Raw genomic sequence first — 288,358 nt, 5'->3', positions numbered from 1 at the left:
AGGGTCTCTTGGATAAATGGTTGATTCCATGTCTAGGGCAAGATATGTGCCAGATGAGCCTGCTATACCTTGTCAAAAACATAAGCAAAGACTACTGAAAACATGTCAAAAGGACCCAGTAGCCAACTTTATGAGATTTCCACTGAGCAAAGATGAAATAATTTAGCTTTAATAAGAAAAATAATTCCCACAGATTTTAATCAACAAATATTTACACATTTGTTTATTAATAATATTTAAATTAATAATTTAAAATTAAATGATCATCTGCAAAGGATGGTAAATAAAGAGAAAGAAGCAAGCATTTATATTGCCTTCCATACCTGACAGTACCACTAGGTAACCAAATAATTGATGAGATGAAGTGGGTTAGGAATGAGATAAACAGTCCAGGAAACATTTCTTTAAATGACAGAATATCATCATTTGCAACCACCCACTATTCAATGAATTAATGGATTTTTCACATTGAGTACCAATGTCTACTAACAAAAATAGACAACCAGACATATGTCCCTTCTACATCCCTGCCAAAATGTCAAACATGAAGTTGAACAACCCTTGGGATTTACTGCCAATTTTCAGGAAATAGAGAAGAACATGTTAACCTATTCAAGAACATACAATTAGCAAAATCCAGATGGTCGGAAACGTGACAGTTCGGACTGCTAGGTCCTTCAACAAGAAATTATAAGGAAAAGAAAGGGATGAGGTAGGGTGAGACCTATAGATTTAAAAAAAAAAAAAAACCTAAAAACATCCAGTTTTTAATAGAGAGGTCCGAGATACAGTGAATAAGGAATCACTCTTGGGTGCTAAGACTGCAAAAAGAAAAATGCATGGGCATTACTGCTATACAAGTCAGGAGAGCCCTGGCCAGGGGCTCAGCTGATTGGAGTGTCACCCCATGCGCCAAAAGGCTGTGCGTTTGATCCCCAGTCAGGGCGCACATGAGAGGCATCCAATCGGTGTTTCAATCTTACATCTCTTTCTATCTCCTTCTCTATCTTCCTCTCTCTCTTTAAAATCAATAAAACCATATCCTTGTGTGAGAATTTTTTTTAAAAGTCAGAATAACAGTTACTCAGACAGCAGGCAGTATTTATAATCGCAATAGGTCTCACCAAGGGGTTTCTAGTGTGGCTGAGAACAATATTCAGAAAAAGAAGGGGAGGAAAAGGGACAGCAAACAAAAGCGACAGCAAACCTATGCAGTTGGAAGACAAAAGGAGCTGTGTAGATTTGTTCTATTCGATCAGAAAGGGACTGAGGTAAGCCTCTCAAATACCCACTCTCCACCTCCAGTGAAAAGATTCTAAGCAGCGGCCAGCAGCAGTCCCTTAGTAGAAAGTGCCCATTTCACATAAATTTCTGTGTGTTCAGATTTCTTGTCGCAGCGATTTTGCAGAACTGGGTTTCAGCACTCACTGTAGATCCTATGATCAAGGCATAGAAAAACTGCCCTAGGAAAATTATATTTTATATTGACATGAAGAGAAGAATTGGCCTCAGTGCTTCATCATCTCATGTACAAAGCAAGAAGTTGGAATTGAAATGTTTCAGATGATTTTATTTTATTGTTTTTTTTTCTTTTCATATTCCTAACTTCTATAACACTAAAATAACTTTGTTGTGGCACTATATTGTTATGTATTCTCTAACAGCATATGAAAATATAATTTGACAATTTTGAAGCCTGAAGCAACTATATATGCTAACATAAGACACAGGGGAATGGGAGAGGAGGAAGCCAGCTTCCTGAGTTGAGCCACAAACCATGCTATTGTTACTTTTCTGCTGCTTCGCTCAGCATTACCTGAACATTAAACCTCCTATTGTAGAAGAACGCAGCAGCACAGTCACCAGCCTAAATTGTCTATCTACCCATGTCTGATGGTGTCCCAGGGAGGTCTTTCCACCATCCATCCTTCCTCTCTGAGAGAATCTTGCCATCAGCTGGGGAGAGGGAAGAAAAGAGCATCTACCACCTTGTTAGACCATGAAGCACATGCACAGAATCTTTATAAATGTTCACTTAGCTATTTATCATAATACAGAGGCTCCAAGGGATGCAGAGATCTAGGAGCCTTCTTGCAAAGGAGTCACAGTCCTATTTATGACATGGGGCTGCAATGCTGGGCTCTTGGGAAATGGCACGCAAGCTCTCACTTGACCAGAGGAGACCCTCCTCTATACCCGTTCATGTACTTTCACTGCCTACGCAGCAGTGATGCTTTAAATTCTCCAGTGGTCCGACCTCCAAATAGAATATCCAAAAAACAATCCAGCAGCCCTGAGGCGGGAAAAATAACCTCCTGCTGGCATACCTCCTCAACCTTACATTGGTAAAGAAGCTTTTCCTTTTCTAGCTTTGAGTTACATACAAAAAACTTCCATCCAGTGTATTAGCATTAAAGAAAAGAAAGTGGAGTCACCAATGAGCTAATGCAAGGGGAACTAGTTTGTATGTGATTTAATAAGTTTCAAATTTATACAGGCCTACTACACCTTCTGTTAAATCAGTTGCTTGATATCTCTAGGAAAACAATATTAAAGGGGGAACTATAAAGGGTATGAAATATCTGCTGTAAGAAAAGGCAGGGTTGGTTTTCCAGAAGCTGGGCTTTAGGAGGCCTACATGAGTCTCTGAAAGACCATGGGGTCACACAGAAAGTTGTTTGAAATAGATTTTGAAAACACCACCAAGTGCTATTGTGGGGGGAGGGGCTCTGCCCGCAGGGCCCCACCAGCTACCACAGATGAGAATAAGTCTACCAAGACATGACCAATCTCTCAAAGAAGAAGGACCAAGAGTGTTTTCCTCAATGGGTTTTTATTGAGTTGTTTTGCACAGGAATACGGGTAAAGCTCATTAATCACTGTCATGCAGTAAGGATCAAACAATAGATAATATACAAAGAACTCTGAGGGTCTATTTTGAGTCAGGGTCAGATAATTAAAAGGCCATAAAACTTTTGGGAACAAAGTCATTTCTTGCTTGGACCCTTATCATTTAAATGAGATCATTCTAAACAAAGCAGGTTTCACAGGATTTTACATATTTCTTAGGTCTGATCACCCTAGGGAACCCTCCCTTTCCAGCACAGGGTGGCACCCACTGCCAGCATTGTTTCAGGCTTAAGTCAGGCAGGGGAAGTAAGGCAGCCAAGAGATTAGGAGACTTCTTACAGACAGAATGAGGACTCAGGCTCTGTCAAAGCCAAGGGGCGAGGGTCCATCACCCCCTTTCTCTATAGCCCCCCAAGTCATTTTCTGGGGCCTCCCATGATCATGCCTGTTTTAGGTCATTCCCCTTTTTGGAATCTTGCCCCTCATTGGCTAACTGATCACGCATTGGGCGCCAGACAGGGTGAAGTAAAAGGAGCAGAAGCAGCCACTCCTGCAAGGGAGATAAGCTTTGTCTCCTTAGTGGCTTATGGTCCGAAGGCCACTCACTCAGCCTTAGCCATGGTGGGGTTACAGCTTCTGAAACCAGGCAGGGTGGTTCCCAACATGCTATGAACAGAATATCTAGTATATAGTAGATGACCGATAATAGTTGTAGGACAACTGAAAGAATTATCAAAATATAATAAGGTTGGTGACACAAGCCACAATTCAAATGTGCAAAAAAAAATTATTTTCAAAAGCAAGAAATGTCAACTTGCATTTGAGCCTACTAAACACAAATGACAACTGTCTTCAACTCATCAATGGATATAACTCTGTCTCTTCCAGTTTCTGCCAATGCTTTTCAGGTATCATCTCAGTTGCTTCAGGATTTAATCTCAGTAAATTATCTTTTCTCTCCCTAATGTTGATTACCTCATCTCTAAGGACTTCCTAAGTACCTGAAGACTTGAGGCAAAGATGCTTTGCCACTGATGTACTCTAGTCTAGCTTGTCCAATTGGCTGGGCATCCTGCTGAAGTGAAACTGGTCTCACCTATTTCCACCCTGTGCCCACTGCGCAACGTGTAGGCCATGCTGTAGACTCCACACAGTCCTCACACTCAGCAGAGTCCTTGTCCTGACCCTATGCCTTTTCCAGTTCTCTGAGCATTTGTTTGTACAACTGTTAAGTACTACAAGAACTTTCTAGACTCTCTAGATGACATACACATGCCATGGGAACCACACGTGCTGGCATAGGCTCATTTGCCCATACCCTTTCAACAGATATTTCAAATCAGTCACAGCTGGCCATTCTGCATACTGAATACGCTGAATGTGTGACTTCACTGAAGAGGCTGCAGTTTCCCCAGGCTGTGCCCTGAGAAACAAGGACGCCCCTTGCTCTAGGATTCCCCAAATCTCTCTGGCCCTCCCTACACTTTACATCCTTCCCCCAAATTTGTTAGGGAATAGATCAGAAATAAAGACATGCAGTCTGACTTCTGCCTTTTCTCCACTTCCCTCCTTCAGGCCCATGCATCAGGAGAACTTTCCTTCTTCCCTTTCAACAATATTTATTTGTGTCATCATTCTCTGTAAGTATTATAAGGATATCAAATCCTACCACACAGGTTACTATAAGAATTAAATAAAAATATTTCCAAAGCTTTCCTGCCTATGCAGTGCTCTCCTAATTTTACCCCAATCCTGAGCTGTCTCAGGCCCAAACTCTGATTGGGGACTTATGTGCCCAAACCTTCAGACACATATTCGGGGTCCCGTAATGAGTCAAAGACACAACCAGAACTGAAAGCCAGAACTCCTGACATTTAACTAATCTCAAGATTTTCCACAACACAAACTGCTTTCCTAAATAATTGAATAAAAATGGGGGGGGAGACATTTCTTTATTCCTTTAAGGAACAAATACCTCTTCAGACTCTCTCTTATACAAGGCACAGCACTAGCAAATGGGGGAAGCAGGCAATGGGGCAATGAAGAGTCAAATTCAGACAGAAGAAAAGGCACTTCTGTGTCCTTGGGAAAACACTGAGCATTTTATATTGCTAGAGAATTCTAACAAGATTCCATCCTGGAGAAATAGAGATTTCACCAGGGACAGCCTTCAGGCCACCTCGTGAACTCTAACTTGGGTTGAGGGGGAAATGCGATCAGATTGGCAATTAGATCGCTCTGTTGACAGTGCAGAAAATAGCTTTAAGGACAAAATTTGATTCTGAGAGACCATTTAACAGGCTACTGTAGAAACTTAGTTCAGGTTTTGTATGGGCTAGAATTATGAGAAGTAACAGGAATAGAAAAAAAAAGATACAAAAGAGGAAAAGATACAGAAGTGTCAAAATTGGTGGTACTATTTTTACTCATTTTTTCTTTCTTTGAAGCCATAGTTAAAACTTTCTTATAAAATTAAACTTAAGTATAAAGGGCTTTTTATATTATAATTGCTACAGAGAAACCTTCCATGAATCAATCAATATGGAAGTGTAAGAGTAAACTTTGCAAATAAGTCTAATGCCTTTCTTTTATTATGTTGGTGTATTTAAATCTTAACTTTGGCTTTAGACTAAGAAAGACAAATTTCAAATTTGGCTCAGACACTTCTTTAACCACCTTGAAAAGTCATTTTCACAAATATTAAAGTAGTATAGTTATTCTTTTTATCAAAGGAGAGTTGGAGTATAGAATGAATTGGCAGATTGAATAAGAGTTTCTAGCCTTGACCAGCATGGCTCAGTTGGTTGATCATTGTCCTGTGAAGCAAAGGGTCACCAGTTCAATTCCTACAAGAGGCAACCAATCAATGTTTCTCTCACACATCAATGTTTCTCTACCTCTTATTCCCCCTCCCTTCCTCTCTCTTTAAAAATAAATTAATTAATTAAATCTTCTTTTAAAAAAGAGAGTTTCCTATCAAGGAAAAGAACATTTCTCATTCCTCTTAAAATTTCCCCTACTACCAAAATTATTTTTCAAAAGCAAGTAAAATTCTATACCAATATCTGATTAAAAACAATGGTGAAGCCAATTAAGCACTACCCTAAGTATTTTTTATGTATTAACTTTAATCTTTACAGTAACAGCCAGTAGTAGCAGAGCCAGGATTCAAACCTGATTATCTGGCACTGACCCATGTGATCTTACCTATTATACTCACAGCCTCTTAATAATAATCATTGTCACATGATTGGAGACAAAATCATATACAAAATAAGGCACTTTTCTATATAAAAACAACAATGAATTCAAGGTATAATCAGAGAATATAAAAAAATGAAATGTCTAAAGTGCTCAAAAATAAATTTAGAAGAAGAAAGCATTAAAATGCAACTGAATAAACTAAAAAGAAGACCCCTCCAATAAATTAAAGTATACAACATGTTTATGGATGGAAAAATAAATTTTACGTTAATATATAAATGTATTCCATATCTGGAAAAATAACAATAGTCTTTTTTATTACAAACTACTCAAGGTGATGTTCAATACTCCTATGAAAAAAATCAGAGGGAAAGGAGAACCAAAACAATTCTGAATAATGGGTCTATTTCCAATAAGATATTGAAACATGTTTAAATCTACAATAAGTAAAAATGCATGGTAATGATATGTAAATAGTATGGACTATCCAGAAATAGATCCAAATGGAATTTAATATGTAAAAAAATTGACATTTTATATTAATGGGGAAAATATATTTTCATCACATTGTAGACTCTAGGACAGTTGGTTGCCATGAGGAAAACTTTGATTTTCCTACCTTATCCTTCATAACAGAATAAATCCCAAATGTACCAAAGATGTTACTGTAAAAAGAAATCAGAAAGAAAATAGAAAATACAGAAAACACAAATGAAAAGTCCTATAATCACAAAATACAAAAAGAACTTTTTTTTTTACACCTGACCCATGAAAAATAAACGCAAATACTGGCAAAAAACAATAAGCAACATATATCATAGGCAAATAGTTTATTTACTTAATATATAAAGATCTTTTATAAGTAAATAAGATAATATTTAACATATCTGTGAGAAGAATAAGTTAAGGATGTGAACCACTGCTAAAAGATATAAAAATGATATCTAAGTATACCTAGAGACATTTATCATCTAATGCATTAATTTTAAAAAGCTGAAACGGTCAGAAAACATTTTTGCTTTTAACTTAAACTATTTTTAAAAGTTGAAAACTTTTGTGTGGTGTGAGGAGAAATATATACTAGCATTCTTTGTTCATGGAAATTTAAATTGTATTTTCATATTAAAAATATTCTCAGTGTAGGGAAATTGGGAAATATTTATTTAGAATAAATAGCCTTGGCTGGCATAGCTCAGTGGATTGAGTGTGGGCCTGCAAACCAAAGGACTGTCAGTCTGATTCCCAGTCAGGTCACATGCCTGGGTTGTGAGCTGGGTCCCCAGTAGGGGGCATGTAAGAAGCAACCACACATTGATGTTTCTCTCCTTGTCTTTCTCCCTCCCTTCCCCTCTCTCTAAAAATAAATAAAATCTTTTATACACACACACACACACACACACACACACACACACACATACTATTTTGGTTGAGTAATTTACTTTTAGAAATTATTCTTCTGCCCTGGCTGATGTGGCTAAGTGGACTGAGTGCCAGCTTGCAATCCAAAAGGTCACTGGTTTGATTCCCAGTCAGGGCACATGCCTGGGTTGCTGGCTGGGTTCCCAGTTGGGGTCACATGAGAGGCAACTGATGTTTCTCTCACACATCATTTTCTTCCTCTCTCTCTCCTTCCCTTCCCCTCTCTCTAAAAATAAATAAAATCTTTTTTAAAAAAGAAATTATTCTTCTCCACATACATGAACATGTGTGTAAATGCAGGAGGTGACTTCATCACTATTTGAATTGAGAAAAACAGAAACAATCACCATAATGACAGCAGTTAAATAAATACATTTATTTATACAGATAGTACATCTCTGTTGAAAAAAATAAACAGCCTTATATGTACTAGGACTAAATATCCTTAAGAGGAAAAAACAGGAACAAGGTAAACAACAGTCTGTGTAATACACTCAGGGGCATCAAACTCATTTTCCCAAGGAACCACATCAGTCTCGTGGTCACCTTCAAAGGGCTGAATGTAATTTCAGCTCCTTCACATTTAAGGAGTAGTTACATTTATACAGTCCTAAAATTATTTCAGCCCTTTTCGGGCAACCACGAAGCTGACGTGGCCCCCAGTGAAAACGAGTTTGACACCCCTGCACTACATGATATAACAAAAGACATGGGTCAGTGGTTCAGCCCAGCTCTGGCCCAGACACGTCCAAGTTCTGCCACTTACTAACTGATCTTCAGCAAGTGAATTAAGCTTTTTAGTTCCTTGGTTCATCACTCCATAGGGGAGGCAAAATAGTATTCTCTAGGTCATAAGGCTATTGTTGTATGTAGTAAATAAATTAATACATAAGAAAGGCAAAGACTGCTGGCTGGTCACCAAACACATTTCCTCTCTTCCTGGTACACACTAGATTATGTCCAGCAGCCTTTTTTATAGTAAGATACAGGAATGTGACTGAATTCTAGCCAATAACTGGCAGACATGGCCCATGAAAGCCTCCCACATGCCAGCTGGATATTGATGGCCACGTCAGTCTCGAAGACGCTTGTTGAAGGCTGCAAGGCCTCTGTCCACAGGATCCCTTAATGCAGGACTCCCCTTACCTTACACACATACACTGAAGGCTTAGATGGCTTTCTGTTGGGTTTGAAAGACAGTAACTTTCAGGGTTATTGTTACAGCAAGTTCCTGTTTACTTTGCTGCCATTACCATAACTATGATTGTTTTTGTTATTAGTACAAGACATCTGTAAGAGATACATAAGAGATTAATCATTGTGTTTGCCTCTGACAAAGGGAATTGTGAGAACCTTTTACATCTCTTGAATTTCACGTCTCCCAAGTCCATCTGCATGTCCTATCTGCATACTATTTCATGTCTACATTAGCAGGCTACGGTGCCATATGCTATGATTGGTTAGCCCTGAAATCTCAGTCTTAATGCACCAGAGGTTTCTTTTTCATTGACATGAGGTGTGGGGGTGACTTTCCTCTCAAGTCCCCTGCTGTGTGCCACTGATGAGAGTAAATATGACTGAGATATGATGTGATCTGCTTAGGGAGGAGAAGTAGCCATTTTCCCAGAGGAAAAAGATCATGGGCAGTGGCCAGTTTCTCTGAGGAGAAAAAGGCCTCGAGCCCCCTCCTCCAGGGCCTTTTATTGGGTTCTAACACACAGGAATACAGGGCGGCAAGGATCAAACAGTAGATAACATTTCAAAGAAATCTGAGGGCTTAATATGAGTCAGTCTGTCAGGAACAGAGTTTTAGGGTTTCCAGCTCAAACCCTTAGCATATGAATCAAAGCACTCTTAGCAGAGCAGATATCACAGGTTTATCACCAAGTCTTTGTGGTGCCAGATTTTTCCCCAGGGCACACTCCAGCAAGGTAAGGAGCTGCACCTCTCCCCTTCAGGTATTCAGGCTTAAAGGGATTAGAGCCAGGAAGCACTTCTCCCAGAGAACATGGGGACTCAAAGCTGGAGGACAAGAGTCCATTGCTCTCTGTTGCAGCCCCCTGAGTCCTTCCATGAAGGCCTCCCAAGTGATGGAGTCTGTCTTAGGTTGCCCCCTGCTGTGAGGGGTCTTACCCACCATTGACTTCTGACCAAGCTTTGGGAGCAGGGAGAGGAAACTGAGGCAGCATTTGCTACCAGAGACAGGCTTTGTCTCCTGCTGCTGGCATTCCAAAGGTTATCTCTCGCCCTTAGCCACAAGGGGTAGAGATACAATCCCTAGAACCAGGCACAGCCGTCTACAACAGTGAGGGTCTGATAGGAACCAAGAGACTCTGCTGCCTGCGCCTTCCCCACAAGAATCCAGACCACTTCCTCTGCCAGGACCTGGGAAATACCATTCTGCCCTGTGCCTTCAGAAATTAAATGTCTTGAACTTGAGCTTCCCCACGATGTCCTCAGAACTGACAATCAGGAAGAAACAGGCTGAGGGTACTTACTGGGCCATTTGCCACCTTAAAATATTTCCCTTATCAGAGAATACGTAGATCGAGGAGCCTGTCTCCAGAAATGCAGGATATAGCAGGCTTAGGCCATTCCAGGTACATCAGATAATTGATACAAGATACAACGACCCCAGGAGCAAACAAATAAAAATAGTTACAGCTTAGGAGTTTTCAGCCTTTATACCTTACACTCTCTCATAAGAGATTTTTGTGTGCTCTCTGGTTTAATATCTCTGTTCAAGAGTTGAGGAATTTGTCCTGGCCAGCATGGCTCAGTTGGTTGGGCACCGTCCCGTAAAGCAAAAGGTCACTGGTTCAATTCCTGGTCAGAGTACATGCCTGGGTTGAGGGCCTGGTCCCTGGCTGGGGTGTGCACAAGAGGCAACCAATTGGTGTTTCTCTCCCTCTTTCTCTCCCTCCTTTCCTCTCTCTCTAAATAAATTTTTTTTTTAATTTTTAAGAGTTGAGAAATGTCACCTCTCAACCCTCCAAGTTAAAGCTGCAATTAGATGTTTGCAGGGCAATTTCCCCGAGTATGAAAAACGGGAAGGCAGGACCCCCTCCTCGGACAGAAGCAGTGATCGAATACTGACAGCACCTGTCCAGGGACAAGCCTCTCTCTGCCCAACTCTCCCAGGACTTGGAAAACAGGAGAGGTCCCAAACCCGGGCTTGGGCAGGAATGTCGCTGGGGGCTAAGAACACGTATGGGCATCGGCTGATTTTCTACTATAATCTTGAAAGCAAAGCTTTGGGGCTGCAAAATCCTAACTGCTGTTTTACCTCTTCCATTTGCTAATCCACTTAAAAATACTATTTGGATGTTGTTGATTTTAAAAGACTTTAATTAAAAGGGTTAATTGGATGCTATCAATTACAATATCTTACCTTTTAAATAATATTGCAGATGGCCTCCATCTCAGTGACTGTTCCCAGATCTCCATGGGGTGAAGGAGCGACCGCTCCGCCACACAGGGCGCTGAAAGAGAAGAGCCCCGAGACGTGCTATAGGCTCGAGGGACAGGCAGCAATGGTCTCCTGGAACAAATATGACACCTCACAACCACCAGAAAGAACAATGGACCAAAGATGGGCAATGAAAGAAATGGTGGCGGTGCTGTCCGTGGACCTTCACAAATAGGAGCCTCATGGTTCCACGTGAGAAGCCCACAGACCATCTTCTGGCTTCTGGAGGCTCGAGATTTGTGGCCCGAGCAAGCGCGGTTCAGCCCCAACCCCACTGTTCTGTCCTCAGTGCTTCTCCCCCGGCCCAGATTTTGGGCCAGAGACTAACCCCACGCACTCGTCCAGGCCTCTGTGACACGGAGTGGTAGGTGTGGCCAACGTTTGCGTGATATGTGTGAGCCGGGCTGTTTAGGCAAGAGCCTAGAAGAGGCGCGGCTGGCCTCCAGGGCACCCAAGTGTTTCTCATACCGGTACAGCCCCGCAGAACTCCGGGGATGCCACGAGATCAGGCTTCCTAGGGAAAGAGTGGTCGCAGCTGCAGCGCTGGTGGCCTGCGTTAGCCTTCCCTGAGGGGCACTTGCCCCTCTGTATGTCCCAGCCCCCTACCCCACCCTCTCCCTACTGATCAATATCGCATTTCTCGGCCCCCGCCCCCACACACTCCAAGGCACCCAGCACACACAGTAATCCCCAACTGCTTCCTGTTTACCACCAAATGAATGAATGAATGAATGAGTGAATGAATGAATGAGTGAGTGAATGAATGAATGAATACATAAATAAATGTTGGTAAGAAGCAGCCGTTATCTGCTCTCCAGGTCACGAATCCCTTTGAAATAATATATTCTCTATTCAAAATTTTATTTGCATTTTTTAAAAATAAACCCACCAGACTGAAAACTATGTAAATATCGATCACGAGACCTCACTTTGTTCTTTCTCTCTTTGGACGGCAGAGGCATTTCCCACTGTTCTCTCCCACATTTCCCCACCCCCTTACAATAGCCAGGGCCAAGTGACTAGTTCTTGCCAAAGAGATGTGAGCAGAAAGAGATCAAGTGTGCTGTTTGCCAGACCAAAGCATTTGAGAGCCAGTGCACAGCTCTCTTTTCCTGCCACGGGGCCCTGGAAGCCTCCTGTTTTAGATGGCAGAGCTGCAACGTGCCAGAGGCTTGGACCTCGGAGTCACCATTTGGAAAAGAGCTGCTCTGGCGAGGCTCCAGATCTGGCCTGCATTTTGCAGGACTGAGAAATAAACCTTTATGTGCGAAGCCCCTGACATTTAAAGGTTTGTTTTTTTACCACAACAGAGCCTACTCTAAACTGACTAAACTACTTCCAGTTCTTCAATACATCTGAACAGCCCATTCTAATATAATTAAACTAACATTTGTTAAATATTTAATAGATGTAAATATGCTAGGTGGATAACAAATAGTATGCCTGCATAGAGTAGGTGCTCATTAAAAATAGTAAATGTCAGACATGGATAGAATAAGAAAATAAAGTTCTATCTTTCCAAACTAGCTTCAAGACACTTTTATTTAATTAAACATTTGAGTTCCTATGAACAAAGCATCTGCTAAGCAGACAGCTGCAAAACTTAGTTAAGACAAAACCTCCACTCTTGAAGACCTGTCAGACCGATGAAAGTACAACCAGCCTCACGGATGATTACAAAGCTGTGTGCAGAAGCATGCGGCGCTGTGGGCGGGACGACCAGCTCAGACTGGGAGAATCCTGGGAGGCTCCCCTGGAAGCGGTTCCTAAGGAGCAACAGTCAAGCTGTACTTTAGTTCTTTGCTTTTTGCAGAGGAGGACAGCTATTCAATCTAGGGGTTGCTTTTCTATTCAGTTGGAATTTGATGTGTGTAAAGTGGGTGGCTCTTGAAGAGAATGGGAGCAAAATACTGCCTTCACGGTTCTTGGAATTTCAATTTTCTTTAAGCAATCAGGAATGAACATAAAACTCATGGAAACTCTCATTGTGAAACCCAAGTCATTCTGACTCCCCCCTTTGATATTGAGAAAAGAGTGAAGGTAAGGAATCTATAAAATTGGGTCACTTTAACCGGCCGTTGAAATCGTTAACACTATGAATGCTGAGGTATGAGGAAAAAGCCCATTCTTGTTCTAACTAGCCTGGGAACTCATTTGTTTTTAACTTTATAGTCCTGGAGTAATGCCTGGATATGCATCTACAACTTCAGATCACCCCCTAGTTACCCTTGTGGGATTCACGTGTACATCCACCTGACACCCAGACCATTAGACACATGACCAGACCTCCTGACCTCAATCATCCTGACTGCCTTATATATGGCCATTATCCTGTCTAGGTAGATCCTAGGGCTAAGAACACAGGACTGATAATTCTCAAGAATATGCTTTATACTACAAGAAATTTTATTAACTTTTCTCTCTTTGGAATACTTTTGGACTTTTGCCTAGCTGTGTTTCCAGTTTGTAAACTCTAAGACCTTTGAATAAATCTCTATCATTTATTTCTAGGAAAGCCCCCAAACTCTTTTTGAGTTTAACAATATGCATTTATCCTAAAGATTTATCCTAAAAATTCATCTTCCTCTACACACATATTATGCTTCTAAAGCATATGCCTATATTCTATATTTGTATTCCTTGGTATAGGTTATAAACCTATATCAACATGGCTTAGAATGTCTGTCATATTTAGGATGTGTGACTCAACAGTTTAGGATAGTGGCCAAGAACATGGGTTTGGGATCCGGTGTCCCAAATCCTAGCTCTGGCCTTAACTAATTCTGTAGCCCTAAGCAAGTTGCTAAAATCAATGTATTTCTGTTTCCTCTGCCAAGGAGAGATTATAATGAAACTGACCTCATGGAGCTGTTATGAGAATTGATAAGTTGATATGTATGTATAATTCACCTATAATATTAGTGTTTAATGAATAGTTAATATGAATATTATTGTTGTTTTGTTGTTGTTAACTCTGTAAAGGAATTTTCAGTTATAATTTTTATAGTTCCATCCTAAAATTAGAAATATAATCTTGAAAGGTAGTAAGGTAATAAAAAATAGCATAACTTAAATGCTTAAGAAATTATAAGACATTAAAGACAGTAGTTATTTAATATTAATATACTAAAAATAAGCCCTGGCCAGCATGGCTCAGTTGGTTGGAATGCTATTATGTAACTGAATGGTCGCGGGTTCTGTCCCTGGCCCCCACACAGAACCCACAGGCTTCTCTCTCGTATCACTGTTTCTCCCCCTCCCTTCCTCTCTCTAAAAGAGCCAATAAAAAAAGTGTCCTCAGGTGAGGAATAGTAATAATAATAATAATAATAATAATTCCCCCACATTTTATGAAAGAGGTAATTAAGAATGGAGCTCAGTAGCTATGCTACTAAACACAGGAGCAATTCACTCAGTGGTTCTGTATCTAATTTGTAAAAAGGGTTTCGGTACCTTGCCTATTTATGTATGAAGGGGCTGTTGCAAAGAATATGGACATAACATTCCGTCGGTTTCCTGGCTCTGAGAGGGACCATTTCTGGAGTACATTGTTTTACATCTGAATAAGAAATATTGTTTAAAAGCCTTAAGGTTAAGGAATCATTTGCAATAGCCTCCTATTATAATCAGATTAATTTTAATAGTTTTACAGGTTATATAACTAAGTTCCAGAAATATTAGTCCTGATGGAAATCGAGAGTTGTAATGGAGATTAGAATGCAAAATTTCTGACTCTTGTTAAAATATCCTTACCTGGACTCCAAATTCAACCACACAGAACACAAAGTGTAATACCTCAAAAAACCGAAGAGGAAAATAGATCAGTTGAGTGACTTTAATCCTGAAAACTAATAAATCTGAATTTTCAACACCCTTATGGCCCTGATTTGCTCTATCCTAACATCCAAGTCATTTATCATGTTAGTGTTTCTCATACTCTAACAATAAAAAGTGAAAGCGTTTTATAAGGATATCAATTCTACCTGCTTCCTGGGGATGTGATAATAATGTAAACTTCTTTGAAATGGAAAGTATTGGAAGGAAAAATATCTGATTCAATGTTCTATTCTTATTTCAGTACCAAAGCCCAATGCTGTGAGTTAGGGATTGAATGAAATAACTTGAAATTGAATGGTTGATGAAATTTCCCAAAATTGTGCTGTATCTCATTATAACAGATCCTTTAGTTACAAAAAAAATTACACTGTCTGTTTAGAAGACAGGCTGGCATTCTTCCCTATTCTTCCCTTCACTCTGCATTACCTCATACATTTGGTTCTTAACATTATTCTATATCTTCTTAAACATAATGGTATCTGCGTGAGCAAACAGGGGTGTGTGTAGATGCAATGTTCAAAGCAAGGTGAGAGTTCATTCTGAAACACCCACTCTTTCTTCATTTCCAAGCAGGAATTTCAGTCCTTTAAAAATATACTTTTACAAAAATTTTCTCTCTGCTTAAATATACATATAAAAATCTGACATCAGGACAGTGGGTGTTATAATAATGGAAAGTGAGCAATATAAGCATTTGAAGTAGAGATTCATTTGAGGGACTGATCAGCCCTGTTTTTAAGCGTTTGCTGCTATTCCACTACAGAATCTGAAATCCTTCCTTGCACAGTTCTTCTGTAGGTACCAGCCACAAAGCTTCCACAAGTTTACAGGAACTTTATTCTTTAGCTATGACTTAATGAAATGGTCACTGAGCTATACTGTCTGCAGAAATATAAACGCTAACATCACCAACTTTATTTTCAAGAGCTCCACATATTTCTGTAATGATTTATGTGAAATTCATCTCTTAAATATGGAATTGATAATAAAATTAATTGATTATTTTAAAAATAGCCAGAACGAATCAGGGGGAAACTGCCAAGAAGGCAAAGTGCAGTCTGGGACTCACACAAATGCTCCTGAATTTGATGAAAAGCCTCACCTTGTTTGGGGCACTCTGTATAATTCAGAACCCACAGAGCAAGAGGGAAGGTGTACAGAAAGGGAAACAAAACAAGCTGTGGAGATAGTAAGGATCAGATCCTGAGAAATTGTGAATTTATGTAAATGAGTTTAAACTTTAATCTGCTAGATATTTTGAGCAAGAGATCAATATAATATTGTACGTATTTTAAGAGCATAGAATATGCACTGGAGTCAGAAAGAATAGTTGGAAGGGTAAAGGTGTTATTTTGGGAGAAATTAATAAAGTTTGATGGTGAGAATAAAGAAAACAGGTTGAATTCAAGATATAGTCAAGAGGTTGATTTGAGAGGGTGAAAATTAAAGGGCAGATGGAAGTATCTTGAATTTCTGAAAAATCTGGTTTCAGTCTTCTATAGAACTGGGCAACATATGGAAGGGTGATTCATTTCACAGATAGAATAACTGCATGATGAGAATAAGGAACATGAATTGAATACCTACAATGGACCAAGTTGTGGTTTAGAAACTAGTATTATAATATTAAACAAAACGGCACTTTCAGTAGGTGAATGGAGAAATAAACAGTGGTATATTCAGACAATGGAATATTATTAAGGCCTAAAAAGAAATGAGCTATTAAGTAATGAAAAGACATGGATGAAACTTAAATGCATATTACAAGGCAAAAAAAAATCTAAAAAGGCTATCTATTATATAACTCCAATTATATGACTTTTTTAAAAGGCAAAACTATAAAAAATAGTAAAAAGAGCTATGATAGCCAGGAGCTGTGAGGGCAGGAGGGATGACCTGGTGGCACCCAGAGGATTTCTAGGCAGTGGCAGCACTATGGTACTATGGGTTGGCCTAACACTTTGTTCATTTTTTCCCATAACATGGTTCTAATAGTAGTTGTTTCTAATTTCATTCAAAACAATTTTGTTAGGTTGTATTGTGACAGCTGTCATATCAGCATGCATTTTTTAAAATTTATCAAAATTGGTGAATTTTTGTTTAGCCATTTTAATATTGAAGATGGAAAAAATAAGCAACATTTTAGGCATATTGTGTTTTATTATTCCAAGAAAGGTAAAAGCACAACTGAAATGCAAAACACTTGTGCAGTGTATGGAGAAGTTGCTGTGACTGAACAAATGTGTCAAAAGTGGATTGTGAAGTTTTGTGCTGGAGATTTCTCACTGGACGATGCTCCATGGTCAGGTAAACCTACTGAAGTGGATAGAGATCAAACTGAGAAATTAATTGAACGCAACCAGTGTTATACCATTCTGGAGACAACTGACATACTCGAAATATCCAAATTAAGCATTCAAAATCATTTGCACCAACGTGGTTATGTTAATCACTTTGATGTTTGTGTTCCCTATGAGTGAAAAAAACTACCTTGACCATATTTCCACATGCAAGGAAATATGTGATTCTCTACTTAAATGTAATGAAAAGGTTCCATTTTAAAACAAATTGTGATGGGTGATGAAAAGTGGATAGTGTACAATAATGTGGAATGGAAGAGATTGTCGAGCAAGCAAAAGGAACTACCACCAGCCACACCAACACCCGTCTTCGTCCAGAGAAGGTGATGTGTGTATGTGGTGGGATTGGAAGGGAGTTCTCTATTATGAGCTCCTTCTGGAAAATCAAACCAAACATTTTTCTAGAATGTAGCCTCCCCCTTTCTATACAAATGAAAGACATTGTCTGATTTCCAGTGAACCAAAAGGTGAAGCAGGAGGAGAAAACAGAGGAGATGGGGTGATGGAGGAAGAGAAGTTATTATACTAAGAGAACTAATCCTGGCTATTGAGGGTATAGCTATTACACAATTAGTTTAGAGAAGAATATGTTCGAAATGCCATTATCTTGGGGGTAGGCAACACCTTTTGGTACTCCTGTGTTCTCTAAATATAGCAATGGAAATAACATATAATTTTGGATATATTATTTCCAATATATGTAAGGAATAGTATACACACACTAAGGAAGGAAATACAGTAAAAAAGAATTAGAAAACCTCAGAGAGGGGTGACGTTGCTCATTATACAAGGTGGTTATTAAAGAACTGGTCATGAAAGGCCACATTGATTTAGTGACATCTGAGCAGAGACCTGAAGGAGGATAGTGAGCAGTGTTGATATCTGGGAAAGAGCATTCCAAAAAGAAGGGACGTAAGTATGAGGCAAAAGTATGTTTTATCATCTTTAAAAATGGCATAAAGGCAAGTAAGTAATGCTAGGTTGGAATGAGCCACAGGTTTTAGGACAGAGAGGTAGACAAAAATACTGTTCAGGTGAATATAGGACTTTGTAGGATGTGGGGCATTACTGTGAATGAGATGAAAAGCCACTGGAAAATCCAGAGCAAAAGAATGACCTGATCAAGCATGCATTTTAACAGGCTCTCTCTAGCAGCCACCTTGAAAACAGATCAGGAGGGGAGAAAGAGCAGAACCAGGAAGAATAATAATAATAATTATGAGGTGAGAGCAATTATTCAGGCAAGGCATGGTGGTGATTTAGACCAGCACAGCCTCAGTAATGTGAACAGGTTGGATTCTGCATGTACTCTGAAGGCAGTGTCAGCAGAAATTGCTGATGCCTTTGAGATGATATGTGAAAGACGGAAGTCAAGGATGACTTCAAGTTTTTGGTCTAAGCACCTGAAAGTCTAAAGTGGTCATTTACCGAAGAGGAAAAGGTATGGAAGGAATAAGTTTGGGGATGGGTGGATAAGATGAAGAACTTTATTTTGAACATGTTAGGCTCTTGTTAAACATCCAAAGTAACATGTCAAGTGGACTTTTAGAGACCAGGATTGAGACCTGATGTAGAGGATTAAACGTTGCCATCATAAGCACATAGGAAGTAGATAAGGCCATGAGACTAAATGTGCTTACCTGAGGTGGGGGTTAAAAAAGAAGAGTTCAACGACAGAACCCTGGGGCACTCTCCCAATAAAGTTTGAAAAGATAAGGAATAAACACAAAAGAGAGAAGAAATGGTCTGTATTTTAGATTGGCAGGGATAAAAGGAGGTAAAGAGACAGACAGAAATATTGGCTGAGTAAAGTGTTGCAAGAAGGAATAAATGATCAACTGATGGGTGAAGTAATATGACAAAGATTTGCCTGTTGAAATTAGCAGTTGGGGAGCCACTGGGCACCTTGAGAAGATCAATTTCAGTGCAAGGTCCTAGGGAGAAACATGAATGAAAGTGAGTTCGAAAAAGAAAAGGAAGAATAGGAATTGGACACCTTGATAATAAAACAAAAGTTTTAAGGAATTTTGCTATAACTGAAAGGAAATAAATATGATTTTGATTAAAAAGGTCAATGGTATTAAGACAGTGCTTGTTTAAGTGTAAGAAAACTATTCCTTATTTTCCTGGAGGAATAATTTTCTAAAGAGGAGATAGTTTAAAATGCAGAAGAGAGAGGGGACAATTGCAATACCAATGTTCTTGAGAAAGATAATCAACCAGGCTTCAGTAAGTGAATCACAGGCACAAGGACTAATATGGGAATATGGAATTTATTATAGAAATTAGAATTTACACTTAATGGGAGATGCTGAGGAAGTGAGGATCTTTCAGGGAAATTTTCAGGGCCAAGGGAAGAGTAAGAGTTATTAACAAGGCTGCTTAGCTAGCTTGGGTGGCTACTTTGAAACTTGTAGGGAAATCTGAGAAGCCAACCATTTCTAGTCGTCAAGTCAGAACCACAGAGGAGACGGTCATGAAGAGATCTATGTAGCTACCACCTGTGTGGGTTCACAGCCGAGTACCTGGTGGCAAGCAGTTAGCAAGGCAAGCTGGACACGGAGCAGAGGGGAGTGAGCACCAGCTGGGACCCGCCAGACCCCTAAACCTCTGACCATCAAGGTATCTGAGCACCACAAATTTCCCAAAGTAATGGCACTGGTTTATTTCCTAAATCTTGTGCAAGTTCCTCTTTTGCCCATTTTAAATCTAGCCATAAAGGGAATCTAGAAGATAAGAGTTTCCAAATTGTCGACAGCACAATCCAGTACTTTTTATCCCTTTCACCTTAGCATTCATTTATGCCTCTTTTTTTAATGTTATTTATTTTAGACAAAGGGGAAGGGGGAGAAAAAGGGGGAGGAACATCGATGTGTAAGAGAAGCATTGATCAGTTGCCTCTCGCATGCACCTTAACTTGTGATGAGGCCCACAACCCAGGCGTGTAGCCTGACCAGGAATCCAACTGGTGACCTTTGGCTTTGTGAATCGACACCGAGCCACACTGGCCAGGGCCATGTGTGACTCTTTTAATCACACCTTACTTTCAAATAAATATAGTGGCAGAAGAATACCCCTACTTAATGTGAGGCAATGATGATACAACCAAAACCTGTTAAACTTCTCCCCTGAAGAGGATGCATATACCTAATTCATCTCTAGGTGATACGCATGCCTTGGCTACCTCAGTCACACACTCAATTTGATATCTTGTAACTGAAAATGAAGGTATAAAATTAACCACTATTCATCTTGTATTAGTTCATAAGACAGGAAAGAGGGAGAGATTTTTTTAATTTGTATATATATGCATACACATGGAACACGAACTGCACCCTGTTGGAGAGACCCATCCACATGGGTGGGTCTCCCAGTTAGCAGTTTTCCAGGCATGTTCTTTCCAAGTGCCTGGCCATGAAGCCAAACTGTTAGCCACTTACCATGAAACAATGCATTACTGTGCCCAACTCTCTGATCATCTGTCCTTCAAAAAAAAAAAGCAGCACTCAACGTTTTACACAATGGGGTAGGGTCCTTCATCACTATTCTTCAAGGACACCCCAGAACAGAGATCTAGTGTTGCCACTGTCTACTTTCAGGTGATGTCAGCATACTGTGAGAACCGTCTGTAAAATAGGACTTCATTTTTTCTCCTCAGTCATCAGGTAATGGGGAACTTCCCATGAAGCCATAGTGCAGACTGAGAGGGAGGAGGCAATGTGGCAAGAATACTGACTATGGGCAACTGGGCTATTTACCAACCAACGTACTTAAGCCTTCAAAATCTGCTCAAGCCTGATCTTATACAAATCACCTATGCTTAATTATGAAATTTTGCTAAACCCACCCAACATTATACCTTATTGAATCAGACAACGCACAGTGTATAATTGTTACCTTGGTGGTCGACCCATAGTTAAGTGTTGTGTCTGGTAGCAAGCCAGAATGTATTTCTAAAAAGTAAAGTAGTTATCTGCAGAAGGTAGCATAGCTTTGATCCAAAATAATAAAAGTCTGTGATGTGAGTCACCTACAGTTTTCTGCTAAAGTCTCCACAGAGCATCCTCACCTACCACATTCACTACAAGCACCTTCAGGTGGGTTTGTTGGGCCAGCTCTAGAATTTCTCTTGGTCTGGAGCTCCTCAAGACTGACAGGTTTTCAAGTTATTTGATCAATGGGGCTGAGCACACCCAAGTGAGGTACGTGTTGCCTCCCAAATCCAGAGAATCACTAGATGCTATGTCCCTATCTTGGTTATAGGGGGGTTTACATGCAGCAACTTACTATTCAATCTGGAAGCATTATGTCTGTACCACTAGGTACTAAACTCTCATAAGGTGGAAGGCCTTTAAATTTAGGGAGGCATCATTCCCTCACCTTTATTTTGCATGTGTTTTACCAAGCTATCTAGAATAGGTACTACTTTCTGCTTACTAGCCCAATTAAAATGATATCATCAAATTAGTGGAGCAGAATGATATCTTATTAAGTGAATAGATAATCAAGATCCTCATGGGCAAAATTATTACAGAGAATTGGAGAGGAATTCTAACCCTAAGGTGGTACATGCATTATTGCTGGCTTTGTCTACTGAAAGCTAATAGCTCCTGATATTTATGAACACATACAAAGAGAAAGCACTCACCACATTAATTGCTGTATCAGTCAGTGTCAAACTAGAGAAACAAAAACAGTAAGAGATATATACTAAAAGCAGTTGGTTTATACAGTTATGGAGGCTGGTCGGGCAAGTCTGAAATTCACAGGGCAGGCTGTGAAGAGGACAGATTGAAAGTCTTATGTATGGACTAACGCTGTTATCCTCAGGAAGAATTTTTTTCTTCATCCTGCAGATGAAGAGGCCTTAAGGCCTTCCAATTGATTGAATCAGATATACCAAGATTATCTAGAATAATCTCCCTTACTTAAAATCAGCTAGTTATGGACTTTAATCTCATCAACACGATGCCTTCAAAGTAATGCCTACATTAATGTTTAGTGGATAACTAGGGACCGTAACCTGCCCAAGTTATACACCAGGTACCAGGGGGTATTGGCTTTCTCCAGTGAAGGAGCCATACCTGGAAAAAGCAGTTGGAATTGGACTCATTCCTTAATTAAGTTTACAAAAATCCCACTGCCATTCTCTAAGACCCAAGATCCATCTTTTGTCTTCAAAAGCCATATAAATGAATTGCATCAGAATGTGGTAGGAATCACCATTCCTACATCCTTCAAGGCCTTCATCATGGCACAAATCACTGCAATCTCTCCAGGAATGCAGGGTAGCTTGTAGTTTACTGTTTGGGGAGACAGAGGACATTCTACTGGCTTCCATGCAAACTTTCATACCTTAACAACCTCTGTCCATAAGTCAAAGAGTGATGACTCTCCAAGTGGCTAAGTGTGTCTCCTTCAACTACAAATCCGTACTTGAAGAAATAACTATGGGATAGGTTTGGGGACAAACTGAGCCACTTTGAGATGAACACAAACCAAACTTGCACTAATTATCTGACTACCTAAGCTCTTAATTTTATGGGTGGACCATGGAGGTGTTTTGAGTCTCCAAGAATTACTGTCAGTTCAGAGGCATAAAGTCTCATTAGTTCTCCTTCCCAGTGCACAGCACCAGGTACATATCCACAGTCCTTTTAACGCAGGCTAGGAGAAACATTTACAGTATAATTTTTGGTATCACAGCAGGATGCTTGCCCAAAGGCACTGGTTCCCCCTCTTAATTTAAGGGGTTCTAGACCTGTGAACTGGCTTAATCTGGGAAATAGTCAAAGGGCTGCAACACTCTTTTGTGCTGACTGAAGTCAAGCTACTGTACACAAGACCTAGAGTTCTTCCACTTATTTAAAATCAACCAAAATTTTAGTAGCCTGCCCATCTATTTAAACGCTAGAGATACCAAGATCAATTAGCCAATGCCAAAAGTGTCTGTGAATCAAACCACTGTTTCTATTTCAGTTCTACTGTTCATTACAGTAACCATTTCATCTGACCATCCAACCGTTACCAGTAGACAATCTGCCAGAGGACCAGGGAGTCTCCCCCACTGGCCTAGATGGCGGCAGGCAGAGGTTCTTACACTGAGCACACAGAAAGCTAGAAATATCAATGGTTAGGGCCCAAGTGTGTGGAAAGTAGCAAGGTAATTGGATAGGAGAAAGCTCCCCGTACCAGTACCAGTACCAGTACCAGACTGGGGGATGGAATCAGGGGAAAGCAGGCATATGTGCCATAGAAGTCAAAATGATGCAGGAGGAGATGCTTGTCAGTCTAGCCTGGAGAAAGAAGGTATTGTTTGGTAGGTGGACCCACCCAAAGTGCATTACAGTTTGGGAAGTTGTTTGGTCATTTTGAGAAAGCACCTGGTCCATCCCACACCCAAACTAATACAATCCCAGAGGAACAAAGAGGCTCTCTACTTACTCCCTCTCTCTTGCTTGTGACCTGCACCCACATGGTGTATTCACCTGTTCTCTCCATGGGCCATGTGGCTCGGGCATCCAGGTGAGCATCCCTCCCTTTTTCTCTTGCCTACCTGGTGATGCACTTGCTTGTGTATTTGCATGTTCTCTCCCAGGAATATGCAGCCATGTGATCCTGGCAGCTGCATGGCCCATGGCTGTGTGGGTTCCACACGCAGTCTCCAAGAGGGAGCTTGAAATGAACAGCATCAGGAAACAAGCTATGCTCACCCGGATGGGGACTAAAATGGGTTCTGAGATGGGAGTTCACCGTTCTTCCAGGTAGTAGGGCACCTGAATACACCTCTTTCATTTTCCACCCGCACCTGCCTCATAAGTTTGGTGGCAGGTAGCCGAACCTCCATGTGTGTTTGGTTGCATGACCACCATCTGACCCATCTGACCCACTGCCACCATTAAATTCCCATGATCTCCCTTGACTTCTAAATGGATTACCAGGACTCCTATTATCTCTACTGAACTCAGGGAGTTTGTTTAAATGGCAGAATTTTCCACTTTCTTTTCTGACCTAAAGAAAATAACCACCTCAGAGCTCCTCAAAGGAGCTGCCAGTCACCACTCACTGACATATTCTCAGTGCCTTGGTAAACAGAGTGCCTTCTAGACCGCTGTCTCTCGGGAGAAATTTTAAAGTATGAGTGAGCATGTCTTCATAGTGCCACTGTGGTATAGATATTTCCCCCCATTTTACAGATGAGGAAATTGAGGGATGCTATTTATTCAAGGTTATTCATTTAAATGATGGATTCAGAATTTGAACTCTAAGTCTGTTTGACTCCAAACTCATGGTGCTCATAATTAAACCCCTAGCCATACAAATTATGTTATTCCAGTTACACCTTTTAAGGATGCTAGAACTTTATATGTTTTAGAGCAGTAGTAGGTTCACAGTGAAATTGAGCAAAAAGTACAAAGATTTCCCATAAACCGCCTGCCTCCACAGATGCATAACCCTCCCCCATTGTCAACATCCCCCAGTAGTGTATGTAGTACATTTGTTTGAATGGATGAACCTACATGGAGACATTATTGTTACCCATAGGCCACAGTTTACAAAGGGGCTGCATAATAAACCTGATAAGCTCAGGGGAGGCCTGCGTAGCAGCCTTACAAACTGACTATACAGAATGGTCTGAAATTAAAACTTCCAAACTATGAGGGAGTCATGGTGAGTAGGGTGGTATCTTCTGTGCACAAGGTCAGTCCTTACCTTAACCGAGTTTGTCTATTGCTTTTTTGCATCGAAGATAACATAGCTTTGAAATGTCAGGGTAATTTCCTCTTTCCAGACAGGTCAGGGCATAATCACTGCACCAGAGCGAAAAACCACAGAACACGTCATTGCTATTGTTATCATGTTAATTATTAACTCTTAACTACCCTCTACCACCCATGTATAAGTATGTGTCTATTCACTTCAGATTTTCCCCAATCCCAGGGCGTTCTACTTTTCACTTTCTATCACCTCCCCAGTCTCTCACCAATGGATTTCACGTAGCCCACTCATGTCTTCCCCTTTGATTCTGATGTATAAAGTAGATGGTAAAACTGAGATTTTCTGGAGCATTTTCTCAATCCATTCAGACTTTGTTTTATGGCAGTTGTTGTCAGTTTGGCTCAAAACTCTTTAAAATTCTTACAGGTCTGGATGTTTCTTACATCAACACATGTACCCACCATTATGGTACCTGTTACAAAGGGCAGGGTCACTGCCCTGCAAATCCCCTGTGCTCTGCCCATTCATTTCACTCCAACCCCTGCCTTTTACAGATTTGTATGTAATAAATAGTTTTTTCCAGTTTTTGAGCTCCAACGTTCCTTACAAATTCTTTATTGCCCCCAGAAAGTCACATGAATATTTTCAGATATAATACGTTCATTGTAGACACTTACCTGAACTAGGCAGAACCTTCCTATGATAATCAATATCTTGGTACACATGATAGGCAGATCAGGTCAGAAGCACTTGAACTGAAATCAGCCTAAAAGAGGTTTGTTTCTGCCTGTGCCTACTACATGCTAAACTGTCCCCTTCATGTCTCTGTACTTTTGCACATGTTGGTCCTACTCTGATGATGCTGTCCCTCTTTTTTCCATATGAGGAAATAAATGCCTGATCATCTTCTTTTAATTGATTAATTTTAGAGAGAGAAAGAGAAATGCTGACTTGTTGTTCCACTTACTTATGCATCCATTGGTTGATTCTTGCATGTGCCCTGACCAGGAATTGAATCTGCAACCATGGCCTATTGGTACGATGCTCTAACCAGCGGAGCTACCCAGCCAAGGCTCTTGTTATCTTTTAATACTTTAGTTAACACATCTCTCTCCTATAAGGTCCTACTGGACCCTCCAGAGTGAGAAATAACTTCTCTTTCCTTTTGGCCATGCATTCTCAGTGGAGCTGACAACACACCAAAGTGGGCAAACACTGGTTTTGGAGGGCAAAAAAATCTTAATTTTTTTTGTATAAAGCACAGATTATGCATATAGTATATAAACATATAGAATACATATGTGGTATTGAAACAATATGGGAAGGAGTAATTAAGGGGAAAATATCTAAGAAGTCTTTTTCAGAGGTGTGATAGTAAAAAAAGAAGTTAAGAAACACATCCCCAAGCTGACACTGTACCTGTATATTATTTTAATTTAAGGCCTTCTAATGCTTTATTACAGAGGTGTCAAACTCATTTTTACCAGGGGCCATATCAGCCTCATGATTGCCTTTAAAGGGCCAAATGTAATTTTTAGGATTGTTTACATGTAACTACTCCTTTACTAGGAGCAAGGAGCTTGGTTCTGCTGCCAGGTAGAAACAAGGTGCTGGGCCAGATAAAACAAGGCGGAGGGCCAGATTCAGCCCGTGGGCCTTGTGTTTGCTGCCTGTGCTTTATTACATTCATTTGTGTACCTGTCTCTGTCCCTTACTAGACTATAAGACCTTGAAGACAAGGTCTAGGTTGCATTCCTCTTAGCCCTATTCATATGTTTTGTTCATTACTGGTTCAACATGTATTTAAGTGTCTACTGTGTATTTAATAGTCTTCTATCTAGGAAAGTAATCTTCCACTCAATGCTTGTCTCCTGTTTAAAGAAAAGAAATTCCAGGTCCCTGAACCTCCTCTATCAGCCCCCAAATCATTCTTTCTCTCTCACAGGATGTTTCAGGTGGTCAGCAGTTGGAAAAGCAGGGTCCTCATGAAATTCCTGAGTACTTTCTGCCATGAAGAGTTTCCAGGGAAAGTATGTGGTTTAACAACTTCCTCTTTTCTTCTCCCCACGCTTGACACCACTAGGTATTCATCTGGGTCATTGTAGGACAAGACTGCCTACAACAACAGCACAGAGCTCCATCCAAATTACGTTCCAAGAGAAAAATAGCTGAGGTCTGAAGATTACATCCCAACTGATAGAATATGTCCAAGAGGAAAAAGAAGCAGAGACATTACTTCCAAACTGGTTTCGTGTGTCTCCAAGGCAATGCTATTGCTGACAGGTTCAACAGCAGACTCCTACAAATGAAAATGTATGATTCCTAGGACTGCCTTTACCCACACTCTGTGGGAGGGTGACATCAAAAAGCTACTGGGTGCTCATTAAAGGCTGTCCCTAGAAAACAAGGAATGGTTCTCCACCTGCCCACAGTAAACAGAAAGATCAAGCAATATCTTCAAGGGCTTCTGAACAGGCGGTTACCCAGCCAGCCACCACTCATTGCCAGCAGCCACCGTCTCTCAAATGGGAACCTACGTATGGCCTCATATAAAAAGGTTCTGTGCAGGTGGTGCAGGGAATAATATTAGAGTAGAAAGGCAGTTCTCATTGCTACTGTTTTCCTCTCTAGGAGAAGCCAGGCTGGGGACATGCAGGGGTAAAGCAATTGACCTGTTAATACAAACACAGAGATTGGAACTAGAAGTGGCCAGGAAATAGCTATGATTCCATTCCCTTGCCAAGATGAGAGAGAAGCCCCTGGAGCCATGCTGCCTACTCTGCTAGCAGGGAGGGAAGAGCATCTCAGGCTGTGCAGGCCCTGGGCCAGGTCACCTCAGCAGACACAGCCTCAGTGCCTACACAGTGCCCTCCACAGTGGCTGGGGGTATGTGACATGCACAGGTCCACAGAGGAGTGCAGGTGACCAAAGATTCATCAGTGCTTCCCAGCTCTGCAGGGAGCACTGCTCCTCTTGATCGAAAAAGGAAATGACAACACTGCAGTCAGTCACCCAGATGAAGCACAGATAATAGAGAAGATTTGCTCCTTTGTTCATCCAAATGTTTTCATGTCAGAGACTAGGCTTAGCATTAGAAACATAATAGTGAAGAGCTTACTTTTTAAAATAATACATGTTCCTTACCCTCAATGTGATTACAGTCTAGGTACAGAGATAAAAAATAAGAAATAAACTGAAAAAAAATATGGTCATTAAGAAACAAGGAGAGGACTTCTGGCCAAGATGGAGGCATAGGTGGAAACATTGTGCCTCCTCACACAACCAAGTTTAAAGACAACAAAGTTTTAGTAACAAAAATGCAGCCAAAACACAGAAAATTGAACTGTACGGAAGTCCGACAACAATGTTGTCATTCAGCCAGACAGGTAACAGGGGCAGAGTCAGCAGTGGAGTGGGGTTGGGCAGGAAAGATCATCCGGACTGACCCAGGAGCTCAGGAATGCAGGCAGCAGTTGGAGGATCCAAGGTGTGAGGTGGCAATGGGTAGACCCAGTGAGGGCACAAGGCAGCTGGCTGACTGCAGTCACACATTCGTACTCAGATAAACCAAGCGAAGGAACGAGCAATGAGACAGACCACACAGGCCAGGGCCCCAGCAATGGGAATTAGAGCCTGAAAACACCAATTGGAAAGACTTTCAGGGTTGAGGTGCTGGGAGAAGCTCCCAGGCTCACAGAGAGTTCGTTGGAGAGACCCATAGGGTCCTGGAGGGTGCACGAGCCCACAGACCTGGGAACCAGCACCAGATTTGCTTGTGGGAAGTGGCAGAGGAAACAGAAATCTGAGAGAGAGCAGAACAAACGCCATTGCCCCTCTCTGACCCCACCCCCCCACATACAGCATCACAACCCAGCAACCTGGGGAACACCTAAGGCTCCACCCCTCATACATAACAGGTGGGAACAGATGAAAACATTATGGCTCAAGAACAGCTCAAAGCCCCAGAGCCAATAAATCTAAGTGACCAAGAGATAGCTAACCTTTCAGATGCACAGTTCAAAACTGTTGGTGATCAGGATGCTCACAGAATTGGTTGATTTTAGTCACAAATTAGAGAAACAAATGAAAGCTAAACTAATTGAAATGAAGGGAAATGCACAGGAAACCAATAGTGATGAAAAGGAAACTGGGACTCAAAATAATGGAATGGACCAGTAAGAAGTAAAAAATGACCAAACAGAAAAGAATGAAGAAACAAGAATTCAAAAAAATGAGGAGAGGCTTAAGAACCTCCAGAACATCTTTAAATGCTCCAACATATGAGTTATAGGGGTACCAGAGGGGGAAAGAGGAACAGCCACCAGTGGAAAACTTACTTGAACAAATAATAAAGGAGAACTTCCCCAATCTGGCAAAGGAAATAGACTTCCAGGAAATCCAGGAAGCACACAGAGTCCCAAAGAAGTTGGACCCAAAAAGGAACACACCAAGGCACATCATCATTACTTTAGCCAAGATTAAAATGAAGGAGAGAATCCTAGAAGCAGCAAGAGATAAGGGGACAGTCACCTACAAAGGAGTTCCCATCAGACTGTCAGCTGATTTCTCAAAAGAGACCTTACAGGCAAGAAGAGGTTGGAAAGAGGTATTCCAAGTCATGAAAACCAAAGACCTACAACCAAGATTGCTCTATCCAGCAAAACTTTCATTTAGAATGGAAGGACAGATAAAGTGCTTCTCAGATAAGACCAAATTCAAGGAGTTCATCATCACCGAGCCCTTATTATATTAAATGTTAAAAAGACTTACCTAAGAAAAAGAAGATAAAAAAAATGAACTGTGAAAGGACAGCAAACTCACAGTTATTAAGAACCACACCTAAAACAAAAGCAAACTAAAAGAACAGCTAGATCAGGAGCGGAAACATAGAAATGAAGATCACATGGAGGGTTAGCAACAGGGGAGTGGGAGCGGGAGAAGGGGGGAGAAGGTACAGAGAATAAGTAGCATAGATGGTAGGTAGAAAATAGACAGGGGGAGGGTAAAATAGTAGGGGAAATATAAAATCTAAAGAACTTGAGACACATGAACATAAACAAAAGGGGGGATGGTGGGGGAGCGGTATACAGGGTGGAGGGGAATGAAGGGGGAATAGGACAACTGTAATGGCATCATCAATAAAATATATTTTAAAAAAGAATTTAAAAAAAAGAAACAAGGAGAGAATGATGAAGAAGAAAAGGAGTTACAATAGGAATAATAGGCCCTGGGCTCTGAGGGAGCTTCGCTAATAGGTTGTTTCCACCCTCAGGAGACTACCTTTTCTTTTCAAGAGCTGATTTCTTTTTTTTAATTTTTCATTATTTTTTATGTTGTTATGGTTGTCCCAATTTTTCCTTCCCCCTCTGTCTAACCCACCCCCCACTTCCATAGTCAACCCCCACACCATTTTTCAAGTCCATGGGTCCTTCATATACGTTCTTTGATTCATCCTTCCACCCTATTTCAGAGCTGATTCCCTTTGGGAAGAAATCTGTGTGCATGCGCTTTTCTCCAGGTGCCGGGAGAGAGGAGGCAGGGAGGTGCTGCCTGCTAGAGTGCAGAGACTTGCTGCAGCCCCCACAGGAGACGATCTGTCAACAGAAGCTGAGAAACCTGGCCTCTTAGCAACTGAGTGGCATTGCTTGGGTTCCATGCTACAGAGAGTTTTAGAATGAGAATGGGTATTTGACCCCTTCTATATATACAGCCAGCATGGCTGGGATTCAGTGAGTGAGCCAGGCCATACAGCATGAACAGAAAGGTAGTCATCACTACTGTGGTCACCCTGGGTCCCTACTGGCTACCAGGTCCAGAGGGCGTCACCCACAGAACTGGAGGGGAAAGACAGACCGTTCATCAGCTTCCGGAAGACACCTTCCTGTCCTCCTAACTGTGTAGCATTCAGGTGTGATTTTGACAGGAGAACACTTAAAATATTATGGGCAAAACACACTGAGTGCTTGCGAATTTAACATATAGCTACCATATTATGTACCTGGACTGTCAGATGTGGTGGTTGACTTTTGCTCATTGTGTTAACCTTCAAAACATCTCTAGATAGATATGAATAACCTTATATTTTACCTAAGAAAACCAAGGTTCATATTTTCTTATCAATCATTCAATATTGAAACATTAAGTGGTAGGGCAAATATTCAATACAGAGCGTTCTACCTTCCACTCTATGGTATGAAGTAATCTGCCACTTCTGGAGAAAGAATTAACAGAATCATGTGAAGTTCTCTATTAAGCTCCACATTCTTAGCCTCTCTCAGCTTCCAACTTATACTTCAAATGCCTGAAAACTGAATAACAGCGACTTGTTTGTATTTTCTCTTCCTCGCTCTCAATCATCTTCTCTGCTCTGCATTCAGTACGAATCAAGTCTTTGCTATGATTCCATCTTCTATTTTAACTTCCTTTCACAGGACTGATGGGTATAAAATGTAGCTGGCAGTTTGGCATTTCCCTGCCTGGCTCTATTAAATGGTAATCTGGGGTCCCAAGAAGTCACTTTTCACCAGAGGCTTGCCTGCTCTATCCCCAAAGAGCGTGTATTAATCTTACCTTCAATAGAGTTACATGATTTTATTTATGTAGGTTCCTCAATCCTTCTTGTTTCCTCACTCTTTTATGATGATGTTTACTGCTGACTTATTTTCACAGTATCTAGATCCCTGTGTATTTTCTGTGTTAATACATTTCAGGTCTAAACTTGAGCTAGTACTGTCGAATCCTTCCATTTTGCTTAAAAATGAAATAAGAATGACATTAAGAATGCATTTCTTGCTACAATCATATTTGATATTCCTCTAACAAGTTTGAGATCTATCACAGAAAGGATTGCAGATATTACCAAGTCTTTTAAAGATTGCATTTATATCATTCACAACATTTTTGCCAGGAAAACATCTTATAATGAGGAGAGTCTGGAGATTATATAGAGATAGTTATTGCCAAAAGGCTGAACATTGCATAAAATAAGCGCACCAATTTGCAGTTGATTTTCAGCAGTTTTGCTGTGTCTCTACACTTGGTATCTGACACTAAATATGCCTTCCTCTCCTACTGTGTAATAGATGCGTGAATGATGATGATGAGGAGAGAGGTAAACAGCACACGTGAAGGCCAGAGAAATAATGAAGTCTTGTCCAAGTATGAATATAAAGATCTAAGAACAGAACAAATACTCTCCTTCATCTGAATATGTGGAACCAAGATACAAGACCAACACCATTAAGCACTGATTGTCAGTCATACTAGAAATTGATTCATACTGGAAATTCACAATGCTTGCTTTTCTTTAAAAACTTGAACATCAATTCAAAAGTCAGAGAGGACAATCTAGCAACAGTCAGTGCATTAGCAGGAAGTTTTTAGAAAGGAGAAATAATACAAATGTAGCAATGGATTTCAGAAATAGAACAAAAGCAGTTTGTTAAAGGCCATCAACTGAAATGCTCAAAGGCTGCCTTACCACTTCAGGTGCCATCTGGAGTCGATGTTCCACGTGCCTCAGTATCAGCAGGACCCTGATCACTGGTTTGTCGAGTTAAAAAGTGTGCAGAGCCTGACTCCAGTGGGCAGGCAAGGCCATCACCTGGCCCCCCCTTAGCCTTCACCTCTCGTCTGCAGCCCCCAGGAACCTCAGAGCTTCCCTGGTTCATTAGCTTCCTTACTCTTGCTTTCTCACCCATGGGTGCAAATTTAGGCACCAATCACTGCAGTACATACAGAGATGCACAAATAAGACATACATATATAAAACATTTGTTTTATAAGTAATATTTATATGCCATAAGTGATACCTATAAACATCTAAATATGTGTTCATCTAAAAGTACATTTTAGTACTTTATTTATATGTGCATAATTACTTATAATAGCTTGAGTTTTTTAAAGCAGCTAACACTAGTCCTGTTCTTTTTCAGGTGTCAGATGTTAACAAAATCAATCAGTTCTGCGAACATGCTGTTTCTGCTCTTAGCCTCTTGGCTGCTTTAACCTGTAAAATAGTTCCTGGTGTATAGGGAGAGTTCGACAAATCCAGAGTTGAATAAAAAATGGCATAGCACCTGAAAGTAATATAATATCATAAGTGAGCCATAATTAAAATATACATTTTCAAAAATTAAAAATAAATTTAATTTTTTTAAAGAAATGGAATAGAGAAAACACTGGACTTGAAAATAGAATGACCAGATTCAAGTTTGGGCTAATTTAGTTTAAGTCTTCCTTAGCCATAAGAAAGGGAATAATATCTTTTGCTTGGCCTATCTTCCTCAGAGGGGTATTGATCACAGAAATAGTAACAGTTTTAGAGGCAGTAATACTGTCAATAGAATTGGTTTCAGTAGCAGGAACAGTGGCAATAATAAGGTAGAAATTACATTTACATAAATAGTATATTAGAATGAATTACTTGATTCATTCATTCAGTTGTACCAAGAACCATCTATTGGCTAGATACACAGAGAAAAGGCAGTCCTTATCCCAGGGGTTCACCATCTAGCTGGGGGACCAAATAGGACATGACAGGGGGATAAATGCTTATACACATAGCTTCACATGATGTCTCTCTGCTGGCTTGTCAGAGTGAAATGCTACAGCATAATTCTTAGGGAAAGATAACTAGCCACTTCAATGTATTTCTTTTTCCTGTTATTTAAATTAGAAGAAGTTTTTTATCTTAAATAACTTTTGGCTCCTCTCTTATTCACCTCACCTAGCTTCTCTTTTAACAAACCATTGATTAATTTATCTGCTAAGTACCAGGCATTTTGCTATATTTCCTATATTTCAAAAAAACAAAAACAAAGCAACAAAACAGAATCCCTCCTGTCAAGTATTTTCTTCACTGCCCGGGAAAACAGTCAGGGCAACTGTAGTAGCATAATCAATAAAATAAAATTAGAAACAAAATAAAAAATATAAAGGCAGTCTGGCAGTATGAATGGGAGAAGTTATTCAGCTTTCTAGGCCTCTGTTTTCTCATCTCTAGGTGAAGATGGCCATTGTATATCTAGGATGGGTTGTTATAAGCACTGAATTAGATAGTACACGCAAAGCACTTAGTAAAGCACTAATACTGATACGTATTACCCACTATAATTTTATTGTAAAATAATACTTCTGTGAAATAGTGTAGTAGTTAAAATACAGAGGCCAGGAACTTGCCATGGCAAACTAGGTGTCCAGAGAGTCATTCTTGTACAACTACCTAAATATATTTCTTAAAATCTTTATCCAGTATGTTAACCACATGACTGAGCTAATACGGAAATATAAAGAAAATATAATTAAGGGAAATCTTCAGATGTCAGAAAAAGAAGTAGAAAGTGTGTCTTCAGAGAGGTGAACAAGCTGTGAGTACATATGCCAATCTCTTGTGGTTTTGATCCTGAGTTTTAATGAGTTCCTGAATATGGGGGACAGAAGGCAAAGCCTGGAGCTTGAAAGAGACACGAGTTTATATCAGAGACAATCAAATGAAGCTAGGGCTCTGATGTTGCGAAGGCAACAACATCAGAAAGGGATCTAGAGAAAAGTCCTTTCGAATGAAGTAAGATGGGAAAGATACTTGCTTAACTCCGAACAGAGCCCACATTCACATGCATTTAGAACTAGAACCAAGCCAAAGCTTACTTGAAAATGGATGCAGGCCTGTAGTATCTCCTGGTGCCGGGCAGAAGCAAACATTATCCTAAATAAGAGAAGGTATTTTAAGCCACACTTCAAACAATACTTACAAGTAAGAATTGATGGAACATGAATTCACAGTCGAAATTCATGAAACACACGAGGATCATGGCAACATGAGCAAAAGCCAACTGAAATAACAAACTGCAGAATCAGATTCACAAAGTTATGTGTTTTAAAATGAATGTAATTAAGTTAAAAGATAGAAGAAGTTATTTAAAAGTGTGGCAATGAAGCAAGGTGCTTCGGAAGTGCCAAGACACAAATTCTGACCTCAGAAGTAAAGACCTAAAATTAATTTAAAGATTCAATTATTGATGAAATAGCAGAGAGGACACAGCAGAAAAATGATTTAATGAACTGAAACATCGATCTTAAGAAATAACCCAGGATATAATCAAAGAGGTAGAGACTACAGAATTTCAAATGTAAAAATACAAAGAATAGAAGAAATATTCAAAGAGATAATGACTGCAAATTGTCCAGAACTGGTAAGAACAGTCCTTAGATTCAGAAACAACATAACGTAGAAAAAGGAAATAAAGCTTTATTATATTGTAATTGTGGAACATCAGGTACAAAGAAACTAGCCAAAGAAAAGTGAAATTATATATTAAAAAACCTAAATAAAATATATAATAAAAAATTGTAAAGACAAGGAAGTTGTATTTCAAAAATACCACAAAAGAAAGAAATGAGTGTTGAATGATGACAAAAACAAAGGAGAAACACTAGAAAGAAAAAAATTATCTCATGAGGAAAGTCTAAGGTGCAAGAAAAAATTCTGAACCTAGAAAACGATTAACTTGGGGTGCATATAAACAATAATCAAGCATATAACATGATAATCAGATAACTAACGTGTAACTTCTAAGGTTTCCAAAAAAACAAAGTAAAACTAAAATGCAGAAATAGCATAACAGTTGCAGGTTATTAACACGAATGCTTTTTACGGGATAAGTAATGGTATTAATTTTAGACTTGGTTAAGTTAAAGAGAAAAACTAAAATTTTTTGAAGAACCACTAAAGTAAGAGAAGTGCCATATATAACTTCCTTACCTCATGGAGTTGTTAAATTTCTCAGAAAAAAATCTCTACCATTAAAAGACAATTTTTTAAAATTTTTTAAAAATTATTTTATTGCTGTTTGATTAGTTATCTGCATTTACCACCCCCCCCACTCCTCCCCACCCCAGCCAAACCCACCTCCCTCCCTTGCTTCCACACACCCCTTGGTTTTGTCCATGTGTCCAAGGGTTCCTGAAAACCCTCCCCCTTCACCCTATTATCCCCTCTGACCTCCCCTCTGGTTACTGTCAGATTATTCTTAATTTTAATGTCTCTGGTTATATTTTGCTTGCTTTTTTCTTATATTGCTTAGGTTCCAGTTAAAGGTGAGATCATATGGTATTTGTCCATCACTTCCTGGCTTATTTCACTCAGCATAATCTCCAGTTCCATCCAAGAGCAGAAGTGTCTTCTTTCTCTCTACTGCGTAGAATTCCACTGTCCAAAATGTAGCATGGTTTTTGGATCTACTCATTTGCTGATGGGCACTTAGGTTGCTTCTAGCACTTGGCTATTGTCAATTGTGCCTCTATGAGCATTAGGGTGCCTAGGATTTTTTGAATTGGTGTTTCAGGGCTCTTAGGATATAATCCCAGCAGTGAAATTGCCAGGTCAAAGGGCAGTTTCAAAAGACAAATATTTTTAAATTGGATTAAATAAAAAACAAACACAGAATATGCATTTTAACATCATACCTGAGGGCCTAATAATAACATTTAACTTTTTTGTTGTTGTTCAAGTACAGTTGTCTCCATTTCCTCCCCCAACTTCCTTCCCATCTCAGCCACCCCAACTCCCTACCCTCGATCCTACCCCACTTTGGCTTTCTCCATATGTCCCTTATAGATGTTCCTGAAATCCCTTTCCCATTTCCCCCCCCATTATCCCTTCCCACCTCCCCTCAGTGTTCTCAATATCAGTGTCTCTGGTTATATTTTGCTTGTTTGTTTGTTTAGTTGATTAGGTTCCACTTATAGGTGAGATCATATGGTATTTCTCTATCACTGCCTGGCTTATTTCACTTAGTACAATGCTCTCCAGTTCCATCCATGCTGTCATGAAGGGTAGGAGCTCCTTCTTCCTTTCTGCTGTGTAGTATTCATTCCACTGTGTAAATGTACCACAGTTTTTTGATCCACTCATTTACTGATGGGCACTTAGGTTGCTTCTAGCACTTGGCTATTGTAAATTGTGCTGCTATGAGCATTGGTGTGCATTAATGTTTATTAAACATTACCAGGTACCAGCATTGTTTTAAGCACTTTAAATGAGTTAACTTTTTAAATTCACACAACATCCTGTGAAGTGGGTATAGTGTTATCCATTTTTTTTGCAAATGCCAAAATTTAGGTTATATAGCAGGAGAGGAGCAGTGGTGGGTTGACCCAGTCTGACTTCAAAACCTGTGCCTTTAACCACCACACTATATTCTGGTAGCAAACTAAATATAAACGAAGACATTTAAAATCAAAGATCATAAAGGGAGAAACAAAACTTTTGGTCTCAGATAAAGTTTACATAGTAACCCCCCACGAATTTACAGATAACAAACCGGAAGTATTAAGAAAGTTTTGCAAGATGTATAGATATAAAATTAATATATAAAATCCTATTGTATTTCAATAAATCAGTAAAAGTTAGAAAAATATAGGTTTAAAGCAATGTAATTTAAAATAGACACAGAAAGTAAGATGCTTCATAGTAAATCTAAAACTTGTTCAAGACTTTTTTTTTAAGATTTTATTTATTTATCTTTAGAGGGGAAGGGAAGTAGAGAGGGGGAGAAACATCGATGTATGGTTGCCTTTCATGCGTCCCCTGCTGGGAACTGGCCTGCAGGGAACAGGTCTGCAACCCAGGCATGTGCCCTGACTGGGAATCGAACTGCAATTGTCTGGTTCACAGGCCTGTGCTCAATCCACTGAGCTATACCAGCCAGGGCCAAGTTCAAGACTTTTATTTAGAAAATTGTAAACATACTTGAAAAATATTAAAGACCTAAATAGATAAATAAACCATGTTCATAGACAGAAATAAACAATATTGCAAATATATCAATCTTCCCAAAATGTTCCATAGATTCAATAGAATTATAATAAAAATGTTAATAGTATATTTTATAAAAATTGCCAACCTATTTTTGAAATTTATATAGAACAATGATCCAAGAAAAATAAAATGCCCCCTGAAGAATTTTAAAAAATAATATTGGTGGTACTTGTCCTCCTGGATATTGACTTACTGTAAAGCTAGAGTAATTTAGGAAGCATGCTGGCACAGTGACAGACAACTAAATCAACGAAACAGGAGAGAGCCCAGAAATAGACTGTGCACGTCTACAACATAACATAAGGCAGAGCTACGTCTACAGCTGATCAGGCAAAAATGGACTGAAAAGTAAAGCTATAACAACTGTTACTCATATGGGGGAAATGGATTCACATGCCCAGGTCACCACTCACAAAAATCAACTCCAGGTGGATCATGGTCTTACGTAAGACAGATGCAACTTTTAGGGAAATGTCAGGGAATAACTTTATGGCTTCAGTGTAGGGAAGAACTTCTTTTATACAACTAAAAAAAATCAAGCTATAAATAAAAAGTACCTGATTTCAACTACACTTAAAATAAGAGTTGTTATTTAGGAAAACTCACACACATGCACACACGTACGTGCACACATATACATGCACACACATGCAAGCACACATGCACGCATGGGTGAAAGAGGAGCCATGTTCTGCAAGAGCATATTGGCAACATCCACAACTGTTATAAAGTTAGTATCCAAATTATGTAAGGAACTCCTGCAAGACAAGAACAAAAAGACAAACAATCTTTTATTAAAATGATCACAATACATTATCAGGCATTTCACAGAAAAGGAAACACGAGTGGCCATTACACATATGGAAAGCTATTCAAATTTATTATTAAACAAGAGAAAACAAAATAAAACTGCAGTGAAATACCATTTCATTCTCCTGAGATTGATAAAAACCTCAAAATACTAAGATGTAAAACAAAAGAAATTCTGAGACATTATTAGTGCATTTAAACTGATGCAATTTGAAAAATAATTATGCATTATCTTGTAAAGTTGAACATATGCAACTCTATAACCCTCGATTTTTATCTGAGTATAAATCTTAGGGAAATTCACACATATATCTATAAAAATATATCTAAAAATGTTCATAGGAGTATTATTTGTAATATCAAAAAACTGAAAGTGATCTAATTGTCCCTGTTGAGGAAAATAGAAAAAGAAATCATGTATCACAGTCATGCAACAGAATACTGTACAGGAGTAAAAATAAATACGCTATATCTACATTCAGCAATATAGAAGAATCTCAAGACTTGCATTAAGCTATAAAGAATCCTCATGATTTAAAAATAGAACTACCATATGATCCAGCAATTCTACTTCTGGTGATAAATATACCCAAATGGAATGAAAACACTAGCATGAAAAGCTATCTGCATCCCCATGTTCGTAGCAGTGTTATGTACAACAACCAAGCCATGGAAACAGTTTCAGTGCCCATTGATAAATGGAGCTAGAATTAACCAGAAAAAAAGAGAGGGAGATTCCAAGCCAAGGGAAGCACACCTACCAAGGCCTGGAGAAGAGTTTGTGGGCTCTAAGAACTAAGAAGCTGAATGATACAATGTTGAAAATGCCAAAAGAGGGATTGAGCCCTGGTGGGTGTGGCTCAGTTGGTTGCAGTGTCATTCCACAGACCGAAAGGTTGCAGGGCATATCCCTGGTCAGGGCATATACCTAGATTACAGGTTCAATCCTGGTCAGGGTGCATACGAGAAGGTAACCAATCGATGAACTGATTCATTCTCTCTCTCTCTCTCTCTCTCTCTTCCACTCTTAAAAAGTAATGACAATATATCCCTGGGTGAAAATATTTTTAAAAAGTGGGATTGAAAAAGTAGTCTGGAACTAGATCATGTAAGGCCTTGAAGGCCATGCCAAGGTCTGATTCTTTCTTTGAAGGTCACTAGGGAAAAGTGCAAAGTGCTTAAGTGTAGAAGCCACATGATTCAATTTGTGCTTTAAAAAATTGCTTCCACTGCTATTTGCTGAATAGCAGAAACAGGGGGACAATTACTGTAGTAATTGTAAAACAAGTGGAGGGTAGACCTAGGGTTGTAGCTGTGTGAGCAGAAATAAAGGGAACGGATCCAAGGTATGTGCGTATTTCAAAGACAGAACTAATAAGATGTGTCAAAAGAGTTAGATGTAGAGAAAATGATATAAAATAACGTATCAAAAATGTATATAGTTCTCATTACGTAAGGTTGCTTTACTTATTTCAACTGCTTTCTCTTTTGCTCTATAAACTTCCAGAAAAGTTAACAAAATTAAAGTAAAAACCTCACTACCCATGGCACTCTCTAAAATACACACCTTCTTCCCCCGGGGCAGGGCAAGTGGGAGCCTGGACCGGTCAGTAACACTGCAGAGTGTCATAGTACTTTCAGTCAGCCATAGAAGCTGTGAAATGTGTCATTATTTTATTTATTCTCCCAACCTGAAATTTTCATAAAAAGAGAAAATTAAAGCTTTTCACTACCACAGCCAACTAATTCACGCCCTATTTCCAAACACACTTGCTACATTGTGACCCTGCTTCCTAGAATAATAGTTATAAGCTGATTCTTACTGAGAGTTTACCAGCGCTGTTCATAACACTTGTAAATATTTACAGGTTTAACCTTTACTTTAGCCATGGAAGATAATAAGCTGCTGTTGTTACTTTTATTTACTATATGTGAATGCAAACATATTTTTTGTTTCTCACATTTCACAAGGATCTTGGAAATACGCACTGACACCAAACACTGTCAATCTCCCCAGGTTACCCTCGATGAATCGTAAGTCTCCTTGCTGAATAACTTTGTTGAAAATAGACAATGAAAACTGACAACCACTTAGGAAATATACAAATTTCAAGGAAATGAGTCCACCCTTCCCCCAGCGCAGATTGAGAATAAGTGTTTTCTCTTTCACCAGGAGATAAAGAGGAACTTGTAATGTAAGCCAATTTCTAAGGAAATGAACTCGTTATTACTAAGTATTCCAAATGTTACAGAGTATCTAGAATGAAACCAGCTAGAATCCAAAAATCTCACATAAAACTGGAAAGGAAAAAAAAAAGAACATAACATCTCGATACATAAAACTTAGCTTGTTTTTCGGTTCTGTTTTATTTTGGTGTTTTCTCACCTGCCACATTCCAAAGCAGATGAAACCTAAAACTTTCTCAGGAGCCACAAATCCACGTGCGTGAGTGTGTGGGCAGCCAGAGGAGCCCCAGCCTTTGGGGAGGAGTCTCTCACTTGCACGTAAGTACCAAGCCTGTGATGAATGGTTTCTGGTGGTATTAAGTCTGTAATACTGAGATTACAGTAGTTCTCAACCTTGGCCCCACATTAAAATCTCCTGGGCTGCTCTCCTAAAATCCCTGTCCACCTCAGGCATTCCTTTAGCTGTTCCCAGGTGGGCCGTGGGAACCAGTAGTTTTTACAAATCCCCAGGAGATTCCAGTGTGGAGCCAACGCTTGACCTAAGCCTGTGGGGGTTCTCACAGCCAAGTTCCTGGGTTTATCAGTGCCTCTAAAAGTCAGAAAATCAGCAAGAAACTGACGCCATCTTCAGAATTCTTCCAGACTCAGCGAGCACTGTGGTTGAATCTCTCCCCGCCCATCATCCTGAGCTCCCAGTTAGAGAAACTGCTTACAAGTCAACACCCTCTGGGAAACTTAGTTGTCTGCCAGTCTAGCTGCTGCTGACAACTTTTAGATTCATTTGCTTCAGTGTAATAGGTTAACGCTTTCTGAGAGTCAGTGAACAGTGGAGCTTCCTTCATTGTAACTAGGAATTAGGTAGTAAGTATGAATTCGGCAAGGAGAATGCACCAAGCGGAAATGTTGAGTGCCTAACGTTACGCATTTTATTTATTTAACTTCCAATGCTCACAACAACCCTAGAGGAAGGTATTATTTATTTTACTCCTCTCGTGAGAAAACTGAGACTCAGGGGGGTTTAAGTGATTTGTCAAAGTCAGGGTGCTACTGACACACAGTGAGGGGACCCAATCTTATTTTTACTGTACCACACTGCCCCCTAGGGCTGCAGGAGCAGATGGCAAGTCCTGGCAGTTACCTTGGAACACCAGAAGGCGGTGAGTTTGAAATCTTCCCTGGTGGACCTAATTGGCCCTGATAGCCCTTTTCCTCTGAACACTTAAAGAGCCTTTTCCGTTGGTTACCCCTGGTTTGGCACTTAACTCTCACCGCCTTTGGTTAATTGCCAGTTCATGTGCTTTCCACTCATTGCCATTACTAGCAAGCTCAGGCAGGGCAAAGACGATTCTTAAGATTTTTAATCCACCTGAGAACCTAAAATTGCCTTAGAGCGGTGCTTCTCAAAATGTAATGTGCTTATGAATTGCTTGTGAACCTTGTTAAGACACAGATTCTAACCCAGAAGTTCTGAGTGGCGCTGAGACCAGGGTTTCTAACAGCCTGCCAGGGGTGCCAGCGCAGCTGGGGCAAGAATCATGCACTGAGTAGCGAGGACCTCACTATTTCAAGGCAGTGGGATTTTTAAACTGTACTTTGGGACAAAGCATCTGTGAGTGTGGTTTGGTAAATTGTATTTCATCATATATTTTATTTCTAAAATTAAAAAAACAGGTGTCTTGTTTTCCTAATGACTGTCTATAGTCATGCCATTCCTAAGGAATCTTTGTAGATTGCTCTGCTGGTAGGTAAGACGCCTCAACGCAACAAGGAAGCGCCAAGGAAACACAACTGAATTTCTTACGATTGACACACGAAACATTAAGTAGTTAATCAGTGGTTTAAAAACGTGTAAGAAAGGCAGTGCACCCCTCTTGTCCATTGTTCCTGTTAGAACTGGAACCCACAGTGTGGGGCCGTGATGTCCTTGGGGTACCAGTGTGACGGGGGTACTTCTGAGGCAGCCTGTGGGGGGCCCCGTAAGCATGCTCTGAGGGAAACGCAGTCACTAAGAGCGTCAGCCGCGGGGCCAGCAGATCTGAGTTCCAGTCCTCGTGCGCATTTTACCTCTCAGAGCCTCAAGTCTTGCGTGGTACCCCCCCTAAAGCAAGGCCTGTAATTTGAACCAATCCCCAACTTGTCCAAACTCCAAACCATTAACAAGAAATATATACATAAAGACCATCGAATATGTTTTCATTCAAACTGAGATACTGCACTACTGATTCTGTGATCAAACACAGAAGAGAGTTTCTGTTGTACTTGATACAATAAAATGTTATAAATTCTCCTTAAATATATCTTACTGTGGTTTGGAGGACCACTCTTTCAAACGTTCACCTTTGTGCCCCCCTCCCACACACACATGTGACACACATACATGCATCCTGCTAGGATGGCAGAGTACTTCACCCAAATTTGACTGTATCTCCCGAGCAGCCTCAGATGGCCCAGCTAGAGGAGGGACTAATGGCACCTACCATAGGGGTTTCCATGAATACAAACTCATCTCCCCTCCACAGTCTCCAGCAACCTCAACCAGCACATCTCCTCCCTGAACGATCACCCCCTATACGTCCCTCCAACCTCTGTCTTACTGGCCTCACCCATGCCCCCATTTTTCTATTTCTTTTCAGGACAAAATGCCTGTCTCTTGGCTATTGCAGTTGGAGTCCAATCTCTTTAGATGACAGCAAAGAGTTAGAAATAGCAAACAACCACACACACACAGTCATTTCTCTCTAAATATTTACTAAATGAATAAATGGTCAATTCTCCTGTCATGCAACTCCAGTGGACCGACCCTCCATATAGTGTTCAGAGACCTCCACTATTAAAAAACTTAGGTTGGAGATGTTAAGAAGGAGCAGCTATCCATAAAACATCACTGTTAATTGGAATTACTCCTGCCCCTTTCACAAAGAACAAATCAAAGATACCACAAATATTTAGATGAAATTTCAGAAATAGTATAGCAGCACGAACATCGGAAAGTCAAAAGTGCTATTTGATACTGCTTAACGCTCTCACATCCTATGACAGTCTTATAAATCTACATAAAAACATGCAGAAAACACCAGCCCCAGGAAAACTGTGTGATTCACCTGATCCACACTTTAGCTGTCTTGTGAGTGAATTGAGGATATTGCAACTTCAAATATGGCTTTCTTATAAGGAGTAAAAAAATGGCAATATGTTTTTTCTCTTGGCAGTTAACATGTAGTGAATATTCAGCAAACGTCCCATTCAAGTGTGTCTGGGTAGCCATTTCCATCCCAGAAGTAGGGGGAAGCAGACAGCCGAAGCCCAGTTGGTGTCTTCGCTTACATAACTTATAAAAAACAAAGCTCTGATCATGGCAAACGTTTCATATATTAGGCAACCTCAGCTTTGGTAGCCCTCCAAAATGTTATGAAAGGAGGTATCAAGTTCTAAAAAGTATAGTTGTCCGTGAACAATCGAACGCCCTCTGTGGCAGCGAAAGAGGGAATGAGAAAAACCAAGTGATAATAGAAAGTCCTGTTGCTGCAAAAAACTTCATAAAACATCAAATTGTAGCACCAGGTAACAGGCAGGCTAGCAGATTAGTGACATTAAATAAAACTATAATGGGAAATGAAAGGAAACCTTAACCAAGGAAAAAGTGAGAAAAAGAAACAATGATTAGTAATTAACTTGTAGCCTATAAAATTTAAGATAGGCAAACAAGATACCTTTATCAGAAAGAAATGCTTATTAAAATTAGTCGTGTGCAGATTGTCCAGTTGAGTAAGAGTAATTACTTGCCAACAAAATCTACAGCAAGATGTCCAAGCTAAATTATTCTACAGCAAACCAAAACCAAATAAAACAAGGAAAATTCAAAACAAAAGAATGCAAGATATTTTATATATTTACTTGGCAATGAAATCACCTTTTCTGTTTTTCAACTGGCAATTGCCCTTAATGGACTAGCTGCAAACTATTCAATATTCTGTTAATTAGGGTACACACAACAAAACCTAGGGGCTACCGCAAATACGTGAAGAGTGGATGTGCTCAGTACAAAACCCTGTTACATGTAATTACATTTCTAAGGCCAGAAAGAAAGCCCACAGGAGTCAAGGTACTTTCCAGCTTTTACACACCTGTGGAAAATGTCGCACGAGCTCCTTTCCTGAAGGTTTCTAACGACTGTATTTTATTCCACCTGAAGCCTAAGGCATGTCAGAACTCAGACAATGCAGATCTGACTTTTCCTCTCTACATTGGACATGGTACCCTACAAACATACAGAAATAATTATGCTTAGGTGTGTCCTGTTCTTTTTTTTAATTCACATGCCCATCTTCCTTTTATCTTACTAATGGAACTTTGATGAGCCACTAACATCTAGTCTAGAGACTATGAGGTCCATTAGAAAACATTCTCAATCTTGAGCTGAGAAAGAGAAGCACTAGCTAAGCATCATTAAGGACTTGTCTCAAAAAGTAATCAGGTATACATTGCAGCTTAGCACATTCATTCATATTTTCTATTGAAAAATGAAACTTTTCAAAAGCAAATGTTAGTACTAGTAATGCAAGTACTTTGTCTAAGTGAAACCAGTGTAACAACTATAGACATCTGTTAAACCCAGTTCCTGAATAAGGATGGGGAATCCTGCCCTTGACTTCAGCACAGACCTCATGCACCCCAGAAGTTATTCACCTACATGGTAAATTCAAAGATTTCAGAAAATCATCCCTGCCCCAACTACATGACTTGCTCACATCTACCAAAAATGTACTCTCACCACCTTCTGAATGATTGTTGGAGTTATGTTTATTATTGTTAGAGCTTCTTCCCTTAGCTTCCAGTTGTACTATACTTGGAAGCAGTTAGTCTTAGAAAGGTCCTGCTTCAGGGGTTAGGCACTCATGTGTTCTAAGTTACCTGTCCCTTTACCAAGAGCTGCACTGATGGGAAGATTGAATGAAGAGTGTGCAAGGTCACAGACGTCTGGGAAAAGAGCCTGAAGCAGGAAATGAGTCAGTTCCGCAATTGTACCTAAGGCTTCAGCAAAGCAAACGGTTGTGTAAATGACATCATAATTAGAGCAAAATCATTTAAAATAGCTAAAGCCAGAGCTCCTCTGGTTGATATTACCACTGGAGCCCCAAACTCTGCTCACTGTTCTCATCCTTCCATTGCTGAGGCAGCTTGGAAGGACCTAAAGCTACAGGAAAGACACTTGGAAGTTGACATAGTGAAAGAGGTCTTCACTGCTATAAAAGCTGTTTCTTCTCTTAAACCTATAATTTAAGACTCTAGAAATCAAGATTCTATAATCAAGAATCAATGATTTCAGGATTTAATTTCTAATAAATAGTTGGGAGAAAGAACGCAGGAAAGAAAGGAACAATAGATTGTTTCTCAGCCAGGTCCTCTGTGCTATGAACATCTCTGTTTTCCAATCATGTGGGGCTACCAGCTGAAGCAAAAGTAAACCAGGGTGAGGGAGTCTCACAGATGCACAGACAAAGACACTCCTCATGCTTAGATGCTAAAGAGCTATACAAGTCCTTCTTTCCATATCCTGTTGCTGCACATGAGTTTATTTTATTCTAAGTCCTTGTGAAGGAAAGGCCCACTGAAGTTAACTGCTGACTGACATCTCTGTTCATGAAACTAGCCAGCCAAAACTCAAATCCAAGTGTTCTTGAAAATTCTTTGCTCTAGAAAGTACCAGCTTGAGTCGAGTGCTCCAGGTCCCGTCAGAATAATCCGCCTGGCAGCTCTGCAGTGAGTAGGACAGGTTTCAGAGGGCCAGGGGCTGGGCAACCTGAGGACAGCTGTCCAACAGACGCTCCCTGGAAGCCTAGACCCCTTGACAGCAGGCACGGACCAGCGTGTACCAGTCTGTGAGAGCCGGTTCTGTCCTTCACTGCCAATGTCAAGTTCAGTGATGTCATACTGGTAGCTTGAAATCAACCATGGTAGAAGTATTTATATTGTAAAAATTGACAACGCTGTAAATCAGGTTCTTTTCTCAGAGAGTCCGTATACCAGCACACCACTCCTGCACAAGTCTCTGATTTGTGATGGTGGACACAGTTATGTTCATGTCTACTCACACACTGTGAAGTTATGCAAGTAGTCTCAGTGTCCTTTTCCTCACAAGTATAGTCCTCTGGAGCAGGTAGCCCACTAGGAGCTGCGCTGCACCGCAGAGGGAAGGCATTACCACCTGAGCTCTGCCTCCTGTGTCCCGTCCACTGCCCGCCCACCCCACCCATGGGAGAAATTGTCTTCCACAAAACCAGTGCCTGGTGCCAGAAAGGTTGGGGACCACAGCTCTAGAGAGACCAGAGGCCTGTTCACCCAGGTATGTTCATATGGTTAAGAAAAAAGTAAAGCAAGACATGTGCATCACCGCCAGTCAAATGCATCACATCTCTGATTTCTACACAGAGCCTTTATCTGCTATGCTTTTTACAGGGTTACATGTAGATTAGAATAATCTTAATATACATCCATATTCTTGAAAAAAACAGAAAAATATAGCAACTGGAGAAATCTAGTGCAGATCATGTGAAGAAATGATAGACAGACATTACAACAGCACTTACTGGCTGTAGGAGTGCTGTTGGGGCTATCCATATAGTAGGAGCTCAATAAATGTTTGGAAAAGGATGAAGAGAAAAAGGAAGTGGAAAGCAGAGGAGAAGGTACTGGGAACGAGGGAAGGGGGAGGTCGGGCAACCTAAAGGGAAATAATGAGATGTCGATCAAAGGAGACACCGCAAAAATATAGTAAAAAACAAATATGAAAGTTTTCATTTGTTCAACAAATTGTACCAAGTGCTGAACCTATGGCAGGGGCTGGGCATAGAACAGTTAGTGAGACATGGTCCCTGCCTCAGGCACTGTACAGTTCATTGGAGGAGGCTCTCGAGTAAACTGTCATTTCAATATTAGAAATATTGGAATGTTAGAATATTAGAAATGTGACTGACAACCGCAGGGTGCTGCAGAAGACCATCGAACGGCTTCTGCTCCAAATGCGGAACTCAGAAAAGACCAACAAAGAGAACGTCTAAACCAAGCCCTAAAAGACACAAAAAACTCCGCAAGTGAATAGGACGAGGCAAAGGGTGGTTCAGACAGAGGGGAAGTGCATAAAAAGGTGTGATAGTACGTGGAAATCAGCAGTCGTGGGTGTGCAGGAGACTCCGACCGGCCGAGTGTTGGGAGAAAGAGGAGAAACTGCAGACACACACCCTGGGAATTGGGACTTTAAGGACAGAGGGAAACTGCAGAGGGGCCTAAAGAAGATAACGCTTTAGAAAAATCACCGAATCCTGTTTCTCTTTGAATAGCTCTCGAATTAGCCCACTTCTCTTCCTCACCACACAACTCCTTTCTCTCAACGGGACTGACAGTACATCCTGTAGCCAGTCTCCCTGCCTGTCCCAGCTCTAAACTGTTTTCCACGGAGAAAGCAGGGAGACCAGCTGCTGGTGACAGCATCAGTCTTACTGACAGAATAGGACTGTGGTGGCAAAGAGGGAGCCGGAGCAGTCGGGGATGAAGCAAGCAGATTTGATGATTTACAGGCCTCGGCTGACAAAGGAGGCAGCAGTCGAGACTCCCAGTTCCTGGCATAGGCAACTGGCTAAATAAATGGCAACACTATTGAATATGAGAAAGAAATGAAAGAAAACGGGTATAGTGGTGCTTATGAGGAGTTTAAATTTGACCTCAAGGTGCTGCGGAACATCCTGACAGAGATGTATAGTAGGCAGTTGATTGGAAAAGCACAGGAGGGATTTCCGTGACATCATTTTTTATATGTTGGGTTTTGAGGGGTTGATAGGATTGTTCTTCCCCATCTAAGTTGGTCATAGAGTGAAACATGGGCATGAGAAGAATGAAATGCAATATCACCTTGGATTGTACAGTAGATACATGCTGTGCTTGTGTGAAAGGATTTCGATTGAAAATGGAGCAGGAAGATGTGCAACAGAATCTCACGTGATGCCCACAGAAGAACAGAACTTGAGAACCAAGAGGCTGACTTCCATTAAAGGTCTGATTCATGGAAGACGGACTAGCTCCTAATCAGCGAACATCTGCCAAGCATCTCCCCCATCCTCGAGCCAATGAACTTCCTGCTTGGACTCTGGCTGGACTTACACCTCTTCGCACTCCTTGCCCATTAATACAGGCAGCCCCAAATCCTGAATGAACTCATTTGTAGCTTGCATGTGTTGTCGGAATTGCAATTCTTCTCTTATTCCCAAAATTCTCAATTTCTGGTCATTTGAGCTTGCCTCAGTTCTTTATTGACACTGACCTTCAGGAGACTTCCATGGCCAGTGTTTCATTCCTGATTTAGAGAGAATTTCATACTCGGCCTCCAGGATGGGCCCAGCTGGCCCCTGCCACCACGTATCCCTGCCTTGGGTAGTCCTCTCCCATACTGAACGGGTCTGGCTCACGTGACCCACAGGGTACAGTGACGATGGCAAATGCGATTCATGAGGCTAGGTTAAAAAAGACATTACCATTTCTATCTTGCTCTTTTGGGGATCTCTCACTCTAGAAGAAGCCAGCTGCCACATCCTGCAGCCTTACAGAAACACTCACAGAATGAGGAACTGAGGCCCCCTGCCGACAGCCATGGTGTTACCGAACAAGAGGAGGAGGAGGGGGGGGGGCAATACAATATTTGGCCCACCTAGGGATGCCCAAAACTCCTATACAACAGGGGCCCCTCCCGAAAACAAAATACTAAAATCTACTGGGCCCTTCTGTCCGCCGCCAATTGGAAAGACATCTCTTAATGCCAGAGATTTGTGAAAAGGAAACAAAATGTTTATTTAATGCTATTCAGGCCTAATGCCACCACTAAAATATCAAAGTCCTTTATGTATACACTTACACCCACACAGCGCTCCCTTCTCCCACTGTCCCAACTCTGGGTACCGTAAATCAGGAAAAGAGCACACGTCTGTGTTGCAGACCGCTGGCACTGTCACCTGTGTCACTGTGCAGGCAGGATCTCGAGTTAATCCAAAGTACTGTGGTACCCTCTCATGGTCCACTGGCAAGAGTCCTTTGTACCCAGTTCCAGTCAAAGTCTCTCTTTCTTTTTCAGGCCACGCGGCCAAAGGGGGCACCCCAAAGCCGCGTGGGCCTCTTCTACCAAAGCTGCAGGAGTCCGCACTCCACCAAAAGCATGTGGCTGTCTTCTTCACCTGGCTGCAGGGATCTCCATTCTGGCAAAGCTGCGTGGTTTTTCCCTTTCACCTGGGAAAGAGGGGGTCCGCACCCTGCCAAAACCACATGGCTCCCTCTTTCACCTCACCAAGAGGGGGTCCTCACTCTGCTGAAACCGCGTGGCTCTCCCTCCATCTGGCCAAGTGGGGACCCTTCATGTCTCGGAGCCAGTCTTTTCCAAGCTCCCACACACCGGCCCTTCCACTCAGGGGCGCAGCCCTTGGCTACATCCTGAGTCCAAGCCCTTCTCACTCCGGAGCGCAGCCCCCCATTACCATCTCTAGTCCCTTCTCACTCAGGAGCGCAGCTTCTAGTTCCATCTTGAGTCCCTGCTAGTTCCTTCTCTCTCCTCAGGAGCGCCGACCCTAGTTACATTCTCCTGAGTCCCAGTCTACTCACTCAGGAGAGCAGCCCTTAGTTACATTCTCCTGAGTCCCTGCTAGTTCCATCTCCCATCTCCCTTCTCCCTTCTTCCTCGGCCCCAAACTTGGCCACTGCTATTTAACATATCTATGAAACCAGTTAAAGGTTATAGATATGTTAAATAATCATTCCTCCAGAGGTTAGCTCCATTCTTTCTTCCCCCCCCCCCCCGGGCGGGGGGGGGGGCGGTGAGGACATCTTATATGTCTCTCCAATATTTCTATACATTTTGAATTCTGGACACCTTTCTAAATCTTTTTTTGGGGGCCCCCCTGGCTGCACCCTGTATCAATGGGAGCAAGCCATCTGGGCAGCAGAACCTCCTTGTCAAGCCCCCAGGTGACGAGCCCGCCAACCAAAACCTCGACTGTGGCTACATGAGGAATCCTGAGCCAGAGCCACCCAGAGAAGTTGCTTCTGAATTCTTGGCCCACAGAACTGTTAGGTAATAAATGCTCATCATTTTAAACTGCTAAATTTTTTAGGGTAATTTGTTACAGAGCAACAGATAAATAATACAGAAACTTGCCAGGTCTTAGCACATATGCCGGAGAACTGTAGGCCTCACCAAGGTGATCATTTCCTGTAAAACTTAAGACCGTGGTTCCCAAACTTTAGCATGAAACACAATCCCCCAAAGGGTTTATTAAAGTAACAGATTATGGGGCCCTACCCAAGAGTTTTTGATTCAGGAGCTCTGAAACAGGGCCTGACAATTTGCCGTTCTGCAGTGAGTTCCAGGAGATGAGGAGCTGAACGAAGAAAACAGTGTGAGTAGGAGATGACAGAAACACATAGCAAGCTTCGTGGGAGCCCACTCTGACAGGTTTGCACGTGGGTGCAAGTCTCTCAGAGCACGGGACTGTCCAGAGGCCACCCCACAGAAAAGAGGAAGGCAAGGGAACTCCCAAGGGAGGCTGAGAGGGGAGGGGTTATTGTGCCTAAGCGAAGTCACTTTTGCCTGTAGGGGAGTCTTAGGGTCAGAGAGCTTGGAAGCAGCAGGAGTCTTACTTACAGCCCCAGGGCAGTCTTGATGTATCTCCTCTGTGCTAAACAGGTTGTGGGTACAATTTCATGGGATAGGCAAAGCAGGCAGGATCTCTAGGGCTAAAAATCTGCTTATCAGGACCGTGTTTATAAAAAATGGATGTGTAAAAATTGTTAGGTGTGTTGGGCGTTGAACTAATGATGCCTGACTGCTGTGGAGACGGAAGCAACACAGGGCCAACACGAAAAGGCCACAGGGTACCCTGACGCCGCTGGCTGAAGAATATACTTTGAGAACCACTGATCCAGAGGAACAAATAATGTAGGCTTCTTGTGGGCAGGGTGGTTCTGGAAAAGACGGAGAGGTTGTTTCCTTGTCCCACACTGATATATCAAATAGTCTCTTATCCCGGAGAGAAATCGAAAGGGAAGGAGAGGGGGATTACTCTCACGGAAGTTCGACGCACGTGAAATAAAACATTAGGACTGAGGAAGAACTGTTTTTCCCCATAAACATACCCGCCACGATAATGATTCTATATCCTGAAAAAAACATACTTTTTGCTGGGACTTTTTTTCACGGAAGAAAAGGAGCTCCAATGAGAACTGCCTTATTATCTATAAACACACTCAGTTTCATTACCCTGACAAACAACCGCACTTTGCCAGTAGGTGGTAAAAGCTGTTTACATATCTTTACCTTAATTAAGTCATCTCTTACTAAAAATGGTTGTCTCCTAAGTGTTCTCAACAGATTTTCTCTAAAGTATTCCAAGAAATACTTCTACTTTCAGTGGTATAGAAGGTATGTAAATTGAGATCCACTGTTGAAGCTGTTTCCTTCAATTCAGTTTCATTTCTCTTTTACATTCATATCCCTATATTTGCTCAATCATTAATTTAGCTAGTTCTTTTAAAAATGTTTCTATTTTTTAGAGAGAGAGAAAGGTAGACAATACCAATTTGTTTTTCCACTTATTTATGCATTCGTCGGTTGCTTCCTATATGTGTTCTAACTGGGGATCGAACATACAACCTTGGTGTATAAGGACAATGCTCTAACCAACTGAGCTATCTTGCCAGGACCTTATTTATCTAGTCTTAATGAGTATGTTCTGTGCATTAAGAAATGCCCTGGGAGTTTTGTGATGATAAATGTTGAAGCAGAGCTAGGAATAAAAACTAAAACCCACAATTTCTTTAAAATTTTGTTACTAGTGAGAAACTATATATATATATATACATATATATGTGTATGTGCATATGTGTGTATGTGTGTGTGTGTATGTGTGTGTGTGTATATATATATGTGTGTGTGTGTATTTATATATGTTTGTCTCAAATTGTTTTTTTCCTTCTTCCTCCACTCCATTCACATTAGGGTAATTCAAAGTAAATTAGAATGGAAAATTCAAGGGGTAAAAGGCAATTGAATCACCATCTTAATAAAATAACAACAACAAAAAAACCCTCTACCTTGAACTTTAGTGAACAGAAGTACATGGTAGTCTTAACGCTGACTCTCTGGTAGGTCTTGTGCTTCCTTCTCTGGCAGAAGTTTCCCACTGGCCCAGAGAAGCTCCAGAATCTTGGCTCTGTCTGTGTTGACACCATTTGAACTAGTACCTGTCATTATCCCTTATCAAATGCCTCCTTTCCAACCTTGAATGTTTCCTTTTGATCTGTTGTAATTAAAGAGGTAATGGAGCCATTCAAATTCACATTGTCAATGACCACGTAATCATCTTCCCTAGTGGCCAGAATTCCTTTCTTTTTATGAGGTTACAATTAAACTCCTTCCAGCCATAAGGTCAAAAAAATCTGGAACAGTCAGCCTTCCCAGTGACTAATTTCACACCTGTGACTCTGATACATATAAAATAAGATCTCTTAAATGCAAGGTGTCAAATTAAGAAATAATATACATTTATTTGACTACCCCTCAACTGAAGTCAATTAGATGTAAAAATTAGACTGTGGATTCTTTTTCTGTTACTGGAAATGATGCTTGACACTGCACTTACCAATTTAAGACACATCTGTGTCCCTTAAAAATGTTGAAGTAATTTGTAAGTTGGAAGGTAATTAAAATGGCCCAAAACCTTGGAAGAATACCAGCCAGGAGATTAAAATAATGTGCTCATATCTGTTCCATATAATAACTTGTCTGTCACTTAGTATTTTTCTCTTCCCAAGATTTGCTTAGGGTCTTCTAAAACGGATTCTATTGCTTTTTTTGTTACTGAGGCTTGCTATATTTTCTAAAGGATTCTGACGATTAAATTACTATGCATGGCTAAATGCCATGAGCAGATTTAGCTTCTAGCTCCCAAAATGTAACGCTGACCAGCAAAGTCTTTTCTTTTCCCTGTAATCTTGTAAACTATTGTGGACCTTTCTCTTCACCTGTGGCATTTAGTGATTCTCAGTTTTCCTTTTCTACACGCCAGCATCCCCAAACTCTCTATGCCTTTATCCTTATTTCTTTCTTAAGACAGAAGTTGTTTAGCAGTGAGGCTATTTACTGGAAGGCTTGCAGATCTAATTTCACTCAAGAGTCACTGTCAAGTCTCCATTAGTTTTTCTCAAAGTGATTCCCAAGATGAAGCTGCCCATGGTAACCAAGGTGTGCCTAACTCCACTGTTCAAAGGGGCTCTTGGAATGTGAGGAATGTGACCCACAACCAGTGACCTCCAAATTCTACAAGTTCAGCTAATGTGATTCCAGGAAATCAGAGTCAGTATCTCACTAGGAACAAAGGCAGAGGATGACTCCACACCCTGAAGAGCAAAAGAGATCCCACTTTGCACTTCTTGAAGTGGTTGTTGGCACCTCTTGGTCTCAGAAAAGAAATACAGTAACTACTGTTACCTTTTGGGGAACATATCTGTTATTACTGCCACCCATTCACTCTTTTTTGACAACTTCACTTTGACTTCTCTCTTCTATCCCACTTTCAGTCCATGTGCTTTAGATAATATTTTGCATGTTATGCAGTGCATGTGGGGACAATAGATTGAGCAACACGAGGTCTCATTCTATTTCTCCAGCACAAGAAAGATGTCTCAGAATAGAGCCAAAACAAAGGAAAGAGAGTCTAAAAACATGGAGAGAAAACACACAGGTTCTTGTGACACTGAGTTCCTTCATCAATATAAACCTGAAACTAAGCCTACTTGCAATGGGCTTGCAATAATGAGTGAATTCTATTCATTCATTCATTCATTCATTCATTGAAAAATGTTTGTGAGCCCTTCTATGTGCCTTGCCTTCTGCTAGGGCTAGGAATGCATTGCAGTCCTTGCTTTCAAAGGTTTCACTGACATGTCAAATAGCAATGACCATTCAGGGTAATCAATGCTGAGGCGTGACAGAACTACACAGGATGCTCCTAGAATAGCAACCTGACACAAAGGAAGTCATCTGTGTCCTAGAGGGAGAAGAGTTTGAGATGTTTGGTTGAATTTTTAATGTAGACTCTCCAATTATTCTAAATAACATCAATGCCCTTTGGGTATTGATGTTAGTCTTTACCTGACCTGTCAGTTGTTTGAGCTATTCCTGAATAGTCATTTCCTCCTACAGTCCATCCTCTCCCATAGCATACCATTAGCTGAGATTTTGTCTGGAGCCCTGGAGCTCTGAAATTAAGAGTCATATACCCACTCTCTGAGCACAAAATCAGTTTTCTTCATTCCTTCACTCAAAATCCCCTCCAGGTTATAGATCCCTCTATTCTTTATCACATGCTCTATCATCGTGTCTTCCCAACCACAATTATTAGATCCTTATTTAACCCCCACTTCATTTTCCTTTAGCCTCACCAGTCTGACATATCACGTATCACCTATTATTCTAATTGTCTTCTTGTCATCCCTGGGAAAGTATAATCTACGAGAAACAGAGACTTCTTTATAACTATTGTCTCCACAGTGCTTGACAAATAACAGTTAACTAATAAATTCATTCACCCAAAACATAATTCTTATAAACCTAATAGGGACAGAGACTGTTGTTCTAAGAGCTTAGCATCTGCTGATCAGAACATAGGAACTCAGCCCTACACTCCACTGGGTGTATGAACGAGGTGATGGCAGAAGTGCACCGAGCAGGCTGTAATCACACAAATCTGGGTAGTGACCCAGTGCCGAACAGTGGTGCTCACCACGAAGGACCGACAGAGGAACTTGCAATTCAGACAATTAGCTGCCAAGGAGACAGCTCCCAAATACATGATAAATACCTTCTTTTCCAAGTATATTGAGGAAACTGTCACTTGAAATTAGAGGCTTTGATACTTGCTACACATGTACAACTCTTAAGTTGGATAAGAGTTGTACTAAGAAGAAATAAGGCTTGGTATGTTTCCTTGACAAGGGGGCAGAGAAAACAGAAAGGGAGCAAAGGGTGACTCTTGTTAAAACTGTTTTACTAATCAGGGATCATTTCCGACAGTCCTATTGAACACACGCTTTATGTCTTCCCTTGGGCTTTTTCTGGCCTTGAGCTTCTCAAAGATCCATAACCACTGAACATGAATAATGAAAAATGAGCATATCATAAAAGTGATGAAACTTTTAGATGATAATAAACTGGAAAAATATGCAAAGACCTCAGATAGACAGAAGGAAAATGGCAAGCATATGGATCCAAATAATAAAATAACATCCAAATCACATGCACACGAATGAATATATTCTCCCAGAAAAAAATAGTAAAATGAGATCAGCACCATAACAAAGAACAAATTAGACACAAATTTTAAGTATAAAAGGGTAACCATTAGGCTACATTAAATCTCAGGGATGCTCCCCCACCCAAGAAATATTGAAGAGGTCCCTATGAACCAAACAATACATTGGCAGGGTCCCAGGTGGGAAGAGGGTGCTCTTGAATATGTCTTGGTAGAATATATAGTGTAGTGAGCAAACAAACTTAAAATACAGTTGTTATGCTGCTGCAGAGGTGTGGCGGAATGTTCTCTTTCTTCTTTTTTTTTCAGTGTATTATACCAATAAAAAAAATCAAGAGGGATCAAAAATGGCAGTGGAATAAGTAGAAGCTACATTAAACTGCTCCAGAACCAAACTGAAATTACAACTGAACTATAAAAAAAGCATCCTGAATAACCAACTAAACACTAGCTGGAGAGAAGTCTTATAACCAAGGACTAATGAAGGAAACCACACCACAGCAACAAGTATGGCAGGAAGTACAGAGGTTCAAGAGGGCTGACTGGGCTCCCATAGACAGCACCTGAAGTTCTAGAGGGATATTTCACAGGCTGGGAGTTGGAGGGAGTCCCCTTAGAACTGTGGGGTCTAAACCCAAGCTGGGCTTCCTGGCCTAGAGCACTAGAACTGGGAAAGGGACCCAAATAACATCTGGCTGTGGAAAAGCAGTGGGTTTCTGTATGCCAAGGAGAGACTTCTAGAGATGCAGAGAGCCTCTTAAAGGGCCAATGCACAAAATTTTATTTGCAATGTTTACCCTGAGCTCCAGCAGAGGGAGGGCAGAGCAGAATGGGGTTGGTGGCTCTGTGGAGGGAGCTGAAGAAAGGAGCATAGAGTTAATGATCCTAAGCTGAGTCATTCCCCATACTGTAGAAGACATCTCTCATGGGCAGAGCACTTCCTTCCTGTGGGGGCGACTTTCCTTGCAAGTCCCCCTGTGAGCCACGGGTGAGAGTAAGCATGACTGAAACATGATGTGATCTGCTTGGGGAGGAGAGGTGGCCAGTTTCCCAGAGGAAAAAGGACTTGAGCAGTGGCCAGTTTCTCAGGGTTTGAAAAGGGCATTGAGCCATCCTCCTCTAGGAGCTTTTATTGGGTTGTAATACACAGGAATACAGGTGGCAAGGATCAAACAGTAGATATATGAGGGCTTCAGAGAAATATGAGGGCTTACTCTGAGTCAGAGTCTGTCAGGAAAAGAGTTTTAGAGTTTCCTGCTCAAACCCTTAACATATGAATGAAAGCACTCTTAGCAGAGCAGATTTCACAGGTTTATCAGAAAGTCTTCGTGATGCCAGATTTTTCCCCAGGACACTCTAGCAAGGCAAGGAGCTTCACCCCTCCCCATCAGGTATTCAGGCTTAAGGGGATTGGAACCAGGAAGCACTTCTCCCAGGGGACATGGGGACTTAGGCTTTGTCAAAGCTGGTGTGGGGGGGGACGGTGAGAGTTCATTGCCCTTTGTTGCAGCCCCCCGAGTCCTTCCATGATGGCCTCCCAAATGATCATGTCTGGCCTAGGTTGCCCCTCCTCTGAGGTGTCTTACTTGTCAAGGACTTCCAACCATGTTTGGGGGCAGAGAGGAAACTGAGGCAGCATTTGCTACCAGAGACAAGCCTTGTCTCCTGTGGCTCACATTCCAGAGGTCCTTAGCCACAGGGGGTAGAGTTACAATTCCTAGAACCAGGCAGAGTGGTTCACAATACCTTCCAAGTGGCATCAGCCTAGAGAAGCAATAGCCCCACCCACAACATCCCTGGGAGCTTAAGCCAGGATGCTGAGGATTATCCTGGTTTATTTCAACCAGTGAAGCCTATTTCAGTGATTAAGCCTAAGAGAGAGCCTTCGGGTGAAGGTGGATCTCTGGGAGCTCTGAAATTTTAACCGACTCTTGCCCAGCCAGGCCCAGTGCTGGTAAAAGCCAACCTTGGTGCACAGTTTGCTCTTTTTCTGCACACATCCGGGCACAGCAGAGGGAGTCACAACCTGTGGATTGCTGATGGCTCCATATAAGTTGCCAAGAGCTGGTCACAGGCAGCATCTAACATAGGACTATACCAGAGTCTTTACAGATCTATCTAATACATATAGACAAATCATGCGAAGTAACCAAAATGGGAAGACAAAGAAGCATGCCACAATGAAAGAATGAGAGAATTCTCCAGAAGAAGAACTAAATGAAATGGAGGCAAGCAATTCATCAAATATAGAGATTAGAGTAATGATTTTAAGGATTCATAACAGCATGAAAAATGACATAAAGACCATAAAAAAGTACCAGTCAGACATAAAGAATGCAATATTTGAAATAAATAATATACTGGAAGGAATAAACATTAGGTTAGGTGAAACAAAGGATCAAATCAGTGATTTGGAAGACACACTAGAAAAAACACCCAAGCAGGGCATCGGAAAGAAAAAAGAACTTTAAAAATGAGAGTTGAAGAAAACTTTGGGACTACATGAAGTATAACAGCATTTGCATCGTGGGGGGATACCAGAGGACAGGAGAATGAGCAAGGGATCGAGAGCCTATTTGAAGAAATAATGACTGAAAACTTCCCTACCCTAATGAAGGAAAAAGACATAGAAGTCCAGGAAGCAGAGAGTCCCAAACAAGATGGACCTGAAGAATCCTACACCAAGACATTTCATAATCAAAATGACAAAGTTTAAAGACAGGAGAGAATCTTAAAGGCCACAAGGGAAAAGTAGTTACATACCTACAAGGGAGCTCTCATTACACTGTCACCTGATTTCTCAACAGAAATACTTCAGGCCAGAAGGGACTGTCATGAAATATTTATTCTAGGTAATGAAATGCAAGAACCTACAGTGAAGGCTACTTTATCCAGCAAGGCTATCATTTAAAATTGAAGAAGAAATAAAGAACTTCCCAGACAAGAAAAAGTAAAGGTGTTTTTTAACACCAAGCTAGTATGGCAGCAAATGTTAAAAAGCTTGCTTTAGGAGGAGGAGGAGGAGGAGGAGGAAGAGAAGGAGAAGACCAGAGAAAAAATAGTTTAAAAAATAAAATGGCAATAAATATGTATCTATCAATAATCACTTTAAATGTAAATTGCCTAAATGTTCCAATCAAAAGACTGAATGGATAAGAAAAGGCCCATCTATACACTGTCTCCAAAACACCCACCTCAGAACAAAAGATACACAAAGACTAAAAGTAAACGGATGGAAAAGGATATTTCATGCAAATAAAAGAAATAAAGCTGGAGCAGCAATACTTACATCCAACAAAATAGACTTTAAAACCAATGCTATAGTAAGAGACAAAGAAGAATATAATGATAAAGGGAACAATCCAAGAGGATATAACCCTAGTAAACATTTATACACCCAGTAGGAACACCAAAATATGTGAAGCAAATCTTAATGGACATAGTGGAAGAGAGTGACAGAAGTACAGTCAAAGGAGGGGATTTTAACACCCTATTTACTTCAATGAATAAATCTTCCAGATGGAAATCAACAAAGATACAATTGTCTTAAATGATACACTAGATCAAGTGAGTATAATTGATATCTTGAGCATTTCACCCCAAAGCAGCAGAATATACATTCTTTTCAAGTGTATATGGAGTGTTCTCTAAGATAGACCAGATGTTAGGACAAAACAAATCTCAATAAACTTAAGAAGACTGAGATCAATCCAAGCAGCTTCTCTGACCATACTGCTATGAAATCAGAAATCAATCACAAGAGGAAAATTGAAAAATACATTAAGACTTGGAAGCTAAATAACATGTTATTATAAAATAAATGGGTCAACAATGAGATCAAGGAGAAACCAAAGGATACCTGGAAACAAATGAAAATGAGGACAAAACAACACAAAATCTGTGGTACACAGGAAAGCAAACCTAAGAGGGAAATTCATAGCATTACAGGCCTATCTCAAGAAACAAGAAAAAGCTCTAATAAACGATCTAACTTTACACTTCAAAGAAGTTGTAAAAGAACAGCAAATAAAGCCCAAAGTGAGTAGAAGGAAGGAAATAATAAAGATCAGAGCAGGAATAAGTGAAATATAGTCTAAAAAATGACACAAATGATCAATTAATCCAAGAGCTGGTTCTTTGAAAAGATAAACAAGATTGACATACATTTAACCAGATTCATCAAGAAAAAAAAAATAGAGAGAACTTAAAAAACTTAAAATCAGGAATGAAAGAGGAGAAATAACAACTGACACCAAAGAAATACACAGAATCATAAAAATAAATAAATAAATATTATGAATATGTGCCAACAATTGGACAACCTGGATGAAATGAATAAATTTCTAAAAACTTGCAATCTTCCAAAACTAAATCAGAAAGAATCAAAGAATCTGAACAGACAAATTATACCTAGTGAAAATGAAGCAGTAATCAAAGAACTCATGAACTAAAAGCCCTGTATGGGATAGCTTCACAGGTGAATTTTACCAAACATGCCAAGAACTAACACCTCTCCTTCTCAAACTATTCCAAAAATTTGAGGGGGGAAGCCTCCCAAACTCATATTATCAAGCCAGCATGATCCTAATTCCAAAACTAGATAAAAACACTACAAAAAAGAAAAGAAAATTGTAGGCCAAAATCCCTGATAAACATAGATGCTAAAATCTTCAACAAATATTAGCAAGTTGAATCCAGTAGTACATTAAAAAGATCATACACCATGATCAAGTAAATTGATTCCGGAATGCAAGGTTGGTACAACATTGGCAAATCAATAAATGTGATACACCACATAAACAAAGTGAAGGATAAAACCACATGATCATATCAATAGAAGCAGAAAAAATTGGTAAAATACAGCACTCATTTATGATAAAAACTCTCAGCAAAGTGGGAATAGAGAGAACATAATGAATCATAATAAAGGCCATGTATGACAAACCCACTGCCAGCATCATATTCAATGGGCAAAAACTACAAGTGTTCCTCTTAAAATCAGGAACAAGACAGAGATTTTTGCTTTCATCTTTCTTATTCATCATAGTACTGGATATCCTAGCTATGGCAATCAATAAGAAAAAGAAATAAAGAGTGTCCAAATTGAAAAGGAAGAAGTAAAATTCTTATTTGCAGATGAGATGATATTGTTCATAGAGAACCTTAAAGATTCTGAGAAACTGATAGAAATGATAAATGAATTTAGTAAGTAGCAGGATACAAAATTAATATCCAGAAATCAGCTGCATTTTTGAATGCTCATAATTAACTATCAGAAAGGGAATTTAAGAAAATAATCCCATTCACAATTGCTTTAAAAAGAATAAAATGCCTAGGAAAAAAATCTAACCAAGTACATAAAAGACTTATACTCAGAAAATTATAACACAATGAGGAAAGAAATTTAAGAAACTACAAATAAGTAGAAGCACATACTGCTTCATGGATAGAAAGAATTTACATTGTTAAAATGTCTATACTACCCAAAGCATCTGTAGATTTAATGCAATTTTGTCAAGTTACCAGTGACATATTTCACAGAACTAGAAAAAATATTTCAAAAATTTATATGGAACCACAAAGGGCCCCAAATAGCAACAGAGATCTTGAGAAAAAAGAATAAAGTTGGAGGAGCTCAAACTATACTATACTAATTCAAACTATACTATAAGGCTATGTAAACAAAACAGCATTGCACTGGCATTAAAAAAAGATATAGAGATATATGAAACAGAAGAGAGAGTTTAGAAATAAATCCACACCTTTATAGTCAATTAATATTTGACAGAGGAAGCAAACACATGCAATGAGCTAAAATATGTAGTTTATTCAATAAATGGTGTTGGGAAAATTGGAAAGATATGTGCAGAAAAAAATGAAAGAAGACTACATTTTGGTACCACACACAAGAATAAATTCAAAATGTATTAAAGACTTAAATGTTAGACCTGAAACTATAAATATCCGAGAAAAAATACATAGTAAAAATCTCAAACATTGCTCATAGCAATATTTTAGCTGATATATCTCCTCAGGCAAGGGAGAGAAAAAAATAGAACAAATGGGACTATATCAAACTAAAAAGTTTTTGCACAGCAAAGGAAATCATCATCAACAACAACAACAAAAACCCTGAATGGGAGAACATATGCGCCAATACAAGGTGAATATCTAAAATTTATAAATAACTTATAAACCTCAACACCAAAAAAACAAATAATCCAATTAAAAAATGGTCAAAGGACTTGAAATACACTTCCCCAAGAGGACATACGGATGGCCAATAGGCATAAGAAAAGATGCTTAACATCATTAATTATCAGAGAAATGCAAATTAAAACCACAATGAGATATTGTCACACCTGTCAGAATGGCCATCATCAATAAAGCAACAAACAAGTGCTGATGAGGATGGGTGAAAGTGAACCCTTTTGTACTGTTGATGGGAATGCAGATTGGTGCAACCACTGTGGAAAGCAGTGTGCAGTTATCAAAAAATGAAAACCGAAACTGCTTTATGACCCAGTGATTCCACTTCTGGGAATTTACCTGAAGAAACCCAAAATACTAATTTGCAAGAATATACACACCCCTATATTTATTGCAGAATCACTTGGAAGCAGCCCATGTGTTCATCAGTAGATGAATAGCTAAAACTATGCTACACAATGGAATACTCCTCAATAGTAAAAAGGAAGAAAATTTTACCCTTTGCAACAACATGGATGGACCTGGAGAACATTATTCTAAGTGAAATATGACAGTCAAAGAAAGACAAATGCCTATGATTTCACCTATATGTGGAATCTAATGAACAAGCTGAACTAACAAACAAAATAGAGACAGACTCATGGATGGAGAGCAGGATCACAGTTCTGAGGGCGTGGTTGGTGGGGTGGAGGGATTGAGCAACAAGGAAAAAGGAATCATGGTCTTGGACAACAGTGCGGTGATTGCAGGTGGGAGGGATAACAAGGGGGATAAATGGTAACAGAAAAAATACAATAAAAATATTTTTTAAAATAAAACAAAAAATAATTTTTAAAAAATTAATAAGGAAGGGCCCAGAGAGTTTCTCAGAGATTATAGGGAAAGCCAGAAATCCTTGTATCAACTGGTAGCTCAACACAGATAAAAGTGGACAAACCCGAATAACAGAAGATGAAAGAGAAAGGATTAAAAAAGATGAAGGAATTAAAGGAGATCAATATTCATAGTCTGTCTAATCAGGATTCACATAAATTTGGAAAGCTTGACTTTGAATAATACAGAAAAGACTCAGACATTAAAGAAAAAAAGAGGGGAGAGAGAGAGAGAGAAGTGTATTATAGGAATTGGCTGCCACACTTCTGGAAGCGAGGAAGTCAGTATCTGTCATCAAGCTGTTGAACCAGGCTGTGTGTAATTTTGTCTAAAACCCTGAGAATCAGTGGGTGCTCGGGAAGGTGGGGCGAGGTGGAGGGAGGTTATCTAAGTCCTGGTCTGGGTCTGAAAGCCCAATAACCAGCAGTGTTTTGTCCAAGGACAGGAGAAAATAAATATTTGAGCTCAATCAGAAAGAAAGAAGTTTCTCCGTCTTAAATTCTATTCAGTTCCTCAATGGATTAGGGGCTGCCCGCTGATTCAATTGCTAATTTGTTCTGGAGACACCCTCATAGACATACTCAGAAATAATGTTATAACAGTTACTTGGGTATTCCTTGATTCAGTCAAGCTGACACATAAAATTACCCAACCTAGCTGTTATCTTCCTTCCACTTCCTCCCCCTCTTTTAAAAAAAATATTTTATTGATTATGCTATTACAGTTGTCCTATTTTTTTCTTTCCCTTATTCCTTTCCACCCTGTTATACCCTTCTCACTGTCATACCCCTCCACCTTAGTTCACGCCCATGGGTCATACATATAAGTTCTTTAACTTCTCCATTTCCCATACTATTCTTACCCTCTCCCTGTATATTTTGTACCCACCATTTATGTTTCTTATTCCCTGTACCTTTTCCCTCATTCTGCCTGTTCCCCATGCCCACTGATAACACTCCATGTGATCTCCATTTCTGTGATTCTGTTCTACTTATTTGCTTAGTTCATTTTTGTTTTTGTTTTTGTTTTTTTAGATTCAGTTGTCGATAGTTGTGTTTGCTGTCATTTTACTGTTAGTATTTTTTATTATCTTTTTCTTAAATAAGTCCCTTTAATATTATTATATTTCATATAATAATAAGGGCTTGGTGATGATGAACTCTTTTAACCTTCCCCGGGAAGCACTTTATCTGCCCCTCTATTCTAAATGATACTCTTGCTGATAGAGTCATCTTGGATGTAGGTCCTTGCCTTTAATGACTTTGCATACTTCTTTCCAGCCCCTTCTTCCCTGTGAGGTTTTTTTGTTTTTTTTTTTTTTTTTTGAGAAATCAACTGCTAGTCTTATGGAAAGTCCTTTGTAGGTAACTGTCTCCTTTTCTCTTGGTGCTCTTAAGATTCTCTCCTTAGCTTTGATCTTGGGTAATGTAATTATGATGTGCCTTGGTGTGTGCTTCCTTGGGTCCAACTTCTTTGGGACTGTCTGAGCTTCATGTACTTCTTAGAAGTCTATTTCCTTTGCCAGACTGGGGAAATTCTCCTTCATTATTTTTTCAAATAAGCTTTCAATTCCTTGCATTTCTCTTCTCCTTCTGGCACCCCTATGATTCAGATGTTGAAACATTTAAAGTCCTGGAGGTTCCTCAGCCTCTCCTGATTTTTTTTGAATTCTTGTTTCTTCATTCTGTTATGGTTGAATGTTTATTTCTTCCTTCTGCTCAAAACCATTGATTTGAGTCTCAGTTGCCTTCTCTTCATTGTTTGCTCCCTTTATTTCACTTTTTATAGCCTTCACTTTTTCCTCTATTTTGGGACCATACTCAACTATTTCTATAAGCATCCTAAATTCCAGTGTTAGGAACTCTGTATCTGATAAGTTGGCTATCTCTTCATCACTTATTGTATTCTTTCTGGAGCTTTGATCTGTTCTTTTATTTGGGCCATATTTTTCTGTGTCAGCATGCCTATTATGTAGTATGGGACAGAGTCTTAGGTATTCGCCAGGGCGGGGCCACCCAGGTTGCCGCATTTTGGCACTGTATGTGGGGGATGGGGTCTAAAAGGGAACAATGTCACTCAGCTCTTGGCCACCAGCTTTCAGTCACGTCCTTGGCTACTGTGAAGCAAATTGGGCCCTTCTGAGCTGCTTCCCAGGTGGGTGGTTTTGTGTACATTCTAGAACCCTGTGGGTCTCTCCAACAAACTCTCCTGTGAGGCTGGGAGTTTCTCCTGCCACCTCAACCCAACAGGTTTTTTTAGTCAGGGGTTTTGAGGCTTTATTTCTCTGCTATGGAACCCTGGGTTGTTTGATCTGTCTCGCTCCCCTGTTGTTCCTCTCAGTGCAGCTGCAAGCAAATTTGGGACCATCTCGTCCTCCAGCCGTGGCCTTGCCACAAGTCCTCTCTGCCTTGGTTGCTCGTCTTTACTCCTCCTACCAGTCTGGGTAAATATTTCTTCTTTAACTCCTTGGTTGTCAGAGTTCCATAGAGTCCTATTTTCTGGCAGTTCTGGGGTTTTTTTGTTTTTAAATTTGATATTGTCCTTCTTTTGATTGTATGAGTAGGCAAAATGTATCTATCTATGCCCCTGCTTTGGCTGGAAGTTCTCAGTTTCCTTCCCCTCTTTTCACATACTTCTGTTTGAAAAGGACCCTTCTCTCCTTACATACCTTGTGGTAGGGCCTTGAAAAAAGATATAAAAAAAGAGGGATAGCACCCCTCAGCATGCTCAAGGTGCAAGACCACGATCTTTGCAGTCAGACCCATGAGAGATGCAAACACATCTCTCTTCTACTACTAGTGTGTGGTCTTAGGTGAATCACTCAGCTGTTCATATAGATGAGGATATGAATTTCAACTTTAGTGGACTGTTATATTGTTTAAATTGTAGTCCCTGGCATATAACAGTTGCTCAATACATGTTTGTTTTATTTCCCCCTTTAATCCATAGACTAAAATAATAGAAAAATGCACTCATGACAATGCTACAGGGGAGAGTCTAAAATTTATCTCTACATAGCTGATTTACTAAAGTTCTCTTTGTGATTATCACACTCAGCCAAAAAATAATAAGACTCGCGTTTCTTATATTTTAATTATTATGCTTTGGATTATTGCAATGAATTAGAGAGCATTTTAGACTAGTTAACATGACCTGGTTATAAGAATGTTTTAATTCCCAGGTAAGAGAGTATAATTGAGTAAATTATAAAGTCTGTGTTTCTGGGTCTTAGGAGAAAGTAATTTAATAACAGCAAAACTGCCACATCAGAAGCCATGCCCCGCTCCGGTGGAGAGAAGCAGAGTTTACATTACACACAGACCTGGCCCCAGGCAGCACTGCTTGCCTTGAGCACACTTTGGGTCCCTACCTGGTCACTAGGACTTCCACTGCCCCATGCAAGCTCCTGAAAATGGGCACCCCAGGTGGCCAATTACATGACATTGGCAGCGAGCCACATCCATCCAGAGGAAAGTATTTTCTGACAGACTGGCAGAATTTCCTCTCTTGGAATCAGGTGTAGAGGAGAGAAATTAGAATTATTGAGGAAGCAGTCAAGGGCAGGAGACCCATGCCATTATTTCCTTTTTGATTTCTTTTTCGCTGACTATACTCATACTCAGTAAGCGCAAGTTTCTCAAAGTATTCAACTCTACCAAAACATGTAAGTGAGAATTCATAATAGGCTATCTTAAATTCTTTGCTTTTACTCAGAATGCTATGGCTTTTTTAAGGAAATGGAGCTGCAACCTGTCCAGCACATCCCATAAACACACAGGGAGTTCTAAATGGTGGGAAACTAAAGTGAGCAAGAACAGCTGGGGTGCAGAGCTCTCTCAGCATGGGGATTGCTGGAGTTATCCACCTGTTACTGGTGAAAGACAAGTTCCCCTGTTGTCATGAAGAAAAGAATTTCCTGATGCACACACAGGAAGATAGGGTTCCATGATGAATTGTATTGATGATTGTAAAATTAAGGGAGTTCCCCTCCTGACTTCCCAATGTTCTATCTCCATCCATCTCACCATGGAAAAGGTGTGATCATATCTTCAGCAGGGCCAGGACGAAGGCCACTGCCCAGAGTTTCTGCTCCATATTAAAGCTCGGTGCAGTCCAGCATCCAGCTACCTTGGTGTGCTCCCAGCAGCAGCCTATTGCTGTGCTGTGGCATTCAGGCTCCCTCCTGGAGCCTGAGTATGGAGTCTAAGGCCACATGGCTATGGGGAAAGGGTGTGGGAGTTCATAGGACGAGAAAAGGGCATAAGCAAAGAAGAGACAGAGAGGGGAAGAAAGGGAGAGAGAGAGAGAGAAAGATCTTTGACCCCCTGGGATTGCATTAGATTAAACCAGGATGAACCAAGTCCTTTTTCAAAATGACAAATCAATTTCCCAGGCTTTGTGGGCTTTGGTTGGGTCCACGCCCTAGTTAGACTGACAGGCCTTTATTATCCAGCACTTCCCCTTGTGCCCTGCAGCAGTCTCGTACTGGAAGGGGGAAGGGAAGAGTGTTAATCCCCTTAGTGGAGCAAAGCTGTAATTCCCTGGGGTGTGAGGCTGCAGTTTCCTGGCTAAGCAAGAGGGCTAATACTCCCCATTTTATGAAACTCAATGTCTAAGTCCCTTTGCTTTCTTTCTCACCAATAATTAGCTAAATACCAATGGTAACACAACAATCCAGGGCTGCCCAGTTGCCCAGATCCAACAGAGAGCTGAGCAGTGTGTGCCCACCTTGAGCTTTGGTTTCTGATGTCAGTCTCTCCAGTTGTTGAACAGCATCTGTCCATCTAGTATGAACAGCTTGTATAAATCTTCAGCCATGAGGTTTCGCATGGACCCCTGGCCAGAGACCGCCTGGCTGACTAACCTCTCACTTTCCAAGGACCTTTGCTCGACTGAATATCCCATGTCCCGAGAAGCCTCTCAATCCCAGGCAAACTGGCACGATTGTTCATGCTACACAACACAGTGTGTTTAAGGACCTCTCCTTAGACAGAATCCTGATAAAGTAGCCCCTGGGGCTACATGTGTTTGGAAGTGAGAGCTGGTCAGACTTTCTCAGCCACTAAAGATCATCATTCACATTCCTGCCTCCTTGTTAATGCAGCAAAGCCTGGAATGGAAGAAGCATTGCCTCATAAAAGGCTTGCAGAGCTGGTGAGGACATGCTGTTTCTCCTTCTGGGATCTGGTTTTGAATAGGATTATGGAATAAAAGAAGAAGAGAGGGAAAGAATTGGTTCAGATCCTCACCGTTAATTAGACAATCATACCAATTTAATTTTGCAATGAAGCATATTTTCTGCAACTGAAAGACAAGTGATGAAGCAAAGCATCTGCTTAATGATAAAAAGCTGTAAGTCTGACTTTACTATTTAAGACCAAATGCAGCCACATAGCAGTGGGGTATAATTTATTAACATTAAACCAGTCAGATTCCATCACCATGAACTTCTACTGACACAGAAGCAAGATGGGCATTATTAGCTAAGCCTTGTTAATCATTTAGGTATGTGGAGAATTTCAACATGAATGCATCCATTGCTGTAGGATCCAATTGGTGCTAATTATACCAGACACTCAAGTGATACTGATACATTGTTGATTTGTTTCTGGATGCGAAAGGTGTTGATGCCAGGATTGAAGATTCTTTACCTGATAGGTATATTTGTATAAGACAATAAAATAAAACCAGTGGAGAAAGTAGACTCATACTAACAAATATTTTAAGAATACTGAAATTTCTAAATTCCAATTTGTGTTACTTGCCTAGAGTTGTGTTTATCAGCAACAAAGTTCAATCAAAACAAAAGATTAAGTTAGACCTGACATCACAAATTGGCAGTACACAAGTTAAGGAGCCCAGAGAGAATTTGTTCTGGTTTGCTTGTTTCAGTTTCAATTAGTGTTAAACATGGCAGACCAAACACATGTGCATGTCCCAACACCCTCGTGAAATGTCACTAAAGTGACAATAAAGTAATAAAAATAGTATCCCCTCCCACAATAAAGAGGAAAAGAAAGGTGGTAGAGTACAGGCAATGCAAATAAAATTTTGGAAGACAGAAAGGGAATTAAGTAGTTGTAACTCATTAGCAAAGAAAAACTGAAATTCAAGAGCCTTCAGAAGGAAATGGTAATGTGGAGGTTCAGAGCTAGTCACCACAGGATGTCCTTCTTCGGTGTGTGGATTGTTTTGACCTAAGGGCAATTTAGGTTCAAGAGAGACCTCTGTCTCCCCTTTAAATACCCAGAAAAACTTGAATCAGGGGCCTTGGCCATAATGAGTCTATCAGCTATAATCTCCTTTTGACTCACCTATAGAAGAGGGAAAACTTTTATTGACTAAACATTTGCTCTTCCAATCACACTGTGATAACCTTCTGAAGCCCCCAAGGTTCATTTCCTCATGCCTAGTTCAGAATGTCATACGAACAAAAAAGTTTTTGCACAGCAAAGGAAATAATCAACAAAATTAAAAAGACAACCCACAGAAAGGGAGAATGTACTTGTCAGTGATGAATCTCATAAGGGGTTAATATTCAAAATTTATAATAACTTATAAAACTCAACACCAAAAAAAAGGTTCAGTTTAAAAAAATGGGAGCCCTGGCTGCTGTAGCTCAGTGGATTGAGCACAGGCCTGCAAACCAAAAGATCACAGTTCGATTCCCTGTCAGGGTACATTGCCTGGGTTGCAGGCCAGTTCCCAGTAGGGGATGCACGAGAGGCAACCATACATTGATATTTCTCTCCCTCTCTCCTTCCCTTCCCTTCTAAAGATAAATAAATTTTAAAAATAAATTAAAAAATGGGCAAAGGACCTAAATAGACACTTCTTCAAAGAGGACATACAGATATGGACAATAGACATATGAAGAGATGCTCAATATCACTAATCATCAGAGAAATGCAAATTAAAACCACACTGAGATGCCATCTCACACCTGTGGGAATGGCCACCATAAACAAATCAATAAGTGCTGGCGAGGATGTAGAGAAGGAGGAACACTTTTGCACTGTTGGTGGGAGTGTAGATTGGTGCTGCCACTGTGGAAAGCAGTATGCAGTTATCTCAAAAAATGAAAAATGGAAAAGCTTTATGACCCACTGATTCCACTTCTGGGAATTTATCTGAAGAAACCCCAAACACTAATTTGAAAGGATATATGCACACCTATATTTATTGTATCATGATTTACAATAGCCAAAGTTTGGAAGCATCCAAAGTGCCCATGTTCTGGTAAGTGGATAAAATAACTATGGGACATTTACACAATGGACTCCTACTCAGCAGTAAAAAAAATAAATAAATAAGAAAACTTTACCCTTTGCAACAGTATGGATGGGCCTGGAGAACATATACTAAGTGAAATAAGCCAGTCAGAGAAGGACAAATACCATATGATTTCACTCATGTGTGGAATCTAATGAACAAACTGAACTAACAAGCAAAATAGAGACAGGCTCATAGATAGGGAGCAGGCTGACAGCTCTGGAGTGGGGGTGTGGGTTGCAGGGTGGAGGGATCAAGCAAAAAAAAGAGATCGTGCACCTGGAAAACAGTGTCGTGATTGCAGGGAAGGGGGGGTGGGTAGAGGTGGAAGAGGTATAAGGGGGATGAATGATAATGGAAAAATACAATAAAAATAAAAATAAACTATTAAAAATGTCATACACCTCAACCTCTCTTTCTCTCTCTGAACCCCTTGTGCATGTGTGGTCTCTGACTCTCTCATGCATGTAGGGTTCCCATATGTATGTATGTATGTATAGATTAAGTTTGGTTATTTTCTTTTGCTTTATGTTTATTGGAGTATTAGACCAGCCAAAGAAACCTTGAGGATTGAGTAAGGTAATTTTGTTGCTCCCCTGCAGTAACAAGAAGCTATGCAATCTGCCCTTTGCAACCCTAGAAAAACTCAGAACTCAGAAGTGACACAGAATCCAGTGTGCACCTTAAAGGCTAAATACTGGGATGGGTAGAAAGATTCTTTACATGCACTTGGATCCTGAGTCCCCCTTACCAGTCTGTGTGGTTAGCCAGTTCTCCTCATGCTCACCCTCAAAGAGACCAAATGTTTACTCTTTCAAGGAATTGAATCTGAGCCACCCTAGATTCAAAGAGGTCTCAGACGGTGGAGGACTGAGGCAGGGGATTAATCTGAAATCTACATTGCAGAGGTACTGAGGAGCCCAAAGCCTTCTTCTCTTCCCCTGGCTCGCTCTAGAGCACCAGCAGCCAGACTCACAGGGCTAGAAAGTCTTCTCTGAAAACTGGAACCACCCCAAAGTTAAGATCGAATGATATTAGTAACTGGATTTCTAAATTAAAAAATCAGGTGTTGCCCAATAACCCCATGGTAAATTCATCAGCCATCAGCCCTGCTCCTATGAAAGGAGTTACGAACAGCTTCTAAATGCTTCACTTTCAGTGTCAATAGAAAGATGAAAAATTCCAAGCACTTGAAGGAATTTTCCAACATTCAAGAGGCCAAAACAGACAAAAATATTTTTTAAAGTTTTAGCTCTGGCAGGGTGGCACAGTTGGTTGGAGCATTGTCCTATACACCAAAAGGTTGTGGGTTTGATTCCCAGTCAAGGAACATACCTAGGTTGTGAGTTCGATCCCCAGTTGGGTTGCATACACTAGGCAACCAACTGATGTTTCTCCCTCTTTCTTTCTCTGTCTCCATCCCTCTGTCTCTCTCCCCCTTCATCTCTCTCTAAAATATGACACTGATTTTTTTTAATCTATAGAAGAGATGAAAAATAAAGCCAGAAAATCTCCCTGAAAACAGAACAAAAATATAGAGACAGGCAACAGGAAAAGGCATACAAAAAATTAGTGAATCAGGCTAAGGGATTTCACAGTCAACCAATAGACATTCCAAGAAAAAAAAAAAGTGTTGGGGATGGGGTGGGGGCAGGGACACGGATGAATTACTATTATTAAGGAATTGATAGAGAAAAATTTCTCATTCATGCGTCTTCCGATGAAGCACCTACCAAGTGCCTAGAACAATGTATGAAAAACTCCCTGAGTCCCAAATATATCATTATAAACTTTCAGAACATCTAGAATCAACAGCTCTAGAAAGGAGAAACTAAAACCATTCAAAAAACCAGTAATCAGACCTCAGAATTGCTTTGAGAGACTTCCGCCAAGATGGAGGCATAGGTAGAAACACTGCGTCCTCACACAACCAAATCTAAAAACAATAAAGTTTTAACAACAATAAGCGCAACCAAACCACACAGAAAATCGAATATGGAGTCCGAAAATAACAAAGCACTCAGCTAAACTGGTGAGGGGGCAAAGCCAGCAGCGGAGCGGGTTGGGCAAAAAAGATGCCCCGACCCGGGCAGTGCACAGGCAGCCGAGGGCGCGGATCCCAGGTGCAGGGTAGCTACAGGCTGAACCCAGGGAAGAGGGGCGGCTCGCTGTCTGCAGTTGGTTGCGCATTTGCACGCAGATAAACCAGTGAAGAGGCGAGCATTGAGACAGACTGTGCAGGCCCCGGCAGTCAGCACAGTGCAGCAGGCTCGCACATTTGCGCTCAGATAAACAGGTGGGGCGAGTGGTGAGGTGGACTGGGCTAGCGGAGAGGACCGCCATTGCTCCCTCTCTGACCCCACCCCCACATACAGCATCACAAACCAGCGACCTGGGTGGCCCGGCCCTGGTGAACACCTAAGGCACCTCTCCTCATACGTAACAGGCACAAACAGATCAAAACATGGCTCAAGAACAACTCAGAGCTCCAGAGCCGATAAATCTAAGTGATGAAGAAATAGCCAAACTTTCAGATGCACAGTTCAAAACACTGGTGATCAGGATGCTCATAGAACTGGTTGATTTCAGTCACAAATTAGAAAACCATATGAAAGCTAAACTAATTGAAATGAATTGAAATACACAGGAACCCAATAGTAATGGAAAGGAAACTGGGACTCAAATCAAGGGAGTAGACCAGAATGAAGGAAAAAATGACCAAACAGAAAAATATGAAGAAACAAGAATTCAAAAAAATGAGGAGAGGCTTAGGAACCTTCAGGATATCTTTAAATGCTCCAACATCCAAATTATAGGAGTACCAGAAGGGGAAGAGGAAGAGCAACAAGTGGAAAACTTATTTGAACAAATAATAAAGGAGAAATTCCCTAATCTGGCAAAGGAAATAGACTTCCAGGAAATCCAGGAAGCACAGAGAGTCCCAAAGAAGTTGGACCCAAGAAGGCACACACCAAGGCACGTCATCATTACATTAGCCAAGATTAAAATGAAGGAGAGAATTCTAGAAGCAGCAAGAGACAAGGAGATAGTCACCTACAAAGGAGTTCCCATCAGACTGTCAGCTGATTTCTCAAAAGAGACCTTACAGGCAAGAAGGGGCTGGAAAGAGGTATTCCAAGTCATGAAATCCAAAGACCTACAACCAAGATTGCTCTATCCAGCAAAGTTTTCATTTAGAATGGAAGGACAGATAAAGTGCTTCTCAGATAAGATCAAATTCAAGGAGTTCATCATCACCAAGCCCTTATTATATGAAATGTTAAAGGGACTTACCTAAGAAAAATAAGATAAAAAATATGAAACGTGAAAGGACAGCAAACTCACAGTTATTAACAACCACACCTAAAACAAAAGCAAATTAAGAGGACAGCTAGATCAGGAGTGAACCGTAGAAATGAAGATCACGTGGAGGGTTAGCAACAGGGGAGTGGGAGGAGGAGAAGCGGGGAGAAGGTACAGAAAATAAGTAGCATAGACAGTAGATAGAAAATAGATAGGGGAGGGCAAAAATAGTAGGGGAAATATAGAATCTAAAAAACTTGAGACACATGGTCATAAACTAAAGGGGGGAATGGTGGGGGAGGGCATGTGCAGGGTGGAGGGGAACGGAGGGGGGAATAGAATGAATGTAATGGCATAATCAATAAAATAAAAATATATTTAAAAAAAGAATTGCTTTGAAATTCTCAATAACATTATTAGATGCTAAAATCAAGTGGATAAATGTCTTCAAAATTCTGACAAAAATATTTCTCATATTCAAGCTCTTTATCCATGCATACTATTAAATAAATGCAAAATAGAAATCTCCAAACATGCAAAGACAATAAAGGTACTTTCATGCACTGCTCTGTTTAGAAGCTAGTAGCAGCACAGCAAATGATGCACCTGAACAAAGGAAGAAACAGCATCCAGGACAGAGGGGCTCAAACCAGGATGGTGTCAAGGGCAGCCCTAGAACCACAACACATAACCCATGTGTTGTAAAGGATCCATTCCAGGAACTTGGACTCAGGAGTGGGAGGGGTGGGACAAGACATTTGTCGGTTTTATTATAGATTTTCTATATTATGTGATTTTTTTAACCAGTAGGTGTCACTTGGATTTAAAAAGATAAATACATTTTTTAAAAGATTTTATTTATTTACCTTTAGAGGGGAAGGGAAGGAGAGAAGGAGAGAAATATCAATGTATGGTTGCCTCTCATGCATCCCCTGCTGGGAACTTGCCTGCAATGGGAACTGGCCTGCAACCCAGGCATGTGCCCTGACTGGGAATTGAACCATGATCCTTTGGTTTGTCGGCCCATGCTCAGTCCACTGAGCTACACCAGCCAGGGTAAAAATAAATATTTTTAGAAATTTTTGCATTATGTAAAAATTTAATTTTGTAATAAAAAATTAATTGGTTGTAATATATAAAAATTAGATTTCACATAAAAATCAAGATGCATGGTTTGTATCGGTCAAGATGAACTAGTCTGATACACAAATGATGCAAAACTCCACATTAAAAACAACAAGAACAACCTTTGACTCTTACTCATGCTTTACGTCCTTCATGGTAAGCTGAAAACATCCCTTCTTATCATCTCTCTCCAGGAAACTGACAGGAGCTCTAGCCCCAAACATGTTCTCCTGATCTGAGAGGAGAGAAGAGAGTGTACAGAACCATGAACCACCCCTTAAAGCTTCTGCCTGAAGTGGCTGTGTCAGATGCCTGAGTCGATGAGAATAAGGTTGTGTAAACCGTTTACAGGAGAGAACACCACTGGGCCCGTGTTCATTTTTAGCAGGAATCTGCAGGTGCTGAGTAGCGATTGTTCCTTTAAACATATACGCACACTCAAATTTGCTACAGTCTTCACACATCCTAATGTCTCCCTGACACAGGGACAAGTATTATTTGCCACTCGTTATTGCACTTACAATTTTTATAGTATAATATTTTAATAGTAGTAATAGAAATATAATAAAAATTGCTCTGTATCCAGTAGATCAAAAGAATTTATTGTTTCAAGATACATGGAATAAATTATATTTCATGATAGAAGTGAATTACATGTCTCTAAATTTTTGTGGACAAGCAAAGCTCCCTCTCTTGTATACTCATCTGCTTTACCTTTCTGATTTGGTTTGAATTATGTCCCCCACTCCTCCCCCTGCCAATATATATATGTTGAAGTCTTAACCCAAGTACCTCAGAATGTGACCTTATTTGGAAACAGGGTCTTTGCAGGTGTAATTGATTAAGATGAGATCATCTGGAGTAGGGTGGGCCCTTAGTCCAATGTGATTGGTCCTTGCAAGAATATAAAAGGGAGACTCGGGAAGACAACGTCACTTGACCTTGTAGGCAAAGATTGCATTTCTGTCCTTCAGGCCAGTCAGTGCCTGGGGCCACCAGAAGCTGGAGAGGGTACAGAACAATTGTCCTCCAGAGGCCTCAGAGAGGCCTTCCTGCACCTTGATTTGGGCTTTGAGCCCCTAGAACTGGGAGGGAATAAATTCCTGTTGTTAAAAAGCCACCCAGATTGTGGCACTTTGTTACAGCAACCCTAGGAAACAAATATACATCCAAACCCCTGTAGGGCCAGGCCCTCCTACTTCAGGTTCAGAGCATTTGTGAACCGCAGGGCTAGGAGAGGACACCACACAACTCCTTACTGCATTTATCTCTAGGTGAAGACTTCCTTCTGTCATTGCATTTTTCATGGTGACACAGCAGACTGCAGAAATCGTTCAGATCCTGCTAGTGTCAGTCATGAGCAGCTCATTAGCAATTGATCCACATGGGCACAGGACGGCAGACTTTCTAAGTTAAGTGCTATATAAGCCCTGATCCCATTAGAAAATTGGCTTCTCAAGGAGAGGCACGTGAGCACTATGAACTGCTAGGGCAAGCTAAGTTCAGAGTTAAGAGTCCTTAGCAGCTGGGGCAGAGCAAATGACGGCTAAGCCAGCTAGAGTTAAAAGCCAAATTTTAGGGGTATGGGCCAAGACAACGTTCAGAAAGCAAAGATGGGAGTGTCGTTTCAGGCTCAGACCAAAGTAAATCCACAGAAAGAGCACCATTGGTGATGACAATTTATTCTAGAACGACAGAGATCAGCTTCCCTTTGCAGGGATCAAGCTATTAGGTCTCAGCTGAGAGTGGGGATGGCTTGACAAGACCAGGCAGCTCTGGGGAGACACGGAGCATAGCCCCAGGGGGTCTTTTGGCACTTGGTGCCATCCTACAAGCTACCTCAAACGAAGTTCACACCCATCGAAGTGAGATGAGCACATTTGAGTCTGCACCGGAACCACGGCCAGGGAACCACTAACATCAGTGATGCTGTATTGTCAGCAGCAAGAAATAGTATATTTTGCCTGTAGATGCCATGCTGTTTGGGAAGATGATATTTTCATTGCCTGCTGGTGGCCTAGCCTTACTTTTTAATCTTGTAATTCACGCATAATGTCTTCTCATTTGTGTTACGTAAAAACTGCCCACACTACATCGTGTTTGTAATGCTTTCTCTATTTTTCACAGATCACATACTTTTTTATTAGGCTATTTATTTACTTGTATCTTTATTTTCCATCTTGTGTAAACAGTACAGGTTTTCTAAATCATTTCTGTCTTATCTATATACAAGGCACATCGATACTAAAGGGCTAATTAATTTGGACTTTCATCCCGTGTTGCTTCACTGTCCCTTTTAGCGAAATGGCCAGAGCACATCATTTGTGAGTCACTTTTGTGATAGGCACTAGTTTTCACTGATAAATAGTTGACCTAAATAGCCAACCATGGAAGAATCATTAAGAGAACTAAACAATTGCCACACAGTCAAAGATGAGGTGCCACTAATTGTGTTGCTAAAAATAATTTTTTTCTATTTTGAGGAGTTACTTGCAATCTAAGTGAAAATACAAGCCACCTTCTCAGTAGATAGTGGCTGCCCTTTTCTCTGCCGATCAGTCCCTAGCGTCTGTGCCCACAGATGTTCAGGCAGTTGGAGCAGAACAGTAAGTCCGAATATATGGTGCCATAATAGTATTGTTCTAATGATGTAGTATTTTGGGTTCATCCTTTCTGTCCTTTTCAAAATTTTGATAAGAAGCATGAATTATTTTTAGTATCAGAAAGAGTTAAACTAAAAAATTTTGGAACATGAACAGTATTGACATTATCCAATATTAGAGTATTGCCTTAAAAGAATTCACATTCACATTCAAAATCATCAAACAACTTTTCCCAATTAAAAAGAATAAAAAAGAAATAAACGCTTACATTTGTACGTGGGTCACGACATTCACGTTTGGCATGTGGTCTAACACTGGAACCCAAGAAAGGAAACTTCAGACTAATTTGTAAAAGGCCAGACAGTAGATATTTTAGGCTTTACAGGCCATTCAGTCTCGGTCATGACTACTCAGCTCTGTTGTAGCACCACGACTACCATAGGCAGTGTGTTAACAAATGGGCAGGGCCAGGTTCTAATAAAACTTTATTCACAAAAGCAGATGAGAGTTTGGCAACCTCTGCTCTAGAGCAGTGCAGCTCAAACATCAGAGTTCATGGGAATCACCTGGGGATTTTGCTGAAAAGCAGATTGGGATTCATTAGATACACACTGGGGCCTGCATTTCTACAAGCAATTGGGCGACACCACTGCTGTTGGTCGGAGGATAACACTTAGAACAGCAAGGAAGAACACTTACTTTATTAGCCACATAATATGGAAACTAGAGACTCATGGGAGGGGCCTCATCAGGAGACACAAAATATATTATGTTTCTACACAACACGTTTAAATTATAGTAATAACACTTTGATAATTTTTCATGATACACCCTGTTTTATTGGAACTAATTAAGGATATTAAGTTTGGAGATATATGGCTTTAAATATTTTAAAATAGTTTACTTAGGCAAAACAATTATTTGACTTTTATATTGACAAAAATTCATTTATTTATTCACTCAATAAGCATTTATTGCCTCCGGACACTATGCTGCCAAGTGCTTAGAACACTAGGACAAAGAAAGCTCAGTCCCCGCCTTCAGGGAGTTCATAACTGATGGGAGAAGAACACACAGAGATTATTACTTTTATTAAAAGAAGAACATGGATCAAAAAAGTTTCTCCTGGAAGCATTAAATCGTTTTACAAAGTTTTAGATTGGAGAGAGAGACGCCACTGCTCAGTGCTGGAAATCCAGCCACTTAACAAAATCTTATCATGAGTGTGTCCAACTTCTAACAAGTCACAATGGCCACTTCTGCAAACATCCCTTCAAAATGTGCTACTTTCGAGGCATGTGGTGAGTAACCCAGATTTTCTCAGGACTCATCACTTGAGAGCTCAGAGTTCCACACCAACTGAAATCATTTAAGTCTTGCCATCTCCACTTGAATGACCAACACACATACCAAACTCAATATGGGCAAACCAAGGTCCTAAACCCCCAAATCTGCATAGCCCCTCATTTGATGGCAACCCCATTCTTCCTTTTACTCAGGTCAGCCATCCTTGGCACCTCCCTCTTTCCAACACAACAAATCTTGTTATCTTTATTTACAAAATGTATCCAAAATCTAACCACTCCTTATCCTTTCCACTGCTGATATCTGGTCCATGCTTTGGTCTACATTACTGCAATATTATCTCAGTTTGCCTTCCAAATTCCACATTATCTGCAACACAACATCCCAAGAGACCCTTTTAAACTTAGAAGTGATCATGTCACTTCCTACTTCAGACCTCACTGTATCTCCTGGTTCACTCGGAGCAGAGTAAGTCATTACAAAGGTCTCCAAGGCCCTTGAGATGTGCCCCAGGTCATTTTTCTGCCCTGATGCTTATTTCTCCCCCTGGTTCATCCCCCTGAGCCAAACTGGCCTCACTGGGGTTGCTACAATATGAAACCACATTCCCATCATAGGACCACTGCTCTAGCTATAATGTCCTTTTTATGAACACATTTCCTTCAGGACTTGCTTAGCTAATTCCCTCACCTCCTTCAATTCTTTGTTTACCTATTACCTTCCTAATGAGTCCTAATCTGGCCATCTTCATTCAGTACACTTTTACTCCCAATGTCACTTATTGTGTTCAAAAAAATTATAATGTGTATCACTTTCTAACATACTAGGCAATTTACTTATCATTATTTATTGCAGGAGTGTCAAACTCATTTTCACCAGGGGCCACATCCACCTCGCAGTTGCCTTCAAAGGGCCACATATAATTTTAGGCCTACACAAATGTCACTGCTCCCTAACTAGGGGCAAGGAGCTCGGTGCTGCTGCCGGGTAGAAACAAGGTGCCGGGCTGGATAAAACAAGGTGGAAGCCAGGTTTGGCCCACGGGCCTTCTGTTTACCACCTGTGATTTATTGTATTAATCAATTCAAACTGCTATAACAAAAATGTACCATAGACTGAGTGACTTAAACAACAGAAATCTACTTCACACGGTTCTGGAGGCTGGGAAGCCTAAGATCAAGATACCAGCCAATTTGATTCCCCAGTGAGGGTCCTCTTCCTGGTGCGTAGACCGCTGCCTCCCACTGCGTCCTCACCTGGGGGAGAGAGAAAGACACAGTCTCTCTGGGGTCTCCCCTTAAAGGCGCTAATACAACACCGAGAGCCCTGCCCTCATGACTTCATGGAAACCTAATCAACTCCCAAAGGCCCCACCTCCACATACTGTCACAACGGGGGCTGGGGCTTCAATATCTAAGTTTCAAGGGGACGCTACGCAGCCCACAGCCTTTATTACCCCATCTCCCCACTTCGTGTATGTCCACAAGGACAGGAATCTTTGCTATGTCCACTGCTGTATCTCCATCCTCAAGAAGAATACCTGGCACAGGTTTGTTCATGATTGAGTTCTGTGCCATGATATGAGTATAGGATCTTCTACACCCCCTCAAAGGTTTGCCCTATATTTCGGGGAGTCTTTAGGACTAGAGTCTCCGATGAGTTTAAGAATAGCCCTCTCAGATCTTTGTCCTGATGGTGGCTACAGTTCATGGTGATTTTCGAGGACATGGCCCACTTTCCTCTGCTACCAGCCCCACAGCCGCTATGATCTCCCCCTGCCTGTGCTGAGGACAAGGCCTCCTGAAGCCCCGCAGCAGCAAAGCTATACAGCGTTCCTTACAGTCCCCACTGTGTGGGCTCGCCCTTTGCTCTTCAGGCCATACGGTCATTGGGGCACCACAACCGGCCTGCATATAACAGCTCATCAGGTACTGGCCCTACAGTTTTCTCCCAAAGCCCAGAGTGCTTGAATTTCACTAACAGATACAATTTCAAGTTCACCTTCTTCATTTCCAAGGCAATGCTTCCACGTTGTGCTGATGGGTGGGTTGAATGATGTAAACCTATTACTTTGTCATGATGTCATCTCTCAGGTTTTTGAGTGCTATTCCCCTGGGCTCAACATATCACTCTGGTCTCCCAAATGTTAAGTTAAAGTATAAAAGCACATACTCAACAAGGCATACGTGACCTGAATGGTCCAACGTACTGCCGTTCCTTGAAAGCAAGGTACTAAATGAATAAAGGAAACCTTTCTTTATATATTATTCAAAAGCAATTCTGATACACATCCTGCTATGCATTATTCAAGTGCAATTTTTCACAATAACAAATAAATACTCTAAATGCCTCATTGTCAAAGGATATATCAATATTGGATGAAGTTCATTCACAATATTTTATTTAGAAACAATTTAAAAGTCAGAGGCTTTTCATTACTTTTATAAATGTACGTTTGGTAGCTTTCCTTTGTTGAATTACATTTAAACCTCCCCACCCTCAAACCGGCCTGACTGCGGTGCTTCTGTTTTTATCACAGGCCGTGCAAGCGCGTCGGGCAGGGAACCAAGAGTCCCGGCTCTGGCAAGTGCGAGCGACGCCCCGGGGGCACGGCGGCTGTTCCTCAATTTCCTTGCCAATGAAATAAAATGGTTGAATTGGATAATCTCTAATACCTTTTCCAAGAATACACTTTCGTGATTCCATGTTTTAAAAAGAAACAACCCAATTTTAAGGGTTAGAAATGATTCGTTATTAGTGGACACTCAAACTCAACATCAACTAATAAATGGCAACTTCAATTCATCTCACAGAGTTACAACATAATTCCATATATAATTCTAAATTTATACATATATTATTAGAGAATAACTTCTTGAGGTCTACTAAACTAACATAATAATTCCAATTTTAAAGATTAATTCATTGAATCATTTTTTGACCACCTACTATGTGCCGGGTATTATGTTAGGTTCTAACTATACAAAGTTACTTTGCCACACTATGTGGTAGAAGTGGACAAGAAAACTAGGCCGAGAAGGGCTGTAAGTAGCCAACTAACAGTACCCGTCACGTACTGTTACACTCTCTCACTACACTGTATGTTCCCTGCAAGCAGGGCTCATGTTCGTGCCTCTCACAACATAAGCCATTACCAGACCGGAGGTGGGGGTGGAGTCCCCTGAAATCTCGGCTGGCCCATCCTTTGTCTCAGAATCCCAGTTTTCCTTTGGAGAATGCCCCGTCCCCACTTGTGGTAAGACTGTCAGTCAAGGGGTCCTGTCCTTCCAGCCAAGGTGCAAGAAGTAAACCAAGGCAGTCACTTTCCCTTCTCTCCTGGAAGGTGAAATCTTCACAGGTGAAAAGGCTGGACAGGTGGAAGCTGGGAAACCTCTCTTCGGCTTCAGCCGTTAGACCCTTGGAGCTCCTGCAGTTCAGCTTTGCCTTCTATTCTCTTGGCTACCTTTTACCCTGAACATAAACTCTCTTTATCATTTCCTTTCTGTTTTTGGCTGCATCAGAGAAGCCTAACTAACAAAAGTAGCATTTAATTATTTGTTGAATGACTTTTTTTATTAAGTAGAAACATATGTTTATCTCCATCCAAGGGCATTTTTTCATTGCTTCTAGAGAGAGGCAGGGGTGGCAAGAGAGAGAGAGAAAAAGAGAGAGAGAGGGAGAGAAACATTAATCAGTTTCCTTCTCGTATGTGCTCTGACTGGGGATTGAACTGGAAACCTGTGTATGTGCCCTGACTGGGAATCAAACTCATGACCTTTAGGACCATGGGACAATGCTCCATTCAAATGAGCCACACCAGCTAGGGCTGAGTGACTACCGTCTTAACTAAAGGTAAACTAGAAACCAGAGGATCCTGAAACCAAAATGAAATAAACTAAGTTAGGATTCCAATTTTTCATTCTAGGCCAAACTTCTTGGTTTGCAGTAAGTTTTACTTCTGAGACTGTCATGTTTCTCTTTGTCAATCTCTTCACCGTAAATGTCAGCGACTGTGTTTTTTCTATCTGACTTACTCTCCCTTGGTGCTTCCATCTGAATTTCCATTCTCTGCTGAGCCCCCTCTTCATCCTCTTACCACACGCCCTGGAAAGGTGTCAGTTACCTCCAGACAAGCAGCCGCCCGAGCACTCGCTTCCTCACACATCGGTGAGTTGCCAGAATGACAGTCTCTCAGGATATCAGGTCATCGGCTCCAGTGCTACAAGGTACAGTTTCTCTCCCTTCAGGTTTGGCTCCTGGATTTAGTTTTTGTTTTTGTTTAATTTACTTTTAGAGAGGGGGAAGGGAGGGAGAAAGAGAGAGAGAGAAACATCACCGTGTGAGCAGTACATTGATTGGTTGTCTCTCACACACCCCTGGGCCCCCAACCCAGGCATATGCCTGACTGGGAATCAAACCAGCAACCTTTCAGTCCATAGCCAGCACTCAATCCACTGAGCCACACCAGCTGGCCTAGATTTACCGTTGTAAGGTCATCTTTGGAAATTTGTGCTCACAGAGAAGTGGTCGCCTGGTAGAAGGACAGAGGAAGAGGAGCAAGGCCTGGCAGAGGAAGGTGCTCTAACTGTTCCACAGTCTCGCATTCAACTCCTAGCAGAGCCTGTGTGAGCACCCGGTCTACAACTCCCAGACCATCTTTGTCTCCACTGGTCTGTTACAGCTTCCTTGGCTTTTGTATTTGTTCATTCTCCTCTAGAACTCCATTGTATTTAAGGCATTAACATGCTTCCTCCTGAATTCTCTACCTTTACTCCCTAATTCTTTTTTGTCATCAGGTCAATAGTGCTACAGTTAGAATTCTCCCAGAGGCAGACTCAGATGGAATGTCGTGTGCAGAGCATTCATTCAGCAGTGAGTAGCCTCGGGACAAACACTGGTGGAAACGAAAGGTGAACACAGGAGAGGACAGAGAGAAAAGTCTGAGTGGCACCATGGGCCCTGGAGAGCTTGGCCAAGCCCTCGGACCAGAGCGGCCTTTCAGAGTTGCCCCAGGCCAGGTCACACCGGCCCTGTCACTGGAAATGGTCCCCTCCCAGAAAGGCATCTGACTTTTGGTCAAGGCTGAGGCTATCCCTGATGGACTGGGAGCTGAAGGCTATTGACGGACAGCACTTCGGGAAGCAGGGTAGCATTGCCTCTTCTGAAGGGGGGCGTGTCTGTTAGACCCTATTACCATCCCAACAAACCACCCTTCCTGTCCCAGATACTTGTCATGACTCCTGCCCTGGAGGAGCTTAGTCTGGTGGGAGAGACAGCTAACAAACCGTGATCGATCACATGAGGCATAAATGCATCCACATAAAGATCAACAGACTCACAGGGAGGGGGTGGCAGTCTCAGGAGAAAGAGGACCCAGGGAGACCAGGAGCAGAGGGTCTGCTGACCAGCCTCTGCCGCCCATGGCAGGAGGACTCCGCTCCTGCTGACATTGTTAAGTCTTCATTTCTGTCCTTCCTTTCAATGTCTCTCTTTACTCCCAATACCTTTCCTATGAATATAATCTTAATCTCATTTCATGCATCTTCCTACTTTCCTAATGTCTAGGGAGCCATTTTTCTCTACCAAAAATGCTAGTCCCTCAGCCTGTTTTAAAAACTAATTATGGACATTTTAGCACATTCAATGTGATTGCCCACCTGGCAAACAGCACTTTCAAGGGGATCTATAGACATAAGGGGTTCAGATACACCATTAAAGTTCTGATCTTAATAAAAGATATTATAGACTGGATGCCAAGTAAAAATAAAGCCTGAACAGGAAGGGGAGTCGGTTAACAAGTATTTGCTTGTCAGAAAATTTCTTAACAGGTTATCCTGACAGATCTGAAAGGTTGCTGCAAATTTTACAAAGGGAATCCATCAGAAAATACAAAACTGGAACTTAAAATTCAATGGCCTAACAAAGAAAAAATGAAAAGAAAAACAACCTGCCACATTCAGATGTGAGAATAGGAAGAAGGCAACATACTGAATTGCATTTGAAAATAATTGGCAAGTTAGGAGCCTCAGAGAGGGAGCCTGGCCGCTCCCCACTTGCCGCGGGGGCTTGGGGGCTGGCTTCAGACAGGGCGGAAGATCTTTGATACGGCTGCGTGCCAGCTGCCACCTCATTTCCCAGGGGAGCTTCCCACACACGACGAGAGCGAGTGAGGGCAAACCTCAAACCCACAGAACATCTCACTGGAACGCTTTCAAGCCACACACTTGGACTGCACATTGGCTGCAATGCAGCTTTTTGGCAAGTGACAAATGGAAAGCGCCCTGGAGCTTTTGCTGTCCATGCCAAGGCAAGCTTGTGCAGTCAGGGACCCACCTGGACCCTGCACACAGAGGGTTCGGGGGCAGGAGGAGGGTGTCCCAGAGTCAAGTCCTCCCTCTCCTTTGAGGGTGGAGTCAAGCCCGGCCTGCACCAGTGGCCTGTAAGAATGTATGATACTCTTCACTACAATTTGGGAAAGTGGAGGTGAAACGGTATTTGGGTTGCTCAGTGCCACCTGGAGGGCTGGTGGACGCCCCAGGACACAATCACTTTGTCAGATGCCAAGGCAGCTTCTGAGTGGTATGAGCTTTACAATTGGAATCCCTTTGCTCCGAGATGAATTACAGCTGAAAGGCGTGGCAGGTAGGTCGAGCTAAAGCCATGAATTCCGTGTGTTCTTGAGAGGAGGAAGCAGACAATTATGCAGGAGTTAAGGCTTTGGCATCTTCCCTATTGCCTCTGAGCTCGGAGAGTCACTCCACAATCCAGAAGCCCACTGTGTGACATCCACAAGCAGAGCCAAAACCCAACCAGGAGCACCAGGTGCGGTTAGAGTAACAGAGAACAAGTAGGTGTGTGTTTGTGCCCACGTCTGGATTACTGGGAATATGAAAACAAAGCCTTGAAATCACATAGCCATCTGGAACCAAAGACTGAAATGTTTGCACTTAAGTAATTCAACTTAATAAGTCATTAAAGATTTTCTGAGCAAATTATTCCTGAACATGACTTCAGTGCAGGGTGTGTTCATTATATATAATTTTGTTTTTTAATTTTAACCACTATTTGGGAACACTTTTCATGTATCACGCACAGTGCTATGTGAGGATAAAATATAAACGAACTTAAACTTGAGTTTATATTGCAAGGGATCCTGGGAAACTGTTGTGTTTAGAATGGTCAGAAATAAACTGGAGTGAAAATAATGACTTCCTTCAAAGAGGCACTTTCATAGAGATTGCTTCTGTGTTTAGGGCACCCCGGGGTAGGACCAGTCTCCCCATGTCATCGCGGGGGCCCTGTCTCTGTGTGAGTGAAGTTACCGCGAGAGATGCCAGCAGGGCCTTCCTGCCGCTACAGCTGACGCTCCCCCCACAGCGAGGCTGTGCACGCAAGAGGGCGACGAGGTGACGGGACAGTTCCTGCATTAGAGGCTTGAATGGGCCTTTTCACTTTCGCCATTATAATGGGACCCAATTTTTTTAAAGAAAAACACCTATTCCAATACTTACAAAAATTCTTAGACAAGTAATAGTAACAGCTAATATTGAATGTTTAACGTGTGCTGACTACAGAGTTCAGTGTTTTACATAAGTATTTTTCTTATTTAAGAGTCAGTGAGGTAGGTGCAATTATTATTCTTATAATAAACATTGAGAGAGGTGAAATCACCTGCCTAAGGGTGACAGTTGACAAAGGATGTGACCCAGCTATGGATCCAGGCACTTGGACTGTGCAGTTCGACCCCCTCCTGTTGTCAAACATTTGGGCTTCTTTTCCACTTTTCATTAGATTTTTTAAAGAATTGCTAGAACTACATGGTTGGAAAAAGTCTCCATTTAGACACATTTGCGGAGTGCCAGTTGCCAAGGCAACCACAAATCTGTACCTTGCCTCCCGCTTCCGCACCCCACCTTCCAGGGCGGGAGCAGCGCCGTGTATAATAGAAGAGAACCGTTCGGCTCTTCTCTTATCCTTGACTGTATTGATTTATTTACTGGCCTTTCTCTTCTAATAAATGGTTATACCCAGCAGGGATTTTGAGTGACTCATTCTTGGATCGCCAGCACCTACCACAGTGCCAGGCTTATTGTATGTATTCAATGAACGTTTAAATGACTGAATAAATGAGTTAATCCAGGGACTTGGATATTTAAAAAATACATCAGGACTAAAATCAGATAGATGGGGTGAAACTGGAATTTACTGAGACCTACTACTGCAAAGTACTGTGATTTACTTATTTTAATTCAATTAATACTCAGAACAAGCAAAATTCCCATTTTATAGACAAGGTAATTAAAGCTTGGACGCTTTAAGCAGTCTGTCCTGGGTCACACAGCTTGTAAATGGTAGCACCAGAATTAACATAGGTTTTCTGGTTTCAAAGCCCATGCTTTAAAAAAAAAAATCTGTCCTCCTATCATGTTTAAAGATGATCTCTACCTTTCCAAATGCTCCAAGTTAAAATGAAATCTATTGTTCCTCACTTGCAGCAGACTTCATCTTCTCTCTTAAACTTCATAAGGACAGTCCATAATGTTAATACTTTTAAAATCTCGCAGAATCTCAAAAATAGGTGATGTTAAGTTTTGATTTGTATTTGCGACTGACTGAATAAATAAACTGATAAATGGATGATGGATTTACTAACAACTCATCCTGACTAAGCGTGAAAACTAAGGATTAAACAGTCAGCTGTAGAGCAGAATTTTGGTCTCTATTTGCACAAGTGTAATACCTGCAAGATTTTCATTAGCATTTTTGAGTTTCTTTAATTAATTTTATAGTGAACATGGCAGTTAAAATTTACTTTGCCTCTCTACTTTTTGAAATGTAATTAAAGGGTTTATATGAAATTTAAGTTGCACATTTAACCACTTTAAAACAGCACATTTAATACATCACCATTCTAACTGAAATCAAAACTGAATTTAAACAATAAAAAACAAATTGTTCATATATTATATTAGAAAGTGCCATGTTAAAGAAATTCTCAAAAGACAATAAATTGTTTTTTAGTACTAAAAAAATCTGGCAACTTCTGCTCTGCTAGTCATTAAACTGTACTTTAGAACACACAATACACTTTGGCTTATAAAGCAGTGTTAAGGTTTTTCTCCTGAAGTTTGGTAGATTTTATTAGGTCTCCCTCTGATCCTTCCCAGGGAGAAGATAAAGACCACTCAATGGGTAAAGAACAAAGTGGGAATTGACATTGACAATGGAAGACAAGTTGATCATTTAAAGAGAAAAGTGGTGGGAGTAATTGCAAGTGTGATTTCTTGGAGCATAAAGTATGATCAATGGTGGTTTTAAGGGGAAATAGTGAAGCCTGCAGTTCTTGAGCATGGAATAGTTGTCACATGGTGGGGGGACCATTGATAATGGACATGTGACAGGATCCACTTTAGAGCCAGGAGTGCCAGGCACTGACCATATGATCTCACTCAAGTGTAGAATGTAAACGAAACAATGACAACCCTCCTCCCCTGCCCAAAACCAAGTTCCTGGACATAGTCACTGGCTTGGTGGTTGCCAGAAGTGGGGTCGGTTGAAGCATGAACACAATAGGTGAAGGGGGACAACAGGTACCACTTCCGGTTATAAAGATAAATAGTTCCTGGGGATATAATGTACAGCATGGTGACTATAATTAGTAATACTGTGTTGTAAGGGTTGTTAAGAATTTAACTGTGTATGGTGATGGATGTTACTGGACTAATTGTAGCAATCATTTCACAATAAATACAAATATAAATCATTTTGTTCTATTCTTGAAACTACTCTCATGTTAGATGTCAGTTATGCCTCAGTTAAGAAAAAAAAGAATGCCAGGTACTGAATAGTCAGTCTGGGTTCTTGCATAAGCTACTGCCATCGGATGCATATCTGTCCCCTCTAAGCATCACAGCGCCCTCTCGGATGGGTGTGAAGTGAGTCTCTGTGAAGTGAGTCTCACAGGGGTTAAGTACCATGACTGAACTCTCCTCAGGGAGTGGTAGATGGGAAATTCAAAGCTCCCAGTGTCATTCCCAAAGCTGCACTTTACCACAAGGGTTAATTCTACAAAGTTCCACTATAGCCACTTCCTCTCTACCATCAAGTGTCTTCTACAAGGATACACTCTGCTGCTGAGACATACAAGTGCATTGGGCTTTCTTCTAGGTTGTCTAGATAGTTTACAGAGATAGGAGTGGAGTTAAAACAAAAGGTTCTGGGATGAAACCCCATCCAAGAATATGCATTGCATATTTGTTCTACCATTTTTGTGCTTGTTCTTTAATAGTTAGGCACAGCAGTTATGGTAGGGGAGTCACAAATCCTGAAACATTTGATGGGCAATAATCTGTATCGCATGTGACAACCAAGCATGTAATAGAAACTGCTCCTAGTGCTTCACAAAATTGTTGAAAAATATTTACATTAATTTACAAAAGGATATATACACAAATGTTACCTTATAAATTATACTAAATTGTTTTTTCATTCAAGAATAATTGTGAAATAATATATGTCCACGATACTTTATCTAAAACACATGGGTCAGATATATGTCAAACTTTAAGCAATTTGGCTTTTAGTAAAATGATACAGTGCTATATGCATGACACCCTCAAGTGATATGTGATGGAGCATCTGTAATCGACTATTAGTATTTCTGCCATAAAATATAAATATTCACACTAAGAGGGATAAATAACTTCTGTGTAAGGTTTCATGTCATTTCATGGTGAATGTCATAAATTTATCAACAAAGTTTTCAGAGATTCTAAAATTTCACATTTGCAGATAAGAGTTTTAGACTGCTATTTTCTTGAAAAGCCCTATTTCATATATATATATATCATTACACACTGGACTTTGTCAGCAAATGTCCATGTTGGGGAGGAAAAATTGTTTCTTCTACCCTTCCAGGTTCTTTGGATGGTCTGATCAAATTAACATAAGACATTAAGCCACAGAGGAAAAACAATTTCATACATACAAGGGCATCCTAAAAATATGAGGCCCAGAGACAATCGGGCAAATGAGGCTTGTATGCCACCCAGAGCTAAGGAGAAGCAGGTAGACGTCTGGGACAGGAAAGGAGAAGAAGGCAATTCACATGGATACAGAAAAGCAGCTGTTTGGTAAATGAATGGTTGCCTCGCCCTGCAGAGACCATGGGACAATGAGAAGACGTTAGTCTCTTGGCCCTACTTACTGCCCCCATCCTACCACACCTGGCTCAGTCTTTGTAGTTACCTCTGATACCCTCTTCCTGGAACTAGTCTTCTAGCTAAATTCTTTTTTAGCAACTAAGGAGGAGGTAAAAAGAAAAATTTCCTGAGTACTTTGTTACTTAAAAATAATCAGCTAAAATAATCCTCATGCCAAAAAGACACATTTTGGGGTAGCAAAATCCTGCTTCCACCACATCCACATCTCCAATTGTAATTTATAGCAAGTAAATATACATTCATTCATCTATTGGTTTGTTCTTAATTCAACACATGTGACAACCTACAGAAAGTAAGCTAGTTAGTTCTACTGAAGCAGTATTTCTGACTTAGGGCTGTTAAAATTACTCAGCTAGAAAGTGTTTCTCCCATAATTCTTTCTCTGTATCTCTTCTCCATTCTGAGGGAAATTTCCACTTGATGCTGCCCCTGGGTTTCCTGGTCCAGTGCTCACTGCTCAAACAGCTCCCTCAGGGTCCTGTTCTTTGCCTATGGAGAAGGGAATTCATATTGTCTGGTCTGAGCCTTTGCAATAATATGCTAATTATTCATCAAGCACCAATTAAGGGCTTATAAGAAGCAAGATGGGGAACTTTTCTCCACTTTAGAGATGATAAAAATAAAGTTAAACATTTCAATAAAACGCCCTGGCTGGGTGGCTCAGTTGGTTTGGGCATCATCCCATACACAGGTTCGATCCCCGTCAGGGCACACACCTGGGCTGGGGGTTCAACCCCTGGCTGACGGGCAAACCAGAGACAACTGATTGATGGTTCTGTCTCACACTGATGTCTCTTTCTCCCACTTCCTCTCTCCCTAAAATCAATAACCATATCCTTGGGTGAGGATTAAAAAATAACTGAAATAAAACAACTTGCCACAGATGCCAAATAGCTTACTTAGATTTGAATCTGCTTTCCCCCTTTTCTCACACAGCCTTTAAATGGCTAATTTTTCTGATGATCCTCTTGGTGTGCTCAAAGGCAAATGGCTTAATGTGCTATTGTTCCAGAACAGTGAATTTAGAGCTTCGGCGGTGGGGGCTGGGGTGGGGTGGAACTCCTCCGACACTCCTCAGATCGTGTTGTATGGATGCCCCGTCCTGTTTACCAGGCAATCACTGAGCCAGGAAGGAGAAGTGGGGCCCACAGCTGAGGAGCAGGCAAACACACACAAGGAAAAGAGTTTAAAACATGGTAAGGCTTTTTCTAGCTTTTAATGCACACTGAGAGCTTTTAAAACATGTCAGCTAAACAAGACAAAAACAAGGTCTGAAGAGGGGAAATAACACAAATATCAAAGAGAAGAGCCATCCTTTCTGAGGCAGGTTCATGCTAGCAGCATTCATCTGGCAAGCCATTCCTTCACAGTCCAAATTTCAGAGCCATCAACAAAGCAGGTCCTGCAGCAATGAGGAAGCTGCTCTCTGAACTACAGACCTGGGCTGACTTCTGTAGTTCCGGCCCAGTGAGGTTGAGAAGTGCTAGTCGGAGCAGACTCTGGGAGGCAGCTGCAAGGAAAAGGCAAGTATTGGAAGCCAGTGTTAGCCAGGCGTTTGCTGACTGGTGCCCTGGTGCCTGGACAGTGCGGCCAGGGTCAGTATGAGTGGGTCAGAGGATATGTCCTTGGGAACCAAGCAGAACCCTCACAGGTCAACCTCACAGGTCTGTAGGCAATGAAACTAAGCTTCCACATAGTTGAGTTACACCCTAGGGTTAGGCTCACTGCTTACCCTGGGGAACCTGAGATAACAACCATTTGCACCTGTTAGGTGAGGGGAAGCAGAGTTTGCCATCCCAAAATATGCTTTTTGGAATACTAATTATTTTAGGCTGATTACTTTTAAGAAAAGGAAGGCTCAGGAAAACCATTTGACCTTCCCCCTAAATGTCTAAAAGAATTTAAATAGAGGACCTGCTCCAGGAAGAAAACCATCACCACAGATAAGTACAATCAATACAAACTAGTGTGTGACAGACAGGGAAGAACTTAGCTCGACTCCTTTGATCAAAGGCTTTTTGTAGTAAGCAGTTAGACAGACTTGAGCAGGGTGGTAACAATAAGCCAGGTAGGAAGGCGAACAGAGCAGAAAGCCCCAGGTGCCTAGCAACAGACAATTGTAAGGCGGGGCCTCGCCCCCAGGGTAGCCTTTCTACCTTAGCATATCCCTTGCTGGTCATAAGGTTTAGACCTTCTGATCTTCCATATTGCTGGTCACACAGCTTGGACCTTCCCCTGGTCTTTCCTCCCCTGGCATGTTGCTAGTCATGTGGTAGACACCCTTAGAGAAGGAACAAGGGGGCCAGTGAGCAGCGGAATATGACTCCCACACAAGCTCGTTTACAACCACTCCCATAAGCAGTAAGCTCTAGAGAAAACATTTAGGCCTCAGTTGTGTATCAGCTCCAGGCCTGGAAAAGCATCAAGGCCAGGTGTGCAACACCATAATCTGACATGAGGACCAGGTGCAATTACTAATGATCCCTTCCCTGAAGAGACATACCTGGAAAGCTAATTCTATCGTGGTCCTGCCTTGAGACCTCCAGATAACACCCCTGAAGATAAAGGACTCAAGAGTTTTTCTTTTCTCTCTCTCTCCCTCTCCTCCTCCCTCCCCTCCCCCTCAAGCACACCTGTGACTTTTTCTACCCTCTTCTTCCCCCAGGGCCTGCCTTCTCAAATCCCCTCTCCTTTTCCCAGATTCCTATATCCTTGCTTTCTTTCTCCTAAGTTCCAAGGGCCTTTTTATCCCCTCTCTTACTTACCTCATGAATCCACACAGCCCAACTGGCTCACTTTTTCTATTTCTGTAATTTTCTAAATAAACTTCCTCTTATAATTTGAGTTCTTGGCTCTGAATTCTTTCCTAGCCAAACTCAAGAACCAGGGTTGCTGAACTGAGGTCCAATTCTGCTGGTTAACTTCTGGTGCCATTTCACTGCTATCATTTCCAGTGTCCCATTGTTAAGTTGGTCCAACAAACATTAATTTACTAAACATTCACTTTTCCATCCCCATGTGAATTGCCCTCATGCCTTCTGAAGTCCCAAACCACAAGCCCCTTCTCCCTAGCTGAAGATGACATATAAGCTCCAACAACCCATGTGGTTTTGGGGCCCGATGTCCTTGTGGAATCCCTGTATGTATATAAGTAATAATTCCATCATTTTCTCCCCTTAATCTGCCTCATGTTAATTTGATTAGTCCAGCTAGAAAAATTTAAAAGGAGAAAAATTAATGTTTTCTCTCCTACATGGGGAGAGAGCATTAAATACAAAATCTTCTTCCAACCAGAAAACTTCTCTGCTAAGCTAGGAGAGATAAGAAAGGTTCTTTGCTAGTGACTACACATTGAACCAGAATGTGATACATATCACTGGTCATCTGCTGAAAGATTGCAAGAACAGAAAGAAATCTCACCCTTTATGAGGTCAGGCAGACAGAAGCCATTACACACGTTCTCAAGATAAAACAGTAACTAGCCCTCAACTAAGAGAACACTGGAAAGCATCACTTGTGATGCACACAGTCCACCCTCAACACATACTGGAAATGGAGCGACTGTCTCTGTTAGCTTGTCAGCTTCATCTCGCTGAGAAACCAACTCATCGTTATGATAGGAGGTAATTATGCAATTTGCATTCAGGCACCTACCATCACACAAAAACTGGGTGTTGGGGTGCTACTTTCCTTGATGTTTACATCAAGGTCCTTGAGAAAGGCATTCATGGGTCATCAAACTTAGAAAAGTCCTATCGAGTTTTCAAAAGGATTTATATACATTTCAAAGAGAGAAGAAACTACTTACATGTTTTCTGAAGTAAGAGATCTAAGAAAACAGAGAGGAATCTCGACGGGTAGAATGAGGCCTCCTACTTTTCATTTTTCTTTGTCCTTACACACCCTACCCCAAGCATTCAGACTCTGTAGGTCTTCTGATTCCGATACTTTGATCTGCCATTTTCAGGCCCTGCAGGAGATCCTGCAGAGAACCTGCTAGTCTGTTCAGAACAGTGTATGAGGGCTACAGACAGCCGTGAGCAACACGGTCACCGGAGGAGACTGATGAAAATGCACATTCCCAGAACCTGAACAGGGCAGCACTACATCAGCGGCTCAGAGGCGGGGCTGGCAGTGGCAGTCAAAGAAGCCCTCAGGAGGCCTCTGATGTTCTCTGCAGACTGGGAATCGCGGCCTTAGACTACAGCATCCATTTTCACAGGGGACACCTGGAGCCCTGGGGAGAAGGACCACTTTCCATAGGACACAGAGACTTAAGTAGTTGGAGGATTTATCTTTTAGATCTTCAAATTCTAGTTCTTATGGTTAAAATAGCATATTTTTTAGAGTATTGCCTGTGGTCATCCCTGCTACCTCTTCCTCCCATCTATGGCCATGGCCATGTTTCTCCCTCTTTTAACAAAGGAAAGGAGGCATAAAAGGGGGGGCTGTGTATTTATGATTGTCCAATACCCCCATCCCAACCCAATAAGCTTTCGATAAAAATATGTGCTGCTAAAAACAAATTCCATCAAATAAATTCAAAGATCCAATGGGCTCATTAAGTAGTTTGTGAACTGGGAAGCAAGGTGCTCCGAGGGGCTGTGGACTACGGAAGGTTTTCCTAGGCAGGAGGGTGGTGCAAGAAGTATTAGCCAAAGAAAAGAACGTATTTTCTCAGGCCAGGTCATCTTATTAGGGGGGTGGGGGAAGACCAGCAGGGTTTTATCACACAGATTGCCCAACTAGTGCTAGTCAGAACATTTCAGTCTGACTTTTTAAAGGTGACGCTTCTGAGAAAGATTAAAACTGCAGTTAACTCCTGGTTTGCTGTTGTCAGGACAAATGACTCCATTTTTGGCCTGTTGACAAGGCAAATCTCTTAAAGCCACACACCTTAAAGTGCTGTCTTCTTCCTGGTTGGGTGGGGGGAAGGGGCTGCGGTAAAGACAATTCAAGATTTAGCTCTGGCCAGACAGCCCTGGAGCAGCTCGGGCATTAGAGCTTGGCCAAGAAGTACTGACGGCGTCTTCTTTCCCTGTGACAAATACACTGCAGACCCCGTCACTTCAGAATTTAGAAGATGAATGTTTTTATAAAAGATACTACTGATATAGTAGATGTGGCCAGCCCTGGCCAGACGGCGGAGCAGAGGAGGGGCCGAGGAAGGGAACTGCCTTAAGGAGCTGGCAGGACCGCCTCCTAGCACTTTGTGCCCGTGCTGCCCTGAAGGGGGCGCTGGGTGACAGGTTATGTGGTGCAGGGGGAGGTCATTGCTGAGTCTGTCCGGCTCGTGAGAGCGACTGACAACGGGAAGCCCCTCCTACTTCCTTTGGTCTGGTCTACTTCCAGGGGACACGGCCACACGTGTACCACACAGATCAACAGGGCAGCAGGGGAGGCCTGTCAGTCTGGCCTGGAAGAAGGATGGTATTGGCTGGGGGAGATGTACCCCTCCAGAGTGCACGGAAGTGTGGGCTGGGAAATTTAAACTCAGGGAAGGAAGAAATGCTCTCTGTTCCTCTCTGGGACCCACAGCACGGACGTGTGAGCTGGAGGTTTGCGAGACTGGTGGGTGGTGAGCCCAGGGCTGGCAGGATGGAACCCCTGCCGAGGCCGGCAGCAGCGGCCTAGGGCACTGGGTGGCATGGTGGTGCTACCCACATGCAGACTCCAGAAAGGAGTCTGAGGCCTGACAGTGGGGGAAGAAGTCGAGCTGCTGAGATGATCATAGGGCATCCACCTGCAGTTCCCAAAGGCTGGTATTTTTAAACGGGAGGAGGAACTGTGGGCACGGACTTGGCCTGGGCTGGTAGAGGGTGGCAAGGTTTTTCCTTCTGGGGGGGATGGGCTCTGAGGCAGAAGCCTACCATTCTTCCAAGTTGCTCAGTTTGTGAATGAAAGACCTGGTTCCTTTTTTCAGCAAACCTCTGCCCCTGGAATTTGCCTATGGGTGGCGGCGCCAGCAGCTGAACCCCATTTTCTGTTCAATAACATTATCGTGTTTGTTTGATTTAGGGGGAGAAAAATAAAGTTAGATGTTTTCTGACCAAAAAAAGGCCCATGCTTTCCTTTGGCTGACTGGTCTAACATGAGCACTGGCTTTGGCTAACCTGTGGAAAATGGACAACATTGTCCAAAGACTTAATGAGTTTAAACGTGAATCTCCAAGGTTTTGAAGAAAATACAGTCATGTGTTGCCTTAGGGATACACTCTGAGAAATGCATTGTTAAGCAATTTCATCACTGTGTGGACATCGCAGGGTGCACTGCACAAACCTAGATGGTACAGCCTACCACACACGTCAGGGCTGTACTCAATAGCTGGTTACTCCTAGGCTACAAACCTGTTACAGCATGTTACTGTAATGAGTGCTGTAGGAAACTGTAACACGATGGTATTTATGTATCTAAACATCTAAACATAGAAAAGGCACAGTAATATATAATAGTATAAAAAGCTAAAACTGGTGCACCTGTGCAGGGCACTTACCACTAGTGGAGTTTGCAGGTCGGGAGCTGCTGAGTGAGTCCGTGAGTGGTGAGATGACGCGGGGACCTTGGACTTTACTGTCCACTACTGCAGACTGTGAGTACTGTAAATGTCCGCCACACTACATTTGTAAAAAACAGCTTGCTTTCTTCGGTAATAAATTAACCTTAGCTTACTGTTGTTTTTTTAACTTTATAAAAAAATTTTTTTTAAGTTTTTTGACTCATTTGTAATAACATTTAGCTTAAAACGTATTGTACAACTGTACAAAAAGTTTCTTCCCTTATATCTGCACTGTTTTTCTATTTTAAAAAATTTAATTCTTTTTAGTTTTTACACTTGTGTGTTAAAAACTAAATGCAAACACATACATTAACTGAGGCCTCAGTTTAAGTTTTCCTGTGTCTTCCCTTACTGTCTTATTAACTGTCAAATTCATCACAATTACATGGCTCTTCTCCTGGTTCTCAACCCTAGATACACATTAGAATTACTTGGAGACCTTTGAAAGAACTCCTATGATATACAGCAATGATAAAACATAGCAACGACAACAAAATCCAACACTGTAAGCCATGCCTTCTCATTTGTTAAGATACTGCAGAAATAATCAAGCATAGGCTAATAAAGAAACCAAGGCCTTTAATGGAGAGACTTAGGCCCTCTCCATTAAAGCAAAGCAGTAAATTTCGTCACTTACTTTGGCGGGATGATTCCATTTTCTCCCTCTTTCCTTCCTCCTTTCACACCTCCCTCCCTCCCTCCTCGTTTTATTTTCCCCCTAACTGTTCTGAGGATGGAGACTAAGGGGAAGACTATTTCTGTCCTAGTAAATGAAGATTTTGTAGTTCTCTATTCAGAGACATACTGGTTCTCTGCAATGGACAGCCTGGGTTGCTTCTCCAACACCTCCACCTTCTCCTTTCAGCCAATTCTCCTGATTTTCAGATGCATATCCTCTGCCTCAAATCAAGTATGTTTCCGGGAAGCAAACCACTCCCACTTGTAAGTCTGGGGCACTCGGATCAGGCCCAAACTGATTCACAGACCCTTGGGGAAGTTATTGGTTGATAAGCACAAAAGCAGCACAATATGGGTGAATAGGGCTGAGGAGAGAAGCTTCTTTTCCCTTCTTAATGCATTTCTAGCTAGAAGTGACCCCAACCTCACCCTTGCACTTAATAGCCCTGGGAATTGTAGCCATCTTGTGACCACATGGGGAGCTTGCTATAAATGAAGCTGATGACAGGGCATGCAGGAAGGAGTGATAGGAAGAATCAGGGTCTTTCCTGAGAAGTCTGAGTCACTGAATTCAACGAACTGAAGCCTAATGAGCTTCTGGGAGTGCAGTGAGCCAGTAAATGCTCTTCGGGGTTTAAGCTAAACATGGAAGTAGTCCGAGTTGGGTTTTCTGTTATTTGCAACTTAGGTGCGTCCTGAAAGATCCACTGCACACATTACGGGGATGGAATGCCTGTTTTAGCATTGAATTGCATTTTTTGTCTTGTTTTTGTCATTATTGTTCAGGTACAGCTGTATAATTGAACTGCATTTGGAAAAGCTAATAGAGTGCTAAAAACAACGTATTTGACTTTTGAGTACTTTTTGCTGTTGTACTTAGCAGTTAAGTACTTTCTGTACTAAGAACTGCCATTTGGCTTCAGGTTGGTCTTGCAAAAAGTGCAGCAAGCTGTGTAAGTCAGTTTATTCTGTAATTATTAGGGGAGTCTCCAGTATGTGGCATTGCTCCTCTATCTACAAGACAATTAGTATGATGTTAATACCAGGTGAAGGAGAAAGATAACATTCAGCAAATAAAACATACTGCAAAACAATGTATGTAATAGCACATTGGTTTTATTGATAGCAGAAGAAAAAATTCTTTCGCTTGTAAAATGTATTTGTTTCACTGAGTTCAGTGTTTTTCCCCATTCTTTGTGTAGGTCAAATTTTCCCCCCTAAAATCTGCTTTTTCATTCTCCAAATAATAATATCCACCCTGGCTACAAAGGAAAATGGGAAGGTCCACCAACAGGTTTCACCAGGATGTTTCCATCATGGGCTCCTTTCTTCATCGAGACTCTATTTTAAAGAAAGAGAGGAAGAAAGTGAAATTGGATCCACAAATTGAATTTTCCATACTCAACACACACTTCTACCGAAACTGAGCTGTAAATGTTAAGTGCCTGTATAAATATCAATAGATCTCAAGTGGAATAAAATGGACACTGCTGTCTAATTTATAAACATAATTTATATAAAGCAATATGTAACCCCAAAGCAAAATCTTTCAAAATAATTTTTTCTTTTACATGGGAGAGGTGGGTGAGTGGGGAGGGGATGGAGGTGGCAGAGGGGATGGGGGATAACTGGTAATGGAAAAATATAATAAAAATGAACTATTAAAAATAAATAAATAAAAGGAGGAAAAAGAGTAATTTTTTCTTTTAAATTCTTATAGTACATCTGTGTCACCCTTAGCCCCTTTATTGTTAGCAAGCTGATTTTAGGAATTTCCATTAACCAAATAGTTTTTAACAGAGAATGACTTAAAAAAGTAACAGCCTGCCCGTGAACCACTTCTACCTCCGTCCTTCCACCTCCATTTCCCCTTTGAACACCTGTGAACTACTGTATTTTGCCGTGTATGTGCATTTTTTACACAAAGTTTTGAGGGAAAAATGATGCGCATTATACATGGGTATTATGATTATATACCACGGGTATAATAATCCCATGAATAATGTGCACAAAAACGTGGGTGCGCATTACACACGGCAAAATATGGTAGTTCGGTTCACATGGGTCATTTATTTCAGTCTGTCACCTCCCTTGTCCGCTCTTTACCTTTATAGGTACCAGTCTAGTTGAAACACTTTGGGTGGTGACAACAGAAAAAGCTGAGAGCAAGTGGAGAGAAGCCTTGTTTGCTCTGGTTCTGTTTGAGTTTCATGTATAAAAGAATGCTCGGGCAGGGCCAGGCGGAGCTCCCATGGCTGCACACAACCACTCGTACATCTCCCAAGGTGAAGAGTCCCCCCAAAGTACAGAGCTTTGGGTACTACCATCCTCACAAGAAGCCCAGCCTGCCGGCACCACCGGGCTCCACGACAGCTGTCTCAGGAATAGTGTTCATTTCCCTGACCTTGATTTGAAAAATGTCACCACACCAGATTGTCAAACAAATTCTTCACATTTAAAAATATATCTTGAACCATCCCTGGCCAAGTGGCTCAGCTGGCTGGAGCATCATCCTGTGCACCAAAAGGCTGTAGGTTTGATTTCCGACTAGGGCACACACACAGGTTGTGGGTTCGATACCCAGTTGGGGTGTGTACGAGAGGCAACTGATCAGGTTTTCTCTCACACTGATGTCTCTCTTGCTCAAATCAATAAACAGCCTCAGGTAAAGATTAAGTTAATTAATTAATTAATTAATTAAAAATAGCTATTTTACCAGTTCGAAACAGTGTTAAAACCTTAGAAAATGAACAAAGTCATGGTATTTATGTAGCAATATATGATTAGCTGTACTTTTCAACATTTGTGGTTAATATGGGAAACTGAAAAGATGATTTTTCCATCAAACAAATAAGAAACTAGAAATGAAGTTCAAAGTGAGTCAACATTTATTAAACTGCTTCCCACGCTGAGCCTTACCCTCCACTGCACCAGGGAACCCCACACTGATGGGCCTGCCATTTCTCCTTTCGGAGCAGGACGTGAAAGCCTGACCCCTCTTGACTGGACCACTGCATTCACCTCTTAGATGGTATAATCCATCGACATCCAACATTGTAAGTGTAATTTTGAACATGTCACTCTTATTCGAAAGTTCATGATAGCACCAAACAATCCAAATTCTGAAAGTGTCTAAAGCCATTCCCTTTGGCCACTACCAATAAATACCGTGAACACCCAGTGTTTTGGCTTATGTACGCTACTGGAGCCACAGAAGGTTGCTTCCTGGGGTCTGTGCTTCTTCCCCTCTTTAATCTTTCCTTGGCCTTTAAAATCTCTTTAGAGGTTTCTCTTGGTAGGACTCTGCTCTACCAAGAAAATGAAGCTTAAAATTAATTTCTAAAGCCTACCCCTACTACCGCAGCCTGGTTCCTATGACTGCAATGTCAGAAAACTTGCCAAATACACATAGTTTTGGTCAGTTTCACTGATTAATTTCTCTGTCTATATCTGTTCATATTTCTAAGTTGTCTATAGCAGCTACAAAAAGGCCATGAACTAAAAATTTGAAGTTTTGGGTCTTCCCTCAAAGCTTTGACCTGACTAGTTACCACTTTTCCTCCGATGTGGGCCTACTTCCCCACATCCCTCCCTGAGACCCCTCCTCTCACTAACCCCGACCCCCCGTATCAACTGCTTTTGTAGTTGCTGATATCCTCAGTACCAGGCTCAAGTAGAACACAGTCCCTCCCCACTTTGGGTGAAGTATATGTGTATGTGAGGGTGGTGGTGGTAGGGACCTTTGGCCTTATTTTAAAACTTGTTCTAAACAATTTAAAACACCTCAGGAAGCTAAGAGGAAATTCTCAGTTTTCATTCACCTTAAGAAAGATTTAACTGTAAGTATACTAAACTTATTTTAAGTGTTTTATCACTTTTTTTATTTAGGCATTTTATATCTGTTTACTAAATATCCTTGAATTAAACACAAAGAAAAGCCAATGATAAAAGGAGAAAGCTGTTATACACGGTCTTGCTCAGGAAAATCAGAAGTCATGTTTCCTCTCCAGGCCAATTAAAACACGAAGAGGTAAGAGCTGGGACATGAAAGCTGTCTTCACTTAGAGATGACAGTGCTAATTTGTAACCATTGAAGGAGCCATGGGGGCGCTGGGGAAGGTGCGAGACTCTGGGTCAGCGCCGTCCAGCAGAAACAGAACGTGAGACACGTGTCATTTTTAATTCTCCAGTAGCCACGTTAAAAAAAAATAAAATGCAGAAGTAAAATTAATTTTAATAACACATTTAACCCAATCTATCTAAAATGTTTCAATGTGATCAACAAAAATTATGAAGATATTATTGAGATATTTTACTTTTTAAAACTAACTCTTTAAAATTTGGTATGCATTTTTTCACTAATAGCTCATCTCAACTCAGGCTGGCTGCATTTCCAGTTCTGAACAGGCGCAGCTGGTCTGAAAACTTGAGCATCACTTTGCAGGGGACAAATATGATGTGGAAAACAGCCTTAGTGAAACAAGGAGCTGAAAGGAGGAATTAAGAACGATTTCTTTAAAATTCTCAATGGTCTTGTTACTGAGAAGAGACTGAGAAAAACAGATACAATTAAGTCTAAAATTCTCTTTAGGGTGATAGATAACAAAAGCTGGAATGGGAAAACTCTGAGTATTAAAAAAATATTTCCTTCCAAAAATGTACTAACAAATAATGTCTTTGGTCATCAAAATGAGACACCTCAAATTACTCCTACAATTTCCTAATGTTTCGTCATATTTTTCTTCCGTTCAGTGGGAGATGATTTTCAAAGTTTCTGTTCTGGATCGACAGCCTGAGGCCCCCAAATTACATCTCAATAAGCAAGCATGTTGTCTTCTCCCAATTCCTTAAGGTGTACTCTAAAACATTTACTCTTTCTTAAAAAGAATTGAGATTAATTAAAAAAATTAAAAAATATACTCATTATCCAGATTAGTCCTTTGTTTCCTTTCATCATCCTGCTCTCAAACCTGTGGTCACTTTGCTGACCGTCCACCTCCATTAGATGAGAGTGTGTTGAGAGAAAAAAGGGGATTAGAGATCGCATTTGTGGGCAAAGGCCTGGGGCAAAGCAGTTTACAACTATGGCTTAATTTTAAATGTGTTATAACTGGAAGTTTTTAAAACACCACTTTTTCCTATTACACTATTATGAAATATTAATAATGGGACCTCCTTATTTCACATAAATGGCATCTTTTTTAAATATGGAAATCACCTTACAATGTCAACTTTACCTTTTCCTGTTAGTTCCGGGCCCGGGGAGGTTGGTAAAATTGCTGGGTTGGCCGAGTGGATCGCCGTGGCTGGCCATCACCTCCTCTGCGGAACTCGAGGGTCTGGTCATAGGTTCCTTCTTCCTCCTATTTGCAAAACATAGTGATGAAACATGTTCAAAACAGCTCCAAGTTGCCTAAGTTAAATACATTTTATGGTCTCATCTTGATACACCCTCTTAAGCTGCCTATGACTCATATCCATCAACGTTTATAACAGAGAGAGGCAAGAGGAAGAAGAAAACCTCTTTTGGTCCTAGGTAACAGAAGAATAAACACTTATAGTGGTGATATTAGAATCAAACTTAATTCTAGAAAAGGAAACCATTTCCACATAACAGCATGATTCTCTCTTCAAATTACATGACACACTAGTGTGAAAACATAGAAATCCAAGCATCGTGATAAAAATTTTCTTCACTATTTGGGCTTCTAAATACTTCTAGGTGTTTATCATGGAAAGAGGTTTGGTAAGACATGGAAAAGGGTTGGAAGAGCCTCAGAATGGTCACCAGTCTCTGTCCTCATTTGACGAAATCTCCAGCTTCATTAAGAACCTTACATCTAGAGACAGGAAAAAATAATGGATTGGAATGAGGAGGGAAACACAATTTACATATACAGAAGGCTTCATGCAAGACACAGCAATAACCACAGTAAGAAACAAACTAATTTCTTCTCATTTTCTTTCTTACTGAGGGAGTGGGTCAGCCAGCTTAAGGAATAGCGTGGGCAAATTAGGATAAGCAGAAAGACTATAGTTAATCATAACATTTGAAAAGCACTTAGAAGCAACAGAAATGGAGCCAAAAGCCACACTGGTTTCTTACTGAGTGCTGCCACCCTGTTATTTTAGTGTTTGTCAATTAATGTGGCTATGAAGTATGTTCCCTTTTAGAGACAGAAAAAAATTGGCTCAGTTTTGTTTGTGGAAAGAAGCAGGCCTATGGCAAAAGTTGTTTCAGTTCCAACTGCATTATCAGAGCACGATACTTTGCATGGCTTCAGAAATTCATCCTACTTCTTTCTCCTCCTCACTTTATCTCTGAATTTTCCCCCAAAGTATCATTTTCCTTTGACCCTATTAATAACATAGGAAGTTATATGAAAGACTGAGTTCTACTCTCTTTACATTTTACCCATCTAACTATCCCAGTTTTATCTAATGGGAACAGAAAGGTGAAGACGATGTGATCAAATCCTAGTATTTAGAAATAATTTTTAATATTTGGCATGAACATAACCCTCATTAGGCATCCCACATGGTATTCATAAGAAAGAACCATTATTTCCAGTTATGCTAAGGATACCAAGCCTAGCAAACTGTAGGGCTTTGCCCTAACACTTAAGGCAAACCTGAGTTTACATTCAAAGACTTCTGCTAAACCTTTAAAATCTCAGTTTGTATGTAGAAGAAGTAAACCAATAGCTAAAAATTAATGACCATCCTGAAAGGGATTTCATCACCTAAGTAAGAGAATGGAGGAAGCTGTCAATATTTGATATAACTCAAAAACTACATTTTATTTTAGAAATTCCAACATGCATCTTTGTTGTTTTACTGTCCTTCTGTTAAAGAAAATTGCCAAAACTCATAGCAGATTTGGCAGAACATATGATCAGACATTTTACAAAAGATATAGAAATAGCAAATACACATCTGAGAAAAGCTTTCTATAAACCCTTGGGGAAATGCAATCAAACAATAGTGAGGCAGCACAACAAAGTTACTTTTAAAAGTTTAGATAAAGAACAATTGACCAAACCAAATATTTTAGACACAAACTCCCGATTAGGTCTCCTTTTTCTGTGCCCCTTTCATTAACAATCAATCTCAAAATGGTTGGAAGCATCATATATGTTTATAACTTAGTAAGCAATTAAATTGCAGGAAGAAAATTAAGAAGTGTACAGGAAAGAAAAGAATTAGTTTTATCATTCTGGTCACTGTTCTGATGGATGATTATTAAATATAGCTACATTTGAAAGGAGCTATTTAATTGTATAAACACTGACAGCATTTGAAGCTTTGCATGTTAACTGAGAACAACAAGAAAAAACAAGCAATCCGTTATTTGGTAATGCAGAAGATGAAATAATCATTTCAGGAATTATTGGGAACTGCTCTGCCTGGTTTCAGGAATTGTAACTACCCCCCGTGGCTAAGGCTGAGTGAGGGACCTCCGTAATGAGAGCCACTAAGGAGACAAAGCTTGTCTCTGGCAGCAACACTGCTTCTGCTTCATCCCCTCTCCCCAATGCTTGATCGGTTAGTCAGAGATGGGTAAGACCCCTCAGAGGGGGGGCAACCTATGCCAGATACGATCATGTGGAAGGCCATCAAGGAAGGACTTGGAGGGGCTGCAACAAAGAGGGAGTGATGGACCCTCGCGCCTCCCCTGCCCCCCGCTATTCTGACATAGCCTGAGTCCCCATTTCTGTCTGGGAGAATCGCTTCCTGGCTCTAATTCACTTAAGCCTAAAAACCTATGACTGGGAAGGTTGTGCAGCCCTTTGCCGGCTGGAGTGGGATCCAGGGTGATAGGGCATAAGAAAGAGTTCGCAAAGTCCTGTGAAGCCTGCTTTGCTAAGAGTGCTTCCATTCATATAAGGGTCCAAGCAGTGTCTCCCAAAGTTTTTGCAACCCCCTTACCTGACAGATACTGACTCAGACTAAGCCCTCAGATTTCTTTGAAATGTTATCTACTGTTTGATCCTTGCTGACTGACATTGATTGATGAACTTTACCTCTATTCCTGTGTATTACAACCTAATAAAAGCCATTGAGGAAGAGGTTCTTAGTCTTTCTCCTCTGAGAGATTGACCACCTCCCCTCCCGAAGCAGATCAAGTCTTGGCAGTTTCACTTTCATCCATGGCGATGGGGGGACTTGCAGGCGAAGTTGCCCCCACAAGGAATTAGAATGGAATGTTATTTTTCTCCACACCCAGCTTCAGAACTGGCCGCAGAACATATAAAATCTACACTTATACCAGTAAAATACATTGTTAAGGACAGAACACCACATCTGCTGAGTGAGCTGCATTACATAATAAATATGACATTGCTATTTGAAAAGCTGTCTCTACTGTGTTTAAAAGATTCACAGACTATACCAGCCAGAGCTAATTAAATGGTTTCATAGAGATGACGGATCTTGAGATTTCTTTTACATTACTTGATGTTTTTGCTCTCTCTTTATACAAAATGCAAGCAAAAAATAAAATGATACTGACAGCTTGGTTTTCAGTTATTATCAAAGACACAATCTTGCTTTTCAAACTTTTAAAATATTCTTCCTGCAGAGTAGTTGAGGGCAAACCTGATTTCCCACAAACACCACTTCCCTATAGTAGACGGTAATTTTTAGATGGAATAAGTACCACTTTCCATTTGTGTGACACAGCTCAATTTAACACATCAGTTTATTTGGACTCATCTTTGAATGAAATTTATACCTTGTTCTTTTAGCCTATCTTGTTATTTTAGGTTGTACTACTATGTAACAGATTTAAAACTCAAAAAAATTATTTCATAGTTTCTGAACATATTTAAAAATTTAACTCTGTGCTTGAGTTGGCACAGTCCTGGCATGCCATCCAGCCTGCCCCCCCATATCTGACAGACGAGGAATCTCTACGCCCAGAGAGGTGAAGTGATTTTCCCAAGCCATAGAGCTCATTACAGAAAAAGGCCAGACCAGGGCTGCTTTGTTTCTGACTCTAGGCAGCATTCTTTCAAGGACTTGCAATCGATTTGATAAAATGGAAGCAACCAGTGTCATCTTCACCTAAGCTTTTGAGATCTGTCACCATTTTATTGAACTCACATTTTTGCTCACTAAATGACTAGTATTTAAAATGTGCCTTCTTTTCATGCCAGTATTTACTAATTTATTGTTCCTTTTAGTGAAAAGATGCAAGATGCAATAATCATCATGATATCAAGCATAAATGAAGTGATGTTTTGAAAAAAACTCAAAGCACCAATGCAAAAAGGAGACGTACAATTTTGTGTATTATATAAAACATGTCCCGCAGGACATACTACATCTTTCCTGAATATCATCTCTAGCTTCTCATTAGCATAGCGTATCCACAAGTAAGATCAGAGGCAAATACATATCCCCTCATTTGTAAATGAGCTGTGTTGGAGAAGTTCATTGTAAATCGGTCACTTGGCCCGCTGAATATACTTCAGTAGGAATTGTGAAATACATTTAGAGGTCAGGTTCTCTGTCCCACAAACAGTAAGGTGAGGTGCAGCAAAGAGGGCAAATCAGTACCCTGAGAAAGATGTTGGATCAGTGCTTCCCAACGGGGAGTGACTTCATACCCCAGGAGGCATTAGCCAATATCTAGATATATTTGACTGTCACATCTGAGGGTGCAAGTGGCGTCCACTTGTGGGTCGGGAGACATTTCTGGTTTTTACAGACTAAATAGGTAGGACTGGGGGAGGCTGTTACTCCATCCAATGGTCAGCGATGGAGGATGCTGCTGAACACCTACAAAGCACAGGACAGCCCACACGACGAAGCACTACCCAGTCCGAACGCCAGCACCACTGAGGCTGAGAAACCCTGGGCCAGGCAAAAGGAAGAGAAAACTTCCTGCTCCCGTGTGCCCGGAAGTTTGGGTTTGCCACTTTCCCCTTTTCATTTTGGACATTTCTTCTTTTGCCTCTGCCTCTAAGGCCTAAATGCTGACCCAACCCTCTGTGGAACTTTTGTGGGGAGCTCCATTTGCTAACAACACTGTCTTCCTCTGCTCCAGCTGTATCTTCATAGTTACTTAACTTGCTGAGTTGCCTTACCTTAACTTACCATTCCTTTAGCATTTCTCCACAGCCATAACTTTGTGAGGAGAAAGGAGAGATTTCTGGTTGGTGGAACCGGAGATTGGGGATGGTAATTCTCTTCACAAAAACACTTAGAAAAACTTATTTTGTGCTGTTACCTGTGCTTGAATAGATGAGAGTATTTTGTGTGTAATTTAATAGTTATTTCTAGTTGGTTCCTTCTCGCAGAATTTACACAGTAGTCACAAACACAAGCCAGCATATCAAATGTATGCCACGTACCCTCGGCAATAATCCTTAAACTTTAGGATATTTTGAACAATGGAGTACTAATGACTACATATCTCCTTAGTGACTCATATATAAAAGGCTTAAATGGCTTACTGTATGAATTTCCAGGCCACCTTCTGCCTGCCTGGTTAGCTGTGTACTCAGTTTATAAAAAATATAAACTGATTTTAATATAAAACCTAAGCAAACAATCATGTGAAAGACAAATCTGCTTTTCCAAAATGTCAAGTAATAAAAGCGAAACTATGGGGACAGTGAAGAGATTAGTGATTGCCAAGGGATGGCGGGGGAAACAAAAGGATGAATAGGCAGAAGATTTTTAGGGCCAGGAAACTATTTTGTGTGATACCATTATGTTGCTATACTTTTTTCTGGCCCCACAGAATGCACGCCACCAAGACTGAGCCCTGACATGTGTTACCTGTGGCCTGTGGGCAGTCACCACCATGTCAGTGCAGGCTCATCAACGGTAACAGACGTACCACTCGGGTGGGGACATGTGATGATGGGGGAGGCTGTGCCTGTGTGAGGGCCATCAGCACGTGGAAAATCTCTGTATCTTCCTCTCAGTATTTCATGAATCTAAAATTGCTTTTAAAAATAGTCTTTTAAAAAAATAGGCCACGTCCGTGGATACACTTTGTGCCTCATATAGTGCTGATGATATGGCGGGTCCTTCGTAAGTGATGAAGTATTTGCTGACCTGCCGCTTATTAAAATGGTATATCTCAGTCCATTTGGATTCTTCTTGTGTTTATCAGTGATATCATAATTAGAGCATGAGAAGTAAATTTCTCTCCTCCGTGGGATGCTATTAATTAATTACTATGTGAAAACAACTTTGAAGATTATTGAGCTGTCGGAACTAGCTCTAGGTTGTGTTTAATTCTGATTATACCCTGGGTCTTAGTAGCATTTCCTCTCGGTTTCCCACTGGAAAACTCGGACCTTTCAGTTTGTCAGTCTGAATTAAGAAATAAAGTATCTCTGTCTCATTCAAAACAAACAAACAAAATAATGTAATGGACTCCAAAAGTAGAATTTAAAATATTTTTAAATGATCTATTTTAGCTCAAATATTCTATTATATTAAAGTAACTGAAATTTGAAAGTAAAAGCTGAATCAATCATTATTTTTTGTGAGTATCATGGATAATACTTGTGTCCACTAGAGTCAGGTATCGACACGAATGTTAGGTTTACCAATTATCCTTGTTTAAGAAATATGCTCTAATTCAATATTTATAGCTCCATCACAAAATAAACTGGGCTGTGGCAGCCTGGAACCACATACTGTAAGAGGAAGTTTCTGTAAACAACAGTCCAAACGACTATAGAGCTATCACTTGCTCAGATAATAAGCACCACCACTCGAACTAGAACACAGGTCCTCTGTCTGCCCTTCATTATGCTTCTGAGTAATAAGGGTAAGAAACCCCGAATTTCAGAACTGGAAGGGGAACTGGAGACAACCTGATTGAGCAAGAATCAACTTTTACAAAAACCATTATCCACTTCTGGGGGGTAAATATCGTCCTCATGTTTCAAATAAAATATTGTATGTTGAATTCTAACATAAAATAGATTGGTTCAGGTTAAAGTGTGTGTTTATATACATGTATGTTAACAGTATCCCCTTGCTTTTCTCTTTCTTAGTTCCTCTAAACTCTGTAACCCCTAAACAACAAAAATTAAAAACCCAACTTAGTTCAACCTCTGCTGTACGCTGTGAACAAGCTGGGTCGAGTGACTTGATTAAAATATAAGAAAGGGAACTAGTGGAGGGATGAAACTGGAATGTGGGCCTCTAACTCTGCGTTCAGAGACTATCTGCCTTTGCCTTCTATTGTAGAGAAAATCCAATCCCTTCTTTTGACTTCTATAAATGAAATCTCATTTTAGAGTAAAAATTTACCTATACCCAAATGGGAAAAAATCAGGCTTTATTAACATAGGAAAAGGTTATTACATATAACTAAAATAAGTAAATTTTATAATAGACTAACATGTTTTTAAATGTCCGAGCAAAATATCCTTTTAAAATAAAATACAATGGGGAATCATACTTTCCCTCCCCCTCAAAGCAGCTCTAAGAACAACTCTATAATAATGTACCATGTCCAGTAATATTTTACTTAAGCTAAATAATTATGGCAGAAAAGAAGTGAAAAACAACACCAATTTAAAAAAATATGATAAAAAATCTAATCACTAAACAAGTGTTCCAAATGCATGGCTGAGATAACATAATATGTTCATTCCTGTGTCAGGCTGAATTTCAAGAGAACTAGGAGACATTTCACTGTGGCTGTGATCTTCTCTTTTTAAAAAAGAGTATGTTTTCTAAAGTTATATAAAATGGAAATTATTGATGATTATATAAGATATTAGGAAATCATCTGAATTCCTAGATCAAGGGTTTTATTCTATGCTTTGCCAACTAAAGCACAACCTAAATAAGACAACTAAACTTTAACATGAAAGAAAATGTATGTTTAAATGACACTAAAAGTGCCACGTCCACTGCCTCGTCCACTGTTGGATCCCTCTCTCCGTGACAAGGTCCTGAGAGGGGGTGTAAGACTTCAAGGAAGCAGTTTCCAACCTGGTGGACGTGGCATGGAAGGCCCTGCAATACCTATTGTGATTGTGCTTGCTTTGGGGATCATGACCCTTTTTGCTTTAATCATTATGAATACCCTGGCAGTGATTCAGATAGTGTGCCTAGACCTTTCCTGGCTCAATGAACAGAATAATGATATCATACTAGAAACGTCAGGGAATATAGGTACAGAGAAACAACCAGAACAATCTGAGAATTCAAGCTTAATCAATATCAGATCATTGGAAAAACACCCAAGATAAGATAGAATACTCTAGGAAATCAGGAGATGATCTCACTGCTTACTTAGAGGGAATCAAAGTACAAAACATGTCTATAAAAGAACTCCTAGAGAAACTTAAAAGAAGTACCCTTGAAAGCCCCCTGCAACATAGGAATAGCCCCTCCTTTACCTTGAATAAGAATATATATCAACTAGACAGGCAAAGAAATAACAAAAGCTAGTTAGTTATTACAAACTAAACAGTCACTAGGGAGTCAGAATTTATGGTACACAGAAAAACATTTTGGGCAAAAAAAAGGTAGATAGCTAAGTTAGACATCACGAGGGCCTTATAATAAATTTCCTATTTTCTCTACTCAATCTAGCGTATCCTTTTGCCCTATGACAAATTCTGAGAAACTTTAACATACAATAAGATACTTCTAATTGTCTGATTAATAGCTCTCCTGGTTAAAATAATCTTTGTTTATTATAACTAAATCTATGGGAACTTTCGTACTTTTACTGATTACCTTTGTATTAGTTTTTTCTGCTTAAATGATCATGTTATACTGCAAATGTTAATCACTACCTAAAATGAAAATATAAAAACCTGCTTGTACTTGCAATAAACGGAACAGAGCTTCACTGTCCTTTGAGGCGTGCTGTCGTCTGTTACCCAGCGCCGACGCCTACCCTCACCTGTGGGACCCCTTGACCCGCTGTGGCCGGACCGCGGCATAAAAGCAAATGTAGTACTATGCATCACTGTCCTTCCTCCAACCCATTAGGGTCCACCCTTTAATTCAAAGTAAATAAGCTAGTTTTTGCAGCTAAGGTACTTAAGAAAATTCAACTGAAGTTCAACTTCTGCATATCAAGGGACTGCATCCATATGTTAACTAAGAGAATACAATATAAAAAAGAGACTAGCAGACATGGCATCCTTATCAAATTTCAAATGATAAAAATATACTCTTCCACTCAAAACACACCTAAGTTTATTTACCACTTGGTACAGGAAAAAAAATGAATGTTTATTCCACTGTGTGCCTGGTATTTTTGTATTTAACTCATTTGATATTTCGACTTAATCTCACCATTCTACAGATGAAGCGATGAAGGCTCAGAGCAACTCTCCCAAAGTTGAGAGTGACCACACTTCAGTGAGACCCCTGGGCTGTCTGCTCCGAAGTTCTTTCCAATGCACTGTGCGTGTAGTGTGCACTTATATTTCTTGCTTCAGGTGGTTATGATTAATTTTTTCTAATAGCTGGCTTAGGATCGATTTTAAATAAATGAATGGCTACTGCCCTGAGCCCAGGATAAGTATCATTGAATACCATATCATTGTTGAAATACCATAGTGAAGTCCAAAGAACAATTTGTAAAACGTATAGCTCTCTCATTTCCTGTTTTAGCTAAAGGTTAAATAGATTTCAAAAGCCTTGTCCAGAAGTCAGATTAGGGAATATATTCCTGCCTCAAAAGATCCCAGTCTACTCAAAGATTCCCTTCAGAGATACTTTATCATAGCATTGCTATTTAAAATCTCAGTCTCGGCAGTCAGATCTGAATCTGAGTTTCAATTCCACCGCTTCCTCTGCATGTTACTCAACTTCCCTATGCCTGTTTTCTCACAGGCATGAACTCATAGGTTTACAAGGAAAATTATATAAAGTAATGCTTATAAAGAGTTTAGCAAATAAGCCATCTATGTTGTCCATTATTCTGAATTAAGTAACCATTTAAAAATAAAATATACATCCCTACTTCAATTAAACTATCTAAACTCACAGACTTGGCTAAAAATCAGGAAGTTTGTTGTGAGATTCTCTCTCGAACTGTTTGGGGCAGGTAAGGAAAGTAGAAAAGCCGTGAAGAAGCTGAAAGAGCCAGTGCAAGAAGAAAGATGCTTGCTATCTGCTCTCCTTTTATTTTTTTCAGAAATTAAAAAAAATCATCCACAAAACTAATCACATTATAAATAATTCTATTGTTACCACTGTTTTCTGTTTATTCTGAAAGGAGGTCTTTCTTTTTCCTTTTAATTATAGAGAAAAAGGGCAAATAGAACAAAAAGAGGGAAGCAAAGAAGCTTTACTGAAAACAATCAAAAGTTACACACCCTAACTGTATAATATCTGAATATTTTAAGAAAAAGGCAAAAACATATTAACATGATTAACCTGTTTAAAAATCCTGCCTTTAGACCATACCCTTAGAATTTTAATAAATGCCATAAAGAGAAACCAGTTAGAAACCGCTATTTGAAAAGTGGGAGTATAACAATAATGATTAACAATGGAAAATGCCTGTTGATATGTTTTCAGGTCAATGCCTACAACTTTATCTTTGCAAAAGCAAATGCTTCCCCAAGTATGCTAATTGGGCAAATACATTTTATGGTTAATATATATGAGCTGTAATGACAAGTCATTAATCATCTGATTCTCATTAAGTTATAACATTCTTACATCTTAAATTGGTAGGCAAATATAATATAACATGGTTTAACCAATTCTTTCTCTGAAAGTGATCATTACTAGACCATAATGCCAGACTGCTTTTCACTCTGCAGCAGTCATCCTAATGGATTTTAGATAGCTGACCACCTGAGACAAATAGTCATGGTATGCTACAGTGACCTGAAATACAGATTCAAGGAATGGAATTAGAAAAAAAATCTTCCTATCAAATTGACAAAATACAGAACTGATCTTTGCCATTTTCACATTTAAATCCCATTCATACCAACAACTCATGCTGACAATTATCTGCATAATGAACTAAAATTATTTCTCTGTGGTTAAACATAAAGGTAACATGTTTCAAAACCCTTATCAACTACCAGGCTCATTAATAAAGCCATAGTTGTAGAAATGGGAGGCGCTCTGGGAGCCAGCGATCTGACCTCTGTGGTATGAAACTCATCCCCGCCTCGCACAGGTGGTGTGATGGTTCTGCCGCCCTGCCTCCGGGGGCTCTGGTGGAGGGAGCGCAGGCTTCCTCGAGCACCCAGTGGCGCTGCTCTGTCCCCTTTCCCAGAAAGTATACACCTGCATTTCTGGAACTCCTACCTCCGTTTTCTAGTTGAGCCTGTTTCCTTTGCCATATAAAATATTTTAAATTATTTTAAAACAAGTATTAAACCTTTCCTTATTCTTCCATTTTTTAGACTTAGAAGACTCAGTTCCTGGAATCATTTGTCAAACATCATTATTTCCTGAATTATCCATCATTTTGATCATCTTTTCTTTTATATATTTTAATGTTTACTATTCTGTATATCCTAGTATTCAGAATATTTCAAGTGTGGTCTGCTTGGAATATAATACTATTATCACCAACAATAAACACACGCTGTACCAATCTGTTAGTGCAATCTCACCTCGCTTTAACATTTTCAGCAGCTGCTGCAACACTGCGTGATCCTATCGTGCCTGTCATCAAGCAAAATCCCTCCTACTACCAGGTCTACTATTTCATCCTATATTTAAAGAGAATTATTTTCTCAATACAAAGTTTTAAATTTAACCATAATTAAAGATATTATTTTGCATTGCTGAAGGATATTTTGGAACAGTATTATCATTAGTGTATTATGAATAACTAGTTAATGTTAAGTGAGTTTTCTGACAGGTTATTTGGTGATCTATTAACTTTTTTGCATAGTAGAAATTAAAGGACTAGCATCTAAAAGGAAAATATCTAAATGGATAACTAAAATGTAGTTTAATCTTAAAAGTAAATTTCAGTGAAATTTGGAAGGTGAAAAGAAACTCTCAGTATAAAATTAAACACTTTTAGCAATAGAATAAGTAGGTTAAAGAAAGACTTTCGGCCAAGATGGAGGCGTAGGTAGAAACACTGTGCCTCCTTGCACAACCAAATTTAAGGACAACAGAGATTTAGAAACAAAAACACAACCAGAACGAATGGAAAATTGAACTGTATGGAAATCTGAAAACGAAACATTCATCCAGACCAGTAAGATGGGCAGAGTCAGAGGCCGATGGAGAGGGGCACCGACTGAAAAAACTTGCAGGGGTTGTGGTGCCAGGAGCGACTCCCAGCCTCACAGGAGAGTTCACTGGAGACCCACAAGGTCCTGGAACATACACAAGCCCACCCACCCGAGAACTAGCAACAGAAGGGCCCAATTTGCTTGTGGGAAGCGGCAGCAGGGACTGAAATCTGAGAGAGAATAGAGCAAGCACAACTATTCCCTCTCTGACGCCACCCCCACATACAGTGTCACAACCCAGACACTGGGTTGACCGCCCTGGTGAACGCTTAAGGCTCCACCCCTCATAGGTAACAGGAGCGAACAGACCAAAGCATTATAGCTCAAACAGAAGAACAAATCAAAGCCCCAGAGCCAATACTTCTAAGCGACCAAGAGATAGCCAAAATATCAGATGCACAGTTCAAAACACTGGTGATCGGGATGCTCAAAGAACTGGTCAATTTTGATCACAAATTAGATGAAAAAATAAAGGCTACACTAAGTGAAATGAAGGAAAATGCACAGGGAACCAATAGTGATGGAAAGGAAACTGGGAGTCAAATCAATGGAGTGGACCAGAAGGAAGAAACAACCAACCAAACAGAAAAGAATAAAGAAACAAGAATTCAAAAAATGAGGAGAGGCTTAGGAACCTCCAGGACATCTTTAAAAATTCCGACATCAAATTATAGGGGTACCAGAAGGGGAAGAGGAAGAGCAACAAGTGGAAAACTTATTTGAACAAATAATAAAGGAGAAATTCCTCAATCTGGCAAAGGAAATAGACTTCCAGGAAGTCCAGGAAGCTCAGAGAGTCCCAAGGAAGTTGGACCCAAGGAGGCACACACCAAGGCACATCATCATTACATTAGCCAAGATTAAAATGAAGGAGAGAATTCTAGAAGCAGCAAGAAACAAGGAGATAGTCACCTACAAAGGAGTTCCCATCAGACTGTCAGCGGATTTCTCAAAAGAGACCTTACAGGCAAAGAAGGGGCTGGAAAGAAGTATTCCAAGTCATGAAATCCAAAGACTTACATCCAAGATTGATCTATCCAGCAAAGCTTTCATTTAGAATGGAAGGACAGATAAAGTGCTTCTCAGATAAGGTCAAATTCAAGGAATTCATCATCACCAAGCCCTTATTATATGAAATGTTAAAGGAACTTATCTAAGAAAAAGAAGATAAAAAAAGATGAACAGTGAAAGGACAGCAAACTCACAGTTATTAACCACCACACCTAAAACAAAAGCAAACTAAGTGGACACCCAAAACAGGAGTGGAGCCAGGGAAATGAAGATCACATGGAGGGTTAGCAACAGGGGAATGGGAGGGGGAGGGGGGAAGATGGTACAGAGAATAAGGAGCATAGATGGTGGAGAGAAAATAGACAAGGGGAGGGCAAGAGTAGTGTGGGAAATGTAGATGCTGAAGAACTTATGACACATGGACATGAAATAAAGGGGGGAATGTGGGGAGGAAGGGTGTGCAGGGTGGAGGGGAATGAAGGGGAGAAATGGGACAACTGTAATAGCATAATCAATAAAATATACTTAAAAATAAATAAAATAAAATTCAAAAAAAGAAATAGTCTTTTTTCTGCCCAATGTTAAACATGTTCTAGCTCCTCAAAAAATATTAGCTGATACCTCTACTCGCATACATCATCAGCTCTCTATACAAAATTCTCTAAATCCCTGGGAACAAAGATTGAATGATTAGTGGTTGAAAGATACTTTACCAAAACAGCGTATCACATATTGAATACAGGCTTACTGCTAGGCTGACCATTTTTATATACACTATTTCATTAATCAACCCCCCACCCCACACACACACATAAAATCGTCAAGTAGGTTCGTTTTGCTTATCTCCATTTACAGGAAAAGTGTCAGATCATGCACTATGGTGTCGACAAGTTCGAAACCTGCACATCAACTCTGCAGCTTCCTGGCTCAGTGATTTTAAGCAAGTTATTTAATGGCTCTGAACTTGTATTTGTAGTTTCCCTTGGGTGTAAAATGGAAATACTAATAATTATTTCGTAAAATTCTTATAGATGTTAAATAAGTTATGCAGGTGAAGAGTTACACGTGCTGCCTGGCACATGTGTGCCAGTTATAATCAGCATTGGAACAGAGGGAACTACAATCTTCACATTCTCAACCATTCAGTCCACTTTATCTTAATAAATCAGTAGACATATAACTTATTATCGTGTAATCTAAATATAAATTACTCTTAGGATGCTTAAATTTACAAAATGTTTCTCTCATGTTGAGATTTCAAAATGTTCAGTATACGAGGATTTAGCTCTTTTTTTAAAAATTACCCTGTTTCCGAGGTTAGGAGAACTTCTTAATGGTTAGAGAAAGAAAAACATAACACAAAGATTTTCTTGAAGTGTAATAAGGGAGACGAAGTTATTTCCATTAACTGAGATAAAGGAAAATTAGACAATATAAACCACTTGATTGAATTAAGGCTAGTAACATTGCACATTTTGTGGTAATAATATTATTTCTAAGTTTCCCAAAATTTAGGAATGATGTTTTAGTCACTGGTAATCCCACACCTGAAACAGCTGAGATGTTCAACAGAGACTAGGGGGGCTGAAAGTGCACTTTTTTGAAGGGTAATCTGCTCATCATTTTAGACAAAGGAAGAACATGACAAATGTTTGTTCCTATTAAATGTGTTATATTTTGCTTGTTCAAGAATGAAGATATTTCTCCTCCAGTCATCCAGGGCTGGATCAATGACAACAATAATGAATTAGGAAGGTATGAAGTCTCTCTACTACAGAGTCAAAAGATTTTCTCCAGTTTTTCCAAATACTTACTATGTACCTTCCTGAAAGGTATTACGGTAAAACATTTTTTTTTAATTCTGAATTTATCCATAAGATTATTTAAAGTGTATTCCTTTATTCAAATTAAAACTCCTCCTTCCTCCATTTTCCACCAATGTAAGCTACTTATTAAAATAGTATGATAAATAGAGCCTCTGAACTAGAAGGAAAGGATAGTAAACAGTGATGGTATCTACACTGTACAGGAATTCATAAATCTCAGGATGCCTAATTAACTTAATGAGAATTAGTAAGACCAGAATAGTTTATGGTTCTCTCCAGAATATAAAATGTAATGATACACAGCCGAATTTCACTTTCATCATCTATGAATAAGGGCATGACAGTCTTTTAAAAGCTGAATTGAAATGAGGTGGCAAAGCCTGTCCAGGGTTAAATACTAGTTTGTGCAAAACACCAGGTTTGACAAGAATCTTATCAATGTCAAGCAGCAGGCACAGTGACAGCAGGACTGGCTGAAAAGCTGTGTGTCAGAGCTGGGATGGAAGTCGCCAATTTGTGAAGGCTGGTACAAACCAAAGGAATTCCAAAGTGTGAAGGAAAATGACTTTTCATGAAGAAAATGATGAATATTTTTATAACTTTGCAGGCAATACCATTAGCTTAAAAGAACATGGTACTTCCACTTTGTGAGAAAAATTAGTTTATTTTAAAAAGATTTGTGAATTTTTATGTTAGGGCTACATTTTAAGAGTACTAAAATAGAAGTTCATTATACTAATATTCAAATAGAAAATTCTAACAGGAAATGCAAAAGGAAAATGAATTAGTTTAAAGAAAAAGATGGTACAAAGAAGCAGTTTGGATTTCCTTCTAAAAGGGATAATTTGGGATGGGGACCCAAACGTCCTGACTGGGAAGTTTGGACCAGTGGTGACTGCTGCAACCCAGGGTGACTGCCACGGGAGGCTGCTGCCCTGGAACTCTTACAGGAAAACAAGACAGATGCAACCAACAGTAATTGAGAACTGGTGTGCCAGGCATTTCAATCACCCAGCGACTGAACAAAATGTTTACTGAGTACCTACTATGTTCCGTTCAACAACCCTTTGAGTTGCATATTTTTATTGCTATTCATGCTATTTTTATTTTATTTTTTAGAGCTAACAACAAAGTATCATGTATCATGTTTATTGTAAATTATACTGATAGGCAATTTAAGAGAAAGAAATCATTGATAATCTTGTTACCTAGAAATAACCACTTCTGGCTGTTTTTTAAGGAGAACACAACTGAGCTTTGCAAAGACTGTATGTCTTGTGCAGGTTACTCTGCGTTCTAAAGTCCACGCTCTCTCCACGCACCCCAGCGGATGCAGAGGCTAGCAGGGTGAACTAAACCGACCATGTTCAACTCTAATGATGATTACAAAAACAGATCAAAATCAAGAGCTTTCCATCTCATTTACATAATAAATACGTCACAAAATTAATAATACAAAGTGGATATATCATGTAGATGTCATGGTTCTTACTGAAAAACACACATTATCCACAATGCTGTCTACTCTGAGGACTGCACACTCTAGTTGAGAGAATCAATGGTTATTACACAATATATAGAAATATGTAGAAAAACACAACAGTTTTTCTATTATCCCAGTGAGTTACAGAGGTTGAGAACCTAGCACATGATGCTAAGCGAGCCTTTGTGTGGCACTTTACAAAGGAATTTCACAATTATTGGTGTTAATAACCAATGTAATACTTGAGGGAGGCTCAGAATCTTGTCAATTAGCAACATGCTCATTTTTCTTAAACTGAAGAAAGGAACCCAGAGGCAGTTGTCTTTACTGAGACAAATCTTATAAAATTCATTTGAGTTCATGTCTCCTCCCCTTCCTATCTGTAGGCATGGAGTGTTAACTCCCCTGAGAACATGACGACTGGGAAGCAAAGTGTAATAAAGTGGTAAAATTCACCAATACAAATATTTTCACAGCAGATTTTTCACATTAACTATTACATGTTCCAAGACATGTGTCCTCAGAGACTCAGATGAATACAAATAATTCTGTTTTGTATAGTTAACTGGCAAGGACCTAAATTTACCTAAGAACTTATATTTTAAATAAGGGATGTTTATTAATTTCATAATTTGATAAACCTCATAGTATTTGTTTCTGTTTAATGAGTGTTATCACATTTGGTGCCAAGAACTTTCAGACAGACTTTTTCCTAAGCTCTTTTAATGAGAGTTGTTCAGGCTCTTTTTAGACCCTTATCAATATTTTGACGTGGTAGCAATTAGAATGGGAACAAGTGTCAGTGATGGGCCATCCCCTTCAATGGGGGACAGAACAAGAATATTCAATGAGCCCTGTGATTGTAAAAGAGCTTATGTGTTTAACAGGATTACTTGGTTTCTTATTTGGATTTTGTTTTTTTGACTCACTGGTGGTGAGTGGTAGATAACTTTTTATAATTGTCGCACAACAGTTAGGAGCATTTAAAATTGTTTTCCTCTTTTAAAGCTGTGTCCATGTTAGGATAATCTCTATGAATGAGTTAGTGAAGAGATGAAGTGAAAATAGGTTAAATCTTATGAGATTAAACAGCAGTTTAACATTTTCACTTATTTACTGTATCACTACCAGGCATGAAGATTAGCTCAAGAAGGCCAAAATTTTGTTAACTTAAAATCCCTAGGATTATATTAATGTTACTAGCAAGAGCCGAAAACCATCTTCACAGGGCATTTTCCAGTGTCGAATTTGCTGAGGTTTTAGGGCAATACTGGTAACAAGGTTCATTATGACCATCTGGACTTTCAAATATGCAGTCCCTAATGAGAATCTCTACTGAAAACTGGCTTAGTGGTCAGCTGCTAACTTCTGAATAAACACAGACTGTTCTTTTCACCTATATATCCACTGACACTTTTCTTGCAGCTACTTAAAAGACTAGAAACTGGAGAGGGGCAAAAAAAGACTAGAAACTGAGAATGAACTATATCACTGAGGGCTTTGTACATTTTTACTAAGGGTTAAACGCTCTGCTGTGAAAATGCATTCTTGGTCAGCAACCTCTCCCACTCTGCTGAGCAGTTTCTAAATCTTCACATACCTCTTGAAAAATCCTCTCATGCTCCTGACCTTACTGCTTTCAACAGATTACCTGCTTTCTGCAGATAATAGTTCAGTAAGTAGTAAGGAATTACTCAACTTCCTTCCCTGAAACCAACAACTTACCCTTACCCGCACCTGTATTTACTTATTTCCTCTCCTCTCTGTAGTGTCCCTCAGCATACCCAAAGTCACTGGTGATTTTATTCCACTTTCTGTGCACTAATTTTTTTTTAATCCTTACTCCTACTTTTACAACCTCTCCTCTCTTTTGCTTCCCTATGCCTTTGATGTAAACATGAGTGGGCTTGTGACCTGAGCTTCTTTAGTCTTTATTTATATCCTCTGTATCTTCACAACCAAGACTTTAAAAGTAGTCTACATTCGTTTTCTTATTTCCCATTTACTCTCAAAAACTACAAGTCATGCTGCACGTCCACCATTCCCCTGAAAAAGTGCCTTCTACTGTTATCTGCCACCTGTTGATTGTCAAACCAGTGTTCAATTCTTATCTTCTATAACCTTTCCAACATTTACTTTTTTATCCTTACCAAAGACCTTTTTTATTGCTCTTAGAGAGACAGACAGAGAGAAGCATTAATGTGAGAGAGAAACATCAATTGGTTGCCTCCTCAAATGCGACCCAACCAGAGACTGAACACACAACCTGGGTATATGCGCCTTGACTGGGAATCAAACTCACAATCTTTCAGCCTATGGGACAATGTTCCAACTAACTGAGACAATGGGCCAGGGCTCCAACATTTTATATTACAGATTCAGCACCTGCCCCCACTGCCAAACCCCTTGTCTGCCCAGGCAACACCATAACCACCCTTCCACCCTGAAATTCCCCATTAAGTCTAAGCCCAGTCCTGTCTTATCTCTTTTTTCAGTTTTTCCTGGCAATCTCACCCAGGCTCTTAGCCCAAATTCTGATGGCTGTGCTCTCTACTTTCACTGAAACCCATTTTCTATACTACAGGCAATAATTTCTTACAGCACAGATCACATCATGACACTCCCGTGTCTAAAATCCCTCGTTGTTCCTAGTCTGAGGGATAAAAATAACCTGCTTGACTGTTCATCCCTTGACCTCATCGGCCTTTTCGGCCTCATCTACAGGCATTCGCTACACCTAAATTATAGTGCTGCCAAAATACCTTACCCTACCATGCCCTCCTACACTTTTCTTGCCTTTTCTGTTCTCATTTTCCTCCCTTTTCCCCCCAAATTAAGTCCTAACTGCTCTTCAAGACTTTCAAGACACATATTAAATCTCATTCATATTCAACAAATATTTATTGAAAGCACCTTCTGTTTCAGATGCCCATCTGAAGGCTGAAGTATTGGCTGAGCCAAAGTCCTGTTCTAACATCGATTTCACTGAGGGACTGGAGACAGGAATGGGACATGCAGAAAACAAAGCAGGGCAAGGTGGAGACAGGGTTTGTGTGATGGTGCACTGTTTGGTACTGGAAGATTCTGGGAGGCCCTTGCTTCTGCTGAGTCTGTTCCTAACTGAGCTAGGTGCTCTCCATAAGTGCTCTGATCATGAAGAACAGATGCTAGATTACTTGCTGGGCTCCTCTGATAGCCTGTAACTCCTTGAGGGTGGAGACTTTCATCTGGGCATTCCTGCTTTCTAGTACATAATCATGCTAAGGAACTGTACTGTGCCAACACTGTGCAGCGTGGAACGATAAAGCCACATAAGTGCTCAAAACATTTTTTGCAATAAATTAACATGTATTTGAAATTGTAAGTTAATAGAAAAACTTCAAAATGTAAAAATTTAACTTCATACTTAATAGCTTAATACTACATCAAATACTAAAACCAGGATAAGGAATCTGACAAAATATCATAACTACATAGTAACATATTCTTGAATTATGAACGGTAGGTAAGTACTGATTAAATAAACATTTCATATGAGACATGTAATTTGCTTAGCATTTGAAAACACTTTTGGGAGAATGAATTATAAAGGTATGTAAGTGTTGTGGAGAAGTATCAATAAGAATTTTGCAGGGAACTGGGAAGTAGATAGCATGGGCAGAGTGAAAGCAATGTGGTACAGCTTTGTAGATGTAAGTCTACTGGTTTATTTGTACAGGTATTTCATTTACTAATTAAAGACAGAAATAAACTAAAGAATCATGGTATCTTATCATGAAAAACCATAATCGCGTTGCTGTTAACCTCAATGGAGAAACAAGGGCAAAGTTAGAAATTAAGAAGTTTTTATTTTTTTAAACGCCCATATTTTCAGATCCTTTTTGCAAATTTTAGGAATTTAAATAAAAAATACACTAAAATTCCCTAACCATGATCAATTTTCTTCTTGCTATTTTTTCTTGTTTTTACTTTTTCAAATAAATTATATAATATAAAATTACAGAAAGTTTATAAAATTGAAAAATATATGTATATATACACAGATTATATATAACTCTACTACTCTAAAACTACCAGGAGTATAATGATGTTCAAATTACTTTTATTCACTTATTATAAATATTTCTCAAAGATATTACAACCTTGGTAATGATTTTTTAATCACAGCTGTATAATATTTCACCTCACAGATGGATAATAATTTATTTTACCATTTTCTTATTGTTGGGCACTTAGGTAGCGCCTAGTGTTTTACTATTATATGCTGCATTAATTATCTCCCAGCAATTCACTTATTTCCTTTGATCTTTCTGTAGGAGAAATTAACAGCTGTGGGATTACTGGCTTAAAAGGTAGGAACACTTTTATGGCTTGGAAAAAAATCATGCCAATTTATAATGTCATTAGGAATGTATACGAACACTCACACTACTGCATCTTTGCCAGCATAAGCATTATCATTTAATTTTTCCCATTAACTCCCAAATTTAACACTGTGCTTAACTGTTTCAATTTGCATTTGAATGCTACCTGGGTTCAAAATTTCTAATTTTTTAGAAATTAGAGATGACACTGCTACTTCAGCAAGAAACCATATTGAGCATACGTCAATGGTTCAAGGCTGTAAAAATAAAATAAAAATAAAATAAAAAGTAAAATCTTAAAGAAAGTTAATCAATCATCACACGAGTAACCATTATTGGGCTCCACGGTAATTAGGCATTAATGGCAAGCAGTTCACGTGAGAAGCCATTATTACTATTATTTCCACATAGCCAGATAAAGCATTCTTAGATTACGGGGGAAGCTTGGACCAAGTAGAGCTATAAACTCTTCTTATGTTCTCATAAAGGTCTCTTAATCTGAAACCAGATGTGACCCAGAAGACAAGTTTTGTTTTCGTTTGCTTTCCTGTCTTAGCCCATGCTGCCTCTCTAAACTGAGCACCCAGTAAAGATAATAGGCATTGTACATTTAGTTTGGCTGAAGGTGGCCTAACACTTACTTTACTGAGAATCAAAGACAAGATCAAGTCAGATATTGTCAAAGAAATGGCTACCAAACCCCTTGTCTCTTCTATGAGCACTCCTCAAGTGAAGGATCTAGGTTTCCAGTGAGACTGCTTAAGAGCTTTGAACCATTGCCATGTCCTTTTCTGCAGAGGGTAAGAAAGGGCTTGAGGCACCATCCTTCTCCCATTTTCCCAGTCAACCTTCCTAACTAACGGAGGACTGATCTGGGTAACTGGGTTTAAGACACTGCCCTCAGCCACACATCTTTCTCCCAACATTGTCCAAGTTTCCATGAATTAAAGATGCTTTGATGTTTCTAGGTATGTAATTCTAAAATTAAAGAAGAAAGGTGGGAGGGAGTGCAAGAGATTAAAAAAACCCACACTCCACAGTGATGATTAGTTTACCAGCCTGGTTTAATATTCTTAGAATACTCAACTCTAAAGCATGCAGAGAATAGAAATAAGAGTTCCAGTATGGAGAGGGCACAGGGAGAAGCAAAAAGAGTTAAGTCATTTTGGGTTGCTTTACAAATGCATAGCTGAGGACACTACACTACGGAAGAATAGGCATGGAAAAGGTCAATATTATGACAATAAAAGTGTATGTTTTTATAGACCTTGGGAGATTACAAAGCACATTTTCACCATCATATGACTTAATGTTCACAACAACCCTGTACTGAAACTGAGACCCAGAGATATTAAGTAACTTACCCAAAGTCACATAGGTAGTAAGTGGCAGAGCCAGGACACGACCCAGGTCTTCTGATTCCTCCTGTGCATTTCCAGCTCCCCTGGAGCTGAAGCAGGGGCAAAAAGGGAGGTGGAAGTAATTTGCCCAAGACCGGCCTTGCCCTTTCCCCTTCATTCAAAGGCCAAGCAGAGCAGACATTTAACTCTCAGTGACCCCTTTCATCAAATTCTTTCAGGATAAAGCAATCTGAAAATGTTTCTCAGCCTCAGGCCCAAGAATGGCAATAAATAGCAAACAATGTTGGAACTATTTTTGGCTACACTTTTGTCATTTATGTGAAATTTATTGGAACCTCAGGCATAGTAATTCTCATTTCAGAAAGGAAAACTTACTCTTATAATTGATATTATTTAAAGCAGTTTGTTTAAAAGATTTTGTTTTGCAGTTTCAGGCAAACCTTTTAAATTACACCATTTAAGAAATTATCTTGAGAAATGCTTAAGAATCAAAATACCAAATCTACTTTTAACATACTCTATGGTCTTTTTTTTTTCTATCTTAATCATCTTCCCCCCGGTGATTCTTTTCCTTTTTTATCCTTACCCGAGAACACGTTTTCATTGCTTTAACAGAGAGAGGAAGGGAGAGAGTGAGAGTGAGAGAAACAAAGCTGTGGGAGGGAAACATCCATTGGCTGCCTTCTCATACAGGCCCCTACCAGAACTGAACCCACAACTTGGGTGTGTTCCCTGACCAGGAATCGAACCTGTAACCTTATGGTCTATGGGATAACATTCCAACCAACTAAGGTGTACTGGCCAGGGCTCAGTGATTATTTTCATTAAAGCAATTATGAATGGACAAAATAATCAGTCTTTTCATGAGCAATTTTAAATATTTTCAGCAAATTAAAAGAAAATGTGTGCGTCTTTTTGAGATGTCTTTTTCAAGCTGTAATCTTATATTCCTTTCTAAGATATATCTAAAATGATTTTAATGTAGCCATTTATAATTCATTTTCTATAACAAAATTTAAAATTTCCAGTCCTAGTTTCTTGAATAGTTCTATAATTTTTCTCAGAAATTTACATATTTTAATTTCTCATCTTAACTAAGTTTTTAACATATTTAATGAGAATTTTTCTTTTTTCTTTGCCTACTTCCTAAGAATTGAGGATACAATTTAAGTGGACTGAGCATAGAACCAATTTCTTTTCATTTCTAGATGGTTTTATAATCGGCTCCAATACATCTCAGTCTCCAATAGTCTTTCCATTTATGAGAACTACGACCAGTGGGGCCAGGTGCTCAGGAAGCATTAACCCTGATCAGGGCCTAGAAGGGATCAACCAGGCATATCATTTAGTTCTTCCGAAAGGTTTTAGAGGCTCTGTTTAACCAGACTTCATTTGAGCATCAGTCCTATCTGACAGGAGACATATGCAACTAAAGAGTTAAAAGTCACTTGTTACTTTTAAGATGGAAAAAAAAGGGCAAACTGACATAAAAAAATTAAATGGAAGAGGAAAAGGAGAAAGAGGGGGAGCCTCTTTTGCATAAAAGTAAAGAAGAGCAGAAGGGAAGGCGAAGAATACAAAGAAAGAAAAAGGTTTTACCTAGAACAGAAAAAAAATTTGAATAAGTACTAATACTCACAAGCTTTTAATATGTCTCCCTTTTCCCTTTAAGTTGTCAAGTCTGTATTTTAAAAATCTAATTAAGTCTAACATTCTTTGGGTACTGATATTCAAATTCAGGGATTCTTAAAAATAAAGTTTATATTATCTGATCACCTTATGAAGAAAAAAATATATTAGTGTACTTTTCCCTACATTATTTAAGCCTTATTTGTCTTTTCAAAATAAAGTGCTCTTTATATTCTCTTTTTTAAAGATTACTTATTTGTTTATTTTTAGACAGAGGGAAAGGTAGGGAGAAGGAGAGGGAGAGAAACATCAATGTGCGGTTGCCTCTTGCATGCTCCCTACTGGGGACCTGGCCCACAACCCGGGTGTGTGTCCTGACGGGGAATGGAACTGGTGACCCTTTAGTTCACAGGCTGGAGCTCAATTCACTAAGCCACACCAGCCAAAGCTCTTTATATTCTCTTAAATCATTTGGTATATGGTACCAAAAATGGTTACCAACATTTAAAAAAATCACAAGTACAAAAATTTTAGAATTTGAACCATACAGAAACAGAATTAAACTGAGTTTGAATATTTTACTTTGTATTATAAGGTCTTTGTTAAACATGCCCAAGAGGGTTGACCCTAATTTCCCAATCAGATGATCTGTAGAAAAAATGAGCATTCTTTAGGCAAGACAAAAATGCCAATAAAAGGTAGTTAACATTAATACTAGTTCTGAAAAGTCAATGTTGGCTTTTCCACTTACTTTCCTCATTCTATCCCATTCATTTAACATGTATAACAAAATTCTGTCAGGAACCATGCCAACAACAGTTCCCAGAACGGAATCACCCCAGTTTGATGGAGGCCTTATTAATATGTATTAGATGGCTTCTGGAAGGAGGAAAATATATCTTCTTCTTCTATATCATTTTAATTCCTTGGGTATATAGGTCAATCTATTTTCCAAAGTAGCTTTGTTACAAAAAGCACTAAAAAAATTTGTTGAAAACTATCATATGAAACTGTCATACCAGAGTTTGATGTCTGAAGAGCTCGTCAGTACTGAAGGTTACCATCTGGACTACGTGAATCATTCGACAAACAATTACTGACCTCCTTCTACTGTTTCTGCTACCAAACCAGGGCACATGCTCACTTAAAATTCAGATTCTCTCAAGCACTAAAAGAGATGGTACACATAGCATTTACCTACTACTTATTTAGACAGTTTCTTTGCACTTAGACTAGCTATTTTCCAATCATAAACTCTGCCCTTGTTTATAAATGCTTGGAGAGGGCATGTTTCTTAAAATGAGTTTTTTCCCCTCCAGAACTCTCAAGTAGATTTTGGAATTAGATTCAAGATTATCAAGTCTGTTATTTTATCAGGAAAATAAGAACAGGAGATCTAGAGCAGTTAAGCATAAGAGTTTATTCTCTAGAAGGCCTTTAGTAAATGAAAACGATACCATCAAAAAGCTTCAGAACACATTGTCCTAGCAGAAAAAGAGCTAATGATGACACAAAATAGAATTTTGGGATTTTTTGGAGTACTCTTCTTTATTTAAGAAAGCCCACACACCCAGTGGAATCAACTTTCTTTGACACTTTCTTCTGATTTAGTAGCCAATGCTAGCTTAACAACAAAAAAAAAAGGTTTCAGGTTTTGCCTTAGACTAGACTGTTGAAGAAGAATTAATACGAAACCACAAATAAGGAAAACGCCTTACTGCTGGAACATGTAAATAATACCCGGTGGGCATGAGGTGAGAATTACAGAAAAGGGCAACAATATTAGAAAAGCTATGATGGGAGTCTTCACAAAAGCCAATTTCTAAAAGTTAATACATAAAAAGTTTCCAGAATTAAAGGACTAGTGAGCTTTGTATATAGTTACACGTAAAATAGAATCTTCATTTTATTTTTATGTAATAAAACACTATGACTAATGGCAAAAGTTCTCAGAAGGGGCATAAAATTTCAGGAATATATTTTGTCCTCTATTCACAGAAAGGTAAAGATTCTTGGGACATGTCTGAGGAGAAATTAACTTTTATACACTTCTTATAAAATAAAAATATCTGATTATATTATTAATAAGAAGTTTGGAATATCTAAAACTATATATTCTAAAGATAAATCTTCACCCTATTTTACAGATGGGACATTTGAAATTTAGAAAGAAGTTAAGGAGAGAGCTAAAACAAAAGCATCTTCTAAAGACTTTCTACATAACAAGTTCTATACAGAAAAAGAAAAAAAAGTGTTCCCTGAACAAATAAGTCTGTGAAACAATATCCACTATATATCTCTCTCGGAGATTAAAAATACATATTAGTCTATTTCTGGCTTAAAGAAGTCCTGTGATCAAAAAGTGTACTTAATTTTTTTAACCCAGCATTTTTCAAACTTATTTAACCATGAAGCATGACTAATGTTCTCAGAACATTTTAGAAAGCCCTGAGCTAGATGGACTAGGCATGAAAAAGTATGTACAAAAAAAATAATGATTCTTATGACAGTCAAATCTGCTTCACTGGAACCTCTTTATTATGTTAACTCTTAATAAACTGTATTGTTTTAAGGCAAATAAAATGTACTCACTGTTGTAGTACTTCCTTTACCTTCTGAATGGAGCTCTCAGCCAATGACAAGCCACTAAGGGAGTTATGTCAAGCCAAGGTGTAAAACTCTTCCCAATAATTTCCAAGTTTAATGGAACTGGAAGTTTTGTAACATCAGAGTATTTCTCACAAGGAGACAGACCAAATCCATCCTTTTCCTAGAGGTGTGATACTGAAGCCTAGTGCACATGATGCTAGAACAAATAGCATAGGTCCAATAGAGTCCAGAAAATTAGGATCAGTAGGAAAGGTAGTCCATTAAATCAAAAGATGCCACCTACGCAGGTATGTCTAACCTTTTGGCATTTCTGGGCCATGCTGGAAGAAGAAGAGTTATCTTGGGCCACACATTAAATATATAAACAGTAAAGAAAACTGATGAGCAAAAAAAAAAAGGGTTTTAAATTTAAGATTTTGTGTTGGGCCACATTCATAGCCATTCTGGGCCGAAACTAAGAGAGAGTTGTGTGTATTTGTTATTTGTTTTTTTAATTTACAAAGGCTGCTTCTTCAGATTTATAAAAATCTTTAAAATATACTGACGTGAGTATCTCATCAAGGCACATACTCAATATATAAGATTAACTTTTTGGGGAATGAAGAAATAAAATAAAATGAAAATGTTCCTCAGATTCATTTGTTTTACTACCTTTATTTCCTGTACAATGAGTATATTAGCAAGTCTATTGCATATATATGCAAAGGAATGGTAAAATACAGCATAGTTTGAAATTATAGTTTTAAAAGTCCTGGTAAGTAACAGAAATTTATACTTAGAAAAGAACAAACCTTGGGTCTACTGAATCAAGATGTCAAAGGAGTACAAGCTCATCTGACAATCCCAGCCCCCTTTAGCTCTAGATCTCATCCATGCCTCCTCCAAACTACTTTGAAAGAGAAATCAAAAGCACCATGAATTTAGTTCTTAATCAACATCATAATTCAGGAGTCCATACTGTAGGCCACCATTAGTAAAAGGGCAGCTTAGAAGACAAAAGTTTAACATGATGTCCACTGGCATTATTCATGCCTATAAAACAAGAATGCTGTGATTTTTCAGTTACACTAACTTGGAACTTCATACTTAAATAATTTAAGGCTTAAATTGTTTTCATAAACTGTAAAGTTAGAAACAAAACTGAGTCATCATTAAAATAACTTTAAAAGAAAGCACATCTTAGCTAATACCCTGCTATGTTATTTCACTTTGGGAGTTATTTCACCTTCAGAAAAAAAGAAAGATGAAATAATAATCTAATCTGTACTTTCACTGTTCAATAAAGGAAAACTCAGATTATCCAGAAATCTTTTAAAGATATTTCTATGTACATTTCCTCTAAATAGATTATATTATTATCAGATAATGAAATTCAAACAGTACTTTTCTACAGGTTCTAAAATAACATATTGCTTTCTTATTACTAACTGAAATGGTGAAATAAAATGTCTCTATTGAATAATGTAGCCAGATCAAAACTAGATCTCAATATTTTGGTAATTATCTGTTACATTTAGTTATCGCAAACTAAATTTGGGCTTCAGGAGGTAGATATGGACACAATCTAAGGTGACACCTCTTTGTACATGGTGTGCATTGATGAACTAGCACTTCTCCCTGTGTCAGCAGCTTCCCTGCCACCAGGAAAGCCTTTGTATAATCCACAGCCTGCTGTGGGGATTGGGAAAGCCTGGGGAATAGATGAAGAAACCAATAAACCACATCAAATACAACCAAACTTTATTAAATGAAGCTAAAAGATATTGCATAAAAGCCCCCAAATTCTACTGCTCGTGGTTTAAAAATTACGTTGTAAATGGGGCTCAACTAGCTGCACAGTTTCATTCTTATTTACTCTGTTTGCTGCAAAACAAAATCAACAGTGCCCCTGTGGCCATCTTTGAAAGGGAAGTTTCCCCAAATAGGTATGGTAGAAGAAATGTATTTTAATGACCTTAATCACATTATGTTTTCAATGTAGAAATTTAAGTATGGTAAATTACACCCACTAATTAATTTATTAATGAGAATTTATCAGCAAAGAATAAAAATCCTTCTGAAATAGGTACCTAGACTTTTTACTGGGTACTAATTGGCCAAACCTCACTGTTACATTCTAATTTTCTTATGAAGTTATGGTTTCTAAAATGATTGTCCTTTTTTAATATCTAGTATTTTCTTTGGATATCAAATACAAATAAAGACAGCCCAACATTTTCACTATGTGATAAAAATTACTAATATGACTAGTATGGTTGTAATACAACTGGGATGCATTTTAATTCATTAATTTGTGTCTCACAACTCTCAGTGTCCTTCCTCAGTAAATAGGTCGTGGTTTATTTTGATTATATGTTTCTTTTAAAATATTTTATTAGTGGTAGAATAGTTTATGGATCTTATGAACCATAATTGAATTTGAAAAGGTAACTTCCAAATGTGCTTACTAGAATATCCTTATAAAATAAATTTTGTACAAAGTTACTTCAAAAGTAAACTTCAAGGCTGGTATTTCTTTTCTTCAAGTATGCTGAAATTGAAGTATACATATTATAATTCTTTTTTAAAAAACAGAATCTAAAGCATCCTAAGAATAAATTTTATTGTTTAAATAAATAGTTAAGAACTTCTTAAGTAGATAAAATTCATTAAATCACACTTTTTTCTTTCATATTAATTTTATCTTTAAACTGTGGTGGAAAGGCCTAAATGTTATTTAAATGAAAACTTCAGTAAACAAGATTTTCACCATTTCTATTCTGTTTTAAAGCTGCAAATAGTATGAATAAAGACCCCAATGAGATATTTAAGTTTGTTTCACACAACTGGAACTGGAACTTTCTTCAAACTTCGTGCAGTGGGAGGAAATTTGGGGTTTTACCTACAAACATGCATCCCTGACCTAGAATGGGGCTTGATACCTTTCTTTACAGAAAAACAGTTAAAACAGGATGATCATCAGGATGATAACAATCATCTGTTACTGTCCAGAATTACTGTCCATAATGTGTATGTTAAGGTCTTAGAACTACCATTATCTATACAATAATATTTTTTCTAGTTGAAACAACAATAAACAATAATCATTTCTGGATACCAAGAAGCAAATACCATGAAATTCTGAAAGGAACATTTAGAAACTAGCATGTTCTACAACATTTCTTAGGGCATAAAAGTCTCAATGGAATTCAAGTCATAAATATACTTGGAGAATCAAGACTTGACAGTGTGTTTTTCAGGTTTAGAAAAGCAATTCAGAAGCAACACCACCCTAAAAACACAAAAGGTTCATCTGAGTAGCAGCACCAGCAGATTTTACAGTAATTCCAAATTGCCCACGGCATCTTTTTACTGGATTTCTGGTATAGGTTTTAGAGTTAAGAGGAACCAACTTGGAAGGGGACTGCAGGGAACATAAATAGCAGGTTATCTTTGCTCCTAATGTTTTCTCATACAGTAGTCAAAAATATAAAATAATACACAGTATGGTTTTCTCCCTGTATAATTTTACAAAGACTCCTAATGTTTCAGCTACTTTAATAAAATAAGGAAAATTCTACAATGTTTAAAGACTTTTGAAAAACAATTAGGGCATTTATCCAATTCGGAATGAGCTGTGAAACTCACATGTGATAATTAGAGTTCACTATAATAAAGACCCTAAATTTAAGACAGAATATTTTATGATAGCTAAGAGAACCAGGTGAAATGAAGATAGAAAAAAAAAAGTAACTTACCACAAAGTTTAGTAAATCATTTTAGAGGAAATAAAGTATTTAATCAGAATCAGTATATAAATTTTTGCTATCTAAAATATCATCACTGACTTAGCATGTCTGGAAATAAAAGGGTACATCCATATGGAAAAGGAAAATAGATATTTTATATACAGACAGAATTAAGGCAAATAATTCCTAAACTTCATGGAAAATATTAATACTCAGATTTAAACTGTTAACTAAATTTTTACTTTAATTTTCCATATAAGAGACTATTAACGTAGTCACTGAGTATCTTAATATTTCTTGCTTTTTATTTAATGATTTATCCTTAGACCTTTAAGACACAAAACAGGCAACTGATTTCTATAAAGGCTTTTGGCTTACATATAGGATTTTTGGGTTTTCCCCACAAACTATTAAAAAAGTCTTCAATACATGATCGGTGCTACATTTAGGAAAACAAGAGGTTTTCCAAAATCTTGTGCCAATAACAAATATAATCCTTAATAAAATATACAATATCATCTAAAAATGAAAAATCATAATGCATATATATAGTGCAAAAGTTAAAATGAAAAAAATACACAATCTGTAGTATGAGTAAATAACTGTCCTAAGGCTTCTAACAACTTCACTGCACCTTTACAGCCCTTTAATTTTCCTAGTATAACTTACCAACTGGAGTTACCTACTTACTGATATAGTAAATGTTTTGTTTTTTACTAACTTCAAACCTGTTACAGTTCCCCAGTTACACAAAGAAGTGCTCACACACCCAAACATTCACACTCTCAGAGGCTAAGAGAACTCTACACTAACTACATTAAATATACTGACAGCCACACAGACTTTTCCTTAGGGGCTTTTTGGGTATTTTTTTAATGTAGATGGGTGAAGCTATGTTAAGCTGGTGGCTTCTATGTATCAAGAAGAAGATGGTTCTACAACTGAGTCTGTTATACATGCAGATAAGGAATAAAGGACAATCTTATCCTCAATAATGATGTTCATGACCCAAAAAATTTGTTATTTTAATTTATGTGAAATTATAAAACATCAGCAATCACTTGATTATTTGTAAGTAGGAAAAAAGAAATACCAGGATCTCCAAAAGTCTTTGTGAGTCTATCCTGCATCTACCTTCCTAAAAAATATTTCAAGCATCTAATAAGATTTTTAAAAGATTAAAAAGACTTAGATTTTAAGTTGACTGTAGAAAAAGTAAATATGTAAAAAAAAAAAGTAGCACAATGCACATGTGAGTATTCACAAAGGGGTAGGAAGATTATGAACATATTGCAGTTGTTCAGAACAAATCCCTACATGGGCTGTGAGACCTGATAAAAGTTATTGTCCAGCTGAGTTTATGTAGATCTAAAGCCAATGAAAAGAAATAAGGATTATGAGGATGGGGAGAAGGACAGAGAGGAAAAGTCACTGACTGTGGAAAGAAAATCATCACTTCAGTACCAAACACCTTTTGAATGGAAGAGCTACAGTGAGGAATGACAAACATGCTCCTCACGTATGTCCACCCTGGAACAGATAAAGGAAGTAGAGAAGAAATGAAGAAAACAAATTCTCTTTAAGGAGAAAAGAATATAATTAATCTCTTATTAAATCTCTAAATAGTAAAGAGAAAACTAAAAGTGAAAATTCTATTTTAACCTCTGATGGGAATGGCTAAAAACATTTGGAAGCACATGACGAGGAGCAAGCCAGGACTGAACTCCTAGAAATACAGACTCAATAAATAATTACTTTTACTATAAAAATGGATTAAGATGTAAGTATTAATAGAAAAAATAATGCAATTAGCCATCATATGGGGATCTAAAGGGCAAGAATTTGGGTGCAAGTTTCTCAAAAGAAAAGACATAAGTTAGATATTGATGATATTTCTTTGGGCTTTTAGGAAAAAAGTAGGTAACTTTTAGAAAACCATTAATGATATTAGTGATATAATGATAAATTACCTAAGAAATAATAGTTTTTCTAGAATAAAAATATAAAGGATCAAGATCCCTGTTCCAAAATGTTATTACAGCTACAAGGTTTTTTGTTGTTTATCTTTCGGGGGCTGGGGCATGACACTGAGGTCATGACAGAAAAATGTAAAAAATCAAAATTAAACTAAAAGCTGTTCAAGAAAAAACGATGTATGCTTCAGTGATAAAATTACTGTCTAGATGATAAAATTTTCTAGTACATTTTGATATTTTATGGAAATAGCTACAGATTAGGCTTCTAATGACAAGCATATTAACAGCTACCTACAGATTGGAGAAAGACCATTTTAAAAGTTATCAAACTTTTTTTTTTTCAGAGAAAGGGGAAGGGAGGGACAAAGAAAGGGAGACAAACATTGATGTGAAAGAGAAACATCCATCTGTTGTCTCTCATACACAACCCATCTGGCGACCGAACCTGCAACCTAGGCACGTGCCCTGACTGGAAATGGAACCAGGGGCCTTTTGCTTTGCGAAACGATGTTCAACCAACTGAGCCACGCGGGTCAGGGCTTCATTCTCCCTTTTTTTTTTTCTTTAAAGACAGTAGGGGAGGGAGGGAGAAAGGGAGAGAAACACTGATTGATCAAACTAATTTTAATATGCTTCATCTTCCTGTTTTGGATGAAATGTAGTTGAGAATCTATCTATTATCAAGTCACATAAATCCTGAATAAAATGGACTCCATGAAACCAGTACATTCTAAATTATATCATCAAAATTGTCACATAGCTTCAACATAACATTTGGCATCAAAAATAATCAAATAATTATTAAACAGTTATTTATAGTTAATCTGTACATATACATATATAAATATGTGTGTAGTACATGCAGTGTGAATTCATATACACTTTGAAGTGTTTTTCTTAATTTTACATGTAACTAAAATAAAGAATACACATATATCCAACGGAGATTTAAATGTGACAACTGCTGGACAGAATCCAGTCAAATTTAAAGTAACAAAATAAGCATAAAAACTAATTTTACACATACAAATTTTTGGCAAACATATAAATAAGGGCACCTATTTCCAAAACATAATATAACAAAAGCATTATACAGGAAAAGTAATTCCGATGCTTTCATTTTTATTGTAGTCCAATGTAATTATTAAATTAAATCTTACTTTAAGGATGACCAGTCTTAACAAATTTAAAATATTTTTCCACTGGAAAATTTTGTATTACTATGACTAATCTTTCAGAGCTATGTATTTTCTTCAAAATAGCTTATGCCTATGTACAGAATTTGGATCACGTACCCATGCCTCTGTCTGAATGGGCTTGATGTTGCTTAGTAGCACCTCTTCATAGTTTCCATAATCGATGAATTTAACTACTGCGGTCATCCCTGAAGAATGGAGAGCTTCAACTTCTGCTCGGTAAAACTGAGGAGACAAAAAGGAGTTTTAAATAGGACAATCGACACTGCCTACTACAAAGGGGAATATGTGATGGGAATGTAAATAATGGAAGTGTTAGAATGTGTCATTTTTTTTAAAGGTTAGTTCTTCCTTAAGATTAATTACCATTTTGAGATAAAAATGACAGAGAACATTATATTAGTTCTAGATGTACAACATAGTGGTTTGATATGTAAATGTGTAAAATGATCCCAATAATTTTAATGTCTATCGCCGTAAAGAATTTTTTTCTTGTGATGAAAATTGTAAGATTTACTCTCTTAGCAACATTCACATGTGCAATATTTTAAAGAAAAAATTTTAAGAGAATAATATATTTAAGAAAGAAATCTTACCTTTAATAATCATGAATTAGCTAAAAAAAAGATAAATGATCTTATCCATATGAGTTCTGACATACACTGAGCAGTAAGTAGCAGAAATTCAGGACAGAGCTAGACGCTCAGTGGAGGAGAATGTTTGCATGCTAGTGGGTGCATAAAGGACTAGTGTTATACTTTGTTGTTAGCCACTGAAGTCCTCTGACTAACCCTGATAAGACAATTCTTATGTAATAATCAGAATAAATACTTAAGAAGCAATTTTGATTTTTTAAAAGATTTTATTTATTTATCTTTAGAGGGGAAGGGAAGGAGAGAGGGAGAGAAATATCAATGTATGATTGCTTCTCATGTGTCCCCTGCTGGGAACTGGCCTGCAACCCAGGCATGTGCCCTGACTGGGAATCGAACTGCGATCGTCTGGTTCCCAGGCCCGGGCTCAATCCACTGAGCTACACCAGCCAGAGCAGAAGCAATTTATTTTTAAAAAGAAATATATGGCAAAAATAAATACAAAGAAAAAGGCTCTTTGCCACTGTCTCCACAGGCAACTGAGGTGAAGTAAAGATGTCACTTCAGGTACGAAGTAAGCGCATTATTCATATCTAGGAGTTACTGGATTTTAGACACTGCAAGACTGGACATTTTTTATTGTTTCAGTTTACCCAGTTTTACTTGGCTCTGTTAATGTTAACAAACCCACAAGGAACTGATTTACATTACAAGTACAATTTTAAAACGTATTTGTTAAAGTAACTAGGAATAGGTCAACTAATTGGAGAACTGCTTCACTATGAACCAAACCATTTAGGACCTAAACTGTAGGTCGAAATGTTGCTTAGTGAACACAAAATAGAAATAAAAAAACTATTTCCTCTTAAGAAATAATTTTTTTAAATATTTTATTTATTTATTTTTTGAGAGAGGGGAAGGGAAGGAGAAAGAGTAGGAGAGAAATATCAATGTGTGGTTGCCTCTCATGTGTCCCCCGCTGGGAACTGGCCTGCAACCCAGGCATGTGCACTGACTGGGAATCAAACCGCAATACTCTGGTTCGCAGGCCTGTGCTCAATCCACTGAGCTTCGCCAGCCAGGGGAATAATTTCTTTAACTAGGTTAGTTGGAGACTCAACTCTAATACTATCTACTCTAACAGTATCTCCTAATAGACTCATTAGAATCAGAAAATGCTAAAGGCAACAGAAAGTCTTATTCTCCATATCCCTCTAAAATATGAGTTACCCTGGATATACCAGGAAAAAAATCTGTTTTTACTGACTAACTAGTAAACTTTTTACTACAAAGGTTATTAAGTTAATCCATGGTGTTTCCTTCCCAGGTCTGGATGCTAGGAAGTTTAGAGACATCATCTTGAAATTTTCCAATTCATTCACATCTCTCCATACCTCCTTTATTTCTTTAGCCTCTTCTGTGTTTTGTGAATTGATGCCTTTTTTGGACCTATGCTTTAATTGTAAGCTTCTGAGATAATTATGTCAGTTTAGATAGGTTCAACAAACAATGAGTCATAATATATCCTAGGAAAACAAACAAGTCGACATCTTTTTAGAACTTACACTTTCATAAAGACATGTCATGTGAAAAATGACTTCTAGCCCTGGCTGGTGTGCCTCAGTAGATTGAGTGGCGGCGGCCTACAAACTGAAGGGTTGCCAGTTCAACTCCCAGTCAGGACACATGCCTGCCTGGGTTGCAGGCCTGGTCCCCAGTAGGGGGCATGTGAGAGGCAACCACACATTGATGTTTCTATCCCTCTCCTTCTCCCTCCCTTCCTTTCTCTCTAAAAAAAAAAAAAAAAATGGCTACCTTATAATGTGGAAAGCACTGTAATAAAGGTGTAGTGATAAGATAAGGCATATGATAAGGCTGAGGTGTTTGGGGAGAGCTTCCTGGGGCAGATGACAATCCATATATAGTCTTTAAGGGAGAAGAAACTTTAGCCAAGTAAAGAACTGAGAAGGGAGTTTGTTCCAGGGAATGTTACAGAGACATAAAACATGAAGATGAGTGCAGAAAACTACAGAGAATTCAAAATTAATTACGGCATGATGTGAGAAGGTCAATCAGTAGAAAATCAGACAGGACAAGAAGGTTACAGCCAACTGACTGAGGCGCTGCATGCCTGTTAAAATCTGTATTTACTGTACAGGTACAAGATTTTACCTAGGAAGCATGACATGGTCTAAGTCCAGGACACAGTGGTGGCAGTTTCAAGGACAAGTTTAAAAGGAATAAGGTTTAAGGCAAGGAGACCAGTTTGGAGGTTGTTAGAGCATTCCAGTTGAGTGGGCAGAAAGAACTGAACTAGTTACGGCAGTCTAGAGAAAGAACTGTTCCAAGTTCTCAAATCCTTCAATGGAAATAAAGCCTGAGAGAAGGCAAGATATTGGGAAGAATCTTTTAAGTGATAGACTATACTAATTAATTAATCAGCTCCAAAACATCATTACCATTCAATTAAGATTATGATTTCCTAATGACAGTTATAGCTAATGCTTTTTCTTAAATCTTCACAACCTGGTCACTTGACTAGAAAATTAGAAACTTGCCTATTCTTTCTTTTAAAGATTATATTTATTTATTTTTAGACAGAGGAGAGAAAGAGAGGGAGAGAAACATCTATGTGTGGTTGCCTCTCATGCACCCCCTACTGGGGACCTGGCCCACAATCCAGGCATGAGCCCTGACTGGGAATCGAACTGGTGACCCGTTGGTTTGCAGGTCAGCACCCAATCCACTGAGCCACACTAGCCAGGCCAGAATGTGCTTATTCTTGACAAAGTATTTAAAAGCTATTTCTTAAATTAGGTGGCTTCGGAAGATAACTAATCTCATCTCTTTCAGGGGGTGAATACTGTTTATCTCATTGTTTAATTGTATAATCTATATAGTATCCATAGTCCCTCACTCTAAACTAAAATTATAAATCCAATTAAAACCAAAGTAGTCACCTTAGAAGATCATCCAATCATTCTAATAATACTCTTAAAAGCTCAAAATATCTTGGGAATTATTAGAAACTGTCTTTCAGAAGACATATTATTTTGAATACATTCAGTAGCAGCAATGGATGATTTCAGTATTATTGAATTTTTTGAGACAATTACAATTAAAAGTAAAGTTTTATTAACAATCTCATTAGGTATTTGAAGGTATATGGGCAATAGCACAGCCCAAACTATCTGATAGATCCCAAATACCCACTTAGCAGCTACTCAGTCATGGTTTATTGAATGCTCAATATTTGTTGAAGAACTTGTCTGCTAAGTCTAATATTTCAATATTTGTAGGTCTTTTATTTTTCTCTGTTGTTTTGTTTCTGTTCAATCATATTCTTTCTCTCTTAAACCATGCCTCATAATTTTTTATAAGATGCCAGACATTGCAGATAAAATATTGAAAAGGTTCTAGAAAATGTATTTTTTCCCTAAAAGAGAATTATATTTTCTTTGGACAGGCAGACAGAATACAAACAGATATCCTTGATTTTGTAAGGGTTAGTCTTAGAGTTTGCAATGCCTTCTTTGTAGTTCACACTTACTACTAGAACATGCTCTTTATGAGATTTTAATGGACAGTCCCAGTGGTTGACCAAGCCTTTCAAACATTACCAGACCTGAACTCCACTCACTTAGCTCCTCTGCTCCTCGAAGTCACCAACAATCCCATACTGTCCAATATGGAAAAAATTTTTTTCATTTTCATCCTAATCAACCTTTCACAGAAGCATCGGACACAAAGTCCACTCTGTGGTAGACACTTAGGTCTACAAATCATGAGTGAGAAACAGATAAATATAAGTAATCCCTTATTACCCAAATCAAATAGTTCTTGTTTTTTGGAAAGTGAGTAGTTTGAGTTGAAAGTGTAATAATCTAACCAGTAGTTGCTTTCCAGGCCTTCCTATTAGCTAGGAAGTAGCCATGTAAAATAGTTCCAACTAATGAGATTGTTCCAACTAATAGTTCCAACTAATTTCATCAGTTCCAACTAATGAGATTGCCTGTTGATATTTCTGGCAAGGCTTTGCTTTTCTGGAAAAAAAGAAAAACACAACCAGTGCTATCTCTGCCCCTCCTTTTAGCCTTGAATAAAAACTAGGCAATAGATGCTGCTACTAGAGGAGTATCATCCCCCATGTATATAAATGCTTTAAGACTATGCCACTTAGTTATACCATCTGTACCCTCCCTGCTGGTATCATCAGGTAACAACACCTAACATTCAGCTGATGCCTCATTATCCACTGAACATTATGGGGCCTGGTTCCTGATCCCAAGGCCTACAGCATCTCTTTAGACGATCCACCCACATTTCCTGGCCTGAATTTCAATTCCTTGAAATTTTCAGTTAACTTTGCTTCCACCACTTCTTTTAGTCACACACACACACACACACACACACACACACACACTCTTTTGGACACATTCTAACTTTATCAACTGAAACTACTTTACTTATGAAATATTTACCTCAAATATTTTTTCTTTTACCTGATCCTCACATCTATCTAGCTCTCTGTCACTGTAACTCCTTTACCTCTGTTTTCATTATCTTGCTGGTATCTCCAGTCCCCTAACCACTCTACTTTTTTCTTATACAACTGCTCCCTCAAAATTAACTAATGAACAAGGTCCAAAATGTTTATTAAGTCCCTACACTGTGGGAAAAAAGAAGGGCTGCAGATGAAAACTAAACAGACATAATCCTGTCTTTAATAAACTTAAAAGTATGGTAGGGGAGAGCTATCAATCCAGGAATCAAAATAAAAAATACTTTGCTTCTCTCTGATAGTTAGTAATGCTGAGCATCTTTTCTTATGTCTCTGGCCCCCCTGTATGTCCATGGAGAAGTGTCTGGTCAGGTCCTTTGCCCACTTTTTAATTGGGCTGTTTGTCTTCCTGGAGTGGAGTCATGTGAGTTCTTTAGATATTTTGGAGGTCAAACCCTTGTCGGAGGTATCATTGACAAATACATTTTCCCATAGAGTTGGTTCACCTTTCATTTTAATGCTGTTTTCTTTACCTGTGCAGAAGCTTTTTATTTTGATGATATCCTATTTGTTTATTCTTCATTTATGTCCCTTGCTCTAGGGGACACATAGGTGAAAATACTGCTGCATGGAATATCAGAGATTTTCCTGCCTATATTCTCCTCTAACTGAATGAAGAAACAGAAAGCCTGAAAAGACCAATAACAGCTGACAAAATCGAAGCAGTAATCAAAAAAATCCTGGCACACAAAACCCCTGGACCAGACAGTTTCACAGGAGAATTTTACAAAACCTTCAAGGTTTTGTAAAACCCTTAAGGAAAAGCTAACCCTTCACAGACTATTCCAAAAAATCCAAGAAGACAGAAGACTCCCCAAGTCTTTTTATAAAGCCAGCATCATCCTAATCCCAAAACCAGATAAAGACATAATAAAGAAAGGAAACTACAGGCCAATATTGCTGATGAACACAGATTCTAAAATCCTCAACAAAATACTGGCAAACCACATCCAACAATGCATTAAGATCATACACCATGATCAACTGGGATTCATCTCAGGGATATAAGGATGGTACAATATTCACAAATCAATAAACGTGAAACAGCACATAAACATAAAGAAAGACAAAAATCACATGACCATATTGATAGATACGGAAAAAGCATCTGATAAGGTACAGCACCCATTTATGATAAAAACTCAGCAAGTGGGAATAGAGGGAGCATTCCTCAACATAATAAAGGCCATATACGGGAGACCTATAGCCAACATCTTGCTCAATGGGTAAAAACTAAAAGATTTACCACTAAAGTAAGGAATGAGACAAGGATGCCCACTTTCACCACTTCTATTCAACCACTTCACATCGGTGAGAATGGCCATCACAATAAACAAATCAACAAACATGAAGTGTTGGAGAGGATGTGGAAAAAAGGGAACCCTAGTGCACTGCTGGTGGAAATGCAGACTGGTGCAGTCACTGTGGAAAACAGTTTGGAATTTCCTTAGAAAACTAAAATAGAACTGCCTTTTGACCCAGAAATTCCTCTGCTAGAATTATATCCTAAGAACCCCGAAACACCAATCCAAAAGAACCTATGCACCCCAATGTTCATAGCAGCACAATTACCAATAGCCAAGTGCTGGAAGCAACCTAAGTGCCTGTCAGTAAATGAATGGATCAAAAAACTATGGTACATTTACACAATGGAAGACTACGTAGTGGAAAGAAAGAAGGAGCTCCTACCCTTTGTGACAGCATGGACAGAATTGAAGAGCATTATGCTAAGTGAAATAAGCCAGGTAGTGAAAGACAAATACCATATGATCTCATGTTTAAGTGGCACCTAATTAAGAAAACAAACAAGCAAGCAAAATATAAAAAGAGACGTTGAAATCAGAGTAAACTGACAGTAAGCAGAGGGCAAATGGGAGGGGATAATGGGGGTGAAGGGAAAGGGTTCTCAGGAACATCTATAAAGGACACATGGACAAAACCAAGGGGGTGTGGAATCAAGTGGGAGGTGGGGATGGCTGGAGTGGGAGGGAGTGGTGGGGGAAAATGGAGACAACTGTACTTGAACAACAATAAAAAAATTTTCTTAAAGAAAAAAGAAAATAAAAATATTTAACTTTTAGAAAATGAATAAGGCACCAATTGAGAAAGACAATAATGTAGGAGGAAGAAGGGGGCAGGTTAAGGAAGGCTTCTTTTAGGAAGTGATTTTTGAGTCCAGCCCTTACAGGTGAGAAGAGTAATTGGTAGAAAATGTTGGGCAGAAGGTAAGCATGTGCAAAGAAAGGCATTTCTCTCAGAGAATCCCTGTGTTCTCTTCCTCAGTCCTGTTCTCACTGTGTTGGTCTTCTCTCCCTCAGGAAGCTCTTCTATCTGATCCACTGTATTCCTTCTTGATCTCACCTTCTATCTTTCCCTTTCCTTTTCTCCTCAATTTCCCTCTTTCCCTTTTAGCCAGCATATCATGTATAACAAAGGAATGTTTAAATTATTGGTTTAATAATTATTAAATTATCTATTAGCTAAACAATGAATATTTCTCTTAATTTTTTAAAAAAGTAGTCTGTGTAAATTGTCTTTAATGTAGATGAAATCTGCAGAATTTAACTCTGTGCCACTCGCTTGATATTCTTCCCTGTGAATTAGTATAATTTCACTAGAAAGAAAAGCAAACATTAATAATTCAGTGGATGGTAAGTGAAATCACTTACCAACTTCACTTAACCAGTTTTACAATACTATTCTGATGCATAAGCTAAAATCAAACCTAATCTAACCAAATCTTATGAGATCAATTCTCCTAATCATCAATAAAAAACAGTTTAAGTATTGTGTTTTCCCTCTTTTACAAATCACACATTTATAAATGTTTAAAGACTTTAAACAGGTACAAATGTTGAACAAAATTTCCAGTCCCAAAGCAATGGCTTTCTACAGTCTCACTAGAATGTTACAGTTAGTAATATCACTATATAATACCATTATAACAAGCATACCTTATTGTCTTCCCAATAAAGTGCAAAACATTCATCTCCAGGTTTCCACAGTTTTGCATACTCCATAGGAATAGATGATTCTAGTACTTTTTCTGGCTTAATTGGCCCAGATCTTCTTTTGGGCCCACTATTGTAAAATGTTTTATCATCATAGGGTGCAGCTGCGATGGGTCCTGCCGGCTTAATGGGTCCTACTCGCCTTCCCTTCAGTGGTACTTCCGTCTCTCCATTTGGAATACCAATGAAACTATTAGTTCGGACAGGATTCTGGTAATCAGTATTTACATTAAAATGTTTTTCGATTTTTATACCACTGAAAGCTTCATTATTTATTGTTCGTGGTTTCCTGTCATAAAAATAATCAGGATTTGCTGCTGTTTGGTTTTCTCTCTTCCCACGTTTTTGATTATTATAATCTATGGATTCTTGAGGAAGTGGACTTTCTTTTGCCTCTGCGTAGGATGGACCTCTTCCTGATCTGCTTTGCATAGAGTTATCCCTTTTTTTAAAAGCACCATCATTGTGCTGAGAACTTAAAGGGTATGAAATGTCTTTAGTTCTATCATATCTAGAATATGGTCTATCACATCTGATTCTCTCTTCAGCCCAAACTTCAGATCCTGAAGAAGTACTTGGTCTTTCAGTTCCCCTATTTCTAGGTAATCCACTGCCTTCTAAAACTGACTTTGAATTTTGGGTATCTCTTTGAAAACGAGGAGGTTTTTCATTTCTTGGCTGTCTGGTATCACTTCGAGGAAGATATCTTGATTGATTATTATCTTTTATTCCATTTTGCTCAGTATTCAGCAATCGGTGTTGTCCCTGATGAAGCTGCTGCGGTTGTGATTTAGGTTCTGAAAAGTAAATCATATGCATATTAAAATGATGACTCTCAATATTTATTTTAGAATGCCCAACAATTAGTATATTAATACAAAATTATCAAACTCCTATTTTAATCTTTTACCATCTTCCTTCCTCATTTTCCTCATTCCTCTCTGCTTCCTCAGACTCATATATTTCTAATGTAGTTTCCCAAGTCAGCCACATTAGTGAAGTAAAACAATGGTATGTATAAACCATGGAAAACTTGTGGATAATTTAAAAGCAATTTGTCTTTGTCATTGAATGTTTGCATTCTTATAGCTACCTATATATTCAACCTCAGTAATTCATTTCCCAAGACATTACTGAAATAGAACTGCAAACTGCTAACTGTGAAGCTGCTATAAACCTGCACAAGTTTATAACCATTGCTCAACTTCTTTCTGAATCCTACTCCAATTTAGGAAAGTATAGCTATTATTGTCAGTCAAATTCTAGCCTTTGCAAAAATGCTATTTCTCAAGTCTTTCTAAACCTGGAACTGCTAAGTGTTTGGATTACAAACAGATATCCCACTATAGAAAAGAATTAATAGTTTTCTTGACATATCAAAGTAGGTACTATTTGGAAATACAGAAAATTGTCAAAAATATAATTAGGCACAATAGTGCAAGAAATATCCAGCTAGATATTAAAACTAGTAACATGGTAAATATATACTGATAGATAACTTGACTGTTATTTCATAGAATGATTTTTATTCTATTCTATTGGTACCATGTCACTTATACTTTTCTTCCTCTATTATTTCACACAACAGGTCTATAACATTATTATGAAATATACTGATTGATCTTTGGTATACATGTCTTATTTCCCTTGTCATGCCCCATAATCTGGTCAATTCTGACCAAATATCAGGTAAGAATTATTCTTATATTTCCCAAGGATCACAATATTTCTCAACAAAGGCACTATTGACATTTTGGGTGAGACTGTTTCTTGCATTGCAAGAAAATTAATATCTTTGACCTCCAGGCACTAATTGCCAAAGCACACTCTCCCAGAATTCCTATTATTTCCATACATTTCCAAATACCCACTGGAGTCAGAAAGGTATCACCTAAAATGTTCAAGTTGACAGGGAGAAAAAGAAAACCTTTACAAGTTCCTCAGGGACAAAACAAAAGCATGGACTAAATATCAAGACTCAAAACAGGAAAACAAATAGACAAACAAACAAAACAAAACAAAACTTCTCAACAGAACCACTGGAAGTTGGAAGCCTATCTAATCTAACTGGTTTTAAATATCTTTGAAAATAAAGGAAAGCTTTTCTAAGTATAATTCTATATCCAATCAACTCACCCATTTTGTGACAAAGAATTAAGACTTTTAAATACACAAGATATCAAATACTAGCCAAGACCATTTACAGAGACATTTTCTAAAAATGACTTTTTCCCAAGATTTGCTTTTATAAATATAACACAAATATCTTAGTTTTAACACTTGAACTCAACGTTAAGTTTTCCTTAAAGAGAATAAAAATAGTCACTTTTAGTTTCTGCTGGCATTTTCCTTCTTTAACCCAGGAGTCAACATTCAGGGAAGCAAGAACAGTAGTGAATATAAGCAGTATACAAATGAGCACTTTGAGCAGAAAGCATATATTGGCATTTGTCATCCATTATTAGAGAATAAAAACAGTAGTCACCTCTTTCTATCTGCAGTGTGTTAGGTACCCCACACTCGCAAATATCAAATATTCCCTACTATAGTCTTGAGATACAGATGTTATAGAGTTTTATGTAATAAACAAAAAGAAAGTAAAGTCCCTCATATAGTGAATTAAAGAAATTTTTCAGCTTCTAAAGTAAGTCAAATATTAAGATATTTTACTTGTCATCAGTAGGCTTGAATACATATTTGAGATTTAAGCATTTTAGGGTGGTTGTATTTAGGGATCGATTTGTTTTATTATTCCAGTTAGGGCCACTAATATCTATGATGGTCAGAAAGTACAGATATATTAGGTCATTGCAAGAGTAACTAAGTATCCTGAACTGTAGACTGGGTTCTAGATAACCACATATAGAGCATGAAAGCTTCAACTAGGCATGGGAGAATTTGATTTCAGTTCTTCTAAAACAACAAAAAAGTAAAGATGTCCTGATTTACTTAATTGATGACATTCATTAGATTACAGAATAAAAAAGTGATTTTACTAATTATGAGCATACTTCATTTCCAATTATGTGCTAACATAATACAGTGAGAGAAAAATCTATAAAAAATTAATTTTAAATAAGAATTAAAAAAATTAAACTCTATGATGAAGAGGATAAAATTGTGCTTTTAAAAGAACAGTTTTCATATATACCCATTTCATTTCAAAATAAAATAATAAGCCAAAAAAAGAAAGTCCTTAAATATTTTATCATCCTCGAATTTCCTTAAACCCAGTACATTTTGCCTTAGACAGTTAAGTGATGTCAGATATAAAGTAAATATTTTAAAACTGAAATAGTCTATTAAAAAATAACAGAAAGTGCTCAATTACTAAACTATGGGAAGGTTAATTAAGAAATAAACCTGCAAATCAAATAGAAAGCTTCTCAGTGTTCCAGTCAAAATCTCCCTGCTCTCTGCTACCCTTCTTGAAGAGGTACGATGATTCCAAATCACCCAAAATGCCAACCAGCACCACAGGTCAGGTATACAATCACTCTAATAAAAAACGTATCGAGTTATTTTTCTGTAAACAACAGAATAAAATGCATCAACTTTTAAAAAATTACCTTCTCAGGTATAATTCTAACTAAAAATATAATCAGTGGTAATTATTTATTTCAAAGAGAAAAAAAATTGTACATACCAATATCCCAAAATTGATGTTTATTATAATAAATAATCCCAGAAAAGAATGGACACAAAAATTTACATTAAATTTTTTTCATTAGTTACTCAAAGACATACAGAAATATAAACAGAAATTGGTAACATTTAATAGTACACAGGAGAAAAAAAGGGAAAAAAGGGAAGAAAAAAGGGAAGATGTGATAAAAAAATTCATCACAAAATAACAAATTGAAAACATCTAAAAGATCAAAGTGAAAAAATCTCATATCAAAAAAACTGATCAAAGAATGGTGTATGAATTTAGTTTGACTTGTGATAAAATGTTGCTGTTACACAAGGTCAGGATTTTTACAATGATTAAAAGATATGGGATGACAATAGTTTTTACATCATCATGATTTGAAATCTAAGAATGAAGAATGAATTTATTGAGAATATTCATTCTCCAGTCACAGTTGTGCCTGCATCTCATAGTATAAAAAGGTACATTTTTGTTTCTTCATTTTATTTTGGGAGACCTACTTGAAGAAGTAGCTTAAAATTTACTAAGATTTTACTATGTGCCTGTCTCCATTTCACAGGTCTTTTGCCTACATTACTTCACGTAATTCTCATAGCCACCCAAAAGGGCCATAATATTATCTTTATTTTGCAAGTGAAGAAACAATGCAAAGCCAGCAGCTAGAAAATGTTGAAGCCCAAATTTAAACTCAAATCCAACTGAAGCTAAAGCCCACAATTTTTCCAAAATGCCAAGCTGCCTGCCCAGAGAAAGAAAATAAAATGCAACCAACAGCATTTCAGCTACAAGTTTATCACCTACATCTGCTCATTTCTAGGGATATGCAGAAATCACAAAAGCTCTTTAACAAACCCTGATAGACTGAAAAAAATTAAGTTGTATACTAGGATTGCCAGAATACTGACACAAAATTAATAATCTTTACATTAAAGCAGAAAAACTAAAACCCCTGTTAAGAGTTTGATTGCTATTCAGAAGCTCAACAACTGGCACTTAGTATAGCATGTAAGGTACGCCTTTGGAGAGAGCCTGCAGAGTTACAACACAGCTCTGCCACTTAGTAGTTCTGCAATCTTAGACAAGTTACTTAAATTTTGTGAGCCCTGGCTTTAAGATAGGGATAATATTAGCACCTACCTCAGAGGATTAAGCAAGTACTGAGAACAATAATTGGCTTTAAAAGGATTCAATAAATGTTAGCTCTCATTGTTATTATACATATTACCACTTATAATCATGCAAATAAACATAATTAACTGCATCAAGAAAAAACAATACTTGGACAAGACGCTTTCCTATTTACACAACTTCACCAACACCAACCCCATCTTTATTTAGAACCTTTACCTTGCTTTAATTTTTTTGTTTGGTTGGTTTTGGTTTTTTTCTTGTTAAAAATAGGGCAGAAAGAATTCTTTAGTGAAAATTGTTTGTTGTCCAATGATCAGATTCATATTATAGAGAAAATTTAGATATATTAGAAAAATCAAAATCACATCCTAATATGATTTATCACTTAAAAATATTATAAATAAAATTTCTTCTATATACCCTTTAAATTTTTCTCTATTAAAAATGCTAAGAAATGTTTTAAAAAGTAAAAATTACTTACAATCTTATATGAAGTGAAAGTTCTATCTTCTGATTGTTTAATACTACCTACCTCTAGGGAGAGCCACTGTTAGCAATTTCAGAGGTTATTTTTTCTTTTTAATTTTTCAAGAGAGAGAGAGGAAGGGGGAGAGAAAAAAGAGACAGAGAGAGAGAGAGAGAGAGTGATTTCTTGTCCCACTTGTTTATCCATTCACTGGTTGCTTATGTGTCCTGACCAAGGATCAAACTCACAACCTTGGATATTGGAACCAACTGACCTACCTGGCCAGAGCCAGAGGTTATTCTTTCTTTTTATATAATTCATACATACAACTCTGCTTGCCTATTCATTTACTTACTTATACAAAATGAACTCATGCACATTGCACAGGCTGTAGGATATTTTTTAAATTAACTGTATACTATGGGCATGTTTCCAAGTCAATGCATAGAGGTATCTCATTTATTTCAATATGGCATGTTTTTTAAAAGAGGATACTTTAAATATTAGTACATATTAACCAACTTGAGAGTAGGGTTGGTCTAAGTCTTACTGTGCATTGCTTTCTTCAGTGCCTAATAAAACAGGATCAGGCAAATGGATGGCGTTCCGTAAATATTTGCTGAAAGATACAATTACTAAAAACAATGGGAATGAAACAAGCCTCCAAGCTGAAAATTCCCTGTTTAACACTGTCTCACATGACCTCAGCTAAAGGTGCAAACTGAAATAGAAAATCTAGTCTTCTATCTTGCTTTCTGTAAGAAAGGTGGGCATCAAAGCACACTGGGCTTTGCACACTGAAGGTCAGTAGACTGAATTCAAATGATCATAGAAAAAGATTACACAACACAAACACTAAGCTCACAACCAAATAGATTCATTCTCCCTCTTCCCAGTGATCAGCTCTAACAAAGTCAGAAAGAGCCTAGTTCCTTCGTCAGTAATGTGTGGATAATGATACTTATCACAGGATTATGGTAAAAATTCAATTTGAAAATATTGGTGAAATTGCTTTTCTCATGGATCCATCTTACATCCCAGCCCCACCACTGAGCAGCTGTGACCTTATTCACCTCACTTCTCCATTCAGTTGCTCTATATGACAGTTACTGCACACCTGCAACAGACAGGAGGCAACCCTGCCGTAGTCACCACACAGGAAAAAGGGAAGAACCATAACCTCTCCATCCTGTGGGACCTTAGGTACAATGGGAAGTGGCAAGAAAAAAGTAAGTAAACAAATGACATAGCTTAGAACTGTGAAAAAGCCTAAAAAGATCACCTACAGACCATTGTGATAAAACTGGGAATAGTGGGAGGCAAATACTTCAGTTCTCTGAAGAAGCGGTGCTTCGGTTGACTCCTAAAAACTAAGAAGTGCAATGACAGCATGGAAGGGCGATCTGAGACAGAACAGCGGCACAGAAGTCCTGGGCTAGACGCTTCCTTCAGGAGGGAATATGGTCCCCTCACAAAACCTATGCAGGGCTAAATAAAAATACAATCACCAGTAATTTTGCATTTTAAAGAGAAAAAGGTTGTCCATACCAATATTCCAAAATTGATGTCCATTATAAACAAATAAATTAATTAAAGACATAAAACCCCAGAAAAAAATAGACACAAGAATAAACAGTAGTTATAATCAGACACAGCATTTTTTCTTTCATTTGTTACTCAAAGATAGAAAGTTTTCCTGTTCTTATTAAATTCTTTCATAACTATGACACATATTAAATTTAAGGCTAAGCTCACAAAGTATTTATAATATTAAGTGTTTGAAGAATTAACCTTTTAGTGCCCAAAATCCCCTTAATAAAACAGAGAGAGAAAAAAATAGGGGTATGAAGCATAAGATCATCACTACTACAAATGTACAAGCCATGAGGACTCTGAGAAACGGCGACACACATCAACAATGCAACTGTAAAGAAGTCCCTTTCCAGGCACGTTTAAAAGGCATGAAAAGTCCAAGCTGGTCCTTACAATTGCCAAAAAAAAAAGTTTACTTCAGTGAGTACATAAAATTCCTCATATGTTGGAAGACCAAAAGAGCTGATCTCAGGGCACAACTATAACATTCCCATTTCCCAGATGAGGAGGCTGTACAAGCTCGACCAAGGTCACAGGACTAGCTGGGATGAAGCAGGCAGGCTGCAGGCCTCAAGATAACTTCCCTGCTATCCCTCCTGAATAAAGCTACCATTACGCTGCTAACATTAAATCATTACTAATCATGAGTTATTTTCAGTATTTCCTCATGGCAATCCTAGGTTGGGATTAGCACTAAAAATTTTTTTGCCAGGGCTAAAAAAGGTATTACTTGTAGAAATTGATCCATTAAGTGAGAATACACCTACACAACTTATCTGATTTTCCTTTTTTTTCTATATAAACAAATTTGGGGGTTATAATTACATCACATATCACATACCGAAAGTATGCCATTGGATTAACTTTGCTTTCTCTTCCACCTCTAAAAACTTCTGTAATGACCTCTTCAGATGGCTTTTCTAATAGTTTCACCTTTTTTTCTATCAGTTATTAACAGTCACTCTAAAACACAGCCTTGCTTCCTGGTGAAAGAAAGTCTTGTACTGAGCATTTTCAATGTCTTATGATCACACGCGTATCCATGCCTGCACATGCCTGAACGTGTCCCAGGTGTCTTCCTTGTAACTTCTCTCAAGTCCTCAGCATAGACTGCTCTTCTTCTAGGACATCACTCCTCCCCACTCCTGCAAGGACTGAGCCAGGCACCCCTCCTCTGTCCCAGGTAACATGCACAACAGAAGCACAGACAAACTGCCTGAATGAATCTCCTTCCCCTGCTAGACTTTCAGGTCCTTGAACCATGTTCTGTTTACCGATACACCCCTTTCTAACACAGTTCCTGGCACATAGTAAGCTCCAAGTTAATACTGTGGACTAAATAAATGACCACTCAATATTTCCCAGACTCAATATGCACTGCTTTTATGAAGAAAAATCTATTTTAGAAATAAAGCTTATTTGTAATTACTGTCTACTCACATCATCTTGGTAGCAAAATCTCTTATAATCCTAATCTCTGTGTTTTCCTAATAACTTCAAGAGGAAAAATATTAGTTGTGTCACCTCTCTATGGGTATAGTGTTTTTTCTCCAATTAAGAAAAATTAAAACAGGAGATGAGGATAGTGCATATGGTGACGTTACTTTCTAGAGCCTATCATGTTCCTTTTAGTTGCTGTGTTTTATCTGAGTCATCTGACTCTTGATCCTAATGGTCTAAAATCCTAAAGTATGTGGGACCACTCCTTTAGGATTGGTCCCTAAAGGAGTGGTCCCACACACCACTCCTTTAGGAGTGGTCCCACTTTCCTTCCTTCCAATCAAACTCATGTGTAAATAAGCACTGATGGTCATACTTCTGAGGTACACTTCTTATACAACTCCTATAAAATTAGATTATTTGTATCTTTCTAGATATCCTGGACATAAAATAACACAAGAATTGTTGAATCAAATGTAACAGTGCAGTCTTACTGTTATTCCCACACTACTCACAGCCACAGATGCCTGAAGTTCAACTGTACATTGACATCTGTCGGTAAGTAAAATATAGCTCTCTTGTTGATAAGCTGGGCATTTATACATAAGGCACTAACTTTGTGGGTCAAAAACCATTTAGACATAAAGACTACATGTTATTTCTGCTTCAACTCAAATATTGTTTATTGAAGAAAATAAACTGGAAATACCAACTAAATACATAGTACTGTGATATATTATCAAACCTATAAAAACTGAAAGGATAATATTCCAGAACTAGTGAAGCTGTCACACAGGAAGCATCACTCAGGTGCAAAACACTAAATTTAATTTGTATGATCTTTTCTTCCAATCTGATTAATATTTTCCAGGCTCATAATCGTGATCATCTTAAACACATTATCTTTGCAATTATGTTCTTGAACCCAAACCATAGCAAAATAAAAGTGAGAATTCTTACAATTTGAGGCCAAGACATATGGTGAAATTTAAAGCCAATTTATTTTAAGGAGCAGGAAAATAAAAATAAATAGGATTTTTAAAAAGAAAAGCCAATGGAATGTCCATTTCTGGACTACAGTACTAGTTTTTAAAAGTCACAAAATTACTGGTAGACAGTATGTCTGAAGCCCAAGGAATCTCTCACTGACCAAGAGGGTCGTAGGAAGAGCTTCCTTAGACTGGTGTGTAGAAGGCTAAGAGTATCAGTGGGTACGGCCCAAGCTATCTTATGAGCATGCTAATAATATAACTGCATAGGTTATCTTCTAGTACCATATTGGGGGTGGGACCAAGGGAAGGTCAAGGGAAGGTAGGCACATGCACCATACCAAGTCAAAATGACACAGGGAGGGGTGCTGACTAAGGAGGCCTGTCAGTTAGCCTGGGAAAAAAGGGGATTTGGTTGGGAAGTGGAGCCACCTGAAGAATGCAAACGTGCCTTGTCCATACCACACTCAAACTAACATTATACAAGAGGAACAAAGACCTGCCCAGTGATTTGCTCTCACTCATGATCTGGATTCACATGGTGCTCTGTTCTCTCCATGTGCTATGTGGCCCTTGGTTTCCAGGAGGGAGCCTGTTTTGCTCTTTTGGCCACCTGGTGATGCACTGACGACCTGTGTGTTCGTATACTCTCCACCCTGGGAGTACACAACCTTATGGCTCTTGCAACCACGGTGACTCCGTGGTCTTGCTGAGTACATGGACTTTGAGACAGGCATTTGCCATTCTACCAGATTGTGAATAAATAAATACAGCACTTGAATAAAACATCTTTCCTTTCACACCAACATCTGCCTCACAAGTTTGGCTTTTGTGGTGAGAGGCAGCCAAATGTTTTTATTTGTATGTTTGTTTGGTTTGGTTTGGTTTTCTTGTTTTGTTTTTGCTCAGTGACAATAGTACCATGGTACAACAGGTTACCTACTGCTGTATAAACTGATCCAAGTAGAACAGCTGAGATTACTGCTGAGTAATCCCTCAACAAGTAAAGCAAAACAAAAACCAAATCACTAAAGATATTTGTTACAAAATGGTAGTATTGACTGATTAACACACAAATTCACATTATAACAGAAGTATAACACTTTGGAATATTCCTATGTTTATATTTAAGCCATTTTATACATGAGATGTTTTTCACCTAAAAACTCTTGACTAATATTTTCAATTGTACAAATCAGGGATTTCTGTGTAAAATACCTTTAGATAATGTGTACATTCTGTAATAATTACATAGTTCTTCGGCTTTAAAGTTTGCCTCTTGGCTCAAAATTTATATATTTTATTTCTTCTATATAAACTATTTCCCCTATAAATATATTCTGTAGGAATCCTGACATATTACAAAGTGTAAAACCACACAGTATATCTCATTCCTATCACACATGGTTAATATATGATGATGATGTTTTTTATATATTATAAAAATAAAATGCAACCTTTTAAAAATATGATAAATAGGCAGGAAGATAAATCACCCATTACCCCAAGCCTACAGCACAACTTTTTCAAGCTATATTAATATTCTTAGCACTCTCTTCAAAATAGTCTTTCAAATGCTTGTCTAACATTTACCAACTGGATATCCTTCAGATTGTCTTCTAATCCCAACTACTTCACCAGAACTATTTTTGTCAAGTTCTCCAACCAGTGGTATTCTGGAACGAGCTTGAATATTGTACAAAAACTGATTATTCGATTTTTAGAAACCTTGCACGCTGGATGTTAAACAGTTGATAGCTAGAAATCAGCCATAGGGAAAACATTTACCCCACAGAAATCAGCAGAAGCTAAAACTCAGGGCATTCCTCCCTTGCCCCACCTACTCTTCTCCCAGAACCTGTTGTTATATGTTCACCAGCACACTGCCGATGTCATGTGAACCTAATGAACACTTCTCATCCTTCTCTCTCAGCATTTCTCCTAGTCTTCCAACTTCTTTGGCAGCTGCATTCTCTGTGTCTTTGCCTGGCTTCTCCACCTCTACTTGATCATCAAATGCCTGCTTGATATCTCTCCTTGATTTTTAAAACTTAATGTATCTTAATAAACTCTTGACTGCTCTTCCCTACCAGAAAGCTAATAGGTGCTTGGAAATGCATCATGATATAAAAATGAGAAAAAGTTCAGAGCTGAGAAGCACACAGTCAAGGGTCTAAATCCTAGTTCTTTATTTCTTATGGGTAAGATGTTTTATCTCTTCAAATCTATTTACTTATCTGTCAAATGGAAACAACATATGTTTTGCATTTGTAGATGATTATATGGATTAATAGTATACAAAGTACCCAGCACCATTCCTAGCAAATAGTAGATACTTGATAAATGCCAATTATAATTTTATTTTAAGGTCAATAAATGTTTAAATGAATGGACCATTAATTGAGGAGAAGAAAAATAAAAGAATGGCAAAAATGAAAAAGAGATTCGTGTTCCAGTTTTCTGAGAAAAGCTATATCCATATTCTATATACCTAAGAACCAAAGAAAAATATTTATATCATAACTGATAGCATGGCTAACAAATCTTAAAAATATGTATGGCAGGCAATTTAACTTCCATACATATCTAAAAAAATCATCTGTAGGTAAATAATTTAACTAAAAAACAAGGCTGACAGTGACCAGAGGGGAGAGGAGAAAGAATTTCAGGGGAAAAGTGGAAGGGTTTTCAGGAACAAGTATAAAGGACACATGGACAAAAAACTAAGGGGGGTGAAAATGGGAGGGAGGTGGGAAGAGCTGGGGGGGTGGGCTGGGATGAGAGTAAAAGAGAACTATAATTGAACACCAATTAAAATAAAATAAAAATAAATAAATAAATAAATAAAAGTAAAAACCTATTTTGAAGGTTGTTGTTATAGCAAAATTTGAAAACAACTTTCATATCACTAAAATAAATAGAATTATAATTGACTGCTATTTAGCTGTAAAAATTATGCTAAGAGAAATATATAATTACATGGAAATATGTTATACTGTTAGGACAAAAAGCAGATCACATAAATATGATCTCATAAATAAGAATGAAAACAAAATATGGTCATGAGATTAAAGGCTGTTTCTTTTTCTTTTATTTGTTATCTATATTTCTAATTTTTCCAAATTACCAAGTAACATCTATACAATAGGCAAAAACTACACTTCTATGGTACTTCATCAAAAAATAAATTAACCCCATTCTGTTTTTATCTTTAAAATGCCTTTTTTTGTTGTAAACGTGCTTTAAAAATTATATTTCAGACTTATAAGCTACTTTTAACCAACTTTCTATAGTGACCTTTAAAATTTTTCAATAAAGTTATTCCTACATCTATATAAAGTTTTCTCTATGTAATTATTAAATCCCAATAAACACTTTTACATTCATAATTAGGACGTTCCATGTGCAGCATGCAGCGTATTTTCCCTCCCCACCTGGTGATCTGCCGAACATCTTTAAGTGACGGCCTCACTGCCCTGGGAAGTCAACTGTCAGGTGCTGTGCTGTCAGAACGCTTGCAAGTCATGAGGCCGCTATGTCACAACAACACAGACCAGGAATTTCAAACAAACTGTAATAAAGGGCCAGGTTTTTTCTTGTAGTTTTTGGTTCTGATTTCAATTTCCAAACAGCTGTGGACTGTTACTTTATAAAATGCAGCAACAAATGCTAAGGCATTGTCAAATCACTAGAAGAGTTCCTGACTCTAGATTTCAGTACTAAGTTGTACCTATGTGTGACACCAGTATCACGGGCATGGACTACTCACTGTGACAGTAACAGACGCACAAAACAGAACTGGAAATAATTCAAGTTAAGCTTAAAGCACTAACTAGAAATTTGGGGAAAATTTGCACTTTAAAAAAAAAGGCAAGGACAGGGAAGGCCATAAGAACAGGGAGGTACAGAAAGTGACAAGTAGCGTGTAGATAGCTACATATTCTCTCTATTGTGCTTACAGCTACCACTAGTCCCTGGCTTCCAAAAAGGCACTCCAACATCAATTTCAATCAGTCAGCTGCAGAAGGAAATGAGGAGTAATGCTGTTTGATGCAATTAGATGTAAATACACAATAGTCAATAATGGATGATCCTTTTTTAAGGAGACCCTTCATAAGAATAGCCAGCTTAACACATTCATATTCTCTCTCTCCTCTTGATCAGCTTCCGGCTTTTCTAATTAAGCTAGTACCATCATATTACATTTCCTTCCTGCAGTCTCTGTTCTTCAGTCTTCAAAATTCCAGCCATAAGTCCATAAGCCAAACGATTTAAACTGGCTTAAAATTTGATTAAAATAAAATAAAAACAAAACCAACATCTAACAGCTACCAAAAGCCTGCAACTTCATGTGAATTATCCAGCAACCATTACTATTTTATCTGCTACCATCTAAATATATTATTTACATCTGAATATTATACAGAATTTGGAATTAGGAGTACTGTTAACCAAATGCTTCTTTTCACAAAATCCACAGGAAATGGTATAATGCCACTCCATAAAAACAGTATATATAGTATATAGACTGAATTTTATTCTGCCAATGAGAAGAGTGAATGAATTATTTTGAGCAAGGGGGTAGTAGGATCAAACTGGTATTTTGAAACATCACTGACTGCAATATGGAGGATGATATGATAAAGTTCTGCAAAGCAGCAGTGGAGGGTTGAGGACCTGGAGTGGGGCTGGTGGGGACGGAGATGACGGGTGGAGGCTGCTGCTGCTGCTGCTGCTCTTGTTAATCATGATGATGATGATAATGGTGATGGTGGTGGTGGCAGGAACTACCATTATATGGAGGCCTACATGTCAAGCACTGTGCTTAGCACTTTATATGCATTACCTAATTTGATCTTAACAACAACCCTGTAACTTAGGTGTTATTACTATTTCTCCATTTCCCAATGAACAAATTAAAATTTAAGAGATTACCTTACCCAAAGACACACAACTAGTAAATACAAGAATTGTGATTTAAGTTAGTGGTAGAATCCATTGTATTTGTCTGCCCCAGAACCCTGTTCAATTCTCCCCTGCTTTTGATAATAGAGCCCAATTTTCAGGGGACAGGCAGTGAGGGGAACTTCACCTTCCTCTTTATAAATAATCCTGATGGAATCAATGAAGAAGTCCTATGCTTCCTGAATAAAAATGGGGTAGATAGAGACATAAGGAGATGGAAAGTCTTTTACTATCTGATCTCCTAGGTATGAGGACCATTTGATTGTTCCTGAAAAACATTTTTCATTACTTTTTATCCCATATTATGATGGAGATTTGATACCAAGTGATAGTGTGCTCTTTCCCCGAGTCTCTTTGGACTTCTATTCCAGGGATGCCAACACCTCAAAGCAGCATCCCCAGTGGGACTCACCTGAGCTTGAGGAATCAGTAATTTTATGAGGAAAGGTGTTTTACTTTTTCCCAGAAAAAGAACATGCTTGCAAAATCGAGATATGTCTTTTTACCTGCATATCTTTGTATGTCATTATGCCACCTTACATGTTGGCCTCATGCTATGCCTGGAGCTACCTGGGCAATCTTTGCTATCATAGGAAGGCAGTCTGCCAACAGAAAGAAGCAGAATTCAGAGCCGGAGAAACACTTTCCAGCTATATGAACCAATAAATTCCCTTTTTGCTTTCTTGAATTTCTGCGTCTTACATCTTAAAGCAAACTAATTTAGAAACTGGTGCCAGGAAGTAGGGCGATAAAGTAACAAAACCTACAGTGTAAAAACAGTCTAGTAAAGGAAGGGGGCAGGGTGGTGAAAGTCTGCTCATCTCCTAACAGTATGCTGGCACTTACTGCATAGTTCAACCTGCTGTCAAAAAAACAAGACCTCCTGACTAATGTGGCCAATGCTTTGGAGAACTTGGTATGAAAGTGCCAGGATGATGGAAAGTGTTGGTTACTTCTTACTGCCTTTAGGAGTCCTACAAGAGACAAGTGGGCAAGTTTGAAAGTAGAAAGGTCACAGATACAACTAGCAAAGATGTGCTCTTCTCAACTATTACCAACCAGCCAAACAGACTGAGAATTAGGTAACTATGCTTCTTCAGGGATTACAGAATTCCGTGAACTAAGGAATAAAAGTGGGAAAGTGGGAGACAAGGCTGGGTCCTGGAAAGGGGAAACCTGATCATCTGTGATCATGTCCAACACTTAGGAATGTTAGATGAGTTCTTATTTCCAATATTTATTTAACTTAAAATGCATAAATGGCAAAAAGCACTAGACTTACAAAATAAGCTACACAAATGAGTGGATAGTAGAAGGGTTACTCTATGCACCTTGCTCACAGTGTCCTTGGTCCTCATTCAGAACCAATTAAGGCTGCTACCCCAGTTTTATATAGATGTAGAAAGTTAGAGCAGTCAAGTTACTGCCTCAAGGCACCCCTTTCTCCCTCTCTGGCCAACCTGGATTTCTTCCATGATGATGAACAGAATCAAACCTACTTCTTCTGTCCCCAAATTGAAACTCAAATACATATTCCCAGTGGGCATTGTTTTAAATGGTAGCTATGTATTACTGAAGTGACATATTGATAAACTTAGGTTATAACAGAAAAATGACCTTTTGGAGTTGACCTAGATTTGCACCTAGTTTGGCCTGGATTTGGAGTTGGCCTGATAATCCAGCCAGCAACCACAATAATGAAAATATAGAACTAAATTTAAAAAGAATCCCTATGTAAGAGCCTTTCAGAACACAACCCCCTCACAAAATGAGCAACCGAATAGTCCCAAATTGACATCAGGTCATTACGTATTACATCAAACACTTTAGTTAGTGGTTACTCTCATAAACCAATGTAATCCAAACTCATTTTTTTTAGAAAATTTATAAAAGTGTCTATTAGAATTACATTAGGTTCCAATGGAAAGATACAATTTTTAGAAAGTTAATGCTAGAAAAAAATCTCTAAGAAAACTACATGTAATAATCAGTTATCTATAATAAAAGGTTTAAAAAATCAGAAAAACAAATTATAGCACCCTTTGTCCTACTACAGTTATGGAATAAATGATTCCTCATGACACGTGCAATTGTAGACTTACTTAAAAAATCCCATTTTCTACCTTGCATACAGAGGGGAAAATTTTTTTTTCTGAAAACACCAAACAAACCTCATTGCTCTCATGCCCAAAACCTTTCAGTGGCTTTGCACAGCCATCTGGATAAAAAAAAAAAAATCTCCTTAGGACAAAATTTTCTCGATCTGGTCCCAGCCTACCACTTTGACCCCTGGCCTTCTACCTCCACCTCTCCCGCGCCCTCACAGCACAGGGCAGTGGTGCTCTGGTGCCTCCAGGCCCGGACACCCACCGCTCGCTCTACCTCGACTGCCCTTCACCCCAACACTCCTCATACCTGTCACCTCCTCTGCAAAACCTTCTCCCCATCTCCCGTCTTGGTCAGCTGGCCTTCCCACACAGTACTTTTAGGAAAGAATAACATTTGCTTCTCTGAGAATAATGGTCATCAAGCAGGACAGTAAATGGTCATGTAAGTTGGAGGGGAAGGTAACTTCTGGGGTTAGGATGATTATAGGAAGATGTATAATTTCTTCCTATAGGAATTTAGGAATTTGTATTATAGGAATTTGTATAAAATTTAAGAGCCTGTACAAATATCAGAAACATATTTAATTTCTTGAATTTGGGGATTTGGGAAGATCACAGGCTGTATCCCTGGGAAAATCAAGTGTCTAGAATACTATTACAATGCCCCTATCTTTCTCACATTCTTGTTGACTCTGTGTCACACTGACAACAGTAACATAAATACAACATATTCTACTCAAATAATATCCACTATTAACAAAGTATTCATAAATTTCTGTCCTCTAAGAAATAAATTTCTCTAACACAGAGGTTCACTTTTGAATGTATCATTCTTACCACGTATCTTAATTAACCTTGATACCTAGTTCATTTTATTAGTTTAAGATGCATTCTGTGAGAATTGAAGCGTTGCAAGCCCACAGTTCACAGTGGAAACACTTTCCTCAATCTCAACCTCATTATGACTAAGAAGATACCTCAAGAGTCAAAAACAAATGTAGGGAGAAAGAAAGATAAAGGAAATCAAAGGAGCCCTGATTAGGATAGTATAAAGGAAGGTTGGCACAAAAATGTCAGGAAGTCAAAGGAATTGGAAGCAGCAGCTGAGATTCTCCTGCTGGCTTTGCAGAAGCAAACCAACAAGTGAACTGCCTGTGGCGTGGGTCCTGCAGCTGGGAAGGCCATTAGCAGCTGAAAGCACTCCCCAGTATGCATCCACAAGGACCTGAGTGTTGCTAACCACCTGTGACTTGTAAGAGGACTTCAAGCCTCAGACCAGATCATAAACCAACTGCAATCTTGATTCCAGTACTTAAGACTGAGCAGAAGCCCCAAGTGAGGCTTGGATTTCTGACTCACAGGTAATATTTTTGCATTGTTTTTAGCCACTGATTTTTGTGATTATTGGTTAAACAACAATGGAAAACCAAGACATTATGATTTATAATCAAGAAAATAATGCTCTTACATGTGTTTGCTTATAAATATTCTCCACATCAAATATTTGTTTTCTCAATTACATTACTTATGTAATCTAGCAACAAATAAGCTTCTATTTTCATGTAATATGGATACTTTAAATTTGCTATAAAGCATTTATCTCCAAGCTTTAATAGACTCAAAATATATATAAAAGTGAGAAATGAATTTAACAGTATTATTTTCCTAAATTTTTGAAATCATATTTTGAAAACTTACTCTTTTAGAAAATATTTACCATGCTCCATGCTAAGAGAAAAGATAAACATTTAACATACTTATTTCTCTTTTCAGCATTTATGTTAATTGACAGAATATATCACATTACAAAGTACACAACATTGATGGAGCATATTTACTCTTTGTGTGAATATTTTTACTTGATACATAATATGTGGGGAAAAAGACAGACCAACTTTACAATCAAACTAATTATATAAGGTTATATAATTATAACTTTCCCAACATAGTGATGTGTTTCCATGGCTAAATCTGCCACCTAGTAAAGTTGGGGAAAAAGAGCTTGGCATTATTACTCAATGTACAGTAAGACAGAAAAATAAGCTTCCATCTAATATTTCAAATTATAACAACTACAATTTTCTTATGTGTTTTTATCAAATAGGCAATTTATAATTAAGGAAATTTATAAACACCCAGAGCAGAGGTTCATACTGTTAGTTGCACTAGTAAACTTTTCTGTAGTTACACATGAAGTTTGGTCTTTAAAAAAAAACTATTTTGAGTTAGCCTACCTTCCACACTCAAAGTCCCCATTTTAGACTCCAAGAAATCAAATAAGGTGCTTGGTGCTGACGGCCTTGTGTTTCCCAGTTCTTCCTCATCTTCAGATCTTATTCGCCCCCTGCCTTTTCCTTTACCTTAAGAAGTAAGAACATATATATTGTACATGTAAAAACAAAAGGACAAAATACACTAAATTATAATTAGCAGACATCTTAAGCAAGACTTTGTATATATTTTTCATATATTTCTGTATATTCTACATCATTTATAATAAAAATGTTTTTGTAAGTATATTTTATTGATTATGCTCTAACAGTTGTTCCATTTTTTTCTCCCCTTCACTCCACTCTGCCCCCCCACATACCAGCATTCCTCCACCTTAGTTCATGTCCATGGATCACATATATAAGTTCTCTGGCTTCTCCATTTCCTATACTATGCTAGCCTCCCCCTGATACTTTGTACCTACCAACTACTCTTATTTCCTGTGCCTTTCCCGGCATTATGCTCCTTCCACCTCCCCACCAATAACCCTCCATGTGATCTCCATTTCTGTGAGTATGTACCTGTTCTAGTTGCTTTCTTAGTTTGTTTTTCCTTTTGGTTTGGTTGTTGATAATTTTGAGTCTAATGTCATTTTACTGTTCATAGTTTTGATCTTCTTTTTCTTATATATGTCCTTTTAACATTCCATATAATTAGGACTTGGTGATAATAAACTCCTTGACTTTATCTGGGAAGCACTTTATCTGCCCTTCCCTTCTAAATGATAGCTTTGCTAGAGAGAGTAATCTTGGATGTAGGTTCTTGGCTTTCATGACTTGGAATACTTCTTTTCAGCCTCTTCTTGCCTGCAAGGTTTCTTTTGAGAAATCAGCTAGTAGTCTTATGGAAACTTCTTTGTAGGTAACTGTCTCCTTTCCTCTTGCTGCTTGTAAGTTTCTCTCCTTATCTTTATTCTTGGGCAATGTAATTATGCTGTGCTGTGGTGTGTGCTTCCTTGGGTCTTACTTCTTTGGGACTCTCTGAGCTTCCTGGACTTCCTGGAAGTCTATTTACTTTGCCAGACTGGGGAAGTTCTCCTTCATTATTTGTTCAAGTAAGTTTTCAATTTCTCACTCTTCCTTCTAGCACCCCTATGATTCAGATGTTGGAATGTTTAAAGTTGTCCAGAGGTTTCTAAGCTTCGTCATCTTTTTAAATTCTTGTTTCTTCATTCTGTTCTGGTTGAATGTTCATTTCTTCCTTCCAAACCGTGGATGTGAGTCCTAGTTTCCTTCCCTTCACTGCTGGTTCCCTGTGTATTTTTTTTATTTCACTCTGCATAACCTTTACTTTTTCCTTCATTTTGTGACCATACTCAGCCATTTCTGTGAGCATCCTGATTACCAGTGTTTTGAACTTTGCATCTGATAGGCTGGCTATCTGTTCATTGCTTCGTCCTATTTTTGGAGCTTTGATCTTTTCTTTCATTTGGGCCAATGTCTTTGTCTCGGCATACCTGTTATGTAGTAAAGGGCTGAGCCTTATATATTCACCAGGTCAAAGCAACTTAAGTAGCTGAGTTGTGGTACTGTATGTAGGGGATTGGTCAGAGAGGGAACAATGACGCTTGCTTGGCTCTCATCTGGCTTTCAGTCACTTCCCTCTGCTACCCACAAGCAAACTGGGCCCCTTTCGTGCTGATTCCCGGGTAGGTGGGTTTGTGTATGTTCCAGGACCCTGTGGATCTCTCTGGAGAGCTCTGTTTTAAGGCTGGGAGTCTCTCCTACCACCACGAGCCCCACAGGTTTTTATAGCCAGGTTTTCAGGCTTTCTTTTCCCCTGCTGGTACCCTGGGTTGCACAGTCTGTCTCCCTTCCCAGCACTGCTCCCAGTTTATCCGCATGCAAATGTGGGACCATCAGCCACTGTCTTGTCGGCCTGCTCCTTCAGCTGCTGCCTTGCCACACATCCTCTCCACCCTGGCTGTCTGTCTCCACCGCCCTCCCAGTCTGGATGAATGTTTCTTCTTTAACTCCTTGGTTGTCGGACTTCCATACAGTTCAATTTTATGGCTGATATGGTCTTTTTCTGTTTTTAAATTAGCTGTTGTCCTTCTTTTGATTGTGTGAGGAGGCAAAGTATATCAACCTACGCCCCCATCTTAGCCGGAAGTCAATAAAATTTAATGACTGTATTAATTAGTCCTTTTAATCATCCAAATGATCTATCTAGAAACTTAATTTTTTTCACATAAATTACTTCTAAGGAAAAAATAATTTTCATAAAATTTTTATACACTTAATTTTTTAAAAGAATATAGGATTAGGACTTTAAAAATCACATAATATATTTGACTATGCAATTAAAAATTATATAATACATCCAACTATGCAATTAAAGAATAACACTAAATTGTCATATTCCTGTAATTTAAAAAGTTTGCAGATTCTTTAGTTATTTATACAAGTGACATAATTAATAGAACTAGACACTTTATATTTTCTGTATTATATCCACCCTATAAATAAGATATTGTTAGACCTATTTTACATAAAAATGAAAAAAACAAAATGCAGAGGAACCTCCAAAAATTTCTGTAGTTGCAGAACTGGAAGCATTTACCACAATGGTCAATATCCTTCTAGATCTCAGACTCTGTCTGCAACATATACTCCTCCAAAAAGCAAACACTATCTCGCACATTGCTTAATGAGTTATACCTCTCAGAGGTGGACCTGTAACAGGTTTCTGTTTATTGCTGTTAAGAAGTACATTCAATGCTGCTTCTAAGTTGTTGCCATTATCCATAAGAGCTTGCCTTGATGCTTCCTTACTAAAGCCCATTTCTGTTATGTGCTTCAGAGCCTTCTCATCAACCTGTAAGGAATAAAGAGAAAAGGTATGCTGATAGTAAATAAACAAAGCAAGGTATAAGTTTTTAACTACATATTATTTTATTAAACTAAAAATTACATCATATGCTTATGGAAAAATGTCAAATAAATCAAACATTCACTTGCTGCTTTTTTTTGTACCCAACAGCCAAGGAAGAATCGGCAATGATATGTAGAGCTGTGCCTTGAGTATCCTCTGATGTTACAAGTACCATTACTAATGCAAAACAAAAACAATTTATCATATGCTATGATAAGGCTTTTGAAAATAGTATAGACAGGAAAACTGACCTAATTAAAAATTGTTATGGTTAACACATCTCCACTCTAGAAAGAAAATATAATTTATATAGCACCTGTCCTAAATGTAAAATAATAAAATGAAGCTAACAAAATGATAGCATCATTTTTTTCTACTTTGTTTTTTCTACTCTCCATTGCTGCACCATACTGCTGTATATTTATTAGCCATATAGTCTACCTATGATGCTCTGACAATCTGTACACTGACTGAGTAGGAAAATCTACTTTACAAATGCCAGAACCCAAATCTCCTTGACAAATCTAGACCTGAATTTCAAAACTGTTTAAACAACATACACATATTCCATAAAGAAATTCCTTCAGTCGTGCCCTGCTGTTAAATACAAAACTAACTTTACTACACCTAAGAATTCAGATGGACAGGTTTTAAGATATACATGGCATGCATGTTGCAGGCAGTCACTGATACCCATGCAGACATTGATAAAAGCACAGTATTTCTTCCCAAACTCTGACTGTATCCTTCTAAACAAAGAATCCTTTTTAAACACAGTAGCTACTATCAATAGATCATAGTTGACACATAAGAGAAAATATACATCCATGCTCTAGCTATGCTAAAGTAAATGCAAAAAGGACTGGATATTAAAACTGTAATTCTTCTTTCTTATTTGAAAACTTACCTGAATGTAAAAAATAATCAAACCTTCCAAAACTTTCTCTCTCCTAACTATCTTCAGTAAGTATCTAATTAAAAAACTGTCCCATACATAGAACTAAAAAAAAAAAAATCTTTTAATAATCAATTAATCCCCAACCTTGGTACACCTTATTCTAACTTTCTTGTTGATCTGATTTGCATTAACCAAATCTCATTCAAGGTGTTGGCAATGCCGTACTCTCTCTGACATCTCTAGGGGGGAAATTCCTGCTTTTTCCAGCATCTGTTGTTTCTAGCCATCCTTGGCATTCCTTGGCTTGTATACGCATCACTCTAGTTACACGGCCATCCTTTCACCAAGGGTCTTCAGGTCATTTTCCCTATATATGTGGCTCTACCTGTGTCTAAATTTTCCCTCTTCATAAAGAGATTGAATTAGGGTTATATTGAATTAGAGCCTACTCTACTGCCCTCTTTTTAACTTGATACCACTGTAAAGACCCTATGTCAAAATAAAGTCACATTTTAAGATACTGGCAGTTAAGGCTCCGATAAGTGTTTAGGGAAGGACACAATTCAACCTATAATATCATCTATTACAAAAATTATTTTAAGGAGCTATCAGCTGGCACCCCAATCAAATCTTGATCAACTGTTGAAAAAGAGAATTGAAAACCATCCAACTTATAAAAGAATTTTTTACCTAGTTATTAGAATAATTCATGTACACTCAAATTTATAACAGTATTTTAAGTTATTCTTTTGATGGTCCTCTTCATTTTTGAATAAGTTTCCCTGGATATAGAATTCTTGGTTAACAGTTTTTCCTTTCATTAGTTTCAATATATCACCCCATTGCTTTTTTTGCTTCCATAGTTTCTAATGAGAAATTGGCTGTTTATCTTATTGAGCTTTCCTGTTCTTGACGAGTTGTTTTTCTTTCACTGATTTTAAGACTTCTCTGCCTTCAGCTCTCAACAACTTGATTATAATTGTTGTGTCTTATAACTTGATTATCTTGTTGCATCTCTCTGATTTTATTTTCCTGGAGTTTGTTAAGTTTCTTGGATGTGAAGATTCATGATATTAACATGTTTGAGGCTATTACTTCTTCAAATAGCCTTTCCATCCCTTCCACATAACTCCCACAGTATATATGTTAGTATATTTGACTGTACCCTACAAGTCCCTTGGCTCTATTTTCCTCCATTCTTTTACTCTTTCTGCATGTTACTCTGGGTCACTTTAATTGCCACATACTAAAATTCATTGACTCTTTCTTCTGCCTGCTTTAGTCTCATGTTTAACCTGACTAATAATTTCTTTTTATATTTCAGCTCATGTATTTTTGAGCTCCAGAAATGCTGTTTGGTTTCTTTTTTATAATTTCTACCCCTTTGAAAAACAATTATCTCTTCATTGGTATTCCCTACTGGTTCAAATACTGTTCTAATGATTTCTTTGATCTCCTTGTCAATGGTGCACTTCAATACTCTGAACATATTTAAAACAGTTAAAGTCTTAGTTTAGTAAGTCTAATGCCTGGATTTCTTTAGAAATAATTTCTGTCCATTTCTTTTTCCTACAACTGAGGCATATTTTCCTGGTTTGTTGCTGTTGTTGTTGTCTTGGTGTGCTTTGTAATTTTTTTGAGAACTGGACATTTTGAATACTACAATGATGGTAATTTTGTAAATCAGATTCTCCCTTCTCCTCAGGAACTGATGATGTTACTTGATAAAGACTGCATTTTTAAGTTTGTTTAGGTACTTTCAAAATTTCCTTTGCAAAAATTATATTTCTTGTGTTGTATGTTCACCTAAGTCTTTGTTCTATTATCTCTATGACTGGCATCTTCTCCATCAATCACTATTTTGGATACTGAAGATTCTGACTAGGCTCCATGGTGATAAAACAGTTACTTCAGACAGTGCTTCTCAACTCAATGATTATTTCAGTGGATAGGCAAATTCCTAGGAATTTCTATATTGCCATCTTTGTGATATCACTGCCTTCATATGTTTTTAATATTTGCAATTACCCCAAAGTGCAAGCCTCTGATATTCTATGCCAAAACATTCCCACAGAAGTGTTCTCAATTTAATAATGTTTAAGAGCTTCTTAAATTAGGAACGATGTATTTTGGAGTTTGCTATATTGAATTTATCCTTAAAACCCTGAATATTTCCCCCAATAATTAAATAGGCATATATACAAGGAAAAGAAAGCCTAGTCCCTAGTTATAAAACCATTCTCCTTGGCCAGTGTTTAATTAATTTATGAAGCATGTGACCTATTTTTTAGTCCATGAGACACAAATGAAAGTTGTAGGAGATTCCAAAAGTATTTTATTATCTGATAAAACAGACCCATTCCCAGGGAATGGACCCCTTTCCTTCCTGACTCTGAATTTTTTCAATGGCAATTTAATGGATAGAGAATCCTGTAACAATAAATCACAGAGATTCTCACGATAGTCCCAACGTTGTTAAATTTATCGACTTTTGTAACCATCTATCTCTGAATTTTTTGTTATATGAGATAGTCTTATTAATCTGTATTCTACAGATAATATCATCCAAAGTAATTCAACCTTTTAAGACAGAGGAAAATGAATTCTTGTTAGCTCTGTTACATTCTAAGGATACTGCAGCATATTAGAAATATGTTTGGCTCTTCCTATTTATCTTAAAATTCCTGATATATTTTACAATTGAGTCCATAATATACATGAACTTATTTCAATATGTTTTTTCAAAGACCAAACAAAACAGAGACAAAAATCTGTGGGAAGGGCAGATATCTACATTTTGATGCATCAACTTTTAGAACATAATTTCCACTGAGAACCCTCTATATAATTTGATGGTTTTTATCAATCCATTCCAAATGATGTTATTCAGATATTATAAATTTAAATAAAACGGAAGTTTCAAGTAAATTATTTTTCAAACAATCCAAATTTTCCATGAATGAATTATAAATCTTAATGAAGGCCTTTTTAGAGTTGTAACATCTATCCATAATACACTGGAGGCCAATGGTGGTTGCAAAAAAAAAAATATATCATCAAGGCTATCAAAGAAAGAACATATTAACTTTGTGTTGGTTCTTCAGCCTTACCAGTTCTCTGTAGACACCCTCATGTTTCCCCTCTGATTTGGTGGACTTTTCTTTCTGCAAAATTTCCCTATTTCGGTTACTAGCAGCATTCATGTTGAGATTACTTCTAGCACCACCGCCACCTCCTCCAAATGTCTTGGTCTTTAGATAAGAGAAAGAGAACAGAGATGTAAATAAACAGCATTTAAAAATATTTCTAAAGGCTAAGCTACAACTAAAAATAATCTAACAAAACTGAAGTAGTTAAAAGTTTCTTAATTATATTGTGCATGAAAAAATTAATTTTACCTAGTTTTTTTAACAAGTATCTACTAGCTATAAACTTTTTCCCCCACAAGTCTAGGCAAAGCAATAAAATAATTATATAACTATAATTTTTAAGTGTACAAGGCAAATCATAATAAATTTAAGTAGGTAGTAATACAGAAGAAAATTAAATAATACTAGCACTATGGAGAATGGGTGTCAAAAATAATTCTAGGGTAAAATACTTGACTAATATCATGAGGCTTGGCTTACAAATCCAGCTACATGTCAAGGCTATCATCAGTAAGGCACTGAACCTGTCCAAGAATCAGTTATATTATGTCCATGATCTAGTAATATAATTCTATAATCTTAGAAGGTAAACAAATAATATAAATATCAACAAAAGATTAAAACTTTTATTACTAATTTATTATTCATATTAATTACATATGCTATGTCTTACAAACTATATATAGAAAATTTAAAGTCCGTATTTCTTATTTTGCCTAATGTCTTTGAATAATTACATGTATAATCAAATTTTAAAATGTTATTTGATTTCAGTTATGTTTTATCAAAGCTATTCTGAAAACACTACAGCATAAAGAACACTGCTTTGGAAAAATACAAATTCACGATTTAAAAGCATATCATAGCCCTGGCTGGTATGGCTCAGTGCATTGAGTGCCAGCCTGTGAAACAAAATGTCGCTGGTTCAATTATCCAGTCAGGGCACATGCGTGGGTTGCAGGCCAGGTCCCCAGATGAGGTATGCAAGAGGCAACCAATCAATGCTCTTTCTCCCTCTCTTTGTCCTTCCCTCCCCCCTCTCTTAAAAAAAAAAAAATCTCACAATTGTTACTTGTATAATATTAAATTAAGCATCACTTATATAATATCTCCATAACCTAATATATCTAATAAAAGAAGAGGCAGTCAAGACTTGATTTTATTCAAGATAACGATCAATATTTTCAAATGTTTTAAAATGATTACAGTAAGAAAACATCTTAGATATAGATTTATATAATATTGGGAAATTATTTTGGATCAGATAAAATATAAAGAAATAAAACCTAAAAAACAGAAAAATGATGTTAGCTAAGCATTTATGGACAACATAGTAAATATTTCCACTAGGTAGTTGATACACTACAATATACGAATTTAATTCAAATCAAAAGTAAAACAACATCTTCAAAAACCAAACATGTATTACTGGATTCATTTAATTTTTGGTTTTTGCAATCCCAGCAAAAAAAGCACATCTGGAATGTCTTGATAGTCATTACTTGCACAAATATGTGAGTTTATATTAATGTGATACAAAGTTCATTAAGCTGGGAGACAATGGAGTATAGTTAAGAACACAGGTGGGACTAATTCCCTGGCTCCGCCACGCTGTGGAGCCCCTGCCCTGAGACAAGTCATATAACCCCCTCCTTCCACAGGCCTTAGATTTTTCATGCTTAAAACAGAGAGGAGAAAATTCACCTGCTAGGGATATTTTGAGAATCAAATGACATCATTGACATGAGTGATAAATTCAGTAACTGGTACATAGTAAACACTCATAACAGATGGCAATAATATTGTTTTGTTTAATATATTCAAACATAGTTACCTGAAAAGTCTGGAGCCTGACCTGTTCCAAATTAAATATATTCCTGGAATTTAAATTCTGTAACTCCAAAAGTATTTTTTCTTTTGGTGTCAGTGAAATAATCTCATCTTCTGGTTACATTTCCTTATTATTTTCTTTCCATTTTATGGATTAAGAAATAGGATAAATAGTATTTTCAGTATTGCTTTTCAATGCTTTAAAGCAGTTGTTATTTACTAAACATATAAATATCTAGAAACATCAAAACTTAAACATTATCCATAAGGCAACTGATGTCCTCTATGAGCCACACCATCTGGTGCGTATTATGTGAATTAAGCATGTGTGCGATCACCATGACCATGCAACTCAAGTGGGACTTCAATGCTGCCTAGCAATCTTCCTACATTTCCCTAGCCCATCCATCCTCCCAATCTTCTAGACCAGAGTTTTGCCTGTTCTCTTCACTACTCAAGCCTCCAGCATCACCCCACTGTCATGGTTGGCCTTACCTACTCCCTCACTGAAATAACTAAAATAATCACTGAAGAACTTGAACCATTTTCACCACACCAACCCACTACTGGTATCTGTACCCTTATCCTTTATCTTAACACCACCTCTATGAATGTTAAGAATAATGTAGAGTGAATGAATGATTTCCCCAATCCTACATTCGTTCTTGTAAAATAATGTTTTACGTTATTTTTTCAGCAGTCTTTGATAAGTTCAACGCTCCTTCCATGATACAATTTTTGCATTGTCTTGTTTTCATCCTATCTTACCAGTGATACCTTGGCTGGTTCAACTTCACCCAACCTGTAAGGGTGAAATGCAACCACTTTCATTCCTTACCCTTTTCTCTTTTTTAATCAGCCCTATTTCCTTTGGTGATCTCACTTAACTCATCATTTTAAATATCAACCATATGACAATTCTCAAATCCATATATTCATTCCAAAGTTCACCCTTCAACTACACTCTTCTGTCTCACTGCCTATCAAACATTGCAACAAGGATGTCTGTTAGGCACTTCAATATTAACGGGTTCAAAACAAAACACCAAATATTTTTCCTTCCAACATGTTCCATTCCCATCCTCTCTAATTCAAGGTAAGCAACTCTACCCTGCAAATTTTTCAAGACAAAGCCCTTGGAGTTATTCATGACATTGCTTCTTCTCTCACACGACACATTCAATCTGTCAGAAATCCTGGTAACTCTACTTTCAAAATTACAGATCTGACCACTTTGTACCACCTGCACTGCTGCCATCTTCATTCAAACTACCACCATTTTTCTCCACCTGGATTACATCAATAATTTCCTGACTTGTCTGATTCCAATCCCCCTGCTCTACAATCTGTTCTGAACACAACAGCCAGAATTAGACTTTTAAAATGTAGGGTAGCTCAGTTACTTAGAATGCCATGTCATCCCAATACACCAACGTGGTAGGTTCAATCCCTGAGCAGGGCACATACAAGAAACAGCCAAAAACTGCGTAAATAAGTGTAACAAATCGGTTTCTTTCTCCTTCTTTCTCTCTCTCTCCACTCCTCTGTCTCTGAAATGTATATTTAAAAATGTAGGTCAGCTGATGTTACTGCTGAAAATCCCCCAGAGGCTCCTCATTTCTCTCTGAATAAAGGCCAATGTCTTCAAGATGGCTTCCAGGACCCCATACAGGCCGAACCCCATTATCACCTGACTTTATATTCTACAACTTGTCCCTTTGCTCTTTCTGCTTCTAAGAGCCACTTTGCTATTCCCTGAAAATATACTCCTACTTTTGATCTTTTGCAACAGCTTTTCCTTCTCCTTACAATAAGTCTCTCAGATAACCACATAATTAATTTCTTATCTCTTTCAAGTCTTGCTCAAATCTCATTGTAAGTATGAGATCTGAGCATGTATACTCAAATTTAGTGTGTACTAAATGTGTACTCATTTAGTATGTGTACGTACTAAATTTACTGTCTTTACTAGTATGTAAACTACATAATTACAAAGAATTCTTTATTTTTGAGCATCCTCTTTTAAATTGTACCCCTGCCCCACAAATGGCACTCCAGACTCCCTATCCTAATTTACTTTTCCTTTGTTCTCTATCGCTCTTACCAACTTCTAACCTACATAAATTTATATACTTATTATGTATTAGTCTGTCACCCTTACTATTATATAAGCTTGATAAGGGTAGGGATCATTTATCTATTTGATTTAACCTAAGCATTTAAAACACTTCCTGCATACAGTAGATTCTCAAAAAAAATTTGCTCAGTGAAAGAATAAAAAACTGAATGAAAATCATCACTTAGTCATTTGTAGTAGATTTCACCAAATCAATACAAGCATTTTGATGAAGGATCATAAAACATCCTTTTAGAACAATTACACTGTTATGTGATTTTGATGTTCAGAAAGATTAAACATAACTGTGTGTATAGTTATCAATACATAGAGATATATAAATACAGATATAATCTTCTACTGTCATACACATAGGTTTAGTCCCAGAATTGTCACTGGGTAAACTCAGGCAACTTCTCAGCCTCCCTCAACTCCATCATATATAAATTGAGAAGTCAAGTGTTTTTCAGAAAACTACGAATTTCACTTATCAAATATGGGAAAATATAACATGATCAATTATGACTTAAAAAAATGAAACGTATTACAGTATGTTAACTATATTCCAATAAACATAGTAGAAACTACATCAGCCAAAATATTGAGAGAAAAGTTGAAGCATAAATCAAAAGAACTTTCCCAAAGTCATTGAGAATTTGATATATCCCCAATATCCTCTTCTGAAACTCCAACATTTTAATAAATTTTTGGGAAAAAGAAATATATTTTGTGTAAACTGTGTAAAATATATTAATTTCAGAAATATTAAAATCATTTTTAAAAATATGCTTTAGAATAGAGAAAATACTAAAGTATAGCAATAGTCATGTTTATTAAAAGCTTTTTAGCAAAGGAATATGATGATCTGTGCCATATAGTATTCTAAATGTTTTAAAGATTATCAATTTTAATTCTCACCATAACCACATGAAGTAGGTACCATTATTATCTTTTTTTCATAGATAAAGAAAAACAGGTTACAAAATTTAATAACATATCCAAGCTTGTCAGTAGGATATGCTTCCAAGTTGCCTCATTCCAGAGTCTGTGCTCTTGGCGTCTACACTGGACTGATGATAGGAAGACATGCAGAAGAACAACCGAAATGCAAGAAGTCTCCTCCTTCAACTTTGTATCTCAACAGGAGAGCAGTTAGCTAATATTCGTTACTGGTTTTGATAACAAAACCAATATTAATCTTACTGGTTAAGAAAATCCTGTCTAAACTACTAATTCATGAATTTAAATTTCTTATCAAAGTCTAATAACTAGAGAAAACACCTATTTCAAGTAAGAAAGAAATTAAACATAATTAAAAAAACATTTGGATATTAATACTAAATAATACATATATACATATAAATATGTATGACATATAAATGTGGGGTTATATGCATATTTATATGTATATATAAAATTTTTTACTATATATTAAATAGATTTAAGAATGAAAACTGACAGATATAAATCCTGAGCTACTGATTATCCTTTGATTTTTACCTGCATTCTCAGAAATTGCTGAGAGGAATATTACAGGAGAAAATTATCCTCAAAAAGTGTTATCAAGCTCAATCAATGATAGAAAACCCTCTACTGAAATAAAAAGCAATTGGATTCAGCTGCTACAATGTTAAAAGAAAAGGAAGGGAGAAAAAGAAAAGAAAACAAGTGTGGTTGCTAGAAAGAGCAACTTAATGGGATTGTCAAAAGGATTTGGAAAAAGAACACTGGACCACAGTATGTAAGCTTGAGACTCCATATGCACCAGGGCGTGTCTACCGATACCTGGAGAATGTCAAAAGTTTGTAGTATTAGTTGCCATATGTGAAAAAACAATAATAATTATAAGTAATCAAAATAGAACACGATGATAAGAAATAAGAAAAATTTATTATAATTTAGTTTCTTACTTCTTTGCTCTTTGCAACTTCTGCAATAGCAGCAGTCCTTTGCTTTTCAAATTCATCATTATCATTTGCAGGCTTGACAGGCATTGTAACTTGCAATGTCTTCCTTCGATCAAGTTCTCTGCTATCCATTTGGACATGAGATACACACTTCTGGTAATAATAAATAAAAATCAGTCACTTCAGTACTTCCCAAGGAGATTCAAGGTTTACATAATAAAGTATTACTTCTTCAAAAAAATTTCTATCACAACAGCTGAGAGCCCATAAAAATACAATTCTTTATCATACATTTAAAAAACAAAAGGAGAAAACTGATTAAAGTAACTTTTAAATAAGTGTAACTGGTAAATACAATGGAAGGCTTCACAAAAATGTGCCCCCCCTAAAACAGGGCCCATATTCACAACACATAAGAAAGCAGGAGATCTAAGTTTCATTTTAGGAAAATAACATACTTTAAATTTCAAAAGATCTAGACTATTGCACAAGAAAAATAAATTGAGGTTTTTATTAAGTGCTTGATTTATTACATTATGCCTTAATATCCTTATGAGGGTTAAGTAGTAGAGTTATTTTAACATATAAAAAGATGTATCTGAACTTATAAACTAAAAGCTAAAAACAAACCCTGCCCCTCAATCAGGATGCAAAGTTTTTTATTTTTAGTCTCATAAAATAAATTAAGAAAGTCATCGTTGCTTAAAAATAAGCCCCGAATTCTATTTCTTCCTTCTACTTGAAGCAGTAAAAATTCTAAAAAATAAACCTTTTCTCAACTCATTGATAAAACAAAGGAAACATTCTCTCAAACAAATGTCTTATACAAATACAGATTTTGAGCAATAAAAATAAATATATCCTGTAGATAGTAATACACAGTCAGTATTTCTCCCTTTAACCCATCCATATACAAGCTAAGATATGATGAAAAGAATTTTTTACAATGAACTTCATAAACAAATAATATTAGTGATACTATAACTTTTATTACCCTTCCTAAGGCAAAAAACTGTAAAACACACTTCAAATTTTTTAAAGTAATTAAATCAGAAATCTGAGCCATTTATAAAAGAAATATTATCACTGGAATATATAAGGGGAAAGCATATACTTAGAAACATATCATTTATCACTTTCAGATACAAACTACTGGAATATCTGCACTGGTTTTACTCTGGGGTTTTCATTACACTAGTAGAAGGGAGGGCATCACCAACACAGATCCCACCACAGGGCGTCGAGCCTCCTTTCATCTTCACTGTGTCATGTTACAAAGCACAATAAAAACTGACACATTTTTAAATTCTTTCAAAACAGACATGATGCTGGATTTACTTTAATTTTGACTAGACTCTACAAAAAGGTTTTTGAAGAGGATACCATCTGATCCTACTCATTTATCTTCTGATCATCCTTTTCACACGAGATCCTTTTTAAGCTGTAACAGATACACAGGTCTCTGTTTCCTACCTGTCGTGTTCCTAACCCACCTTCAGTACTCTCATCTGAGCCAGCAGTCGCAACAAAAAATAAAGAGCGAACACAAGGCGGAATACAAATAGCTAAATCTGGTGGCATCGTGCGGCAAAGAGCAAGCCGTCCTAGGGATTACTCGCAGACTCTTCAGGGATGCAGTAGGGGCAGACCAGAGGAGACTGCCCCGAATGCAGTCTGCTGCTGAGCACAGCCAGGAAGTCACAAGATACCGGCCAGCGGAGCAGCTACCTCAAGGTAACAAACATGCTGCGGTAACCTTTGGCTTATGTCAGAAGAGGATCAGTGTCACTGTGGTTGAAAAAGAAAATCCCTCTGAAAACAAAATTATGTCCCTGACTAACGTGGGTATTTGGATCAAGGAAGACAAACAGAACCTTGAGAGGGGCACCTGGGACAGCAGGCTCCCGGCAAGTGCCATGGTGCCCCTTCCCTGCCCCTTGTCTTCTCACATCTTGTCTCCTGTTGAAACTTTTGTTTTCTCATTCCCTCCTTTATTTTTAATAAATAAAATGAGAAATTATAGCATATTTTATCTTCTTTTGCATTTCTCTCAAAAAAATGCCCCACTACCGTTTTATCTTAATTAGCTATTCGTTGCTCTTCAGGTGTGTTTCTTAATTTCTTCAATCTTTGGGTTAACAGCTTTTGAGAAAAGCACCTGCATCAATGATTTAATTGCAGTAAATAAAAAAAACAATTATTAAATTCTTTAACTGACTATATTTCCATATAACTCTCTGACCTCTGAATGAATAGCTTGGCACAAAACTAAAAACAGCTTGATACAAATGAAAAATACCTCTTGTTGATTAAATTACATCTGCCAATATGAAAGTCATTACCTGTCCAAAAGGCACAAAAGGAGGTGGTCCACCTTCAGTTCCAATATTGCTTCTATTATGTTTTGACAAGCTCTGCGAAGAAAGTGAGTCACAAAACAGAAGATACACATTAAAAAATTCTACATTTATGATGCACCAGGAATCTACTTATTTTAGTAGATTTTTATTTAAAAAAGGAAAAAAGTCTTCCATAAATTATTTCAAACTACACAAAATACCTCATCCCTAACTTCTATAATTAGGCAGAGGCTCTCTCCTAATTTTTCCGTACAAAACACACATTCACAACCGCTTTCTAAGCTGCTCCCATAAGAACAAAACACAGCCCTGGCTGTGGGTCTGATTCCCAGTCAAGGCACATGCCTAGGTGGCAAGTTCTATCCCTGGTCCAGGCGTGCACTAGAGGTGACCAACTGATGCGTCTTTCTCACATCAATGCTTCTCTTCCTCTCTCTCTTCCTCCCTTCACTTCTCTCTAAAATTAATAAGCATGTCCTCAAGTGAGGATTAAATAAAAGAACAAAACACAGTAAAAAACCTCTTCAACAAGTAGCAAATTCAAACATAACGTACTTTGGTAACAAAAATTTTACTTTAACCCATATTAAAATATTTGTCTGATACAAATATTACCTGGAAATCACCTTTAAAATAAAATTTTTGAGACAGATAATCTATTAGCAAACAACGTACTTGTTATATTGCAATATAATAAGAAATATATATTTGGTCTTCATCCCCAGTTCTTGAAACAGGGTTCAAAAGTGTTTTGACTAGAAATAGTTTATAGGAATACTGATAACAGTGATTCTTATTTAAAATGATCAAATTGTTACAGTTTATAATATAGTGATTACTTTTAATTACAATAAAATGTCCTTTATGATAACTTGTTTTAATCAGAACACCTTCTTATGCCAGATATATGGAATGGATTAAAGACTTGATGATTCAAAATAACAAATAAAAAACAAACACAAAGACTGTTGAAAATCAGTTTATATTTTGAAGTATTCAACCAACCATTTGATATTTAATAAAAATAAACTCCCATCCCTCTATTAATTTTGTTTTTCCTTCAACCCTCATATTTAAAATTAAAAAGTTAACAATGTATTATAAATATGTAAAAAATTCTCCTGGCAAAAGCAATTTATCACATTATAAATTCCTTTGAAATGTTACTAAGAATCTTCAGAAAGATTTTTTTCACTTGTCTATTCCTATTTGTTTCATTTTTGAGATGTTAATATATATTGTTGAGCACTTATTGTCATTTTTTTCCCAACTGGTACATGACCTGACTAGGAATTGAACCTGCAACCTTTCAATCTATGGAATGACGCTCCAACAAATTAAGCCACATAGGCCAGGATACTAGTTATTTAAGAAAGCTTCTTAACTTTAAACATTTCTGTATATTTTTAATAATAATCATTACAAAAAAGTTTCCCTGTGTTCTTATAGCATATACAAAAATTATTTCAAAATGAATCAAAAACCTAATTAAGAGCTAAACACATAAAAACTTCTAGAAGAAAAAAGAGGGAGAAAGCTTCATGACATTAGACTTGGTATGATTTTTTGGATATGATGCCAGAAGAACAAGTAACAGAAGAAAACAAAAGATAAAATTGAACTTCATCAAAACTAAAAACTTTTGTGCATCAAAGGGCAGGATCAACAGAATAAAAAGAAAACCCATGAAATATAAAAAAAATCTGGAAATTATGTAACTGAGAAGAAATTTATATCCAGAATATATTCAGAAATCAAACAGCAAAAAAGAAAACCAAATTAAAAAATTGGCAAAGGACTTAAATAGACCATATGTCTCCGAAGAAGATAAACAAATGGACAATAAGCATATGAAAAAACAATGCCAAACATCACTGAGCATTTGGGAAATACAAATCAAAACCACAGGAAGATTCCCCTTCACACCTAATAGGATACTTAATATTAAAATATAAAGAACATAAAATACGGGCCTGCAAACCAAAGGATCGCTGTTCGATTCCCAGTCAGGGCACATGCCTGGGTTGCAGGCCAGTTTCCAGCACAGGATGCACGAGAGGCAACCATACATTGATGTTTCTCTCCCTCTCTCCTTTCCTTCCCCTCTAAAAGATAAATAAATAAATAATCTTTTTTAAAAAAAGAACATAAAATAACAAGTTGTCAAGGATGTAGAAAAATTGGATCCCTTGTGCACTGCTGATTGGAATGTAAGATGGTACAGTCACTGTGGGAAACCAAAGGATAGTTATTTAAAAAATTAAACTATAACCGTATGATCCCTGAATCTACTTCTGACTATACACCCCAAAGAACTGAAAGCCAAAACTTGAACAGATATCTATCCACCCATGCTCATAACAGCAATATTCACAATAGCCAAAAGGTTAAAAAAATACTAATGTCTACCAGTGATGAATGAACAAAATGTGATACAAACAGATACACACACTAGAATATTATTTAGCCTTAAAGTTAAGAAACTGTGACACATGCTGCAATATGAATGAAATTTGAAGACATTATGTTAGGTGAACTAAGCCAGACACAAAAGAACAAATATTGTGTGATTCCACTTGCACAAGGTCCCTGAAATAGTCAAATTCATAGACAGAAAGTCCTGTAGAATCATGGTTGCCAGAGATTGGGAGGAGGAGGGGAATGGAAAGCTGACATTTAATGGTACAGAGTTTCACTTTGAGAAGATGAAAAACACGTTTCTTCTTTTCTTCCCCTGTATGTAATCAACTTGCTACAGCTACAACACCTACATGTAGTTTAAATACTGTTCAATGTTCTCTTCCCCTATTTACCTTATAAGAATATTTAGGGTCTCTTTAATTCCAAAATTAACTCCATGGTTTATGATTTCTATGTGTACTACTTGCCAGATGCTCAAGTAATTGAACTCTCCATGGTTTCTACATCACTATGGTTACCAAATCAAAAAACATAAAACCAAAGAGAACTATAATTATATTAAGATGTTTTTAAACTCTTTTTAATCTAAATTTTTATTGCCCCCTTATAAGAAATACTAGTAGGCTTTCAGGAAACAGGGAAAAGATAGATAATAGGACACTACAAGGACAACTATCAAACTACTACTAATCTGTGTGCATGTGTCTGCATGCAGGTGTGTTGGGAACAAGGAAGTTCCTAGACTGATAACTGACTTTTCAGTCAGTGAAGTAGTAATAGTTCTGGCTTGGTTGGGAAATTATGTAGGATGTTGGTCTGACTTTAGAACATCTTATTACATTTTTTAAAGACTCTAATTATAATAAAAACTATAAACTATCAACTTGTAAAAGAGAGGACCACATAAAATGAGTGTGGTTTCGCTGGGAAATTCAAAGTTCATAAACTTGGCTCTTTATGTAAAGAGCCAACCATGTACCTGCTTTTGTAACATTTCCAACTAAACAACAAAGTTAGGAAGCATTATCTTATACTACACAGTGTAGCAGTCCAAAAGGTAACATATTATTATCATAAGGAATGAGTACTATGAAATAAAAACTGTGCTTAATTCTCATTATCTGCTTATCCCCCAACAGGTACACTAAGAAAATAGAAAAAAGCAATATATCATAAAATACCAAAGCTTGAAGTACTGCTAGGTCACTTGGCTCACTTAGGCAAGATTTAAGAATGGCACGAGAACATCAATTTTAGCTTAAAGGGTAGTTAGCTTTATGTGCTTTGTGAATCCTTCATTTCCCAATTATGTGTTATGATATTTATTACATGTAAGACTCAGAGCTACCATGTGGAGCTAAAGGAATGCTCAGACCATCACCTAATGGCAGTCTAATGGTTACCTTAGTATTTAACTAGAAAAGGGGAGCAAAGGGACTTAGACATTGAGCTTCATAAAATGGGATGCATCAGTCTGTCTGCACCACCAGGAAGCTACAGCTTCACACTCCAGGGGACCACAGCATTGTGTTCTGCCAAAGGGATTAACAGCCCTCCTTCCCCTCTGTGATGGACTGTTGGGGTGATACGGGGAGGTGCTGGCCCACAGAGGCCTGTCAGTTTAAGTAGGAGGTATAAACCTTACAGAAGCCCACAAAAACATGCAAAGTCGATTGGTTACTTTGAAACAGCACCTGGTCCATCCCAAACCCAAGCTCCTGGTCATAACCCCAGGGGAACAGACAAGTGCTGTCACTCGTCCACCTGGAACATGTTTGCCCCATGCACTCTCACGTTCTCTCCACAGCCATGTGGCCTTAGCAGCGACATGGCCAGCAACCATGTGGATTCTGCCACCAGAGAAGCTGGAAACACAAACTAAGATACCTGAATAGGGACTAAGACCACTTATCATCAAACACCTGCAGGCTCAAAAAAAACCAAGCTCTCTTTCTCTCCCGATGACCCTCACTGGAGTTGTGCACCATCTTCTTTACTCCGTGGCCATTCTGCCCTAGCAGCCACATGACCCATGGCTGTGGGGACTCCATACTCAGGCTCCAGGACGGAGCCTGAATACCACAGCACAACAATGGACTGCTGCTGCGAACACACCCTAAGCTAGCCGGACACTGGACTGGACCTGACTTTAAAATGGAGCAGAAACTCTGGGCAGTGGCTTTTGTCTTGGTCTTGCTGAGGACGAGGTTGGACATTTTCCTTGGTGAGATAGATGGTGATGGGACATTGAAAAGTCAGGAGGGAAATCCCCTTAATTGTACATCATCGATAAACCATACCACAGAGCCCCACCCTCCTGTGCTAGTCTCGGGAAATTTAATTCCTTGTGACACCATAAGAACTCATTTTCTACCGATAACATAATCATAAAACAAGTTACCCAACAGTTCTTAAAGTCCATTTTCTGATCTATATGGACATAAACCCCCCTCACAAGACTATTAAAAGGATTACATGATATACAGATGCAAGAACTCAGCACAATACCTACACACTGTTCAGCAAATATTTGTAGAACTAAACAAAAAATGACTCAAACAAAAATTCAGATCTTAAGATGCCTATAATCTATTAAAGGAGACAAGCAATAAATATAATTTTAATGCTAGGTAAAAAGTAATACACTCCTTAACATGGCTAAATTGTCCCAAGAATTCAATAAAAGAGTCACTGTTTCACTATGTGAAGAAACAAGCATTTGATCTGAGTCTAAAAGCACAAGGACAATTTGGCCAAGCAGGGATTTGGAAGGAGAACACAAGATGAATGGTATATAGTGGTACACTTTTTTTAAATTCAAACATAAAATTGAGGGAAGCATAGTGAATCAAAGAAAAAGTAGTTCCATTTGGCTAAAACAAGATCTATGCAAAAAAAAATTAGAGTTGAAAAGGCAAACTGGAACTAGGGCTAGGTTACAAATGGAACTGAATCCCAAATGAAGGCATTTGAAATAAAAGCAGGGTGTGATCTGCTCTGAGTTATGCTTAAGGAAGATAATATGGCAGAAGTGCATAAACTAGATTAGAACACGAGAAAGAATATGCGTAGAGATCAGTTAAAAGGCTACTGCAGCAGTCCAGGCAAGCGATACTAATACTTAAAACTACCATAACAGCAATCCATCTGGGGAGCAAGGGACTGACATGAGGTACAGCTACAGTGGATAAAGAGAACTGATTAATGGATGCAAAGTAGAGGAACAATTACTAGATTGACTAGATGACTACAAGAGTGAAGATACTATTAACACACATGGGGGAAACATCACCTAAAGTGACTAGGAAGCACCTAGTTACAAGAAACCCCTTCAGTATAGTGAAATTTTAACTTGTACTCACTTGTATGTATATATGTATGTATGTATGTAGATGAGAGAAATATGTATTGTGTTTATATATATGCACACACACTTCTTTTTGCAGAAACAATTATGTACATTACACACAAGTTATAACTGGTTTTGAAAACTAGTCAGTAAAACATAAATTTTCAAAAATAAGTTAGAAAATAGAAAAAATACTGAAAAATGACATCTGCATTAGAGGAACAATGTACTTAAACAAAAGAAGATAGTGTCTATAAAGACCCCTGTAGTCCATTCTATTCCCCTCTGACTCAAGGATCAATGTTACTACTCATTATGGGAAGGCATCCTTAAAACACAGAATGCAAGACAAAGAGTGTAGCGTTTTAAAAGTTTAAGACATTCTTCTTAGTTCACTTACTCTCTGTAACTCCCATTTCTCAATAAGGTGTTCCACTTCACCACCAAGAACTGTAGTGTTAGAGTCATTCAAGAGCAGGAATCCATTTTTTATGTCCACAGTGCCTGAGAGCTTAACTTTAGTTCCAGGTGGTGTGTTCAGGCTAAAGCAAAGGAAAAAAAACAAAGTTAAAACAAGTTGAAGCTCCTTCTCAAAACTGTGATTCGGTCTTAGATTATGACTTTGTCAAGTTCTTCAAAATCTGCTAACCTAAAAACTATTTTTTAGGAATAAAAAAAAATCTGGACAATAAAATTCACACCTCATAAATATGTATGGTAAAGATAAATATAATAAAAGATATGAAAGTTATTTTCTCAATAATGCCATGCTGCACAAATATGATCTGCTATTTTTTCTCTGAGCTTTGGCTGTACATTGCAAAATATGCTATATTACAAAATTAAATTTTATTATGGGTAAAGATATCTGACCAGTAACATTCCTAGAAATTTTACACCTATATGAGCTACCATAATCCACAAAAAATAACCTTAAAAAAAGATTTTATTTATTTAATTTTTAGGGAGAGGGGAAAAGAGGGAGACACAGAGGAAGAGAAACATAAATGTGAGAGAGAAACATCAGTCAGTTACCTGTGTGCACTCCAAAGGGGGACCAAATCTGCAACAACAGGCATGTGCCTTCATTGGGAATCAAACCAGCAATCTTTCACTTGTGGGACAACACCCAACCAACTGAGCCACACCCGCCAGGGCAAAACAATGCTCTTTCTTGTTAACCATGCAGTTAAAGATCAAATGAGTGTTATTTATTCTAAAACAGCGATTTTTCAAACAGTGAGGCATAGGAATTTTTAAAATATGCAATACCTGACTATTTGGTCAAAGGCACTGCCCTCTTTCCCCTCAGATTGCCAAATTTTAAAAAAATGACCACAGCCCACACACCAAAGTCATCCCACTGTGCATGAATCAAAACTACACTCGTACCTACTTTTTGTCAGATCAGCAAACTATTTAATGTTTTTTGCTGTGCCAGAGTTTTAGTAATTAGTTTATTTCTGCCATGAGATGAAAGAGGTTGAAAATTGCTGCTCTAAAACATACTAACTTTTTTGAAACAGTAGAGCTGGACTTGGAGATTATTATGCTAAGTGAAATTAGCCAGTCAGAGAAAGACAAATACCATATGATCTCACTTACATTTAGAATCTAATAAACAAACTGATGAATAAAAACATACTAACATTAAAAGAATTTTTCTATAATAGACTAATATTTTCAGTTTGGGAGCAAACATTACACCATAATCCCTTTTATAGAAACTGGAGACATTATGTTTATCCCACTACCAATCTTTTGGTAAAAGAATCAATAGATGAAATCCATTTTGTCACATAGGTTTATTCTAAAGTTAAAGCACATATACCAAGTCCCACTGCATCTACCTCTGCACATTTCACAAGGGAAAAAGCATTCCACATAGGAGTAAAAACTGTCCTAAAACACGTAGAATTAGAAAACCACACTGAAATGGCTTTATATTGTTCAGTGTTCTACCTACTGTCTATGCTACTCATGAAATTCACCAAGTGCTGATATATGCAACAGTAAATCAGTGAAAGCACTGGTCTATCAAAAAAAGTTGATAAAATAGTTATTAACAACAAGAAATAGAATATTCCTGTTTTTAAAGCTTCAAAGATTGCAAGACATTGTGTGTAACACACCCCTGAGTCAGCTCCAACTCCTGGCAGTCCTGTGAACGAGTGACGTCCACAGTGTCCTGTCCGCAACAGCCCTGCTCAGCTCCTGTGGGCCCAGGCCCTGGGGCTTCTTTTATAAAGTCCAGCCAGCTCCAAACCGGCCATGTGGTTTCCCCCTTTTCCTGCTGTCTTTTCTTTTTCCCAGCATTACTGCCTTTTCCTGCATCCTTATGATGTACCCAAAGTAGGAGAGCTTCAGTTTCATCTTTTTGTATCTCTAGTGATGTTTCAGGCTTAACTGGCTCTAGAATCTGTTTGTTCATTTCTCTGAAGGTTCAGGGTATTTTTATAGCTCTCCTCCAACACCATTTTTCAAAGACATTATCTGGTAAAAATTATTCTGAGGATCTCAAGCTTAATCATTCTTATTCATTACATGTAACTTATAGAATAAAGGGTCATAAACAGCCTTGTCTACCCCTGAAGTACAGTTCTTTTATGTTATATAAAGTAAACTTAAGACAATATCAATCTGACTTGAAGATCAGCAACAACCGAATACAGTCATACTAGGTGAAGACGTTCTTCCCAACTCCAGACAATCAGCAGATCCAAATTTTCATAACTCTATAGTCATTGTTCAGGGGTAAATGAAATAAGGACCATGGATACCACTCTGCCATACTCTTTATCTCTAAAGAAATTACTAAGAAACATATATTAATTACATAAAACCCATGTGTATTCTTCAAAATCACCTTTTTAGCCAATAATTTCTTACAAATTGGTAAAAATGTAGAAATGCATAAAATAAACATATAAAAAAACTACATAAGATCTTTAAAAATGGGATGTAAATCACTGGCACATTAAAATTTTGATACTATAACTTTAAAACTTAAAAGAAAAAAATTTAAATTATTTGAAGATGGTCCTAAATACAGCTGTAACACATCCCTCTATTCTTTTAATACTGTTTCTTCTGTTAAAAGTGTTTTTGTAAAAGATGAACTGTTAATATGTAACCCATAGACAAACAGCATATTCGTGAAAGAGTTCCAGGAACCAAAGGGAGCTGATACCAGCAACTGGATGTTATAGCTCCAGGAGACTTGCTGACTCTCAGCCATTCAACAACAACAACCCCATACCTTTTCTTGACCAGAGTCAAGATAATCATCAGAACAGACTGTATTGATTTAGATGTAGAAAAATTTCAACCCCCTCCCCCAATCTCCTTGTTCTGCCTTCTCTCTCCCTCCTAATAAAATCCTCTACCTGCACTGAGATGCTGAGGTGGTCTTTGGGACAGGAGCCTGCCACCTGCTCGGGCTGCCGCACTTGAATAAACCACCTTTTCTTACATCATCACACTTCTCCAGAGTATTGGCTTTCAAAGTGCAGGCAGCTAGCTGGACCTGAGTTTGTTATCACAATTTCATTATAATAACTGTCAGTTTCATATAATAACTGACAAAAACTTGCACTCAACAGATTATAGTCCTACTCCCACAAAAGAGTAAGTAGGTACTAAAATTTTTAAATAATGTTTACTGCATCACTTTCAGGGCCATAACTAACTCTAATTCAGAGAACATATTTTGGTTTAATTACTATTTTTAAAATATATTTTATTGATTATGCTATTCCAGTTGCCCCATTTCTCCCCCTTCATTCCCCTCCACCCTGCACACCCTCTCCCACCCACATTCCCCCGCTTTAGTTCATGTCCATGTGTTACAAGTTCTTTAGCTTCCACATTTCCAAGACTGTTCTTGCCCTCCCCCTGTCTATTTTCTACCTACCATCTATGCTACTTATTCTCTGTACCTTTTCCCCCGTCTCCTCCTCCCACTCCCCTGTTGCTAACCCTCCATGGGATCTCCATTTCTGTTCTTGTTCTAGTTGTTTGCTTAGTTTGCTTTTTTTAGGTGTGGTTGTTAATAACTGTGAGTTTGCTGTCTTTTTACTGTTCATATTTTTTAAAAAGATAAAAAAATAACTACTACTTTTATTGGCACCCAAACGTACCTTTACTCTCTCTGTATTGCTGTTTTAAGCAAAACAGAAAAACAAGAAAATAGGGAGAAGTGAGGCAAGACATAGGATGAAAGAGTGGAAAGAAGCACCCCAGAGAAATGCAATGCCCACTGTAGGCAACGCATTCCGTACCAGCTCCTTGTTTATCCTCCCTAGTGAGTTCTACCTTCCTTCTCAGATAACTACTAACCAACTGTATTTTGAAAATAGTCTCCCAAATCATTCACATGTTAGAACAGTTCCGAAAGCTGATGTTTCTACAACAAAGTAGACATGTTATTTCAATGAGTGAATGAGCAAGTAGCAATGATTTTTTTCAATTCTCGAACTGCAATGAATTCAAAGAAAGAAGGCAGTGGGAAGCATAAGAGACCCTCCTCTCTGGGCTAATCTTGTTTTCATTTACCTCAGAGAAATACTCAGCCATAAAAACAGAGAATGAGCCATTATGTGGCCAGTCTACCTTCTGAGTCATCTGTGAACTCCCTTTACATCTCACTGAATTTGTCAGAGGAAAGGCTGTATTTCTCACAAAAGCAAGAATCCTCCTACTCTTCAAAAAGCAGACAACATAATCACAAATTCAATAACCCCCCTTTGTGCATGAAAATCAACATTTTAGACAAACACGTATCTTCTAAGGAAGGAGGCAGATGCTGGCTGAAGGAAAGAAAAAGAAGGGGAATCCCTCAGCACAGTATATTCAAGGTCTGACCCTTCCACACTTCCTCCCATATACCTACCACCCAAGCTCCTCCAGAGGAATCTTGTCATCACCTCTTGTCAGAACAGTATGTCTTTGCATGTGCTATTTCCCTCTCATCTCTGTCAAAGCATCTATTCACATTTTAAGTCCCAACCCTGGGTCCCCTAAGTAAATTTTCTAGGCTCCTAATCCTTTCAGTTATATGTTTATTATAATTTATAAACCCATGTGCCTTTCTCATTAGCATGTGGGCTATCTGGCGGCAAAATCTAAACCTTGTTTACCTGTGTACCCCCAGCTCCAGATAAGGAACTGGAACACAATAGATGCTACATATTTATCAAATGCTTACTCAGGAGAAGAATACAGTCTTAAAATTTACATTAAATGGAAAAGCTCAAAATAGAAAACATAAACATATAAAATTACTAAGAAGACAAAAAGGGGGGTTTACAAATGTCTAATGAAAATTTCCACATCAGAAAATAGAACTCAATTGATCTAATGGGCACATTGAGGATAAAAGAGACTCTCCCACCCCTACCCCCACCCCACCCCCCACTGCCTGTCTCCATTCCAACAGGCCTGACTCTAAAAGCCTCTCGTGAAAATAGCCAGAAGAAGGATTTGGAAAATTCTCCCATTGTAGAGTTTCAGTAGGGTGGCACACAAACCTCCCTACTGTCAGTCATTTCTTCAGAAAACTCATTAGCCTATGAACTTTTCTATTACACTAAATAGTTGGTGATAGACACAGCTCATTGTCCAGGAACTAAACTGTAATGTAGTTAAAGAAATTCTTTTTGTACTAGGAAATTTTTGAATGACCTCAAACTTACTGAAAACAAAACGATTATTTTTCATGCAAGAACACCTTAAATTTCTGTTTTTATAATTAACATTGAAGCAAGGAGTAACTAACACCTTTCTTAATTATTTTTCTGTACATATGAAATAGAAAGACAAACTTTAATTTTTTCTGAAAAACTGTAACATGCACTTAAGAGTTCATTCCTTCTTTTCAAAGTTCCTAAAATAAAATCCATTTTGAACAGCATGTAAAACACTGTAACAAATATACAAAATAAAGTGCCAATCACCTTATTTTTGACATATAACTATATTCTATTGCTGTGCAGCTTATGTGACCATCAGTCATCTGCAAACGCAGCATTCTCGGTGCAGCCTGAGATTCCTCGTTATCCTTTGGTGCAGCAACATTGCGAATTTTTTGAATTTGCAAAACGCACGGACCTTCAAGCTGTCAAAACACAAAGAAATAAATGATCACTTTCTAGCCACAGATTTGTTTTCATTTAGGATCTCTTTTCTTTAACAGTCATGCATTATGATTTATAATGATAATTTTGATTAAATAAGGTCAAAATTGAAATGATATTACATATACCAGGGGTTGTGTTTTGTATTTAAAGATAAAACTTCAAAAACGTCTCCTAGAGAATATTAAAAAAAATTCTGAATTCATTTCCAGAAAGCGATGTGAAAACTTGAGGAAAACAAAATTATATTTCTGGTTGAAAAATTTATTAATAGATGTTTTTAGTCTTATGTGCTCTAAATCATTCACAGAGATCTCCCTTCTCCTCCCATGTACATTAAGGGACATTCTGGAATTAAAGAGTTTGTAATGTTTTTAAGAAATATCAACTTTACAACAGTCGTTGAAAGGAATGCTTTCTGCTCAAAAACTCAAATTTCAAGTACACCCTCTCCTGGCATAAATGAAGATTACAATACTCCAAAATTTAAACTATAGAAAGTTTAAGAAATATAAACTATATTTATTTTCACACTTCCTTTTTAAATGAGTTTAAATCTAATACTATATTACAGGCATGATAATGAGAAAAAAATGTTCTCTCTGGCCACAATCCAATCAAAGACAAAAATACAACTTATGAACTGGCTATTAGGTTAAACACATTATGAAACAATTATGAAACAATTGTTGGCATGATTGGGAAATAACAACAAACTCTGTTTATGTTTGCAAAATAAATTTATCATAAAGTGATACTTTCATATTATTAAATATTATACCTTTAAATAGTATATCTACAGTGAAAAAATACTTTCTGTTATAGTCTTTTAAATAAAAACTTTCTGTGTGTATTAGTTTTAAATTTTCAACAAAGAGAAATGTGAAATGATTGGCATTTACAGTTAATTTCTCACGTAAGCATGAATATGTTTATGTGAGAAATTCCAAGTTCTAACAAAACCCTCAATAAGTGTAGATAAGTTGCAAATTCAGGATGAACTTTTCGTTTTGTTAATGTCACTAAATTAAAGACATTCCCTTTATTTTACTACTCCCAATATTTATAGCCTAGAGGTGTCCCACCTGCAGCCCAGGACGGCTGTGAATGCAGCCCAACACAAAACCATAGATTTACTTAAAAACAGTATGAGATTTTTTTGTGTGTGATCACACGTCACAAGGTATTTAATGTGTGGCCCAAGACAACTCTTCTTCCAGTGTGGCTCAGAGATGCCAAAAGGTTGGCCACCTCTGGCTAGGCAATGACAAATATCTATCTAGTCTGTGCTGCCTAATACAGTCCACCAAGCACGTGTCTATTAAAAAAATAAAATTAAAAACTCAATTCTTCAGTCTCATTAACCACATTCGAGTGTTCTATACCTGCACAAAACCAGTAGAGACTGTCTAAATCACTGCAAAAAGTTCTGTTAGATAATCAATAATGGTCTAGACCTACATGTTCCAAAATACATACGACTCATGCATCCTAGGAAGTACACATTCATTTAAGTGAAGAAGGGAAATACCTGTTTCTATTTAATTATTAGTAAAAAAGAAATTAAACTTTCATAGTATTTCATATCCAGAGCAACAAAGAAACCCTCATTCAGTCCATGTGATATACAGCTCACAGGACATCTTTGTGGAATTTTGGAAGTTGCACATCACAAGGGTATTTGACATGGCCCCTTCACTGGTTGTTTGCTTTCAATGTATTGTAATAAACTGCCTTTTATCTGTGCACAGTTAAGTAGATATATATTTTACCTAGTTTTAACCATTAATACTCACCAAATGTACAAGTGGCTTTAAAAGATTCTATCAAAGATCATGCCAATAACACAAATACAGGGTAGGAAGGGCCCATTTTTGCTGATCTCCTACTCTGGTTGACCGTAGGAACAAAAAGCTGGGGAATGCCAGGGAGGAACACCTGCCCCCAACTCTGGATATTTCCTAGCAAACAGCAAGTTTACTTATTTACTCCAACTCCTGGCCTCTCCATTCCTTTTAGTGAATTAAATCGTGGTCTCTTCAAAAGATACATTTACATGGAACTGTAAACATACCCTTACTCGGAAAAAGGGACTTTGCATACATAGTTAAGATCAGTGTCCAGAGAAGAAATGAACCTGGATTGGGGTGGGTCTAAAATCCAACGGTGACTTGACATTATAAGAAAAGAAAGGGAAAAATAAACATGAAGACACAGGGAATAAAGGCCATATGAAGATCGACATAGAAGTTGGCATTACACATCTACAGGCCAAAAAGCAACAAGGATTACCCATAGCTACCAGAAGCTGGGAGAAAAGCATGAAACAGATTCTTCCTCAAAGACTCCAAAGGGAACCAACCCTGATGATACCTTGATTTTGGATTTCTGGCCTAAAGAATGGTGAAAGAATAAATTTGTTATTTTTATACCACAAAGTCTGTAGTAATTTGCTACAGCAGCCTCAGGACACTAACATACCCACTTATGGACTGATTGGAAAGAATATACTCTATGTATTGGGCTCATCTTCCCTCTTCTTTTTTGAGAGGCTCTACATAGGGATTCAGGAAGGAAGTAGCTCAGCCTTCTCACTGGATTGGCACTGCCATGAATGTACAAGTCTGCCTGGTTTGTAGTTTGGTTAATCAATCCATTTGGCTTTCCTACCAATCTACTTCTTTCAAATTAATTTTTATCAACAGTAAAGTTGATATTTTCACCCACATCTGCCACTCATTTTTCAACTGATCCAGAACCAAAGATGAAAAGGAGGTACTCTTTATTAGGCTCACCACAGAAATTCTGAAATCATACACAATCTTTTGATGGTCATTCCTCAATTTGAATTATTAAGCCTTAAAATTAGTGACTCCACAATTCAGAAATATTCTATAAGCAAACCAAAAGATACACTAAATTCTTTCATTTTTATGTTTATAATATTCAGTTTATTGTACTCTGTAGTCAAAAAATAGAGAACTGAAGCTAAATAAAACTCAGATAGTAGGGGAAAAAATACTGATTCTAACATCCTAAATCCTAACTTTACCCCTGAATCTAAAATTATCTAAAAACAGTCACAAAACTGGATGACACTTAACTTCAAAACCTTTGTTCAACTAGTATAAAGGGCAACCCAAAAGCAAAAAAAAAAGATATTAATTATAAACAAAAACAACAATGAAAGACAAAGACCAACCTTTAACTGCCCAAATTTCTTTAATGTCTGATTTTCCTCTTTTGCATAAGTAATAAGAAACAAGTAAAATAAATTATTGTAAAAAAATTTAACTAGGTACAAATAACTTAAAATTTTGTCTCCAGGTAAAAATCTCTAATTCTAATAAATGCTAGCAAATATCTGCCAGAAATATTCTCTGAGGCAAAAAAAAAAAATTCATCCGGGCTTTATTCCTTCCTCTCCCTAAATAGATAGACACCTCTGTCATTTGAATTCCTAACTAGTCATATGGATACAGGCATGGTGCCCCAAGTGTGGGAAAGGCTGCAGGGAGTGCCCAAGGTAGCGCAGGTGAAGCCTAGCTGCTAGTGCAGCACTGGAGGAAGTCATTGTGCTGTCCACAGGAAACTAGGGCGAGCAACTGGCAAAGGGAAAAGCCCTCCTACCTTCTTCTGGTCCTGAACTGAAGGTGGAACCAGACATGTAGCCACACAGGTTCCATAAAGGTCAACATTGGCTGCAGGGGGAGGTGCTGACCTGTCACTCTAACCAGTGAAAAGGATGGGATTGGCTGGGGTGGGCAGGGTGGGGGGTACCTTTCTGAGAATGTGGAAGTTTGGGCGAGTATGTTTAAACAGAAAGACACGTATTCCTCTTCCTCTGCGCCCTAGCAGTGTGGAGGTACAGGCCCGAGCATTTATGGGATCACTTAGGTCCTGGAAGCAGTGATGGAAGCAGACCCCAGGAAAGAGCCTGAACCCAGAAAGCCATCCGCTAACAGCTGCAGGCTCTAAAGACAGACAGACAGATAAGGATGAAGTGGGATTTGGGGGCATGGTTTTTGGTTTTAGTCTTTTTGGGAACAAATGGGCTTTGCCTGAGTTTTCCAGAAGAGATGAACCTGGAGCTGGGGAGTCCTCAATCCTCCCAAACTGCAACCTTTTAATAAAGACCTCTTTCTTTCCCCGCCAAACTCTGTTTTCAGAATTTGCCTGTCAGTGACGACAGGCTGCCTAACCCCACTTTTGTTCAGTAATGATAGAAACCGATATAAAATATCAGATTTAAATGGCTTAATTATTAATCATATTAAATAACGTTCTTATTTATAATGTTTCCCCAAAGTTTGGATGAAAAGAATCAGTTATATATAGTCTGATCATACATAGATAAAGGGTTAAAACTGAGATTTCTTTAGGACTCTGAAAACCATGTAAACATTGATATTCTATCATACTATGAAACATCTGCCAGCCATTTCTTATATAATCTTATCAATTTACATTAGAAAAAGATTCTCAATCTATACCTAACAATGTAAGCATCACGTTCTCCACTAACCCTAGAAACAGAGCCACATGCTCAGAAGGAACGTATGAGTATGATTAAGTTCTGATCAATTTCCCATCAGAAGTATCCATAAAGTGCATTAAAATTAAGAGAATCAAAAAGTTTTATTTTCCACAGTCCCTTTAAGTACTTCAAACCACAACTCATTTCTTTCTTTGCTCTATCACTACTTCCAGAAGCATTTCCAGTCACTTCAGTAGTGACTTCTTAGAGCTCATTTTTTCATGCACCCATTTATATCAAGGGAAGTTTTAATTATTTAAAAACATATTTTTAGCAGCAGTAAAAAAACCTGTACATAACTACTTAAATGTCCATCAACTGGCAAAAGAAAAGGAAAATGTGGTTTATCCATACACTGGAATAATAATTCTTTCAGAAATAAGTAGGACCAAACTACTGACATGTACTACATCACAGATTAACCTCAATACTACTACACCAAGTGAATGAAGCCAAATATAAAAGAGGATATTTTATGTGATTCAATTCATGTGAAATGTCCATGGAAGGTAAATTTATAGAGAAAATATAAAGAAATATACAGATGTGTTCTTAAGAATAATAAGTACAAGGTAGCATAACTTAAGGTCATTGTGCAAATTATCAGTTGCCTTTCTACGTACCTATAACAGAGACAGAAATTAACAATTTTTTAAAAACACCATTGACAACACAAATATAAACTTCCAGGAAGATAGCTTACAAAAGATATACAACCTATATACTTTCAGGAAACTATAAAATTCTATAAAAAACTAAATAAATGAAGAGATATACCCAGGACTGCTGCAGCCAGCTCCTACCAGATCACCAGAGCCTGTTCTGCTCATTTTGTCCTAGTTCCAGCTTCAGTGGTTTCACACTGTAGCTTATAATCAGTCACGGTAGGAATATTTTATACAGTGAGAAGTGGCAAATGCTACATGTCAGGGTGTGTTTTTTCCTTCAGAGAGGCAGTTCACCAGAATTTCACTGGTAATATTATATAAAGATGTCAATTGTTTTTAAGCTGATTTGGAGATTCAATGCAATTTCAATTAAAATTCCAAAGTATTTAAAAAAACTTCATCACTTGATACTAGAATTTACATAAAAGGAAGGGGAAGAGAATAGACTGAGGGAAAATACCATATTTTACAACTGCAAAATCAAAGCATTCTGATAAGTTCAAGTGCCACAAAAGATATGTATTGATGGGATCTAGCAGTATACACTACTAAAGGTAATATAAACTGGTATCATCACTTTGAAAAATAACCTGACATAATCTTGTGAAGTTGAACACTGGCTTAACTCTAGCATACAATAATTAAATGCCTGGTTGTATTCCCTAGAGAAACTCTTACACACATGCATTAGGAAAAATACACAAGTTTTTTTCTAGAAGTAGTGCACCTATTGTAACAACAAAAGAAAAAGCATCTGAATATCCATCAACAGGAGAATGAATAAATAAACTGAGGTATATTTACACAATTTCATATTATACGAAAGAGGAAGTGAATAATAGGTATATGTAACACAGACATATGTTAGAGGCATAACACTGAATGATAAAAGCGAGCTACAGCATTCAATATTTTTCCTCTATTTTGCAACCATACTCAACCATTTCTGTGAGCATCCTGATTACCAATGCTTTGAACTCTGCATCTGATAGGTTGGCCATCTCTTTATCACTTAGTTCTATTTTTGGAGCTTGGATCTGTTCTTTCATTGGACCGTTTTTTTGTTGTTTTTTTTTGTCTCAGCACACCTGTTATGTTGTAAGGGGCGGAGCCTTAGATATTCACTAGGGTAAGGCAACCCATGTCACTGGGTTGTGGCACTGTATGTGGGGGAGGGGTAAGAGAGTGAACAATCCCACTTGCTTGGTTCTGGGTGGTTTTTAGTAACTTCCCCGGCTGCCCACAAGCAAAGTGGGCCCCCTTCTGGTGCTGATTCCCAGGTGTGTGGGCTTGTATACATTCTAGGACCCTGTGGATCCCTCCAACAAACTCTCCTATGAGGCTGTTATTCTCTCTTGCTGCCTCAACCCCCACAGGTTTTTATAGTCAGAGATTTTGAGGCTTTATTTTCCTGCTCAGGAACCCTGGGTTGCATGGTCTGTCTCATTCCTCAGTTGTTCCTTCCAGTTTATCTGCACACAGATGTGGGACCACCCAGTCCACCTGCCACCATCTTGCTGCATGTCATCTCTGCCACAGCTGACCATTTCTGCCCCTCCTACTGGTCTGAATGAATGTTTCTTCTTTAACTCCTTGGTTGCTGGACTTCACATACAGTTCAATTTTCTGGCAGTTCTGGTTATTTTTTGTTTTTAAATTTGTTGTTGTCCTTGTTTTGGTAGTGCGAGGAGGCAAAGTATAACTACCTATATCTCCATCTTGGCCAGAAATCTGTTTTGGTTATTTTCCAAATACAAATAATAATACCATATATGGGGGATGTGTATGTGTGTGTGTACATATATATGGTTGACGCTTGAACAGCATGGCTACGTGGCACCCCTATATGCAGATTTTTAAATAAATACTATAATGATATTTTCTTTTCCTATTCCTTTCTTTGGTTACTTTTTTATAAGAATATAGTATGTGTACATATAATATACAAAATGTGCTAACCAACTTTTTATGCTTTCAGTAAGGCTTTTGGTCAACAGCAGGCTATTATTAAGTATTTGGGGAGTCAAAATTGTTATATGCAGATTTATGACTATGCAGGCATGGGAGTTGACACCCCCAACCCCCTCACTGTCCACAGATCTACTGTATACCTGTAACAGGGTACAGAGCATGGGTTTCCTGATAGATAGGGAAACACCTGAAGGCAGGATTGGGAAGCAGAGAATGGTGGCAGGTACAGCACTGAAGACACATTGCACAACGAAGGCAAATTAACAGCTGTGCCTTCCTGGAGGGGAGATGGCTGCAGCCCAGGGTGAACTGTGTCTGTGACTATGAGAACGTGCAGTGACTGTGACATAGCCAAGGGGGTACATGCCCTCCTCATGCCTGCATGTCACTAGAAACTCTTCTCCTGACTAAAGATGGCAGCTGGAAGAGGGTCAAAGACACTGGAGAGCTTACAAAAATGGAAGAGGATATGAGATCACATAGGAAGTTCCAAGCTGACCATGTAAATTAGAGCAGGTCAAAGGTCAGTAAGTGAACCACAAGGTCTGTCTGCCTCGGAGGTCTGCCTGGAGAAGACAGTGACAGAGCTGATGGAGCTGCAGTGACCTGCCAGGCCAGGCTGTCCAGATATGTGAGAGGTGCTTGGAGCTGTGATCAGGAATGCTGAGTTGCAAATTCCTGCTTCTCTGAAGGATGTACGGAGAAGGTACTCTCTTGGTTCATGGACTTCTGGTATGGGACTTCAGAGCTTTGTGTAAGCTCTCTCCCCCTAGGGTTTTGGCATTTGGACATTCTGGGCCTCTGGCCCTACTCTCCACACAGACGGGGGCCCTTGTGAGACCAGGAGATGCAGGGCCCACCAGGGGCTTAGTCCCCACAGAGGATGGCAGCCCACTTCTGGAGGCAGGGTCCCATGCTGGGACAGTGAACACAGCACATGGTTTCCTGGACTGCTGCATGGAGGCTGAGGACAGTGCACACCAGATCCTGAACCAGAGAGCTGCTGGGGGAGGACGGGGACTCTGAAATCCACAGTGCACGTTCCAGAGGATAGACATCTGTTTGCATGATCCATTCATAGACATATAAGGATATCGAAAACTTCTAGGCATGGTTTTACCTTGTAGCCTTTAGTGAAACAAAGGAAGACCTGGGTTTCATGGAAGAGGAGGGTTCTGAGCGAGAGTACTCTCAGCATCCACCCCCCCAAGGCTGTAACCCTGTTAATAAAAAACTGTTTCCTTCAATATTCATTTTTCAGCCATGTACATTGAAGGTACCAAGTGGTCAAGCCCCAGTTTGCACGGTTTTATACCTATACACACATACATACCTTCCTACCCTAAGATTTTAAACATGCCCCCAAATAGGGATTTGCTCACTGTTCCTTCACTGAGAATTACATCGCCAAAAACAAACAGTCTAGCAAGAAAAGCAACGCCCCCTGCCTCATCAAACTGAGAGATCTTCCCTTTCCCACAGCTCTGCCCCTGTACGTAGTTCTGACCTAACAGTTGTTTCGCTATGTTGACCGTGTTGGCTTCCCAATCTGTCATTGGGCAGAGCTATTCTGTTATCTCTGCATCCTTTGAATTTAACACAAATATAAAACCTGCTCAATAAAGTATCCCCTTGTATTTTTGCTATAATTTATTCATCACTTAACAGATATGCTAAAAATGTGGTAGGATCTTTACGTAAGTTATTTAGTTTATTTCCAGAACTACAATGTTAGGATCATTTGTGTATCTTAAATGAGAAAATAGAGGGCAGAGGATAAACTACTTTGCCAGAGGTCACTCACCTAGAGAGGCAATATTAGAATTCAAATTCTGTCTCACTGTGAAGTCTGTCTTCTTTCTATTATGCATTCTAAAATTATTCTAAATTTTCTACATACTAAGAGCAGATGTAAGTATAAAGGGCAATGGGAATATTAACTGTTCAAAGTTAAATCTTCTCAAAAAAGGTCAAGAAAATTAGAAGAGAAGTGGCATTTGAGCTGGGATTTGAAGAATAAATAGTAGTCTGCCTGGCAGCTGAGGGAAGGGCATTCCGTTCACAGGACAATTATCAAGGTGCTGTGGGAGGAGAAGACTGAGGTTAAGGAAGCTCCTGTTCCCCCATCTCTATAGTAAAACGGTGGTGATGATAATTCCTATTTTCAGTGCTGTCCTGAAGACTACATAGATAATTCATATAAATGACTTAACATGGGACCTGGCACAGAGTAGGTTCTCAATGAAAATGAGAAGGAAAGGAGTTTACTGAAAACCAGGGTTCTCCTAGATAAGTTAGGTGCTTATACCAAAATGATTAAGAGAGAAAGAAAGCAGGTCAGTCACATCAGGGCTACTGAAAGAAAAGGCTTTGGGAAAGGACCCCCAAATCCTGATCTCAAATTGTTCAAGTGATATTCATATATAGCAGGAGAGTTTAAATGTTAAAAACCAATCAAAAAATAATAAATAAATAATTGCTGAATCGTGGATATGATACATTTACCGAAAGCAATCTGAAAGCCTCACTCAGAAAACTGTAAAAGAGGTTTATCATATATGCTTGGTCATTTAGAAACAGACAACATAATCATGACTAGCTTTTCCTAAACTTGCAATCCCTGTAAAAGCATCAATTTATACATCAAAGTAACAGCACAGCACACAATTTCTTTTACTCAATGATTCAAAGTAACCACAGCAAATGAAATACAAGGAAAATACCATGAGACTCCCTGTCAAAAGCAACACTTCCCCCTGTGTGTCATTTGCTTATTTCCACACCTCTATACTTCACCTCTGCAGCTTTTTGCTCCCTGGGAGAATTTTTTTTTAAAGTATGGTAACAGTTTGCTTTTAATTATCAGAAGCATATCTATCCAATATATATTGCTTTGTTCAGTCATTCTCAAAATCCACATAAGTCCTATTAATAATGACTAATAAGCACTTATACACAAAACATGGTAAAAAATCAGTCTTTCAGTTAACCCACTGTTCTGATAAGCACATGTTTAATTTCAATAGTTCACTAAATAAACAATAGTAAATTCTATTATTTAGCACACAATAAGCTAATATACATGAAACAATACCATTTGATTTAAGTTAAAACTTAATTTTTCCAATTATTTTTCATTTTAAAAACACCTAATTCCCAGGCTGTCAATTTTAAGGCAGTGAAGCCATCTTGTGGTTGATGTTGGGACTGCCTAAGCTTTGAGCTGGTCACTTCCATTTGAAAAAATTTAGTCTTTAATCAGTTTCACATTCAAAAAGACATATACAACCTGTCAGTCCTAGAACTTATGTGCAAAAAGTAAAACACAGAACTGAAAGCCTTTCTTATTACAGCTCCACAGTAGCGCATAAGGTCATCACACAGCTGGGCTGTGTAACACATTTTTTATGTTAACCTATATTTTATACTTGAAATACTAGAAATCATACTAAAAATTTTATACTAGAAATCATAGAAACCTATGATTTCTATACATTGGTTGGAAGATTAAAACTGAAAATAACTAGAGCAAAATATTAACCTTAGGGAAGAGTATGAAAAATATTAAATAGTTAAAAAGAATTATTGTTTTATTTCTTTTGCGTCATGGCTTTTCCATGACTTTTAGCTTATAAGTTATCATGCTTCAGGACTTTGTACTATCAGAGAAATGCAAAGCCTGCCCTGAAAAACTCAGAAAATAAGATGCAAAATGTGGCTTCCCCACCACATATCCCTCCACTCTCAAAATCTTTATGGCCTAAAAACTAATCATAACCTGCCTATGGGAAAATCTCTCAGGCTTGGAAGCCTAGAGAAAATGTCATCTTCCTATTCTCGCCACTTTTTAAACTTGTCTGAAAACTCTGGATCAAGGTTGTAGAGAAAATACAAGAACTGCAAAATAATGCTGAGGAGTGAATGGAAGGAGACAGAAAAGCACCTGACCGAGCAAAACCATAATAATAAAGTTACTTGATCTTTGTGCCCTTCTACTTTCTCCCAAATGAATCAGTGACAATTAATAGCAATTATGAAGACCAGTTTCAAACTCCAAATGACCATGACCTAGTGAAGGCCTGAGATGTGCCTCTGAACAGGAGGTAATTCAGTGTGTCCAGGGTTAACTGGCTTCTCCTAACTACAGACCCACAACCTTCCTTACCTCCTCACAGACCTATCAGTTCTCCACTCTTCTTTATACTGTCACATTCCCAAATATTGAGAATGGTGTTATCTGAGTCTTACTAATTATAACTAAAAAAATACACACCACGTGAGCATTTATTTTTGGCCACGCAGGAGAGGAAGTTTAAAGGAAGTGTAGACTCCTCTCTACACTCCTTTAATCTTCCTCCAAAGACAACTATTCTCTGTCCTGGAGATTCTCCAGAACACTGTATAACCCTGAGGCCCAATGAATAAGCTTCCAAAGGGCTTAGAAGACACATTGCTGAGGCTTTTGAAGGGACCACAGAGACTAAGTACTAAGCAGCTCCTAACACAGCCTGCTTCTTGCTTCTTAATTATTTGCTTCTTAAATATTGGGGCAAATGTTCTCCAACCCTCACAATTTCCTTGAGTTTTCTTTCTTAAAAATTATAATATTACTGGCAGACTTGGAACTTGGTAGACATAGTCAGAGTATGGCTTTTGTCCTGCTTTCATTCCATCACCATCAGAACTTATAATAGCTCAAGTTATAGAGTACCGCATTAGGGCGGGGGTCAAAACCCAGTCAATAATGAAGTGTCCAGTTGCCCTTGGATATCTCTCAGTAACGAGATACCCAAACAAGGTAATAAAGATTTATGCATTCTTAGGTCTCCAGGAAAAAAACACCATCCTAAATTGCTCACAGTCCTTAATCCCTTTCACATGTAGTGCATGACGTTTAGCACATCACTCTTCAATGTCATAAGGGAGATGACATTTGAAGAATAAGGGGCTAAAATCTAGCAAGATTAAAAACTTGCCAGCAGTCAAAAAACTAATAAGCAAGAGAATCAGGATTTAAGCCTAGCCTAATGATGCTAAAAGTTGTATCTTCCCAATACGTTACAGTCCCTGTCACTTACCCTCCCTCTCCGCACACTGTCTGAGACACACGAAAGCCATGCCTCCACTTCCTGAGACAGCGTGGCCTGTCTTCTGTTTTAACTTTTCTGTCCACATTAGTTTTTGGAAAGTTAAATTCCAGTATGATCTATTTGGAAGATCACTAGGTAACCCAGCTCATTCATTCATTCATTTTTTCTTTATTAATATTATATTTATCTTTATTAATATAAAAAGAAAACTAGAAAATAGTATTTTATAGCAAAATCTGACATGTTCAAAAGAACAGATTACTTACTTAAATACTGTGCTTACTAAATGTTGCCCTACATCTTGTGCATAAATTAAAACAAATGTATTTAACACTTTTTATTTAAAATTTATTTTAAATAAGAACTACAATATACATAAGTTTGTGACTGGAGCCATGTCTTTATGATTCATTCAGCATTAACACAGCAAAATACCAGTTAATAAATCTTCCAGTAAAGGCACCAAAAAGTGGATTTTTCCTGCACTTATCTTACTTTACAAAGAAGCACAAATAACTCAATTCACATCAAAAATATATTCCTTAAACCACAGGCGGCAAACACAAGGCCTACGGGTCGAATCTAGCCCTCTACCTTGTTCTATCTGCCCAGCACCTGGTTTCTACTCAGCAGTGCCTAGCTCTCGCTTAACTGTTAAGTAGTTACATTTACACAGCCCTAAAGTTACATTCGGCCCTTTGAAAGCAAACACAAGGCTGATGAGGCCCCTGGTGAAAATGAGTTTGACATCCCTGACTTAAACATTTATTTTGGCCTAAAATAGTTATATTTTTATATAGTGTATCGAGTTTTAACTAAAGGCAAATAAGATGAGCAATCTCCGTGGAACAGATTCTAAAATTTCTATTAAATTATTTTCTAAAACATTGTCACTAATACGATGAAGAGGAGTATATTTGCTGTTAGAAGTAGGTAGTGAAAGGAAAAATACAGTCAAAGAGGAAGAGCAGAAGGAGGTTATCCAACTCAATTCGTTCCATCTGAAAAGGGCTTTATTTTTCATATCTCCTCATTTAGGTATAAAGTCATTTAACATTAAGAAAATTTTAAAGAATAAAATTTGGCACAAAAATTTCTACATTCAAAGATTTTTAAGCTGTTTTTAGTGCTGTTAGCTAAACTCAAAAGAAATCCTAAAAAGACCATGGCGTAAAAGATTTTAAAGGAAAAACTGTTCTGAGAAAGTGGAGGGTACAGAGTAAATAAGTCTTATCTTCACCATCCCCATAAGTTCAGAACAGAGGTGAGTTCTCAGAATCCCTAAAGACACATAAAGAGACAATGGAAAACAAAGAAATCCAGAAACCTTCAAATTTGTCTTACATAATCTAGTGTAACAATGCGAAGAAACTGCCTTGATATTAGTTACTTTTCCTGTAAAGAATTTTTGCACTCATACAACTTGTCCGAGACTGCTGTCTCATCTGGAGTCCTATAACTCAGCAATTTTCTAAGTATGTTTCCTGGACAAGCCGAATCGACATCCCACAGAAACCTGACCAAAAATATAAATTCTGCTCTCTCCCAGTTTAATTAAATCAGAAAACGGGGATGGGAGTGAAGGTGGCGGTGGGAGTGTGCTGTTTTAGCCAAGTCTCAGAGTGATCCTGGTGTACAATGAAGTGTGAGAACTACTACCACAACTAAAGAAACACACACACACACAAACACAGAAACTGGAAAGAACTCTGAGAACAATGAATTTGAACAAAAACTTGACACTGAGGATAAACAAAGGAACCAAGATAAATGGCTTCAGCAAAAATGAAACCTGTGGCAGCGACATTTACAAGTCTTTAAGTATACGTAGAATTATTCCCATGGGAAGGTAACCAGATGTTCTCTGTTTATGTGAGGGAAAATAAAGGCATTACTGGATTTAAGTTGTGCCGTAAGAAATTTAGATTAAAATATAATCAAAGGTTGCTGACACAGTGCTGCTAAACAATAAAATTAACTGATGAGTTATAGAACCTCTTCTCTGAGTATCTGTCTCAAAAAACTAGAGTGGACTAGAAACTCATGGTATTACCATCTATAGCACAAATGAACTAGTATTAGCAACATGAAAAATGTTGTTACATAATAGACCTTTAAAATTATATAAAATTTAAAATATCTGTGGTGCAATAACTATATTTTAAATATATAAGTGTTAAAATAAGAATATTCAAACACAAAACATACATATTGAAAGTATTTATTTAAATCAAGGTTAATAATGTTTCTTAATCATTCAAAAAATAACCAGCGGGAACTTCCGGCTGAGATGGAGGCGTAGATAGACACATTGTGCCTCCTTGCACAACCAAAATAAGGGCAAAAATTTAGAAACAAAATAACCAGAACTGACAGAAAATTGAACTGTATGGAAATCCGACAGCCAAGGAGTTAAAATCGACACATTCGTCCAGACCAGGAGGAGGGGTGGAGTTGGGCAGGCAGCCTGGCAAAGAGAGGTCCTGGCAAAAGAAGCAGGGGCACCGGGCGTGCAAAGCAGCAGCTGACAAACCCCAGGCTCGCAAGACAACACCGGGCAGACCCTGGGCACGCAGGCGGCGGCTGGCACTCCTTGGGCACAGGGTGGCAGCAGGCAGATCCATTGAGGTGGCGATTGTGAAGCGGGACACGGCAAGTAAAGCTGGGCAGTCCAACATTCACGCACAGATAAACCAAGCACAATGGGGAGTGAGACAGATGGCACAACCCAGGATCCCAGCTCAGCGAAATAAAGCTTCAAAATACAGATTAAAAACACCAGTGGGGGTTGAGGTACCAGGAGAGACTCCCAGCCTCACAGGAGAGTTTGTTGGAGAGACCCACAGGATCCTAGAACATGCACAGGCCAACCCACACAGGAACCAGCACCAGAAAGGATGTTTGCCTGGGGGAAGCACAGAAGGGACTGAAACACAACAGAGAGCAGAGCAAGCACCATTGTTCCCTCTCAGACCTCGTCCTCACGTACAGCATCACAACCCAGTGATTGGGTTGACCCACCCTGGTGAACACCTAAGGCTCCACCCCTTACTAGGTAACAGGCACGACAAGACAAAAAAATGGCCCAAATGGAAGAACGGATCAAAGTTCCACAGCAAATACTTTTAAGCAACCAAGAAATAGCCAACCTATCAGATGCACAGTTCAAAACACTGGTGATCAGGATGCTCACAGAACTGGTAAAATTTGGTTGCAAATTAGATGAAAAAATGAAGGCTACGTTAAGTGAAATGAAGGGAAATGCACAGGGACCTAAAAGTGATGGAAAGAAAACTGAGACTCAAATCAAGGGAGTGAACCAGAAAGAAAGAAAGAAACAACCAAACAGAAAAGAATGAAGAAACAAAAATTCAAGAAAATAAGGAGAGGCTTAGGAACCTCCGGGACATCTTTAAACATGCCAACATCCAAATTATAGGGGTACCAGAAGAGGAAGAAGAAGAGCAACAAATGGAAAAATAATAAAGGAGAACTTCCCCACTCTGGCAAAGGAAATAGACTTCCAGGAAGTCCAGGAAGCTCAGAGTCCCAAAGAAGGTGGACCCAAGGAAGAACACACCAATGTACATCATAATTACATTAACCAAGATTAAAATGAAGGAGAGAATTTTAGAAGCAGAAAGATAAGTGGACATTCACCTACAAAGGAGTTCCCATTAGACTGTCAGCTGATTTCTCAAAAGAGAGCTTGCAGGCAAGAAGGGGCTGGAAAGAAGTATTCCAAGTCATGAAAGGCAACAACCTACATCCAAGATTGCTCTATCCAGCAAAGCTTTCATTTAGAATGGAAGGGCAGATAAGTTCTTCTCAGATAAGGTCAAGTTAAAGGAGATCATCATCACCAAGCCCTTATTATATGAAATGTTAAAGGGACTTATCTAAGAAAAAGAAGATAAAAAAGATGTATGAGAAGACAGTGCCCATAGAAGTCGGAATCCACTAAGGAGTGTGTAACAACTCACCTGCTGAATCAACTAGCCCTGAAAATGGATGGCACTGGAGCATCGGGCCCATACCCAGCCATTGCTGGCAATCAGTAGTACCCAAAGCAATTTACAAATTCAATGCAATACCTATTAAAGTACCAATGGCATATTTCACAGACATAGAACAAACACTTTAAAAATTTATATGGAACCATAAACAACCCTGAAAAGCAGCTTCAATTTTGAGAAAGAAGAACAAAGTAGGAGGGATCACAATACCTGATACCAATCTGTATTACAAGGCCACTGCAATCAAAACAGCCTGGTACTGGCATAAAAACAGGCACATAGACCAATGGAACAGAACAGAGAGCCCAGAAATCAACCCAACTCTCTACAGTCAATTAATATCTGACAAAGGGGGCAGCAATATAAAATGGAATAAAACTAGCCTCTTCAACAAATGGTGTTGGGAGAACTGGACAGCTACGTGCAAAAAAATGAAACTCAAGCACCAACTTACACCATACACCAAAATAAAATCAAGGTAGATAAAAGACTTAAATATAAGCTGTGACACCATTAAAGTCTAGAGGAGAACATAGGCAGGAAAATAGATATTTCACGCAGCAACATTTTTACTGACATGTCCCCTTAGAGCAAGGGACATAAAGGAAAGAATAAACAAATGGGATCTCATCAAAATTAAAAGCTTCTGTGTGGCTAAAGAAAACAGTATTAAATAAAAAAGACAACCAACTGTATGGGAAAACATATCTGCCAATGATACCTCAGACAAATGTTTAATCTCCAAAATATACAAGGAACTTACATGACTCCACTCTAAGGAGACAAGCAACCCAATTAAAAAGTGGGCAAAAGACTTGAACAGATATTTCTCCAAGGAGGACATACAGAGGATCCAGAGACACATGAAAAGATGCTCAATATCGCTAGCTATCAGAGATGCAAATTAAAACCACAATGAGATACCACTTTACACCAGTCAGGATGGCCATCATAAAACAAAGCAACAAACAACAAGTGTTGGAGAGGTTGTGGAGAAAAGGGGGCCCTAATTCACTGTTGGTGGAATTGCAGACTGGTACAACCACTATGGAAAATAGTATGGAATTTTCTCAGGAAACTGAAAATGGATCTGCCTTTTGACCCAGCAATTCCACTGTCAGGAGTATATCCTAAGAACCCTGAAACATCAACCCTAAAGAACCCATGTGCCCCAATGGTCATAGCAGCACAATTTACAATAGCCAAGTGCTGGAAGCAACCCAGGTGCCCATCAGTAAATGAATGGATCAAAAAACTATGGTACATTTACACAGTGCAATTCTATGCAGCAGAAAGAAAGAAGGAGCTCCTACCCCTTGCAACAGCATGGATGGAACTGGAAAGCGTTATGCTGAGTGAAATAGGCCAGGTAGCGAAAGACAAATACCATATGATCTCACCTTTAACAGGAACCTAAACAACAAAACAAACAAGCAAGCAAAACATAACCAAAGACACTGAAATAGAGAACAGGCTGGCAGTGACCAGAGGGGGGAGAGGAGGGAGTTTCAGGGGAAAAGGGGAAGGATTCACAGGAACAAGTATAAAGGACACATGGACAAAAACTAAGAAGGGTGGAAATAGGAGGGAGGTGGGGAGCACTGGGGGAGTGAGCTGGGATGGGAGTAAAAGACAGAAAACTGTACTCGAACTACAATTTAAATAAATAAATAAATAAAAACACATATAGTAAAATGACAGCAAACTCACAATTATTAATAACCACACCTAAAACAAAAATGAAAACAAAGCAAACAACTATATTAGGAACAGAACCACAGAAATGTAGATCACATGGAGAGTTAGCAACAGGGGAGTGGGAGGAGGAGAAAAGGGGAAAGGTACAAAGAATAAGTAATATAGATGGTAGGTAGAAAATAGACAGGGGGAGGGTAAGAATAGTATGGGAAATGTAGAAGCTAATGAACTTACGACACATGGACATGAACTAAAGTGAAGGAATGTGGGTGGGAGAGGGTGTGCAGGGTGGAAAGGAATGAAGGAGAGAAATTGGGACAACTGTAATAACATAATCAATAAAACATAAAAAAAATAATAACCAACAGCACACAGACCAACAGCATGTGACCAAAAACACATAAAAAATTTTTGGCTCACATAATTTACAGGCATTTTCATAAAAATAAAATGAAATTGCTCCTTTTTCAATAAAAAGAAGAAATTAAAAAGGAATGAGTAAGAAGTTAAAGAGTGATTCATTGTTATCTGAACACTGTATCCTTGAATTTTAGAAAAAGTGCTGAAAAACTGTAACATAAATATATATTTTTACAGGTTTGTAAATGCAAATTGATAGGAATAACTAAATTCATGGCTCTGTCAAATTACTCCTAATGTTCTCTTACACTCTTATAATTTAATATTATTAAGTTCAGTAAATAAACATAAAGGGCAACTAAAATTAAAAAGCATGAGGAGGTTCCTGTCCTGAGCTCTAACAATGTCTGGGAAGTCTGATATGCAGACATGCCATACTTATAATTCTTAAAAGAAAAATCTTTAAAAAATGTTTAGAAGTCATCAAAAGTTTAAAACTCTAAGTCCTAATAATTTTCCATGTGAATAGGAAATCACTGCAATAATGACTCTGTGGCCTGTTTGCTTCCAAAATATTTTGCAGTTGCACTTTCTATTGACAAAAAAATAATTCCAGTAATTTAGTGTATATTAATATTTGTTGCAGTTGGCATAATTTAAGAAGTGAACATTTTTCTTTACCTTTTCTACTTTTCCTCCATTGATGTCACTGGGGAGGAATTTCTTGCCAATGGTTCTCAAGTCTGTCTAAAATAAAAAACATTATTATTAAAATATAATTATAAAGAAAAGTTAATCTAAATTTAGTCTCAATCACAAACAAAAGATAAAATTACTTAAAGTTTATGGAGTAAAATTTAAATAAATGTCTTTTAGCTGATTACGAGATCTACATACACGATCAATCTTTTCAAATAACTCAGACCCATACATGAGTTATTTAAAGTGTACCAGTAGGTTGGACATTAATACACAGATAACCTTATTTCTGGTCATACCTCTTTAGGTAACCTTTTAACTTACTAAATATTCTCAAATTAATTCTAAAACTTTATTTTATGCAAACTATATAGCCTTACTACAAAAGTAATGTCACAATTCAAAACCAAATTAATTCATAAAAAGTATACATTTTTGACAAGTAAATCCTATATAAGCTTGATATACAAAGACATGAAAACACATTATTCTATAGGCTATAATAACCGTAACATAACAAAGCTATATGTCCCAGGGAAGAATTCCATCGCAACAACAAGAAATTATAGTGAGAGTTACCCTTAATAAAAATGTATTTAATTTGCCTAAACAAATTATAAAAATTGAAGTTGGTAAACAAATAACTAACCATATAAAAATGCAGAAATACAGATTATTCAGAAAACTAAAAAGCAAAATACAAAAGGGGAAAACTTAAGGAAGGCCCAAGATAGAGTTATCACATTTCTGACATAAAACCAGAACTTCAATTCCACAGTCTTCATAAAAAGAAGAACTTTTCAGGATTTTTGTTTTCTTTGGGAAGTAAAAAGTAAAGGAATGGTAAGAAGTTTCTTCTTAGGAAAACTGTCAATACTCATGAAAAAGGCCTAATTATTTAAGCTAAGACATTATCTTGAAAACAGAATGTGAGGTTCGATTAATAAATTTGTATTGTTTTGTTATTCTTTAAAATATAGCAAACAGTAGCTCTTCATTGCCTTAAGAGCAAAATGAAACAGACTTAGAGTGCCTTTAATCACATAAATTACAAGGGAGAAATTTATATCAGACTTAAGGAGAAAACACTAGATGATTAAAATTATTGCAATATAAAAGGAATACATATAGACAAGCAGGATAGTCTTAACTATCTATTGAACATCTATAATAGTAGAATATTATTTTATTTGAAATACCCATACGTGGTCAGCTGAAGACAGAAGTCTATGTCATACAATCCCCACAGATCTTTCCAGTCTTTTCCTACCATGATTCATAATTTATTTCTCAATATAATACAGGAATCACTCCTCAACCAAAACACACCAAATGAACTGCCAGGCAAACTAAGCCCCCAAATCCACACATTTGTGTAACAATGCTTTGGGCTTACCCTTTTTGCAGCCTCCATCCAATAACAGAGTGAACGAATTATAAACCATACTTCAAATCATAGCCTTTTCACTTTGAAAATACTGAGTGACATATGGGGACAAAATACTTTCTTATACTACTCTTCCCTGTATTAGGATTGTTTTGAAGATTAAATGTTAATGCATGAGAAGCACTTGGCACAATGACTTGCAAAGAACAAGCATTTAATTCATGTTAGCTATCATGTTTATTTTAGTGAATATGAAACATGTACATTTTATCACCAAAAATGTATAACCATTAAGTCAATACTATAACTAACAGTTCATAAAAGCATACGCATTATTTTGAAGTCACTCAAATGCCGCAACATTTAAATATATGTGAGAAACAGAGTATATACAAATTTTATGGTATACCATTCTCCCTCATTTCTGGTTTTTATCAATAATTATGAACTAAACTAAATGAAAATGAGGCATTGAAATGAAAGTAGAAATGATTCACTGCATAACTAATATGATCTTGGATACCATCAAAATTTTTCTAAATCCGCCCTGACTGGTGTGGCTGAGTGGACTGATAGCCAGTCTGTGAAGCAAAGAGTCACCTATTTGATTCCCAGTCAGGGCACATGCCTGGGTTGCTGGCCAGGTCCCCAGTGTGGGGAGCACAAGAGACAACCACACATTGACATTTCTCTCCCTCTCTTTCTCTCTCCCTCCTCCTCATTCTAAAAATAAATTAAATCTTAAAAAATTTTTTTTCTAAATCCAGTTAATTTATTCCTCTATGAAATGGGAGATTGGAGGGAGGAATCACCAACCCTATCTCACAAAGTTGTTGTCAGGCTCAAAACAGACAACATACTCCAAGTTTAAATAATTTTTTTAAAGTTATATATACATATAGTTAACGTTATTTCATTGATCTTTTAGCAAAAGAAAATGAGCTACCAAATCTATAAACATGCTAAGTTCAAAGTCAATTTATAGTACTACAAGATAATCTTATGATTCAGATGCCATTATACCAAAATCCTAGTATACATAGATACAAAAATACACTTATATTGAACATAAAAAATTATGCCGGATAAAAATTTAGCTTTTAAATACACATGCATATGTGCACACACAAAAGATTCCTATTTATTCAAGTTAAGTTCAACAAAATGTTTATTTGGCAAGTCAATTTATATGATATAGAATCTTTAAAAAATCTGTTTTTAAAGTTTTACTAATACATAGTATTCATTTTAAGACTGGGCTAGCACCTTAATTTTTTTTCTGAATAATTCATGTATTTGAAACTAAAACTACATGTCAGATTTTTTTAATATTCTTACTCCATGTTCTTCAATATAAAAAATAAAGAACCTTTGTTTTCAACATAAGAACCTGCACAGAAAATAATCACTTACCAGCTCGGAGGCTACTCTCTTCATAAGGACCTGCTTTTGCAAGGTTGGCACGCGGCTGGCATATGGGAACTTTGCACTTGAACCATTTCCTAACTAAAAATGTGGTTCACTGCCTAGACTATCTGTATAAACAATACGATTTATGGTGAACACATGTGTTTTTGGAACACAGGGGGAATCCAGAATTTTGTTTCTTGTAGGCAGTGAGTACCTTCATGAGCAGTCCAAAGAAAGCCTTCGCTACCAGCCTCTAATGGACTTCCCTGGGCAGAAACATTGTGTACATCTTATTGCATTATTCACTGCTGGTGAAAGGAACCAGCTCAGTGTGTCCCCAAAAAGAGAAGGGGAACATAAGAAAGCTTGTGCATAGATTATTAATCCCATATGTAATAAATTGTATACATTAAGAACCAATAATGCATGTCTTTCTTAACTAGTGATCAACAATCATTCAAAAGTTGAAAACCAATTCAACAGAAATACTTTAAATCAGGGGTCATTAACCTCCCTCCTCACTGTCCGTGGACACCATGCCATTACTGCCTGAGCTACCCCTCCTGTCTTCCCTGCCCCCCACTCCAGCCCATGGAAAAACCATCTTCCATGAAAGCAGTCCCTGGTACCAAAAAGGCTGGGGACCACTGCTGTAACTGTCTAAATTTTTTAAAGGTGATAAATTTGAAAAGCACATTATTTACTGATGACTTCATTTTGATTAAAAGTTTTTTTCCTGTTATATGGTATGATAACTTAGATTGGAGTATTCAACTATATATTTCAGAGAAAATTATAAAGACTACTTAATTCATTAAAATGATGGTCATCATCCACTTCCCATGTGCACAGAGCAAATACTTCATCTTGCTCTGTTTTAAATTTCACACCCAATTATAAATAATTCATTGCTATTTACCTAAGTAAATAAATAAGAAAAATAAAGAAGAGCAAGATATTGTCACAAAAATCTTTATTATGTTTAGGATTTTTTTAATAAACAAAAATAGAGTTCTTTACAACACTTTTGAAAGTAGAATTCACTAATTTGACTGCAAGTTGAAGAAAATAAAAGCGACTAGGGAGTATTTCCATGTGTAGTCATAGATAGCCTGCACACTTTCTAACTAATGCTTACTTAAAAGAAATTATGGTCTTGTATTAAGTTAGCTCAGAAATATACAAACAAAAAAAGACCTTATTAGGCTTATTGATAAAATTCAAAGAAGCTGATGAATGAGATTTCAAAGCAAACTGTAGCTGTTTAAATTTTATTATATAAGTATAAATTTAAGTAATTTGAAAAGAAAAAGTTATCTGCAGTTATATACATGTTTATTTATATTTTAATTGTTATCAGTTGCTGCCATTCTTGCTTTATGTTATACTTATTTTGCAGTAATATGATGATTATGTCAGACAGTAATTGTCTTATAAACTTAATTATGTGTCATAACATCTAAGTTTTGGCTGATAGACTGTTATTGTAAAGGCAACATGAAAATTCCCACTGATGTAACTATAAGATTATAAAAAGAGTATTTGTGCCCTGGCCAGATGGCTCAGTTGGTTGGGGCCTTGTCACAGACACCAACAGGCTGCAGGTTCCATCCCCCATCAGTGCATATACCTAGGGTACTGTTTCTGTCTCCCGCAGGGCGCATATGGGAAGCAACCAATCAATGTTTCTCTCTAACATCAATGTTCTCTCTCTCTCCTTCTCTCCCTTCCTCTCTCTAAAATCAGGAAGTATATTCTCAAGAAATGATTAAAAAAAGAAAAAGTAAAAATATTCATTAACATATGCATATTTAAAATAATTTTTATAACTCTTCAAAAAAAATCCAAAAGCCAATCCCAATTATAGAAAAGATACAGCTGTTCAGATGGGTAGAGGGAGAAAGAGTGGAAAGAAATACATATCAAAACATTAACAGTAATTATAAATAGCTTAAATTTTTTTATTTTGTTTTATGAAGTCTTTAATATGTGTTACTTTTATGAACAGAAAATGTTATTTTGAAATAATAAATACAATTGTTAAAAAGCTATAACTTGAGATCCTATGTTAATTTAATGGCAGTTTATTTTAATATATATGACCAGTTTTTACTGCTACTATACAAATAATGTAAATGCTATGAAATTATATAACTGAGCACTGGGTTAAACAAGTTTTAATTACATGTTTCCCCTTTTCATTGTATGCCATGTAATAATTATTAAAAGAAACATGTTTCTAATAATTTGATGATATGAGATTAGCAATTTCAATAAACATCAGTTAAAATGGAAACTAAAAAAGAAGTATTTATTATTCCACATTACTCATAAAATCCAGTTTATTCTATAAAACATTTTTCATGAATATAGCTTCCAGATTAAAAATGTTAATAAATAAAACCTACATTGAGAGCAATCGGGATGATGTCATTTACATTGACTTTGTCAGGAGAACTTGTGCAAGCTTCAACACCTTCATTTGAAAGATACCTGTTGAAAGAAAATAAATGGCTTAATATTTTCTAAAATCAAAATTAACCAAAATTATTTTTTAAGTTAACATGCAATTTTGTTCTCTACTATGAAATGCCTCTACAAACACCAGGGGAAAAGTCCTTGACATTCCCTGATTATTTACTATATCTGATAGAACAGAATGGAGAGTGCATTATTTTTCCTCTTTGTATCCTTAAAAAGATATTTTGTTAATACAATTAAAACATCAATACATTTCTTAAGGACTGTATAAACTACTCTTTACCATTACACAAGTATAATCTCTGACTTAAACATTTGGTAATAGAGTAAACTCTTGGAGACTGAGATGCACTGTAAAAACAGAGCTAAGACAACATAATTTTAAACTTAGTCCAAAAGAAATTTCCTCTGTGCTACTTTCTCAGGTTATCTTCTCAAGTCCCCTTTCTTAACCACAATGTTCCCCCAAATCCTTCAACTGACTGCAAGTAGCAGAAAGATAGGCAACTCTTTACCTTATAACTTGTACTCTTCCTGTATCTTTTCAGTTTACTCATCATTTTATTGACCTTTGTTCTTTTAAATAGTCCAAACTAACCATATATTTGTCACAGGCAGTAATTAATTCAAGATTACTGAATCTGAGCGGGGGGGAGATCATCTCTAACCCATTCATTATGCACAACACAGCCATTTTGAAATTCTTTGACAAATTCTACAATTCAGGTTTCACCCCCACCAAATTTCATCTATAAAAATGCCCATTAGCATCTGACATGTTTTGTGATAAGTATCAACTCCTTTAACCAAAGGGTGAGTGCTAGCCACTGCACCTGCCAGCATCCTCCCATTAGACAGAGGAGTACCAGGCTGACAGCTAGCCCAAGCTCATTCCTGACAATCAGCAGTTCCATCATCAAGCCCCAACATTAGACTGATTCTCAGATACTTGTCAACTTGACTTGGAGACGGCAAGCAAAGGGCTTGTGCCTTAGGAAACAAAATAAATGACTTCTGTAAAGTAAAAAGAGCAAGGGAAAAGAAATGTTAATTGAAGAGTATAAATGAAGACCAGTAGATTAAAGTTGATAAGCCCATGAACAAAATCAAGGAGATAAAGTCAGGAAAGTACACATACAAATCAAAGAATGTGTTTAGACTTTTGCCAAGGTGGAGGCATAGGTGGAAACACTCTACTTCCTCGCACAACCAAATCTAAAAACAACAAAGTTTTAACAATAATAAATGCAACCAAATTACCTAGTACAAAAACAACAAACTGCTCAGCTAAACCAGTGAGAGGTGCGAAGCCAGCAGCAGAGCTGGTCAGGCAAAAAAGATCCCCTGACCCGGGCGGTGCACAGACAGCCGAGGGCATGGACCCCAGGTGCAGGGTAGCTATGGTCACATCCAGGGAAGGCGCAGAGGCGCGGCTGGCTGTTTGCAGTTGCGCATTTGCGCGCAAATAAACCAGTGAAGAGACAAGCATTGAGACAGATTGCGCAGGCCCCAGTGCAGGGCAGCGGGCTGGCACATTTGCCCGCACATAAACAGGCAGGGCAAGCGGTGAGGCGGCCTGGGCGAGCGAAGAGGACCGCCATTGCTCCCTCTCTGACCCCACCCCCACATACAGTGTCACAAACCAACGACCTGGGTGGCCCCGCCCTGGTGAACACCTAAGGCGCCGCTCCTCGTATGTAACAAAAACGAACAGATCAAAACATGGCTCAAGAATAACTCAGAGCCCCGGAGCCAATAAATCTAGGTGATGAAGAAATAGCCAAACTTTCAGATGCACAGTTCAAAACATTGGTGATCAGGATGCTCACAGAACTGTTTGATTTTAGTCACAAATTAGAGGAACATATGAAGGCTAAACTAAGTGAAATGAATGGAAATACACAGGAAACCAACAGTAATGGAAAGGAAACTGGAACTCCACTCAAAGGAGTGGACCAGAAGGAGGAAAAAAATGACCAAACTGAAAAGGATGAAGAAACAAGAATTCAAAAAAAGGAGGAGAGGCTTAGGAACCTGTACAACATCTTTAAACGTTCCAACATCCGAATTATAGGGGTACCAGAAGGGGAAGAAAAACAGCCACGAGTGGAAAATTTATTTGAACAAATAATAAAGGAGAACTTCTCCAATCTGGCAAAGGAAATAGACTTCCAGGAAATCCAGGAAGCACAGAGAGTCCCAAAGAACTTGGACCCAAGAAGGAACACACCAAGGCACATCATCATTACATTAGCCAAGATTCAAATGAAGGACAGAATCCTAGAAGCAGCAAGAGATAAGGGGGCAGTCACCTACAAAAGAGTTCCCATCAAACTGTCAGCTGATTTCTCAAAGTACACCTTACAGGCAAGAAGGGGCTTGAAAGAGGTATTCCGAGTCATGAAATCCAAAGACCTATATCCAAGATTGATCTATCCAGCAAAGCTTTCATTTAGAATGGAAGGACAGATAAAAGTGCTTCTCAGATAAGATTAAATTCAAGGAGTTCATCATCACCAAGCCCTTATTATATGAAACGTTAAAGGGACTTACCTAAGAAAAAGAAAATAAAAAAGATGAACAGTGAAAGGACAGCAAACTCACAGTTATTAACAACCACACTTAAAACAAAAGCAAATTAAGAGGACAGCTAGATCAGGAGCAGAACCACAGAAATGAAGATCATATGGAGAGTTAGCAACAGGGGAGTGGGAGAAGGAGATGAGGGGAGAAGGTTCAGAAAATAAGTAGCATAGACGGTAGGTAGAAAATAGATAGGGGGAGGGTAAGAATAGTATGGGAAATATAGAATCTAAAGAACTTGAGACACATGTTCATGAACTAAAGGGGGGATGGTAGGGGAGGAGGTGTGCAGGGTGGAGGGAAACAAAGGGGGGAAATAGAACAAATGTAATGGCATAATCAATAAAATAAAAAAAGAAAAGAAAAAAGTAAACAAAATCTTTGAAAAAGAAAAAAAAGAAAGAATGTGTTTAACAAAATTAGGTACTATTAAAACTTTAAGACCATGGAAGGCTAAACTGTTATGATGAATGAAAGCAAGTGAGTTACAGAGAAAAAAACATATACAAGTGTTAAGTATATAGATGAACCTGTAAGAACAAATGAATGGGAGACAGTTATAATAGGACATAAAGGATGATGAAATACAAATGTTTGCAGTTAGCACAGATTGTTAAAACATACTTTGATTCAAAATTGCCAAGTAAATTTCCTTATTATCCTGTTAACTGTTAATTTTGCACTGCTCATAGCCATTGACTGTATCTCTCATTAATTATCTTATATATTCAGTTCTACAAATATTAATAAAGTCCTTTTTATGTGAAAAATATTATGATTCGGTAATAAGGTTAGTAAAATGAGGGAAATGAACCACCTTCCTTTAAGGAGTTCATAGTCTCATATACAGCATAACATAATACATAAACACAATACAAATACACATACTTTGTGTGATAAACAGCTATCACACAAAGCCAAAATAATTATGAACAAAATGTTAAAGTCCTGGCCAAGTGGCTTAGATGGTTGGAGTGCTGTTCCATACACCAAAAAGGTCTCAGATTCAATCCCTGGACAGAGCACATACCTAGGTTGTGTGTTTGATTCCCTCCTGGGGTGTGTATGGGAGGCAACCAATCACTGTTTCTCTCTCACATCGATGTTTCTCTCTCTCCCCCCTCTCTCGCCCCTGCACCCTCTGTCTCTCAAATCAATAAATATGTTCTCGGGTGAGGATTTTAAAAAATGTCATAGGGACTCTGAGTGGCTGTGGGATGAGAAAGACTACATACAAGGGAATGGTATGAACAGAAATATGCAAGTAAAAAAGTGAAGCACTTTCTAGAGGTAATAAGCTGGAACATTCTGGTTGAAAAATGGGGAAGAAATGAGAGCTAAGTATAGGATGAGGCTGATTTCAGAAATCATCAGTACACAACAGAATATAGGTGATATTAAATACTAATTGAGTTATTACAAAAATGCAACTTTCAAATTCCTACACAATGGGAAATAACATAGAGTCACTAACAAAATGCTTTGTTTTCTAGAAAGGCAACTCTTTAGCATTAAAAGATTATAGGATGTCAGATGACCTGGAATAGATCATTAAAATAATCAAAGTTCACCTCTTCTATTTTACAGCTATATAAAAGGTCCAAAGTTGTTCATAAACTTGCCCCAAAATACAAACTTAAGTGATACGAAGTAAAAACAAGAATGCCTTCTGACTCTCAGTTTAGTAGTTTTTTCATTACGACACACCACTTTTAAATTTATTTTTATTGTTGTTATTTTTTATTTTTTATTGCTTCCACTATTACAGATTCCCATTTCCCCCATCCTTACCTCCCCTACTGAAGCTCTGGCCATCCTCACAGTTTTTATTTACAATACACCATTTCTATTTATCAATAACTAATGCTAATATTAGAAATGTGAGCTTCTCATAAACATAAGTCAACATCTATACAAATCAGTTCCTTAATCAACTAGATGCTTCACCAACACACACAAAAAAACACAACTAGGCAACTTCACAGTAAGCACCTAAAAATATTTTAAAAGAGTAGGTATGGATTTATAGTAAAATATCAGGGAACTAATACTGAAAGTTAAAAATTCAAAAATTGTTATAACAATAAAAATACCAATCTCTGTAAGATATAAAAAGGGAAAATCTATAAATATTGTCAAGGCAACAGCCACAAGGGGTAAAAGAAAATTTGACCCTCCATGTAGCTCAGTCTCAATTTGCAAGTTTTACAAGTCTCCCTTACTCAACCTTCATGTTTTGAAAACATGAGGCTCAAAAGACTTGAGCCTCACAGCTGTCCTCCATCAGCATCAAGAATCAGAAGCACTCACAGCTCTCCCACTAATACTGGTGATCCTTCTGTATCCACTGCACCATTTTCACAAAAGGACTGAATCTAAATTAACCATAACATCGATTTATAAAAAAAATCATTTTGTTTTTGTAAACATTTAAAACTCCAACATTATCAATGAATAAAACAAGTGATAAAAGTAAGTCAAATGCCCAAATTGGCTTCATAATGTACCATAGTAGCACAGTAACAACACAACATTGAAAGAACAAAACAACACAACATTCACCAGCCTTATGAGGTCACTGAGAAAGAAAGGAATGGGAAACTGGGGCAGGCATGAGATCTGACCCCATGTGTCATCTTTGAATTTATAAAACTCAGGGCATGGACCCCAAAGAAGAAACAAACCCAGTAGGGCTCTTGCTTACTACAACAGCCAGTAAAACACACTGGATTTTCCCTCTCTAGTGGAGATTTTGAAAAATTAACATTATAAAACCACTCATTACTATTATGAACTAACAATACATCAGAATACAATTTATTGACAAGCAGGACATGAAAGGGCTAAATTTCTGTATGACACAGAATAGATTAACATTTCTCACTAATTTACCTTCAAATAATGGCATTTAAAATCACAATTTAGTATGTACTCAAGTTTTTAAAATAAGATTTTAGAAAGTACTTCCTTTTTCATAGAGGTTAAAATTCTGTCTTACTCAAAATCACTAAATTTGTACTCCTAAGCACCTCTTTTTACTTCTGAAATAAAGGCTTTAAAATTAATTATTATCCACCAACTTGGGGGAGAGGAGGTTCCCTATCACAGATAATGAATACATACTCCATAAGAAGGACCGCATAGCCCAAGTGCCACTACCACAACTCCTGTGCAGAAGTCACGTGGCAGACATGCCCAAACTATAGTTCAATAATCTCAACTGACACAAACTGTCATAAAAACAAATACTGTCATTTGAATCTCATTTATTTCATCCACACAGTAGATCATCATTACCACCTATTACTATCAGTAAGAGAAAAGAGAGCCAATTTTCCTTTTATCCACCCCTCTAAGAGCAGGTAAAATCTTGAGTCATATAATGAGGATCATGACAAAATGAAGAGTGCCTGGCCCATTTAAAGGCAGCAGCCATAACTCAGCTCCAGCTGACTGTAGGACAGGTAAAGCAGCTATTGTCAGATCGTCTCACTTTTTTTAGGTGTGTGTTTGTTTTTATAAAGTGATGTGTACAAGCCTGGATGTGGCACACACACTTTGTACTTACTAATCATATGTTTATGAAATGTATCTGATTGTTTGCTCTGGTATATTTCCAAGCTGTCTTTGATACCAGGGTTGTGCCACTAAGTATCTCTCAAATGATATACTATTCATAGCTGACCTTCTTTGCAAGCAAAAGAGAAAAAGAACTATGTCTTCAGGTCAGTCTGTATGATTCTTGGAGAGCAGTGAACATAATTGTGCATGTAAAAAATGTTCTTACCAAAGTCGTCTACATCAGACTAAAAGATGTCGAATCATTTAGTTTGGCCTAAATATTTTATAAACTAGAAATATATAGATTTCACCCTTTTTTCAGACTTCTAGATATAAAAAGATGAGAGAAATATCGTTCTAATTCACTAGAAACACTAAAAAGCAGATACCAAAGCTTTATGCTCCTCCCACCTCCACCACCCAAGCAAAGGTGTCCATTCAAGTCTGCACTGAGACCTGAATCCCTAAAGTAATCAAAGACAGAAAAAGAAATCGATTAACGCATATACAAATTAGGCTGAAGACTACTAAGAATTCTTTAAAATGCCAACAGAAAAAAAAAAGAGTGAAAACATTCTTCCCAAATGGACAGTGATGCAATCAAAAAATGAAGGCGGTATCTGGACAATGACTGGTACATGGTAGTCTTAATGGTATCTGAATAAAACACAAACTAAATGGTTTTGGGGTCTCTGATCTATATATGATTATTCGCTACTACATTGAGATTACCGTCCCACATATATTATCCAAATACCAAATGAGAATTAGATAAATGAATTCCTCCTTAAACACAAAGAAAATAAAGATAACTCTCAATTACCCCAGTTGATATGGGGATGCGAGAACAAAACATAACAGATAATCAAATAACTTCTTATATCAAAAGGTATCTTTAATCTTAGCAAATACGAAAGTTGGCAACCTATTGCAAATTCCTGAGACATCAAAAAATTTTTAAATTATCCGAATAATTCACTCTCCTTATCCTGTCCCCCATCCCCCACAGTGTAAATGGACTATAATAAACCTGCCCCCAAATTCGGTTTTGCTATTATTCTCATACCCAGGCACAGATACTGAAATAACTTGCTAACTTCCTCCTCTAGGGGGAAAAAAAGTGGCTCATAAATTTCTATTAATGGATACAATTTGGGAAAATACAATATTAAGTTGTTTTAACAAGATTAGTAAGGTAACAAGGCTACTAAGATTTGGACAAAAAATCTGCTTCTAATAACTTAGTACAGGTGAAACCAATATGCATTACAGTTTATAGATACATTAAAGATCAAAGAAATCACTAAGAAGAATATAAATTGGTATACCAGCAGTAAGTTGAATGAATCCATTGAATTCCGTGCCTAAATCTCTATTATGCACAGAAAATTGGAGAATCAGAATGCCACAAAAAGTAATTCAGAAGAAGGAAGACTATGACACACAAATCATAAAATATGAAAAAAGAGGTCTTTTATTTCATTTCCTTTAACAACTAAGTACCTCTCCTATCAGTACCATTTTCTTCCCTTCTTTTGGCAAAGTGGCCACCTACACAATACCAAAATGAATACCACAATCTTTATTCCGACAATACAATAGAGATCTGAATCAACTCTAGCTTAAAATTTAATTTTCTCCATGACTTATATATGAATGTATCATATGAATAAAACTATGTATTATTTAAAGTATCGCTAAGAAAAACCACATTTAGTATTGATCTTAAACTGTTTTCAATAAATAATTTATTCAAACTAAATTCTTTTAAAATGAATTATTCAGTTTTTATTTATAATTTCTTTGTGTGTGTACAAATGTATATTGTTTTTGCTACTTGGCTAACCTATATTAAGTTTTTCCCACACACATACTTACACACCATAAAATTTATTTACATTTCTTCTATACTAAGTTTTCACATTATTATATTAAAAAATTAAAAAACACCAAAGGCAAAGAAATCATTAAAATCTTAACATTTTAGAAGCAAACATTTCACAAAAATTATTATACACAAAAACTAAAAGGATGAATACGCAAAAAGTAAAAAAAGTTTTTACTTAGTACTACAGAAACATTATTTTTTCTAAATAAGCAGCTTCTAGAGATGTGAAGACTTATGAAATGTCTTGGTATACGTCATCATTAACATTCACAGTAGTCAAACTTCAACATTTCAGTGGCCAGTCAAAATGTTTTTGGCCTAAAATTAATTATTGAAAAATGGAACTTAGGAAAAGTACTAGGGAAAACTCTTTGTAAAGTTACATAAAATTTAAAATATTTTGAAGTGTTTATATTCTGAAAAATTGAAACATATATTTCTTTTGTTTAGCACTTCCTTTAAAATGCTGGTTTATTAGCCAATTCTAAACGATGTACTACTTGAAAACACCACTAGATGACAATCTTGTTTCACAAGTAAAATACCATCACTGCTATTGGAAACTAAAACTTCAAAGATACACTAAACTAGCTTTAAAATAAAGGTTTCTAACATTTATTGTTTATTGTTGTTGGAAAGTAGAGACAGCAAAGGAAATAAAGTAGGCTATTTTAGTTTTAGAATTTGTTTTTGCTAGAAAGATTACTCAGTGTTTAAAGAAACTTAGTAAGTATTCAAGAAATATCTCCTCACAAGAAAAAAAAATTGAAGTATATCAAAAGCCAACTTTCTCTCCTATTTTCTCCTACATTCATCCTTTGGAAATAGAGACTTATGAAAATACACATAACTTATTAGAGACTAATGCTTATTTGCAGTGAAACAGCTACAAAGAGTATTTTCAACATTATTCATTAGTTGCTTTTTTCTGTGACAACATAAATAAGCATGACAATCTAAGATAATAACTATAAGAAGGTGGCAATAAATTACAACTTTTATTTATGATTCATTTTCAGATATTAAAATTTTTCCAGACATAAACTGACCCATGAAGACATTATCCCTAGAATATTTATTTTGTAAAAAAAAAAAAACTGTAACAGCAGAGCAAATATTTGTAAATTCCTTTGAAATTCCATATTGAGATGTTACGAAGTATAGTGGCAAAGGGCACCTACCTATGTTATTCATTTTTGTAAGCCATACCTTTAGATAAACTTAAAAGTATAAAATGAAGTCCTACATATTTTTACTTTCATTGGAGGTTATAATTTATGTCCTAGTCTAATTCAACATTTTCATAGATTATTACAGAAGCAGAGCTGAGGTTATTTTTTAATAGCTCAAACTGCAAAATGTAAGCTCATTTGGTATCTCGGTCATCTTTCCTGCAGCACAAAGGTGACGGCTGTAAAACCACGCGGCAGGTGGACAGGCTCACTGGGGCCTGACGCCCTGTGCACTGACCACCGCAGCACAGCACGGGTACCTGCAGAGTCCACACCGAGACTCTCAGGGTCAACCCCAGGGGACCCCACACTCAGAAGTTTACTTAAGAAATGCTATTTAAAACTGTAAATAGCATAACAAAAATCAGAACATATTTTTATAAATAACTTGGAGAGACTGTCATCTGATGTACACTCTTAAGAAGAAATGAGATAGCTGAAGTACTTACAGCACATGACTGATAAAAAGTAGATGCTAAATAAATACTAGTTTTACATTCCTTCTTACACCTTGGTGTTTATTCGGCAAAATATTGTCAAAACATAATGATACTCAAAGATGTCTTCTAGGCTCTAAAAAGAAATCAAAAGAATGAAATTTGCTTGACAACGAATTTCCTTAAAGGCTACAGCTAATAGTCGAAAGTGTGCATGCATCATTACAGGAAGACTGAACTATTTATTTCTAACACACTAATAATAATCACCTGAAATTCAGTGAGAACTAAAGGAAAAATTCCAACAAGATTTAAAAAATGTTATTACTTAATTCATTCAAATCCTCCAATTTTACAATGATGGAGGGATATACATAGCTTTTAACAATAAGAAAATCAATTATTCCATGAGGATATATGCAACTGTTTCTGCCCAAACAGAATCTCCAATGGAAAACACATTGCCATCATTTTTGCCCAGCCTACCATTTATGTCAACATTTAAAATAATGTCAAGAAACAGCTGGTAAGTGATAACTTTTAAATTCTACAGCACAGAGAATTATAATTATAATATTTAATTTTTAAATTAGACATTTTATATTTGATTATAATCTAAACTAATGCCATTCACTCAAAACTTTAAAAAAGAAAACTTATTTCAATTATCATAGTCAATTTTATCAAATGCTTATTTGTTTCCAGTGTAATCATATATTATACCATCTAATACCATAATTCTCCATAAATTAAAAAGAAGTGAAAATGAGGTCTAGAAATCAAAAAGAGTAGTCACTTAAATATGCTATTAAATTAAATAAGTAAATATTAAAGAAATAAATAAATGTTTTGCCAAGAGTGAAATATTCCCATATATATCTTAGACAGAAAATATGAATATTTCTAATTTTCATTCCTTTAAAATGCATTTGAAATATAAAATGCTTGGCATTAATTACATTTTTGAAACTGAAATGCTCTAAATAAATTTTAAGGTTTTAATTTTTTAGCTTAGAACACCTAATTTAAGCGTATACCCATACCGTTACCAGTGGACTGTCTGAGCCCAGGAAGTCTCCATCCATTGGCCAGATAGTGGCAGAGGGAGGCTCTTAAACTGGGCTGACAAAAAGCCCTTCTCCCTTAACACCACCCCCCCCTCCCCAGTACAAGGCTGGGCTAGGATTAGGGGAAGGCAGAGGTCAAAATGACACACCGGGAGCTGCTGGACATAAAAGGCCTGTCTGTCGGTCTAGCCTGAGGAAAGAAGGGATTGGTTGGGAGGTGGACCCACCCAAAGTGCATGAATATCTGGGAGATTAATTTGTCATTTTGAGAAAGCACCTGGTCTGTCCTGAAGGAACCAAGAAATGCTCTCTGGCTCTGTGTTCTGACTCAGGGCCTGCACTCACAAGGTATTTTTGCCCGTTATCTCCACTGGCCACATGCCCTTAGAAGCCTCATGGCCCTTGGCTTCCAGGAGGGAGTCAGTCAGTCAGTCTCTCTCTCTCCCCACTCTTGCCCACCTGCAGCTGTTTCCTGGCAGTGCACGACCATGCAGCCTTAGCAGCCACATTCCCATAGCCTTCAGGACGGAGCCTGAAATGGGCAGCAGCTAGAAACAAGCTAAGCTAGCTGGACAACCACTTAGCAGAGGCCTGCAGGCTCCAAAGGATGGTATTTAAAAACGGAGCAGGAACTCTGAGCACTGGCTTCTGTTTCAGTCTTGCTGAGGACAGTTGCACTATGTCTGGGTTTCGCAGAAGAGATGACCTCTGAGACAGGGAGTCTGCCTTCTCCCGGACTGTGCAGTATCTGAATAAAACCTCTTTCCTTTTTCACCACCAACTGCCTCAGGAGTTTGGCTCTTGTGGCAGCAGGCAGACAAACCCCCTTTGTTCGGTAAAGACACCTCTCTGTAGTGGTACTCCAATGTCCTAATCTCTGGAACCTGTGAATGTTACTTTATTTGGAAAAATGGTCTTAACAGAAGAAATTAAGTTAAGAATCCAGCTAGGCCCTAACTCCAATGACAAGTGTCCTTATAAGAGAGAGGCACAGAGAGATAGTCCATGTAAAGACGAAGGCAGATATTAGAGTAATAAGATCTCAAACCAAGGAATGTCAGAAACCGCCAGAAGCTGTAAGAGGCAAGTAACTGATTCTCCCCTGGCCCTTGTGGCAGAAGCACAAGTCTGCCCAATCTTCACCTCAGACTTCCAGCCTCCAGAACTGAGAGAGCACACTTCTGTTGTTTTAAGCCACCCAGTTTGTTGTAATTTGTGACAGGAGCCACAGAAAATAAACCTACCTATTATGAATTTAAGTAATTATTTATAAAGTATTGATTCATTTAAATAAAAAAATTTTTGAAAGGTCATCTTTAGGTGAGAATCTACAAAAAAGAAGACTTTCTATTAAATTTAAATGCCTTGATTCATTAACTCTTCCTGAATGAATCCTCCCAGTGAATTTGTTTGGTGTGTTTAGGCTATAAATAATAAAACACAAACTGTTCAGATGTATAATTAAAACTTGATAGTGGTCCTTGCCCAATTCTTCTTCCAAAAAAATAACAGTATTAGCAATCTTAGATATATCCTCGTAATATATACATAGACATAGGTAGGAGTGGAATTTGGAAGGAAATATATTTATAAAAATAGACTCACTTCATCCATAAGTATTTAGGGGTAAAAGAGGCATGATATAAGCATGTTACTCTCAAATGGTTCAAAAAATATTATGACTGTACAGAGAGAGAACAAAAAGGGAGGGGGAGAAAAAGAGGGTAAAAATGAAAAAGAAAATCTGGTAAAATGTTAACAGTTGGTGAATTAAGATGAAAGGTATATACAGAAGTTCTTTTGTACTATTCGTGCAATTTTCTTTAAGTTTTAAATTATTTCAGAATGTTACAAAAAAGTAAAAAAATAGACTCATTCTGTACAAAATATTCTGCAATATATGTTTTCATTTAAGAATATGTCATGGCCAACTTCTATGTCAAACACATATACTGGGTGGGACAAAAGTAGATTTAAAGTTGTTTCTATGGAAAATATAATAATTAATGAAATAATACAAGAATAACCCATTTCATGTAATCATAATGTAACCTACTTTTGTGCCACCCTGTACATATTAGAATGGGGAAAAATAACTTTAAATTCTAAAATTATAAATTATTTTGTGCTTTTGGATAATTTAAATGTTTTAATGAAATTATTTTTAAGTAATGTCTTATTTTAAGAAATTTTAATTGATAAACAAATATTCCTAAAGAGCTTTACAATTAACAAAACACTTTCAACGACTGATTAAGATTACAGATAAATGGCACCATCCTTTCCTACGCTCTCTGAGTCATGTGTTGAAGTTTACATATCTGACTCCTGTGATTCCCATACCTATTTAATGTGTGTATGTTATTATCCCCATTTAAAATGAGAGAAATCAATATGTGATCTCTAAGATACCAGTTCTAGGTGTGATGAAGACCGTAATGGATACATTACAACACCCTTAAACTGTCCATCCCATCCCCGCTTCAGAAAACAACTAAACATCAGGACAAAATGCAAAAAGCCACTAAAGTTACTAGAGAATGAGCACAAAACACTGGTGGAAAATACATGCTCACTCAGATAAGACACAGAGCTACAAGTAACTTCTGGTCCCTGGGGCTTTTTGCCTAGGAAAAAGTACATCCAAATGGTGGACATAGCAGCAAGTTACAGAAGGATACAGCCACGATCTTTCTGATTTGTGGAAAAGGGAAGTGGAGAAGCCAGCAGCACTGAAATAAGCGTATGGGGGAATCTTATAAAAAAAGGACCCTCAAAGAGGATCCCCAAACTGTCTACTCACAAGGTTGGTTCAGTCCCAGAGTTGTGTGCAAGAGGCAACCAAGTGCTACTTCTCTCTCTCATTGATGTTTCTCTCCCTCTCTTTCCCTCTTTTTCAAAATAAACACAATCTTAAAAAAATATAATGCACTACTTCAGGTAGCAGGTACTATTTCATGTAAAATAAATCTTTCTATTCTGTGTTTATTCCATGCTGTCAATTCCATTTTATTTTATTTTATTAAAGATTTTATTTACTTATTTTTATAGAGAGAGGAAGGAGGAGAAAGAGAGGGAGAGAAACATCAATGTGTGATTGCCTCTTGCACTCCCCCTACTGGAGACCTGGCCCTAACCCAGGCATGTGCCCTGACTGGGAATCAAATCAGCAACCCTTTGGTTAGTAGGCCTGCACTCAATCCACTGAGCTACACATGGCAGGGCTGTGCAGGTAGTTTTAAATAAGGACTTACACCTTCTTACTTTATTTTTCTTTGAAGTGTCAAAAAATCTGACACTTCATTGCCAATGGAAGTAGATATAATACACAGATATAGATTCTAGTGTTAGTAATAGCAATCCTATATCAATTAGGTTACAAAAATTTGGCCTTTCACAAGGCAAAAACATAAACAAAAAATTTCTTTAAGTCTCCTTAAAAGTAATTAGGTCTCATGAATTTTTTTCTCCTCCTCTCAGCAAAATTATATTTAGGAAATTATTTGACACAAGATAATTCAAAGTTAAAAGTTCAGACCCGATCCAGATCTCCAACTGAAGCTTGGCCAAGATCTATGAGCATTTCCTTCTAATTAAAAAATAAACAGACTTCTGGCCAAGATGGAGGTGTAGGTGGAAACACTGTCTCCTTGCACAACCAAGTTTAAAGACAACAAAGTTTTAGTAACAAAAACGCAACCAAAACACAGAAAATTTAACTGTACAGAAGTCCAACAACAAGGAACCATTCATCCAGACCAGTAGGAGGGGCGGAGTCAATGGCTGGAGAGAGGGGTCACGCAGGAAAAAGCGGCTGGACTGACCCTGGCGCATAGGTAGCGGTTGGGATCCCAGGTGTGGGGTGGCAATGGGCAGACCCAGTGAGGGCACAGGGCAGCTGGCTGACCGTGGTCACACATTCACACTCAGATAAACCAGGCAGAGGAGCAAGCAATGAGACAGACCATGCAACCCAGGGCCCCAGCACTGAGAATTAAAGCCTAAAAGGACCGACTGAAAAAACTTTTGGGGGTCAAGGTGCAAGGAGAAGCTCCCAGGCTCACAGAGAGTTTGTTGGAGAGACCCACAGGGTCCTAGAGGGTGCACAAGCCCACATACCCGAGAACTAGCACCGGTAGGGCCCAACTGGCTTGCAGGAAGCAGCAGAGGGGACCAAAATCTGACAGAGAGCAGAACAAATGCCATTGCCCCTCTCTGACCCCGCCCCCACATACAGTGTCACAACCCAGACACTGGGTTGCCCCGCCCTGGTGAACAACTAAGGCTCTGCCCCTCATACATAACAGGCGCAAACAGATCAAAACATTATGGCTCAAGAAGAAGAACAGCTCAAATCTCCAGAGCCAAAACTTCTAAGTGACCAAGAGGTAGCCAACCTATCAGATGCACAGTTCAAAACACTGGTGATCAGGATGCTCACAGAACTGGTTGATTTTAGTCACAAATTAGAGGAACAAATGAAGGCTAAACTAAGTGAAATGAAGGGAAATGCACAGGAAATCAATAGTGATGGAAAGGAAACTGGGAGTCAAATCAATGGAATGGGCCAGAAGGAAGAAAAAAACAACCAAACAGAAAAGAATGAAGAAACAACAATTCAAAAAAATGAGGAGAGGATTAGGAACCTCTACAACATCTTTAAACATTCCAACATCTGAATTATAGGGGTACCAGAAGGGGAAGAAGAACAGCCACGAGTAGAAAACTTATTTGAACAAATAATAAAGGAGAACTTCCCCAATCTGGCAAAGGAAATAGACGTCCAGGAAGTCCAGGAAGCTCAGAGAGTCCCAAAGAACTTGGACCCAAGAAGAAACACACCAAGGCACATCATAATTACATTACACAAGATTAAAAGGAAGGAGAGAATTCTAGAAGCAACAAGAGATAAGGGGACAGTCACCTACAAAGAAGTTCCCATCAGACTGTCAGCTGATTTCTCAAAAGACACCTTACAGGCAAGAAGGGGCTGGAAAAAGTATTCCAAGTCATGAAATCCAAAGACCTATATCCAAGATTGATCTATCCAGCAAAGCTTTCATTTAGGATGGAAGGGCAGATAAAGTGCTTCTCAGATAAGATCAAATTCAAGTAGTTCATCATCACCAAGCCCTTATTATATGAAATGCTAAAGGGACTTACCTAAGAAAAAGAAGTTAAAAAAACATGAACGGTGAAAGGACAGCAAACTCACAGTTATTAACAACCACACCTAAAACAAAAGCAAACTAAAAGGACAGCTAGATCAGGAGTGGAAACATAGAAATGAAGATCTCAAGGAGGGTTAGCAACAGGGGAGTGGGAGGAGGAGAAGGGGGGAGAAGGTATAGAGAATAAGTAGCATAGATGGCAGGTAGAAAACAGACAGAGGGGAGAGCACGAACAGTATGGAAAATGTGGAAGCTAAAGAACTGTGACACATGGACACGAACTAAAGGGGGGGAATGGGATGGAGGGGTATGCAGGGTGGAGGGGAATGCAGGGGGAAATGGGACAACTGTAATGGCATAATCAATAAAATATATTTTTTTAAAATGAAAAGAAATAAACAACATCCATCAACTTCACTCATTTTTATCACTTATGTTTCTGGAGACACAAAACACCAGAAGCTACAAAAAAAGTTCCGACCCATCTTTAAGGAATCAAAGGTCCAGTGAACTGGAAGACATAAAAACAAGAAGCTAGAATGAAAAGATGCAAAACTGTTCTAATATACCCTGTGTGAGTAAGACAAAGCAGGCAATTAAGTCTGCAGAGAAAGACCAGAACAGGCTTTTATGAGGAAATGGTATGATGGGCTGAGGTTTGAAAGAACACAACCCTGCAACTAGGACACCAAAGTGTAATCCTGTTTTCCTTCTCACTGGCAACCTATCAGTCATTTCTGTGAATGACAAGCCTTGCATGATTGTAAAAAGTTCAGAGCTCTGAAATATGTATGCAAGTTGTAGTAGTCAAAGGCATATTCTATGTCCAAACTGCAGCATCAGTAATATACTCTATAACTGCAATGTTAAGCTGGTATATAGAATTATAAACTCTGTAAAAAGTAAGAAAGGTATCACTTATCAATTTTATACCTTTCTCAACTGGAAGTTTTCCTGTTTGACACTTACGGAACTTCCTACAACTTTTGCCTTACTAAAAGAATAGCTCATTTATTAACGCAAGTCTAAGGCACATGATTATTATTTTACAAGTTCTAGCAGATTTCCATTTGCCAAAACAACCAATATCAAGACCAAGTAAGCTTGACCATACATCACATTGCTCTTTAAGAAAGTTACAAGACGAGCTTGAATAAGACAAGAAGAATGCTCTAAGGAGTCCTACAATAAATAATCTGTTTTCTGTTTTTTTAAATACAGAGTTGATTAGACAAGGGAGCCTACTTTCCCACTTAACACATGCAGAATATATTTCATATTAGTATTTTAGTATTTGAGGATTTAACACTATTTTTATGTAGCCCAATAAGCCCCAAAAGAGTGATGTTCAATTTTACTAAATCACAAATTGAAGAACATCTGCTGAAAGGCTGCTTTGTGGGAGTGAGTCACAGAAGAGCTTATCCAACACCAGCTATCCAAATCCCAGTGCAGCTTTCCAGCACTCTACTCTAGCCTTCACAAAGAAGTCAAGCCGTATCCTTCACCAATATCGGGTTTCTAATCCAGCAATTTTCAACCTTTTTCATCTCATGGCACACATAAACTAATTACTAAAATTCTGTGGCACACTAAAAAATATATTTTTTACAGATCTGACCAAAAAACAGGTATAATTTTGATTCATGCACACTGGATGGTTATTGTTGTTAGCTGTTGTCACTTTTTAAATTTGACAATCTGAGGGAAACGAGGCCAGTGCCCTTGACCAAACAATTTTTGGTACTGCATGTTTTAAGAATTCTTAAGGCACGTCAGTTGAAAATCTCTGGCATAATTTAACCCTATAATACATGAAGAACATGCTGTAAGCACTATGGCTATTTCCCTGTATTGTAAAATGCCAGAATTAAGTAACATTTTGTATTAATTAGAACACACATAGGACTGAAATCAGGATATCTTAGAGTAATAATAAGAGCAGCTAATGCTCCTTACTATGTGCTAGACACTAGTCTAAGTACTTCCTGTATATTAACTTACAACTTTATGAGGTAGGTACTATTATCATGCATTTCACAGATAAGGTGCCTCAAGCACAATGTGCTTAATTAACTTGCTCAGGGACACAGCTTGCAAATGACAGAGCTGGCATAGTGACTTCAGGGGTCTACTTCCAGTTTATACTCTCAGTAACCACATTTAAACAGAGTAAAAAGATGCTCAGAATCTGGAACCTGTATTTGTCCTAACGGTGTGACCTGAGATGACTAGAAAAAAAACTTACACTTCTGAGCTTCAGGTTCACATATAAAATTTGACCTGTAAGAGATGATCTTTAATATCCCATCTGAGTCTGAGTCATTAGAGACTTCTAAAGTCATAATATGCAGTTCCTTTCCAGGCTTGCTGGTCCTTTTTTGAAGTTTCTTCAGCCATTTCCTTGAAAGCATCTCATCATGCCACTGTGAAACTTGAATCTGAACACTCAAGATGATACTGAGAGAAGCTCTGTTTTTACAAAATAACCCTTGCCTCAGACCTCTCTCTTTACTTTAACCACCATGTGGATCAACCAGGGAAGGTTTGGGCTGCACGCAACAGAAAACCAAACAGGAAGGAAGCAATTTTGGAGGCTGAGAAAGTGATTAGGAGGCTACTACATCAATCCAAATCAAAGATGATGATGGCCCGGATTGAGGCAATGAGAAGGGTATAAATAAGCAGAAACAGGCAAGAGGCATTGAGAGATAAAAATCTATAGTACCTGATTCAAGGGCAATGAGGGAAAGTGAGGATGGACTGTGAGACATTAGTGAGGGGCAGTTCAGGGGAGAAATGCGAATTCAGATTAGGGCCAGCCTGGTGTCCACAAGATCCACCAAGTGAAGATGTCCTGCAGGCAGCTGATGTTCAGGGGAGTTGTGTGTCGGTCACCACTGTGCCCTCACAAACAAGTGAACTTAAATCACACTTAAGTTATCAACTACTCCAAAACCATGCATTCACCTTTACACTTTCTTTTACTTTTCCCCTTCCTTCACCCCACCACCTCCAAAAAATTCCTATTCATTCCTCAAGATGCAACTCAAAAGTTTCCTCCTCTGCTGCCTCCCTTCATCCAGGATTAGGCTTCGACTGAACGTTTTTCTCAGTGACTATTTATCACTCTATTTGGTTACTTGTACAAATGACCTGTCCTGTCCACTTCAGAGTTCCTCTGGGTAAGAACAAATTGAATACATTTTGTGAAAGGACATAAGTAACTTTTTAAAAGTTATTTAAATAACTTTTAAAATAAACTAGTCGATTTCCCTGGGCCTGTTTATTATTTGCAAAATTAAGATAACAATGCCTTCCTCAATGAGTTATGGTTGAACTATAAATATCATAACATATATAGAGTGCTTATTCCAATGCCTGACACACAGAGGGAACCTGAGAAGAATTTAATAAATAAGCATTGAAAAATAAATAAAATTAAGCCTGCAAGAAAGTCTGAGAAAGTATCTTTCACTCAGCTTGCCTCTCTTTGTGGGCAAATTCCAAAACATTAGGGTCTGCCCTAGCGCATGTCCATCATCAGTTCCTTTATTCAGAGTGGAACTCAGACGCCCTTGACACTTCTGTGCTTCACTCATGTGACCATCTGGGACGCTGTCTTCAGGTTATATGGAAATTAAGTTTGGGGCTTCTGCTGTCACTGGGGTAAAATTTTTTGAAACTTCGTTTCTATTTATTTCTTTTGTAGAGAGAAGGGAAGGGAAGAAAAGAGGGGAGAGAAACATCACATGAGATAAACATTGATCAGTTGCCTCTGTACATGCCCAGACCAGGGACCAAACCCATGACTCAGGCATGTGCCCTGACAGAAAACTGAACCCATTACCTTTCGGTTTACGGGAGGATGCTCCAACCAACTGAGCCACACCGGCCAAGGCAAAACTTTTCAAATGTCTACTTTTAGCGGAGTGGGGTGTGGGGAGAGGGTGGGATTATATGTGAAACCAGGGTAGGGGGTAACCAAGAGGGTAGGGGTGAAGAGTAGTAAGAAGGGGAAATAGGCAAAGAAAAAAATGGTCAACATTCTTTCAGCCTCCACTGATCGAGGGCATACACTCAAATTCTGGCAACTAGGTATTTGCCCACATTTAAAAAAAAGAGAGAAGAAGAAAAGGGAGGAAGAAGAGGAGGGGGGAGGGGCAAGAGGGGTAGAAGGGTAGGATTTAAAGAAAAACAGGGCTTTGCTTTAGAGAAACCAAGTGATCTCTTTGTTTAGAACCAAGATAGCAAGTATTTTCACTGGGTACCAGAGAAAATAAGCCCCTCTAATTCTAGCATTTACAGACCCTAGAGTGAATTATTAAATAATCCACTTGGTCACTCTAGAGCAAAGCCTTTCAGTTTAGAAGTCCCTCCCTGGGAGTTTTTCTCCTGGCTAATTCTAAAGTGTGAATTAATGACCAAATACCATGGATAACTGGGGAAACACTTGCAATGTGAAACAGAGACCAAGAATAACAAACAAAAAAATTAAAATGGCACTAAAGGAAACAAATACTTCAGAGGGGGAGAGGTCCCAATTAATTCCCTGAGAATCAAGAGATTAAAAAAAAAAAAAAAAAAACAGAGTACCATGAATAATATTAAAGCATTCATAAAAGAAGAGCAGGATATTATGAAAAACATTATAATAATAAAAAAGGGTTCCTAGAAATTAAAAATAATAACCAAAAATTAAAAATCCAATACTAAGTATGGAAAATGTCAAGAACTCTCTCCCAGGAAAAAAAAAAAGAAAGAAAAATACATATATAGGTATGTATTTACATATGTATATATGAGATATATATACTTTATATTTTTAAAGATTTTATTATTTTTATTATTAGAGGGAGGGGAAAGGAGGGAGAAAGAGAGGGAGAGAAATATCGATGTGCGAGAGAAACATCAATTGGTTGCCTCTCACCTGCCCCCAACCAGGGACCTGGCCCACAACCCAGGCATGCGCCCTGACTGGGAATCAAACCTTCGACTCTTCAGTTTGCTGTATAAATGCCCAACTCACTGAACCACAACAGTCAGGGCTCCAACTTTTTCACTTTAAAATGGTTAATTTTATGCTATATAAATTTTACTTCAATAAATTATTTTAAGGGGGAATAACTGGCTAAGATAGCTAAAGATCAAATGTTAACTCTTTCAAGCATAAGGCATGAAAAGTTTCTGTGGCTATAGATTATCATTTAAAAAAGTTGATGCTAAGCTAAAACTATTGCCCCAGGAGGCAAAGCACTCAAACAAACAAAAAATATATATATGGAGAGAACTTGTTTTAAAACCATAGTTTTAAAACCAGGAAACTTTGAAGAGCTATTTGGTTGTATCAAGATAAATTTTAAAGTTTTTTCCTTACAACCCAGCAACTCCAATTCTAGATGAGTATTTCAGATAAAAATCTCAAACACAAGTACAGGGAGATGAGTATATGCACGTTTCACAAGACTGTATTAAAAAGCATGAAAATTATAAACAATCTAAATATCTGCAAGAAAATTATTAAATAAAATGTGATGTACCATATGCATACAGTTGACTATTACATAGCAGTTAAAAATAAACTACCCATATTTTTTGAACCATAAGATGCACCTAGGTTTTAGAGGAAAATAGGGAAAAAAATTTAAAGCAAAAAAATGTGGTAAAGTATTTAATAACATAAATAACATGATATTTCACCAATGTAAATGTAAACAACTCAACAGCAGCATTAACAACCATTGTTCCTCTTAAATTTGGGGGATATGTGTGTCTTATAGTCCGAAAAATACAGTATATTAATTCACTTGAGAAATACAGCCCTGTCAGGGTAGCTCAGTTGGTTAGCGTTCATCCAGATACACAAGGCTGCACTGCACGTTCAATCCCCAATGAGGGAACATGAAAGAATCAACCGATGAATGTATAAATAAATGGAACAACAAAATGATGTTTCTCACTATCTTCGTTCCTTTCTCTCTCTAAAAATCAATAAATTTTAAAAAGTTAACAGACATACATTGAGTGCCTAGTGTATGCCAGACACTGTTCTGGATGCTGATGATTCCATAATAAGCAAGACAAAGCCCTGCACTTGGCAGTCTTACAAACTGATCGACATACACACCAGCATGGACAGAAGGCAGAAACAGTAATCTATGAAATAGTGACTATGTAAATCCCCAAATTATATATGAAGCAATCCTACATATTATTTATGTACACATATAGGTAAATGTATCCTTTAATAACATTCAAGAATATGTTACTATAAAACAGTCAGAGTGCTGGGGAATCTCCCTCATCAGCCAAGAAGGCAACAGGGCAAGGTTCTTATACTGAGAGTGCCAAACGCTAGAAAAATTAATGGATATGGTCCCAACTATGACAAAAGATAAGTGGATAGGAAAAAGCCCCCCCTCTCCAGTACCAGATTGGGGGTGGGACCAGGAGAAGGCAGGCACATGCACCACAAGAATCAAAATGGCACTAAGGGAAGATGAAAGGGGCCTGTCAGTGTAGTCTGGGGAAAGAAGGTGGCGGTTGAGAGGTGGACCCACCCAAAGTAAGCAGAAGTTTGGGAAGTTGATTGACCATTTTGAGAAAGCACCTGGTCCATCCCAAGCCCAAACTAATATAATCCCAGGGGAACAAAGAAGCTCTCCCTGGCCCATCTGGTGACACTCTTGCTTGTGCATTCACGTGCTCTCTCCTGTGAGCATGCAACCGTGTGATCCTAAGAGCTGCATGGCCCATGGCTGTGTGGGCTCCACACACAGGCTCCCAGAGGGAGCCTGAAATGGACGGCAGCCAGCAACAAACTAAGCTGCCTGGATGGGGACTAAGACTTCTTAGCAGCTGCCTGTGGGCTCCAAAGGACTGTACTTTAAAATGGAGCAAGAATTCAGAACACTGGCTTTTGTCTTGATGCTGCCAAGGACCCAACTGGACTTTTTCCATGGCAAAAAGATGAGATGGTCTTTAAGATGGGAGTCTGCCATTTTCACAGGTTGCAAAGCACCTAAATAAACCTCCTTCCTTTTGTATCATCATCTGCCTCATAAGTTTGGTTTTTGGAGCAAAGGCAGCTGAACTTCTGTTTTTGTTTGGTTACAAATATACCGTATGCAAAAACCACAATGAAGTTTTTCTGAAATGAGAAAGAAGGGGATGTATGTCAAAGGGAACTTGTACCTGAAACTTCTCTTTTTTTATTAGAAAAAACAGAAAATCAATGTACCAGTTAGCAATGTCAACTTCGGGTATTTGAAACACTGGTATTTATTATATTAATCTCTTTGCTTTATTTCTTACCAAAAAAAAAGTGAAACTAAAAAATAATCCAGAGGGTCCTATAACTATCTAATAAAAAAAGAAAATAGTATACGGGAAATTAGCAAAATAAAAGGGAGTTTTCCAAAGATGAAGTAGGACATACTTACACTGCAAGAACACCGTAAAAACGGAAAGCTCCCAATGCAATAAATGTGGGGGGCGGGGGTGGCACAGAACACTCAAAATATATAACTGTGAATTCTCAAGGAACGTACAGACAGAAAGTAAGAAGGAGAAAGAAAGAAAAAATTAGAATGAGACTGTTACTTTTTATTTATTAATGTCCTCAAAAATTATTTTAAAAATTATTTCCATTTATGATTCTACAGCTATTCAAAATATTACTCAGCTGTGAGTGCAAAATAAATACAGTTACAGATGCCTCAGAAAACTGACTTTTTCCCATTCACTCACTGGAAATTAAATTATATAAGGATGTGTTTTAACAAGAAAATGGAATAAACTAAGATAGAAAATGGAACCAAAAATGTATCCAGCCTGAGTGTGACAAATTGAAATCCCAAAAGAAATGCACAGCAGGACTAAAGAATAATCATATTAGACTAGAAACAAGGAAAACTTCAGGAGGGAGGTACCCATGCAGAAACATGTCAAAGGGGAGTAGGAATTCCACACATGTAATAATTTTTTTCTCAGCCTTATCATATTAATGTGTTGATGTTCAGCAGTATTCCTACACTCTATACACTAGATTCCAGTAGCAATCTCCTAGTTAAGAGAACCAAAAATGTCTCTAGATATTACCAAATGTCCTGGGCAGTGATAAAGGAGGGGGTTGTGGGTGAAATGGAGAAATTGTCATTAACTGAGAATCACTGCCTTAAAAGAACACAAGGATATAATAAAAATAAAGTAATTAACAGAAAAAATAATGCTGTTAGAAACTCCAGGAAATATACAAAGCTGTGTAAGAAAGAAAATAAAATCAGAAATTATTTAAATGACTTTCTACAAAGAAAATTTAGTCACAATAATAGAAACACTGTAAGTTTAATTGTGGCTATAGTGTCAACCGGTAGAAAATATATGAAAGATTTAATTATAGTTACATGGCAAAATGTGTATACCATTTATACTGTCAAAATACAAATAAATGAAGCAAGTAATAAGCTCTTAAAATAATAATTTATTAGGGAAGATAAATAATAGAACAAGGCTACATACTCATCTATCTGTAAATCAACAGATTAAGAATAAAATCAAAATTATAAAGTCAAAACAGCTTGATAAAGCATATTATTTTGAAAGAAGAAGAAAATCATCAGGAATATTTTAAGTGTTAAGTGTTAAAGTAATATTTAAGTGTTAATATTTCTCTCACACTGGGGTGTGAGAGAAAGATAGACAGAACAAGAACTAATGTCTTTCATTTAAGTCTACCAGAATCATTTAATTTTTAAATGACTATATATTACTTTGAGAGAAGACCAAATAATATTTTAAAAATCAATGAGTATCTCCTAAAGAAGAAATACTTGGAATTCCAAATATTTGTAAATACTCAGTATTTAACAGAAACAGTATCAGTATCATCAACCACTGACATACTGCGATTTCACTTGAACCTAACTTTTATCCTCACCCAAGGACATTTTTTCATTGCTTTTTATTTTTGATTCTTTTAAATATTTTATTTATTTATTTATTTTTAGACAGAGGGTAAAGGAGGGGGAAAGAGAGGAAAAAAACATCAATGTGTGGTTGCCTCTCAAGCACCCCCACTGGGTACCTGGCCCACAACCCATGTATGTGCCCTGACTGGGAATTGAACTGGCGACCCTTTAGTTCACAGGCTAGCACTCGACCACTAAGCCACACTGGCCAATGCATTCATTGTTTTTTAAAGAAAGAGGAAGCAAGAGAGAAACATCCACTGGCTGCCTCCCCTATGCACTCAGATTGCGTGCACCCTAATGAGGAGTGAACTCGCAACTTAGGTATGTATGTGCCCTGACTAGGAATCAGACTGGTAGCCTTTCTGTTTTGCAGCAACACTCCAACCAACTGAGCCACACTAGCCAGGGCCTGTAATCTAACTTTTGTAAGTGCTATGACGGAGCCATTGATTGAACTATTCAACAAGTATTTAGTAAAAAAAAAACTACTACAAATTTCGAACAAGCAAAATGAAGCAAGCAAGCACAGGGTCAATGTAAGGTTTGACCCTATGAGCAATAGAGAGATTCTGGAATGTGCAGTGTCCTGATTAAAAGTTGTATTTTATGTAGAAGAGCCTTAAAAGTGTAAATAAACCAGATGAATGCGGCAGAAACTGAAGTCAGAAGTATCAGTTAGGAGGTTACTGCACAAGTTTAAATGCAAAGTAATAAGATGTGTGCAGAAAATGATGGTAATTATCACAACAGTCAAAAGGGAATGATGAGGGGGTAGGGATGATGATAACAACTATCATGACAATGATAAGGGCAAATATTTACTATACTTTTAAGTGCCAGTTATCATTCAACCCTGTGAAGAAAGTATTATTTTATACCCATTTAAATGTAAGAAAGTTCAGATTAATTAATGTGCCCAAAGTTATACAGTTAGTAAACTAGGGAGAGGTATCTGATAAAAACAGCAAACTTGGTAAAACAATAGTTACAGAAGGTACTGAACACTCTTCTATTCACCTGCCTTAGGAACAATACAGCTCACTCTTACTGACCCTAATCATACTCCACTTCATACCATAAATGATTCAAGACAAAAACAAATAAAGCAGAGATTTAACTGAAGGCAAAAGTCGACTGGAAGGTAATTAAAATTCCATAACCATAATTGTGACAAATACAAGAACAAAAATCCTGAAATACTGCAATATTCTTTGTAAAAGGTATCGAAGACTCTAGTTATCTAAGGTCACTTATAACTGAGTCTATATTTCTTAGAAAAGAGTGAAGGAAAAAGACTTACTGGGCCTGTATGTTATTAAAATAAAGAAGTATATTTATTTTATAGAAGTAACATTTAGCTTTTAGTTACAAATATGTGTTTACTGAAAGATCTCCTCTATTTCAATCCCATGAATTTAGAATCTTACCAGTTAGAAAAACTTGATCCCTCTGGCAACTTAAAATCTTCCTGCTCTTTTCTGCTCTCCAAATATTTATATAAATGGCAAACAAAACTTTTACTGGCAACTATTCCTAGGAAATGGCAATTTATATTTTTATCTTTCTCTGACTAAACATACAGCCATTCATTCCTTATTACTTGTTACAAATCTTATTTTTATAATTAAAAGAAAGTAAAGTTATTTGCATTGACATCCCATATCTCCAAAATCAATATTGAAGTCCAATTTTTATTAAAAAATATATTCTATGCAGCAGAGAGAAAGGAGCTACTACCCTTTGCAACACATGGATGGAACTGGAAAGCATTATGCTGAGTGAAATAGGTCAGGCATTGAAGGACAAATACCATATGATCTCACCTTTGACAGGAAGCTAAAGAATAAAACAAACAAGCAAACAGAATAAAAACAAAGACACTGAAATAGAGAACAAGTGGGCAGCGACCAGAGGGGAGAGGGAAGGGAATTTAAGGGGAAAAAGGGGGAAGGATTTTGAGGAACAAGTATGAAAGACACAGGGATGAGGACTGGGGGGGGGGGGGAACTGGAGGGAGGGAGGAGACAGGCTGGGGGGGGGGGATGGGAGAAATAGATAAAAAAATGTACTTGAAAAGTAACTAAATAAAATTTATTATTAAAAATATATATATATTCTACATAAAACAATTTACAGGGAAACATTATTCATGACTACTAATCTATACTTTAATTTAAAAAGCCACTGTATTCACAATATTATCAACAGCTGTAGTTAATGACCGTGTAACACATTAAATCCATTCACATGTATAATCCCATTAACATAACATGAGCATCAAATACAAATAATTAGAAGCCCAGAGAAATAATGTCTTTCTAAACATTTAAAATTTCTAAAAAAGTATGTTCACCACGACAGACTAAGAATTACAAAATGGCAAACTAACGCATAAAAACACTGTGCTAAGAGACAAACCCAAGTGCAGTGGCTACAGATATCAAGAACGCACACTCAACCTCAACCGTTAGGACAAGCTGGAGCATAAGGACACTTTCCCATGGGTAAAACACGGGGTGGACTACATGGCCATAAAGGTTCCCATTTAGACACTTAATGTCATGACTATCCAGAGATACATTTTGATATAACAAAAGAACCTTTCTTGGCTCAGTGATATTCTAGGACAGCAATTTTCAACCTGTGTGCCACAAGAATTTTTAAAATATGCAATACCTGACTAATTAGTCAGGGACATGACCTCTTTTCCCTTAAACTGTCAAATAAAAAAAATGACAATGGCAAACATGAAGACAGCAAACACAACAGCCATCTGGTGTGAATGAATAAAAATTATACATATTTTTTGTCAGATTGGCAAAAAACATATCTTTGGTGTGCTGCAGAATTTTAGTAATCGGTTTATGTGCACCATGAAATGAAAAAGGTTGAAAATTGCTGTTCTAGGGCAATGAGGTAGCTTTTGTTATTTCAAATTACAGTAGACATAGTCCACAGTCTACCTTAAGTAGACTTGTAATAGTTAAGCAAATAGGTTAATTTAAAAATCAAGTTGTAAGGACAATTTTAAAAATCAAGAGAAGGATGATTCATTGGTTATTAATTTCATGTTTTTCCTACTACTAAGAAAAAAGATTCTATCGAATCAGAAATATCAAGAGAAATATGGAGTTCCACAAAGCAGCAAGAGACCAACACTCACAATTGAACCACCAAAACAAACTAGGTAAACTACAAATTCATAGGCTTTTAACCCCATCAGGGAGCTGAGGCCACAAACAAACTTACATGTACTAAACTCCTGCAGTAGACAAGTCCTTTGTAGAAAAAAAGAGACCCACAGTTGTTCCATCCTTGCTGAAGGAAGAGGGATTGACCACACACAGGGTGGGAAGAAGTCCACCAGACTTAAACTTTTTAGAGTCATGTATCTGGCTTTACAGATTAGAATCCCAACAATTTCCAGCCACAACCAAGTTTGCAACTACTTGCCAGCTTTCACACAGGTCTTCACCAAGTAATCAGGTGTTATATGCCAAATGCTGGGACCCAGGGGGAAAAAAGATAAGTCCATCAGAAGCACTCTGGGCTTTTAGCTACAGAAGGCTGAGTCCAGAGCAGAGGTACTGTCCGAACACATCAGGTTTTCAGTTACCAGTTACTGTAGGTGGGGCAGAAAAGGAAAAAACAGTTTTTCGTCTACCCCCCACTTTTCCCACTCCTGTATCTCCAAACACTCAAAGCTTTCATCTACAGGGAGTAAGATAGCAGAGCTGAAAGCAACCACTCCAAGACACTCCAGGCAACAGGGCTGAAAGAGCCATAGAAAGCAGAATATGAATCAGGAATCTGATAGCTGGACAGGAAACCGGAGAAAAATAGATCTGGCAGAGTTTCAAAGCTGGCAGCTCAGCTGTGAAGGAAGAGTAGATCTCTGGAATATACCAATGCTCAGATCCCAGGTCAGGTTGAAGAGAAAGTTGTGATCCTACCCTCAAAGGACCTGACCCATTGGTGACCTGACTCAAACTAAAAAAGAAAAGAAGTCACGATAAACACAAATATGATGAACTCTGACTTCCCCACCAAAGCCCACCACCCGGATCTAGAAGAAGGTCATGAAAATGAGTATCATTATTTGTTTCATTTTCTATAGTTCTTTAAAGCCTAGCATGCAATGAAAAATTTGCATGGCATACCATTAAGCAAATATATATGTATTTATAGATTATATGTATGTATATGTATATATGGATATGTGCATATATTTATATATGTATGTGTGTATGCATTCATATACGCACACATATGTCTATATACACACATATACATACAATCAAGAGATAAAATAATAGAAACAGCAGAGATGAGTCAATGTTGAAACTGGTAGGCACTTAAAACAAGCTATGATATAAATTAAATATCTCATTTAATAAACTAGATAGTATGTAGGAAATGAGGAATTTCAAAGGATATGTAAACTGTAAAAAATATAAATGTTAAAAATAAAAAATACAAGAACAAAAATAAAGAATTCAATAGATAGGTTTTATAGCAGACATGACAAAAAGAAGAAAGGATTAGTGAACTTAAACATAAGTAAAATGGAAGTGGCTAATTAAGAAAAGTAAAAGTAGACAATTAACAAAATGGAAACTCCAAGATAATAAGGTGTAGAAAGAAACAGAAGTAAAAATGAGGTAGGAGAAACACATGAAAAGGTAACACCTGCATAATTTCCAAAATTGATGAGAGATAGCAAAGTGAAGATACAAAACCTCAACAAACACAGAGTGAAAAAATACAAAGAAAATCACAGTAAGGCACATCACAGTCAAACTGCTGGGGATAAAATAAAATTATACTGTTATAAATTCTCACGTGGTTCATGAAGTATTATTACTTGAAAGTAAGCTGTGATAACTTAAAGATTCATGCTGTAATCACTGGAAGAGAAGCTATGTAAAAGATGACGCTGAAAAGTATGACTGAAAGTCAATACAGGAGACAAAACAGTACACAATCGTCCTTCAGTGTCCATGGGGGTTTGGTTCCAGACCTCCAACTCCCCCAAGAGTATCAAAATCCAGGGAGGCTCAATCCTTAGTTGGCCTTCCATATCTGTGGGTACCACACTCAGGGATTCAACCAACCTCAAAAATTTTGATGCATGTTGGTTGAATCCACAGATGAGGAACCCATGGATACAAAGTGGCAGGATTGACTGTACTAGAAAATACATGCTACACCAAAAAGAAAGTAGAAAAGGAGGTACGAAAGAACAATTGGGATAAATAGGAAACAAATAATAAAATGAGAGACTAAAATCAGCCATAGCTATAATTGTGTTAAATAATGAATTAAACACTCTAGGCATTTAACTACTAAAAACAGGAAGTGGGGCAAGAGAATTCAGAGAAGTCCCTTGAGATGATCAAGCCATTCAGCTACCAAAGGTCTTAAGACTCAGAAGAACCAGAAGCATTCCAACGTATTCCAGGCCTTCAAAGCAGATTAGAGAGGGGAATCAGGGCCACATATCCCTCTATTGCACCAGGGTAATTACAGAGGCTTTACAATTTGTTTGGTAGAGCTAGTCCTCCCACCCTTGTGTAGGTTTTTCACAGTTTTCCTTTATATCCTTGCATAGTTTTCTTTTTCATATGAATTTTAGTATCAACTTGACTAATTCCACAAAGTTAGTTGTTGGTATTTTTGTTAAATTTATAAATCAACTTAGAGCTGACATCCTTATAATGTGGAGTTGTCCTAGTCAAGCACAAGGATATTTTTCCATTTTTACTTTTGTGTTCTTAATGAATGTTTAAATTTTTCTTCACATAGACTTTATACATTTGTTAATTTTATTCCTAAATATTTAATCCTCTTTATTCCTATGATGAACATATTCTATCATTTTACCCAGTTTATTATTGCAAAGAAATTAATTTTTATATGTTAATTTCATATTGTTGGATTTTATTTTATCACTGATTCTCTGGGGTTTCCCTATTTTCTAGTTGCACTATTTCTAATGTTTTCACATATACGACATTTTTATTAGTATTCCATTCTCATCCCTGTCATTTAGTCTTATGTACGAGATATTTAGATATGTTTTTAATGCTCACCATCAATCCTGTTGAAGTTCTCTCCATCATTTGTTTGGACGAAGGTCATCTAGATTTCTCAAAAATGACTGAGGAATACAGATTCCCAAAGTTCTGAAATGTTGAAAACCATTTTTATCTTCACTGTGTATAAAATCCTGAAATCACACTTTCAATGACTTTTTAAAAAATGCTTGCCTCCTGGCCTGGGTGGCTCAGTTGGTTGGAGTGTCATCCTGTGCACCAAAGACTTGCGGGCTTGATCACTGGTCAGGGCACTTACCTAGGTTGTGGAATTCAATCCCTGGGAGGCAACCATTGATGTTTCTCTCTTACATCAATGTTTCTTTTTCTCTCTGTCCCTTCCTCTCTCTCCTACATACATCATAGGGTGAGGAATAAAAAAATGTTTGCCCACTTTTGCCTGGCTTTCCATATTGGTTTTGAAAAGTCTGATGACTACATGATTCTTTTGCCTAAGGTATTTGATTTTTTTTTTTTTGCATGAAGGCTTTAAGGATTTTATCATTATCTATGAAAACTAGTAAGTTTACCAGGATACATATTGGAGTTAATTATTGTAGATTAATATTTCCAAGTACTTGGTATACTTTCAATGTGTAGATTTAGGTCTTTTCCTATGTATAAAGTTTTCTTGAATTACTCTTTTAAATATTAGCTCTTTCAACTTTTTGTTTTTTTTCTTCAGAGATTCCATTACAATGTGTTATTCATTCCTTTACTAAGTCTTCAGTTTCCACTACTTTTTCTTTGACATTCCATACTTCTTACTTTTTTTAAATTCTCATGGTTATTTTTATGTCTTCATACTCTTTATTAAAATTTCATTTTAGTCTATTTTCCCTTAGGTAGCTTGTAATATAGTCTTCATTTCTGAAATGAAGACTATATTGTCACATTGTCTTCCATTTCTTTCCTGAACTGCATTAACTCTTTTATCAATATTTTTCTCCCTGTTTATTGTCCATTTCTGTTTTCAGTTTTTAAATTTCTGACTCAAGTGAATGTTATACTCTCAAATGGTTGTTGTAGTACATACAATTCTATTCAAAATACAAACTCACAGGTTTCTGATATATCATGGTTTTTTAAGGGCAATTTTTCTCTATGTATGTATAAATTAGTTTTCTGATTTAGAATCCTTTCCTGTTGTTTTTCCTTTTTCGGTTTTGTGCAATACCCTGTTTTACAGTGTTTCTAGTCTAATCTTCCCCTTTCCCATCACTGTCAGGTAATTTAATAGAATGGATGGTTACTTTGTTTTGGGGTGGGGTATGTGTGTGTATGCGTGGGGGTTGGAGGCAGGGAGGGGTGAATCCTCCAATTTTCTGCTACACTAGTGTCTTGTAAAGGCCTAAATTTATTCTCTTCTCTTCTTTTCACTACCCAATTGCCAGAGGAGATATTTTTCTTCCTTTTTGCCTTATTTTTTTTTCTTCCAGAAGAAACGTACAAAAAAGATCATCTCTTTAAATAACGCCTATTCTTCTAACTCAGTCTTAATCTTTTAAGTAGTACATTTAAATCACATACCATTCCTTTATAAGGTATCTGTCTTTTTAAGCTACATACCTGGCCCTGTATTTGGAACCTGTCCATCCCTTTAACATAATGCATACTTCAAAATATCTTCCTGAAATGCTAAATTACTTCAGAATTTTCAAATTTAGGGATTTAGGGAAGACTTCTCTTTCTGGTGGTCATTCCTATTCACTCTCAAGCCACTTCATTTGTATCGCTCCTCTGCTTTTCCTACAGTTTTTCATATATATATATATATATATATATATATATATATATATATTTGATAATGCTATCACAGTTGTCCCAATTTTTCCCTCTTTGCCTCCCCCTCCACCTGATACCCCCCATTCCCTCCGGCAATTCCCCTCCCTTAGTTTAAGCCTATGGGCCATAAATGTAAATTGTTTAGCAACTCCATTACCTATACTTTTCTTAACATCCCCAAGTCTATTCTGTACCTATCAATTTGTACTTCTTAATCCCTGTACCTTTTCTTCCATTCTTCCCCTTCTCCCTGCCAACTGATAACCTTCAAAATAATCTCCATATCTATGACTGTTTCTGTTGTGCTTGTTTGCCTCGTTTTTTAGATTCAATTGTTGACAGCTGTGAATTTATTGCCATTTTAACATTCATAGATTTTATCTTCTAAGTCCCTTGAACTTGGTGACTGGTGATGATAAACTCCTTTAAATTGACCTTATCTGGGAAGCACGTTATCTGCCCTTCAATTCTAAATGATAGCTTTCCTGGAGAAAGTAATCCAGGTTGTAGGTCCTTGTTTTTCATTAGTTTGAATCATTCTTGCCAGTCCTTTCTTGCCTACAAAATTTCTTTTGAGAAATCAACTGACAGCTTTATGGGAACTGCTTTGTAAGTAACTATTTGCTTTTCTCTTGCAGCTTTTAAGGTTTTTCTCTTTATCTTCAATCTTTGGCAATTTAATTATGATGAGTCTTGGTGTGGTCCTCTTTGCATCCATCTTGTCTGGGACTCTCTGTGCTTCTTGTATATCTTGTATATCTAATTCCTTCACCAAATTAGGGAAGTTTTTTATTTCATTATTTCTTCAAATAAGTTTTCAATGTGTTATTCTTCCTCTTCTCCTTCTGGCAGCCCTATGATTTGAATGTTGGTACATTTGAAGTTGTCCCAGAGGCTGCTTAGCCTGTCCTTTTTTAATTCTTTTTTTCTTCTTGCTGTTCTGATTGGTTTTTTCCTTTCTTATGTTTCAAATTATTGACAAGATGCTTGGCTTCATCCACTCCACTGGTGGTTCCCTATAAATTTTCCTTTATTTCACTCAGTGTAACCTTCATTTCGGCCTGGGTCTTTTTCATGCTATTGAAGTACCCAATAAATTCCTTGATCATCCCAATAACCAGTGTTTTGAACTCTGTATCTGAAAGATTACTTATTTCCATTTTGTTTAGTTCTTTTTCTGGAGTTTTGTTCTGTTATTTCACTTGGGCCATAGTTCTTTATCTCCTCATTTTGGCACCCTCCACCCCATGTTTGTTTCTATGTATTAGGTAGAGCTGCTTTGACTCCCTGTCTGAGTAGCATGGCCTACAAAAGCACACCAGTAAGCTAGATGGGGTGGAGCCTTAGGTAATCACCACAGTAGGGCTACCTGTGTGACCCAGATTGATGGGATCTCCAATATGCTGTCACTGTTCTGTGGCTCTGTGTAGGGGAGGGCTCAGAAAGGGGACAATGCTACTGCCTGGTCTCTGGAGTTTTGTCTTGGCAGATGCTATCCCCTGGAACTCACCCTGATGCCAGACACTTCAATTTCTATCCATGTGCCACTGATGCCCCTCCTGCTGCTGCCCCAGTGTTGAAGCCCAGAGGGAGTGTGTCTGCATAAGTCCTAAGTCTGTTGTGGGCTCTTTTAGAGAGGACTCCTGAAAATCCCATACTTACTTCTGCCACCCCAACCTCCACTGGTTTTTATAGCCAGAAGTTAAGGGGACTTATCTTCCAAGCATGAGAACCTTCAGCTAGGTGCTCTGGTGTGGGACTGGGATCCCTCGCACCTTAGATATCCCTCTTGATTTTTATCTACTACACATGGGTGTGGGATCACCCACTCAGTGTCTCTGCACATCTCTCCAAGTCATTGCATCTCTGTCCCTCCTGCCAGTCTGGATGAATGTGACTTCTTTAATCCTTGGTTATCAGACTTCCATAAACTCAATTTTCTGATGATTCTGGGTGATATTTGTTTTGTAGTCTACTTGTAACTTTTGCTGTTGTGGTGTTTAGAAGCAAGCCATGTTTACCTATACCTCCATCTTGACCAAAAGTCTACCATCCTATATTTTTTCAATGTCTGCCTTACTTAAGTCAACAAAGCCCCAAATAGGACAAGGTTGGAGTGGAGTGTGTGAAACCATGATGCTGGTGTTTAACCCTTTTTAGCCTCAGCTATTTGATAGTCCAGATTCTCTGTCTTTACATAATGTTGAGAATGTGAATTTTACACAGAATTTTCATAAATGTGAATTTATCTGAATAGTTTGAGGAGGAGACTTTGGGATATTGTTTACTATACTACTACCACCATCTTCTAGCTATCTGAAGTCCCAGCAGACTCTGTTTAGTAAGTAGATAAGCTGATTCCAAAATTCATATGGAAATGCAAAGGATCAAGAATAGCAAATTATAATGAAAGAAAAAATGAGGGCTTATATTAATTGATATCAGTACTACTATAAAGGTTCATTAATCAAAACAGTACAAAACTGGCATGCAGCTAGTCAAATAGAACAATAAAACAGAATAATGTCTAAATATAAACCCACAGAATATGGTCAACCCACAGAATATGCTTCAACTAATGCCAAGTCAATTCAATAGGGAAACAAAAATCTTTTAAACAAATATTACTGAGGCAACTGAATACCTATATAAAAATAATAAAACAGCCTTTTTCCTACTCCACACACCAAAATCAATTTGGTAATATACTGAAACAACTCTAAAGTCTGGAAGCAATCATTAGAAGAATATTTTCAAAAACTTTAGGTAGGAAACAATTTTGGACAGGACATAAATACTCATAAATGAAAAAGCCTGATAAAAATGATCTTGACTAAAATTAAACAATTCCAAAATAAAAAGATGCCATTAATAAATAAATTGAAAAATCATAGATTGAAAAAAGTACTTACAGCACATCTGTCAAAAATTTGTATCTGTTTGACAGATGTGCTGTAAAACATAACTCTTACAAATCAACATTTGTAAAAAGATAACTCTTAGAAATTGTAAAATTTGTAAAAACATAACTCTTACAAATCAACATTTAAAAATACACCAATTCAATTTTTTTTAAATGGGGAAGAGACTCAAATAGATACTTCATGAAAGAATATATACCAATGGCCAATAAGCACATGAAAGAGTGCTGAACATCTTTAGGAATCAAAAGAATGCATGTTAAAACCACAATGAGATGCCTATTCACATCATCATGAAGGGCTAAAGTTAAAAAGACTGAAAACACTGAGTACTGGTGAGGAAGTGGAGAAACCAGATCTCACAATATTGTTGGTTAGAATATAAAATGTCACAGCCACTCTGAAAATAAAGGTTTGGCTATTTCTTACAAAGTGAAACATAAATCTGTCCTACAACCCATCAGTGCCATTCCTATTTATCCAAAATAAATGAAAACACATACCTACAAAAACACTTGCACAAAAATGTTCATGGTCTTAATCCTAATTACCAGAAACTAGAAAAAAAGAAAAATTTCTATCAAAAGAAAATGACTAACAAATTATGGCATACTCAAACATATAATACTACTCAACAATTTTTAAAAAGAATGAATTACTGATACAGGCAAGGTCATAGATGAATCATAAAATCACATTAAACTTCTAAGAAATCAGATAAAATGACATCATTTTTATGATGTCCATTTATAGGAAAAATTAATTCATGATGACAGATGTTAGAAAAAGATGATCTCTGGGCAATGGCCCAGGGGAAGGGACAGAGCCTGGGCAAACTTACTTGGGCAATGGAAACATTTATATCTTGTTCAAGATGTTGGTTACAAAGTGTATAAAACTATCAAAACCAAGTGCACCAACACTTAAGAGCTATACATGTTAATGTATGTTAATTTTGCCACACATATATTCTTTTTAGAAAAAGGCCTATCACTTTATTCAGTAAATATTTGTTCAGTTCCTACTCTGAGACAAACATTGTGCTAGTCTTGTGAATTCAAGATGAAAGAACATGGTCACTGACCTAAAATAAGTTCAGTACCAGTGAAGTTTTAATAACTTGAGGAGGAAGACATAAATAATCAAAGCACGGTGAGCCAGAAATAGAATGTTAAGGAGATCAGAGAAAGTATACTTATTTCCTATCAGAGAAGAATTCCTATTACTGGTGATGGCTATGTTTCAAAATGAAAAACAAGCCCTGGCTGGGTGGCTCAGTTGATTGGAGCATTGTCCCAACACCAAAAGACTATAGGTTCTATTTTCAGTCAGGGCACATACTTAGGTTGTGAGTTTCATCCCCAGTCAGGCACATAGAGGAGGCAACCAATCGATGTTTCTCCCTCTGTCTCCTTCTCCTTCTATCTCCATGTCCCCTTCTGCTCTCTAAAATCAATAAACATATCCTCAAGTGAGGATAAGCAAGAGGCTTTTGGTCAGGACAGAGGCAACAGGTAAATGTGCTACTCACATCCTCCCACAGTCATATCAAAAATCAAACAAAACTATAGAACCACCATCATTCAGAATCATCTAAAATCTAGAAGAACAGAAATCCTACCACTCAGGATATTAAGAAAAAGCTACAGACATGCAGATCAGGCTTGCCCCACACCCATGCAGTAGATAAATATCAGGAGGGCTTGGCTCTGGAGGTCCCCCCTGAGGAGCCACAGGTCCTCACACGTCAGGGATTCAGTGCCCAGAAGAGAAGTCCCCATAACTTCTGGTTGTGAAAACCAGTGGGGAATGTAGCTGAGGGAGACAGAGGGCTACTGGAATCCCAAGTGGTTCCTTTTTAAGGGGCCCACAAACAGACTTACTCAGACAGCCCTCTGAGCTCTAGCTGTGAGGCACTAGCTTAAAAGGTACCAGGGACATATGGAGAAGAGCTGAAGTGTCTGGCATCAGGGCAAGAGCTGGAGGGACAGCTTTCTCCCAGACAGCAGTGCTGGCAGATGCCACTGTTCCTTTGATGAGACCTCCCTTGACAGAACTGGCAAACAGTTGCCCTGAGTCTCCACCAACCTGGCTAACACTGTTCATCCTGCCCTGACGAATCCCTGAGGCCCTGCCCCCAGCCAACTTTCAGACCCACCCAAGATGTTTCCAGTGGCTTTCCCATACAAGTGGCCTGTCTTGGTTCATGCTTCAGACTTTCCTAAAATCTCTCAAAAAAGCAGCATCTGGCCTCAGGATACCCTGTACCTCTTAATAAGTGACTCCAGCCCCAGCAGTAGTGACAGCCAGCCTTTGTTCAGAGCTTGGCCTCTCCTGGGCACCTCCAAGCCCAGCACAAAAAGCAGCCATATGAAGAATAGTTTGTAACTCATGCTAGGTGGCCCTTGAAAAGAACATAGGTGATGGCTGACCTGGACCCTGGAAGGTCTCAGAGCCAGTGTACCTGGTGGACAGCTTCAGACCATGTTGAAGCACCACCTAACCACCTCCAAAAGCAACACACTCAAGAGGAAGACAGTGGGCAAGAGAGGCCCATTGTAGTAAAGTCCTGCTCTGTGGGATGGGCCCCTACACAGCTGATCTTCCATGGTGATTGCAGCCAGTCCCTATAGTTGATCAGCCTGGCAGTAAATCCCTCCCACTGACATGCCAAGAGTAATCAAGGATCAACACAACATGAGGGTGCAAATAGCTCACAAAGGGGGAGGAGTCAAGGGAGGCTGACAAAGTGAGGAGACAAAGAAAGATGTCCCCAAGGAAAAAAACAAAACAAAATTGCAGAAAAAGAACTAAGCAAAATAGAGACAATCAATCTACTAGATGCTGAGTTTAAAACACTGGTTATAAAGATGCTCAATGAACTTAGGAAAAGAGTAGATGAACTTAGAACTTCAACAACATAAAAAAGAACACAGAAACCAAAAAAAAAGAATCAGTCAGAAAAGAAGGATATGCTAACAGAAAATAAAAAAAATTGCAGGAATCAACTGTAGAGATGATGAAGCCAAAATCAAAACAGCAATTTGAAATACAAGGAAGCAACAAGAAAAAATTCAAAAAAGTGAAAGACAGTGTAAGGAGCTCTAGGATAACTTTAAGTGTATGAACATTCACATCATGCTGGTATCAGTAAGAAAAGAGAAACAGCAAGAAATTGAAAGCCTATTTTAAAAAATAATGATGAAGAATTTCCCTAACCTGGTGAAAGAAATAGAATTACAAGTCCAGAAAGCAGAGTCCCAAACAAGATGAGCCCAAGGAGGCCCACAACAAGACACATCAAAATTAAAATGCAAAAAAAAAAAACCCACAAAGAATCTTAAAAGCAGCAAGAGAAAAGCAGTTACTTACCTACTAGGGTGCTCCCATAAGACTATCAGCAGGTTCCTCAAAAGAAACTTTGCAGCCCAGAAGAGATCAGCAAGAAATATTTAAAGTGAGGAAAAGCAGGGACCTACAACCAGTATTACTCCATGCAGCAAAGTTGTCATTCAGAATCAATGAAGTTCTTCCCGGACAAGAAAATGCTAAAGGAGTTTATCACCGTCAAATCAGTATTACATAAAATGTTATAGGGTGGAGGAGGAGGAGGAACAGGTCAATATATGAACAATAAAATGGCAATAAATACATATTTATCAACAATTGAATCTAAAAAACAACATAAATGAACATGCAGAACAGAAACAGACTAATAAATTAAGAGAACATTTTGATGGCTACCAGGTAGGAGGGGGTTGGGGGGTTGGATGAAAAAGGTGAAGGGATTAAGGAATACAAATTGGTAGTTGCAAAATAGTCATGGATATAAAATATAGCTTAGGGAATATAGTCAAAAATATTCTAATAACTATGTATGGTGTCAGATGGGTGCAAGATTTATCAGGATGATCACTTGGTATGATATAATGTCTAATCACTGGGGTGTACACCTGACACTAATATAATATTATATGTCAACTATAATTGAAAAATAAAAATAATTTTAAAAAATAAATAAAATACAGTAAAATGATAAGCAAGAATTAATTAACTTCAATGGCAATAATCATTACAGGCAGAAAGAACAAGATGAGAAATGATAGATGTCAAGGCATAATATACCATGTCCATAAGAAACCCACAAGCAGGTTGATGTTGTGAGAATACAAACTACAGGGAGGTAGGAGCAAGAAAGGAGACCAGGGAGAACAAAAAGAGGCCATACAAACCTTGATAAGGAACAGAGACTTCGTCCTTTAGCTGACAAGAGATGTACAAGTTACACAGCCTCTTTAGGTAACACATTCTCACAGCCATGTAAAGGATGGACTGGAGGGAAGTAACAAGGAAACCTACCAGGGAGGCTATCAATGTGCTCCCAAGAATGAAGGTCTGAAATGGAAAAATATTTACCAGGTAAAACTGGTAAGACTGATTCTTAATTTATATGTAAGAGAGTGGTAAGAGTCAAAAAATGACTTACATGACTGATGAGTGGAGTGGACCACAAACCAAGACAGACTATAATGAGAAGAATTTGGGAGACTGGGGAAGAGAAACACAGTTAGAAGTATGGGAAGTTTCAGGTGCCTCTGTGATACCTAAAATTCAAATTGTACACCAAGTGTTTCATACACAAGGTTGCATTTTGAAATACAAGCATAGGTAGATTTAAGAATCATCAGCATAAAGAAACAAAATCAAATGAAACAGACCAGTTAAAGTAAGAAGAATGAGAAAGTGGAACAAAAACAGATGTGTGGTAGTACTAATAGGGAAGGTAAGAAAAGGCAGGGAAGGGTGGGATAACAATACCATAGAAAGACAGAAAACGGATCATCAGAAATAGACGAAGAGAACAAGAATTCTGCAGTGTCAAAGGAAACAAAGAAGAGTGAATTTCAAGAATAGACTAACCAATACCATCCAATGTAGCAAAGAGGTCAGTAAGAAAAAGCCTGAAATGTGTCTCACTGCGAAGACAGTGGTGGTAAATTCAGCAAAAGCACTCAGTAGTGTGGAAGAAGCACAAGCCACGCTGCAGAGGGAATGGTAGGTACATATGAGGAGGCAGAAATTACAGGGTGGGGCACAACGAGGTTTACAGTTGTTCATATGGAAAATAATAGAATAATTAATAACTAATAATATAAGAATTGACTCTGTTTTGTGTATTTACACTCTAAACCTACTTTTACCCCACCCTGTAACATAAAGACTGGTGCAAAAAATTCTACATATAAACATAATCATGCATGTGCTCAACATTAAAACTACAAGTTTCAAACCAAAGAAAAATACCAGAAAAGGCACATAAAATATTTCCTTAAAAAGGAAACTCGGATCTTAGAGAAAAATGTCTTGCTTAATAAATAATGTAGTTATTCAATAAATGCTTTATATATAGCTTCATTCACATCCTGGCTTGGAAATGGAACTAAAATAAGAATGAAATTTGTAGTTGTTCATATCAACCCAATCATGGGAAAAGTGAAAGCAAGTGTTCCCATCTGACAGTAATCACTGCTTTTCTGTAAATACGTTCTTAAATTTTCATTAGTTAAAAAAAAATAATGTCCCTGCTACTCTTCAGACATCTGGATGTAAAACTATTTTATGAAGACTTCCTCATATTACCTTAAAAATCCTTACACTTGAATATGCCTTATTTTTTTGAAGGGAGTCAGTGAAATAAAGTAGCTCATTCTTGCTATAATTTCGTATCACAGCATGTTAAATTTTAAGTCACCATTTACTTTACTGACTTACAAAGCACAATCTTTGAAGCATCCAGCAAACTTATGAACTCTTAAGCAAACAACATCAAGAAATCACCAGCACTAACAGATTAAACAGTATTAACTGCTTTTATGTTTAAATGGGGTGGGGAGGATAAGGTCACTGAGAGCATATCGAAGTTCTCCTTTTCTTTAATTTCCCTGTCATCATTAATTGATGTTTGCCTCTAAAAAAAAATGTTTTTTTCTTTTTTTTTTATCCTCACCCAAGGATATGTTTATTGATTTTAGAGAGGGGAAGTGAGGGGGAGAGAAAGAGGAAGAGAAACTCTGATGGGAGAGAGAAATATTGATCAGTAGCCCCTTGTATGTGCCCCCACCAGGGTACCTGGAACCTAGGCATGTGCCCTGACCAGGAATTGATCTGTGACCCTTCGGTTTACAGATGATGCTCCAACCAAATAAGACACTCTGGCCAGGGCTAAGAATGGCTTTCTTCAAACTGTCCCTGCCTGGGTACTGATCTCTTAACCCATCCTTGAAATAAAAGCCAGGGTGATCTTTGTAAACTCAACAAGTTTGGTCATTTCATGTCCCTGATTTTAAACTGTCAATGGATCTTGGTGGGGGGTGTCATAGTCCATCAAGGCACCCACACAAAGTTTGACCATTTGGGTGAAAAAAGAAGCAGTTTTTTGCATACATCTCACAATTTCATATGTTAAATACATCATAATTTTTACAGAAAAACTAATGTACTCTTCAAAATTATCGTACTTTTTCAGTGTATAGATGAGATATAAAAATTGCATTAGTTTGTTTAATTTATCTAAAATTCAGGGCCTGGTTTTTCTCAATAATGGCATTTGCCTACTGCTGCTTACATTTGTTAAATATAAGTTTCCTTGTTATCAGTTCGTTGTAGCCCCAGTGGTTAGATGACGTGTGAAACTTCTGATGAAACAGTGATGCCAACTTCTATAATCAGAATGTCAAGAGTGAAAAGTGTGCACTGGATCCCAGGGAATATGAATCTCCACGTGGTAAGACTGGTCATTCTACAAATCTGAGGGCACATATCCTAAAAGGAAAAATATGTGTGGGTATGGCAACACATACTGAAACACTGGAGATTTTTAGCCACCTGAACACTGTTACAAAACTTCGTGAACCTTTGTCAAACCAAGGCATGAAGTTATATTTTACGTAAGTTCAACTTCTTATCCAAAATCGGCTTGTTACAGATAAATTGGATTAATTAAAATATGATTGGCACTATGTTATCTAAAGACAAACTTTTATATTTTACTCAGGGTTGATATATTTTAACAGAATTTTCAACCTCACATTTACTTTGTTGCCTTCCCTTAAGCAGTACTGATTTGATTTGAAAAATAAAAAGAAACTATCTGTGGTCTAGCTTTTCTATAAAATTCAAAAGTTGTCCAGGTGTGATAGAAATTCTCAGTTGAAAGCAATGAAGGATTTCTATCTGCTCTAGGACATAATGGAAAAGTTCTATTAAAATCAGCAGACCATTTCAAAAACACCTGACAATTCTGGATTTGATAGAAAGCCCCATTGCAAGTACTGGCACATTCCTATCAAAGAGTTAGGATTTACTAATCTGTGTGGCAGCTCCATTCATACTAATCATTATGAATAAGCATAAGAACAAGGATTATAGTGGTTTTGAAAATTATTTTTGACAAATATTGGACAAGTAGTATGGAGGACTCATTTTGACCTCAGTATATTCTGAGTAATAATGAACTGATAAATGTATTTCACTAATTGCTCAAGGCAGAAATCATCAAACATTTTCTGGAAAGGGCCAGATAGTAAAAATTGTAGGTTTTTCCATCCATAGGATGTCTGTCACAACTACTCAACTCTGCCCCATGCTCAAAAGCATGGATTGGCTGAGTTCCCATAAAATTTTATTCACAAAAACAAGGAGGAGTCCAGATTGGGCCCATCGGCCATAGTTTGACAATACCTTACTTAAGGTAAAGCTATATACAATCTGTCCTTCTTTAAAAACTAGACTAAAAAGATATCTCTCTCAAAAATGTATTTAATCTTTAAAAAATTTTATAGTGCCCCATAAATTTACGTATTACATAATTGGCCCCAAATATTTAATTTTTGAGGAGGATTACCCCATACTCCCTAAGCAAAATTTTTATTTACCCAAAACAAAGTCAGGTACTTAGTAACAATGAAACATCTCAACAAGACTAAAATTACCAGCCTTCTATTTCTGAGACTTACTAAATTTACTTCCATAAGAGACTGAATAGTAACAGTTTCCTCTCCCAAATGTTTTTTTTAATTCCAAGTGAAATAATTATTATCATATGAAATAAATATTCTATCGGTATCATTTACCTTTATCTTGAGACATTAATAAGATTACCAAATGGTAAGATATACTTTATTACAAGATTCAAAATTCATATGATATAAAGATTTTGTCTTTATCAAAGTAACCCTTTTAGAGACAATATGTATGAGGTGTTCTAAAATAGGTAAGTGACAACAACTTTCTCCAAAAGTGACATATCAGAAATCCAGGGGTTTGCAAATCACATGAATTTATTGATCAGTAATAAAAAATTATGAAAGTCCAGTCTTAACATACAATGGGAAGAACTGCTAGTTTTTACTGGGCACTCAGATAACAAGCAGTGTTTAAGCACTTGGTCTGTATTCACTCATTAATCCTCACAATTATAATATGGGTTAAGTGTTACAATCGGCACCCTTTAACAAATGAGTCAAGTGAGGCAATGAGCAGTTAATATGCTCAAGTGACCCTGGCTCAAGAGAACTGCACTTCAGAGCCCATTCTCTTAACCACCTACCATACTACTTCTTAAGAAGCAGGTGAAAATCTAACCAGAATTGAGGGTATATAATGGGGTTTTCATAAATATTTTCATTTTCTCACTAATTCTTCATGATAATCCAATTGTGTGATGTAGTTACACACAATTAACTAATTCTAATTAAATAATAATTCTAATATAACATTTTAACTTCAAAATCACATAATAACTACAGTTTCAAGTACAAATTGATTCAAGCTTGCAAGTCTGCTCTTTGGCAACATTTTCACAATGCTGACCTGTTACTTCATATATCCTGGGAACTTAGGCAAAAAAAAAAAAAAAAAAAAGAAGAAAGAAATTGGTATTGTGGGTTAATATCAGGCAGACCAAACAACAACACGCACATTGAATACAACAACAAAAAAATTAGTCAGCCCTGGCTGTTGTAGTTCAGTGGACTGAGCACCGGCCTGGGAACCTGATTCCCAGTCAGGGCACATGCCCAGAGTTGCAGGTCAGGTCAGGCCCCAAGTAGGGGGCACACGAGAGACAACCACACACTGATGTTTCTCTTCCTTTCTCCTTCCCTTCCCCTCTCTCTAAAAATAAATAAGTAAAATATTTTTTAATAATCAGTCAAATATTAGCCTATTATTCCACTTTGAAAGTATATGTCTTAGATATATAGAAATCTATGACCATATATTTTTAAAATACCTTTTGCTTAAAGCATTATCAATAACTATCAATTCAATTTATACATGAAAATTATTGTGATAACATAAAACATTTTAAAAGAGCAACCCCAGTCCAATTCAATTTTGTCTTCTATGAAATATGTTGAGACAGGAATACTGTGAACCATGTCGAGCAATGTTTTCCAGTATGGTAATGGCACAGATAAGTCTCCTAACACCAGCTGTAAACTAATTTTAGTTCATACCTGAAAGTATGATCTTATAGAAAGTATGACCATTTGTTGAGGTGCCATACTAGGTTATTACTGACACAACTAAACCAAGGTTAGCAATCCCTTGTCATAAGCAAATATAATAAATTCATACATACTACTTATTATTATGGATTAACATATAATTAGGGAAAGAAGGCTTTGCAAGCTTTCTTTCCCTAATTATATGTTAGAGAAAGAAAAGAATAAAAGTCTTTTACAAACATGAGATCACCATTAAATATCATTTTTAAAGTAGAATATTAAAAGCAAATTATATCCAAAAGTATAAAAAGCCAAAAATAAAAAAAAAGGTGCCTCATTCATTCTTACCAATTCGTGCAACTCTAGCATAACTTGAATAGTATCACTGAGTAGAAATTTCAAAGTGTGTCCAGGGAGAACAGAACTACCTCAGGTGCTATCCGTGGATCAATCACTGCCAACCCTCAAACTCTGCTCTTGCTCCATGATGGAATAAGCACAGAAACCTAGGTAAGCATTTAGAAACTTTTAGAGCAATCTCACATTACTGTAAGATTTTACAGTTTACCAAAGTTTTCATCTGTGAAAAATTAGAAATTTTAAAAACTGACACTTTGGGAATCACTGAGCTAGAAAACATTTCTCAGTTTCCTTTTCGGGTAGATGTGAGACTAAATTCTTGGAAACCACGGACATGAGGCCTGCACCTTGGGAACTGACTCTATGGTTCTCTGCTGTCCTTCCTTTGCCTACTACCTGAAATCCAAATGAAGAGGCTACCCTACTACAATTGTGAAGACAATGGCAATGTCCCAGAGTACTGCTTTCTGAACTTTAATGTGCAAAGAAATCACTGGGAGGATCTTGTTAAAATAAAGATGCTGATTTTGTAGGCCTACGGTGGAAACTGAGACTCTACACTACTAACAAGCTACCAGTAAGCTCATGCTGCTGGTCTGAGGACCACGGTTAGAATAGCAGGGGTTAAGGACAACGAAGCAGTAAGAGGGAAGGAACCGGGTCCCTAAATGACAGCACAAAGTAGAATTCACCGCCACTCTGGGTTGTTTTGTGACAGACAGAAAAGAAGCCTATGTTCTTTAGATCACTGTGATGTAGGGTCTCTGTTATGTACGTCAGCCTAGCCCTCAACCTAACTAACACAGAGTAGTTTTTTAAATATTAGAAGAATTAATGTTGGGCCAGTTCTTGTATTTTAGTTAAAATAATATCAACATAAATGCTTATTCACATAAGCATAAACTGGTAAAAGTTTTAAGGCCCAATTGTCATTGAAAGACAATCAGACTTCAGTATGCACACCATGATTTGTCATGTACCATTTAAATGTTAAGTCCTTTCTCATTACCCTGTACCCATTCAAGTCTATACTATAACACTGGAATATGTTTTTTATGATGTTATATCAAAATCTCTTTTTAAACTTTCAATTAGTTAAAAAACCGCATCTAATTATACATAGATGTGTTCCAATTGTGAACTATTCTTGCAAGAGAAAGCTTGTATTTTAATTGGTTAAAAAAATTAATGCATACAATGGTAGGTATCTTTGTGTAGCAAAGAGCAGTCAGACATGTTTACCAACAAATAAATGTTATTGTGAGTGGTCAGTTTGCATCAACAGTGATGTAAACACAGACACAAAGTGGGCACTGTAATTTCATGGTATTGCTATAGTAATCATGTTTTTAATACATGCAGAAAAATACTTTCACTATTTATCAATTTTAATTGTCAAAGAAATACCTAATTAATATGTTTATAATGATTTGTGATGGATATGTAACTAAGTTAGATGAACAAGAAAAAAATAATTAAAAACACAGAAAATAAGCACAACCACAAAAAGCAGTCAAAAAACCTATCAGCAGCAATAAAATAAGAAAAAAGTACAGCTTAATCCTGTAAAACTTCAAAATACAGCAATCAAGTAAGACTCTGTAGGGATCTGGGTACAGACCTTACCCCATCCCTCCCATGAAGCACAGCTGAGGAAAGAAGTCAAGTCAACACAATCCTGGAAAAATATCACTGTAACTCACAAATTAAGAGTGGAACGGACAGAGGAATTATCAGGCAGGCTGGACAAAAAAGTTCATGGCAAACCCCTAGGAAGAGAAGCCCCTGCATATCAACTTACATTCTCAGCTCCAGCAGAAAGGATCGCTCAGACCTACCATTTGGATCATGGTGAACTAAGGAAGGACACTGAAGAGGAGCCTATTTCACTTGCTTTTTGTCTTAACTAGTAACACACACATGGTCTTTTTTGATGTTCATAATTGAAAGTTAACAAAAAAGCAACCTGCGCTTGGCAGGGTCCTCAGGTAGCCCCAGTGTACTGAAACCCTATCTATGCTTACTAGACTGCAAAACACCTAATGACCTGCTTTCTTTTGCCTCATCAAAGACCTTGGAATGAATTACAATCTCATCATCTTAATGCCTTCCTAACCAGGGACTCTGAGCTGACCAGGGCCTCTGAGAAAACAAGTGATTCTGAAGTATCTAAGAGAAAAGTAAAAATTTCACATAGTTTAAAATATCAAATGTAAACAAAAACAATTAGGAAACAGAACACACTAATTTAACAAACTTTTCAAAATAGTTTCTATTAACATTGCTTTGAGAGAACATTTCAAGTCCCTACTGAAACAGTTGTTCCAAGCAAAGAAATTTTATGAAAACTTACATCTAAAAAAAAAAGAAAATTTACATCTAACTAAATACAAATATATACTGATGAGTGCATGTGTCTGTGTTCTGTTAGAAGTTAACATCAACAAATAAAGAAAGCTTTGTACAATAGGTTATTTCCTACATATCTATACAGATTACATCTTTCATAAAAACTTTAACTTCACAACATTCATTTCAGAAATAAATTTCTATTCTTCAAAAAGCTTGAACAAGTTTCATGTTCCTTGACAATATAAAAACAATAAAATGAAAGATACTGATTAAGTCAACACTAATATTCATTCCACAAACACTGAGCGTCTGCTTTGCACCTCCCACCCAGCTAAATGCTGGGAATACTATAAAAATGCAAAGACTTGATCTTTGCCTTAGAAAAACTTACAAAATAATAAGGTATCAATCAAACTATTTTAACCAGAAAAACCACATATTCATTTATTTCTGGATCCAAAATTAGAACATATTTATGGCAAAAGGAAGACTGATGTTACCAACTTTTCATGATTACCTATCAACTGTTTGGACACTTAAACTTGTATACACCCCTATTTCTCTCTCAAAACGAAAGTTAAACTGAATGTTTCAATCCATTATTAAATGTTAGCTTTATTTAGCAAGTCTTCCATCAATATCTATGTTTAATGTTTCATATTAGGTATTTTATTGTGCAATATCTACCTTTATTAATTTTCAAACTTTTCAAGGTTCTGTTTAGAATTAAGTAAAATAAAAAGGGTTTTCCTTAACATCTTCGCTTTATATCCATGAAAGAGTGTCTTTGGAAAAGATGCTAACGCATTCTATATTTAGAGGAGTTTGGGGAGAATTCAGAGAAATTAAAACAATGAATCTTCAGTCATCTAAATTTATGAAGAATGAGCCCTGGCTGGTGTAGCTCAGTGGATTGAGCACAGGCCTGCGAACCAGACAATCGTGGTTCGATTCCCAGTCAGGGCACATACTGGGGTTGCAGGCCAGTTCCCTGCAGGCCAGTTCCCAGCAGGGGATGCATGAAAGGCAACCATACATTGATGTTTCTCTCCCTCTCTCCTTCCCATCCCCTCTAAAAGATAAATAAATAAAATCTTTTAAAAAATAAATAAATTTATGAAAAATGTTTAAAAATTGCTCTGAATCTCTAATATCAGCAAGTCAACAAACTACCACTAACCTAATCAAATAATCTATCTCATCACAGAACTCTAAGGTATGTTCATTTTAGAAAAATTCATGGTTTTCATAAAGCTTCTTTCCCCTCTCTAGTAGCTCCTTAAAAACAAACACTGAAATTCCCAGAGCTTGAACCTCACTCTTACCCAAAGCGTGGTCACAGATCCAGATCACAGATCAATACTGTCTTATAGAAACATAATACAAGCCACATACTAAGCTTTGTAGTAGCCAGCTTTTAAAAGGTAAGGAAAAAAAGCTAAAATTAATAATATATTTTACTACAATATATTGAAAGCATTATTTCAATATGTAAAAATATAAAAATTAATGAGACATATTTACATTCCCTTTTTGTACTAAGTCTTCCAAACTCAGTGCGTATTTCACATTTTACAGCACATCTAAATTTGGACTAGATACATTTCAAGTGTTCACATATGCCTAACGTCTAACAAACTGGACAGTACAGGCTTAACTGATCTCATCCATGCACGCTTCAATCATCGGCTATACTCAGATGACTATATTTGTATCTCCAGTCTTCTCTTCTTGAGTACAAGATTAGTATTTTGTAATGCCTAACTGGATCTTATTTTAGGTGACTCAAAGGCACCTCATGCTCAAATAATGTCGAACTTGAATTCACGATCCTTCCCTCAAAAATGTGGCCCCATTCTAATAGTCCCTATCTAACCTATTCAGTTGTACAAGCCAAAAACCCAGAAACCAGCCCCTTGACACTTCCTTTTCTCTTATTCCCATATCCACTCCAGCAAAACGTTTTGTCCATCTACCTCCTAAATATCTCAGTTCAATCTACCGCTTTCCATCACAACCATCGCCCACGCCACCCGTCTACTCCTGCCCATCTCCAATCCATTCTCTTCAATGCAATTATACCTCAAAAGTTAACTATGATGTCAATCCAACTTCAACTCTCCCATTCCCTGATAAAACTTTTCAACTATTTCTATTACCTTCAGAATAAAAACAAAACTTACAATAGTCTTCAAAGCCCCAGGTACTTGATGTAGCTCCTGAGTATCTCCCAACCCATCTCCTTATACTGACTTTCTGTCCTGCCCTCCTCCCAGCCTGGTCCCTCGGATCTTTGTATGACTTTTACATGGCGCTTACATGTGCTGCTTTCCTCTTACTGAGGTTATTTAGTTCCCACTCTCCTTCAGATCTCGGGCAAGCATTCTCTGACCATTATAGTGCCATCGAGTTTTCCTTTTTATAAGTTCTTAAAGAATAGTGTCCCTTCTCCTCTCTAGTATATTTCACAGATGCAGTATGTTTAAATATGTAATTAATGGCTTCCCCTCCCATAAGACTACACCCAGTTATACTAAAGAAACTGCCTGCCGGAACAAGACATTCAATAGTTATTTGCTGAATGATTGCACCAGTGCATCTATCTTGTTTTTTTCCCCCAAAGACCAGGTACCATATAATGAGATGGCATATTCAACATACCCTGCTTATATATCATTACCTTTGGAAAGCCTTCCAGACTTCCCAAGTCTGAGTCAACTGCTTTCAACAACACTCTACATGTAAAATACCAGTGTATGACATGTTTAAATTCTGCCTGTCTTGTATATCATCCCAACAACAAACACAGTGTTTGTTTGTTGTTAGAAGAAATATATACTTACTACGTGTATTTCATCAGACATTATTCCGTAGGGTTACATTTTCCTCTACATTATAATTGGCTATTGTTATAAAGATTATTATACTTTCAGTAGCACTATACTAAAGAAACTGCCTGTTGCAACAAGGTGTCTTCCTAGGTAGCTATGACGTACCCGACAAGATGAAGGATACGGGCAGCATTTGTCCCTAAGAGCTGTAAAACTGTAACACGTGTGGGAAGTGCGCCCATGTGCTCAGACTCACACCCACTGAGTGGGTGTTACACGGTTATACCAAGGTACATTTTTTTATAAAGCTCTGTCCAGCCCTGGAGTAAAACATAGCTCTTTCCTTGTTCTCTACATTATCAAAGTGCTTCTTTTCTGCCATCATTATCTTTCATTTGACACCTCTGTCAATACTTTAGATTATCACAACATATTTTCGCCCCCCTTCTTTGCTTTTCTTTGTCATCCTCTGACTTCACAAATGTTTCTCAATTTTACATAAAAAGGTTTGTATTGCTGGGAATGCAGTCTGTTTCTTCTAAAAATTATCTGGAGGTAAAGTGTTCTTCAGCTACTTCTAAACCCTACACCTTTCAAAAAGTCAGAATTTCTACAGAGATGGGACTTAACTGTAACATGGTAAGTCAAAATGCCCATATTCTATTTTCAAAAGCAGAAAACATGAGCCAAAAAAGTAATTTAGTTGTGTTTTTATGCTTCTTGAAATGTTACTATGCAATTTTTACTTGATTTAGCAAATGCTGCTATGTGAGAGGAGATTACTTTAAACTTGCTGAGGTAGCAAGTTGCTTTTTCTACCCCCTTATGCTTCAGGCAGTCAGTCGAGTCTATAGGAAGCTGAACTAGATTTATAGGTTACTCACCAAAAAAATAAAATCACTGCAAATGGCACCTTCAAATCTGAAAACCTGCACAGTTTAACAGACTATCCAGTCATTTTTAGAAGTTTATAGTATCTATAGAAGCAGCCAAGCAATATATAGCATATTTTGAGATAGAAGGTCAAGAAGCCTTTTTACCTTTGAACATTATAATTTCACAAACAATATAAACCAAAGAGATAATTACAAATGCTCATTAAAGAAACAAGAAATATTTCAAAATAGAAGGATGTCTCCAATAAGCTCCCCTGAAAACCAAGTATAAAGCAACTGGCTGCATTTAGTGTTCTTCAGCATTATCTATTATTCAGTTTCATCCAAAAAGTGTTTTAATGGTTCTGATCTTTTCCAAAGGAGTGTTCCAAGGGTACATTTCTATCAAAGTAGTAATGATAAACTGTTTTATAATTCTAGATATTAAAAAAATCCTGTACTCAATACATACAACCCTATAAAGAACTACCAACATTACAAATATACCTATGCTTCAGAGTTACACTGAAATACCTTTTGCATAAACTCTTATTGTATAACTGTTACCAAGAGTGTATTATCTGAAGGTATAGTAGTTATATTAATGATACCGTAAAGGTTGTTTCTTATTTGAAGGTTGAGATCACTTACTAGCAGTCTTCTGGGGAATAGGTATATCTCTCAAAAAACTGAAACTAAACAAACAAAAAAGATACAGGGGTAGAAAGCAGAAGAGAAATCTGATTTGGGGGTCTTGATCATTAATGTATTTGGGAGGAAGCTTCTAGGTGATGGGGTGAGACAAAAAAACTCCCATCTGTGCACCAATCAAAAGCCAGGAATCAGAAATTCAAGAAAAATGTCCTGAAGATTTTTCACTTCTTTGGAGTAGCTATGTCAAGGCAAAATGAAGAATAACAGGGCAGGCCCCTCAAAACAAGAGAACAGTGATCATTTTTCAATCCATACTGCCATTGTGCTTCGTATTTTATCTATCCCACAGTTGTTCTCCTCTAGCACGAAATTTTGATAAGGACTCTAGTAAGTGGTATAGCCTTTCTCAGTAGTTCAAAGATAAAGCAAAGGGAGTGAAGTCTGGTACACACTTGGGCGGGAGGACATCACTATGGTGGCAACACCAATAATCCAAGAGAGACCACCCAAAAGGAAAGATGAAATTCAAAGGGGACAAGATAAGAAGACCTTTGTGCTCACCCTTCCTTTCCCCTTAGACGCCACCCTCTCCATCAAAAACAAAAACAAAACAAACACCCCTGGGCACAATCTGGTTAAATCTTGGATGTTAGAAACCTGTAGTTTCTAAGGAAATACACTCTTTCAGAATAAAATGGAAACACCCTATTTCTAAAGCTACCTTTGGTGTCTTCAACACAACACTACTAGATAAAGGAAAAATACACAATATAGTATGTTACATTTTCAGATATTCTTGGACTTCAAAAAATTAATGAGGTTTTCAAATGAACTTAATCAACAAGTAGGTGAGCCACTAAAAGGTAAAGGTTTCCCTGAGTCCAATAACACTCCACAGAATAAGACCTTAGCTTAAAGGAGCTCCTATCAGACAGTCAGCTGACTTCTCAAAAGAGACCTTATAGGCAAGAAGGGGCTGGAAAGTATTCCAAGTCACGAAAGGCAAGGACCTACATCCAAGATTGTTCCATCCAGCAAAACTTTCATTCAGAATGGAAGGGCAGATAAAGTGCTTCTCAGATAAGATTAAATTCAAGAAGTTCATCATCACCAAGCCCTTATTATATGAAATGTTAAAGGGACTTACCTAAGAAAAAGAAGATAAAAAATATGAACAGTGAAAGGACGGTAAACTCACAGTTATTAAGAACCATACCTAAAACAAAGCAAACTAAGAGGACAGCTAGATCAGGAGCAGAACCATAGAAATGAAGATCACATGGAGAATTAGCAACAGGGGAGTGGGAGGAGGAGAAGGGGGGAGAAGGTACAGAGAATAAGTAGCATAGACAGTAAGTAGAAAATAGACAGGGGGAGGGCAAGAATAGTATGGGAAATATAGAATCTAAAGAACTTGAGATATGTGGTCATAAACTAAAGGGGGTGGAATGGTGGGGAAAGGGTGTGCAGGGTGGAGGGGAATAAAGGGGGGAAATAGGACAACTGTAATGGCATAATCAATAAAATATATTAAAAAAAGAATAAGACCTTAGCTTTCCCAAATAAGAAAGTAAATTTACATATCACAAATTGCTTTAAAATCGTTTTCAGTTTTAAAATGTGCTGGTTTTTGATCAATAATTTAAATTAGAGTGGTTGCCACAACATGGTGAAAATGAGTACTGAATGTTTATTCTGGACCTTTAGGCTCTATTCTTGGTTCTGCACTTATAACTGAGCAAATTGTCAATACATTCTGTGCTTCAGTTTCCTCATCTGTACATTAAGGGAGTTAGCTATGCAATCATTAATTCTATGAAAAATATCTTTTCAAAAACACAAACACAGCTGATTATGTTCCCTTTATATCTTTTGTTAAAAAGAAATGGACCCTAAATGCAGTCAATGCAGTAAGCCCCATCAAGACTTGCTACCTATTCTAATTGCAGTTTCAGTCTCTCCCTCCTCAGAGCACGTTTCTCTTTATTAGATGGGATGCTGTCTGATTCATAAATCATTCAGTAGAACCAATTAGATCTTTAAATTAACTTGGCTGAATTTTTGTTCTTCAATGGATTCTATTTTTTTTAAGTTTCAAAGGTTGGTATTTATAAAAACTAAAATTCTAAAGGCTCAAAAGGTTAGTATAAATATGCAATTTCCTCTTAAGGGAAATATCCAAAGAGAAAAACAAGAAAAGCAGAGAGTGAAGTAAACCTGTTATCCGAACAAACAAGTCAAATCAGTGAAGTTAGTAAACACATATAATTAGGTACTGGTTACAAAATTGGTTACAAAAACCAATATAGCATTTAGTGCATTATTTAAACATAACCACCATACTGTAGAAGTACCTAGGACCTTCAAGTTCAAATCAGCAAAATTAATGTCATATATATAATTTATATATATTTTGTAAGTGGCCAGTAGCACATAAAGTATTAGGTTTTGCTAATTAAACTTAAAGGGTGTGTATATGTGTGTGTGTGTGTCCCCGCCTGGAAAACGTCCAGCCATTGTTAATATAATGAGAATGGTTTGCAAGACATAGATGAAATCCAGCAGCCAAGGAAAGTGGACTGGAGTGTGCATGTGTAAACAATGACGACTTCACTATACTAGTCAGGGGGCAGTTAACACCACTGACTGGTTCATCGTCACCAAGTGTCCTGTGTGGCTATCACATTCAAAATGAGCAAGTAGAGTAAACAAATCTGCATCGAATTTTGCTTTAAGCTTGAACATTCCTCTGCAGAAATAACTCAGATGATTTACAAGGCTGTAGCTATGGGCAATTGGTGATTGGCAGCTTTATTAGCACAACCCGCCCACTCATGCATCACCTCTCATGCAGAGATTTTTGGTAAAACGCCCAGGTAACTCAGGCCTCTACAGCCCAGATTTGGTGACGTGCAACTTCTGGCTTTTCCCAAAACTAAAATCACCTTTGAAAGGGAAGAGATCCAACCATCAATGAGAGACTCAGGAAAATACAATAAGGCAGCTGATGGCAACTGGAAGAACTGTGTGAACTGTCTGTCTAATTTGAAAGGAACTAAGGCATCACTGTCCTGTGTACAATGTTTCTTGTATCTTGTATGTTCTTCAATAAATGCCTGTATTTTTCATACTACATAGCTGGATACTTTCTGGACAGACCTCATATATCTGATATCTGCCCAGGTGGCTACTATTGGAGTTTTTACTACACTCTATCTTAGCCAAAAGGCCGAGAAGTGATGGAGTTGTGTTTTTAAATATTGATTTTTGTGGGGTTCTAACGAAGATTAACAACTTAAGGGGGGGAAATGTATTAAAAAATAAAAGCCTGGAATAATAGATTGGTCTATATACATCACCTCTACTCCCTGAAGATCACGTTTTCAGAAACGAGCTTTCAGCACTAAGTACTTCCCTAACCTACTATTCCAGGTGAAACCGATCGAACAGACTTAGTAATAGTTTAGGTGTTTTAGTGCCTATTTCTTTTCAGGTCCTACAAGGAATGAAATGAGTAGAGCACAAAGAAAAATGGTTTTGTCAATGACAATAATAGAGAATTTCAAGAGTTAGAGGAAAGTCAGAATGTCAGAACTGGAATGAGTTGGTCCAAGCTGCTCTATGGTCAGAAATTCTCCTTCCATTGCTCTTCCCTGCCTAAACCTTTGAGATTCTCTATTTTAATGTAGTAAGTCTCTACTTACATATAAGATCTACTACAACACAGGCCACCCAAAAGCCTAGGGGTTCCTCCCCTTCTTTGGTACAAGTCTAGTCTGTTCAAGACTCCTCAGAAGGTACATGACACTCTCCAACTCCTAGAAAGATAGTTTTATCAGACCCAAAGATTACTCCTCTCTTTATGAGTCAAAGTCACATAAAAGCAAGAGAGTTTGATGAAAGTAAAACATGTAAAGAGATTATTTGTAATATAGTGGCAAATGTTACAATATTAGTGCTGGGGATTTATAACAAAGTAACAAAGGGAGGAACTCTATCTAGGCTTGGTTAGAGACCTTGGCTACAGAATGCCTGATTGACAGGGATATTCCAAGATGGACTGTATCACACTTTACTGAAAACCTACAATGTACTGTGCTCTCTGGCACTACAGATAAACAGAAAAATAAGATGTATATTTCCCCACTTTTAAGGTATCCAAAGAAAACAATTTACCAGTATTTTGCTGTGTATAATGCACACTTTCTTGCCCAAATTTTTTAGGGAAAAATAGGGGTGCACATTATACATGGGTAGTGCTAATTCTATATCTATATAAATGTTTTTAATTCTTTTATTTATGCTTGTGTTAAAAGTGTAACTCTAGAAAGCAATAACGATATCCATATGCAAAATAATACCCTGGAATATGATAATCAGTTTTGTTTCTAAATATAACTAAATGAATAATTGAATTTAAAAATTTAAACAAAAGATTTTATTCCTGGAAGTTGGGGCCAAAATGTGGGTGTGCATTATACTTGGCAAAATACGGTAGTATGTGTTGGAACCAAAATAATGAGATTAGCTTTTCTAAAGGAGGTGAGGTCCTGCTGGGAAGCAGTAAAAGACTAAGTTTGTAAATAAAATTATAAAACTAGTTTGAAGAACTAAGTCTCAATCTAATGAAAAAACGGAGAACAACTCAAATGGTAGTCATGACCCAAGATTCTCCAAGACAACCCTATGAGGTAAAGAAACTGAAGAGATTCCAGTTAAAAGAACAAAAATAAAACTGAACAAGGTGATTTTTTAACTTTACCGTTTTACATGCTAAAAAAATGTAGGAACAATAAAATATAATAGCTAAAAGCACCAGATTTGGAAATGGCCCTCCTATGATCACCATTCAGTTCCACCACTTTCTAGCAATGTCATTTTTGGAAAATTACTTAACAGCTGTGTCTCAGTCTCCACCTGGAAAAACGGGTGCCTGTACAGCCAGGAGCGGCCGCTTCCAAACACAGGTGTTACTAATATCACTCTAATCAAAAACTTTATTCACAATATCAAATTCACATCTTTTAGGTACTTGCAGACTCCATAATCTAGCCCCAAACTTTCTGGTCTTAATCTTCATTGGACACCCCACCACTTCCACGAAGCATGTGAATCTGGTGTCAGTTCTGCATACCCGTAAGCATTTTCTACTTTCGTGCCTCATCCCACTTCTCTAGGAAATTAACTCTCCTTCCCTCCAATTCCATTGCACATCTGTCTGCTCCTCGGTACAATTTACCACTATTTTCCCTGTTTATGCACTTAAACTTTTTAATGTCTCCCTCTCCTCTTTTCGCGAAGCTGTCAAACTTCTCTAGAGCAGGCAAATCATCTGCCTTCCCACCCTTCATCTCAGACTGTGCAGGCCTGGAAAAGCGTTACTGAATGAAACTGGATGTTTACAACTGTAATGGCCGCAGTTCCAGAAACTGCTTAATTTCGTTTCATGCCAAACTCTTGGCATGAAATGTCTTTAAGTAGCAGAACATCTCCGTCCTTCAAGAAAAGTTCTACAGAGCACCCACACGCGTTGACAGAACGATCATTCTTAGCTTCAGAAGTTGTGTGTGCGCACCTCAAAGCTCAGCTTCATGCCCGTCAGTTTTGTACTTAGAAATAAAAAGCGCCACCCGGGCAGCAGCAAGGGCTGCACTCTCCGCCACCTCAACTTCCCGCGGGCCCGCGGGCTCAGGCCGCGATCCTCCCTCTCCGCCGCACTAGATTCTCCAGCCCTCGCCGCCCCTCGTCCCGCCACAGCAACTCCCCCACCCGGTAGAGGCGCGAACGGCGCTGCAGGTTGTTCCGGGCGAGCCGACTCGGGCCTGGGCAGGAGCGGCCCTGCCTGTAGTCCCCCGGCTTCACCCGATCCGCTGGCCACCCCGGGCCCAGGCCACCCGGGGCCCAGGCCGCGCTGCCGCCCCGATAGGAGATGGGGGACACGGTGGGCTCCGCGTGGCGCCGGGGGCGGAGCCGGGCCGGAGGGCCTGGGGAGAGGCCGGGGACCCGCGGCCTCCGCCCACCCAGACGCGTACCCCACCGCCCCCAACCCCAACCCGCCTCGGGGCCCAGGTCCGCGCCGGCGGCCGGCGGGAATCACCACTTACCAACCCGCCTGGGACAACGCCGCGCCGAGCACTTCGGCCATGGCAGCTGCTTAGGCCGGGGATGGTGGGGGGCTGGTGGGGGGGGCGGCTTCCTACTTTAGACCAAAAAAAAAAAGGAAGGAAGAAAGGAAGAAAAATAAAGAAAAGAAAGAAAAAGAAAAAAAAAAACTCCTCTGGTCGACACTACAACTGGGCATGCTCAGTGCAGCCGGCGCTTCCGCGTGCGGGTTCCGCACGCCGAGTTTTCCTAGCGGCCAGAGGGGCTGGCACGGTGTTGGTCTGGGTGACTGCGGCGCGCCGAGGCGGTAATCAGCCAGAGACGGGATCAGGCGGGAGGTAGGAGGCCGGTTTGTTACCAAGGACCACGAGATTTTTGCCTCTCCGCCAAAGGCTGGCTGTTGCTTGTTCTGGGTCACTTTTCTTGAGTTGCACACCTTGGAAACTAGTTGGGGAGGTTCTGTGTAGAGCAGAGTAAGGTCCGCGGTTCCTGCGCTAACAGGAATGGTCGGCCCAGAGAGAGCAAGATAACGCTAGCATAGAGATGGACTCGAGGGAGCTCTTGCAGTACCGCGCTTATAGGGCCATGTTTCATGCGGAAGGACTCAAAGGAAAGCGGTTCCCAAGCCCATTCTGCGTAGGAAAAAAGTTTACTTTCTTATAAGCACTCATTCCATTCATCCTGCTTTTCTGTCTGCCTGGACGCAAAAAACGCAGTCGACTTTTTTTCCTGTCCCCACAGGCAAATCAAATAGTCCGAGGCAGGCACCACAATGAAAGTGAATGGTCAACCCAAGAAAACCGGCACTTAAGAAATGTGGAAAAATCGGGCAGTTGAGTCAGTGCTAGTTTTCTCTCGTGGCTGTCTCACTGGGCCCGACCAGGTCCCAGTGTGGCCCTCTGACGTTGACACAGAAACACTAGACCTGCCTACCACCCACTATTTGCGGTAACCGCAGGCTCTCTGGCGGGATGAAGCTCTGGGGCGGGTCCCCGAGTGGGCATGCGCTGCGGCGGCGGGGAACGGCACGCTCAAGTGTGATTGGGCAGCTGGTACGTCAGCCAATCAGGAAGCACGCGGCTCTGCGAACCTCTCCCTAAAAATTTGCTCCGCCCATCACCGTCTTTCACCCGCGCCCGAGAAAAAGATTCAGGTGTTGTCCTGGGCTGACAATTCCCAGTGTGAGACTGTTGAGAGCTTAAATCCTACCACTGCGATGGCTTTATTTGAAGCCATCATCTTAAACAGATTTAAAACGGATTGCGAAACTGGGGAGAGCCACTGCTGGGACTGCGGAGGATATAATTGACTGTTAGAGAAGGAAAGGTGCTAATTGTCCTAGGGGGAGCTAAAATTACTTAATACAGATATTTGTGATTTTAACTGGGATGTGCCATCCGGGCTTCCCAAAAGTCATAGTTCTAAAAGCGCGATGTTTTCCAGACTTCGAATGCTATTGTAATACGTCCCAAACACTTTTAGAAAGAGGAGTAACCCGGTCGTATTCCCTACAATCTGCAGTTGCATACAATATATGTAAAAGGTTTTATATATATATATATATGTATATACATATACACACATATGCTACAGGTTATATATATATGTAACATATATATATATTGCTACAGGTGCATTTCAATTTATGAAATACCAGTCATAATATCCAGAAGTCAGGAAATGATTTACCCTTCTAAAGTAAATAGATAACTCAAAATTTAATTTAATTAATTAAATTGCTAATAATTCTTATCGAATGTGGATAGAATCTTCTCTTACCAATTATTTACATTTTGAGATTAATGTAACATGTTAACTATGAAAATGATAGGTTGCTCTAATCATCAGACATCTTCACTGATTAAATGTGAAGCCTTCACATATTTATTCACATATGCAATATGTGTATAAAATAAGTGTAATACAATAAGAAATTACCATTGTAGGGTACTTAAAATGCTGCACAAAACACTAAATTCCCTTGCTTAATTTAAGATATCTTTTAAAGAATGAGTTGAGGGTTTCCACTGGAGAAATTTGGGACAATATGTGCATCAAAAAGAATAATTACAATAATTAGATAAAGCTTATGAGTATAGAGTGCCACTAAAATAGGAGGAAGAATGAAAATTTTTCACAAGAATACTAGAGATTAAATGTAGAACAACTAATAGAATTAGAAGAATCACTATTTTCCAAAACAATCACAAACAACTCAGGCAAAGTTCATCAGAGAATGCTGAAAGCCACTAAGTGAAAGATTGTAGAAATAAAGGCTCTTCATTTGTTCTCAAGGTGTCAAACTTATAAAATAGAAAATGTACCGTTACTTTAAAATAGTCACTGCTTGTACAAGTGACCAAAGTTAGAATTGCTAATAATGGGACAATCTGATATTATGTGCTTTCCAATGTTATGCAATTAGAAATATATGTTATCTAAGAACTATTCTTGCCAAAATTGTTTAACTTGATTTTAATCAGGATTTTAGCCTGTGGTTCCCAACCGGGGATAGATCCCCACCTTGCTCCTTTACCCTCCTCTACCCTCCTGGGCATGACAATGTCTGGAGACATTTTGGTTTGTTATAATGGAGAGGGGGACAGGTAGGGAGGTGGGGTGGAGAGGGTTGTTACTGTATCTAATGGGTAGAGGCCGGGGATGCCACTAAACATCAGAAAATGCACAGGACAGCCTCTCCACGACAAAGAATTATTTGGCCCAAAATGTAAATCATGCCAAGATTAAGAAGCCGTGGTCTAGATGTAAGCATGAAGTTAAAGGATATATAGGAGACATTAGAATAAATTAAACATGAGGAGATAAATCCAGAGTATGGTGGTATATTGTATAAGAAACTTGGTTTGGACTGTTCAGATAAGCCATTGTAATTTTTTAAGAAAAGTAGAATTCTTCCAGATTGAAGAGACCCAAGAGATATGACAACAAAATGCAATCCTTGATCTTAAAGAGACATGGTATTGTCCTTAATCCTGAAAATTTTATGCCAAAATATTTGTGGCTGAAGAGTTGTGGTATCTGCAACTTATTTTCAAATGATTCAGAGTGTGTCTTTGGATATGTACACCCATATAGGTAGATATACTTACATAAATAAGTATACATGTATATATAGGGTAGGCAAAAGGAGGTTTAAAGTTGTATGAAATATAATATAATAACTAATAAATGACACAAGAATAAACTTTGTTTCACATACACCTGTAAACCTACTTTAGCCCTACCCCATATGTATAGCATGAAAGAGGGAAAGAAGGTAAATGTGGCAAAATGTTAAAAATGGGTGAATTTCATTGGAGGCTCCAAGTGGTCATACATACTTTTTCCCTAAGTATGAAATTGTTCTAAAAATAAAAACTTAAGGGGAATGTATGGGTTATACCAATTTCTTTCACATCAAAAAGTTTTTATTGGAATTATAAGGTCTGTCCAGAAAGTGTCCAGTCATGTAATATGAAAATAGACATTTATTGAAGAAGATACAAGATACCAAGAAACATTGTACACAGGACAATGATGCCTCAGTCCCCTTCAAATTAGACACTTTGGGACCTCACACAGTTCTCCCAATCACCATCAGCTGCCCCATCATATTTTCCTGAATCTCATTGACATTATGAAATCTCTTCCCTTTCAAAGGTGATTTTAATTTTGGGAAAAGCCAGAAGTTGCAGGGCACCAAATCTGGGCTATAGTGGTGTTGAGTCACCTGGATGTTTTGCAAAAAAACTCTGCATGAGAGGTGGTGCATGAGCAGGCAGGTTGTGGTGATGAAGCTGCCAATCACCAGTTGCCCATAGCTGTGGCCTTCTGAATCATCCAAATAGTTTGCACAGTGGAATGTTCAAGCTTACACAAAATTTCATGCAGATTCTTTGCTCTACTTGCTCATTTTGAATGTGATGGCCACACAGTATATGTGCTCACTCAACGATATCTACCACCCTCACTGACTAGTACAGTGAAGTTGTCATGGTTCACACAGGCACATTCTAGTCCACTGTCCTTGGCTACCTCGTTACATCAGTGTTGCACAAACTATTGTCATTATATTAACAATGGGCTTTTCCCAAACAGAGCTCCTTTGTTCTGTATAGATAAGTTAGTGCCTTTGAAAAATGGTAACAGCAGACTAGATAAAAAAGTGGATCTCCATTTTTAATGAGATGCATTATTGATTTACACAAAATGTAAAGCTGAAAGTTGGGGGAACTACTAAAATGACAAAAGAGCCTTAGGTACAAGAGGGCAAAAAGGCAGACTTCAATTTATTTGTAGTCAATGGTATAAATTAACACAAGAGAGACTGGGAATCCATTCGCCTCTTTTTTGCCCCTATCACTTCAGTGAAAGAAAAGGTTCTCAGACTAAAGAAGGATAAAAGAATATGAGTAAGTAAGAATAGAAGATACAACAAAATATGACATTTTAAAAGTACTTAGTTTCTCTGAGGCACAATAAATTTTTTCTTGAGGCCATTTACATTCCAGAAAATACAAAATAACCAGCAAATGACTTAGATAAGCCAATACCAAGGAACCCAGAAGAACTGGGCTCATCAGGAAATGGTGCTAAAAGCTGGAAACAGGGAAAAATATTTTCTGTTTTAAGAAAGGGAAAAGAGCCCTGGCTTATGTGGCTCAGTGTGTTGAGTACCAGCCTGTGAACCAAAAGGTTGCCAGTTCAGTTCCCGATCAGGGCACACACCTGGGTTGTGGGTCAGTTTCCCCAGTTGAGGGTGAGAAGCAACAGGTTGATGTTTCACATATTGATGATTCTCTCCCTCTCTTTCTGCCTCTTCCCCACTTCTAAAAATAAAAATAAAATCTTTTAATAAAAAGAAAGGGAAAATAGTTTTTCAACAAATATTACTGGGACAACTGGATATCCACATACAGAAGAATAAAGTTGGAGTACTTCATTATATCATATACAAAATGCTGAAAATTTATTATAGATTTAAATGTAAAAGCTAAAAATATAATGCACCTGTATGAAAAATGTGTAAGTAAATCATGACACCAGATTTGGCAGTAGATATGACATTCAAGCACAATCGAAAAAAAATTTTAATAAAAAGATATACTGGACTATCAAAATTTAAAACTTTTGTGCATCAGAGGACACCATTAAGACAGTGAAAAGACAACTTAAACTGAATGGATGAAAATAGAGGTTGTACTGAGAATACCTATCAAAAACTTTTACAACTTAATAATAAAAAACAACCCAGTTAATAAATGGGTAAAGCATTTGAACAGCTATTTTTCCAAAAAAGATATACAGATAGCCAATAAGTAAATGAAAAAGGTGTTCAACCTCCTTAATCATTAGGGAAATGTAAATCAAAAGCACAATGTGATATATCATACCCAGTAGAATTGATATAGTTAGAAAGACAGGCAATAACAAGTGTTGGTGAGGGTGTAGAGAAATGAGAACCTTCATAATAATCAAAGAGGATATAAAGTCATGCAACTACTTTGGGAATAGTTTGGTAGTTCTTCAAAAAGTTAAACATAAAGTTACCGTAGGACTCAATTCTAGTCCTAACTGTAATGCCTAAGACAAATGGAAACATGTGCACACAAAAACACATGGATGTTCATAGCAAAATGATTCATACTCACCAAATAGTGAAAACAATCCAAATGTTCATCAACTGATAAATAGATAAGTGGGATTCCACAAACAAGGCTGGGGAATTTACTCTTAACACATTAGCCATGATTCTAGAATTTGTGATTTAGGAGATAAATATTTAATAAGACGTAGAATTGAAATAGCTGGCTTCTAAAGGTTGTTTGACTCCTATCATTCTGATTCTAAATCATATCACTTAAGCCTCATTTCCTTCAGAAAAATTGTAAGTACAAGAAATGGGATATGGTCATTAGGATAGAGTAGGTTATGTTACGATAATAAACAACCACGATATATTAGTGGCTTTTAATCAAAAATGTTTTTCTTTCGTGCCATATGTGCAGTGAGAATGTTGGGAGAGTGGAAGAAAGCCTGTGATCATAGTGGTCACCATCACTCCACACCCGGACAGAGCACCGACCATCTCACACCTGGTCATGGAGCAGCAGATAGAAAGGAGGCTCTGGACAATCTGCTGACGAAGATGTGTTAGATGTGTATGTGGAGTGATGGAATAAAAGCAAGTTTTAATAGGATAAACTACTGAACTAATTAAGAAAAGGCAAAAATCCCAGGAGAAAAATGAGCAGAGGATATGAATAGACTGTGCAAAAATAAAATGTAAGTAGTCAATGAATATGTGACAATATTTAACCACATCAATAATCAAAAAAGCAATGGGGTGTCAATAAAATTCTATTTTTATCTAACCCCAATGCCAAAAGTTAATAAGCAATATCAAATGTTGGCACAGATATGGGAAAGTTTATTTTTTTAATACACCATAGAAAGTGAAGTCAATACAACTACTTTGGAGAGCATTTTGGCAATATCTAGAAATACTGAAGATGTACATACCTTATGATAGAACATTTCCATTTTTAGATATTTATTCTAGAGAAAGATCTTCACTGAAGCATTGTTTCTAATAGAAGAAGAAAAGCAACTCCAATGCCCAATTAGGGAGAAATAGGAAGGAAAGAACATGGTGTATTTATAAAATAGAATGTGCTATGCCAGTTTAAAGAAATACACTGAATCTCTCTACATATCAGTTGAATGCAACCCAACAATGAAATGCCACATTAAAACACACACATACACACACTACAATCATCCAACGGAGCTCTCTGCAATGAGGGGAATGTTCTATATCTGACCATGCACTATACTAGCCACTAACCATATCTGGCTACCAAGCACTTGGAATATTGCTATTTCAATGAAGGAGTTGATTTTTAAATTTTCATTTTGATTAATTTAAATGTAAATAACCACATTGGTTAGTGGCCACATACTTACTGGACAGTTCGGGTATATTTATGTCTGGATTGTAGAGGAGGACATATGTATGTAGAAGTGTAAAAATAGATTTGAGGAGTGCACAACAAACTTAGAGTACTAGTTGAAACGGGGAAGAAAGGTCATGGATCTGAGGGTAATTGCCAGAGAGGATTATTCGCTTTATCAGTAAAGTTTGTTTCTTTAAAAAAATAGAAGCAGTGATGACAATGTATTAGTTATTGTTCATTGAGTACTAAGAATATGGATATTTTTCTGTTATTATTTATACATTTTGTTACATTTAAAATACTTCAAAAAAGTGACTTGTGTCACTTGTATTATGATGGCACTTAATAATAAGGTACTTTTACTTTCTAGAGTATATTTTTCTATTGTTAATATAATCAAAATATAACCAATATGAAAAAAATAAAGAGGAAAGGAAGGCCAAAAGGAGACTACTCTAGTGACCTTTAGCAGTTTGAAAGACTCATGTAAAAGGAAATTTAGGCTCATTCTTGTCAATCCCAGAGGGTAGTCCTGGGGACAAAAGTAGATTTTAGCTCAGTATAACGAAGAATTTTAATCTAGAAGCAACCCAGCAAGGTAACAGGTGCCTTAGAAAGAGTGAGTTCTCCAGCAATGGAGGTATTCAAGCCTCTGTTAGATGATCAATTGCTGCAAACATTATAGAAAGGAATCTAAGCAGTTAGAATGGTTCATTGGTTTTCAGAGGATTTCCTAAGGATTCCTAGTGGCTTCACTTCGTGTCTCAAAAGCCACAGTAGTGGGCAAAGAGAGGGGTCATCAAGCTGGAGTCTCGGCCTCCGAGCCCACTCAGAGCAGAACAGCGCTTATTTTATCTACTTTATTCACTGCATTGTGATGAAAGATTTCATCTGAATAAAGGATTCAACAAATAAAAAGTTTTAAAAACCATGAGACTAGATGAAAACACCAGTCTTTCACTCAACAAGGTTTTACTGAGTCCACACTGGGAACGAATCCTTGTGCCAGGCACTGCAGGTGAAATCAACAGTCATGATCCCTGCTTTTGAAGCTTACAGTCTGTCTCAGGAGAAAAGCATTAAGTTGCTTATACACAGTTGATTGTAAGTGCTATGAAAATATCCAACCAAACCTCTGGGCTCTTATGAGTGACACTGTGAATCTATATTTTCATGTCAAAATGACTATTTTTTAAAATATTTTATTTATTTATTTTTAGAGACAGGGGAAGGGAAGGAGAAAGAGTGGAAGAGAAACATCAGTGTGTGGTTGCCTCTCACGTATTCCCTACTGGGGACCTGGCCCACAACCCAGGCATGGGCCCTGACTGGGAATCAAACTGGCAACCCTTTGCTTCACAGGCCCATGCTCAATCCACTGAGCTACACCAGCCAGGGCAAAATGACTATTTTTCTTAACCCTGGGGTGTGATGGGACCATATCCTACCTGCTTATGAACGCCAAACACATCTCCAGAACACAGCGTTCACATCATGTTGTCAGCGTGAAATTAGCCACAGTGTTTCTATACCACAGTAATTGGCAAGTGCTACAAATCAGGTTTGTTCGTTTTATCTTTTTCTACAGAGCCAGTCATTAAACACTTAATAGGACACTACTAGGTATACCTCCAAGAGCAGAGAATTTCAAGATTAGAAGACATGGTTTAGATAACGTTTGCAGATACACAAATTATCTGAGTTCAAGAACTGAGTTCTATAGAGATAGATGCTTTTAAAGTGAAAAGAGTCATGCTGCCTTCAGTTTGTATATTGTAAGAAAGTGACTTCTCTACCCAGATAAGTCCTAATTCATTTAAATCTGAGCCAGTACTACTTCAGAAAAGAAGAAAATCACTCTCCCAGCTCTAAAACAATTGTTTGCTTCGTAAAATGACAAATGTTTAATTAACTTGAGTTTGTGCTATATATTTAATGTGTTCTTGAATGATATTGTTGTCTATTTATTTGAATATCATATTAACAAAAATTTATTTACTAAGTCCTAGGCATGGGGAAATAGCAGCGAATAACAAAATGGGGTTCTCTGCCATTACAGAGATTTTATTCTCTTCACTTAGGGAAGAAATCATATGTTTTATTTAGTAAATTCAATATTAGGTGATCACTGTTAACATGAAAAATAGCCTCTTTTCCAGGCCCTTCTTGCCAAAGCTAGCTGGACCCCATAAAGTGTGATTGATTCTTGTTTTATGAGCTTCTATCCTCAGGACTAGGAAATTATGTGAAGCGCCCTCTCCTGGAACCTCTGAGACAGCACATGCCAGGCTGCAATGACTGCACCCTGCACTCACCGGTAACATTGAAACAAGACCAAGGGAAACATCAAACATCGTGCTCTACAGCCGCCCCAAACACCTAATTAAAGCTCAAACCCCCACCCCTCAGGGCTGGTGTATCTCTCCACACCAAGCCTCTATTCACTCTTGGAAAGTAAATAAAAAACTATACTCTCTGCACTTCCTTCTTTTTTGAATTCTTTCACAGCTCACATCACTGACCACCCTAAGATTTTGGTTGCCCATGAGGGACTTTCTCTAATTCTCCCTCTCCCTCTCCCCCGCCTCCTGAGACTTTCGACCTGAGGGCAGTGGGCAGCTGACGCTCGCCCCAGGCTAACCCCGGAACCTTGTCTCTATGAGGCTTGGAGAGAGAATTCTAATCCTTTTCTGTCCCTCTGGACTCTGCAGAGAGCCCCCTCCTTACCCCTTCCTTACATGGCCAGGGACCGGTGAGTCTCTGCATCTTGGGAGAGAAACATTAGCTTTGTCAAAAGCGATAGCTTCTCACCACCAGCCCCCACCATCTTGTCATAAACCCCCAAAACTGGGTCCCAGGGTTTGGGCTGTGAAGTACACCTCAGACCATTGTCCTGCTGGGTTTGGTCTGTTCTCAGACTCAGGGACACCTGGCTCTGGACAGATCTTTGGGGTTCAGTCTGCTGTCCGGCTCAGAAATACCTGGCTCTAAGGCAGATTTTTGTGACCAGTCTGCCCTAAAGCTTGAGGACACTGAACTCTGGTGGCAGATTTTCAGGTCGTGTAAGCAGGGGATGCTCTTCTTGAAACTTCCCCTCCCTCTATTTGTTCTCACCCCTCAGGTGTTCTTCCCTTTTACCATGGGCAACACTCAGTCGACTCCACCCAAGGCTTCCACACTGGGATGTCTACATAAGAACTTGAGGCTCTGGGATTTACCCACCTCAAGCCCGGGTGCTTGACTTTCTACTACAATATGGCCCTCCCCAATTTCACACTGGGTAACCAGGAGGTTTGGCCCATGGACAAGATCTCTTAACTATAATATTATCCTCCAACTCAACCTTTACTGTCATGGTCTCAATCCCCTACTTAGGTTTAGTTCTCAAGAGGAGTCGAGAGTTTAACCTTCAGGGGGGATTCCAGGAATTCCAGGCCTCTCTCCGAACTATGCCTTTTTGTTCAATTTTGCCTCACAAGTTTTTTTCCCTCCTTTCTCTGACCATTCTATTACCTCTCTACCACCACCACCCCCCAAAGACTGTAAAACACTCTAAATTTTTCTCCTGGAGACCTGGTAGCTGCTAAACCCTGGGGAAAATGGGGCAAATAATGCTACTCAGACTCACTGTGGGTTGCAGAAGCAGCAGGGTGCCTGCCTCTCAATGCAATGACAACTGATAGTTTTAAACTCCAGCCACTTTTCTACCTCTTTGCCTGTCTCTTTTAACAACCCCTTCTTCTCTTCCCCCCACTTTTCCTCCACAGACCTCTCCTCTCTCCCTTCAGATTGGAGTTGCCCCAGCCATTCCTATTCCAACCAAGCCAGCCATCCCTTTCAGGAACCCTCTAAACCTGTGACCCTATAACCTGTGACCCATGGACCCCCCAAAGAGGGATTTGTAATGGGGTCCAGAACTCAGGGTGTCCAGGAAATATTAAAAATACAGGATGTCCTGCCCCCTTCCCCCAAGTCTGAACACAGGGAGCAGGGCCATGGAGAGTTAGTTTGCACATCAACAGTTTTACAAATAACCTCAAGGATGGTCATTTAACAGATCTATAACTTTTGACTGGTTTCACAGATATGGCAAGTAGCTGTGGCCATGCTTTGAGCCAGGGAGACAAAAGCGGCTTCAACCCAGGTTATAACTGGCAGGTAAATCCCCCTGGTTACAGCACCTGTGTGAGAGCTTCGAGATGGTTGGCTCCATGCCACAGGGCCACACCTGCCTGGACTTACAATGGCAGTTGTAAGAAAAGCTGGAAAAATACAGGGATGCTGGCAGGTGTAGCCAATGGTGGGAGGAGTCAGAAATGGGGCTGCAGCGGAAGATTGGTGCTGGGATTTATGCCCAGGCGCAGCAGCCATGAGGAGAAGAACCACATGGCTTTGGGTCTCCCTTTGCCAAGCAGCTTAGGAAGCCAGAAAGCAACATGTAACAGCGATGCAGAGCTCTCTCTTAGCAGTTTGGAAGAATGCAGGAGAGACACTGCAGGAAGGAAAGGGGCAAAAGGGCTCTTGCTGGTGGGCTGTGAGAAGGTGCCATTCAGGTTTGAATTAAGAACTGGAGATCATGGCAACACAGTTGATGGTACTGGGAACCTTGGGAGGTCTGCCAGCCAAGTGTGGATTACTGGGGAGAACTGGGAACTGCCTCAGCCACAGACATCTATTTCTTTTCCTGAGATACATTACCACTGACTGGGCAAAGGTCAGGAGGAAGGACTGTGTGTATGGGTGTTTTAAAGGACTTTGGCATTTTAACAAAGTCTCATTACTCTAAGTCTGTGTAACTTTTGAATACATAGTTCCTTTCCTTTTCACCAATCTCTGGCACTGAGAGCCATAATTTCTTGGCAGTGGGCAAGGTGAACCTGGTACAGGGGGACCCCAGTCCCCCTGTACTTTTTATCCAAAGGGCACCCCCTTGGGTAAAAATATCTTGTTCCCCTTCACGGGTCCATTCTGTAACAACCCAACTTCCTCTCCATGAGGTTGCTGGATCAGAGGGCATTATTTGAGTCCAGGCTCCTTTTTCAATATCAGACTATAGTTGGGTATAGAGCATGGGTTCTCTGAAAGTAAGGGGCCCCCAAACCCCCAAATCCTGCAAAGACACAGAGGCAGCGAGGAATGCCCACAGAGTGAAAAGTACAGCATTTAAGGTACATTGCACAACAATAGCATATTAACAGCCTGTGCTTTCCTGAAGTGAGGAGATGTGGAAGCTGCCACAGGAAATTATACACATGACTGTGAGAACATGCTTGGCAGACTGACTTGGCTGTGACACATGGCATAGCCAGGGGGGAAGCTCATACAGTGCCTGTGTGAGCTGCCGGGGTCAATGCTCACCCTGGGTGCTTGTGCTTGGCTGGGAACTCTTGCCCTGACTAATGATGGCAGCTAAAAGAGGGTCAAAGACACTGAGGAGCTGACAAAAATGGCAGACAATGATGCACCATAGGAAGAGCTGGCTGTTCAGCTGCTCAGGAAATTCTAAGCTGAGCATTTAAAATTGGATGAGGCAAAGTAACATGCGGTCCTTAACATTGTGGCCCAGTAACATGTGGTCTGTCACAGGGCCAGGAGGTCTGCATGTTGGTTGGTCTGGAGGCCCATGGCAATTGTCCTCAGCACCCCTTCCTGCACAGGAGATGGCAGCAGGGCTGGTGGAGCTGGGGGGACCTGCCTAGTAAAGCACACAGACTCCCGAGAGATGCTTGGAGCTGAACCGTGATGGGGAATGCTGAGCTGCAGGCTTCTACCTTTCTGAACAATGGTACTTTGAAAGCATATTCTGAAACTGGTCTGGCTTGGCTTAGCAGAGGAAAGCAGGGCTATTTATTTTTCGGTGATTTAAAGGGAGTAGGACTTAACAGCAAAAGTTAGCCATTATTCTAAATCTGTATAACCTTTAAATAAACAATTCCCTTCCTTTTTTACTATACTCTTGCCTTCAGAGTCACGCTTCTTAGCAGTGGGCAATCAAACCCCACAGCTGTCCTAGAACACCATTGGCTGGTTTCTGTAACAAGACCTCTCCCAAACTGAAGTCAGACTCAGCAGTTTAAGTCAGAACCTGTTTTCTTCTGGCTAGGAAATGTTAAGGGCGAACATATAGTCTTACCAATCAAATCTGCTCTGATTCACCTGGTAGGTGAATCAAATATCTTTTTCCAAAATAACTAAGTAAACTGGATACTGGACCAAAGGGGAAAATAATGATTTTAAAGGACCCTCCCAAGAGGAAATTAATCTTAACACTGATGAATGTTTGCTAACTATCTTTTCTTCATCATTAACTTCCATGAGAACCTCAGGGACAGCATAACAGGGCACCTGCTCCACTCACAATGGCCCGAAACAGCCCAGGGACTTACAGGGAGGCTTCTAACTCTCTGTTTGACATATATATGTCTCTCCATCCATGGGGAACCACTCCAAAGTTCAAGAGTCCCCAACCGGTGTACATACTCACCAACTGGGAGAAATTTGACCCTGAGTCCCTCAAGAAAAAGGCCAATCTTCTTTTACAACATGGCCTGGTCCTAATAAAAGTAGGCAATGGAAAAGTTTGTCTAGTCAATGACACCCTTAATTTGAATGCTATCTTGCAAAAGGACCTGTTTTGCTATTCCCTTGGAAATGGACAGAGGTTCCATATGTTTAGGCCTTTATGGTTCTCGGGGATGAGTAAACTATATGCTGTCAAGAAACTGAAGAAATATACCCAGATGGAAAAAACATTTCAAATATGGATAAATGAATTTGTCAGTCCTTCACAAACATATGGGTGGCTACCCAACCGTTGAGATATTAAAAATAACTGTCTTTGTTTTATGAATAAAGTCTTTACAAGGCCAGAAATGTGGTCCACTAAACCCTTTTGCCTTTCCAAAATATCTTCTATTCATCTTTTTAACAAAACCTTATGTGTAATTGGCATTATGAAACCAAAGTCCTTCTAGGAGAAGTTTTCTTTTCTTTACCTATATTTTTTAAATGCAGATACCTGGTCTTCTTCAGGAACTCTTGTCTAGGCCATCTAAAACACAAATTTGGGGGAGATAATTCTTATGAAATGGAGAAAATCTGAGCTATATTTGAGCTAATTAATTTATTTCAGCTACTCCTTTTTAAATTAGTAAATTTTTATAAGTTATTGAATGTCTAGGTATTTTGAAATTACATGAAATACTGAAACATTGATTGTTAGACAAGTCCTAAGTTCACCTGCTTTTGGCTTTTTATTACAAAGAGGCTGTAGAGTGGATTTGGAATTGTAGATAAATGCCTTGTGCTTTGTTGGAGGTGTGTTTCTTGACAATGAGAGTGTGCTTGCCAATAAAGGAACTGATGTTTCTAAAGATCATGAAACGTGTTCATAAAAGTTAATCTAGGGAATGCCAGTTGCTTACCATTTATCATTGGAAATTGAGGTTTCTAAAAGTTAAAAGTTCAAATTATGTTGGAAAGAAAATTGCATGGTATTAGTAATAGAAGGCTTAAGGCATGGAGATGCAATTTTGAAGAACAAGGAATAAAAGTGAGTTTTTCTAAAGATAACTATTTATGAATGGATAAAAAGCTTGTGAAAGTTACAAAAAGGCTCATGAAAGTTTTAAATTTGTAAAGAAAAAACCCTTAGTCAGGCTCTAGTAGCCCTTCCTCCACCGAATTTCTCTCTGGTGACATATTTTGACTCTGCTGGGACCTGGAGTTGTTTTCATCACTAGAACTCCTGGTCCTCTATCTGGAACCTCTAACTCTGTCACCAGGTTTCTGAGTTTTCAGGGGGCAAAAGCAGCCCCACCCAGGCTATTCCCTGCTGCTTGATTCCTTGGATAGAAGCCAAGGCTTTCGTTATTTCCACCACTCATTTGCTGTTCTTGAAGCTTTCATGGAGAGTCTCAACAGGTGTTCTTGCTTGGTATTTAGGGCCTTCTATCCCCTTTCCCAGTCTTCTTAAAAGTTGTCAAAAGCAAGTGAGAAAAATCTTGTGTTTTCTCTACAAAAATTAGTAATTCAAATTATTGTATGGTCTTTTTGCAGTCTGTCTTCAGGTGTATGCTCTTTGTGTAGTATGTATTTGTCTGCATATTGCATGTGGTACGTTTTCTGCCTCCAGATTGCATAACTAGGGCAAGTTATATTGGCCTAAAAAATTAAATACTGATAAAAATTAAGTAGGATCCTGTGGTTTGGGCAAATTATTTTATATCAAAACCAGTTTTAAATTTGATTAATGTTTTTTAAAAGTCATTACTATATATTTCAAAGCATATTTATTTGTTTTACAATAATGTTATGTCATAATTTTTTCACAAGACAAGCCAAAGATGATGGTTCCCCTTTGGGGACATTAAGCAGTGGTAATCTGGGTATTTATAACCCAAATATTGGGAATCTATTAATTGTTTCCAATGCTCAAAAGTCCTATACAATGTTTTAAAATCTTGCATACTGTTTGGTCTTTATATATATTGAGATTGTGTGTTAAATCTAAAAATATGAGCTTTATATTATTCTTTTCTGTCATTTCATAGTAATTATTACTTACCAAGAAATTGTTATGTTGGGAGGTTATGTCTTACAAAGAAGAAAAGTTCTCTATCAATTGCATTATAATCAAATCTGTAACGATGTCATTTAAAATTTTGTCACTTATACTCATTGTTTTACTCTAATGCATTTGCAAATGTATCTTTGGTAAGGTTCATGCAAAGAATTCTGACTTACTTTAAATTACAGGTATTTAATGAGATCACGTCTTTGAATTAAATGAAGATTTATGGAACCCTAAGGTATAACCGTATTCATGAAAATGCAGGCAAATAATCAAGACAAAAATTGATTAAAACTATTGCTAATTTTAAAACTTTTTATTTTCCAGATATAAGGAAACATGTTTTCCTCCTTGAACAATTTGTAAGTTATACTTGCATAAGCAATATTGAAGCATTTGCATTTTTCTCCATACCTAATCCCTCCAGAATCTACCATCTCTTAATGAGTGAGTGTTTTTTTCATGGGTATATGTTTGTTTGCATAAATCCAGTAAGAATCTATTCTGTCTATAGTAGCACCACTTTCTAAATGTGGTTTTGTTACCCAAGTCTTTGTCTGAAATGTCATGATCAAAAGAGTCATGTCTGGATTTTGGATGTTACCACAAAGCCTCAAGAGATTAAGATAGACTTTTGAAGCCAATAAGAGCCCCATGGAGAAATGACCTGGTTCCTTGGTCAGTCACATGTTTCATGGTGGTCTTTCTAGGTGATGAACAAAGATTGCTTT

The 288,358-nt window shown here is 38.1% G+C and overlaps 1 protein-coding gene and 1 long non-coding RNA gene across 4 annotated transcripts; one reads left to right on the top strand and one right to left on the bottom strand.

Moving 5' to 3' along the window:
• Window positions 1-98,264: 98,264 nt before the first annotated feature.
• Window positions 98,265-273,044, bottom strand: TDRD3 (tudor domain containing 3). Of its 3 annotated transcripts, none has more exons than XM_037140540.2 (15): window positions 272,102-273,044; window positions 213,632-213,716; window positions 208,409-208,474; window positions 189,208-189,368; window positions 183,654-183,795; window positions 177,466-177,537; window positions 175,127-175,276; window positions 169,232-169,372; window positions 165,010-165,166; window positions 162,313-162,438; window positions 143,678-144,531; window positions 135,669-135,794; window positions 124,434-124,519; window positions 102,404-102,529; window positions 98,265-98,507 (listed from the first exon to the last, which is right to left on the bottom strand). In XM_037140540.2, the coding sequence occupies exons 1-15, from the start codon at window positions 272,140-272,142 to the stop codon at window positions 98,429-98,431; spliced, it is 2,412 nt and encodes an 803-aa protein (XP_036996435.2). In that variant the 5' UTR covers window positions 272,143-273,044; the 3' UTR covers window positions 98,265-98,428. The 3 variants fall into 3 exon arrangements, with proteins under 3 accessions (XP_036996435.2, XP_053521448.1, XP_053521447.1); XM_053665473.1 differs by lacking the exon at window positions 272,102-273,044 and adding an exon at window positions 271,767-271,816; XM_053665472.1 differs by lacking the exon at window positions 124,434-124,519 and having other exon boundaries at window positions 98,420-98,507; window positions 272,102-273,043.
• Window positions 271,653-281,528, top strand: LOC128627484 (uncharacterized). Its single transcript, XR_008391662.1, has 3 exons — window positions 271,653-271,769; window positions 278,108-278,384; window positions 281,287-281,528. It is a non-coding gene; the product is annotated as an uncharacterized LOC128627484 (long non-coding RNA).
• The last annotated feature ends 6,830 nt before the right edge of the window (window positions 281,529-288,358 follow it).

The sequence above is a fragment of the Artibeus jamaicensis genome, unplaced genomic scaffold, assembly GCF_021234435.1.
Source record: "Artibeus jamaicensis isolate MK-2021 breed Jamaican fruit bat unplaced genomic scaffold, CSHL_Jam_final contig_415, whole genome shotgun sequence".
Lineage (NCBI taxonomy): Eukaryota > Metazoa > Chordata > Mammalia > Chiroptera > Phyllostomidae > Artibeus > Artibeus jamaicensis.
This window is presented reverse-complemented; position numbering and strand designations above follow the sequence as displayed.

Coding starts and splice junctions, on each gene's coding strand:
- TDRD3 (XM_037140540.2), bottom strand. CDS start 272,142: ATGGCCGAAGTGCTCGGCGCGGCGTTGTCCCAGGCGGGTTG. Junction 175,277..177,465: donor CTTTTGTGCCTTTTGGACAG/GTAATGACTTTC, acceptor TATTATTACCAG/AAGTGTGTATCTCATGTCCA. Junction 165,167..169,231: donor AGGGTGTCTACAGAGAACTG/GTAAGGCTGAAG, acceptor TATTCCTTACAG/GTTGATGAGAAGGCTCTGAA.